Source organism: Bufo bufo, chromosome 2 (genome assembly GCF_905171765.1).
Source record: "Bufo bufo chromosome 2, aBufBuf1.1, whole genome shotgun sequence".
NCBI lineage: Eukaryota > Metazoa > Chordata > Amphibia > Anura > Bufonidae > Bufo > Bufo bufo.
Genome location: NC_053390.1, coordinates 282,215,754 through 282,504,111, shown reverse-complemented (window position 1 = coordinate 282,504,111; position 288,358 = coordinate 282,215,754). Strand labels below are relative to the sequence as shown.

At 45.4% G+C, this 288,358-nt stretch overlaps 2 protein-coding genes across 5 annotated transcripts; both read right to left on the bottom strand.

Annotated features, from left to right (window-relative positions):
• Positions 1–47,311: 47,311 nt before the first annotated feature.
• Positions 47,312–189,148, bottom strand: CORO1C (coronin 1C). 2 transcript variants are annotated; one of them, XM_040416611.1, is made up of 11 exons: positions 189,009–189,148; positions 100,967–101,166; positions 78,474–78,596; positions 77,933–78,062; positions 70,097–70,278; positions 67,138–67,257; positions 65,756–65,860; positions 52,439–52,584; positions 51,552–51,609; positions 50,342–50,587; positions 47,312–48,997 (listed from the first exon to the last, which is right to left on the bottom strand). In XM_040416611.1, exons 2-11 carry the CDS (start codon positions 101,159–101,161, stop codon positions 48,860–48,862), a joined length of 1,443 nt encoding a protein of 480 aa, XP_040272545.1. In that variant the 5' UTR covers positions 101,162–101,166; positions 189,009–189,148; the 3' UTR covers positions 47,312–48,859. The 2 variants fall into 2 exon arrangements, with proteins under 2 accessions (XP_040272545.1, XP_040272546.1); XM_040416612.1 differs by lacking the exon at positions 189,009–189,148 and adding an exon at positions 124,877–125,043 and having other exon boundaries at positions 48,860–48,997.
• Positions 189,149–205,960: 16,812 nt separating this feature from the next.
• On the bottom strand, positions 205,961–261,808 carry SSH1 (slingshot protein phosphatase 1). Of its 3 annotated transcripts, XM_040416607.1 has the most exons (15): positions 261,581–261,808; positions 249,866–249,903; positions 232,485–232,588; positions 229,733–229,797; positions 227,338–227,459; positions 226,242–226,310; positions 225,279–225,344; positions 223,319–223,513; positions 222,342–222,435; positions 222,135–222,263; positions 221,196–221,242; positions 215,750–215,896; positions 214,225–214,425; positions 209,895–210,405; positions 205,961–207,384 (listed from the first exon to the last, which is right to left on the bottom strand). In XM_040416607.1, exons 1-15 carry the CDS (start codon positions 261,644–261,646, stop codon positions 206,281–206,283), a joined length of 2,958 nt encoding a protein of 985 aa, XP_040272541.1. In that variant the 5' UTR covers positions 261,647–261,808; the 3' UTR covers positions 205,961–206,280. The 3 variants fall into 3 exon arrangements, with proteins under 3 accessions (XP_040272541.1, XP_040272542.1, XP_040272544.1); XM_040416608.1 differs by lacking the exons at positions 249,866–249,903; positions 261,581–261,808 and having other exon boundaries at positions 232,467–232,590; XM_040416610.1 differs by lacking the exons at positions 226,242–226,310; positions 227,338–227,459; positions 229,733–229,797; ... (1 more) ...; positions 249,866–249,903; positions 261,581–261,808 and adding an exon at positions 225,489–225,510.
• Between the last annotated feature and the right edge of the window lie 26,550 nt (positions 261,809–288,358).

Genomic DNA, 288,358 nt, shown 5'->3' with positions numbered 1-288,358 from the left:
GTCACCCCGAAAAAGATGTCGTGTCTGTAGCAGGAGTGGAATAAGGCGTGACACCCGCTATTTCTGTCCTGACTGTGCTGACCACCCTGCCCTATGCTATGGAGAGTGTTTCCGGAAGTACCACACACAGGTACACCTAGCATAGGGATTGCATCTCACAGGACAGGCACACAGGGCTATTAGGGCCCTTTTACTCTCAGCTGCTGCAAACCTCTCCTTTCACCTGGGATAAAGTGCATAACGTACTTCGCCACATCTTTGGGCGATTTGCGCTTTGCACATTGTCCCATGGGGAAGGAGAGGTTTGTTCTATAAAGGTAAAAAAAACTAAACAAAAAAAAAATTACCGGTAAGTAAAAAAGTTAAAAAAGTTTAAAAAAGTTAATATGTTCTGTTCTAAAGTTAATAAAGTTATTGCTTTGCGGCCTGGTTTTTTCTTTTTTGTTTTGTTTTTTTTACCTTCCAGGTGGACCAACCGATCGACCAGCTGCAGCACTGATGTGCATTCGGACAGAAGCATTGTGCTGCTGTCAGATTACACGCAAGTCGGTGTATGCGGCGCTGCAAGACGAGATTTCTCCTCTGCAGTAAAAGATATGTTTGCCGAGGCATATGAGCTGAGGAGGTGGCGGTGTTCATATACTTTGGCAAACACTTTGTATATATAAAAAAAAAAATCCCGGCAATGATTTATTCATCCACATCGATTGATGTGAATGGAGAAATCTGGTTTGCCAGGGCATACGAGCTGAAGTGGGTATGGATGTTGGGCGGAGCTCCTATGTCCTGGCAGACGCCTTTCCCCTCCTTTTTCTTTTTTTGGCAGAGATTTTTTCATCCACATTGATCGATGCGAATGAAGAAATCTGTGCCGTTCATTTTTTTCTTTCAGCCCAGAGGCTGAACGGAAAAAAAAAATCTCATTACCCGTATGCTCAATATAAGGAGAATAGCAGAAACTCCTAATGCTGGGCATACATGTAATGATTGCGGAGACCCTCAAATGCCAGGGCAGTACAAACACCCCACAAATAACACCATTTTGGAAAGAAGACACCCCAAGGTATTTGCTGAGGGGCATATTGAGTCCATGAAAGATTGAAATTTTTGTCCCAAGTTAGCGGAAAGGGAGACTTTGTGAGAACAAAATCCAAAAAATCAATTTCCGCTAACTTGTGCCAAAATTTTTTTTTTTCAATGAACTCGCCATGCCCCTCATTGAATACCTTGGGGTGTCTTCTTTCCAAAATGGGGTCACATGTGGGGTATTTATACTGCCCTGGCATTTTAGGGGCCCCAAAGCGTGAGAAGAAGTCTGGTATCCAAATGTCTAAAAATGCCCTCCTAAAAGGAATTTGGGCCCCTTTGCCCACCTAGGCTGCAAAAAAGTGTCACACATGTGGTATCTCCGTATTCAGCAGAAGTTGGGGAATATGTTTTGGGGTGTCATTTTACATATACCCATGCTGGGTGAGATAAATATCTTGGTCAAATGCCAACTTTGTATAAAAAAATGGGAAAAGTTGTCTTTTGCCAAGATATTTCTCTCACCCAGCATGGGTATATGTAAAATGACACCCCAAAACACATTCCTTACCTTCTTCTGAGTACGGAGATACCAGATGTGTGACACTTTTTTGCAGCCTAGCTGGGCAAAGGGGCCCACATTCCAAAGAGCACCTTTCAGATTTCACAGGTCATTTACCTACTTACCAGACATTAGGGCCCCTGGAAAATGCCAGGGCAGTATAACTGCCCCACAAGTGACCCCATTTTGGAAAGAAGACACCCCAAGGTATTCCGTGAGGGGCATGGCAAGTTCCTAGAATTTTTTATTTTTTGTCACAAGTTAGTGGAAAATGATGATTTTTTTTTTTTTTTTTTTTTTTCATGCAAAGTCTCCTATTCCACTAACTTGTGACAAAAAAAAAAAATTTCCATGAACTCACTATGCCCATCAGCGAATACCTTGGGGTCTCTTCTTTCCAAAATGGGGTCACTTGTGGGGTAGTTATACTGCCCTGGCATTCTAGGGGCCCAAATGTGTGGTAAGGAGTTTGAAATCAAATTCAGTAAAAAATGACCTGTGAAATCCAAAAGGTGCTCTTTGGAATATGGGCCCCTTTGCCCACCTAGGCTGCAAAAAAGTGTCACACATCTGGTATCTCCGTACTCAGGAGAAGGTGGGGAATGTGTTTTGGGGTGTCATTTTATATATACCCATGCTGGGTGAGAGAAATATCTTGGCAAAAGACAACTTTTCCCATTTTTTTATACAAAGTTGTCATTTGACCAAGATATTTATCTCACCCAGCATGGGTATATGTAAAAAGACACCCCAAAACACATTCCTCAACTTCTCCTGAGTACGGCAATACCACATGTGTGACACTTTTTTGCAGCCTAGGTGGGCAAAGGGGCCCATATTCCAAAGAGCACCTTTCGGATTTTACTCGTCATTTTTTACAGAATTTGATTTCAAACTCCTTACCACACATTTGGGCCCCTAGAATGCCAGGGCAGTATAACTACCCCACAAGTGACCCCATTTTGGAAAGAAGAGACCCCAAGGTATTCGCTGATGGGCATAGTGAGTTCATGGAAGTTTTTATTTTTTGTCACAAGTTAGTGGAATATGAGACTTTGTATGAAAAAAAAAAAAAAAAAAAAAATCATCATTTTCCACTAACTTGTGACAAAAAATAAAAAATTCTAGGAACTCGCCATGCCCCTCACGGAATAGCTTGGGGTGTCTTCTTTCCAAAATGGGGTCACTTGTGGGGTAGTTATACTGCCCTGGCATTCTAGGGGCCCAAATGTGTGGTAAGGAGTTAGAAATCAAATTCTGTAAAAAATGATGAGTGAAATCCGAAAGGTGCTCTTTGGAATATGGGCCCCTTTGCCCACCTAGGCTGCAAAAAAGTGTCACACATCTGGTATCTCCGTACTCAGGAGAAGGTGGGGAATGTGTTTTGGGGTGTCATTTTATATATACCCATGCTGGGTGAGAGAAATATCTTGGCAAAAGACAACTTTTCCCATTTTTTTATACAAAGTTGTCATTTGACCAAGATATTTATCTCACCCAGCATGGGTATATGTAAAAAGACACCCCAAAACACATTCCTCAACTTCTCCTGAGTACGGGGATACCAGATGTGTGACACTTTTTTGCAGCCTAGGTGGGCAAAGGGGCCCATATTCCAAAGAGCACCTTTCGGATTTCACTCGTCATTTTTTACTGAATTTGATTTCAAACTCTTTACCACACATTTGGGCCCCTAGAATGCCAGGGCAGTATAACTACCCCACAAGTGACCCCATTTTGGAAAGAAGAGACCCCAAGGTATTCGCTGATGGGCATAGTGAGTTCATGGAAGTTTTTATTTTTTGTCACAAGTTAGTGGAATATGAGACTTTGTATGAAAAAAAAAAAAAAAAAAAAAAATCATCATTTTCCACTAACTTGTGACAAAAAATAAAAAATTCTAGGAACTCGCCATGCCCCTCACGGAATAGCTTGGGGTGTCTTCTTTCCAAAATGGGGTCACTTGTGGGGTAGTTATACTGCCCTGGCATTCTAGGGGCCCAAATGTGTGGTAAGGAGTTAGAAATCAAATTCTGTAAAAAATGATGAGTGAAATCCGAAAGGTGCTCTTTGGAATATGGGCCCCTTTGCCCACCTAGGCTGCAAAAAAGTGTCACACATCTGGTATCTCCGTACTCAGGAGAAGGTGGGGAATGTGTTTTGGGGTGTCATTTTATATATACCCATGCTGGGTGAGAGAAATATCTTGGCAAAAGACAACTTTTCCCATTTTTTTATACAAAGTTGTCATTTGACCAAGATATTTATCTCACCCAGCATGGGTATATGTAAAAAGACACCCCAAAACACATTCCTCAACTTCTCCTGAGTACGGGGATACCAGATGTGTGACACTTTTTTGCAGCCTAGGTGGGCAAAGGGGCCCATATTCCAAAGAGCACCTTTCGGATTTCACTCGTCATTTTTTACTGAATTTGATTTCAAACTCTTTACCACACATTTGGGCCCCTAGAATGCCAGGGCAGTATAACTACCCCACAAGTGACCCCATTTTGGAAAGAAGAGACCCCAAGGTATTCGCTGATGGGCATAGTGAGTTCATAGAACTTTTTATTTTTTGTCACAAGTTAGTGGAATATGAGACTTTGTAAGAAAAAAAAAAAAAAAAAAAAAAAATCATCATTTTCCGCTAACTTGTGACAAAAAATAAAAAGTTCTATGAACTCACTATGCCCATCAGCGAATACCTTAGGGTGTGTACTTTCAGAAATGGGGTCATTTGTGGGGTGTTTGTACTGTCTGGGCATTGTAGAACCTCAGGAAACATGACAGGTGCTCAGAAAGTCAGAGCTGCTTCAAAAAGCGGAAATTCACATTTTTGTACCATAGTTTGTAAACGCTATAACTTTTACCCAAACCATTTTTTTTTTACCCAAACATTTTTTTTTTATCAAAGACATGTAGAACTATAAATTTAGAGCAAAATTTCTATATGGATGTCGTTTTTTTTGCAAAATTTTACAACTGAAAGTGAAAAATGTCATTTTTTTGCAAAAAAATCGTTAAATTTCGATTAATAACAAAAAAAGTAAAAATGTCAGCAGCAATGAAATACCACCAAATGAAAGCTCTATTAGTGAGAAGAAAAGGAGGTAAAATTCATTTGGGTGGTAAGTTGCATGACCGAGCAATAAACGGTGAAAGTAGTGTAGGTCAGAAGTGTAAAAAGTGGCCTGGTCTTTCAGGGTGTTTAAGCACTGGGGGCTGAGGTGGTTAAAGAACCATCTTTTTTCTTAACAAAAAAAAAACAGCGGCAACAGGTGACTTCGAGGGTCGGATATGTCCCTTTCTCAGGCTCTCAGAGATAAAAGTACGCATAGCGACTCTTTCAGGTTGGGAGAGATTATATAAACGTGATTTTGGCAGCTTGGCGCCTGGGATGAGATTAATAGGGCAATCGTACTCCCGGTGATTGGGCAGCTCCTGGACACCACTCTCTGAAAACACATCCGAAAATTCTGAGAGAAAAGATGGTACAGTCTTGGTAGAAACCTCTGAAAGAGACGCCGTGAGGCAATTCTCTCTCCAAAAGTCACTCCAACCATTTATTTGCCTTGCTTGCCAATCAATGGTGGGGTTATGTTTAGTGAGCCAGGGTAGCCCCAACACTAGAGGAGTAGGTAATCCGCTTAGGACGAAACATGACATATCCTCAACATGAGCATCACCCACAGTCAAATGGATATTGTGAACTATGCCCTTTAACAATTTTTGAGAAAGTGGAGCGGAATCGATAGCAAAAACAGGTATATCCTTTCCCAAAGTGCATACTTGGAAACCATGTGCTATAGCAAATTGATTATCAATGAGATTGACAGCTGCTCCACTATCTACAAAAATCTCACAAACAATGTTCTTGCTATCTTGCGCCACCCTGGCAGGTAGGACAAAACGGGAACTACAAGCAAACGGCAAACCTTTAATTTCCGCATCAACCTTGCCAATAGTAACAGATGGAAAGTTTTTAGAGGGTTTTTTCTTTTTGTTTCTTTATTACCCTCAGAAAACTCCCTGAATCTCCTAGAGGGGCAAACATTTGCCAAATGATTTATACCTCCACAACAGAAACAAACCCTCCTCTGAGAGCTGAATCCTCTACTATCAGAGGCAAACAAACCCAGCTGCATGGCCTCCTCCTCAAAGGGGATTGAGAGAGACTGAGGCCCCTGCGCACTGAATGAGACCGCCCCACTGTCCTTGGACTGAATATGATAGGAAGGAGTGATCTCTCCTCTCTCTCTCTAAGACGCCTGTCAATACGAACAGCTCGAGACATGGCAGACTCCAACGAGGCAGGTCTCTCATGAAAGGCAAATGCATCTTTCAATCCCTCCGAAAGTCCATGGCAAAATTGACTTCGGAGTGCAGCATCATTCCAACCAGTATCAGCTGCCCATCTCCGAAATTCTGAACAATATATCTCTGCGGACTGTTTACCCTAGCATAAAAGACGCAGTTTAGCTTCAGCCAGAGCAATACGATCCGGGTCATCATATATCTGCCCCAGGGCTACAAAAAATTAATCCACCGATCGGAGGGGCCGTGCCCCCACCGGCAGCGAAAAGGCCCAAGACTGAGCGTTATCCCTGAGCAGCGAGATGATGATCCCCACCCTCTGCTCCTCATCACCAGAGGAATGGGGAAGTAGGCAAAAATGGAGTTTGAAAGCCTCTCTAAAACAAACAAAATTCTCACTACCCCCGGAGAACGTATCCGGAAGCGAGATCTTGGGCTCGGAACAAACTCCATGAACGCAAGCAGAACTGGTCACCTGAAACTGAGACACAGTTTTACGGAGATCTGCTACCTCCAGTGAAAGACCCTGCATGCGGTCAATCAAGGCTAAAACCGGATCCATGCTTAAGACAGTTATGGCGGTTTATAATGTCACGGATGGTGTTGCAGAAAACTGGAAGTTATAAATAAACATCCGACTGACTTGATCCCAAACTAAGGAACATATGGGTGAGCCCTATAAAACCCCTAGAGCTCTCCCTGACTGCTTTGCCCATGCAAAGATCTTTATAATAGATAATTGCATGCCCTCGTACCTAGACTGTGCGACACCTGAAAACCCTATAATAGTGAGGGGACACGACCACCGGCTCCCTGCACTCAATACGGAGGGAGTCAGGGTCACCTAGAATCAAGCCAGCAAGGAAACACAAATAAAGGAAAAGACTTTTCTGAGGAACCAGCAGTTGAAGCCTCTAGCAGTGAACACAATCCAGGAAGTAGTATAAACCGCAAAGTGAGGCAGTATGGGAGGAAATATAAAGGGAGGCAATCAGTGTAAATAGATGACAGCTGGGAGAAGGAAAAGAGATGACAAAGTGAAACCAAAACAAAGAACATCATGCAAGAGGTACAGAAGAACGTCTGCCAGAGCTTCTCAGAGAGCTGGCGGTGACAACGGATAGCCTTGACCTCAGGTTCTCTTGGTTCCAGATACAAAGACTTTTAGGATTTTGCCATCTCTCCTTCCATCAACACGTGGTCCCATCTTGGGCCATCAACTAGGCTTAAGAAAACAACAGACAGTATGAGCAACAACGCAGCAAAAACTTTATCAGACATATACCTGCCTATTTTAGGCCTTTGACTAATGCCATACTTTAGCCAGCAGCTAGTTGAGGACTTTTATGTTTTTTTTTTCCAAATTAAAACAAACTACAGGGTACCATGAATAGATATAACTATTCTTCCTCTGCTAGGCTAATACAGCCTTAGGTGTTATGCCTATTTAGAATAATAACCCAATCAATACTTTGAGACTACCTCGAAACAGAGTAATATGTATACAGTACAGACCAAAGGTTTGGACACACCTTCTCATTCAAAGAGTTTTCTTTATTTTCATGACTATGAAGGCATTAAAACTATGAATTAACACATGTGGAATTATATACATAACAAACAAGTGTGAAACAACTGAAAATATGTCATATTCTAGGTTCTTCAAAGTGGCCACCTTTTGCTTTGATTACTGCTTTGCACACTCTTGGCATTCTCTTGATGAGCTTCAAGAGGTAGTCCCCTGAAATGGTCTTCTAACAGTCTTGAAGGAGTTCCCAGAGATGCTTAGCACTTGTTGGCCCTTTTGCCTTCACTCTGCGGTCCAGCTCACCCCAAACCATCTCGATTGGGTTCAGGTCCGGTGACTGTGGAGGCCAGGTCATCTGGCGCAGCACCCCATCACTCTCCTTCATGGTCAAATAGCCCTTACTTTCAAAGTTTTCCCAATTTTTCGGCTGACTGACTGACCTTCATTTCTTAAAGTAATGATGGCCACTCGTTTTTCTTTACTTAGGTGCTTTTTTCTTGCCATAATACAAATTCCAACAGTCTATTCAGTAGGACTATCAGCTGTGTATCCACCTGACTTCTCCTCAACGCAACTGATGGTCCCAACCCCATTTATAAGGCAAGAAATCCCACTTATTAAACCTGACAGGGCACACCTGTGAAGTGAAAACCATTTCAGGGGACTACCTCTTGAAGCTCATCAAGAGAATGCCAAGAGTGTGCAAAGCAGTAATCAAAGCAAAAGGTGGCTACTTTGAAGAACCTAGAATATGACATATTTTCAGTTGTTTCACACTTGTTTGTTATGTATATAATTCCACGTGTGTTAATTCATAGTTTTGATGCCTTCAGTGTGAATCTACAATTTTCATAGTCATGAAAACTCTTTGAATGAGAAGGTGTGTCCAAACTTTTGGTCTGTACTGTACGTCCATATATCTGCATGGAATACAGTGACGACAAGTTAGTCACAATTGATAGACAAACAATATGGTTAGTATAACTGTTCAGTCTCTTTTCAGTCATACAATACCATCACCAATCACATGAAATTTATGATGTGTCTCCATCTTCACATTTTTTATTTTTCAAAATCAGTTCAGGTCTTGGCATTTTTAGTACTGAAATAAAACTCTACACAAACATCAGGTTAATGATCCTGTGGAAAAATTTGATTAGTAATCAATATCATTAATCATTTATTGACTTGCTATAATTATTAATTTAATGAAGCCGTTTACTGGACATTCCTATGTCAGCGAAGTATTGAACAAGTTTTCCTTTACTGTTTATTCACTTCCTGAGATAAAGAATTTACATTCAATGGAGTTGGGAGAATCTTACTCATCTTTTCTATTAGGCTGACTTAAAAAATCAGCTCGCAGCGCAGATCTGCGACCTCTGACCTCTTCACTGACATGTACCTAGACTTAAGGAATGTGCTCCTTCCCCCTCCCATCCTTAAGATGGTGGGCAAAATTTTGGGATATACAGCATCTGCAGGAAAACTGATTGTATACATGACACAGCTCTGTGACCCCTGGGAGTATACTGTGGTCTGCTGTTACCGCAAACTACTCCTCACCCCTCCCTTAGGAGACTTTTTAAGGCAATTAGGGTTAGTCAACAGAGCTATTTGAATACAGTTTTGTGCTTTTCACTACTAAAACAAATTAATAGGTTCTAGGTACTCTGCTTAAAGAAAAATTCACAAACAAAGATAAAAAATCTGAAACGATTAATCAGAGATAGATAAAAAAAAATCCCTCCTTGGGGGATTATCATATCTGCGGCAATTGCAGATTGTACATTAGGATCTTATAAGAAAGCATGGTTACATTAGCATACATAGCAATTAACCTGTTTAATTACCTTGTGGTTGCCCTGAGTTATTACTCACATTCCCCTGTAATCTAGCACTTCCTATTGAGTCAAATTAGTGACTGGAGTGCATTACTTTTATGGGTATCTTCTCCAAATATAGGAGGAGTTATTGGGCTTAAATTATAGGAAAATTCTTAAATCAAAATATGGACGATAGCCATGGGCCCACTTTCTCACCTAGGCTTGCAAAGCCTATGTTGGTTCCCTAAATGACTTAACATTTTGGGAACAACTATATAAATTTTAGGTGATTTACACAATTATGTTTCATAGACAATACGGCTTCCTATAGCCGGTTTATATGTCTTGCATTTATGCAACTTAGAATCAGGAACATTAAAAAGAAGAACAGGGTTATATCAACATCACTAACCTGTTTAAAACTGTTCTCTTATAGATTCTATTTATCAATAACATCGGGTCAGACTTTATATATAAAGTTCCTCTATTATCCTGTAACGCCCTGAGCTACTAAACTCAACCTCCCTGTAATCTGGGACCTCAATAAAATCAACTACTGTGATCTGAGTCCATTACATATATGGGGGTAAATCTCCAACTATGGGAGTTAACTGGTTAGGAATTAATAGGAAGGTTCCTGAGTCAAACAAAGGACTAGAACCGGACCCTGTACCGCCTAGGCTAATGAGACCTACATCTGTTCCCTATCTCGGGACAATTTACAATTAATTTCTGGCGATACAAAAACATCAATTGTGTTTAGCATAGACAAACATGCACTGGTTGCATTCGTGTAATAACACTTTACTGCAACAACTCATCTGCGGTTCTGGTATGGGCTTAACCCCTTCAGTACTAGGACAGTAATATTGACTATGTATAGACCACGCCCTTCTAAGGGTTGCAAACGTGATCTGGCTGTAGCATTCTAATGCCAGCAACAATATACACGACAATTAATCATTAATATGTAATCTCATCAATCATCTCGGTGGGGCCGCCATTTATGTCGGGCGATAATAATTCAATCAAGAATTATTAATTATGGCCATAAAAATAATTAACCATCAAAAAATTTAATTTATAAAATTTGTGATAAATTCTTAAAATCATGACCTGGTGAATTGTAGACAACCTAATCAATACAATTCACACCTGAGTCTGACTATTTTCTCAGATAAATAAGTTCTTTTGACGTAAGATGACGTTAATGATAAAAATGTAGGTCTGCATGATACAATAATACACAGGTATTATAAAAATATGCAGATTTATTGGTTACAAGGTTACAAACATAAATAAGTAAATAAACACAATGATACATGCAAATGAATATATTCAGCGTTGATATAAAGCATTACAAGCTTAAAAATACATGCGAGTGGAAATAACTTGTCACATTATAACCAAGCTATTATTAGGTTAGGATATCCAAATAGGAACATAAGTTTATATACATTACTTCTGTTCAGAGAAAACCTTATGATATCAGGATGGGCATGTCTAATCCTAGACATCAATATAGAATGCTAAATACATCCCCCCCCCCCCCCCCTTCTCCTCTAAGCAACTACACATCACATGACTTCCAGAATGGGCAAATCCATTCAAGGATATAACTTAGAAGAGATAACTGTATCCTTCCGCCCCATCCTGGACTATTTTCACGCATATGACTTTGGTAAGACTTTTAAGACAAATAACAGGGATCTAGGATCTTTTCTAGACCATATCTTAAATGGTAAGGACTTGAAACAAGTCTTTCCTGTGGGAATCCATCACTTAGCTTGGCGAAGAATGTTCTATCAATATATATATATATATATATATAAAAAAAAAAGGGAAATGATGGCGGCACTGGAAAAAACAGATGCTAGCGGGTGCTAGGTCCAGGGATATAGCTGCTTACCCCGTGAAGATATAGACGAAAAGCGGACAGCACTCCAAGTAAAAAGCAAATGGTGTTTATTCACCCATGTGGAAGGCAACGTTTCAGCTCATACAAGAGCCTTTCTCAAGCAATGAACACAGTGCATTATGGGGTATATATAGTCCAACCCCTATTTCATCATAATAAAATCAATCAACAATCAACAATTAATACAAAGATAAAGTGCAAAAAGTGCATAAAAATTGTGAATACATGTTAGGCTACTTTCACACCTGCGTTCAGGTGTCCGCTCGTGAGCTCCGTTTGAAGGGGCTCACAAGCGGCACCGAACGCATCCGTCTGGCCCTGATGCATTCTCAGTGGAGGCGGATCCGCTCAGAATGCATCAGTCCTGCAGCGCTCAGCCTCCGCTCAGTGAGCGGACACCTGAACGCTGCTTGCAGCGTTCGGGTGTCCGCCTGGCCGTGCGGAGGCGAGCGGATCCGTCCAGACTTATAATGGAAGTCAATGGGGACGGATCCGCTTGAAGATGACACCATATGGCTCAATCTTCAAGCGGATCCGTCCCCCATTGACTTTCAATGTAAAGTCTGGACGGATCCGCTCAGGCTACTTTCAGACTTAGAAAATGTTCTAAGTTATAATGCAGACGGATCCGTTCTGAACGGATGCAAACGTCTGCATTATAGGAGCGGATCCGTCTGATAAAACATCAGACCGACCCGCTCCGAACGCTAGTGTGAAAGTAGCCTTAGATGTGCACCTCTCATGTGCGGCCAACCCGCAATGACATTACAGCATGTGTACAGTACAAAACATACATATTACATCATAAAGTGCAATAAACAATAAGCGGATACATGTGCGCATCATTAACAATGTGGGAGGAGAGATGTGATGCGATAGTAATGGAGAAGGAATGGTGACATACCCCATGCGGTCCTCTGTGTCACACACGCCAGTAGCCGCGTTCGGATCTGCACACTGCGCAGGCACCAAGTCGCGTCAAGCCCACGGCATGACGTCACCACATGCCGTTGCGGGAGCATGCGCACCAATGCTAGGCCACTCTGTCGGCCATTTTTCAGTAGGTTAGCGCCTCCTGGTGATGATGTGTGTTCACATGTCCATGTGAATAATAGACAGGACAGCGCATCGCAGAGAATATTCCGCGTTCAATAGCGTGGATTACTGGAAACAGGGGAGAGGCTGCAGCCCGTTAGGGACACAGACCCTCAGCCCATGTGTGCATAATGTGATGGCGACCGCAACGGGGCTCACCGCCGGCCACCAACACAAAGCCCACCAAATCTGCTCCAATAACCACCCCTAGTAATGAACACACAAATAAAATCAGAGGCTAATCAGTGAAGCAAATGCATATTGGCACAACTTGGTGAATAAGCAGAACAGCTATTAATGATGTATAGTAATAAAGGGCATGTGGACGCAGTGTTCACAAAACAGGGTACGTCCCACTTCTCAATTTCTCAGCATCCATCCCATCTGTGAAGATATAAGAAAAAAGAGTAAATATAATAAAATGGCTTAATGGTGTTCATAATATACTATATACATCCAGGAGTATGTCGTATATAACATGCACGTACACTGTAGCGCAAACTGCTAATCTATGAATACACCCCCGGGTTGTAATCCATATTGAGCCCATTAGGTTTCTGTATATATATATATATATATATATATATATATATATATATATATATGCAATCATTTAATGCTTTGCTAGATTATGAGTCTTGATTCTTCTGCAGGTAGAATGAAGTCTCACAATATCCTAAGACTACATCTCAATATGGAGATGATCAATAAATTTTTTTATTTATTCGCCAATCTAGATGGTATAATTTCACCCACACTATCAAATTAGTCTTAATAAAATGAAATATCATTCAATGTGTCCTTTACCAAATCCTAGTAGGAATCTCACTTCTGCTCCTAGGAAAGCTGGGTGGTCCATCATAGCGCATCTCACCATGGCTTTCATCTTGATAGACCCCTCTAGAGAGCTCCACTTGTCTTTTTCTCCCTCTAATGTTTTTCTTCTCCCCCTGTGTATGGTTTATGATCACAAACTTATCAGTTAGACACACCTTCCTAGTTTGGAACTTTCCAATCATTGTCGGATGGGCGTGACTATTGATATGAAATATGACATCATAACCTTACCCAGAATGCACGTTTGCTACTGTTGTAATGTCACCTACTCATACTTAGGTGGCACTGCTGTGTAAGCTATTTGCATCGTAGTATAAAGGGGTTAACTTCGTAAGTCTGATTAAAATGTATTCTATACAATTGACCTTAGAAGCTTTAATTCAAAGATATAGGGATTAATTCTGACACTTGTAGCAATTAGAGACAGACCTCTAGGCATCTCTCTGAATGTTTCTCACACTGTTGATCTATGGACCGTAATGATATGAATGGGCCTTGTTTTCTCCCAGAGATATCAGTACCTCCTCTGTCATACCAGATGTGATTAATTGTTACAAAATACACATCTTTACAGGCACTCTTTTAGAGACAAATATTCTCCTAATGAGAAATATATATATGTACTGGATGCATTTTGTCTTCATAACATACAACAATATAATATAAAGTAATATAGATATATGTCCTACTGATTGTCTTATGCTGAGGACTAACTAAGGCTCATTAAATGAATACATAAATATTATATATTTTGCTTCATTAATAAATACCTAATTGTATAGGTAATTATCACCAGCTGCTTCTTATCTTATCTCCTGTCATAAATTTATAAGTAGACAAGGAGGCCTCTTCTCAGACTGGTACATTCATGAGAAGAATAACACTAAAGAGCAGAAACCTTTGTGCGACCTTACTTTGGCCTACTCACGACATACAAAATTGTAAATATAGTCAAGCATGGCTCTTAAATGCAATGAACATCCATCTAGAATAATTGGATATCAATGTATATACCTATGAAAAGGCACAACAGTGTGTGTGTTAGGAGCTCCCAGATATAGGGAAGAAAGCCAGGACCTTGTCTCGGCTGAGACATTGATCATCATCCCCAGCCTGAGCCCTGCAGCCTCGGCTGGATGAAGCAAGCAGACAACTCCAGTTTCAGGAAGAACGCATACCCTGTGAAGATAACTGTGAGTAAAGTCCAGAGACCCAGGAGAAGCCATATTCCTCCTCAGCTAGTCAGTCCCCATACAGCAGAAGATAGAGAGTGCAGAAGCCAAATTCCTGCCACAGTATAGAGCTACAAAGCAGACGTCCTTTCCTGCAAGCTCAAGGTGCATGATAGAGCAGAAGATAAATTCCTGCCAAACATTGTCAATACTTGCTGGGACCAAAGACTAAAGCTGTATCTTGCTTGAATGAAGGTTACAATCAGTAAAGACAAGTTTGAACTTTACCAAAGATCTGGATCTCAATTTCTGCTGCAAAATCCCTCTATTACTCCTACTAGCACTACACTCAATTTATTGCAAGTGAGCCAGGATCCAGGAGTCCAGCTGTACCCAGGTAGGAGACACCGTTGACACCATTATCACCACCATACAAAGACATTACACCACTCTGGCATTCCTAACCTGGGGCTTGAGTTATAACACCTTGGAGGGCCCTGTGACAGTACCCTGCGCACGCTGCAATTGGCGTCACAAACAAAACTATAGACTATTATACCCGTATCCTGACCCACTGCATAATTTGGCGTCAGTGTAACCGTACCACTGTCCTGCTCATTGCACTTGTAACTGCCGTAGACTTCAATCTTCATTTATGCCAGAAAACTAGGGTAAAAGAAGATGAATGTGCCAGGCCCACTGGTCCTGTCCCCTCCCTCACCACACACCCTTTTTGGAAAATGGCAAGGGCAGCGTAGAAAAATGGCTTAGAGAGATGATAAATCTCTCCCACAGTGTACCAAATTATTCGGTTGTCTATACCTAAGCCTGTGCCTATATTAAGATACTGTGAATACTAAAGGCCCATTTACACTACCATCGCTCGTCCCCATACAGAATCATTGTTTTCCGGTGGCAGAGTACCCTTTAGACGGCAGGATCTGCTGCTGGCAAACAATGATTTAGGTGTCTGAATAAATTATTCTATTACTCCGTGGGTAATATCAGACAGTCTAAAGGGGCCTTAAAGGGGTTTTCTGGGAAATGATAATGATGACCTATCCTCGGGGGTCCGAGTCTCGACAGCCCTTTCAGCTGTTTTAGGGAGCTGCAATGCTCACTGGAGCTCTGGGGAGTGCAGCCAGCTTCTAGCAGTTTTCCATTCCATCCATGCTGTACATTGTATAGTGGCTGTGTTTGGTATTGCAGCTCAGCCCCATTGACTTGAATGGGCTGAGCTGCAAGTAAGCCATGTGACCGATGTATGGTGACTTACATTGAAGCATATATATCTTTGGAAGCGTACGCATGTTTATGGTATTTATTTTACTTCACATTATGGTTTAAATATAATATTTCCTTCAGATCACCAAGTAAGGCATCCCTCCCTGGACCCACCAGATGTGTGAATTCACTTGAATTTATTCATGGGGTCTGGAAATTTGACACTTAGCCTCATTTAACTTATAATAAAAGGTTTGAGAATACTGCTGTATTACGTGCTCATATCATGTGGTGAGAGAATTAAGTTGGTACATGAAATGAATATTTCTTAAGTATAAGGTTGTTAAGTGGGCCTGTTCAGAGACAGTTAGTAAGGGTAGCTGGCAGGTAATACTGCTAGAGACATCTCTCAAAGTCTTAGGGCTCATGCACACAAACGTATTTTATTTCCGCCTCAGTTCCGTTTTTTCTGCAGACCATGTGCGGAACCATTCATTTCAATGGGTCCGCAAAAACAATGGAAGGTACTCCGTGTGCATTCCGTTTCCGTATTTCTGTTCCGCAAAAAAGTAGTGCATGTCCTATTATTGTCCGCAAATCACGGTCCGAGGCCCCATTCAAGTCAATGGGTCCGCAAAAAATACGGAACGCACACGGAACACATCCATATGTCATCCGTATTTCATCTGTATTTTGCGGATACATACTGTATAAATACTATGCCCAGCCCATATTGCTCATGTGTTTGGTGATAAGTAAGTTACTGTTTCCGTTTCCGATCCGCAAAAAAACGGATCAAATACGGAAACCATATGGATATGTTTTGTGCAATAACGGAATGGAAGAGGACTTAAATCAGAGAAAAAAAAACCCTCAGATACAGACCAATGGATCAGTGAAAAACGGAATGTAAAACAACAACTGACGCGTGCATGAGCCCTTACAAAGAACATATTTAGTATCGGAGCGGCATGTCCAATATTGGGCACTTTCTGGTTTGCCATTTTCTCCATCATCTCTGGTTTTTTGGTGTCCACATTTCATAAACTTTCCTAGGTTTGTCTTCTAGGGGATACACCTCTTGGTATGAAATTTGCCCCATTTTAATTAGCTCAATGTATTCTATTAAAAGCTTATATACATATAGCGGCCAAATGGAGAAACCCATGCCTTATAATATCCGAATTAAAATATAGAATAGATAAAATTGATATTTTTGAGAAGATCGCTGCAATTCAGGATTATTTTCTAAAGGTATGGCAACCATGGCTGTCCTCCTCCCACTCTTCCTGTCTGAATCCCTATATTACTCTTTGAGGTTCTAATGGGTCCTCCTCCCTTGATGTCATCTCTCCCTCCCCCGATTTACTCATGTTCCCTGCATATTCATTTTGTTCACTGTGTGCCTTACTTTGATTGCTACTCATCGATGTATTCTTTTATTATTCTTACCTCCCACTCATAGTTTTGTATAAAGTTCTGTTGATTTTCTCCAATAAAGACGTTTGAAACTAAAGTTGTTAAGTGGGTACTATTGCCCACCTTGAGACCTGTAATAAATCTACATGATTTTACTACAACTTTTAAAGGCTCAGTTATTGGATTAAGCATGGTGGGTGAGAGGGGCCAGCCCTGTTGAGTACCATTCGTAATTCCTAAAGGGGTCGATAAGAAACCCTTATGGGGAGTGGTATAAACTTAAGATTGCAATGAGAATTTAAAACTAGAGATGGGACGGGGGATTCGTCGAATCCACGAATCCCTCGAATCTTGCTGGATTCGTGGGATTCGTGGACTCGAATCCCAACGTAATTTACCGGATACGAATCCGACGAATCCCGGTGGTGCCCAGACTGGTGGTGGCGGCGGCAGGGCACTCTAGAAGATGAGCGCTTCACTGCTGCGACAGGGGAGGGAGAGGCGTTTTCTTTCCCTGTTCCTCAGCATATCAGAGGCCGGTGCAGGCGGCGCGATGATGTCATCGCGCCGCCTGAGCCGTACAGCGCGGGACAAAGGCCAGAAGAGGCCTGCATCGCAGCGGAGGTAAGTACAAGTGTTTTTTATTTTAATCTGTTACTGGCACATTGGCGAGGGGGAGAGATGAGAGGCACTATGATACTACTGGCACATTGGGGGGGGGAGGCACTATGACACTAGCACATTATGGGGGGAGATGGCACTGATACTACTGGCACATTGGGGGGGGGAGGCACTATGATACTGGCACATTATTGGGGGAGATGGCACTATGATACTACTGGCACATTGGGGGGGGAGGCACTATGACACTGGCACATTATGGGGGGAGATGGCACTATGATACTACTGGCACATTGGGGGGGAGGCACTATGACACTAGCACATTATGGGGGGAGATGGCACTGATACTACTGGCACATTGGGGGGGGGAGGCACTATGATACTGGCACATTATTGGGGGAGATGGCACTATGATACTACTGGCACATTGGGGGGGAGGCACTATGACACTGGCACATTATGGGGGGAGATGGCACTGATACTACTGGCACATTGGGGGGAGGCACAATGATACTGGCACATTATGAGGGGAGATGTCACTATGATACTGGCACATTATGGGGGGAGATGGCACTATGATACTACTGGCACATTGGGGGGGGGGGCACTATGACACTGGCACATTATGGGAGGAGATGGCACTGATACTACTGGCACATTGGGGGGGAGGCACTATGATACTGGCACATTATGAGTGGAGATGGCACTATGATACTGGCACATTATGGGGGGCGATGGCACTATGATACTGGCACATTATGGGGGGAGGTGGCACTATAATACTGGCACATTATGGGGGAGATGGCACTATGATACTGGCACATTATGGGGGGAGGTGGCACTATAATACTGGCACATTATGGGGGAGATAGAACTATGATACTGGCACATTGGGGGGAGATGGCACTATGATACTGGCACATTATGGGGGGAGATGGCACTATGATACTGGCACATTATGGGGGGAGGTGGCACTATAATACTGGCACATTATGGGGGAAAATGGCACTATGATACTGGCACATTGGGGTAGTTGGCACTATGATACTGGCACATTGGGGGGGAGGCACTATGATACTGGCACATTATGGGGGAGATGGCACTATGATACTGGCACATTATGGGGGAAGATGGCACTATAATACTGGCACATTGGTGGGGAGATGGCACTATGATACTGGCACATTGGGGGGGGAGATGGCACTATGATACTGGCACATTATGGGGGGAGATGGCACTATAATACTGGCACATTGGGGGGGTGGCACTATGATACTGGCACATTGGGGGGGAGATGGCACTATGATACTGGCACATTATGCGGGGAGATGGCACTATGATACTGGCACCTTATGAGGGGAGATGACACTATAATACTGGCACATAGGTGGGGAGATGGCACTATGATACTGGCACATTGGGAGGAGATGGCACTATGATACTGGCACATTATGGGGGGAGATGGCACTATAATACTGGCACATTGGGGGGAGATGGCACTATGATACTGGCACATTATGGGGGGAGATGGCACTATAATACTGGCACATTGGGGGGGTGGCACTATGATACTGGCACATTGGGGGGGAGATGGCACTATGATACTGGCACATTGGGGGGGAGATGGCACTATGATACCGGCACATGGGGGGAGGAGAGAGGCATTTGATACTGGCACATGATTAGGGGGGCATCTATGGGGACACTTACTGGCACATTATTGGGTGGCACTGTGGGGCCACTTCTTTTTGGCACATTATTGGGGGGCACTATGGGGGCATCTACTAAGGCCACAAAGAAGGGGTATTTTATATGGGGGGCTCTGTTTGGTACTAGTATTATCAGGGGTATTATCTGTTTCTGCAGTATAGTATTGGGGAGCACAGCGGAACAGTATTGGGGGTGTTAGGATGATTTGTCCAGAAGATGGGAGGATGATGGAAAAGTAGTAAACTAAGATTTTTTTTTGTCAAACTGCAGAGACGAAAAATGGCTGAAAAATGGTGGTCTGGTCTGAAGGTCTGAAAGGAGAAGATGAGGAAAGAGAACATCTACATCAAAGGAGACGTCACTGGATGTAAGAGGTATGTGGCGCTGTATTACCCTGTATGTTCTGTAGTGATAGGAGCAGGGGCGTAACGATCGCTGTCATATAGGGTGCGACCGTGACTGGGGGGGTGGAGGTTCAGACAAACTGACGCGGTCTGACTTTGTTTCTTACACCGTTCACACAATTATGTACAGGATTCGTAGGATTCGAGATTCGAAAGATACGCTATATTCGAGAACCTTTTCGGATTCGGATTTGAAAAAAATTGGATTCGTCCCACCTCTATTAAAAACCATAATTCACAAGGATAGCAGGAAACCCCAGTGTACGCCTTCGTGGCGTCCAAAGCAAGCAGGGCAGTGGGGCCTTCAGCAACCCGAGCCTTGTCACTTACATGAATATTTCTCCTAGTGACGTCTTTAATTTGTCTATCACAGACAAAACCAAATTGATTGTTGGACACCACCATGTGTTTATACAGCTATTTAAACTAGAGGTGGGACGAATCCAATTTTTTTCAAATCCGAATCCAAAAAGGTTCTCGAAATATATCGAATCTTTCGAATCTCGAATCCTACGAATCCTGTACATAGTTGTGTGAACGGTGTAAGAAACAAAGTCAGAATCTTTGTTTACTACTATTCCATCATCCTCGCATCTTCTGGACAAATCATCCTACCACCCCCAATACTGTGCCGCTATGCTCCCCAATACTATACTGCAGAAACAGATAATACCCCCTGATAATACTAGTACCACACAGAGCCCCCCATATAAAATACCCCTTCTTTGTGGCCTCAGTAGATGCCCCCATAGTGCCCCCCAATAATGTGCCAATAAGAAGTGGCCCCACAGTGCCACCCAATAATGTGCCAGTAAGTGTCCCCATAGATGCCCCCCTAATCATGTGCCAGTATCAAATGCCTCTCTCCTCCTCCCCATGTGCCAGTATCAAGTGCGGAGTGCCTCTCTCCTCCCCCCATGTGCCGGTATCATAGTGCCATCTCCCCCCCAATGTGCCAGTATCATAGTGCCATCTCCCCCCCAATGTGCCAGTATCATAGTGCCATCTCCCCCCCCCATGTGCCAGTATTATAGTGCCATCTCCCCCCATAATGTGCCAGTATCATAGTGCTATCTCCCCCCATAATGTGCCATTATTATAGTGCCACCTCCCCCCATAATGTGCCAGTATTATAGTGCCACCTCCCCCCATAATGTGCCAGTATCATAGTGCCATCTCCCCCCATAATGTGGCAGTATTATAGTGCCACCTCACCCCATAATGTTCCAGTATCATAGTGCCATCTCCCCCAAAATGTGCCAGTATCATAGTGCCACCCCCCCAATGTGCCAGTATTATAGTGCCATCTCCCCCCATAATGTGCCAGTATCATAGTGCCATCTCCCCCAATGTGCCAGTATCATAGTGCCATCTCCCCCCATAATGTGCCAGTATTATAGTGCCACCTCCCCCCATAATGTGCCAGTATCATAGTGCCATCTCCCACCATAATGTGCCAGTATTATAGTGCCACCTCCCCCCATAATGTGCCAGTATCATAGTGCCATATCCCCCAAAATGTGCCAGTATCATAGTGCCACCCCCCTTAATGTGCCAGTATTATAGTGCCATCTCCCCCCATAATGTGCCAGTATCATAGTGCCATCTCCCCCCATAATGTGCCAGTATCATAGTGCCTCCCCCCCCAATGTGCCAGTAGTATCAGTGCCATCTCCCCCCATAATGTGCCAGTATCATAGTGCCTCCCCCCAATGTGCCAGTAGTATCATAGTGCCATCTCCCCCATAATGTGCCAGTATCATAGTGCCCCCCCCCCCAATGTACCAGTAGTATCATATTGCCTCTCACCTCTCCCCCTCGCCAATGTGCCAGTAACAGATTAAAACAACAACAGCAAGATTTGAGGGATTCGTGGATTCGACGAATCCCCCATCCCATCTCTAATTTAAACCATTGGCTAAAATAATCATTTTTATGTCAGAATTTAACAAAGAATTAGGCCTATAGTTCTCCATAAGATTTAGATTTTTCCCTATTTTGGGACAGTAGTAATTAACCCTTTCACCATCTCAGCTGGGAAAGGCCTTTGGTATACTGTAAAATTAAAAACATGAGCCAAGTGTGCAGTAAGAACTTCCTAAAGGTAATATAATACTCATTAAGAAATCCATTAGGCCCAGGCGATTTACCCTTACGATAGACCTCTATTGCTTGAAGGACTACTGTTACATCCTTGGTAAATGGCTCATTTAATTTGGATACTTGACCTGTTGAGAGCTGGGGAAGGATAATTTGGTCTAGAAAAGTTTTTATATCTCTGTCCCTTAATTGGTAGACCGAAATATTGTCCTTAAGACTATATCATTTGGAATAATACTCTGCTGTTTGTGCATGGGCCACCTCGCCAATATGGTTCAGGTGAGCCTGAAAGTAGTTAAGAGCTGATCGGCTTAAATGTAGTGTCCTGCAGTAATGACGCCACCCCCAGTCGAAAGTACGCCGAAATGCACTTTGGGGTAGGCGCCATGCTGGTTAAAGCATCAGCTATGGGTAATATGTTTCACATTACTGTATGATTTTTGGCAGAAGAGCTATGTGGACCTGGGACATATTGTCCCCTCTGCCTCTCTCCTCTGGTGGTTATTACTGTGTACATAGCGAAGAACTACGCCTTGGGAACCTTGATGTATTTTTTAAATACATTTTTGCATACACTTTTATTTATATTAAATGCCATATGCTTCTATGTATTGATAGTTATTTATTTTGGCAGTAATTCAAGGATAAAAATATCCAGCTCACCATAAGCTTTCGGTGCACGGAGAAGACCCGACCTAGTCCCTTGTATAATCAGAAAAGAATAGAGCATTCTCCAGCATCCATCAAAGTTGATCGTCTTTATTGTAGATTGGTATAAAAGTACATACTTCAATCTTCACCACCCTCCACCACAGGTTAACATGTTTCAAACTCCGAGTTTGAAACATGTTAACCTGTGGTGGAGGGTGGTGAAGATTGAAGTATGTACTTTTATACCGATCTACAATAAAGACGATCAACCTTGATGGATGCTGGAGAATTCTCTATTCTTTTCTGATTATTTATTTTGACACTACCCTGTACTTTTCAAAGTTCAACAGCAGTAAAGGGCTCAGCCAGGGGTGGATTGGCCATAGACCCTACAGCGAAATTTCCGAGCGGGCCGATGCCCCAGGGGGTCACCCAAGTCCTCCTCTGCCACTGACCGGGTACATAATGAGCTCTTGTCACGGCCTTTGGTGTGCGCTGTGACACTTATGCCATGCTTGCTGTTGCCTGTGGAAACGTTTTGCTGTTTCAGCATGCGGGGACAGTGTCACGGCCTTTGAGGTGTGTGCCGTGACATGGTTGCCTTGTATGTTGTTGCCTGCGGCAATGTGTAGCTTTTTATGCTGGTGTGTACACTTCCCCTTTCAGTTGTTTCCTCCTCTGTCCGGTGCTGGAGGGGTTTAACCACCTTGTTGGGCGTGGTCACTAGTAGTGTTGATCACGAATATTCGAATTGCGAATTTTAATCGCAAATATCGGCACTTCGAGAATTCGCGAATATTTAGAATATCGCTAAATATATTCGTAATTGCGAATATTAGATTTTTTTTTTAAATACGAGTTCATGCGAATTTTCTATGCGCATATTTTATGCAAATTTTTGCAATCAAGAAAATAATGCCTGGAGATCATGAATTCGCGAATTCTCGAATATATAGTGAATATTCGCCCAAATATTCGCGAAATATCGCGAATTCGAATATTGCTCCTGCCGCTCATCACTAGTCACTAGGTGTTTTATCCTCTGTGGTTTCCTCGCTGGAGTTAGTTGTACTTTAGCTTTGGTTAGTGCTGGAACTCTGCTCCAGTCCAGGGTGTTCCATCTTCCAGTGAGGGCCACCCTTGTGGTCATCAATGTCATCCCTGTGTCTCCTTCCCTTCCTCTCCCTATTTGTATGGAGTGGGTTATGTTCAGGGTGTTTGTATGTCTAGTTTGGTGTTACATGTCTGGTGGTGTTTGGTGTCCAGCATGTTTACTAGACATTCCCTTGTCTCATGTTATTGCAGCTATGGTGTCCTGGGTTCCTGTGTGGTTTGTGGTGTGTGCTGTGTCCTTTAATGTTGGTGTGGTCAGCAGCACTAGTGCACGGGTTCCAGTCAGTGTGTCTGTGGCAGGTAAGTGTGTTATTGGTTTCACTAACCTGCCATCTCCTTATGCTGTATGTGTTCCCCTCTCCTTGCAGCTTGGCCGGTGGAGACTCCTGTTCGTCCGTGTTGTGGAGGAACAGGTCGTCTTTACCCTGCTCCTAGTCCAGGGATTTCCTGAGGGTTAGTAGGGCCCCGAGGTTCCAGAGTATGAGCCCTCCTACCATCTGGGTTAGCTCATACGGTTAGGAGTCAGGGTCAGAATTAGGGACGCTGTAGGAGGTGACCTGCTCCCTTATTCCTCCACCTGGCCTTGTTGTTTCCTAGTTGCCTCCTCATTGTACGGTGGGGAGTTTCCCCCACTACCCACCGTGACAGTTCTCAGCAGTAATTAACGCTGTGAGAATCAATCAGGTACTCATATACCCAGCCAGTGATGGCACATGCCCTCCTGAATTCAACTGCTGTGGTCCGCACCTCACCTCCTAAGTCCCCTGCTCCATCTCTTAATCAAAGACAACTGAAGGAGGACAGAGGATGGTAGCCATTGATGGCCAGATTTTAGGGCAGTATATTGTGCTATACTGTGTTATTTGGTTCTGCTAGGATGGTATTTTGCACTATGGTATTGTTGACCCCGCCTACTTGTGTTGCTCCGCCTTCTGTTATTTGGACCTGCCTACAAAATGGGGCCACTTTTAGATTTTTTTTTTTCCAGGCCCACTTTAAGTTCCCAGTCCGTCCCTGGGCTCAGCTCACCTGCAATCACCTAGAGAGGCACGGATGAGTATAATCCAAAACAAGGAGACGTCCAGCTTCCCATAAAAAAGTGATAGCCATTATTTTTTAAAGCGATAAAATATCCAACCACACAGCGTCAATGCTGTGTGTCTGTACTGTGTCATTGGATATTTTATTGCTTTAAATGTTATTGTTTTGGATTGTACCCTATACTTTTGTTCACTAATGCCAACCAGTGATGCCCTCCTGTTCCTGCAAACGCATCATGTTTTTAACTATTTGCGGTATGCACTATTAAAATGTATAATGAAATGGTGCAATGTGGCTCTATTTTTTTGTTTTGTAGGTTTTGTGTATTTTTGGAGCCCACCAAACTGGTTACGTATGGCTTACTGGGTATATATCATAATACTTACTGTTAACTTTGTGGTGCTTATATTATAACATTTATGACATATGAATTATTTACAGTCTATCAATGATTTCTCAATGATTATCTAAAGTGTATGGCCAAATTTAAGTTAATGGTCCATGTACCCATCACTTAGAATCCCTATATCTGTATGTAGTGTTTAGTAAAGTGAATTGCCCTTTACCTCATAGCTTATAATGCCTATTCAGCCAATCACTGGCCGAAGTGGTGACCCGCCATAGCTAGTGACTGGCGGAGCAGGAATTTCCTGTCACTTCCTGTGTGTTGAGACGAGACCAGGAAGTAGAGACCAGCAGCGACCCAAGAAGCATTAGAATGGGGGCAGCAGGGCATGAGTGAGGTGGATATCATTTCTTTAATTTTTTTCTTTAACCCACTCTGAGCTCTTTTCCAAAGCTTTAAATAAAATACTGTTTGTTTCACACAAGGCACTGACAGTAATTGTGAGAAATCAGTGGTTTCACCAAAAATCATTTTCACTTCACCAAATCGAGCATCAGTCCTGAACATGGGGCTGCAAACATAGTGAAAATAATATATTATTTGCAAACATTACTTATATGAAAGCACAGGCGTGAATTCACTTCTACATTATCACGTCCACATCCTGTTAGCACATCCCCTATTGAGACTGTTTACAAGTAACTAGTTGTATACAAAGGGGTTTCAACATCTGCCTTGTAGATTCACTGGCGTAGTGTGAACACAGTAATATCAGGATTTTTTTTTATTTCTTAGGGAGAGGCAGTTCATCTTCAGCCCCCTGACTAATACAAGAAGCATACAACGTACATCATGATAATCACAAGTGTGGGGACTGCAATCTGGTACTGTATATTTACTGCTCCAGTATAAGCCTGCATTTCACATGAGCATATTCAGATCCTGTATATGGCTATGTAGCCTTACTTACATATATATTGTTCCACTACTTGACTGGCTTTAAGAAGAGATGTATTTTGCTTTATGCCGCTCCTTCTTATATGAAAGCATTAGAATTACAAATAGCAGATATGGGCCCCAGATAGACCAGACCCCTTAAAGTAATACAGATGACTTACTATGCCCCTAAATCTACAGATACAGACCTTCGTCCAGACCAGTAGGATAGCCCCAAAGCAAATTTTTGAACGAGCCCCGCTCCCCCCAACAACTTTTTCGCAACCCCCTCTTCCTGTGCAACCCCCACCCCTGAGGCTAGTCAAGATCACTCTCTTAGATCAGGTCCAGCAGCTCCGTCCGTCCGTTTACTACACATACTGTATGTCATGTCATTGTATATACTGTTACTGTATATAATGTATTTTTAGAATACTGTTGAGGGGGCCATGACAATAGAATCTTATAGTCCTCCTCCTGAGTGGGCCCCTTTCTGAGTTTGGGCCCCAAAGAAGCAGCTTCCCCTATAGCTACCAAACCCCCTAAATAAATATAGATCCCCAAACCAGAGCCCCTATATACAGACCCAGAAATAAGCACACTCTTTAAAAAATTGTTCAGACCACTTAATAAATACAGATACCCCACAGCCCCAATAGATGTTGGGGAGTAGTTGGTGCGGAAACAGATAACTTTATTCCTTCTAACAATAAGGTTAATGTTAAATTAAGTAGTACACAAGCATAATGGTTGCAGTCACATGATATTTAATAGTTTCTCGTACACTAGACGAGCAAATACTCTTCAACAATCTCTTTTGGGGCCTATGGAACTGTGTGCCACACTGCAAATCCTCCGGGGGTCAGGTTGTACCAAAAATAGCGAACAGCTTTTCTTCAAACCTTTTGTGCTGCTATACAGAGGCTACCACCTACCAAAATATGCTCCTTTGACACTATATATGGAGTTATACTAGCCTCTCATATGTTAATGCACTGGTGCCTCCAGGGGTCTCTGTGAGCACAAGACTACAAACATCTCTGGAATCTATCCTGATCACTCACAGCTCTGTGCATGTAGCGTGCTTGTACCCTTCTCCACACAATCCTGTCTGTGAGCTCTACAGGCAGTTCTTCCTCATGGTTTGGTTTTTGCTCTGATATGCATTATCAGCTTTGAGACCTTATACACTGCTCAAAAAAATAAAGGGAACACAAAAATAACACATCCTAGATCTGAATTAATTAAATATTCTTCTGAAATACTTTGTTCTTTACATAGTTGAATGTGCTGACAACAAAATCACACAAAATTAAAAAATGGAAATGAAATTTTTCAACCCATGGAGGTCTGGATTTGGAGTCACACTCAAAATTAAAGTGGAAAAACACACTACAGGCTGATCCAACTTTGATGTAATGTCCTTAAAACAAGTCAAAATGAGGCTCAGTAGTGTGTGTGGCCTCCACCTGCCTGTATGACCTCCCTACAACACCTGTGCATGCTCCTGATGAGGTGGAGGACGGTCTCCTGAGGGATCTCCTCCCAGACCTGGACTAAAGCATCTGCCAGCTCCTGGACAGTCTGTGGTGCAACGTGACGTTGGTGGATAGAGCGAGACATGATGTCCCAGATGTGCTCAATTGGATTCAGGTCTGGGGAACGGGCGGGCCAGTCCATAGCATCAATGCCTTCGTCTTGCAGGAACTATTGACACACTCCAGCCACATGAGGTCTAGCATTGTCTTGCATTAGGAGGAACCCAGGGCCAACCGCACCAGCATATGGTCTCACAAGGGGTCTGAGGATCTCATCTCGGTACCTAATGGCAGTCAGGCTACCTCTGGCGAGCACATGGAGGGCTGTGCGGCCCTCCAAAGAAATGCCACCCCACACCATTACTGACCCAATGCCAAACCGGTCATGCTGGAGGATGTTGCAGGCAGCAGAACGTTCTCCACGGCGTCTCCAGACTCTGTCACGTCTGTCACATGTGCTCAGTGTGAACCTGCTTTCATCTGTGAAGAGCACAGGGCGCCAGTGGCGAATTTGCCAATCTTGGTGTTCTCTGGCAAATGCCAAACGTCCTGCACGGTGTTGGGCTGTAAGCACAACCCCCACCTGTGGACGTCGGGCCCTCATATCACCCTCATGGAGTCTGTTTCTGACCGTTTGAGCAGACATGCACATTTGTGGCCTGCTGGAGGTCATTTTTCAGAGCTCTGGCAGTGCTCCTCCTGTTCCTCCTTGCACAAAGGCAGAGGTAGCGGTCCTGCTGCTGGGTTGTTGCCCTCCTACGGCCTCCTCCACGTCTCCTGATGTACTGGCCTGTCTCCTGGTAGCGCCTCCATGCTCTGGACACTACGCTGACAGACACAGCAAACCTTCTTGCCACAGCTCGCATTGATGTGCCATCCTGGATAAGCTGCACTACCTGAGCCACTTGTGTGGGTTGTAGACTCTGTCTCATGCTACCACTAGAGTGAAAGCACCGCCAGCATTCAAAAGTGACCAAAACATCAGCAAGGAAGCATATGAACTGAAAAGTGGTCTGTGGTCACCACCTGCAGAACCACTCCTTTGCTAATTGCCTATAATTTCCACCTGTTGTCTATCCCATTTGCACAACAGCATGTGAAATTGATTGTCACTTAGTGTTGCTTCCTAAGTGGACAGTTTGATTTCACAGAAGTGTGATTGACTTGGAGTTACATTGTGTTGTTTAAGTGTTCCCTTTATTTTTTTGAGCAGTGTATCATATGATAGTAACTACACGTACGTAATTGAGAATCAGGGAAATAAACGTGTTCTGTTAAAAATACCTTTAATATATGGGTAATAGGCTATAATTGCCCTGGTGAAACTAATCTACACAGATAGATACCGTGTCTATTTGACACGGTATCTATCTGTGTAGATTAGTTTCACCAGGGCAATTATAGCCTATTACCCATATATTAAAGGTATTTTTAACAGAACACGTTTATTTCCCTGATAAGGGGAAAATAATCCCTAATTAGGCCCTAAGTGGGGGGTACTGCTCTGGCCCTGATAACTAAACACAAGTAGCAGCCTAACAGCAGAGCACCCGCCCTGGTAAGGGCGACCCTGTCAGGAACCTTGCCCTAAAATAAGTAGCCCTAGTACGCCCTGCTCCTATCTATCCCTACATGCATGTTACGCCTTCAGAAGAAGACTCATCAGGGGAAACATGGGGAGCTGAGCACAAATATAGTTGGAATCAGAGAGCCGCGGTGCGGGCCATAATGCATTGGCCCCGGACCGTCGATTCCCAAGTAACGTTGGAGCTGAGTCCGGATATGGAGTCAACTTAAAAGGCAAAATAGGGGCGGTAGTGTGGCATATGATAATGGCCACAATCCTCCCTGACTAGGGGCCTAGTATTCGCAGGCGATGGCCCGTCTGTCCCAACGAGTATACTCAGCTGAAGAGGCATACACCATCCTTGCCTCCGATACTGAGTCTGCCAATGAGGGAGAAGAGGATGCGACTTTCCTCTATTCCTCTACCCCCTCATCATCATTATCTGCTGATGATGGACCCTCTATAAGGCGCTCCAGGGTAGCAGCAGAGGCAGCACCCCAGAGTCAGCCCATATGGACCCCACCCCCTGACGATTTTGAGGGCAGCTCCGGAATACAGATAGAATGTGTGGGCTTCACTGAACTAGATTTTTTCAAAATCTTCTTCGAAGATTTTGTAAACTTAATGGTGGCCCAAACCAATTTATACGCCCAACAATTCATTGATCAGAACCCTACATTGGCATATGCTAGACCCCTAGGTTTGACCCCAGTAGGTGCAGCAGAGATGATGACGTTTTGGGGACTCGTGCTGCATATTGGCGTTGTAAAGAAGCCAAGCGTTAGACAATATTGGAGTTTGGACATTTTCTACCAGACTCCAATTTACAGCAAGACCATGAACCGGAGTCAATTAGGAAATTCCTACACTACAACGATAGTTCACAGTGCCCACCCAAAAACGACCCAACATTTGATCGTCTGTTCAAGGTTAGGCCTGTCATTGACCACTTTAACACCAAGTTTGCTGAGGTGTACAACCCTGATAAAAATTATTAGGTCCAGATGTGTTCAGGGTGCGTTCAGTGAAACTCGCACCATTTTGCAAGCAAGTTCAGTCAGTTTTGTCTGCGATTGTGTTCAGGTTTACAAACAACATCTCTTAGCAACCATCAGTGAAAAATGCATTTTATCTGCACTTGCTTCATGATGCAATGTGTTTTTCACTGAAGCCCCATTCTCTTCTCTGGGGCCAGGGCTGAGTGAAAAACACAGAATATAGAACATGCTGCGTTTTTCACGCAATGGAGAAGTGATGTGTAAAAAAAAAAACTCATGTACACAGACCCATTGAAATAAATAGGTCAGGATTCAGTGCGGGTGCTATGCGTTCACGTCACGCATTGCACCCACACAGAAAACTCGCTCGTGTGAAAGGGGCCTTACTTTTCAAAGAGAGGATTACATTCCACCAGTACCTGCCTAGCAAATGGGCAAGGCATGGCATAAAGATTTACAAACTTTGTGAGAGTAGCTCTGGGTACACCCACAAGTTCCGCATTTACGAAGGGAAAGATTACCGGATAGAACCCCCAGAATACCCCCCCCCCCCCCATCCTAGGAGTTAGTGGGAAGATCGTGTGGGACTTACTGCACCCACTGCTGGATAAGCGTTACCATCTCTATGTGGATTACTTTTATACCAGCATACCCCTATTCATGTCCCTAACTGCCAGAGGTACTGTTACTTGCGGCAGAGTAGGGCAACCACTGAGAATGGGTGAAAGTAGGGCTATCCTCCATGAGAACATGCTGGTGGTTAAATACAAAGACAAGAGGGACGTCCTTGTACTGACCACCATTCACACTAACACCAGCTCCCCTGCTCCTGTGCAAGGTACCACAACCACTACCCCCAAACCAGTTTATATCGTGAACTACAACAGGCACATGGGAGGGGTGGATTTTTCAGATCAACTTCTGAAGCCCTACAGTGCCACATGAAAAATGAAAGTGTGGTACAAAAAGCTGGCCGTACACATTGTACAGGTGGCAATGTACAATGCTTACGTGCTATTTCAATCTGCAGGCCACAGAGGAACTTTCCTTCAGTTCCAAGAGCTGGTTATCAAGGCCCTAATTTTTCAAAGCCAGGCCGGAGAGGGTCCTAGTACTTCAGGAAGTCATGGTGCCCGTGTTGTACCAGGGCAATATTTTCCAGGTCAAGTCCCCCAGACAGCAAGGAAGGGAAGGACCCAATAAAGATGCAGGGTGTGTTCCAAAAGGGGGATAAGGAAAGACACCATTTACCCTGCAAAACCTGCCCTGAAATACCTGGCCTGTGCATGCAGGAGAGTTTTAAAATCTACCACACATAATTTCATCCATGATGTACCCTGTAGTTTTACCACCTTATATCTCCGATTTAGTTCCCATAGCTTACAGATCCACTTTTCACCAACCACTACATATTCATTTCTGTGAAACACCTGTTAAGTCAAACGTGCCCTTTCCACCCCTTAAAATGTTCGTACGGGGGTGCACTTCTTGGGGTTTTTAATTTCTGGGGACCTCAGCAATTTTTTAAATGCGACATGGCACCTAAAATCCAGGTCAGCCAAATCCATATTTTGATGTTTCACTCTAGAGCCCTGCTGTGCGCTCATACATCATTTTTTGAGCATATATGGGGTGTTGCCGTATTCGGGGGGAAACGGGGACCAAAAAAAAAAGTGACATTTTGAAATTTCATTCCTATTTTTCTTGAATTCTCGTGGGACACCTAAAGGGTTAACAAAGTTGGTAAAATCAGTTTTGATTAGCTTGAGGGGAGTAGTTTGTAAAATGGGGTGATTTATGGGTGGTTTGTAATATGTAAGCCCCACAAAGTGACTTCATTAATGAACTGGTCCTTAAAAAATTTGGTTCTGGAAATTTTCTTAAAAACTTTAAGATTTGCTTCTAAGCTTTCTAACGTCCCCAAAAATAAAATGTCATTTTCAAAATGATCCAAACATGAAGTAGACATATGGGGAATGTAAAATAGTAATACCTCCAAAAATAGTTATTATCTATTTCAAAAGTAGAGATATTGAAATTTGAAAACTTTTCAACATTTTTTGTAAATTTGGTATTTTTTTTTATAAATAAAAATGAAATATTTTGACTCAAATTTAAAAGTGTTTTAAGGTTATCACCACATAAAGTGACACATTTAAGATTTGCTAAAAACGGCCTTAAGGTGAAAAATGGCAGGGTACTGAAGGGGTTAAATTAAAAAATTTCTAATATTCTGTTTTTGCTTTCTTATTATGGGATATTGAGTGAAGAATGATTGAGACAAACTTGATTTGTTTTTAATTTTAGCACAAGGCTGCAACATACCAAGATGTGAACAAAGTGAAAGGGTCTGAAGAATTTGTGAATGTATTGTATCTCCTTTAATAAAGACCCCAGAACAGTTGTAGAGATACTGACCTCTCCCCCCGTTCCAGCACTTCTCTTCACTCTTATGCACCTGGCGATGACAATGTCCTGAAAGCTAGAAGAGCAGTGTAGTGCTGTGGGCAATATTCAATATTCAAAGTAACATCAACTTATTTGCTAGGATTACTCAATCCTGGCATATAAGTTGATGTTACTTTGACAAGTACAGTACTGCATACATAAACATAGTTCCTAACCAGGTACACTTTTTCACAGTAATGATATTCCCTAATGGCAGTGGCCTCTTTCAGAAGGATAATGCTCCCTGTCGTACTGCAAACAGAAATGGTTTGATTAATGTAACAAAGAGTTCAAGGTGTTGACTTGAGTTCTAAAAAAAATTCTAGATCTCTCTATCCAGACCATCTGTGGAAGCAATGTGTAAAAGAAAAAAAAAAAAAAGGATGGTGGCTCATCTTACACCATACAGGACTTAAAGGGTTTCTGTCACCCTGCAAAACTCTTTTTTTTTTTTTTTGGGATAGTTAGATTGCTCATAGGGCGATATAGCAGAATATAATGCTCTTACTTACTTTCATGCGGCCGATTCTTTATAAAACGAACTTTTATAATATGTTAATGAGGGCTCTACCAGCAAGTAGGGCGTCTACTTGCTGGTAGCTGCTGCAGAAATCCGCCCCCTCGCCGTGTTGATTGACAGGGCCAGCCGTGATCTCCTCCTCCGGCCGGGTCAGTAATTCAAAAATCGCGCGCCTCGCGTCATTCGGCGCAGGCGCTCTGAGATGAGGAGGCTCGTATCCTCAGCACTCCCTCAGTGCGCCTGCGCCGATGACATCACCGAAAGAGAAGACGTCATCGGCGCAGGCGCACTGAGGGAGTGCTGAGGATACGAGCCTCCTCATCTCAGAGCGCCTGCGCCGAATGACGTGAGGCGCGCGATTTTTGAATTACTGACAGGGCCGGCCGGAGGAGGAGATCACGGCTGGCCCTGTCAATCAACACGGCGAGGGGGCGGATTTCTGCAGCAGCTACCAGCAAGTAGACGCCCTACTTGCTGGTAGAGCCCTCATTAACATATTATAAAAGATCGTTTTATAAAGAATCGGCCGCATGAAAGTAAGTAAGAGCATTATATTCTGCTATATCGCACTATGAGCAATCTAACTATCCCAAAAAAAATATATGAGTTTTGCAGGGTGACAGAAACCCTTTAACCACCTCAGCCCCCAGTGCTTAAACACCCTTAATGACCAGGCCACTTTTTACACTTCTGACATACACTACTTTCACCGTTTATTGCTCGGTCATGCAACTTACCACCCAAATGAATTTTACCTCCTTTTCTTCTCACTAATAGAGCTTTCATTTGGTGGTATTTCATTGCTGCTGACATTTTTACTTTTTTTGTTATTAATCGAAATTTAACGATTTTTTTGCAAAAAAATGACATTTTTTACTTTCAGTTGTAAAATTTAGCAAAAAAAACGACATCCATATATAAATTTTGCTCTAAATTTATTGTTCTACATGTCTTTGATAAAAAAAAAATGTTTGGGTAAAAAAAAAACGGTTTGGGTAAAAGTTATAGCGTTTACAAACTATGGTACAAAAATGTGAATTTCCGCTTTTTGAAGCAGCTCTGACTTTCTGAGCACCTGTCATGTTTCCTGAGGTTCTACAATGCCCAGACAGTACAAACACCCCACAAATGACCCCATTTCGGAAAGTACACACCCTAAGGTATTCGCTGATGGGCATAGTGAGTTCATAGAACTTTTTATTTTTTGTCACAAGTTAGTGGAAAATGATGATTTTTTTTTTTTTTCTTACAAAGTCTCATATTCCACTAACTTGTGACAAAAAATAAAAACTTCTATGAACTCACTATGCCCATCACGAAATACCTTGGGGTCTCTTCTTTCCAAAATGGGGTCACTTGTGGGGTAGTTATACTGCCCTGGCATTCTAGGGGCCCAAATGTGTGGTAAGGAGTTTGAAATCAAATTCTGTAAAAAATGACCTGTGAAATCCGAAAGGTGCTCTTTGGAATATGGGCCCCTTTGACCACCTAGGCTGCAAAAAAGTGTCACACATCTGGTATCTCCGTACTCAGGAGAAGGTGGGGAATGTGTTTTGGGGTGTCTTTTTACATATACCCATGCTGGGTGAGATAAATATCTTGGTCAAATGCCAACTTTGTATAAAAAAATGGGAAAAGTTGTCTTTTGCCAAGATATTTCTCTCACCCAGCATGGGTATATGTAAAATGACACCCCAAAACACATTCCCCACCTTCTCCTGAGTACGGCAATACCAGATGTGTGACACTTTTTTGCAGCCTAGGTGGGCAAAGGGGCCCATATTCCAAAGAGCACCTTTCGGATTTCACAGGTCATTTTTTACAGAATTTGATTTCAAACTCCTTACCACACATTTGGGCCCCTAGAATGCCAGGGCAGTATAACTACCCCACAAGTGACCCCATTTTGGAAAGAAGACACCCCAAGGTATTCCGTGAGGGGCATGGCAAGTTCCTAGAATTTTTTATTTTTTGTCACAAGTTAGTGGGAAATGATGATTTTTTTTATTTTTATTTTTTCATACAAAGTCTCATATTTCACTAACTTGTGACAAAAAATAAAAACTTCCATGAACTCACTATGCCCATCAGCGAATACCTTGGGGTCTCTTCTTTCCAAAATGGGGTCACTTGTGGGGTAGTTATACTGCCCTGGCATTCTAGGGGCCCAAATGTGTGGTAAGGAGTTTGAAATCAAATTCTGTAAAAAATGACATGTGAAATCCGAAAGGTGCTCTTTGGAATATGGGCCCCTTTGCCCACCTAGGCTGCAAAAAAGTGTCACACATCTGGTATCTCCGTACTCAGGAGAAGTTGGGGAATGTGTTTTGGGGTGTCATTTTACATATACCCATGCTGGGTGAGATAAATATCTTGGTCAAATGCCAACTTTGTATAAAAAAATGGGAAAAGTTGTCTTTTGCCAAGATATTTCTCTCACCCAGCAGGGGTATATGTAAAATGACACCCCAAAACACATTCCCCACCTTCTCCTGAGTACGGAGATACCAGATGTGTGACACATGTGGTATCTTGGCAAAAGACAACTTTTCCCATTTTTGGGGTGTCATTTTACATATACCCATGCTGGGTGAGATAAATATCTTGGTCAAATGCCAACTTTGTATAAAAAAATGGGAAAAGTTGGGTCACCCCACATGTGACCCCATTTTGGAAAGAAGACACCCCAAGGTATTCAATGAGAGGCATGGCGAGTTCATAGAATTTTTTTTTTTTTGGCACAAGTTAGCGGAAATTTATATTTTTAATTTTTTTCTCACAAAGTCTCCCGTTCCGCTAAATTAGGACAAAAATTTCAATCTTTCATGGACTCAATATGCCCCTCACGGAATACCTGGGGGTGTCTTCTTTCCGAAATGGGGTCACATGTGGGGTATTTATACTGCCCTGGCATTCTAGGGGCCCTAAAGCGTGAGAAGAAGTCTGGAATATAAATGTCTAAAAAATTTTACGCATTTGGTTTCCGTGAGGGGTATGGTGAGTTCATGTGAGATTTTATTTTTTGACACAAGTTAGTGGAATATGAGACTTTGTAAGAAAAAAAAAAAAAAAATTCCGCTAACTTGGGCCAAAAAAATGTCTGAATGGAGCCTTACAGAGGGTGATCAATGACAGGGGGGGTGATCAATGACAGGGGGGTGATCAGGGAGTCTATATGGGGTGATCACCACAGTCATTGATCATGCCCCTGTAAGGCTTCATTCAGACGTCCGGATGCGTTTTGCGGATCGGATCCATCTATCAGTGCATCCGTAAAAATCATGCGGACATCTGAATGGAGCTTTACAGGGGGTTGATCAATGACAGGGGTGTAATCAATGACAGGGGGGTGATCAGGGAGTCTATATGGGGTGATCACCACAGTCATTGATCATGCCCCTGTAAGGCTTCATTCAGACGTCCGGATGCGTTTTGCGGATCGGATCCATCTATCAGTGCATCCGTAAAAATCATGCGGACATCTGAATGGAGCTTTACAGGGGGTTGATCAATGACAGGGGTGTAATCAATGACAGGGGGGTGATCAGGGAGTCTATATGGGGTGATAACCACAGTCATTGATCATGCCCCTGTAAGGCTTCATTCAGACGTCCGGATGCGTTTTGCGGATCGGATCCATCTATCAGTGCATCCGTAAAAATCATGCGGACATCTGAATGGAGCTTTACAGGGGGTTGATCAATGACAGGGGTGTAATCAATGACAGGGGGGTGATCAGGGAGTCTATATGGGGTGATCAGGGGCTAATAAGGGGTTAATAAGTGACGGGGGGGGTGTAGTGTAGTGTAGTGGTGCTTGGTGCTACTTTACTGAGCTACCTGTGTCCTCTGGTGGTCGATCCAAACAAAGGGGACCACCAGAGGACCAGGTAGCAGGTATATTAGACGCTGTTATCAAAACAGCGTCTAATATACCTGTTAGGGGTTAAAAAAAAATCACATCTCCAGCCTGCCAGCGAACGATCGCCGCTGGCAGGCTGGAGATCCACTCGCTTACCTCCCGATCCTGTGTGCGCGCGTTCACAGGAAGTCTCGCGAGAGGACGCACCGGCGCGTCCACCCAGAACAACAGGACCGCCGCAAAGACGCAATCCTGCGTACGGCGGTCCTGGGGTGGTTAAAGGGCTTCTGTCACCCCCCAAAAGTCATTTTTCATTTTTGGGCTAATTAAAATCCTTATAGTGCGATTATTCAATATATAGTGCTCTTACCTTTTTCTGTCGCTTAGTTTCTTTAAAAACCGCACTTTTATAATATGTTAATTACCTCGCTACCAGCAAGTAGGGCGGTTGCTTGCTGGTAGCCGCCGCATCCTCCTTTCAAAAATACGCCCGCTCCTCCTGTTGATTGACAGGGCCAGGGAGCGCTCTCTTCCTCCGGCTGGCCCTGTCTTCGTTCCAAATCTCGCACTTGCGCCGTACCGGTCTTCAGTCGGCGCAGGCGCACTGTGAGGACTCTCGCTCGGCCGCTCCTTCCTCAGTGCGCCTGCGCCGATGACGTCACATCTACACAAGGCACAGGCACACTGAGGAAGGAGCGGCCGAGCGAGGTCCTCCTCTCACTGCGCCTGCGCCGACTGAAAAACCGGTACGGCGCAGGCGCGAGATTTGGAACGCAGACAGGGCCAGCCGGAGGAGAGCGCTCGCTGGCCCTGAATACACAGGTGCCAATAGCTACCATGGCCATTGCCATCTGTCATTTGTGAAGGAAACATTGACTAGCCCTTCAGTATCTTCAGGACATTGTGGAGCCAGCCCTACTGCCTTTTTTTGACTCAGGAGATGTGCTGTTCCAACAAGATAACACTGCCCATGCACTTCCCTCGCTACACAATGTGGTCTTCAGGGTATCCAGCAGCTCCCCATGACAGCCCCCCCCCCATCAAAAATGTCTGAGACTGGATGGGGCAACATATCTCCCATGCATAGTAGACAACAACCACCGTGGCTGAAAAAGCTTGGAATGACATGCCACAGGAGTGTATTGAAGGAAGAGGGGGGAAAAAATCCCCCAAAAAAGTGTGTTAGTCTTAGACTTCCCTTGGATGGTATCTCCATAGGTGGTCTTAGGACATTAACCGGGTGCCACCAGGGAGGAGAGAGAAACCAATAGTGAGTAGGGAGGCAGGTGGGTGGTAGGCTGCCAGGAGTGGCTGAATACACAGCAAAAATCGCTGTATAAAGTATTGAGAGAGCAAAGGGAAAACACAAGAAAAGAACCCAGCCACAAAATAGGCGCCAATCACCTGTGTGAAATGAAGTATGATAGGAAGAGGTTAAAATGATCTTGTATTGTCTAGAGTAGATTTTTATGAAGTATACACTCACCTAAAGAATTATTAGGAACACCATACTAATACGGTGTTGGAGCCCCTTTTGCCTTCAGAACTGCCTTAATTCTACGTGGCATTGATTCCACAAGGTGCTGATAGCATTCTTTAGAAATGTTGGCCCATATTGATAGGATAGCATCTTGCAGTTGATGGAGATTTGAGGGATGCACATCCAGGGCACGAAGCTCCCGTTCCACCACATCCCAAAGATGCTCTATTGGGTTGAGATCTGGTGACTGTGGGGGCCATTTTAGTACAGTAAACTCATTGTCATGTTCAAGAAACCAATTTGAAATGATTTGAGCTTTGTGACATGGTGCATTATCCTGCTGGAAGTAGCCATCAGAGGATGGATACATGTTCTCATTCTGTTTACGCCAAATTCGGACTCTACCATTTGAATGTCTCAACAGAAATCGAGACTCATCAGACCAGGCAACATTTTTCCAGTCTTCAGCAGTCCAATTTTGGTGAGCTCGTGCAAATTGTAGCCTCTTTTTCCTATTTGTAGTGGAGATGAGTGGTACCCGGTGGGGTCTTCTGCTGCTGTAGCCCATCCGCCTCAAGGTTGTGCGTGTTGTGGCTTCACAAATGCTTTGCTGCATACCTCGGTTGTAACGAGTGGTTATTTCAGTCAACGTTGCTCTTCTATCAGCTTGAATCAGTCGGCCCATTCTCCTCTGACCTCTAGCATCCACAAGGCATTTTTGCCCACAGGACTGCCGCATACTGGATGTTTTTCCCTTTTCACACCATTCTTTGTAAACCCTAGAAATGGTTGTGTGTGAAAATCCCAGTAACTGAGCAGATTGTGAAATACTCAGACCGGCCCGTCTGGCACCAACAACCATGCCACGCTCAAAATTGCTTAAATCACCTTTCTTTCCCATTCTGACATTCAGTTTGGAGTTCAGGAGATTGTCTTGACCAGGACCACACCCCTAAATGCAATGAAGCAACTGCCATGTGATTGGTTGACTAGATAATTGCATTAATGAGAAATAGAACAGGTGATCCTAATAATTCTTTAGGTGAGTGTATATGGTCTGTAAATAGAAGAACGGCTGTGTGTTATTGAAGGAACCAGAACTGAGGTTTTTGAACCCACTTTTAACTACTGTTCCTTCAATAACGCACAGCCGTTCTTCTATTTACGGACCATATATACTTCATAAAAATCTACTCTAGACAATACAAGATAATTTTAACCTCTTCCTATCATACTTCATTTCACACAGGTGATTGGCGACTATTTTGTGGCTGGGTTCTTTTCTTGTGTTTTCCCTTTGCTCTATGCAACAGGAGGACATACAGCATCTGTAGGACCGTTACCATATCAAAGTGGCAGCCGGTATCACTGCAAGGAGAGATGCCACCTGGTATTAATGTGACCCTGCCTCATATACCCTGCTGCAGAACCCAAAATAAAAAGGTGCACCACCTAGGTTGTGGGATCACACACAGCAGATTTTATTGCTGAAATTTCAGCAACTGAAAATCAGTTCCATTTATCTGGAACTAATGTGTGAAAAATTTATCAAATGTTGCATGATGTTTAAGAAATATGGGGCATCTTTTACACTTATGTATTGATGTTACTCCACTTTCTACGGCATCCCATTACTGGAATAAGATTGAGACAATTTTTGTGACTTTTTAAAAAGTTGCAGTTGATAAATCTAGCTTAAAGGGGTTGATCGATTTTTGATCTTTTTGACCTATTTTTAGGTGTCCCCCAACACCCAGGTCAATCATCTGTTTGAAGAGACCATAGCTCTTCCTATGAGCCCTGCGTTCTCTTCCCTATTTACCCCACAAAAAAAATAAAAAAAAGACACAATGCTCTATTTTGCAACATTTTAAAGCCAGAATGTTGGTGCATTTAGCTTAGTAAATATTCTGATGCCTCATGGTTTTGTTATAGATTCTTATCTCCAATGGTTATCTATATACCGTAATTTAGGCGTCAGTACAGAGAACTGGACATGGATTCTATCCCATTAGATAACTGAGAAGTGGGGGAAGGCTTCTCTAGCTTTATTACAACTAGACAGTATATAAACTCAAAGGAAGTGCTATACCAAAGCCAAAGTAGATGATACTGGTATCTCACATAGAATATCAGAACACATTTCCTAGTAAGTTTCGGTTGAGATCCATATCATCTTGTGTGAAGAAAAGAAAAAAAGAACACGACAGGGGAAACGGTTTCCGCAGTTTAATTTGTTTTCTTCACCCTGGCCTAGAACATACTATCTGACCATAAGGTAAGGATAGGTCATAAAAGTGTAGCCATATTTTTTTTACTGGGAAGCTGAGATACAGGGCACCAATTCATATACAGTGGTCTCTCAAGTTACAAAATTAATTGGTTCCAGGACGACCACTGTATGTTGAAACAATTGTAACTTGAGTAATTGGTTCCAAAGCCCCAAAATGTCATCCAAGATAAGAGAAAATAAAGATTTAAAAAAAATAACCAGATAACTAAAATAGATAAAACAAATCCTTACATATAACTGTCAGGAATAGCTGCTAAGGGCTCTTTCACACTTGCGTTCTTGTCTTCCGGCATAGAGTTCTGTCGTCGGGGCTCTATGCCGGAAGAATCCTGATCAGGATTATCCTAATGCATTCTGAATGGAGAGAAATCCGTTCAGGATGCATCAGGATGTCTTCAGTTCCGGAACGGAACGTTTGTTGGCCGGAGAAAATACTGCAGCATGCTGCGCTTTTTGCTCCGGCCAAAAATCCGGAACACTTGCCGCAAGGCCGGATCCGGAATTAATGCCCATTGGAAGGCATTGATCCGGATCCGGCCTTAAGCTAAACGTCGTTTCGGCGCATTGCCGGACCCGACATTTAGCTTTTTCTGAATGGTTACCATGGCTGCCGGGACGCTAAAGTCCTGACAGCCATGGTAAAGTGTAGCGGGGAGCAGCATACTTACCGTCCGTGCGGCTCCCCGGGCGCTCCAGAGTGACGTCAGGGCGCCCCAAGCGCATGGATCACGTCATCCATGCGCATGGAGCGCCCTGACGTCATTCTGGAGCGCCCCGGGAGCCGCACGGACTGTAAGTATACTGCTCCTCCGCTCTCACTATGGCAACCAGGACTTTAATAGCGTCCTGGGTGCCATAGTAACACTGAAAGCATTTGGAAGACGGTTCAGTCTTCAAATGCTTTCAGTACACTTGCGTTTTTCCGGATCCGGCGGGCACCTCCGGCAACGGAAGTGCATGCCGGATCCCAACAACGCAAGTGTGAAAGAGGCCTAACGCTACTTTACCAGAGACGTGGCCTTGGTTGGATCTGAGGCTGAGACATTGTATGCGGAGTCTGGTTTAAACTTACGATGGATCAGAAAAGATCACTGTATGTTCAAAATATTGCATCCTGAGGCCATTGTGTCTTGAGGGATCATTGTATAGTAAAGCTTTTGTGTCACCCATTTGCACAGTGTCTAGAACCATGCCAACATAGCCCTTTTAAACAAGGCGACAATCAGGCGAACAGACGTTTATCTTGATCATTGGCCCCTATTAACCTGCCCAGAGATCAGCTGACATACAATCTATTGCTTGCTTTTCCTTGACCACATATTTTATGTGGGCATCAAAAATACTTTTTGGATTATTTTTTCAAGCCTCCCCTCCCTTGGTGCAGGCAGTTCATCTGCTGGTGGAAAAGGGGGAGTTAAAGACGACCCTATTAACTTATTTTAAGACTAGAAGCTAAAGGAGCATATTTGTCTTGTCTTCTCTTCTTTAGTCTAGGTCTGCATAAAGGGTGCAGAGGTAGCAGTAATACCAGAACCCTGGTCAGTTAAGGGTGTCAAAGGCCCCTCTACCAAAGATGCTAATATTTTATGTAGCACATGGTAGGTTGGGGCCCAGGAGCTTGTAGTTATTGTTCTCAGATCCAGTACAGCATTCCATCATGGCCCTTATCTAATGCATGGTGTTGCATCCTTTCTAATACCATGGTTTGTGGGGATACTGTAGCAGTAATACCAGTCTGATCCTTTGATTAGTGACAAAATCTCTTAAAATCCTCATAACTCATATCCAAGTGCTCTTTTTGCAAGGCAGTGCTGAAATAAGATGCAGAATGAAAAGGGCCATGACAAAACTGGTGCCCCTGTACCCTTTGGCAACCAGTGTATATATAGAGGAGATACCACTACCGTGTATTTTTGTTCACACCACATCATTTCATCCTGTTGAAATGTTTTTTTTTTTTTTCTTGTTCAAGTATCATTAAGATACCTATTAAATTGAATGGGTCAGTGTTCAGTCTTTGAGCTGAAATCCTTCTAAACTCAGAAAGCACCCATTGAGAAACATCACCTGTGTGAAATTAGCCCAAGATCACTGCTAAAAATCTACCATGCAAAAACAGTGGCAGATCTGTGAGCTGACCTGCCGTTGTGAACAGCACATTTTTGGCGGTCAATGGGGAAAGCAGCTAAAAGCCATTTGAAAGTAGTAACATATCACTTCTGAAGCAGGTCTCAAATCAGCATGGATATGGTGGCAGTTTTCACAGACAGGTCAGTGTAAAGCTGTTAGTGGCATCTTGATAGATAACACCTCAGACTAAGGCCATTTTAGGCCTCATGCACACGACCGTTGTGTGCATCGACGGCCGTTATTCCGTTTCCAGTTTTTTTTCACGGACCCATTGACTTTCAATGGGTCAGTGGAAAAATTGGAAAATGCACCATTTGGCTTCCGCGTCCGTGATCCGTTTTTCCAGTCCGTGAAAAAAAATGCTGTCCTATTTTTTTCACGGACCCATTCAAGTCAATGGGTCCGTGAAAAATCACGGATGCACACAAGATAGTCATCCGAGTCCGTGATCAGTGTCCGTTTTTCCTATAATTTTCAATGCAAACTTGACTTAGTTTTATTTTTCACTTTTCATGTCCTTGGATCCTCCAAAAATCAAGGAAGACCCACGGATGAAAAAAACGGACACGGATCACGGTACAACTGAAACCGTTTTTGCGGACCGCAAAAAAAAACGTCCGTGTGCATGAGGCCTTAAGCAACTGTATCCACATCAGGGTTTATAAGCCAAAACCAGGAATGGAACCCTACAGAGTACAAAATATCATGGAACGATTTCTGTGTCTTCTGTGTTTTGGACCAGAGCCTGGTTTAGGCTTACAAATACTGATTAATAATACTGATCAAATACTGACCTAAAGTAGATCAAAACTGACTAAATGTGTATGGTTGTGTCTATGGGACAACCATTCATCAGATGATCATCGGTTCAATTATCAGCCTACTTCTATGCAAGGCCAGGTTCACATCACACTTCTTTTCATGCACTTAGCGGATCGGTTCGACAGACAGCCAAAAAATGGATGAAAATAGATAACAGAAAGGCATCAATATGAGATGGTGGGGGTCCTGCTTCCAGAACCCTCACCGATTAGCTGTTTGAGGTCAAAGCACTCCCATCAGTGCCGTGGCCTCCACACAGTGCTGTAGTGTATAGCAGCTCAGCCCCATTGACCAGAATGGGGCTGAGCTGCACCTAGGCCATATGACCAATGAAAATGACATCAAATGGCCTACAAAAGAGGCCTAAGCTGTCACAGAACACCATGTCCTCTGTGTTCAGCAGGGGTCCCAGGAGTCAAACCCCCCCCACCGATCTCATATTGATGACCTATCCTTAGAATAAAGTTATTTACATATAAATCCCAAATATGGTATTATGCCATTTTTGAAGCCAAATACTTTTACTTTTAGGGTCCAGTCTTGATTTTGGCTTCAAATCCTGAATATATGGCCACACCCTAAAGCCTCTTGCACACCAACGTATTTTATTTCCGTTTCGTGTTTGCGGTCCATATGCAGAACCATTTAGTTCAATGGTTCTGCAAAAAAAAAATACAGAATGGGTGTGCATTCCGTTTACATTAAAAGATAGAACATGTGCTATTGTCCGCATTACAGACAAGGATAGTACTATTTTATTAGGGGCCAGCTGTTCCGTTCCGGACCGCAAAATACATACGGTCATGTGCAAGAGCTGAACACCGAGCACATATAAACCACAGGGGCTGAGGAGGACCACAATTCATCTCACAATAATTTAGTGCGAGTTCACACTAGTGGCACTTACATATCTGATTGATGGAATTTCAGCAAAAATACAGACATGCTTAAGAACACTTTAAATTGTGTTGTCCCCTTGTATAAAATATGGCAATGTATTTCTTAGCTCCCGGTATGCAGGTGCAGTTGAGTCAAAACCTATCGGTGATATTTTGAAATCTTAAATGTGTTTCACCACTCATCCAAGTCTTTTCCTCATTTCAGAATGCATTTCCCAAGCATTGTGGTTCAGCTGATCACCTTAAGAATGTTGCCCTATCTGCATACCCAAAGGTGGCATATGGATGGTAGAGATTTTAACTCTGAAGCATTGGCCTAAATCAACTGCTATTGGAAATGTTTGTGTATAATCACATGCAGCAGATTTGCTGTAGAAATTTCTGTGACCGACCTCATGGTCCGATACCTCCTCTCATTCCAAACTAAAATTAGTTGACAGACACCACTGTGAGCACGGCTCCATTCAAAAGAGGACCACTAGTCACATGACTGGTAGGGAAGCCAGTGGTTGGATCCTCAGTGATGTTACATTCATCACCTATCCTGTGGATAGGTGAAAAACATTTATTGTGGACCAGCTCCATTAAGAAATTATTCGCCTAGAGCAGTGATGGCTAACCTCCAGCTGTGGTGAAACCGACTCCCAGCATGCTTCATTCATCTATGGAGTTCTGAGAACAGCCAAGCAAGTGTGCATTTTAGGAGTTGTAGTTTTACAACAGCTGGAGGTTAGCCATCACAGACCTAGAGAGACCATCTCTTGTACCAGGCATAGCTCAAGTCAGTGCTCGCTTGGAGCTTGTTCAAGCAGAAAACCTTAACTCGTCAGATTCCCTTACCCCACGTGACTTCCGGGGGTGTGCGCCTCCGCGCAAGTGCAGTACCACGGCACGGCGCCTCTGCGCAAGTGAAGTACCTGGGCATGGGTAAGGTAAAATTACAGTGATCGTTGACTCATGGACGTATGTACAGACACCACACGTGTTCGCTCTCAGGGGTAAGGAGATCTGACAGTCTTTTGTCTTGTTAAATCTCCTAACCCTTAACCTGCGCACGCGCGGATCGTAAAATCTCCTTACCCACAAGCGCGCTGTGTAGTGAAGTGAAGGTAAGGAGACTTTACAATCCGCGCGTGCACAGTGTGAGGGTAAGGAGATTTAACAAGACAGTCATATCTCCTTACACCTGAGAGCGCACACGCGGTGTTCGTGCGCGCATCCATGAGTCAGCGCTAACTGTAATTTTACCTTACCCATGCCCTGGTACTGCGCTTACGCAGAGGCGCACACCTCCGGACATCACGTGGGGTAAGGGAATCTGACGAGTTAAGGTTTTCTGACAGAACAGAGCCCCCTAAAGGTGCAGATTAGCAGGGGTCCTGGAGGTCCTCATCCTTTCCACCACCATCAAGCATTAATAGCCTAACCTACGGTGAACATATGAACGTTTATAGTCCTGGAGCAACCTTTTCTTTCAAGGCTGCATCAACACAGAGCTTTCCCAGTGCATAAGACTACCATATCCATACCTCCAGTATATCAATATCCAGCTCTTCATTTACCCGACAAAGAAGATCAGTATACAGTTTTTTTTTCTTCTGCTATGCAGAATAGTGCAGTGTGGTTTGCTAGTCAGTGCACATTAATCCACCCAAAAAAGTAGTGAACTACAGTGAAATACATCATAGGCATATGTGAGGAAATCCTGCTGATGTATACTGTAAGCTAAGTGTGAACTGAACCTAAGATAGCTGTCAGCCAAATAAGCTCATCCCATAAGCATGCAGAGCTGCCCCCAGCTGTTCTGCAGTCATCGAATGAAAACCCTAGGAAACCCATAAATGTGTCCAATTTCTTTGATTTCAGGAGCCTGCAGAAAGTTCTGACAACTGAGAAATGTCCATCTCCTTAATTTTAGCTGTGCACCAGAACAGAAGTGAATATGTAAATCCAGTCTGTGGTTTTGCAGAAATGGGAACGGTGAGTGGTATGCGCGGCCAGAAAATGTACCAAAGGAAAGAATGCTCTGTCCATTCTCAGAACAGTGTGGAAATGTGCAACTCGCTAAACGTTTAAATAGTGAAATTGGCTGATGCTTCCCCCAGTGCCAATCTATCATGAAGACATCAACTGTGTCAGTCTTCACAAAACTTGCCTAATACCTTGCCCAGTACGGTGTCTGTGATATTTAGTGGTCCAGGCATTAAAAAAAAGAACACTTTATTCATACATTTTTTTTCACAAGCAAATAGACCAAACGCTATCACCCACAGAAAGTCATATTGGGAAAACCTGCATCCTTAAATATCCAGGCCTCAGTTAAGATCCCTTGAGAACAGCGAATACTTTATATATCACCCAGTTTTGATTTCTATAGAACCCTTTTCTCTGAGTAATAACTCAGCAACTCTCCACTTCAGTGTTGTATATGGTAAACCCCCTTTTATCACTTATCTGCAAGCATAGGTGATAAATGTATGACCACTGATGGTCAGACCGCTGGGACCGCCACTGATCACAAGAATGGGGGTAACTGAGTGGCATGTGTGAACGGAGTGGTAGTGCTCCATTTACTTTTACAGGACTGTGCTCAACTGTCCACACCCTAGAAGTGAATGGAGAGGTGGTCACATATGCGTACCACCACTAGTCACCCTCTGGGCCGCCCGTTCTCGTGATCAAAGTCATACATTCAGCACAAATGCTGTGTTATGAGGGATAAAAGTGGTTAATGGGCAAAACCCATTTAAGCCTGGGAGTTACAGACCCAGACGTGTGTGACTGATGTCATGGCTCTGGATAAGCCCCTGAAGTGTACAGCAAGGAGCAAAATGGAAATTGATCTATGGCACATTACACTGCAGAGCAGTTTACAAACACAAGTATTGTTTTTTTTTTTTTTTTTTAATAGATCTATATTTAAAAAAAAAAAAAAAACCTTAAGCTCACAGTTACCAAGCTATAGTTACTTTGAACCGCCATACCCTGTATGTCTTACAAAGTCATTGTATTCAGCTCCATGCAATACCTTTTATACTGCAAAAAAAAGCCTGTTGGTAACAGAACAGTAACACCGCTCTTCAGTTTTGGTTGCTGAGCTTCCCAGAGTGCTGCTAGTTAAAAACATGGAAGATCTTTGCTAACCCTTTAAGATAATTACAATTCCCTTCTACCTTCAGTGGAAAAAAAAAAAAGGAACAAAAACCTGGAACAAACATTAAAACTAACCATAACGCTAAGGCTTATGGAGCGGTATGGCATATAGTGATGAAGATGGACTAGGTGTCATTCAGACAACTAATAGGCATGGTGTCAAGAACACACGTTTTAATCAACTGGACACCTCTGGAGAAGAAAAAAGTGTGTGGAATAATGTGCCACTTCTTTCCCTTTTAAAGCAGAATTATATTTACGCAGAAGCGGCACAGCAGCTTCTTAACAAACACTGACAGCAACGCAAGGGCTGCTGCTGCAGGGTGCACAAAGCACAGTCACGTGGAGATACCTAGCAGCAGTCAAAGCCATTCTGGCTTAGAAATTCTTATATTAATGATCAGTATAACAGCCATGACCGCTGAGATGTTCACCAAATCCTTACGAGTGTCTCTTTTCCTGGAATACTATATTTTACCTTCCGCGATAAAATACTGACAAGCTCTAAACAATACATAAAAACGTTCCTCGACATCGCTTAACTAAGACGAAAAGGCTGCAAACTTTCCCAAATGTTATCCACCCTTTCAGCGCTTCTGATGCACACGCAAAAGAAATTTTACTGCACACAATAGCAAAAAAGATTTATATAAAACTCATGAAGCTTTTATGGGTAATTATTTTCTTGCGATTCCAGACAGTAACACAGTGCTTCCTCCTTTACATTAAAAATAAAAATACTATATGATGCATGGTCCCAATATATTTTTGGCAAGAAAAAAATAAAATAATTGAAATTGAAAAAACAAAAAATAAAAATAAAAAATGTGGCATAGGTCCATCTATTTCATACACCCTTGCCTACCCAGAAAATTCTGATCAGAACCAGAATAAAAAAAATATCTATATACTGATCTTGGAAACAGGAAGTATTGTCATGTAACACTTGAATGATGAGGGTAAAAATCTTGGCTTTTAATTAACAAAAAGTTTGTTGGTTTTAAGCAGAGGCTTCTCTTAAATCCTTTCCACTTTTGACTGAGGCCCACATAATGGTTAGGGTATCAACAGATTGTGTCACTTCAGGAGTTCAGTAACAGGCAGCCAACTAAACTTCTGAAATGGCACAAGAGTGGAGGCACCTGGTGGAAGGGGGGCAGGTGGAATGTCTCTGTGTTTGAATGGGAAAGGTGGATACAGTCTGTGCTGGAATGCTGATCATTGCTAGGACCTGGAGGAAAGTGATGGGGGTGGAATGTGATCTGGCAGTGGGCACCTCCAGCTCAGTTAAGACTTTGCTTGTTTCATTCCTCAGACGCATCATTGTTGGTGAGACTGGCGATTAGGTCTTCTAATTTGGAGATGCGTTCATCCTGGGCTTTGATGAGATCTTTCATCGAACGCACTTCCTTCATTACCTCATCCAACTTTCCATCGTTGGCCTGAAATTAATCAGTAAAGAGGTCACAACGGGAACAGGGACACAGAAACCAGTATAAAAAAAAAATAAATTATATATATATATATATATATATATATATATATATATATATATATATATATATATATATATATACATATACATACACACATACACATACATACTGGCAATGCCAGGTCTGGATGTTCACTTGTCAATTTGACATTTATGGTCCAAAATTCTGATTAGAATGTTATGTCTGCTGTGGTACCAGGAAGAACTGCAGATTTCTTAACCTCCTATCTATGGTCATCATTATGGATTATTCCCATCATAGACACTTCTGACATATCCTATGTCCTTCTAGATATGGGTCCCACTTCTGTGGTTCTATCTAGAAAATGCGCCCATCCTCCACAAACACCCTGGATGTGACTACAGACACAGCCAAGCAGGCGGTGCTGTTTCTCCCATACAAGTAAAAAGGAGTTATGGGAACAGCATAGCATGGCCCACTTAGCCATTTCTGTAGTCTCGACCACCTTGGGCATCTTCATACAGGTAAGGCAGGAGCCCCGCCCTATAGGTATCTAATTAGATATTTATGAACTAACCCGTGGAAAGCTGATGGGAATACCTTTTTAACCAAACCATAAGCTTTTACAATGCAATTATGTAAATTAAGTGAAGTCAAACCTTTTTGGAAGACCTCATGGGAGAGAAGAGAACGTATAAAAACTAGTGCAAAGAAAAAAAGAGTTGTTGTCAATGGCAACCAATCTGAGTCTACCTTTCATTTTTAAGAAGCACTTTGAAAATGAATGTAGCAAGCTAGATGGTGGCCATGGACAACTGTTCAAATCCCGCTTGCATCAAATTTGATACATCTTCTCCATTGAGTGTCAGGAGTAGAATATTAATGGCCTAGCCTCATGATAGGTCCTCAATATCTGATCGGTTGGGGTTAGTCTCCTAGCACTGCTCAGCTGTTTCAAGAAGCCACGGCACTCTGTTGAGCGCTGCAGCCGCCTTGCAGCACACCAAGCCCAGCGCCATCAATTGTATAGAGACCGTACTTGGTAAAGCAGGCCAGGACCATTCACCTGAAAGTGACTAAGCTGCACATAGACAATGTGACCAATGAACGTGATGTCATTGGCCCAGGAAGTGGTTGCAGTGCTCACCTGCAGCCTCTTAAACGGCTGAATAGCAAGGTAACTGGATCACCGCCAATCAGATATTGACCTATGCTGAGGATAGATCATCAATATTCTACTTCCAGTAAACCTCTAAGATCTAGGAAATAACCCTCAACCTGCTATGCATAGTGCCCTAAACCATAGCATCCTTTTGAGTTTTTACTTACAGGACTAGAAGTTTGTGGTGCTGCTTTGTGGGCGCTGGATGGGTCATACTTCTTCTGCGCAGATGGCTTGCTTCCCAAAATATTCTTCTTAACCACATTCAGGTCCCGGTTTTTGCTTGGCGTGTACCCATCTTTTAGGGAAATCAAAATTGGATCAGCATTTTTTCCATCAAACCACTCTTCGGCTTCCATGGGAGCCTCTGGGCCGGAAGTATCTGGGTATAAGTCATCTTGGAAAAGATCAGACTAAACAAAAAAACAAAAAACAGAAATTAAAAAGAAACCCTAAACTTTATCAATACAAATACTTATACAAAGCCAGAACCATTTACATAGACATCCAATCAACAATTATCTATTTGGAGATTATTAATGCATATATAGATGGGTTACAAATACCAAGTTTAACAAAAGATGCATGGTAACCTAATTTCCTGTCAACCATTCCATATGGCTGTGAAAAGCATTCTCCAGATGGGTGTTACCAGTTGGGGGATGTGCCCCTGCACAGTCTGACAGGGGCAGCACTTATTGGATATTGTTAGACTGTGCAGGAACACCCCAGCCTAAATATTAACACCCAGCTGGACCTTCATACAAACTGCTAGAAGGAATAATAGAGGAATGGTACAATGGAATTGTTACTACACGGGGAATAGAAATAATTACTAAAACAGACATGGAAAGGCTCCTCTTTAACACCTCATGTAGGTGTATTCACACTTAAAGTAGTTGGCCCATCTCATACATTGAGGGCATATTTCTAGGATATGCCAATGTTTGATAGCTGTGGGTCTCACCTTCCTTTGTGGGCTACGATCTAAAGATAGGTGCGGGTCCCATACAGACTTTTTTTTAAAAAGTAGAATGGCAAATCCAACAATACTTTTTTTGATGTGGGGGCCTATCAGCAACATATTGATACGTTGCGAAGCATATATTGGTTCTACGGGAGCATATGATAGATTACCTGTAACGTATTGAGAAATGTGCTGATAATGCAAAATAAAATAAGTGATTCTTGCTGAATTTACAGTGCAGAGAAAATATTACTGCTGTGGCATTATTTCTAATTTCTGCTTGTAGCATATTTTACAAAATGACTGAGATACCTAAAATGGAGGAGTTGGTCCCCAGGAATATATAATGACCCCAACCCCCAATATAAAGATGCTTACAGCTAAATATATGATGACTTTATTAAACTCACCTTCCTGGGCACAGTCATGATAATTGGCTCACACTTCCTCTCATGAAGTTTGTAGAACCTCAATGGGGAGAAAAAAATAATAATATTACAATTATTTGTTCATACATAGGAAAAATACACTTTACTGTAGGATTTCAAGTTGTTAAAAGGTCAATTAGATTTTCTGTACAGCAAGTTGGCAAAGTCAGTTCTAGAGCAGCAGATTATGGGTTATGGTTTGATAGTCATGTGTATCCAAGTCATTAAAGGGGTTATACTACAAAACGTACTCATCTATCCACACAACATCCATGATTAATATTGGATGGCAGGGGTCTTATCGCTGGGACCCCCAGTGATGCCAAGAAGGCAGGGTCCCAGACTCTGCCTGAGTGGAGTGGTAGTGTGCTTGTCCAATGCAGTAGACAGAGCAGTGGATCAACAGACACCCTACCACTCCATTCAGAGGGGAGACTCGAGAATCCTCCTTCTCAAAATACTGTACATCCCAGTGGTCAGCCCCCCCATTCCCACAATTCATCCCCGGGAATTGTCCCAATTAGGGATCTGGGAATTTCATATATTGAAGTTCGTGTGCGGGTTCGTGTTGTGGTATTTAATAAATTCCGTTACCATGGACCACAACACAATTCCATGGTGGAATACATAACGGAATGCCTTTAGAGGCATTCCGTTATTCATTACGTCATAATAGAAGTCGATGGGCTGCATAACGGATCCGTCCAGTTTACGTTATGCAGGACTCCAGCCTCTACACATCAATAGGATGCAGTGGTTCACAGCATTAGCTGGCTATGCCGGATACGGTGAACTCTGGCAGACTGTCGGATTTCTCAACGCACGCGTGAACCTAGGCCAATATAACTGTTTTGTCCATAGCTCAGTACCTGGCAATCTCACACTTGTTAACGTCCAGACCCCGCTTTGGCATGTAACCCATTCCTCGCTGCGGTTCCTTGCTGCTGAAAGTGTTGAGGTAGTGAACGTAAGGCGATTCATCTGTGATCTCAAAATACCGAATACTACTGTCGCCCTGTTACGGAAAAGCAGTTAAAGTCAGAACATGCAGGTAATAAAATGGTGAAAACATTTGGAGACACATAGCGCTCTCTTTCATATTCCAAAAACTGCAGTTAAGAAAATCACAATCCCACAGCTATGACGACTTTACAATGCTCAAGTAAAAACTGCAAATATTGCAGGCTTTTGATGGAGCAACATTTTCCTATAAAAGTAGTATGAATAATAGTTTCAAATCTAATCACCCCCGCACCTAAACATTACAATCGTACCAGCATCAGGACTATGGACAGCTTTGGTCTACTCCGTTTTGATGGTATGTGTGAACTCCCATCTTAAGTTAGTTTTAGACAATGCTGAGCATCTCAGTTTCTGCTTGGGTCAGACTTTTACAAACACACATTTTTATACTAAATGTTAAACTTCGATTTAAAGTTGTATAAATGTGCCCATTATTTTAATGTTCTGGGAGGCATCTGCACAGTGTGAAAGGTTATCTACTTTCAGAAAATATGTAGGTATGGGCTATATGAATATTTTTTTTTATTTTAAATTTTGGTTTTGTATGCGTCTTAGGGTGCATTCACACGACCGTATTTATGGCTCCGCATCAGTATTGGCTCCGTATTTTTGGCTCCGCAATTTCAATGGGGCCGCAAAAGATGCGGACAGCACACAATGTGCTGTCCGCCCCGCAAAAAATATAGAGCATGTCCTATCCTTGTCCGCAATCGCAGACAAGAATATGCATTTCTATCATTGGGCCGGCTACATTCACACGGCCGGTATCGGTGTTTTGCGGATCCGCAAATTGCGGACTGCAAAACACATACGGTCGTGTGAATGTACTCTAAAGTGTGAAAAATATGCTGAAACCCCTGGTAGTGAAAAAGATGCGCCCTGCACATGCATTGCCAGCGGAATGCTTGTGGACTCAGGATGGCATCTAAATTCAGATTGAATTCAGAGTGTGTGAACACTACCTTAGGTCTGAAACCTCTGCAGCATACCAGAAAGCAATACTGGCTTGTGCTACAAATTAACTGTCTTAGCATAAGCTTTTCAGCCAAGAGATCTGACATAACGGGTCACTGAACACAAAAGACGGACATGACATTAATGACATTGCTTATTTACCCATATGGTGTATTAAGTATATAAATGTCTTGTTAGGTCCTGTGGTGAGGAGCAGGCAAGATGTTACCCAACACCCTTGTTTAGTGAGTTTATCTAATCACTAGGCTCACACCCCTCATGTTAGCTCACGTGATAAATTGCATTTGATGTCTAAGGCCTCTTTCACACTTGCGTTGTCCGGATCCGGCGTGTACTCCACTTGCCGGAATTACACTCCGGATCCGGAAAAACGCAAGTGTACTGAAAGCATTTGAAGACGGAACCGTCTTCCAAATGCTTTCAGTGTTACTATGGCACCCAGGACGCTATTAAAGTCCTGGTTGCCATAGTAGTAGTGGGGAGCGGTATACTTACAGTCCGTGCGGCTCCCCGGGCGCTCCAGAATGACGTCAGAGCGCCCCATGCGCATGGATGACGTGATCCATGTGATCACATGATCCATGCGCTTGGGGCGCCCTGACGTCACTCTGGAGCGCCCGGGGAGCCGCACGGACGGTAAGTACACTGCTCCCCGCTCCCCACTACACTTTACCATGGCTGCCAGGACTTTAGCGTCCCGGCAGCCATGGTAACCACTCTGAAAAAGCTAAATGTGGGATGCGGCAATGCGCCGAAACGACGTTTAGCTTAAGGCCGGATCCGGATCAATGCCTTTCAATGGGCATTAATTCCGGATCCGGCCTTGCGGCAAGTGTTCCGGATTTTTGGCCGGAGCAAAAAGCGCAGCATGCTGCGGTATTTTCTCCGGCCAAAAAACGTTCCGTTCCGGAACTGAAGACATCCTGATGCATCCTGAACGGATTTCTCTCCATTCAGAATGCATTAGGATAATCCTGATCAGGATTCTTCCGGCATAGAGCCCCGACGACGGAACTCTATGCCGGAAGACAAGAACGCAGGTGTGAAAGAGCCCTAAGTCTACTTTCACACTGGTGTTTTGGTTTCCGTTTGTGAGATCCGTTCAGGGCTCTCAGAAGCGGTCCAAAATGGATCAGTTTTGCCCTTAATGAATTCTGAATGGAAAAGGATCCGCTCAGAATGCATCAGTTTGGCTCCGTTCCGCTTTGGAGGCGGACACCAAAACGCTGCTTGCAACATTTTGGTGTCCGTCTGACGAAACTGAGCCAAAAGTACGCAAGTACACAATGTAAAGCCTCATGCACACGTCCGTGGAACACAGACCGTGTGATACCAACCTGGATTTCTTCTGAGTGCAGGAGCGCACCGAGTCATTGGTTGCTATGACGCCGTGCGATCATAACAGTGTAATACTGTACTGCGGCAGCAGCAGCAGGAAGCGCACGGTGTCATAGCAACCAATGACGCTGTGCACTCCTGCACTCAGAAGAAATCCAGGCCGGTACCACACGGTCCATGTTCCACGGACGTGTGCATGAGGCTTAACCTCTTGAGGACACAGGGCGTACCGGTACGCCCTGATGTCCTGGTACTTAAGGACACAGGGCGTACGGGTACGCCCTGTGTATTTCCGATCACTGCCGCCCTGCGGGCGGTGATCGGAACCCGGTGCCTGCTCAAATCATAAACATATCACATGACTTAACCTCTCAGATAAACACCGTAAAAAAAAACAAACACTGTTCTAAATAAACCATTTTTTGTCACCTTACATCACAAAAAGTACAACAGCAAGCGATCAAAAAGGTGTTTGCCCACCAAAATAGTACCAATCTAACGTCACCTCATCCCGCAAAAAATGAGCCCCTACCTGAGACAATCGCCCAAAAAATAAAAAAACTATGGCTCAGAATATGGAGACAAACATTTTTTTTGTTTTAAAAAAGCTGTTATTGTGTAAAACGTGCATAAATAAAAAAAAAAGTACCGTATATACTCGAGTATAAGACGAGTTTTTTGGCACATATTTTTGTGCTCAAAAAGCCTCCTCGTCTTATACTCGAGTCTAGTCTAGCTCCGGTAATACAGGCAGTGCGGGGGGCGGCGCTCACTCACTGACGTCACGCGCCTGCGCCGCCTAGTGGGAGAAGGCGCGTGACGTCAGTGAGTGAGCGCCGCTCCCCGCACTGCCTGTATTACCGGAGCAAAGACAAAGTAAGCATACTGCTGTGAGCGTCGGGGAGGGGGATCTGTGGATGGCACGGGAGGGGGATCTGTGGATGGCACGGGAGGGGGATCTGTGGATGGCACGGGAGGGGGATCTGTGGATGGCACGGGAGGGGGATCTGTGGATGGCACGGGAGGGGGATCTGTGGATGGCACGGGAGGGGGATCTGTGGATGGCACGGGAGGGGGATCTGTGGATGGCACGGGAGGGGGATCTGTGGATGGCACGGGAGGGGGATCTGTGGATGGCACGGGAGGGGGATCTGTGGATGGCACGGGAGGGGGATCTGTGGATGGCACGGGAGGGGGATCTGTGGATGGCACGGGAGGGGGATCTGTGGATGGCACGGGAGGGGGATCTGTGGATGGCACGGGAGGGGGATCTGTGGATGGCACGGGAGGGGGATCTGTGGATGGCACGGGAGGGGGATCTGTGGATGGCACGGGAGGGGGATCTGTGGATGGCACGGGAGGGGGATCTGTGGATGGCACGGGAGGGGGATCTGTGGATGGCACGGGAGGGGGATCTGTGGATGGCACGGGAGGGGGATCTGTGGATGGCACGGGAGGGGGATCTGTGGATGGCACGGGAGGGGGATCTGTGGATGGCACGGGAGGGGGATCTGTGGATGGCACGGGAGGGGGATCTGTGGATGGCACGGGAGGGGGATCTGTGGATGGCACGGGAGGGGGATCTGTGGATGGCACGGGAGGGGGATCTGTGGATGGCACGGGAGGGGGATCTGTGGATGGCACGGGAGGGGGATCTGTGGATGGCACGGGAGGGGGATCTGTGGATGGCACGGGAGGGGGATCTGTGGATGGCACGGGAGGGGGATCTGTGGATGGCACGGGAGGGGGATCTGTGGATGGCACGGGAGGGGGATCTGTGGATGGCACGGGAGGGGGATCTGTGGATGGCACGGGAGGGGGATCTGTGGATGGCACGGGAGGGGGATCTGTGGATGGCACGGGAGGGGGATCTGTGGATGGCACGGGAGGGGGATCTGTGGATGGCACGGGAGGGGGATCTGTGGATGGCACGGGAGGGGGATCTGTGGATGGCACGGGAGGGGGATCTGTGGATGGCACGGGAGGGGGATCTGTGGATGGCACGGGAGGGGGATCTGTGGATGGCACGGGAGGGGGATCTGTGGATGGCACGGGAGGGGGATCTGTGGATGGCACGGGAGGGGGATCTGTGGATGGCACGGGAGGGGGATCTGTGGATGGCACGGGAGGGGGATCTGTGGATGGCACGGGAGGGGGATCTGTGGATGGCACGGGAGGGGGATCTGTGGATGGCACGGGAGGGGGATCTGTGGATGGCACGGGAGGGGGATCTGTGGATGGCACGGGAGGGGGATCTGTGGATGGCACGGGAGGGGGATCTGTGGATGGCACGGGAGGGGGATCTGTGGATGGCACGGGAGGGGGATCTGTGGATGGCACGGGAGGGGGATCTGTGGATGGCACGGGAGGGGGATCTGTGGATGGCACGGGAGGGGGATCTGTGGATGGCACGGGAGGGGGATCTGTGGATGGCACGGGAGGGGGATCTGTGGATGGCACGGGAGGGGGATCTGTGGATGGCACGGGAGGGGGATCTGTGGATGGCACGGGAGGGGGATCTGTGGATGGCACGGGAGGGGGATCTGTGGATGGCACGGGAGGGGGATCTGTGGATGGCACGGGAGGGGGATCTGTGGATGGCACGGGAGGGGGATCTGTGGATGGCACGGGAGGGGGATCTGTGGATGGCACGGGAGGGGGATCTGTGGATGGCACGGGAGGGGGATCTGTGGATGGCACGGGAGGGGGATCTGTGGATGGCACGGGAGGGGGATCTGTGGATGGCACGGGAGGGGGATCTGTGGATGGCACGGGAGGGGGATCTGTGGATGGCACGGGAGGGGGATCTGTGGATGGCACGGGAGGGGGATCTGTGGATGGCACGGGAGGGGGATCTGTGGATGGCACGGGAGGGGGATCTGTGGATGGCACGGGAGGGGGATCTGTGGATGGCACGGGAGGGGGATCTGTGGATGGCACGGGAGGGGGATCTGTGGATGGCACGGGAGGGGGATCTGTGGATGGCACGGGAGGGGGATCTGTGGATGGCACGGGAGGGGGATCTGTGGATGGCACGGGAGGGGGATCTGTGGATGGCACGGGAGGGGGATCTGTGGATGGCACGGGAGGGGGATCTGTGGATGGCACGGGAGGGGGATCTGTGGATGGCACGGGAGGGGGATCTGTGGATGGCACGGGAGGGGGATCTGTGGATGGCACGGGAGGGGGATCTGTGGATGGCACGGGAGGGGGATCTGTGGATGGCACGGGAGGGGGATCTGTGGATGGCACGGGAGGGGGATCTGTGGATGGCACGGGAGGGGGATCTGTGGATGGCACGGGAGGGGGATCTGTGGATGGCACGGGAGGGGGATCTGTGGATGGCACGGGAGGGGGATCTGTGGATGGCACGGGAGGGGGATCTGTGGATGGCACGGGAGGGGGATCTGTGGATGGCACGGTAGGGGGATCTGTGGATGGCACGGGAGGGGGATCTGTGGATGGCACGGGAGGGGGATCTGTGGATGGCACGGGAGGGGGATCTGTGGATGGCACGGGAGGGGGATCTGTGGATGGCACGGGAGGGGGATCTGTGGATGGCACGGGAGGGGGATCTGTGGATGGCACGGGAGGGGGATCTGTGGATGGCACGGGAGGGGGATCTGTGGATGGCACGGGAGGGGGATCTGTGGATGGCACGGGAGGGGGATCTGTGGATGGCACGGGAGGGGGATCTGTGGATGGCACGGGAGGGGGATCTGTGGATGGCACGGGAGGGGGATCTGTGGATGGCACGGGAGGGGGATCTGTGGATGGCACTGTAGGGGGATCTGTGGATGGCACTGTAGGGGGATCTGTGGATGGCACTGTAGGGGGATCTGTGGATGGCACTGTAGGGGGATCTGTGGATGGCACTGTAGGGGGATCTGTGGATGGCACTGTAGGGGGATCTGTGGATGGCACTGTAGGGGGGTCTGTGGATGGCACTGTAGGGGGATCTGTGGATGGCACTGTAGGGGGATCTGTGGATGGCACTGTAGGGGGATCTGTGGATGGCACTGTAGGGGGATCTGTGGATGGCACTGTAGGGGGATCTGTGGATGGCACTGTAGGGGGATCTGTGGATGGCACTGTAGGGGGATCTGTGGATGGCACTGTAGGGGGATCTGTGGATGGCACTGTAGGGGGATCTGTGGATGGCACTGTAGGGGGATCTGTGGATGGCACTGTAGGGGGATCTGTGGATGGCACTGTAGGGGGATCTGTGGATGGCACTGTAGGGGGATCTGTGGATGGCACTGGAGGGGGATCTGTGGATGGCACTGTAGGGGGATCTGTGGATGGCACTGTAGGGGGATCTGTGGATGGCACTGTAGGGGGATCTGTGGATGGCACTGTAGGGGGATCTGTGGATGGCACTGTAGGGGGATCTGTGGATGGCACTGTAGGGGGATCTGTGGATGGCACTGTAGGGGGATCTGTGGATGGCACTGTAGGGGGATCTGTGGATGGCACTGTAGGGGGATCTGTGGATGGCACTGTAGGGGGATCTGTGGATGGCACTGAAGGGGGATCGGTGGATGGCACTGTAGGGGGATCGGTGGATGGCACTGTAGGGGTATCTGTGGATGGCACTGTAGGGGGATCTGTGGATGGCACTGTAGGGGGATCTGTGGATGGCACTGTAGGGGGATCTGTGGATGGCACTGTAGGGGGATCTGTGGATGGCACTGTAGGGGGATCTGTGGATGGCAGTGCCAGCCACAGATCCCCCTACAGTGCCATCCACAGATACCCCCTCCCCTAAACAGTGCCATCATGGCACTGTTTAGGGGAGGGGGGATCTGTGGATGGCACTGTTTAGGGGGGAGATCTGTGGATGGCTCCCTGTATTTAATGCAGAGTGTGTGTGTATATAATGCACACACTCTGCATTAAATACAGGGAGTCACCCTCTTGCAGATGTGTGTATATATAATGTAGAGTGTGTGCATTATATACACATACACTCTGCATTATAGCTGCATTTCCCACCCTAGTCTTATACTCGAGTCAATAATTTTTCCTATTTTTTTGGGGTAAAATTAGGGGCTCGGCTTATACTCGGGTCTGCTTATACTCGAGTATATACGGTATACATATTAGGTATCGACCGGCTCTATAAAAATATCACATGACCTAACCCCTCAGATAAATACCGTAAAAAATGTAAAATAAAAACTGTGCTAAATAAACAATTTTTTGTCACCTTACATCACAAAAAGTGTAATAGCAAGCGATCAAAGTGTCACACGCACCCCAAAATAGTGCCAATAAAACAGTCATCTCATCCCGCAAAAATCATACCCTACCCAAGGTAATCGCCGAAAAACTGAAATAATTATGGCTCTCAGACTATGGAAACACTAAAACATGATTTTTTTTGCTTCAAAAATGAAATCGTGTAAAACTTACATAAAATAAAATAAAAATAAAAAAAAGTATACATATTTGGTATTGCCGCATCCGTGACAACCTGGTCTATAAAAATACCACATGATCTAACCTGTCAGATGAATGTTGTAAATAAAAAATAAAAACGGTGCCAAAACAGCTATTTCTTGTTACCTTGCCTCACAAAAAGTGTAATATAGAGCAACCAAAAATCATATGTACCCTAAACGAGTACCAACAATACTGCCACCCTATCCCGTAGTTTCTAAAATGGGGTCACTTTTTTGGAGTTTCTACTCTAGGGGTGCATCAGGGGGGCTTCAAATGGGACATGGTGTCAAAAAAACAGTCCAGCAAAATCTGCCTTCCAAAAACCGTATGGCATTCCTTTCCTTCTGCGCCCTGCCGTGTGCCCGTACAGCTGTTTACGACCACATATGGGGTGTTTCTGTAAACTACAGAATCAGGGCCATAAATATTGACTTTTGTTTGGCTGTTAACCCTTGCTTTGTTACTGTAAAAAATGGATTATAATGGAAAATTTGCCCAAAAATTAAAATTCAGAAATGTCATCTCCATTTGCCAATAACTCTTGAGGAACACCTAAAGGGTTAACGGCGTTTGGGTTTTTAAAAATTTCTGAAAAATTTCAAGATTTGCTTCTAAACTTCTAAGCCTTGTAACATTCCCAAAAAATAAAATATATCATTCCCAAAATGATCCAAACATGAAGTAGACATATGGAGTATGTAAATTAAGAACTATTTTTGGAGTTATTACTACGTATTGTAGAAGTAGAGAAATTGAAAGTTAGACATTTGCAAATTTTTCCCAAATTTTGGTAAATTTGGTATTTTTTTATAAATAAAAATGAATTTTTTTTACTCAATTTTACCAGTCTCATGAAGTACAATATGTGATGAAAAAACAATCTCAGAATAGCCTGGCTAAGTAAAAGCGTTTTAAAGTTATCACCACATAAAGTGACACTGGTCAGATTTGCAAAAAATGGCCTGGTCCTTAAGGTGAAATAAGGCTGTTTCCTGAAGGGGTTAAGTCAATGGGGACAGATCCGTTTTCACTGACAATAGAAAACAGATCGGTCCCCCATTGACTTTCAATGGTGTTCAAGACGGATCCGTTTTGGCTATGTTAAAGATAATACAAACGGATGCATGCGGTTGTATTATCTGAATGGATGCGTTTGTGCAGATCCATGATGGATCTGCACCAAACGCGAGTGTGAAAGAAGCCTTAGGATGAGCATCTCAATTTTACACAGTAAAAGCCTGAGCCATGTAATTACAGAAAGGCAATTAAGCCTTTGACATATTGTATGAATGTCAGTGGTAGACCATGTAATTGACTAAAATATCAGCCCTTCACTTTAAAGCGGATCTGTCAGTTTAAAATGCTGCTGTAGTTCCAGTAGTCACAATGGCACATCAAACATGCAATTTAAACTACATGCACACGAGTTTGTATTTTGCGGTCTTCAAATCACGGATATGCAAAATACATAGGGTCGTGTGCACGTAGCCTTAAAGCCGTTTTTGCACCGCATCACGGATGCAGACCTATTCACTTGCATGGTTCCGCAATCTGGAAGGTGCAGTGCAGAATGGAGGAACGGAACCCCACAGAAGCACTACAGAGTGCTTCCATGGGTTTTCTGTCCGTGCCGCCGCACCACAAAAAAAAAAAAATAGTCCATGCACTACTTTTCTGCAGTGCGGACAGTCAGATGTGGATGGCAGGCCCCAATCAAGTAAATAGGTAATTGTCCACAGATGGTGGCCACGCGGTTGGTGCCCGTGCATTGCGGACCGCAGCACGGGCAAGGCTGGCACACTGTCATGTGCATGAGACCTTAGCCTGTATCACGCTGGCAGATTTTCTGCCAGATCATTAACGAGTGTTCGTAATAACGCTAGTTAGCGATCTGTAGGTCTAATACTGCCACCGATTACCCGATACATGAGCAAACACTTGTTCATCGGGCAATCGTTATCTTTCAGCATGCTGGAAGATCATGATTTGCCTGCGGCAATCACGATCTGCTGCCAGCAAATAACTAGACAGCATGAGGACGAGCAATGGCATAACAATCTCTCCTACCCATCCTGTGAAGGAGATCGCAGCATGCAATAGCACTGGTCTCCTTAGCTAGCGAGCAGGCAATTGCCGGGAAAGAAAGTTTCCCTCCCAACAATCGCCTGCAGAATCGGCTGGTGTAATACAGCCCTTAGTTGCAAGCACCACTGATAAGACTTGGGACGGGGACTGATGGGCTGCTGTGTACATGTGTATACAAAGCCACCAGACAATCACACCCCACGGGGCAGCACTTTGATCATGAATACAATAAGACTTGGGGTACTTTCACACTTGCGTCAAAGTTTTCCGGTATTGAGTTACGTCCTAGGGGAACAATACCGAAAAAAAAAACTGTTCCGTTTTATCCTAATGCATTCTGAATGGAGAGCAATCTGATTAGGATGCGTCAGTTCAGTCCTTTTATGGTATTTGTACTGAGAACAAACCGCAGCATGCTGCATTTTTCTCTCCAGCCAAAAATCCTGAACACTTGTCGGAATGCCGGATCCGGCATTTTTTTCAATTGGAATGTATTAGTGCCGATTTAAAATTGACGGGTCCGGTCTGCACATGCGCAGACCTTTAAATATGTAAAAAAAAATTATTAATAAAAACCGGATCCGTTTTTACGGATGACACCGGAGAGACGGATCCGGTATTGCAAGGCATTGGGGAGACAGACCAGATAAGTCTACAAATTGTTTCCGTTTGCATACAGATTGCTAGATCAGGCAGGCAGTTCCAGCGATGGAACTGCCTGCCGGAAACCAGCAACGCAAGTGTGAAAGTACCCTTTCAATGGGTCCGTGGAAAAATCGGAAAATGCACCGTTTTGCAGCCGCATCCGTGATCCGTGTTTCCTGTCCGTCCAAAAAATAAGACCTGACCACACAAGATTGGCATCCGCGTCCGTAGGCTACTTTCACACAGACAGATCCGCAGATCCGTCTGCATAAAAGCTTTTTCAGAGCTGAGTTTTCACTTCATGAAAACTCAGATCCGACAGTATATTCTAACACAGAGGCGTTCCCATAGCGATGGGGACGCTTCTAGTTATAATATACTTTGAACTGTGTACATGACTGCTCCCTGCTGCCAGGCAGCACCCGATCTCTTACAGGGGGCTGTGATCCGCACAATTAACCCCTCAGGTGCTGCACCTGAGGGGTTAATTGTGTGTATCATAGCCCCCTGTAAGAGATCATGTGCAGCCAGGCAGGAGGGGGCAGCGGAGAATACTGATCGGAGTCCCAGTTTAATGCTGGAGCTCCGATCGGTAACCATGGCAACCAGGACGCTACTGCAGTCCTGGTTGCCATTGTTACTTAGCAATTTTTAGAAGCATTATACTTACCTGCGATGTCTGTGACCGGCCGGGCGCTCCTCCTACTGGTAAGTGACAGGTCTGTGCTATAAGCAATGCGCCGCACAGACCTTTCACTTACCAGTAGGAGGAGCGCCCGGCCGGTCACAGACATCGCAGCTCGCAGGTAAGTATAATGCTTCTAAAAATTGCTAAGTAACCATGGCAACCAGGACTGCAGTAGCGTCCTGGTTGCCATGGTTACCGATCGGAGCCCCAGCATTAAACTGGGACTCCGATCGGTACTCTCCGCTGCCACCAATGATAGGGGGGTCCACTGGCCACCAATGAATCTACAGTACTACAGGGGAGGGAGGGGGGGGGGGGGGGGGGTGGGTCTGCCCCCTGCTGCCTGGCAGCAGGGGGCAGTCATGTACACAGTTCTTTTAGTATATTCTAACCTGAAGCATCCCCATCACCATGGGAACGCCTCTGTTAGAATATACTGTGGGATCTGAGTTTCACGATCGAACTCAAATCCGATGGTATATTCTAACAGAGGCATTCCCATGGTGATGGGGACGCTTCAAGTTAAAATATACCATCGGATTGGAGAAAACTCTGATCCGATGGTATAAAAGGGCCTCCTGACTTTACATTGAAAGTCAATATGGGACAGATCCGTTTGCAATTGCACCATATTGTGTCAACGTCAAACAGATCCGTCCCCATTGACTTGCATTGTAATTCAGGACGGATCCGTTTGGCTCCGCACGGCCAGGCAGACACCAAAACGACTTTGTTTCATGTCCGTGGATCCTCAAAAAATCAAGGAAGACCCATGGACGAAAAACGGTCACAGATCACGGACCTACGGACCCCGTTTTTGCGGACCTTAAAAAAAAAAAAAAATGGTCGTGTGCATGAGGCCTAAGGCTGAGTTGATCAGTTATTGGGAGACAAAACCAGTAGTGAAGACTACTAAGATCAGGTGTAATGATTTGATTTTCACCTATTCTGTGTTTTTGACCCGTACCTGGTTTTGGCTCACAATAACTGATCAAAATAACTGACGTGTGAACTCCAGGGTACCCTTTCAGTGCTGATAGACGGCAAACTGCACATTTTTAGCTGCTAGTAGTACAAACCTGTAGCTGTAATATACTGCCCTTACACTGAGCAGCATATTAAGCTGATAGATTCACTTTATACCTTCCACAATGAGAACATTACAAAGCCCACCATTACACACACAAAAAAAAATAAAAAATCACGCTAGCCATACAATTTTGGTAAGACTGACCAACTATGTAATGTTTAGTTTGCGATGTTGGCACATGACTCTCCCCAATCTGAACACATGTATGCTCGGTCACACAGAGTGTACATTTTGTGTGGAGGGGTTTGAGAGAAATAGCTTTGGGTATGGTCAACATCTCTCTAAGGGTACGACCAAACGGTGCGGACACACTGTGGTTGGGTAGAGGCTGCAGCGGGCCCCATTTAAACTAAAGAAGACCGCACTGTTTAGTCGGTCTGCATGTGAACGAACATATGATGATGCGATTTCCAGCCCAACCGCAGCTTCACTTGTGCACAGTACAACAGATTCATGGATGGGTTGGAATGTACAGCAACACAGAACACTATGATGCAGAAAGTCTGGCTCAACTGACCCGCAGATGGTCTGCAAAGTGTGGCTGTCACATGGATGGCATTTCAGACCGCACATGGCCATGTGAGAGCAGCCTAAATGTGCTATATATCACCACACATACAAGCAAATCTATTGTTTTTCAGGTGATATATTGTTTATGAGGCACTTCAAATCATTGTGATCAATAAATCTGTATGGGCAGAATGATCATGTCCAGCAATGACCTATTGATCCCCATACAGAGGGGATGATTGCAGCATGTACATGCAGCCGAACAAGCGAGCAATGACTGGGAACCAACAGTTTATTCCTGATCATTGCCCTGTGTATTGATCCATGTAAACGGGTCCTTACACCCCATTTATGAATTCAAACTGAAAATAAAATTATTAATCTCACCTTGCCACATAAGTAGATGATGCTAGTGTCGGGGTCATAAAAAGGCAGCAAGACTCCATTGCTTGTATCCATTTCATGTAGTGCAATAGGCTCGTCCATACTTTTCTGTACATAAAAACATTCAATTACCAAAAAAGCGAGAAAAAAAACCTCACACATCTAAGGTTTAGTTTTGCAACTAATCTCAGCACAGCACTGTTAATATTAAAACACTCTGAACAATCATCATTAGTAAATGTTAAAAATGAGAAGCATCTAAGGGTGGGTTCACACTAGCGTTATGGCTTTCCGTTATAACGGAAAAAAACGGAATCCATAGGTTGGAATGCAAAACGGAAGCCTTTAAAAGGCATTCCGTTTTGCTCCGTCCTAATAGAAGTCTATGGGAAAACATAACGGATCCGTCTGGGTCCCGTTATGCAAGACGGAAAACAAAGTCCTGTCAACAGGACTTTGTTTTCCGTCTTGCATAACGGGAACCATACGGATCCGTTTTGATTCCCATAGATCTATTAGGATGGAGAGCAACCGGAATGCCTTTTAAAGGCGTCCGTTTGGCATTCCGTCATAATGCAAGTCTATGGGCAGCAAAACTGATCCGTCCTACCGTCTTATGGATTCCGTTATGCTCCGTTATAACCCTGTTATAACGGAAAGCCATAATGGACTCCATAACGCTAGTGTGAACCCACCCTAACAGATAAATCAGCACAAAATTCAAAGTTGCTACAACTTTAAACACATGCTTCCTTTTTCTTTTTTCACCAGTATGTTTTATCATGTAGATAACCTCTATACAGCTTAAACTGAAGTCTACAATTGTTCTGAAGAGCAATGCTAGGTTTATCTCAAGCATAAAACATGACTGACAACCTACCTGCAAAAATTCATTTTGCACTGTGCAACCACTACCTGCCGGTGAAGCAATATTTAAAATCTTTCATCAAATTGCATTACATTACAGAGCAAATCTAACCACCAATATCCTAATTCATAAATCATCTGCACATAGCGAGAAGATGGACGCAGATGTAAAAAGTATGCTTTCACACACTAGCGGACTGGAAATTAGCGGTTTTCCCATGGGGTCACAGCAAGGAATGAAAGGTGTTGCGCATTTTTGCACAATCAGGACTTCTATAAGGAAGGATTTTAATCTGAGGTAAAGATCAAGAGGGTGCTCAAAGATGAAGCTAATGAATATTAAATATTAAGATAATGAATATTAAAGCTGTCAAATCTTGCTGAGTGTACCAGCAGAAGTTTTATGGTAGTATCCAACCACACACATTCTGCTCACTACTTCTAGATACAAGTAAAATTGTGCCCAGCTTATCAGTAAATATCTAAAGATCTACTAAAATGCATGTCTAATCACTTACCGGATTCCACAATGCTAACTGGCGTTCACTCATACGGCTGAACCCAGTGGTAAAAATGCTGTCATCAGATAAAAAGATTGCCCTCATGGGCCGAGCTCCGTCGTGTGCTTTATCTTTCTCCTATAAAAAGTTGACAAAAAAAATAAATAATAAAATCCGTTACAAGACCAAGCAAACAGGTTTATTTAGCAAACTATCAAGTCTTACATAGCATACAGCATTTTTATATAGCGAACATAAATGTAAGTAAAGAAACCATTAAAAAAAAAAAAAAAAACATGGTTTTATGTTTAGAATTGCAAAAGGCCACAACAATCCCATAGTGTAGTTGAGTGGCTGCAGCGCTGGTCTAAGCAGTGTAGCCTCTTCAGACAGCTGATTGGGGGTGCTAGAAGATATCTATTCTTACTTGCTTCAATCCAGCTCTGTAGCTCCCAGGATGTCTTCACAGGACTTTTGGTCTCCACCTGTTAACTTTTACATGGACAGATCACATATGCTGCTACAGCCAATGACTGACCTAAAGCAGCATGTCACTACTGGGTCATGAGCTACTTGGCACCATGCAATCGCTCTCGTCAGTCCACTTGAACCCATCTGTACCGAAGTTGACAGGTGGAGATCGGATACTCCTGGGAGCAACAGTGCTGGAATGCAGCGGCGGGGAGCAGGAAAGTGAAGATTTCTTCATAGGCATCACTGGAGAATAGGTCATTAATATTTAAAGAGTAACTAAACCTTTATATGAACTTTTAATATGTTGTCCCTAATGCTCTAATAAAACTATTTCTAATATACTTTATTAATCAATTTTGTATTTTTTTTTTTATATTTTTACTTCCCTAAAGCGCACCATTCACTGTGCGCTTAAAACTCTGTTCTCTGTACACTGCTGACAGCTCAGCGGTTTATGCAATACACATTTTATCAATGGGCCGCAGCAGCGCTGCGAGGACGGGCAAGAGTGCATATTGCAGAAGCCCGCTCCGCTAATCCTGGCATAGTACATGGGTACCCATGTGCTATGCCAGGAGTTAGTAATCCTCCAGGGAGCACGGGCAGGAGCAGCAATGTGCGCTCCTGCCCGTCCTCACAGCGCTGCTGCGGCCCCATTGATAAAATGTGTACTACGTACACAGCTGAGCTGTCTACAGAGAACAGAGTTTTAAGCGCACAGTGATTGGTGCGCTCACGCTCGTCCCGGGACATAAATACAAGGTCAATAGGTACTACACATGTAGATCGAAGGATGTGATTTATATGACCCAATGTCCCTGCAGTTTAATCTACGTTGGAGAAACTATGATGGAGATCAGAGAACGTATTAATAAACATAAAAGTACTAAAAGGAAGAGAATGTTGGACAAGCCTGTAGCGAAACATTTCACTGATTGTGGCCATTCGATAAATCAATTCAGATTTAGGGTGATTGACTCTGTGGGAACGTTGAGGAGAGGAGGTGGGGAGATGATCTTGAGGAAAAAAGAATTTAAATGGATCTTTACTCTGCGGTCATTACAGCCATATGGCTTGAATATAGAGTTCAATGTAAGTGGTATGGAGTAGGATATCTTTGTCAGTATAGTTATTTTAGTTTTCAGTTATTTGTTTTTAACCAGTTTCTTTTTTTTTTATGTAATATTTTTTTTTTTATTGGGTTTGATTCCTGTAGGTGGGGAGCGATTGAGGCTGGACCCTTATCATGCACGAATTGATACAATTGGCGATCTTTAAATTATTATTGAATATGACATAACCGAATCAGAGTGCTTATCCTGGCAGGATTTATTTCGCAGAATTGACTGCGAGATCGGTGGCATCCTATTAGTTATGAAGAGCCTATATCCCCATGGTTACCTGACGCCATGTAGATTTACCCACGAGAGACGGAGGTGATTGTGGCGAATATGAAGCAGGAGATGCAATCATGTGATCGGTGTGTGTGTGATCACATGATCTGCCATCATGAAGGGGTGTAACGGTTTAGTCTTTGGGCGTTCGCAGCGGTGACCCAGCTGATGAGTTAGGTGGTCATGTGATCATGTGTAGATCACATGACCTGATTGTGGATTACAAGGGGAGCGTTACGTCGAGCATGCGCAAAGAGAATTATGAGCCGCCAAGCTGGATAATGGTGCAAGAGGTAAGGGGTCCATTATTGGATGCTATCCACTATAAGATGTCATGTATGTAAATCACACCAATTAACACATAGTGGTGATTTGTTATTGGTGACCTTTCAAACCTGGGAGGGATGATTGACAATAACTTGGGTTGATTGGTTCAGCGATATTGTGGGTGGTACTGGATGCCTTATAAATATCTTGGGGTGAGCACTTCATGTTATGCTTGACAAAGACTACACAGTAGTCGAAACGTTGCTGCTTTTTATGAGCCTTTTTGTACATATTTTCATGGACTAACTATCAACAAAGAATCTCTGGAAGTATATGCTGCCGTCAACTTCTAGTTGAATGTCTATCTGTGGACTACCGTGTATCCGGTGTCTTGGACAGGCTGTTGCATGCCCAGAGAGGTCTTGAAGGTACAGGAGTGCTGCTCCACGCACTATTTATTATACTATCTGCTGCATAGGTCATCAGTATCGCAACTCCCGGAACCACCACCGATCAGCTGTTTGAGGAGGTACCAGCGCTTCCTGAAGTGCCGTGGCCTTCTTGCTGCTAACCAAACACAGTGCAGTCCATTTGATAGCAGCTGTGCTTGGTATCGCAGCTCAGCCTCATTCAATGGGGCTGAGCTGTGCCTAGGCCATGTGACAAATGAACGTGACATGTTCACGTCACAAGCTGAGAGAAGGCTGCAGAGCCACTGCGAATGTCAGTGCCTTATCAAACAGCTGATCGCCGGGAGTCCTCAGTATTATAGTCTCGGGGAAAATAAAACTTTAACTGCTGGAAAACCCCTTTCTCCCAAAATGACATCCCCAACTACATACCGCTACTATTTCCATTTTGCGTGGATCAATAACACGAAGCTTCTTGTCCTTGGAAGCCGTACAAATGAGGCTGCCATTTCGGTTCCAGCTGGCACTGAATATCATATCGTTGTGCATATCCTCTAGGGAGATTAGAGCCTCCCCGGTACCCACATTCCATATCAAAACAATATTATCACAACCTGTAATAAAAAAGACAATCCCCTTACAGTCAATATCTCAGAGCACCAACTGCCTCGCCAGTTTCATAGATGCCCTCCACAGGAACATCTCACAAAAACAAATCTAATTATATTTTCACCAATAAAGTATAGTTCAGAAGAATTTTTTTTTTGTGTGTCTGAATTCTTTGCAAACAAATTGTGACATGCATGGTATATATGTTTAGACAATCTGCCACTAGGGGGCACTATAACAGAGCATATTGGGATTTGAATGCAACTAAAACAATTGATGACATCAGAAGCAACACTAATAAGCCTCAAAAACGCAAACTTTACCCTGCTCCCCTTGTAAGCAGAGAGCTCTGGAAACCACAAAATGAAAGGAAACCTGTCACCTCAAAAATGCATCTACTCCCGCCAGCAGTACCTCGTAGTAGCCCGCAGCCCGTTAATAATCATACATTTCTTCCTGTTGTCAGATGCTGCGCAAGTTAAAAATAACACGGTTTTATTTTCCATCAGCGCTATAGTGCCGGCCAGCTTGAAGTCAAGGGGGCAGCGGCCTCCTTGCTTCAAGTCAAGGTAACCATGCCCCTAACCGTCCGCTCTTGCCTGAGTGAGACAGCCTGCAGTGCGGTTGCAATTGCCCAAGTCTCGCGCATTGCGCCGCTCAAACCCGGCTAACAGCGGCAGCAGGAGATGGGATATCGCATTACTACAGAGTGCACCGCGCATGCGCTATACTTGGGGAATCGCGGCCGCACTGCAGGCTGTCACTCTCGGGCAAGAGGGGACGGTTACCTTGACTTGAAGCAAGGAGGATGCTGCCCCCTTGACTTCAAGCTGGCCGGCACTACAGCGTTGATGGAGAATAAAACCGCGTTTTTTTAACTTGCGCAGCATCGGACAACAGGATGAAACATATGATTAACAGGCTGCGGGCTACTATTAGGTACTGCTGGCGGGTGTAGATGCATTTTTGAGGTGACAGGTTCCCTTTAAAGGGAGACTGTCACCAGATTGTCACCTTATAGACCGCTTACATAGCGCTCTAGGATAGCAGTCTATGATTCTAATGGTACCTTTTGATGTTTTCTTGTGAAGTTCCCCCAAGGCAAAAACGGACTTTTATTCATATGTAAATTAGGGCTCGCAAGTGCCCAGGGTGGCGTTCACCTCGTTGGTGCCCAGGCTGTTCTGTCTCTTTTCGTCATATCCCCGCCCCAGCCTTTTCCTCTGCCCGCCCTGCTCTTCCTTTGCGTCCTCCTTCTCTGCAGCGAGATCCTGCGCCTGCACTATCCATTGCTTGGCCGGGGCATGCGCACTACGATGCCCATTGTGGGCACGGCATCGTAGTAGCCACTGGGCATGCGCCGGCCAATGGCGAGAAACAGCGGCGAGGAGGCGGACCAGAGACACCTACAATGGGCATCGCAGGCAGGCGCGGGATCTATCTGCAGAGAAGGAGGACGCAAAGGAAAAGCGAGGCGGGCAGAGGCTGGGGCGGGGATATGATGAAAAGAGGCAGAACAGCCTGGGCACCAACGAGGTGAACGCCGCCCTGGGCACTTGCGAGCCCTAATTTACATATGAATAAAAACGAGATTTTTGTATAACTTACCAGTAAAATCTCTTTCTCGCTCTTTCCTTGGGGGACACAGAAGACCTTGGGTATAGCTCATCTCCCTAGGAGGCGTGACACTAAGTGAAAGCTGTTAAGCCCCTCCTCCACAGCTATACCCTCAGCCTGGAGAGAGAGACTGCCAGTTGCGTGTCCAAGTAGTGAGAAAAGGCAAAGTCCAAAAAGTGGAACCAACAAGCCCACTACCCAAAGGGTAAAACAAACTCGGAAACAGTCAGAGAAGAACAAAGAATGGGTGGGTGCTGTGTCCCCCAAGGAAAGAGCGAGAAAGAGATTTTACTGGTAAGTTATACAAAAATCTCGTTTTCTCGCCCAGTTTCCTTGGGGGACACAGAAGACCTTGGGACGTTCAAAAGCAGTCAAAAGGGGGAGGGACCACAGCACCAAGGCGAAGCACCCGAAGGCATCAAAAAACCCGCCGCCTGCAGACCAGGCGGCCCAAGGCAGCATACGCCGAAGACCGAGTATGCACCCTGTAGAACTCAGTAAGGTGTGCAAGGAAGACCAGTGACCGCCTTGCACAAATGCATGGCCGAAGCCTAATGCCTCCGGCCCAGGAAAAAACCGACAGCTCTGGCAAAATGAATGGTGACACCAAAAGCAGAACTCTGCCCTTGGTGCGGCAACCACAGCAAGAGCCACTCTGAGAAAGCGGAGGAAAGCCACCCTGGAGGCCGTCAACCCTTTGCGCGGACCTCCTGGAAACACAAGAGACCGAACGTCGACAAGAGTCGGAGATCTCCAAGTAAAAACTGCAAGGCCCAAACAACGTCCAAATCGGTGAAGTGTCCGTTCCCGGGGGTGGGAAGGGGAGGACAACTGCCTCAATGAAATGAAGGACAAACACCACCTTCAGAAGGAAGGAAGAGACGGAATGGAGAACAGCCCTGTCCTGGGGGAAGACAGAAGGCTCGGAACAAGAAGGGCCGCCACTCAGGCACCCGTCAGAGACACGATGGCTACAGAAACCCAACCGTACAGGACAGAAGGAGTAGAGAGGACTTCTGTAACGGCTCCAAGGAAAAATTGGAGCGCCAAGAGCCCAGTATGTAGTTCCCAGGATGGTAACGGAGGGCAGTACAAAAGGAACCCAAGAGCCGCTCCATGGAAGAAATTCCTGACAGGCCCAGAGGGTCGGGGAACGCTGAAAGAGGAAGGACAGGAACGACACTTGATACCTCAAGCAACAGAGTCCCAGCCCCAGGTCCAGGCCGGACTGGAGAAAGACAGAACCATGGAGAGAGAAAGGCAGAGTGGGGGAACGCCCAGCTTACCACAGAACCCCAGGTAAAGCCCTAAGTCCTACAGATCCTGGACGAAAACTCTGCTAGAAGCGAACACTAGCGAGCCCACTAGAGTCGCCTGGGCAAGCGGGCGAAAAACCCAATGATCAGTAACACGGGCAGAACGGTCGGTAGAACTGGTCCCGTCGGCCCCGAGCAAAGTTGTCCCGTATCCACCCGGAGTGGGGGAGCAGACGGACAGGAACCGAAGGGTCCGCCCAGCAACCGCCCGATGCCAGGACAAGACAAGCTAAAGCCCAAGCCGATGTAGCCACCACAGGAAGACGGACTAAATGGTAGTCCTCCCAAGTTACCGAGAAGGTAAATCCATAGCAGAAACATTGCCTAGAATGGAAAAAACGCAATCTGCACCCAGCGGGAGGACAGAACGCGGTAGACCAGTTAGATAGGCACACAGCTAGTACAGTCAGTGTGGACAAGAAGGACAGTACGAGGCCAAAAGGAACACCAGAACCATTCACATGAACAACCATGCTCTTCCCAGAGGGGAGGGCAGAGAAGGAACATCCTCTGAAGCGTGGCCGGAACAGAAGCCACATCGGAGAGATCCGTACCGAATGGGAGCCAAACAGAACCGGCGAGAAAAGGCAGTCGAGACAGAGGCCGGGATAACACCCTCCAAAGAAAGGAGGAGTGGGCAACAGAGAAGCCATAGGACAGCTCAAAAGCAGAACCCCGCTACACTGAGACGCCCGGTTCACCGCCTCGCAGAAGGCGAATACCCTGAAGAACTCAAGGTGGAGGTCCTCCGGACCTGGGTAAGCGAGCACCCAAGAGAAGTTGGGTGACCTTCCCAAGAAGAGCGGCCCGAACCTGGTAGGAGGAAATAGTAGCAGGCGAGGGGACCGTAGTCCCGCCAGAGCCAACATAGAATGAGAAAGGCGCTGCAGACAGCACTCTCGACCATGTGACCACTAGCGCAGGGAAACAATGCTGCGGGAAGACGAATGGGTACGTGTCTAGGAACCACGAACACTCCCCGGCGGAAGGGCCAACGAAATGAATGAGCACCGCCCAGCTAGGAGCAGTAGCGAGCAGAGAGGCCGTCTACTTATATATAAGGCATTCATTTATTGTTTGTTGGACAACACCTTAGGCTTACACAGGTGGACAGAATGATCTCTTTGGAGAATAGTGCAAGGCTTGCTGCAAACACCGTCTCCCAAGAGGAAAAAAATATGTCGCAGGAGGAAAGGAGGCATACGTACGAGTAGCCCCGTAAGCAGTGAGAAGGCCAACCCACCTACAGGATGAGAAGGTATACACGGCCCAAACAACGCACAAGAACGTCCGCTCACTGCAAAAATATCACTCAGCGAAGAAGGCCAGCCAGAGTGCCACAGTATCTACGGAAGTGCAAAGTGCAAACTGAAAAGGAGTTATGCACAAGACTAGTATGGTATGCAATGGAACGCAAAACTGACCGCCCCGAAAGGGGGGAAATGTACCTGGCAAATTGCAGTCGGCAAGGGTGCAAAAGCCCGCCCCAAAAAAGGGGGGAATGCCCAAGGCCGTACCTACGACAGAGAAGTAGGGCATACCATACTTCGCCCCGAAGGGCGCCATGCACATAGCCACACAGTATCCAGCAGGAATGCAGGAGGTCCACCTAGTGAAAGGGGGACATGCACAGGGCTATCCTAGCATTAAGTGAGTGTGCAACAATTCACCCAACACCGAAACTTCGTGAGAGTGTAACTACTCCCAATGAAGGGGAACATGTGCAAGTCCAATACGGCACATACAAGGACAGCCTAGAATCTCGTGAGCGTGCAAAATTCCACCCATGGAATGAGGGGTGGTCACGCACAAGGCCAGCACGGTATCCAATGGGAGCGCAAGCGTTCCACCCATGTTAGAGGGCCATGCTCAAGGCCAGCAACGTATCCGGTGAGAGTGTAGTATGCCGCCCAGAAAAGAGAGGGGGGGGGGGGGGGGGGGGGGGTCATGCACAAGGCCAGCCTCGCATCCAGGGAGAGTGCGATCAGTCGGTGAGAATGTGTGTATGTCACCTGAAGGAGGCATGCCCATGGCCGGCAGCGAATCCAGTGAGTGCGTACACCGCCCACGGAAGAGGGGTCATGCATATGGCCGGCAGCGGATCCAGAGAGTGCAGTATTCCGCCTAAGAAAGGGGGTCATGCACAGATCTCAACGAATCTAGTGAGAGTGCAGCGTTCCGCCTATGCCATAACTGGAGAGGATGACGAATGCTGCCTACAGAAAGGGCCGCATGCACTTGACCAGCGCCGTATCGTGAGAGAGGGCTAGGAGGGTAAAATGACCCTGGCCGCGCCGCAGCCGGGGAGCGCGACATGCCGCCTAAGGAAGGGGGGCGCAGCCCACAAGTTATATTTTTTTTATTTTTTTAATATATATATATATATATATATATAACAGCCTCACTGAGGCAGAAAGGGGAGCCACCTACAGGGGCACGGCGGAGGGGGGGGGGGGGGAGTTGGCAGCCATACAGGCCCATCTGAAACCGGCCTGTACCCAAAGGGTTAAATAGGGATCCGGCCTGGAGGGCGGCGCTGCGATCCTCTGGGGGCAGCCATACAGGCACATCTGAAGCCGGCCTGTACCGCGGCGCTGCGATCCCCTGGAGGCACCCATACAGGCCCATCTGAAGCCGGCCTGTACCCAAAGGGTTAACAGGGATCTGGCCTGGAGGGCGGCGCTGCGATCCCCTGGGGGCGGGGGAAACCTCCCGGCGGGAAGAATTCCCGCCTGGAGAAGTTCCAGCCCCCTCCAACAGAGGCCGGAATTTTGCGGCCTAGTAACTGTAGGCCGTGAAGCCGGGGCCTAAATCTTTAGCGGCGCCCGGCTGACCGGGGCCGCACAGCATTCAAGTACCGGCCGGGGAACGAAGCGGCGCATGCACATGCCGGCCGCGGGTGCCCACCCCGCGGGCTGGAAGAGCCGGGGACCCGGATAGAGCGCCGGGATCGCGGCCGCAAAGTCTGCGGTGCCCGGCCGACCGGAATGTTCCGACGGTCGGCCTGGGGCTGTTGGAGCATAGCGCTCATATTGCAGGCCGCGGGTGTCCACCACGCTGCCCGGAAGCGAGGACCCTGCACTCGGCAGCCATTTTACCCATGGAGCGGGCCCTGGCTTATAACAGCGCCCCATGTGGCCGACAGCCACAACCACCTTGCCCTTGGGCTGGTGCCCGTGAGGGCAGAGGAGGGTCAGGGGCAGCAAGGCTCTGGCCCTGAAGCAGTAGCCGGTAAGAGGGAGGGGGACCCTGAGACCGGGTGCCTGTGAGGGTGGGACGCCTGCATAACCCCTCCGTCAGGGGCAGCTAGTTGCGGACCTCTGCAGCTCCCCAGGCATTCTTCTTGTAGGGAGAAGGGTGCCAATGACCTATGGAGGCCAGGAGAGAGGGAGCAGAATGTCGCCCTGCGGCAGCCCAGGGGCCAGCCTAGGTCTAGCAGGGACAGAAGGGTCCATAGGCCCAGTATAGGGTCAGGCACGCAGGAGACCGGGGGGGTGGGGGACGTAGGGCTGGAGAAGCCTCTCTTACCACAGCCGTCTTCACCCTCGGTCCGTTCCAGCAGGGTCGCCCCTTCAGCTACTGGCACCGTAGTGGCAGGACGCTGGAAGAGGGACTTGGCGTGCGGGCGACCCTTGCGCTGGCGGGATGTAGGGGAGCGAGGCTGCCCTGATCCACCTTGCCTTCTGTGGGGGAGGCAGCAGTGCAGGTGACCGGCACTGGCGCAGCTCAACCCCGGGAGAAACAGAGAGGTCTAGTGCGTCTCTGTTGTCCCTGATGATCTGGAACAAAAAAGAAAAGAAAAAAGTAAAAATCTCAAATTTAAACAAGGAGAAAGCAGCCCTGCAGAGCAGGGAGTGTCTTGCCTCCTTGGACACTAAGCAAAAACTGGCAGTCTCTCTCTCCAGGCTGAGGGTATAGCTGTGGAGGAGGGGCTTAACAGCTTTCACTTAGTGTCACGCCTCCTAGGGAGATGAGCTATACCCAAGGTCTTCTGTGTCCCCCAAGGAAACTGGGCGAGAAAGTCCATTTTTGCCTTGGGGGATCTTCACAAGAAAACATCAAAAGGTACCATTAGAATCATAGACTGCTATGCTAGAGCGCTATGTAAGCGGTCTATAAGGTCACAATCTGGTGACAGACTCCCTTTAAGCAATCTGAACACTACGGGCATGTTCAGCTATTATTGGACCTTAAGAGGCCAGTTAGAATGTCGTTTCCAGAGCAGCCAGCTTAGAGGGAAGACTATAAGACTTAAGATGTGGCTAATGATTATTGAGTACAGGGGGGCACAAGATGGCTATTTACAGTGGAGTCAAGCAGATGTTATAAGCTCAATGGCTACAGAAGGGGTTGTCTCACCTCGAACATTGGTGGCATAGGTACGTGTGCCACCTCTGAGCACCCAAAGTTCAGGAGAGGAGACAGCGCATGAGCAGCCGCCCTCCATTCATTTCTAAGGGAGCAATGAAAATAGCCAAGCGTTTTTCATAAGTCCCTTAGAATTGAATGTACAGCACACCGTGCAAGCGCGGCCACCACACTATTCACTTATATGGAACTACCAGATTTTCAGCACTGTCATAGAAACGCTCTCCCTGTGAGCTTCATTCTAGAGATGGGTGCGGGTGGCATACCCTAGTTATATCACTGGGCAGAAGTCAAAAGCTTCCCTACCTTACCATTTCATTCGGTAATACTTCAGTGAATTATCCTTATGCCAACATACCTGCACTGAGCAGCACGTTCCGGGCTGTCGGGTGCCATGTCACAATGCCTACCCTCTTGGAATGTCCTTCCAACACTACCACAGGGTCCGTGAGCGGAATGGTTAGGCCACCATCTGGGATTTGCCATACCTATGTAACAATATACAGATTATTGTCAAAGCCAGTTTTACCACTCTTACTGGCCTCAATAGGATTTAACAAACATCACCAGCTAGCCTCTGCGCTGTTAGGGCACAAAGTACAAAAAACACTGAAGTCAGATGATAAATAGGTGACAAAATATGAAGCCATCGGTCATGCTTTACATTTATGATCTGCTAAGTGAAACAACTGCACACGTGTAATAAGTTTCTTTCAAATAACCATTTAACGTTATCTGTGTAAAACTGCTACAGAAAAAAAAATGTTTTAGTCATCAGCAAAAATTACTGTGATAACATAATATACTATAAAATATGCTTTAGTGGCAAGATATATACTGGAATCCCACAATCTACCACTAGGGGGAGCTTAGAGTCTAAAGATTCATGAAGTACTTACCATGACCGTGCAGTCTTCAGAGCCGCTAGCGATCACGTTGTCATTATGAGGACACCAGTCAATGTCCAGCACCGGACCTGTGTGACCACACACTGTCGGGTAGGACTTGTCGATTCTCCCAGTCTAGAGAAAGACATTGATACAGATGTTAGGAGCTACTAAAAATATACCTCTGCAGCATAAAAAGGGGGGAGAAAAAGTTAGATATTAAAGGGGGACATTTATCAAACTAGTGTAAAGCAGAACTGACTTAGTTGCCCATGGCAACCAATCAGATTTCACCTTTCATTTTCCAAAGGAGCTGTGCAAAATAAAATGAGGAATCTGGTTGCTATGGGCAACTAAGCCAGTTCTACTTTACACCAACTGTTAAAAAGCATCATTGGTGTTTGCTTCCCAAGTCCAAGTCTCAACACCCAGGAAATAGAAATGCTCCCATGGCCAGTAATTGGCTGAGGAGGGTCATGGCTGCGACCAGTCATTGGCATTGCGGGCATTTCCTGTGTGTCAACACTGGACCAGGAAGCAGAGACCAATAAGCCATGGAGATCGGTGAGGCGAGTAACCCATTCAGAGACTTTTCTACAACATTTTGTCCAGCCGGACAACCCCATGAAGGTCTAGAAACTTCTAAGTTAAAAATATTTTAAAGCAAAACCCATCTGATCATGTGAGCATGTTAAAAGGGGGACATATCCCATTTTCACCCAGGCAGCCCCCGATTGGAGCATTTCATGATCCAATGCTTCCCCTTGCCCTGCAAGGTTTATATTTTTTACACTGCTAGGCGGGCTTTAGCGCTGCCCTAGCCGTTTTACAGGCCCACTAATTAGTGCCGGTGACATCACTGGGCTCACTGCTAGGCAGAAGCATCCACCTAGCTTTACCCATGGACAGCCTAGTACATAACAGGATCTCCAAAAAAGCTGAATCGCGCAGGGCAAGGGAGAGCATTGGAGCATGAAAGGCTAGGGCAGTGCTAAAGCCTGCCTATTAGTGCCGGTGACATCACTGGGCTCACTGCTAGGCAGAAGCGTCCACCTAGCTTTACCCATGGACAGCCTAGTACAGTGATGGCAAACCTTTTAGAGACCGAGTGCCCAAACTGCAACCGAAAGCCCATTATTTATCGCAAAGTGCCAACACGGCAATTTAACCTGAATACTACAGTCCAGTACAGTAAATCTTCCATGTACTTTATCATTTAGCTATAATAGCCTGGCTACATTCAGTGCGCTGCCTGTGCTGTTCATAGAGCGCCCTGCGCTGATGAATGGCAGGAAAAAGTCGAAGGCATATTGGTACACCATAGACTTTTTCCAGGGTGCGAGTGCCCACAGATAGGGCCCTGAGTGCCGCCTCTGGCACCCGTGCCATAGGTTCGCCACCACTGGCCTAGTACATCACAGGATCTCCAAAAAAAAAAAAAAAAAAAAAAAAAAAGCCTTTGCCCTGCGAGATTCAGGGAGAGAATTGGGGGCATAAAATGCTCCAATGCTCATATCAGGGGGACCGACTGGATGAAAATGGGGATACGTCCGGGTTCAACTCTGAATCTGGACTACCCCCTTTAAGTTTTGTTCTGTCTAAAATCATTTTAGAAATAAGATTTTGCTTCACTTGAACTGTGACCTTAGGCCAACCACTGAAAAACAACCTCATAGCATTAGCAAACCTTACAGTTGGCACAATGCAGTCAGGCAGATTACCTTTTTGATGGCATTTGCCAAACCCAGACTTGCCCATTAGACTGCCAGATAGAGAAGCATAATGTATCATTCCAACTAACATGCTTCCACTGCTCCAGGGTCGGGTGGGGGTGTGCTTTACACCACTCTGTCTGATGCTTGGCGATGTAAGGTTTCATGCAGCTGATCAACGTATCAACCTTAGCACTTGGAGACCGCGCTCTCATTTTACGTGGGCTGCCACCTGATGGCCCAGTTGCTGTGGTCTAGGAGGACTTGTTACAGCTCCACGCTGGAATTCCTTCACAAAATGCTGCATGGCCAGGTGCTGAAGTTTATACCCCTGTGGCATTGGGACTGAATAAATCACTTGAATCCAATTATTAGAGGAGGCGCCCAATACTTTTCTCCATACATGTTTAGTGTGTGTGAGTGTATTTGGGATATGTTTGGCTGCTATATGAAATAATTATTGCTATCCAGCGTCATGCATGAGGCCCAGTATGTTTACTCCTCTTCCCATTCACTTGTATGTCTGCTTGGATCATTACATCATTTTTATGACCAGATTATAAATACACCCATCATCTTCGATGAGATGACATTCAGACTGGGGAGGACACCGACAGGTCACTAATGAGAGCAGGTTTATGGTGGCATTATGTGCAGCAGACCAGAAGCATTCTCCAGAACAGAGCTGAAAACTGTAGTACATACAGTATATATAGAGGGTAACAGTAATGGTGAAGTGTTCTACTACACACTGGGTAACTGCTGCCAAGGGATCAGTCTCCTGAATGACAGTCTTAGGCTACATGCACACGACCGTATGTGTCTTGCCGTCCGCAAATAAGAAAAAAAAAAATATGAAAAAAAAAAAGGACTTTTTTTTGCGGATCCATTGTAACAAATACCTAAAACGGACAAGAATAGCACATATTCTATTTTTTTTTATTTTTGCGGGGCTACGGAACGGACATACTGATGCAGACAGCACACGGTGCGCTGTCCGCATTTTTTGCAGACCCATTGAAATGAATGGGTCCGCATCCTAGCTGCAAAAAAAAACAAAAAAACTGAACGGACACGGAAACAAAATACATTCGTGTGCATGAGGCCTTAAGCTACTTTCACACCTGCGCTTTTCCTTTCCACTATTGAGATCCATCATAGGATCTCAATAGCAGGGGAAAACGCATCCGTTTTGTCCCTATTCATTGTCAATGGGGACAAAACTGAATGAAACGGAATGCACCAAAATTAATTCTGTTAAGTTTGGTTGCGCTCCAGTCGCGGACCGAATAACGCTGCAAACAGAGTTTTTCTGTCCGCGATGTGGAGCAAGACAGATCCGTCATGACTCACATTGTAAGTCAATGGGGATGGATCCGTTTTCTCTGACATAATAGAAAACTGATCCGTCCCCCATTGACTTTCAGTGGAGTTCATGATGGATCCATCTTGGCTATTTTAGAGATAATGCAACCGGATCCGTTCATCACAGATGTAGGCGGTTTTATTATCATGACGTAAGCGTTTTTGCTGCTCCATGACGAATCTTGGGTTGAGCGGTAAACCTGTGTCAGCGAAATAGCTGTTTCCTAAAAACCGCAGTATTTTGTGAAGTCATAGTAGCAGTCACATGTGCGCCGACAGCTTCTAAATCTGTGTCCGCTGGCCTCTGCATCCTGCATAACAGTACTCACAAGCACATTACTGCCTGCAGCGGCCGCCCCGGCTCCTCCTAGCTCCCCATATTCATGTCTCCGCCCACAGATGTCGGAATTGGATAACAGCAGAGGCGAGCACAACAGCCAGGCGGGAAAAGTCTCTCCAACTACCACACACAGAGTTTGGCCTGCGAGGAGTGTATACGGTCCGTATATAGAACACAAAAAAAAACCGGAACATAAACGGAAAAAAAAGTGTGTATGCGCAAGAGGCCTTAGGGTACTTTCACACTAGCGTTTTTGTTTTCTGGTATTGAGTTCCGTCACTGCTGATCAGTATGCATTCTGAATGGAGAGCATTCCGTTCAGGATGCATCAGTTCAGTCCCTCTTTTTTTTGGACGGAGAAAATACCACAGCATGCTGCAGTTTTCTCTCCGGCCAAAAATACTGATCACTTGCCGGAATGCCGGATCCGGCATTAAGTGTTCTGGCATAACGCATGCGCAGACCTTTAAAAATGCAAAAAATATATATAAATAATACCGGGTCTGTTTTTCCGGTATTTCAATGCATTTGTCAGACGGATCCGGATCCGTCTGACAAATGCCATTAGTTTGCGTCCGAATTGCCGGAATCCTCTGCCGCAAGTATGAAAGTACCCTTAGTCAAATATTCAAGAAAGCAACCCAGCTTTTCACTAAGGGGGTGTAACCAGTTTATGCTGCCCTCACATACAAGATGCCCTTTGTCTGTTCTGTCAGCCCGCAAAAAGATCGACAAGCATAGGACGTTCTGTTGTATTTCTACAGGATCTGCTGTATAGCCGGAATGGCTCTGCTGTGGCAAATGTGTACATGACAAAAAGACCAGACTGTTCGACATGTGGAAAGCACGCTTATAGCATGTGTTCACGTGGCATCACCATGAGATTTTGGCGTGACCTTAACAGAGGAAAGCAGTTTACTTTCCATGACCGTTACGAAAACTGTGATTGTTCTTTATGGAAGGAGAAATAGTCATTGTTCCCCATACCTCATCTACCTAGACACCTATCAATGGACTTCAGGATGTATAGGGGCTACTGTACACCAACGCTTTCAGATTAACACTGCTGAGCGGGTAAGACACATGAACAGTCATGAGGCCACCATTACCAATTACCCTTAAAGGGCTATTCCGGTAATACCTATTATTTTTTAGCAAGTGCCCACAGCCTGCCCCCTTAAAGAGGATTCATACTTATCTGCCCCATGCTGACACTCTGCGCTGCCTCCATCTTCTGGTCCCCACACTATTTACATCAAGAAGTGCATGGACATGGTCACATGCACCGCTACAGCCAATGACTGGCTTCAGTGGTGACATGCTGCTTGTGGTCACATTACCGCTGAAGCCAGTCATTGGCTGGAGCGGTGCAAGTTACCATAACCATGTACCACTGAAAGAAAGGGTCCGGAAGATGACTGGAGGCAGTGTGAAGGACCGGAGCGACATGGAGCAAGTATGTAGTGAGTCCTTTCTTTAAGGGGGCAGGTTTCAGGCACTTGCTTAAAAATATGTATTATTGGGAAAACCCCTTTAAGGGCATTAGCTTTCATATAATACAACCATACAGGGGACCGGAAACCCGATTTGTGATGATCCCACTAAATCATCATATTGGGAGCCAATAAAAAAAACAAACAAAAAGTGTAATTAAAAAAAAAACAAAAAAAAAAAACATGAAAACCCGAAAATTGCCCCCTTGCAAACATCAAGTTATGCTAAGCAGCCAGTACTGCTGGACACTGGAATCACAAAAGATCATTTGCCAAATCTAAGAGGAAAGAACAGGGAGTACCACACAAAGTTTCTTCTACGTGACGGTATTTGTTTTACAGTGAAAGTAAAGGAGTAAATTACTTGAGGCGGTAAATCGGCTACAGAGGAGGACGCCAACAGCATTCCTGCAGAAATAAAATGGCTCCAGAGGTTCCCTTGAGCATAGCACTTTACTGGCACAGAGACCGCTCATTTCAATATCTGTGCCTGCATATTTCAGGTTCTTTTCCTGGAGACTGTCTGGAGCTTGGAAACCAGCCTGGCATGTAACATATGCTTGTATTAGGCAAACGCCCCCTCGCGGACTTCTCACGGCACGGCTTTAACTCTCCTGCAGGTGGGGATGTGACCCTGAACGTATCAGATTAGAAATGCAGGGCAGATTCCTTTAAAGGGTTGGGCACTGACTGGTAAACCATTTTATTTCCCATGAAATAACCATTCTGGCGCTTCCTACAACTTTGCATTATATACTCCCTCTGTTATTCCTACTAGAAAAGTACAAATAAACTGACAATCGGGTGTTACTAGTTGGGGTGGCACATACACACCATCCAATTAGTGCTGCCAGTGTCAGACTATGTAGGGACACACCCCTTTGACAAGGAAAATTGGGGGGGGGAGGCTGAACACCATTATAAGAAAAGATGCTCCAGAAGAGAAATGTCATGGATCATGCTATTATGTACTAAGACACACTTACGGTTAGTAGACAGATCATCTTTAATAAAATGCATAAAGGGGTTCTGCAGTTCTTTTAAACTGATGATCTATCCAGAGGATCATCAGAAGCTGTTTACCGCAGGCCCAGCGACGTCACAACTAGTATCAATGGCCTGGGCGGGGCTAAACTCCATTCAAGTGAACCGAGCTTAGCCGCGCCCAGGCCAGTGATACAAGTCGTGACGCCACTGGGCCTGCGGTAAACAGCGAGAAGGCCACGGCGCTGCTGCCTTCTCAAACAGCTGATCGGTGGGGGTTCCGGGTGTTAGACCACCCCCGATCAGATGCTGATATATCGAGAGGATAGATCATCAGTTTAAAAGAACTGCAGAACCCCTTTTAAGGAGATATTGCAATCTCAAACATTTAAGGCATATGCAGAGGATATACGACAAAAGTCTGACACATGTGGGTTCCACCTCTGTCTAGAATCGTGCTATAGAGACAATGCCTCATTGGCTATTTTTGTAGTCTGGAGCAGCTCTGGATGGGAGGTGCTGAGAAGGAAATTTCCCTTTAAAAAAAAATGTGAAATCCTTTTATGAAATCACGAGCAAGCTGCAATGCTCTGTATTATCTACTATGATGATTTTACTGGTATGTAACCATTATACACTGCTCAAAAAAATAAAGGGAACACTTAAACAACACAATGTAACTCCAAGTCAATCACACTTCTGTGAAATCAAACTCTCCACTTAGGAAGCAACACTGAGTGACAATCAATTTCACATGCTGTTGTGCAAATGGGATAGCCAACAGGTGGAAATTATAGGCAATTAGCAAGACACCCCCAATAAAGGAGTGGTTCTGCAGGTGGTGACCACAGACCACTTCTCAGTTCCTATGCTTCCTGGCTGATGTTTTGGTCACTTTTGAATGCTGGCGGTGCTTTCACTCTAGTGGTAGCATGAGACGGAGTCTACAACCCACACAAGTGGCTCAGGTAGTGCAGCTTATCCAGGATGGCACATCAATGCGAGCTGTGGCAAGAAGGTTTGCTGTGTCTGTCAGCGTAGTGTCCAGAGCATGGAGGCGCTACCAGGAGACAGGTCAGTACATCAGGAGAAGTGGCGGAGGCCGTAGGAGGGCAACAACCCAGCAGCAGGACCGCTACCTCCGCCTTTGTGCAAGGAGGAACAGGAGGAGCACTGCCAGAGCCCTGCAAAATGACCTCCAGCAGGCCACAAATGTGCATGTGTCTGCTCAAACAGCCAGAAACAGACTCCATGAGGGTGATATGAGGGCCCGACGTCCACAGGTGGGGTTTGTGCTTACAGCCCAACACCATGCAGTAAGTTTGGCATTTGCCAGAGAACACCAAGATTGGCAAATCCGCCACTGGCGCCCTGTGCTCTTCACAGATGAAAGCAGGTTCACACTGAGCACATGTGACAGACGTGACAGAGTCTTGAGACACCGTGAAGAACGTTCTGCTGCCTGCAACATCCTCCAGCATGACCGGTTTGGCATTGGGTCAGTAATGGTGTGGGGTGGCATTTCTTTGGAGGGCCGCACAGCCCTCCATGTGCTCGCCAGAGGTAGCCTGACTGCCATTAGGTACCGAGATGAGATCCTCAGACCCCTTGTGAGACCATATGCTGGTGCGGTTGGCCCTGGGTTCCTCCTAATGCAAAACAATGCTAGACCTCATGTGGCTGGAGTGTGTCAGCAGTTCCTGCAAGACGAAGGCATTGCTGCTATGGACTGGCCCGCCCGTTCCCCAGACCTGAATCCAATTGAGCACATCTGGGACATCATGTCTCGCTCTATCCACCAACGTCACGTTGCACCACAGACTGTCCAGGAGTTGGCAGATGCTTTAGTCCAGGTCTGGGAGGAGATCCCTCAGGAGACCGTCCGCCACCTCATCAGGAGCATGCACAGGCGTTGTAGGGAGGTCATACAGGCACGTGGAGGCCACACACACTACTGAGCCTCATTTTGACTTGTTTTAAGGACATTACATCAAAGTTGGATCAGCCTGTAGTGTGTTTTTCCACTTTAATTTTGAGTGTGACTCCAAATCCAGACCTCCATGGGTTGAAAAATTTGATTTCCATTTTTTAATTTTTGTGTGATTTTGTTGTCAGCACATTCAACTATGTAAAGAACAAAGTATTTCAGAAGAATATTTAATTAACTCAGATCTAGGATGTGTTATTTTTGTGTTCCCTTTATTTTTTTGAGCAGTGTAGTTAACTTTTCATTTTGCCCAACCAATAAAGTAACAGTTTTACCAACAGCTCAAACAAAAGTTAAAGGGGTTTTTCCAGGATGATTAAAAAAAAAAAGAAAAAAAAAAGAAGCATTGCTCCCCTCCATGATCTCCTGCCCTTCTAAAGCTGCTATGGTCCCTGCTGCAATCCACTCTCTGGTCCTGACTTGACACCCCGGAATGGCTTGGTATGCCTTCTCAGCCAATCACTGGCTGCAGGGGCGACACCTCCTGTAGAGATTGGCTGAGCGGGAAGCTGCAGCCATTTCCTGTGCACTGAAACCAGGAAGCAGATAAAGCAGCATGGGCCAGAGCAGCTTCGGAACAGCAGCAGATCAGTGCTTCCTTAATTTTGTTAATGTCGTCATCCTTTATATTTTTCACTCCTGCAAAGAGTTGCTCAACTGAACAGAAAAATAAGTCATTTTCTTTGTAATGTATTAATCGGTCATCACGTTTCATTTACACTATAGGTGAATTGGCATGCCAACTGGCCCTCCCTAAATTGTAATGTTTCAATACCTTTCCCATAGGTTATCCCAAATAAGCTGAAAGCCAGTCAAAAATGACCTTCCGGCAAGTCACAGAAGACCAGATCTCATTAGTGTTTAAATCTCAGACGGCCTTATTTACTTGTCTAGGTCTGGGCTGCAGTACCAGACGCAGCCCATGGACAAAAGTGGCGCTGCTTCTACAAGAAAATAATCACATTTCTCCAATTTTCAACAACCCCTTTAATAATGACAATCTGTGGGTGTGGATTCAGGGTATTCCTAGTATGCGTGTGAATTCCGCACTTATCAGACTGATCAGAATGTGGGAGCACTTTTCCATCATCCCTAATCATGCTCATTCCATCTCCGTGTAACTATTTTATGACATGTGCGTTTACACTGCTTTCTATGAAGATGGCTACATCCAGCACTTTGGATTCTAGTTTGGCAGTCAAGGATACAAAAGATGGGGGGAAAAAGCAACACTGATATGGCAGTATAGAAAATACTGTGCGGGTGTATGTAGAATGTGTGCTAAATCCAGTCGTCAGGCTGAAGAGCAGGCAGTGCGAGTGATCTGGCAGTCTTCGCACCCGCCCTCCTCCCTGAGCCCAGACAGTAAATTTTACCATATAAGGCAATGGATGACTTGAACCCTGACAGCACACGGTCCCAGCTTCCTGCACTGCTCGCTCATTGGCTGCATTGTCTCCGGCTATGATGACAGCAGGGTGTGTGCTCTGGAGGCATCCACACAGCAGCGTGCGTCCTTAACGCTTTACCTCCTGGGACTCATGGCAACAGGCGATGCATTTACTGCAGCCACAAAGAGGTTATACGAGACGAAAATCACATCCTGGTGCCTACGTCTATGCATTCAATTGCATCCCAACTATTCCACATATAAAGCACACTAGGCCTACAGCACATGAGATAAACGGAATAGAAGTAAATCAGCGCTGGCCTCCGTGGTACAGATCGCATGCTTCTATAGCAGAGATCAAACTCATCTTAGTATTTATGAAAAGAAACCGAAAAACTACTCATATCCGTATTAATGGGGTTATCCCAGGATTAATGGAAAGAATTAAAACCAGGCAACATATACTATATGGCAGACAAATCTCTAACAAAACTAGAACCAGCCATGTACCTCACAGGGATCCTGAGATCCCCCCATTAAAAGGAAACTGTCACCAGCGCCCTCCATATCCGGCCGTATGCATAGACACATAAGGGTCCATTCACACATCCGCAATTCTGTTCCGCATTTTGTGGAACGGAATTGCAGACCAATTCATTTCTATGGGGCCGCACTATGTGCTGTCCGGATCCGCATTTCCAGATCCGCACTTCCGCTCCCGAAAAAAATAGAACATGTCCTATTCTTGTCTGCATTTTCTATTATAGAGCCGACGATGTGCGTTCCGCAAAACACATACGGATCTGTAAATGGACCCTTACTGTGGTTCAAGCTGGTTTTCTTTTGTTGATCTGAGGCTCTGTTCCCGAGTTATAATACTAATATGCAGATTAGGCCTTTGGTGCAAGGAAGGCATCATCATTGCTCTTGTTGCATCCAAGCTCCACCCCTTCCTGTGACAACATAGCTAGGGGCGAGAGCCACAGAAATGAGTGGAGCTCATCATTTAATCCATTACACTGCCAGATCCACTGTATGTAAGGCCCTACAGGCGCCCCACAAACCATATGAATTTGCACCCATTTGTTACGGTTCAGTCGAGGTGTGCGCTCTACTGATGGAAGAATAGCATTGCAAAATTGTGTGCGATGGTGGCGTTCTGAACAGAGGCTTATGGGTACATAATGGGCTCCATACTACTACTGTTTCTGTAATAGGGGGTATGCATAAAGCCCCTTTACACTGGCCGAACATCGGGCACATCATTGTTAAGAAGTACCGTAGGTTAGCTTGTTGCTGTCAATTACCCAATGAATGTACGAAACAATCATTCAAATATGATTGTTTGTGCGGACACCTAAGGCTACTTTCACACTGGCGTTTTGGTTTCCGTTTGTGAGATCCGTTCAGGGCTCTCAGAAGTGGTCCAAAACGGATCAGTTTGCATTCTAAATGGAAAAGGATCCGCTCAGAATGCATAAGTTCAGTCTCCATTCTGCTTTGGAGACAGACACCAAAACGCTGCTTGCAGCGTTTTGGTGTCCGTCTGATGAAACTGAGCCAAACGGATCCGTCCTGGCACACAATGTAAGTCAATGTGGATGGATCCATTTGACTATGTGATAATACAAACGGATCCATTCTGAACGGATGCAGACGGTTGTATTATCTGAACGGATCTGTCTGTGCAGATCCATGAATGATCCGCACCAAACGAGAGTGTGAAAGTAGCCTTAGTCATCATTTGCCGGCCGCAGATTGTGCCATCTAATCATGCTCTGCTGCTGGCAAACAATGATTACGTAGTGTAAAGGGGCCTTAAAGGGGCTCTCCGAGATTTTAATACTACAGGTTTCAGTTTCAATCCTCTGGATAGATCATAAGTATCTGATCGGTGGGAGTTCGACACCCGGGACCCCCACTGATCAGCTGTTTGAGTAGGAACCGGCGCTCACAGCTTTTCCTAGGCAGAGTAACGACACCTTCATCGCTCACATGGCATAGGCACAGCTCAGCCCAAGTGAATCGGAGTTAGTGCCATACCTAGCACAGCTATTATATATCGTACGGGGTTGTGCTTGTTAAGCACGGAGAAGGTCACAGCAGTCACAGGGGCACCGATGCCTTCTCAAACAGCTGATTGGCGGGGGACCTGGGTGTCGGACTAGATACTGAGGACTTAGGCCTCATGCACACAACTATTTTTTTGCGGTCTGCAAAAAGCTGTTCCGTTATCCGTTAGGGTTTCCGTGTGTCTTCCTTGATTTTTGGAGGATCACCAGTCATGAAAAGTGAAAAACAATCTAAGTCAAGTTTGCCTTGCAAATGATAGGAAAAAAACGGACACGGATGACAATCTTGTGTGCCTCCGTGTTTTTCACGGACCCATTGACTTGAATGGGTCCGCGAACCGTTGTCCGTGGAAAAAAAATAAAATAGGACGGGTCATATTTTCTTGACGGACTGGAAACACGGATCATGGACGCGGATGACAAACGGTGCATTTTCCGAGTTTTCAACGGACCCATTGAAAGTCAATAATCCGCAGAAAATCACGGAAACCGGACAGGGAACACAACAACGGTCGTGTGCATGAGGCCTTATCCAGAGGATAGGTCATCAGTATAAGTGTCTTAGAAAACCCTTTTAACTATCAATCTATCCAATTATCATTCCAGAGATAGGAGGAAAAAAAATAAAAAGTGTAAGGGAAGCAAACAAACGGTTCTCCTTTCCATGAATCGGCACACTTTGTCAGTCTGCTGTGCAAGCAATTCCACTTCTATATTTTCCTTTCCTTGCACATTTCCTGTTCTCTATATAAAGATGAGGCAGGAAGTGCTTTACCCACATACAGCACACGAGGAACGTCCGCCTAACTGCGGCAAAAGGGAAGATACCAGGGATCAAACCTTCACGCAGCTGCGGAGACTGGATGGAGCTTCTTTCGGATACGGTCGTGTGCATGAGGCCTAAATTTCATGAATAAAGACTAGTAATAACCGTTCCCACCGTGCGCAGCAATGTGTACAGAGATGTACAGAGATCAGATCCTGGACAAATCTCAGGAGGTCTCCGCTTGTTTTCGTATTCCATTATGACCACTGTGTCACCAGTCAGGAATTTAGCAGCTGAGCGATACATAAACTAACAGAAGAATGTGCATTAGCCAATATACCACATTACTAAACACCAGAAGGCCCCCACAACAAAGCTTCACTACAAGGAGGCATTCTGGAAAAGGAGACGAAAATACCATCTTTACTGGGGTTTCCTATACTTAAGCTTTGCCCCTAGTCCACACTGGCATATATACAGCTTGCACCACATTTATTTTAGACATATTTAGAGCCCATTTCCGACCCGCCCCCAACAAGGGGGCGTGGCTTATCAGAGATGGGATACGGCCTTGCACAATTGGGCCAGGAGGATGCACTTAAAGTGAATGTGTCAACCTACTTTTAAATACAATGATCCCTCAAGACACAATGGCCTCAGGATGCAATATTTTCAACATACAGTGATCTTTTCTGATCCATCGCAAGTTTAAACCAGACTCCGCATACAATGTCTCAGCCTCAGATCCAACCAACCAAGGCCACGTCTCTGGTAAAGTAGCGTTAGCAGCTATTCCTGACTGTTATAGTTAACGACCTAGCTGTCTTATCTGCTTATATTTCTTAAATCTTCTCATTTTCTCTCATCTTGGATGACATTTTGGGGCTTTGGAACCAATTGCTCAACTTACAATGGTTTCAACATACAATGTCGCCCTGGAACCAATTCATATTGTAACTTGAGGGACCACTGTATTTGTAATTTTCCACGTCATCTATATTTAAACAAAACCCATAAAATCCTGTCATTTTTACACTGTGCACTAAGCCTAATACTAGATGACAATACTGTACAGACCACATTACTGCAGTTATCTGCTCATCTGTCACTCTAATCCTGATATTACCTGTGTGTGTAGATAAGACAGGATCCACCATTCACAATAGGTGGTTGTCAGAGCTTATCTATTCTTTCCTTGTACAATGACCTCTGCACAGGTCACAGAGCATGCCTAGAAAATTCTCCCATAGACGTCAATGAGGTCCGCTCCTGACCATTGCGTCTATGGGCAATGGTGCTGCTGTAAAGCAGTTTTTTTTTTTAATGCTTTCAAAATGCTGTTAAGAACAACTCAGGCAAGATGGCCGCATTAATCATGTTCAGGAAATAGAAGAAATAAATCTGCAATCGGAAAATAAAAACAGATTAGAAAAAAAAAGGAGATGTGTCAGTATCTGGTTTTAACTGGCAGATGTATTTGGTGACACATTTCCTTTAATTTATGATGAAGCACCGTTAATGAGCTGGCAGCTACATCAGAAAAACTAGATAGATCTGCTGAGGCCAATTGGCCACCATCTTTTCAGAAAGTGGCGAGGGCGGCGTAGTAATGCCAATTGCCACTAAATTTAGTGGCGTTAATGTATACATTTTTTTGCTAGACTTTGCAGAATGGGAAAGCATAGTGTACCATATTTTTCCATCCTGCAGAGTCAGTTTTTTCTTTTTTACAATGGAACTCTATGGTGACGGATGGCACTGTATGGCATCTATTAACATAAATGTACGACAAAAACTTGATGAGAACCCAGCCTTAGTCTTTTGGTGCAGAACTGCGGGTTCAGAGAGCCCCCGACATATCCTTTTGTTATCCTGGAAGATGGCAGCCCCTTTCTACTCTCCCCATAGAATAAACAGACACGCTCGGCTTGGCTGTTTGTGTATGGGGAAGCTGGCAGAGATTGCCGTTTGGCTGAAGGATCGTTCGTCGACAGTTAATGAACGTGTCCGGGCAGCTTACGCATTAGCAAATCTGCCCCACTGTATGTGCATAGTTTTGCCACTTCCACATGGCACTGTTATGTTCAGTAATTTGCACTACACTTTTTCTCAACACTTATGGTTGTGGTTTACAACTACCAAGGCAAAATACTGCCAGGTGAAACACACCTTCATGCATGGCAAATTGGTCGCTTATGCTTTGTGGCAGCTTTCACCCATTAGCTGACAAACCTGCTCAGATTCTTTTCCACGTCATTGTGGTTTGAACTGTTGGGATGGAATCGGAGAAGAAAACCGTCTTACAGCGTGGCCTTCACATCACGACTGCAGCAACATCCGGCTCGGGCTTTTGTTTTATCAAACCTATGACGGCGATGTGCGGCGTCTGTGTTTTGCAGACCGCAAAACACTATGGACGTCTGAATGGACCCTTAATCACAATTTTTTTTTAAACTACAACCACCAAGAATGAAGAAGAAATCTTTCGAGACCCTTCAAGGCAATTATTTGACACATTAGATAAATGTTGGCTAAACCCGGTGTTTTGGTGTGGACAGCCCTCTAATGCGCAGGGCGCTTCCTGATTCGCCCCAGACGACGGGTGGGGGATGATCTCGCAATTGAATCTGCTTGATCCTTTTGTTCTCAGAGAGAACCTGCTGACAGAGGAGTCTGGCATCGGCTCTCTCCCCGTTTAGGACACATGCATGGTGAGCCGAGTGTGCATGTGTCCTGGGCATGTTCACACGGCTCAGTGATTGGGGAAAGGCTGACCACGGGTCTGAATGTGCAAATAAGCATAGTCTGTACAGTTACATGCATCTTATCTCATCTTGAAATGGAAAAGGCTGTCTGCACCGTTCTTCCCTGTCCCCTCACCACGATCCTGGATATGGTTACATAGATATGCTAGTAATAGTAGCACTTTGCCAATAAGTTTCTCAAAAAGCAGACTTGAGGATTAGTGCTCCTTTAAGGCACTGGAGCAGACGATACCCTGTTCTCGGTGCTGTGGTAATATCAGGGCAGGGCTGAATCAACAAGCCCAAGAGACATAAATGTGCTATGTGCCTGTGCTACACGCTACCTCCAAGGGACTCCGGGAAAGGCGCTAAGAGCTCCTCATGCACATTATTGATTTAGGATCTAACTCTAGAAAGCGATAATCTCATTTTCTCTGCTCTTATTGATCACAGGTGGGGGAAGGGGATCTTAGAAACCAGCTCGGCACCCATCTTCCACCGCTCAGACCACCAGCTGTCCCATAAATCCTGATTATTACCTACAGTTCTGGGGATGCATGAAATCCCATGTGCTTCAAGCAACATGTAAATCAATGATTGAAAACTATAAGGCCTCTTTCACACGACCGTTTTTTTCCCCCCCTGTTTACGGTGTTCTTTTTTGTGTTCTGTATACGGAACCATTCATTTCAATGGTTCCGCAAAAAAAAACAAAAAAACCCATTCCGTTTCCATATTTCCGTTCCGTTGAAAGATAGAACGTGTCCTATTACCCGCAAATCACGTTCTGTGGCTCCATTCAAGTCACTAGGTCCAGGGGAAAAAAACGGAACACATACGGAAATGCATCCGTATCCGTTCCATTTTTGCGGAACCATCTATTGAAAATGTTATGCTCAGCCCAATTATACCATGTTCCTCTATAGTAGTCAAAGGAACACCGGAAACAAAACATGGATGGATGCATAGTTTACTATTACAATTTGTCATCTGTATTAGGGTTTTTCTTTTATCTCAAACCTAATAATCTGGTACATTTCCATAATTTATTCCCTCACTTCCAGCTATAAAACAAGCACACAGCACGAGAAAGCATGGTGTCATTGCTTAGGATTGCATGACGACAGAGGGAGAGGCACTCAGAAGGTCGAGCCCTGGTGCCGCCAGCATGGCATAAGCAGACTATAAGCTTCATTTACAATCTGACATGTGGCGGTAATAACCACCCTCACCGATGCAGCTCCAACATCTTCTGCTGTGATTTCTAATCTCTACACAGTAATGAGAATAGAAAGAAACGGGAAGAAAAAAATAAAAAAAATATAAAAGATCCCGCACATGACAAGCTCACACTGATCCAAACAGGACAGGAACGAGCGCATACGTTGGCTCGTTCCACTGCCAGTCAACAGGAACCTTTACATGGGCCCGTGACTGAGAACCCCTTATGGACAGAGCCAATATTCATTATTGGGTTTTCATTTTTCCCTCCCCAATTTCTAAAAGATTATTTTTATTTTTGCAGGACAAATTGTACTATTTAATGACACCATTTAATAAACTATAGCTTGGGTTGGAAAAAAAGGATAAAAAAAATTCTGGCAAGTGAAATAAATAAAAATAATTAAACGCAATTTTGCCATGTTTTTTTTTTTTTTCAGCATTTATACCACCCAAGGTGCACTAAGAATGACATGACAGCCAGCAATACCAAGTTTATATACCGTAGTTTCTATTATGAGTCACTTTAAATTATTTCTCTCTTCAGCACCATATTCTGACAGCCATAACTTTAATTCTCAGTCTACAGAGCTGTGTGGGCTCATCTTTTGTGTAAGGCCTCATGCACACGACCAGTGTGTATTTTGCTGTCCGCAAACCGCGGATCTGCAAAACACGGATGGAGTCCGTGTGCGTTCCGCAATTTGCAGAACGGCACGGATAGCCTTTAATATAACTGCCTATTCTTGTCCGCAAAGTGCGGACAAGAACAGGGCAGGTTATATTTTTTTGCGGACCACGGAACGGAACAACGGATGCGGACAGCACACGGAGTGCTGTCCGCATCTTTTGCAGCCCCATTGAAGTGAATGGGTGCGGCTCGGATGCGATCCAAAACAACGGCCGTTTGCACGAGGCCTAAAATAGCTAAACAGAACGTGTTTTTTTTTTTCTTTACGGTACTTCTTAGTCCTCTAAGTGGACCTGAACATAAGTTCTTCTGATCACTTGTCCCATAAACTGCAATAGAATCCTACTGCAATCTATGGGATTTTTACAAGCTGCCTGTCAGGTAGTGCCTCAGGCTGTTTCATAGGCAGCTCACTTAAGACAGACCTGGTTGCCTTCCCAGAGCCCAGTGATTTTGCCACGAGGGCTTGCATGGGTGCACACTCCCTCTGTCTACCACCACAGATTGAAAGCAGTATCCAAGGGGTCGAATGACTGGGATTGGAGTCCTCTCTGTTCCCAGTCACTGCTGGCAGGCGTCAGCTCTATTTTATTACACTGGTGCTAGCAGCCGATGTGTGTGGAGCGATCCCAGTGCGTGCGTCCTCTGCATACTTCCACTTAATGCTTATGACTTAAAGGAATGTCATAATGCGTTAAACGGTTCAAGAGGAACTGTCCACCACTCCTGACATGTCTAACAAGCATTTCCTCATCCAATAGCCAATTTGGAGAATCTTTCCATCTAAGTACGTTATTCTGTTACTCCGTTATTGCTACTAGAAGTTTATTAATAAATGGATGCAGCTGGGAGTTACCTATAAGGGTGTATCCCTACAAAGTCTGACATTTTCCAATCCCCCCCCCCACCCCCCAACTGGTATTATCCAGTTGCAGATTCATTAATAAACTTCTAGTATCAATAACTGAAGAAGAAACAGTAATAAGAAACAATGCTTCAGAACCTTTATTGCATTGGGGAATGCAAGTAGTTACTAAAATGGACATGCCAACACAGGTGACAGGTCCTCATCAAGGGCAATAATTATTTCTGATTACTGGCTCATCTGCCAGGCGATCTGATCTTTTATGCCGGGGTAAAAACGATGGTTTGTCGACCACACATTTCCGGTGTATAAGCGAACAGCCATACAAACAATCTGACTGTTCATGCAGCCTTATGTTCAGTGAATCACCTGCCCATGTGAAGGTCCTAAGAAGAAATGCTGATCAATCTGCTATATCTGCCCATGTTAAAAGGAACCTTAAACAGGGTGAGCCACCAGGAGATCAGCTGTCCTCCAACATCACAAAAGCCAAATAACGCAAAAAGGTCTTCAAAGGTCAAGTGCAGGAGCACAAGACAAGAGCACAATTAAACCACCTTGACTCAGAAGAAAAGAGATTTATCTAATTAAAGGGTGTGAACAGAATCCTGTTTATACAAGCTACAGTGGACGATTAACATTAGTAGACTGAAACCAAGAAAAACAGAATGCATGTTCCTCCCCACAGGCGAGTGGACGGGAAGTAGACGGCAAACAGATATAAACATAGAAACATAGAATGTGTCGGCAGATAAGAACCATTTGGCCCATCTAGTCTGCCCAATATACTGAATACTATGGATAGCCCCTGGCCCTATCTTATATGAAGGATGGCCTTATGCCTATCCCATGCATGCTTAAACTCCTCCACTGTATTTGCAGCTGCCACTTCTGCAGGAAGGCTAGTCCATGCATCCACTACTCTCTCAGTAAAGTAATACTTCCTGATATTACTTTTAAACCTTTGCCCCTCTAATTTAAAACTAATTAGATATTAGTTCGGTGCTCTGGTTACTGGGGACTTGTTCTATCACCAATTGTGTGCGTTAACCCTTTCATGACAAGGTTTTGATTTAGTTAGTTTTTTTGCACCTTCAGGCCTCGTTCTCATTTCCGTTTAACATCTGTTAAAAAAATAATAATTCTGTGCCTGTTTCATCCAGCGAAGATCCGTCTCCGTACGGTATTAGAAAATATGAGCTCTGATGAGCCAAAGTAAGCCATTTGCAAAGTCGCATGTGACATTGTTGAATAACTTCGGCAATTGATTTTTAAAGTGGAAAACCACTTTAAAACTTGAAAGCGAACTCTGCTTCGGTTCCGGGGTACTAGTCGGAAATAAGTTTTAAAGTGGTTTTCCACTTTAAAAATCAATTGCCGAAGTTATTCAACGTTATCTCGCTCACCTTCGCGAATAAATAACTTCGGCTCATTGGAGCCCATACATTCTAATACTGTATAGAGACGAATCTCTGTACAAAATTATTCCGAAGTTTTGAACAAAGTGACTGCAGTGCTCCAGACAAAAAAAAAAAATGACCAGGAGACATTGGCTCCTAAACTAAAAAATTTAGGAGCCAAATTACTTTTTTTAAATCGCCAAATTTAAAATGCATATAATAAAAAAAAAAGGACTTTGAGAAGATGAGACGCAGGTGACAGTAGTGAGCCAGCACTACATATAGGAGAATACAGCACCACATACCTCTCACATCCAGGGACATCTTCTGGGGGACAAGGTGACTAAAAATGGCGAATTGCATGGTTTAGAGGGTTTTTTTCTGTTACGGCCTTCACCGAGCGGAAATCTTTTTTAATATTTTAATAGCTCACACTTTTTGGAACGTGGAGATATGTAAGGGCTCTTTCACACTTGCGTTCTTGTCTTCCGGCATAGAGTTCCGTCGTCGGGGCTCTATGCCGGAAGAATCCTGATCAGGATTATCCTAATGCATTCTGAATGGAGAGAAATCCGTTCAGGATGCATCAGGATGTCTTCAGTTCCGGAACGGAACGTTTTTTGGCCGGAGAAAATACCGCAGCATGCTGCGCTTTTTGCCCCGGCCAAAAATCCGGAACACTTGCCGCAAGGCCGGATCCGGAATTAATGCCCATTGAAAGGCATTGATCCGGATCCGGCCTTAAGCTAAACGTCGTTTCGGCGCATTGCCGCATCCGACATTTAGCTTTTTCAGAGTGGTTACCATGGCTCCCAGGACGCTAAAGTCCTGGCAGCCATGGTAAAGTGTAGCGGGGAGCAGTGTACTTACCGTCCGTGCGGCTCCCCGGGCGCTCCAGAGTGACGTCAGGGCGCCCCAAGCTCATGCGCATGGGGCGCTCTGACGTCATTCTGGAGCGCCCCGGGAGCCGCACGGACTGTAAGTATACCGCTCCCCCGCTCCCCACTACTACTATGGCAACCAGGACTTTAATAGCGTCCTGGGTGCCATAGTAACACTGAACGCATTTGGAAGACGGTTCCGTCTTCAAATGCTTTCAGTACACTTGCGTTTTTCCGGATCCGGCGTGTAATTCCGGCAAGTGGAGTACACGCCGGATCCGGACAACGCAAGTGTGAAAGAGGCCTAATATGTTTATTCTTTATTGTTTGTAAATTTTTTATGTAAAACTGGGAAGGGGGCCATTTAAACTTTTAGTATTTTGGTGTTTTTTTAAACTTTTTATTTAATAACCATTTCTTCCCTTAGGGACTAGAACCTGGATCTTTTCATCCCTTGTGCTATTCACCCTGATAGAGCTCCATCAGGGTAAATAGGATCTCACATCTCCCTGCTGCCCTGTGCTTTGTGCACACGGCAGCAGGGAGCTGAACATGGCAGCCAGGGCTTCAGTAACGTCCTGGATGCCACAGTAACGATCTGAGCCCCAGCAGTGTAATCTGCCACTGCAACTACTGGAGGAGATGGGACCCTGTGGCCACCATATAACAATAGGGGGGGGGGGGGGGGGGGGGGGGGGACTTGTGGCAAGTGATAATGGGGATGAGGGGGCGGGGGAGAGAGGCTTTGGGGGGGGCGCACTGCACCACCAATGAATGTAATTAAAGAGGACCTTTCATAGGTCCAAAGAATATGAACTTAGTAGCAGGCTGCATAGAGCGGCGCCCAGGGATCTAAGTGCACTTACTATTATTCCTGGGCGCCGCTCCGTTCGCCCACTGTGGCCCCTGGTATTTTCAACATTCAGAGCAAGGAGGAGGAGACGCCAGTGTCTCTCCTTCTCCCTGACAGCAGCGCTGTCCAATCACAGCACAGAGCTCAGAGCCAGGGAGAAAAAAAAAAAAACATCCCTCGCTCTGAGCCCTGATTGGACAGCGCTGCTGTCATGGAGACGGAGAGACACTGGCGTCTCCTCCTCCTTGCTCTGAATGTTGAAAATACCGGGGGCCACAGCGGACGAACGGAGCGGCGCCCAGGAATAATAGTAAGTGCACTTAGATCCCTGGGCGCCGCTCTATGCAGCCTGCTACTAAGTTCATATTCTTTGGACCCATGAAAGGTCCTCTTTAACTCCTTTATACAATGGTCTGCAGCGGTATCACAGACCCAGCCTCAATAACAGGGCATGCGATCTGTGGCAATTAACCCCTCAGATGTGGCACCTGAGGGGTTAATTGCCGAGTATCACATGCCCTGTTATTGAGGCCGGGTCTGTGATACCGCTGCCTATACTAATGTTTTACATTCATTGGTGGCGCAGTGGCGAAAGCTCCTCCCCTGCTATATCCCCATTGGTGGTAGTGGCGGCCGCGTCACAGTGGAGAGGGAGGGACTCCTTCCTTCTCCACTGTGCTACTGAAGAGAACTTAGGCTGCGCAGGAGCGCAGCGGTACAGTCGCAAATGGCGACAAGACTAAAAAGTCTTGTCGCCATGGCGACCATTTTGGTCGCCATCTGGAGCCCTGGGACTGTGGATGAAGCATCCAAAGCTCGCTTCACTCAACACTGGTGAAGATATCCGTGTGTCATCTGTATTCCACGGACACTGCTAGGCTGAAAGTTCATTTCCAGAGCATCTCCTATTAGAGGTCAGTGAAAAACAGACAACAGGGATGCAATTAATGTTTTTTTTCAGGAACGCATAGACTATAACGGCCGTGTTTGGTCTGCATTATGGACGAAAGTAGTACATGTCTCCGGGATTTTTTCACTGACCCACGGTCAGTAAAAAAAAGATACTAATGCGTGAAAGGACACAGTAAAATCAATGGGTACGTGTGGTGTCTGTGGAAAATGCGGACAGCACGCGTCAGAGGAAATGTGAATGAGGCCTTCAGGTGAAGTCAGCTGTATTAAGAGGCCACAGCCTCTTAACTGTATACCAAGCAAGGAACATCCACTGCATAGAAGCGGTGCTTGGTACTGAAGCTCAATCGCTTGTAAATGGGCCTGAACACACAACCGACGGACACAGGATTCCTACTGGAGACCCCCACCAATCCTGTGAATGAAAGGGCTGCAGCACTGTATCTGCTTTGCAGCTGCCCTAATTCACTCAAATACAGCTGCAGTTCCCTGGGGGGGGGGGTGTCATTGTCCAGGGAAAGAATGAGGGGGGACAGCCATGAATAAGACATGTGGATGCTCCAGTTTGGGGATCTCAGACATGACTTCTATACAATCCCCACTATACAAGGATATCCTTTAAAAAAAAAAGACAAAATGCTGAGTGGGGCTCTTTTCAGGAAACATGCCCATGAAAGTTCACTTAATTTTGCTGGTAACCAAAGGGTGTAAGTACAAAAATAATAAAATAAAATAAAAAAAGGATAGAAGAGAAAAACAAGCATGTATCCCAGACTCTAAATATACAGAAGGGTTAACTTTGGAAGAGCATAAAGTCTCTTTAAAATACCTTCAGTAATGGCAGCACTAGGAAAGCTCCGCCTCCGCTCGCATCTATGATTATGGCAACAAATTTGGGGTTAACCGCACAGAATGAGCTATCCCAGGTAACCCGGGAAACTCTGATGTCATCATAGCACTGATCATTCTTCACAGCCTGCCCAAAGACATGCCGGAATTTACTTTGTCGAACCACACGCCTCATCGTTTCTGTAGACACAAAAAGAAAAGAAAAAAAATTAAGTAAATAAATATAAGTATATTACACATATACACACACACATATATACATACACAATGCATACACAAAAATGACATACTACAGCTTGGAGCATATGGACTGGTATTTTTGCTGCCAACTCATAAATGTAAGCACGGTATTGTTTCATGAAAACTTACCTGCAAGGCAAAATGTAACAAAGCTAAATCTGGGGGCGAGATGGAGGCAGTTTAGGCTCCATCATTAAAGTAGGCGATAAATTAAAAATTTATAGTCTGTCTGCAGAGTCGAACGCTTCCACCCATGCTGCTAACCGTAAACTAACTGGATTAATGTATATTACAGTCAAGCAAAAATGCGCTCCTTTACTAGGCACCGGTTGAATTTACCAGGCTCAGACTTATTTTGGGGCTTTGATAGGGCTCTTTCACACTTGCGTTTTTGTCTTCCGGCATAGAGTTCTGTCGTCGGGGCTCTATGCCGGAAGAATCCTGATCAGTTTTATCCTAATGCATTCTGAATGGAGAGAAATCCGTTCAGGATGCATCAGGATGTCTTCAGTTCAGGACCGGAACGTTTTTTGGCCGGAGAAAATACCGCAGCATGCTGCGCTTTTTGCTCTGGCCAAAAATCCGGAACACTTGCCGCAAGGCCGGATCCGGAATTAATGCCCATTGAAAGGCATTAATCCGGATCCGGCCTTAAGCTAAACGTCGTTTCGGCGCATTACCGGATCCGACGTTTAGCTTTTTCTGAATGGTTACCATGGCTGCCGAGACGCTAAAGTCCTGTTTGCCATGGTAAAGTGTAGTGGGGAGCGGGGGAGCAGTATACTTACCGTCCGTGCGGCTCCCGGGGCGCTTCATAGTGACGTCAGGGCGCCCCATTCGCATGGATGACGTGATCACATGGATCACGTCATCCATGCGCATGGGGCGCTCTGACGTCATTCTGGAGCGCCCCGGGAGACGCACGGACGGTAAGTATACTGCTCCCCCGCTCCCCACTACTACTATGGCAACCAGGACTTTAATAGCATCCTGGGTGCCATAGTAACACTGAACGCATTTTGAAGACGGATCAGTCTTCAAATGCTTTCAGTTCACTTGCGGTGTTAGGGATCCGGCAGGCACCTCCGGCAAATGGAGTACACGCCGGATCTGGACATTGCAAGTGTGAAAGAGGCCTTAGCGAGCAGACATTAACTCACCCATCGGGGCACGTTTACAAATTCTGTCTAAAATGCAGATGCTGTAAACTTGGACAGATAGCCCAAAAATTTACCAAAATCATCACACTGGCTTAAGTGGGATGATAAATCTGGCGTACAGAGGGCCACGTTTGTCTACCTTTACACCAACTATTGGTTGCCTTATTTTACGACAGGACTATGTGCCCAAATTTTTGTATATTAAAATGGTTTTCCGGTTACACACACATATAATTCAACCCTACTGAATTATATAAATCAAATGTTGAAGTCCTGAGTGCATTCTGACACCTGCAGCACAACTGCTATCTGTGACCTGCACCCTGTGTTCACATACTGATGAAAGACTCACAGGAGTGTCTGTAGCATCAGGTCTCTGCCTCTCCTTCCCCTCCCAGCTTGAACATCACAGATCCAAACCTGCTTAAAGCCCTGTTGGAAAAACCTCACCCTAAGGCCGAATGCGGTCCGTGGTATGCCGGGCTGGATTCCTGTTCAGAGCAGGAGCGCACGGCGTCATTGGTTGCTATGACGCCGTGCGCTTCATGCCGCCGCTGCACTACAGTAATACACTCGGAACACGGCCGTGTGCATTCGGCCTAAGGGCTCGTTCACACGAACGTGCGATGCCCGCTTCCGTATTGCGGACCCGCAATACACGGGCACCGTTCCGTGCCCATTCCGCATCACGGATGCGGACCCATTCATTTCATGTGGTCCGCAAATCCGGAGATGCGCGGAACGGAACGCTACAGAAGCACTACGGAGTGCTTTCTGGGGTTCCATTCCGTGCTTCCGCACCGCAAAAAGATAGAAAATACTGTATCTTTTTGCAGAATGGAAGGATCGTGGACCCCTTCAAGTAAAATGGGTCTGCGATCCCCATGTGCCTGCCCCACAGACGGTGCCCGTGCATTGTGGATCGCAATTTGCGGTCCACAGCACGAGCTTCACACGTTCGTGTGAACGAGCCCTAAGGCTACATGCACACAACCGTATGTGTTTAGCGGTCCGCAAAAAATAAAAAATAAAATAAAACAGATGACATCAGTATGCCATCAGTTTTTTTATTTTTTTTTGCGGATCCATTGAAACAATGCCTAAAACAGACAAGAATAGGACATGTTCTATTTTTTCGCGGGGCTACGGAACGGACAGCACACGATGTGCTGTCCGCATTTTTTGCAGACCGATTGAAATGAATGGGTCTGCATCCTGTCCGCAAAAAAAACTTAACAGACATGGAAACAAACATTTGTGTGCATGTAGCCTAAGAAATAGCATCATTGCTGACATCACGTCTACAGGGCAGGGATGCTCAACCTGCAGCCCTTCAGCTGTTGCAAACCTACAGCTCACAGCATGCTCTAACAGTGCTAGGCTGTTCAGGCATGCTGGGAGAATGACAAGGTCACTGGTGATGATGTGTCTACACGGCAGACCCTTACAGGCCTTGCAACACCTCAGATGTCATCCAGATAGGGAACTAACACAGAGGAAAAGGTCACTTGACCACAATGGAGAACGGGGCATTACAGATAAACAATGACTATTAGTAAGTGATATTGGGTTGTTTCCTGTCAACTGAGGGAAACCCAGGATCGTCTGGCCACCACCTTCCTCTCTCTGTAGGTGCGGGTCCCACCTCACACAATGGGGGCATATCCTAGAGATATATCCCCATTGTCTCAGATGGTAATACCTCTTTAATATGCCCAAGACTATGCAGAGCTGGGTTACAAGCAGGGTCTCCAAGTGTGAGAGCCCATTACTTACCCACCATTATTTCCAGCTGTAGGAACCAGATTGGGAAACCTCTAAAAGAGACCCTGTGTCCTTGTTGCCAACAACAACTAATCACAGCACAGCTCTTATGTTTCAAGAGCAGAATATGAAGTGAAAGCTGGGCTGTGATTGGCTGCTATGGGCAACAAAGCCAGTTTCTCCATTAGGCAGTGTCACCAGTACACAATGGGAATTCTTTCTAGAGTTTCATAAGCAAAGCCGATCTGGAAACGTCACAGAAGCCGGGAACAGAGGCAGTGAGTTTAAGGCGCAGCAGATACAAATAATTTGAGATTTCATAAGCCAGTGGTGGCGAACCTATGGCACAGGTGCCAGAGGTGGCATTCAGAGCCCTCTCTGTGGGCACCCACACACTAGAAAGTCTATGGTGTACCAATATGCCTTAGACTTTTCCTGCCATTCATCAGCGCTGGGCGCACTATGAATGGCACAGGCAGTGCATTGAATGTAGGCAGGATATTATAGCTAAATGATAAAGTACATATATACTATATTGCAGCGATCCCCAACCGCCGGGCCGCGGCCCAGGACCGGACCCTCGAAGATGGTTTGCCGGGCCACGGCGATCAGGGCAGTCTTTAACGCTGTACTAATGAAGCGCTTCCATTATGGAAGCGCTTCATTAGTACAGAAAGACCAGGAAGCGGTGAAGGATCTGTACTCACCGCTTCCTGGTCCACGGCTCGGCTATGCAGGGCTGCGCACAGCGTGAGCTCTCTCTGTGACCTCACACTGTGCGCCGCTATACACAGCCAGCCGACAGCAGAATGAAGAGGATCGCGATGGTGACCAGGAGCAGGAGAGGTAAGTGTTTTCTTTAATTTTATTTGCACTGGGGGCTGATGGCTGACATTGGGGGGGGGGGTTATGGCTGACATTGGGGGGGGGTAATGGCTGACATGGGGGGGGGGTAATGGCTGACATTGGGGGGGGGTAATGGCTGACATTGGGGGGGGGTAATGGCTGACATTGGGGGGGGTAATGGCTGACATTGGGGGGGGTAATGGCTGACATTGGGGGGGGTAATGGCTGACATTGGGGGGGGTAATGGCTGACATGGGGGGGGGGTAATGGCTGACATGGGGGGGGGGGTAATGGCTGACATGGGGGGGGTAATGGCTGACATTGGGGGGGGTAATGGCTGACATTGGGGGGGGTAATGGCTGACATTGGGGGGGGTAATGGCTGACATTGGGGGGGGTAATGGCTGACATTGGGGGGGGTAATGGCTGACATTGGGGGGGGTAATGGCTGACATTGGGGGGGGTAATGGCTGACATTGGGGGGGGGTAATGGCTGACATTGGGGGGGGTAATGGCTGACATTGGGGGGGGTAATGGCTGACATTGGGGGGGGTAATGGCTGACATTGGGGGGGGTAATGGCTGACATTGGGGGGGGGTAATGGCTGACATTGGGGGGGGGTAATGGCTGACATTGGGGGGGGTAATGGCTGACATTGGGGGGGGTAATGGCTGACATTGGGGGGGGTAATGGCTGACATTGGGGGGGGGTAATGGCTGACATTGGGGGGGGTAATGGCTGACATTGGGGGGGGTAATGGCTGACATTGGGGGGGGTAATGGCTGACATTGGGGGGGGTAATGGCTGACATTGGGGGGGGGGTAATGGCTGACATTGGGGGGGGGTAATGGCTGACATTGGGGGGGGTAATGGCTGACATTGGGGGGGGGTAATGGCTGACATTGGGGGGGGGGGTAATGGCTGACATTGGGGGGGGGGGTAATGGCTGACATTGGGGGGGGGGGGTATGGCTGACATTGGGGGGGGGGGGTTATGGCTGACATTGGGGGCTGATAGATGGCTAAAGGTTTGGGGGTTGATCTGAGCCATTGGGGGTCTGATCTGAGGTCTGATTAACATTGGGGGTCTGATTGCTGGTCTGACCTTAGGTGTAATGAAAAATATTTTTTTCTTATTGTTCTCCTCTAAAACTAGGTGCATCTTATAGGGCGAAAAATACGGTACAGTGCAGCAGAGACCATAGTCAGTTTATACGCACCTTGTGTTTTGTTATGCGCGTGAATCAGTCAGCCCCCCCCCACCCCCTAAGCCCCACCCCCATAACCCCCGCCAACTCCCCCATAACCCCCGCAGCTCTCAACCCACCTCACCCGGTCCCTGGGAAAATTGTCTTGCATGAAACTGGTCCTTGGTGAAAAAAAGGTTGGGGACCACTGCTATATTGGACTGTAGTATTCAGGTTAAATTGCCGTGTTGGCACTTTACGAAAAATAAGTGGGTTTTGGGCTGCAATTTGGGCACTCGGTCTGTAAAAGGTTCACCATGACTGTCATAAGCTGTAGGTCAATGATCTAACCAGAGCAAATATGAAATCCATGTCTCACACCCAACTAGCTTTTCAAGACTTTACTCCTATGACATACAGCAGTAGTGACATCAGCTCTGCAGAGACTTCAAGAAGAAAAGAATAAGGAGGCGTCTACCACGGGTACGCAGCCAATTAGGGCTGGCAACTGCTCAACAGAACGCATGTAAGAAGAGTAACCTTTACACTGCCAGGGAGAAGGAAGCACCTGTATATGATTCAGCATCCAATCCGTCAGACACTAGCCAGATCAATTCTGCAGGCACTGCTCAGACTAGAAGGGGTGCTCATGCACACGGCCGCCATCGGCCTGGGAAACTAGGTTTGTGTGTCAGCTCTGGCTCCTCTGACCCAAATTGACAGAATCAGAGATTTATAATACAGCCAGCTCCTGATCGGGGTTTATTACACTGTACTCACCATCATGCGAGTACTGCAATAGCCCTGCCATCAGACATAAATCAATATGATACAGCCAGCTCCTGATCGGGGTTTATTACACTGTACTCACCATCATGCGAGTACTGCAATAGCCCTGCCATCAGACATAAATCAATATGATACAGCCAGCTCCTGATCGGGGTTTATTACACTGTACTCACCATCATGCGAGTACTGCAATAGCCCTGCCATCAGACATAAATCAATATGATACAGCCAGCTCCTGATCGGGGTTTATTACACTGTACTCACCATCATGTGCGTACACTAACAGCCCCACCATCGGACAGGCTGACTACCATAAATCAATATGTGTGGTCTGCCTGGGAGATGCCGATCCCGGTCCTATGCATAAGCCCTAACTGAAAATGCAGCTTAGCAGTCAGGATAGCCGTACAACAGAAAACTGCTCGGCCCACTAAGCATCCCCGGGTTTCAGGTACAACATATCTACATATCTGAAGAATGAGCAGCACTCCGTTTTAGCTGCAATCTCCTAGAGTGCGGTCCCCAGCGGCATTATTCTGCAGAGCATACGGTTTTATGCACGCCAACAAAGAAAACCAGCAGCGTTTGTTTTATATACTAGGAGATTAACATTCAAACACATTTATACGACCAAAAATAGGATTCAGTCGCACACGGCGCTTTGGGAGATTACCATCTTCGGTAAAGAGCACTCTCAGTACCCACACAAAACGCAGTAATCTACCTAGGGAGACTGTTACCCTTTTATGTCCACATTGTTTCCTCTCTCTAGGGTGAGAGCAAGAATAGAAATGTTACTCTTCGGTGACTCTGGCAGTTTATAGATGCTGCTATATTTATCTCAGCTAGGCCTCATTCACACAGCGATGTTTGGTAAGCGTCCGATCCACATTGTTTTGGGGACCGCATGCCGACCCATTCATTTCCATGGGACTGCAAAAACTTCTGTGGCCATCCCGCAAATTATAGAACATGTCCTATTCTTGTCCGTTTGGCGGACAGGAGTAGGCATTTTGACAATAAGGCTGCAAAAAGCGTGGAATGCACACAGCCAGTATCCGCATTTTTTGGCCCGGTGGACCGCAGACCCTAGAATATCAGTGTACCATGGTGGCTTTACGGACACTAGGATTGTAAGCAATGAAGTGAAGCTGCCCCTTAGGATACATTCACAAGTGTAACTTTCCTAGAAAAACCGGCCATGTGTTTATCTTTATGTAGCATGTGTGATCATGAAACGGCGGCTTTCCAAGACTTTAATACTGCAGTTTTCCACACTGACGTGGGTAAAGAAAAATAAAACAACCATCAAGCACCAAATACCGTGTGGTTTACACACACACACACACACGGTCCAGACCACTAAAGCATAATGGAGAACAACTGCTGCGCATGCACACACCCGCCCAGACTAAAGAGCATTCGTCTCAAGGTGAGGACACTCCTCCTGCCACCTGATTGACAGGGCCAGACACCTCTGCTGAACATGACAGTCTCGTATCTGCACCACTGCTCGGTGTAGCAGCACAAGCGCAGAGGTTCTGCTTCCACAGCAGCAACAGTTTATGCGCAGCTCCTCAAGATAAATCATCCCCTATCCACATGAGCGGCGCATGAACAGAGGCAGGAGCTTTAAGTCATGTGGAAACAACCCTCATCTTTACTAACAAAAAGGTCAATTAGTAGGACAGATCCCAACAGAAAGTGGAACTCTGCGCCGGAAATTACCAAAAAAAAAAAAAAAAAAAAACACCAAATACACGTATGCAACATGAAAAAATGCATCAATTTTTACTGCGAAAAAGAAAAAAAAATTGTGTGAATGAAGACTAATGAGGTGCTAAAGTGGATCGCTCCGCCTAAAGGGTTTTTCTGGGGTTCGACTAATCAGCTGTTTGAAGGGATCACAACACTCGAGCATGTACTGTGGCCTCTTCACTTTATACCAAACACAGCGCCACACATTGTATAGTGGCTTTGCTTGGTATTGCAGCTCAATCCCATTCACCTGAATGGGAGCGAAGTGCAGAAAGGTCATGTGACTGATGGACAGGATGTCACTGGCATAATGAAGAGGCTGCGGTGTTTGACAGAACCTTCATATAGCTGATAGGTCGGGGTGAGGAGTTAATCTAATGTTCTTGACCTATCTTATGGATAGGTCATCAAAATTTAAGTCTCATTTAATATTCCTACCTAGCAATATCCCAACCTGTCAATCACCATCTTGGGGGCACTGAAGTGCTCTGCTTGTGAATAAGGGGTTGTCTCACAAAACTATTCTACAGTTTTCAAACCAGCACCTGGATCTGAATACTTTTGTAATTGCATGGAACTAAGAATTTTGTATAGCCACTGAGTTATTTAATAAAATGTATCTGCATAGCGCCACCTGCTGTTTGTTCTATTTCTTTGTCTGGCTCAATGAGATGGTCGCACATGCTCAGTTCTGTCCTTCAGCTGCCTCCTGAGCTGTGATAGGGAGAGCTCCAAAAGAATAGACACTCCCTCTGAGCTACAGCAGAAAAGACACTCCCCTTGAGCTGCCAGCCTGATATAAATCTAGTAGAGCAATAAATGGGGATACAGTTGCAAGAAAAAGTATGTGAACCCTTTGGAATGATATGGATTTCTGCACAAATTGGTCATAAAATGTGATCTGATCATCTAAGTCACAACAATAGACAATCACAGTCTGCTTAAACAAATTACACACAAAGAATTAAATGTTACCATGTTTTTATTGAACACACCATGTAAACATTCACAGTGCAGGTGGAAAAAGTATGTGAACCCTTAGATTTAATAACTGGTTGAACCTCCTTTGGCAGCAATAACTTCAACCAAACGTTTCCTGTAGTTGCAGATCAGACGTGCACAACAGTCAGGAGTAATTCTTGACCATTCCTCTTTACAGAACTGTTTCAGTTCAGCAATATTCTTGGGATGTCTGGTGTGAATCGCTTTCTTGAGGTCATGCCACAGCATCTCAATTGGGTTGAGGTCAGGACTCTGACTGGGCCACTCCAGAAGGCGTATTTTCTTCTGTTTAAGCCATTCTGTTGATTTACTTCTATGCTTTGGGTCGTTGTCCTGTTGCAACACCCATCTTCTGTTGCAACACCCATCTTCTGTTGAGCTTCAGCTGGTGGATAGATGGCCTTAAGTTCTCCTGCAAAATGTCTTGATAAACTTGGGAATTCATTTTTCCTTCGATGATAGCAATCCGTCCAGGCCCTGACGCAGCAAAGCAGCCCCAAACCATGATGCCCCCACCACCATACTTCACAGTTGGGATGTGGTTTTGATGTTGGTGTGCTGAGCCTCTTTTTCTCCACACATAGTGTTGTGCGTTTCTTCCAAACAACTCAACTTTGGTTTCATCTGTCCACAGAACATTTTGCCAGTACTGCTGTGGAACAACCAGGTGCTCTTGTGCAAACTGTAAACGTGCAGCAATGTTTTTTTTTGGACAGCAGTGGCTTCCTCTGTGGTATCCTCCCATGAAATCCATTCTTGTTTAGTGTTTTACGTATCATAGATTCACTAACCGGGATGTTAGCATATGCCAGAGACTTTTGTAAGTCTTTAGCTGACACTCTAGGATTCTTCTTCACCTCATTGAGCAGTCTGCGCTGTGCTCTTGCAGTCATCTTTACAGGACGGCCACTCCTGGGGAGAGTAGCAGCAGTGCTGAACTTTCTCCATTTATAGACAATTTGTCTTACCGTGGACTGATGAACAGCAAGGCTTTTGGAGATACTTTTATAACCCTTTCCAGCTTTATGCCAGTCAACAATTCTTAATCGTAGGTCTTCTGAGAGCTCTTTTGTGCGAGGCATCATTCACATCAGGCAATGCTTCTTGTGAAAAGCAAACCCAGAACTGGTGTGTGTTTTTAATAGGGCAGGGCAGCTGTAACCAACACCTCCAATCTCATCTCATTGATTGGACTCCAGTTGGCTGACACCTCACTCCAATTAGCTCTTGGAGATATCATTAGTCTAGTTTTTTTTTTTTTACTTGCACTGTGAATGTTCATGGTGTGTTCAATAAAAACATGGTAACATTTAATTCTTTGTGTGTTATTAGTTTAAGCAGACTGTGATTGTCTATTGTTGCGACTTAGATGAAGATCAGATCACATTTTATGACCAATTTGTGCAGAAATCCATATAATTCCAATGGGTTCACATACCTTTTTCTTGCAACTGTATACCTGGATCCATGTGAGGTACAGGGCTGGTTCTAGCTTTGTTAGGAAATACTGTCATGTAATATATGATGTCGGAATTATTTTTTACATGTCATGGCATAACCCCTTTAACTATGAAACTGATGTATTCGTTCAGCACTCCTAGTTTTGTGCCGTTTTGGCGACCAGTAGTACGGACCTGTAGCTATAATATAAGCCGACAATCCTTCTGGGCTCCTTGATTAAGCATACAAGCGTGTTCTGCGGAAAAGGGGCAATGTCAAATATGATATAACACAGGAGTCCGATTGTGGCTGGTTATTTACACTGGAGTTATACTGACTTCATGATAAGTTTCCTTTTGGGAAACTAGAGGAAGTGAATTTAAGATAGGGAAGTGACTAAATGTTTTGTAAAGCTGGGGGCATTACAGAGGAATGAAACGTTTCTAATATGTTTCCTTTGTTATCGTGCTTTTTGCAATGTTAACAGGACAGTTAAGCCATGACAAGTTTCACATTATTTAACATGTAGACTTTAGTCTTCTTCCCTTTCTGGTGGATGACCACGACATTGATCAGAGCTCAGTGGACACGCTTCTAATGGTGGCCACAAAGAACAGCTTGCCAAACTATAGATTCTGAAAATGTCTCTTTCCACCTCTAACACTCCCCAACTGCTGTAACCATCTGACATGGTTTGATATTTTACTTACGTTCAAGGGGTTATATTCCTGCCCTCAGGATAGGTCACCAATATCAGTGCGGTGGGGGTCCGACTCCCGGCACAATATTGTAGCCCTGCAGAGTCCATTGACTTGAGGACAGTAATCATCAACCTGGCATGCGCAGTGCAATATATAACCAAAGAGATTACTGAGATGAATATCAAATATATTGGGAGCTACAGAGCACTATAGACTGGGGCGTACTACATGGACACTTCAAATTTTCTCCACAAATAAAGTTTAAAGGGGTTTTCACACAATATTTTTTACTGATGACCTATCCTCTGGTCAGACATTGGCTTAGCTAACTATATGCGGCACAAAAAAGACTTGCTTCTGGAGGAGAGCTAATGTGCACTTTTTTTCAAGGACAATTTCTAGGATAATTGGCTACCCTGTATCTATCTAAAGTTTCTCTACTTTAATTTCTTTGGATTCAGAACACCCCAGTGGCATGATAATGACACTGCAGCAGGGAAGCCCAACGACCGTCATGTGTATTGCAGTGAGGACGCAGGACCTGCTGCGATGTCATCAGAATTGAACAATGTGTGGAGGGCCCTTTCCATGAAAGGTCCTAGTAGCAACTGGGATTGGGTTACGACCCTGCCTGAAAAATCCAAAATACAGTGAAAAATCTTGCCATTGTCACTCTAGCGCTCATAAGGCGCTGTACCAAAACCAGATAGATGGGATTGTAGAGGACTGGCTTTGCTTTGTATGGAAAGCCAATGTCAGCCCACTGCACTCACATGCAGAATCTGCCTCCATCACTACCGGGAACATCTTCAAGTGAGGAGCCGACACTAAAGAGGACGGACTCCGGGGCCAGTGGTCACATGACAGGGACGTGACGCCAGCAAACACCACAAGACTCCTGGACAGCACTGAGTGAGACCTGAAGCAGGTGAATGGGGGCAGATAGGGTAAGAATATGCATTACCATGAATGAGAGAATTAAAGAAAAATCTTTGTTAAGGGCCAAGAATTGAACAGATCATCGCTAACGTACGTCCATAGTAACGCTCGTTAGTGATGATCTGGCAGTGTAAATGCCCTGCCGATTACACCATGAATGAGCGAAACGTTCCCAACGTAGTGCGACTGATGTACTATTTAAAGTGCTCCCAAGATCCCAATGTAGAAACTACCTTCAGATGTCAGTGACAGGTTGGATATTGAGAATTTGCAAGTGAGATCATATTCAGCGTGCATCCTGCCTGCATACTTGGACAAGTCCCGACAGTGTGTACAGAGAACTAGGGTGTAAGATGTACTATGTTAGCAGGGCACAAGAATGTTTCCCACATACCTGTAGAAGGCAAAGGGTAAAGTGTCTTATGACAATAAATGGAACCTGTCAGCTCCTGTATGTGGCCCTCAATGAGTGTGTAGACAGGGACCCGCTGATTTCAATGGCATTCTGTAGTTTTAGAGTTCTAACCTGCCGAAGCCCTGGTGCGATGTATGACCTTGTGACGCCAAGCTCAGACTAGGGTTGAGCGGTATACCGGTGTTCACGATATACCAAGGTATTAAAAAACAGCGGTATCGCTGTTTCCTAATTACCGCAGTATTTTGTGACGTCATCGATGTGTGCTGACCGCTTCTAAATCTGCGTCCGCCCGCATAGTGCCGAGTAGTGAGTACAAACACATTACTTCCTCTCGCTCCTGGCTCCTTGCTCCGCCTCCCTTAGTCAAGTCTCCAGACTCCACCCACCATCTGACATCACCGTCGGTCACCCACCCGTGCCGGTTCTATGTGGCGAACTCCGTGTGAGTACTGGGCGTCTCTGGAGAGACTTTTCCTGCGGCTGCCTTGCTCGTGTGCTCCGATGACAAAATTACAAACGTATTACTTCCCGCAGCGGGCCGTCCACGGCTCTCCCTCCTCCCTGCTCCCATATTCAAATCTCCGCCAACCGACATCTGATGTCAGAATCGGAGCACACATGCGAGGCAGCCGCGGGAAAAGTATATCGTAAAGTATTATTGTAAGTATGGTGGCCTGTGGCCACAAGACTTTATTATAACGTCTTCTTGTGGCCCCCCCATACAGTGTAACGTCTCCTTGTGGCCCCCCCATACAGAATAATGTTGTGTTTTTTTCTTTTAAACAGGTATTTATCGTGATATATATCGTTATCGCGATAAATTTCTTAATATCGTTAGAATATTTTTGATATCGCCCAACCCTAGCTCAGACATCATCCTATATCACAACTATAAAGAAAAAACACGACTTCTCCTGCTGCATAAAGACACCAAGACCTACACAAGGCTGACTATGACCGTCCGCACTGCTGCCATGTAAATGGTGGAAGGAATTCTGTAATCTCATCTTAAACCAGAACACGTGGAAGAAAATGTACATAATGCATCCCAAGCTATAAGACCTCACTTTTTGGCTCGGTCTCTACCGTTGGAAAATCCTTAGCGGTCATACACTTTCATCAGCCAAACTCATGTGGCCAGCAGCCATTCTCTGAATGGAGAGAGGGGAGAACGCGGCTACCACACACCTCCAGCAGTGGCTCATCTCCCCTGAGATCAGAAGGATGGGGGATGCTGAAGTCCATCATCTGTCAGAGGGAAGTCAGGACAACCCCATATACATTAGATGGTCGACCGCTCCCGTAGAAACTGGCAGATTCAGCCGATATTAATCTGAACTGTATTGCAGGGCAACTTTAATCTAGTATTCACTTGTGTCGTATATATTTCTACAGAGAAGCCCAGGAAACCCCTACTGAATCCCTCCAGCTTACCTGTGCCGGCGATAAACACATTGTGGGTTGGGAAACTTACGCCAGTCTATGACCTCGCCTGCACTGCCGGAGGATGTGCCTTAGGCTACTTTCACATATGCATTCCGGTTTTGAGAGCCAGCATCTCAAAACCGGGCCAAAACGGTTCTGTTTAGTCCCAATGCATTCTGAATGCAGAGAGACCCGTTCAGGATGCATCAGGATGTCCTCCGTTCCGTTATTATTCAGTTTTGTAACCGGACCAAACAAGAACCATCACTAGAAAAACAATGTAGGTTAACGGGGAGGGATCCGGTTTGTTCTTTTTCGATTTCACACAACCACATCCTATCGGAACGGGTGAATACAGATGTGTAATCAAAATGGAACCATTTTGGGCAGGATTGGAGATCCTTTGTGATGCATACCTCGCCAAAAATTAAGCACATTCTCTGGCAGTCCGTGTAACCAATTCTAAAGCCAAGGGCTTTTTTTAGGTTAAAAAAAATAAATAAAAATCGGTAAAAGATGATAAATGTTCTGGGCCTGCGGGTCCCACTTGACCCCTTCTCAGGAAAGTGGCAAGGACAGAGTAGAAAGGCCACTTGCACCTAAAGCGCAATTCTGTTTAAAAAGTCATAAACACCAGGTTTGCAACTTGTTTTTACACCAAAAAAAATGGTATTGGACATTTTTGGTGCCCCTTTCACTCCTTGTCTAAATAGGCATAAAAAAGTGTCAAACTGTCTTGATAAATGCAGAACAAAGCATGCACACCCGTTATTTTGTGCACATTTCATTTTGTCCAAAAAACTATGACTCTCCCCATCCTGTTATTGGTTTCATGGCGTCAGGTAATTGCAATGCATAGAAATGAATGTGAGATAGTGGGAACAGGAAATATCTGCACTATGACAGTGCCATCATGCCACATCCAAGTAATGTCGAATATCTGATCATTGATTTCCAAGTGTTATGTGTACAGGAACCAAATAGCTTAATCTATCGCTCGCCTCTCCACCCACTCCATACACATTAGCTAAAGGTGGCCACCAAACAAATAAATAACCACAATGGTGACGCAGACGCACTGCCTTTACTCCGTATCGGCCACACATCATCAATGACACCCAATGGATGATCTTTCCCCAGCTCCTATATTTGAATTGTTCTGACGTTTTCAGACATGGCGCTAAGGATTATGATTACTTTATGTATATTTTTATATGTCAAATTGGGGAAGGGGCGATTTTAACTGTTAATACTTTTGGCTTTTTTTTATATTAAAAAAAATATATATATATTTTAACTTATTTCAGTCCCCCTAGGGAGCTTAAACATGTGATTGATCAATCAATCGCAGTCCTCCTCTAATTAAAGTCTGCCGCAGACAAGGCTCAAAGGGGGGTGTCCTATTAAAACCACTTAACCCCTATCCTCAGGATAGTGGACACGGGTTAAGCTCCTCCTTCTGTCTAACTGTTCAGATGTCGCAGTCACTACTGACAACATCTGAACAGATGCTCAAGAACTGTTATTTCATTTCCCATATGATGTCAGGCGATGTGACAACTATTTCCTGGTCCCTCTGGACACACAGGAAATGCCTGCGACAATGACCTGCCTCATCCACTGACCGGCCATTTCCTGTGTGTCCAGAGGGACCAGGAAGCAGAGACCGGCAGGGGGGACCTGGCTGGTGTCAGAGCGGTGGAGAAGTGCTAATCCTCAGTATATCATTAGAAGTGTTAATAATGATGAAGAACATCACATTCTGGAGCGGAGATTTACTTGGAGCTTGGGAAACAAAGTGAAAATGCCAATTCTAGATGTAGCTGAGGCGGGACACAAGCCATTAAAAACACTTTGATCTTGGTGGCAGAAGCCGCCCTAAGAAGGATGACACCAGGCAGGTGCTACATCCTCCCACATGTCATTAGACGACTGCCTGCTCTTCTGAAGAATCCCACCCGCCTTGGTTTCACTCAGCCAGCAAATGACCCGATTGAAGCCAGATGACTGTCAGAATACCAGCTTTTTCCATGGCCTCTTGTAATTGTTCCAGCTCCAGTCATGTTTGTTCTACAGCAAATACCTCACAGCAATCTTCAAGGTTTCTGTATGTAAGCATTATCCTCTTGTGTGTGAAAAGGGGCAAAGCAGAGCACTGTGTGAAGGACCAGGCCTACAAAGCCTTCAAGATTGCTGAAGGGGATCATGTGGTTACTATGAAGCAAAAGACAAACATCTCAATATGAACCCGAATAATGGGTCATTTGATGGAACAAACTAGGAAAAAATACATTTGGAAAACGTGAGGAAGACATCGCCACCAAGGATGCTGGAAGCGCAACACGGGTGAGGTACCTATATAGTGCCAGCAGAGGGACTATGGTTGGGAAGCACAGCCCATGTGACGGCCACATTTCCCGGACCAACTGCAGCTCGGCTAATCCAAACTCACAATCCAGTCCAACCATAGGTCTACGGCCGCATACTCATGAAGCTTGTAAGGGGCAGTAGACCAGCAGTCGTGCTGAAACAGCATCATAAATCACTATGGCACAGTGAGTCTGTGTCCAAGAAATGCGGCCACTGGCCAAACTGGCCTACATAGCCACAGTAAGGCCTCTTTCACACGAGCGTGACGGGTAGGCTCCGGATGCGTTCAGTGAAACTTGCACCATTTTGCAAGCAAGTTCAGTCAGTTTTGTCTGCAATTGCGATCAGTTGTTCCCGCATGGGTGCAATGCGTTTTAATGCGTTATTCACACGCTTGATAAAAAAACTGAAGGTTTTCAAACAATATCCCTTAGCAACCATTAGTGAAAAACGCATCGCACCCGCACTTGCTTGCGGATGCAATGCGTTTTTCACTGAAGCCCCATTCACTCTTATGGGACCAGTGCTGCATGAAAGATGCAGAATATAGAACCTGCTGTGTTTTTCACGCAACGCAGAACTGATGCATGAAAAGAAACGCTCATGTACACAGACCTATTTAAATGAATGGGTCAGGATTCAGAGCGGGTGCTATGCATTCACGTCACGCATTGCACCCGTGCGGAAAACTCGCTCGTGTTTAAGGGGCCTAAGTGTATGGGCTCATGCACACGACCATATGTCCTCCGAGATATACTGTCCGTATGTACCGGAGCGGCATACATCGTGCGCACAGCATCATAGGTTGATATGAGTGCGGGACAATAGCCCCGCGGCGGCCTGATATGCACAGCATCATAGTAACCTTTGATGCTGTGTGCTCCCGTGCGCACGATGTGTGCCGCTCCGGGACATATGGCCCGCTTACAGACGACATGCGGTCGTGTGCATGAGCCCTAAGTGGTAGATTTGTGGCAGAGATCTCTGCTGCCGTTTCCTATATCAGAATTAGGTATGTAAAATGCATTAACATAAATCCTTAAACCATTATGTGAACTCTCATTTTCCAACTTTCTAAGGCCATGTTCATATGTTGCACCTCTATAACCAACATATAACGTGTTGACTGGCACTCGTTCAAAGACCCTCTCACGTGGGCAGAAGCAAACCAAAGAGGGACGAAAAATCATTCACACAGCTTGCATATGGTCAGCAGCGCACCCCATTTACAGTGTTACACCCACATCAATAATCCTATCATTTGCCGGATGATGGCTGATGATCAGGAACGAGCATTCATATGAACACTTTGATCATCTGTCCGTGCAAAAGGGTCATAACCCCTTAGTGAACACCCATACGCCCCTTTTTACAGCGGTCACTAAGGGGCCTTAGGCTGGGCCGACGCTTTTTTATGGCGGCCCAGTCTAAGTGCTGCACGGGTCCAAAAGGAGTCCAAACTAAAATTCCAACGTCAAAAACCAGTGTGAACAGGGCCTTACAGGGCAAATCAATGCCTGCTCATAGCAGGTGTAAATTACAGTTTCAGGCATAAAAACAAGCAAAAAATTTGCCAAATTTATTAAGAGGCCCATTTCACTCCTGCGAAGTATGGATTAAGACTTATCCCAATTGTGTGCAGTTAGTTTAAAATCCAGTTCCTACAATTTAAAGGGGTTGTCTGACCCTTTTCTACACTGCCATTCTCCTTTGGAAAAGGGATGACAATATCTTGTTTTGTATTCTAAGTTATTATAGGAAACTTGGACCTTGAAGGGGTTCTACAGTTTATTTAAACTGATGATCTATCCTCTGAATAGATCATCAGCATCTGATCTCGGGGGTCTGACACCCGGGACCCACGCCGATCAGCTGTTTGAGAAGGCAGCGGCGCGGTCTTCTCACTGTTTACCGCAGGCCCAGTGACGTCACGACTAGTATCAACTGGCCTGGGCGCGGCTAAGCTCTGTTCACTTGAATGGAGCTTAGCCGCGCCCAGGCCAGTTGATACTAGTCATGACGTCACTGGGCCTGCGGTAAACAGTGAGAAGACCGCGCCGCTGCCTTCTCAAACAGCTGATCGGCGGGGGTCCCGGGTGTCAGACCCCCGAGATCAGATGCTGATGATCTATCTAGAGGATAGATCATCAGTTAAAACAAACTGAAGAACCTCTTTAAAGAGGAGCGGTCACCTGTCCTGACATCTGTTTTAGTAACTACATGCATTCCCCGTGTAGAGCAACTCTAGAGCATCTTTTCTTATGACTATATTGCATCATTCCTTTTTCGTTATTTCTACTGGAAGTTATGGATGAATTGCCTGCAGCTTAGAGTAAAGCGTACAGAGGGGTGTTAACAGTTGGGGGGGGGGGGGGTCCCTGCAGTGCTGCACAGTCTGCCACTGAGAGCACTGACTGGAAAGAGTCAGACGCACCAGCTACTGGTAACACGCAGCAGTACCTTAACTGCAGACTGTGGGAAGATTGTAAACTTCTAGCAGGAATAATAAAGGAATGGCCCAGAATAGATGCTCTAGAATTGTTATTACATGGGGATGCAAGTAGTTAATAAAGCCGACATGTCAGGAGAGGTGGCAGGTCCTGTTTAAGGCCTTGTGCACACGGCCGTAAGCATTTTGTGGTCTGCAAAACACAGATCCTGGCTTTGAGCATGCCGCCTCCCTCCGTCTAGAGAAAGAACAGTTTTTATGGACAAGAATAGGACCTATTTTTATTTATTTTTTGCCGGGGCTGCGGAACAGACTTACAGAAGTGGACAGCACATCCGCATGTTTTGTGGCCCCACTGACGGGACCACATCCGATCCGTTAAAAATGCATATCGGATGCTGGCTGCAATGACGGGCGTGTGCGTCAGCGAGGAATTTCAACAGTCCAACCGCTACCTATTATGGAATCCCATACCGATGGTTTAAAACCTACACAGCTCATTTTTCTACTGCATCGCTCTCCATAAAACAAGGGGGCGGCAGCAATCACTGCGCAGGTTTCCTCTTTATCCGGTGGGGTGCGAGGCGTTCAGACAAGGCTGACTCACAGACACAGGCCCTGCACGCAATCTGCTCGCTGCTAAATGTGACCACGGACCTATGATGAATATCAGACACCCCCAGCAGCAGCACAAGGTTGGTACTACTGCCAGACAGGATCGGAGCCATGTCTCCCATAGATCCCACACTACCGGGCCACTGGCAGACATGCAGGGCCTACAGGCAGCCTTGGGAATTCTGTTTTCTGGGTCATGTCACTCAAGGTAGCATTATCTGCACGGATAGAAAAATGCTATTTATACAGTGTATTCAGGACTGGAGCCGCTCATGTGACTTGCTCTCCAAGGAAGGAACGATTTTAGGTAAAGTCTCCTCTGCATATTCTAACAGATCACAGGAAAAGTGGAATTCCGGAGAGAGGAAGCAGGAAAGAAGTGCCTGCGCGGCAGTAAATGACTATTCACCAGAAACGCGGGATCCCACAGAGCATTCTGGAGGCGCATCTATAATAACGCAGTGGAGCTGAAGCAGGATATCCTCATCCAGTGCTGCGTGCGGGGGAGGGGTACTGACCACTGTGCAGCGCTCAGAAACGTCTTGACACACTCCAGTCTTAAGGCCTCATGCATTTGTCATCCGTGTGCCATCTGCATTCTTTCCGGTTAGCACACTGACGCATTCGACGCTGTAGGGCCAGACACACACCTATTTTTTTTTGGTGTGCAATTCCCTGTGGCCATTCTGCATATTCTAGAGCGGGGATCAGCAACCTGCGGCACTCAAGCGGCTGTAGAACTACAACTCACAGCATGCACATTAACTCTGATAGAAGAGAAAGGGAGTTGTAGTTTGTGAACAGCTGGAGTGCAGAAGGCTGCTGACCCCTGTTCTAGAGCATGTCCTATGATGAGCCACGTGGTGGATGAGAATAGTCATTTCTATTGATGGGAGTGAGAAAAATGTGGAGTGCACACGGACGGTAGCCGTATTTTGTCAGGGTATGGCCACACGTGGCGTAAATGCTGCGGATCCCCTGCACTGAAGCTGCAGAATTTACACTAGCAGCAAAGCAGATAACGCTGTCAGAAAACTCGTCTGCATGCTGCAGGGTAAACGGACTCACCGATTCCTGCGGCAATGCTGCCACAAAAATACAGCCCATTTCCTATTTATGAGGCAGCGGATTTCAGAGAACCTGCTTCCGAATTTGGGTCCTTACATGACTATGGTTCTGGCATTTAAAATTACCTGTAAATAAAATGCAAGCGTTTGGTTTTTTTCAGCAGCTGCGTTTTGCTTCATGGCATAAGAACGTGTGCACCCCCTGCTGCGGACGGCAAAAAGCGCCATTTGAGGATGCCGACCCATTCACTTCAATGGGTCAGCAATCTGTAAGATCCAGTCCGCACTGCAAAAAAATAGAACATGTTCTATTTTTTTGTGGTGCGAAGGCACGGACCGAAATCCCACGGAAGCAGATTCGTAGTGCTTCCGTGATACGAGCGCACACGTTCCTGTGCATGAGCCTTTATAGAGAAGATGATGTGACAATACCAGAAAAAAATACGCCAGAGCTTCAGCATGCGGCATTTTTGAAAAGAAAGAAAGACAAAAAAATGCCGCCTAATGAAAAAACACTCAGGGGGTCACTTAATAACCATAAATATGCCTATATTAGGCGTATTTCTGGTGCAGATTGTGGCGCAAAGGTCCTTTGCGTCGCAATATGCGACTTTTCCCCACTCTAGCCAGGTCTAAAAAAGTGGATGTGGCGTGGACGGGAAAGGGGCAGGGCCGGCAGGCCGTCTCATTTAATATTTTCTACGCCTGTTTGAGGCTTAGAAAATGGTGTAAATGTAAGACAGCAAGGAAGCTGGCTTACATTTATAAGCGGGGTGGATGCGCCAAAGTAATGTAGATGCCGGCGCCTCTACTTAACCGCCAGGTATAGGGGGGTTATTAAGACCGGCGTCTAAACCGCCATTCTTCATAAATGACCCGCTTTGTGTCCTGCGTTTCATATTTCCAATAGACGTTCAGCTAACACCAAGACGCAACGAATGCTTTTCTCATATCGCATTTTTGGCACATAATTAACATATATGGTAAATGGATCCCATATAGTGACGCCCATTAAAAAAAAAAAATCTGGCAACATTAGAGATGAACGATTTTCATATTTTGAAATTTGTTCACGCTTTATTTGGTGGTCAAGGCAGAATTGCGTTATGGATTTCGTTACCTCTAAAAGCATCCCGTCATAGAATTTTGTTATGGTCCGTGGTAACAAAATCCATAACGCAATTCTGCTTTTACCACCAAATGAAGTGTGAACAAATGACAAAATATGAAAATCGCTCGTCTCTAGTTAACATACCTATACATTTTTTCAAGAATCTACAGGATAAAAAAATAAAAAAGAAGTTGCAATCCTTTTTTTTTAGTAAAGGTCTAAAGTAGATGGACCTACTAATAAATAATCTCAGTGGTCTCTAACTATATATACTGGACTGAGTATGCTTTATTGTTTAAAGTTAAGATATAACTTATTTATTTCTAATAAAATAAATGACACTAAATAGTGTGAAATACTGCACTTATTTGGAGAGTAAACAGGGTATATAGTCACATAAGTAGCCTGGTGTGGTTCCTTATATACGGGGGGGGGGGGAATGGGGCCTAATAATGAGGCGGGTAACTCTCTCCCTAAGCACTATCCCTGTGTCACCTAGTCTATGGGCAGGGAATACCTCAATAGCTGTAATCGGGGCACCCGCCCTGAGAAGGACGACCCCCAGCCTCTGGAACCTCGGGCCTGTGCTAAAGTTCCCTAAACGCTTACCTCCCTAGTAGATCGTTTCTTGTTCCATCAGCTGACGCGTTTCGCCAAGTGAAGATTGGCTCTTCAGGGATATGGATGTGTCACAGAGCACCATGAGCAGTGGCAGCACTCTGCTTGTATGTTGCGGCAAAATAAAAAGTTGTGGATTACATTTTGACACCTCCCCCCCCCCTGCAAACTATATGTTTAAGGCTACTTTCACACTTCCGTTTGGAAACTGCATAGACTGATCCTCACCGATAACAAAACCGTCTGCATCCGCTCCTATTATCTTTAACATAGCCAAGACGGATCCGACTTGAACACCATTGAAAGTCAATGGAGGACGGATCCGTTTTCTATTGTGCCAGATTGTATCATAGAAAACGGATCCGTCCCCATTGACTTACATTGTGTGTCAGAACGGATCCGTTAGCCTCCGCCTCGTCAGGCGGACAACGTCCGCCTCCAAGTGGAATGGAGACTGATCGGAGGCAAACTGATGCATTCTGAGCGGATCATTTACCATTCAGAATGCATTAGGGCAAGACTGATCCGTTTTGGACCGCTTGGGAGAGCCCTGAACGGATCTCGCAAATGGAAAAACCAAAACGCCAGTGTGAAAGTAGCCTAAAATGGAAATAAAGTGTGATTTGAACAGCCCTGAAAAAAATAACTACACATGAAAGCCCTCTTTCTGGGATGGAAATTGAGCAGTGGGGTTATCCCATGCAGCTGTACCCAGAGATGTGACATTGGCAATCACCGGTGTATAAGGGTACAGTGAAGATAAGCGGGTAGAGCCTCGGACATCACCTTCAGGGCTTCAGTTTCTGCTCAGATTTGTTTTTAAATGGTTCAAACCCGAAACTCAACAGATCTTAAGATCCAGTGTGAACAGAGGCGAAAACAGCAGGTTACATGTTAGGGTACTTTCACACTAGCATTTTAGTTTTCCGGTATTGTGTTCCGTCCTAGGGGCTCAATACCGGAAAAAACTGACCAGTTTTATCCTAATGCATTCTGAATGGAGAGCAATCCGTTCAGGATGCATCAGGATGTCTTCAGTTCAGTCACTGTACGACGTTTCGGACAGAGAAAATACCGCAGCATGCAGCGGAATTATCTCCGTCCAAAATTCCGGATCAGTTGCCGGAATGCAGGATCCGGCATTAAATTTACATTGAAATGTATTAGTGCCGGATGTGAAAAAATATATAACTGATCCGTTTCTCCGGAGAGACGGATCCTTTTTTGCAATGCCTTTGTAATTAGACTGATCCGCTCCTGGATCCTTCTACAAATGCTGTCCGTTGGCATGCAGATTGCCGGATCACTCTGCCGCACGTGTGAAAGTAGCCTTTAGGAGAAGAATCTGCTCAGTGAACAGCCCTTTCCACCACAAAGGTCGACTCGCCCATTATACAGCCTAGAAAACAGGCCAGGGCAATAAAACAAGGGTGTAGAACGCCTGGGCTGATACTGCTATGCCGTAAAATGGACAGGCGGAAGAAAAACTACTGACGACCGGCGGCTCATAGGTCAGGGGCACAGGGCACCACCACAGGGACTGGCATGGCAAGGAATACCTACTGCAGACACCCTCACGTGCTGCTCACACCCATAACAAGCTCCATACGTAAAGGGGTTAAGCACATACCACTGCTCCATGTAACACACCCATAAGGTGCACTGCCTGGTCTTGGCACTGAGGAGATCTGACCCATCCAAACCTACTACACCCCCACAGGGATACATCTGACCCATCACTATACTAAATAAACAGATATGGGGGGGGGGGGCACCATGTACAATTGTCACAAAGCAGCAAGGTGCCCCCACCAGGACCCCCAAAATGACGAATGCATGGCAGTGTTCACAGCTTAGGGTGGAAGTATGAGGATACAGCCATGCGGCAGTGACAACAATGAGGAGCCCCCCGGACTGCACCGCCCTATGCACTACCGCCGCAGAGAAGCGCGCACTCTCACGCCACATTGCCCGCAGCCAGGATGTGTCTCACCTACAAATCCGTGCTCGTTCCTCAGAGGCTTGGTGCGAGGCGCCGGTGCAAGGTGGTGGGCCTGTGTGTCCGGGGAATCAGGGGCTACGGCTCGGCTCTCCCCGCTCTCTTCCTCCTCCCTCTCACTATCGCACCGAGCCGCTCTCGTAACCGGAAACACAGCTCACACAACCGCCCCCTCCCGTCGCTTCCAACAGGCAGGGCGTCGAGCCAATCACAAGCCTGGGGCAGACGGACGGGCGCTACCCCAGCCGGAACTACATTGCTGTGGTCCTCCGCGCGGTGAGCCGTCCACAGGGATGGGAACGCAATGTAGTTCCCAGCTGTGGCGGTGACCATGTCTACACAGCTACTGGAGCCATAAGCTGGACTATATGACATTCTGCTAAAAGTGTGGCTCAACCTGCAAAATCATTGGGTTGGTGCCCCAGGATTAGGGGACAGTAGTCAAAGCCTAGAGACAGGACACAGAGGTTCATCTCTGTATTATTTTAGTTGTTTTCACTGAAATGGTTCTGGAGGACACAGTGTCCTTCTTCAGGCCCTGAATTCTGCAGGTCCAATGGTTTACCGAAAATGAATGGTCATTGGTCCCTCAGGCATTTGGGAATACTATGGTGGCCATGCAGCTACCCAGCTACATTCAGCACCTGAAGAAGGCCGCTGTTGTCCAAAATGTTCCATTTTTCTGTGGTGGTGATCTAATAAATTCCTGCAATTAAAGGGGTTCTCCATATTGATGTTCAGTCCCATTCAAGTGAATGGCCTGGGCTGCAATACCAAGTACAACCTCTATACAATGTATGGCGCTGTGGTTTGTAAGCTGTGAGGAGGCCGCAGTGTTCACCAGAGTGCCATGGCCTCTTCAAACCGCTGATCTTTGGGGGTGTCCACCAATCAGGCATTGATAACCTATCGTCTTATCCTGAAGAAGGCCGCTGTTGTCCAAAATGTAACATTTTTCTATGGTGGTGATATAATAAATTCCTGCAATTAAAGGGGTTTTCCATATTGATAATCCATATTGGTCACATGGTCAAGTGAATGGCCTGGGGTGCAATACCAAGCACAGCCACTATACAATGCAAGGCGCTGTGGTTGGTAAGCTGTGAGGAGGCCGCAGTGTTCACCGGAGTACCATGGCCTCTTCAAACCACTGATCTTAGGGGGTACCGGGAGTCGGACCCCCACTAGTCAGGTATTGATCACCTATCGTCCTATCCTGAAGACAGGCCATCAATATTAGTTTCCTATAATATGCAGATGAAGTCTCGAGTCTTTGAATAATACGATAGCTGAAGTAAACCTGGGGCAATCAGGGCATGTGCCTCAGGCACTGAATACCTGGGTGGGGTACCAGGGTATTTAGATATAGGCCTATGGCAGGAAACTGAACCTTTGCCTCAGGTGAAAGAAAGCCTAGCTAGGGTTTTCTTTTCAAGTCATAGTATAAAGCATTTAAAGGGTTGTCCCACCATGACATGTCAAGTCAGAAAAAATAAAGCATATTTACATGCTGTGAAAAATGATCTCGTGAAGAAGTTTGGTTTTCTTTTCCAGATGGTATGGCGCCACCTGGTGCTCAAAGCGAATAGCAACGTGCACGTCCATCTGCTGAACTAAGTGCTGCTGGTCGCACATGCTCAGTCACTCTCTCAACATCCAGTTCTCTGCATGGTGATGTCCTGTTCAGAGCAGAGCCGCCAATCGAAATAGCGGTCTGCTCTGCCTTTCAAGAAACTAGCAGAACCTTTTGCAGTGTCATGACCCCCCTAATGCCCGGGCCCATCAGCTAAGTTATACTTACCCCGCTCCCCAACGCTGGTGACGGGGAGCGTGGTAAGTATAACCAGTATGAGGTGCCCAGGCATTAGGGGGGGGGGGTCATTAAAGGGGTTGGATAACCCCTTTAAGAAAACTCTTCTGGTAGGATTAAAACAGAGTTTTTTGGAGGAGGTTCGAAGCATTAAAAACATTAAATGTTCAGCCAAAATACCCTCACGCGTTTCAAACAATAAAGTGCACATTCTTAGTGAGGACATGCACTTTATTGTATGAAACGCGTAAGCCCCCTTTTTGGATGAACATTTGATGTTTTTAATGGTGTGATAATAAAATATTGGACTTTTATCAGTGCTGGAAGAAACCTTACCTACCAGGATTCCCCAATGGCTGTGGCCTCTTCATTCTAGGTATCATGGGATCCTAGCCGTTTGAACCATGCAATTAGTACTAATACATTTTCAACACAGACCTAACAGTGCCAACCTGTGCCATGCTTAAAAAGTACACAAACTTTGTCTAAGTTCTTACTTTTTTCCACGGAGCCACGTGTGCTCGGTCAACAAGCAGCTATCACATGTTTCATTGGATACTGCTATTTGAGCAGAAAATAACCGCCCTTATCGGATAATCTGGATTTGCGGATACCCACCTGCTCTGCCCGCAGTCTGGCAAGTGTCATTTTTAAGGAGGATTCTAGGTAACGCAGGAGTGGTGGCAGTTAGGCCTCTTTTACACGAGTGAATTTTCCGCGCAGGTGCGGTGCATGATGTCAACACATAGCACCCGCACTGAATTCGGACCCATTCATTTCAATGGGTCTGTGTACATGATTTTTTTTTTCACGCATCAGTTCTGCGCTGTGTGAAAAAACGCATCATGTTCTATATTCTGCGTTTTTTACGCAGCCCTGGCCCCATAGAAGTTAATGGGGCTGCATGAAAAACGCATTGCATCCGCAAGCAAGTCCAAATGCGATGCGTTTTTCACTGATGGTTGCTAAGAGATGTTGTTTGTAAACCTTCAGTTTTTTATCACGCGTATGAAAACGCATCAAAACGCATTGCACCCGCGCAGAAAAAACAGAACGACTGAACGCAATCACAGACAAAACTGACTGAACTTGCTTGCAAAATAGTGCAACTTTCACTGAACGGATCCAGACCTAATCCGTCACGCTCGTGTGAAAGGGGCTTTAGGCCCCTTTCACATGGGCGAGATTTCCGCGCGGGTGCAATGCGTGAGGGGAACGCATTGCACCCGCACTGAATCCGGACCCGTTCATTTCTATGGGGCTGTGCACATGAGCGGTGATTTTCACGCATCACTTGTGCTATGCGTGAAAATCGCAGCATGCTCCTCTGTGCGTTTTTCACGTAACGCAGGCCCCATAGAAATGAATGGGGTTGCGTGAAAATCGCAAGCATCCGCAAGCAAGTGCGGATGCGGTGCGATTTTCACGCACGGTGGCTAGGTGACGATCTGGATGGGGACCCCATCATTATTATTTCCCCTTATAACATGGTTATAAGGGAAAATAATAGCATTCTGAATACAGAATGCATAGTACAATAGGGCTGGAGGGGTTAAAAAAATAAAAAAATAATTTAACTCACCTTAATCCACTTGTTCGCGCAGCCGGCATCTCTTCTGTCTTCATCTGTGAGGAATAGGACCTTTGATGACGTCACTACGCTCATCACATGGTCCATCACATGAATTATCACCATGGTGATGGATCATGTGATGGACCATGTGATGAACGCAGTGACGTCATCAAAGGTCCTATTCCTCACAGATGAAAACAGAAGAGATGCCGGCTGCACGAACAAGTGGATTAAGGTGCGTTAAATTATTATTATAATTTTTTTAACCCCTTCAGACCTATTTTACTATGCATTCTATGCATGCAGTTTTTTATCACGCGCGTGCAAAACACATTGCACCCGCGCGATAAAAACTGAACATCAGAATGCAATCGCAGTCAAAACTGACTGCAATTGCGTACCTACTCGCGCGGGTTTGCCGCAATGCACCGGGACGCATCCGGACCTAATCCGGACACGCTCGTGTGAAAGAGGCCTTAGGGTAAGTCCTATGCAGATTTTATTCTAGGTGCACAGACTGCCAGAGGATGCACTTTTCACCTCTGCACTTTGATTGACAGGGCCTGACATGATGACGTTTACACTGCCTGGCCAATCTACGTGCAGGGGGCTCAGCAGCAGGGAGAACGCAGCCTCTAGGTGTAATAGTAACGCCCCCCCCCCCCCCCCTTCCCGTTGCTCCTAGGGGTTAATTTGCATATATTAAAACATTTTTCTCAGCAATCTGGGCACATATGAACATGGGACCAACACAGATGCCTTCAGCTGCCAAGCGCACATGTAACAGGTCAGCCAGTTTAATAGGTACAAATCTGCTGACAGATACCCTTTAATGCATCCTCCGGCAGCGCTGGGGGCATCAAGACTGATGTAGAAAATGCCAAGTCTTTAGATAAATATCTATATGCAATATGATATCTGAACTGTCTAATGGGCCAATCTCTGTAACCACCATAAATATGGATAGGGCCACACATGGACACTCGGTAGAGAGCAGGATTTTATACTGATCAGTCGCAACATTAAAACCACTGACAGGTGAAGTCAGTAGCTCTGATTGCCTTATGACCATGGCACCTGTCAAGGGATGGGAGATATAAGCAGGAAATGAAGACTCAGTTCTTAAAGTTGATGTTAGAAGCAGGAAAAATTGGCAAGTTTAATTCTGACAGGGCCAAATTGTGATGACTAGACAGCTGGGTCAGAGTATCTCCAAAATGAAAGGTCTTAAAGGATAGCTGTCATATTTATTTTTATTTGCTAGTTTATTAGAGCTAGGCATGTATAGCTGAGTTAGTCTGTCAATGATTGCTAAAAGATCTGTAATTACCTTATAATAACAACTTTCATTAATGTCCTCTTTCCCTTTCTACTGCTCCCTTAAAAGACAGTTGCTATGGCTCATCTGTCTCCGGCTAGGAAGACGGAGGGGCGGTCCTTCACACTGCATGTCTGCATTAGGCTTCAGAGTGAGGAGGCGTGTCTCTCAGTAATCCAATCTGATTGGCTGGCAGGGAGCTGCTGGCTACAGCAAGTGTGTATGTGACCTGAGGAAATGCAGTTTGGGCCTCAGAGAACTGGCAGAGGAGCCATCTTGAGAAGATCCTCATATTGAAAATGTTTAAACAGCCGTAACTAAGGGAAAAACTCAAGGAATGTAAAGAAACTAAAGATTGCTTTATGCATAATGCCGCTGCAGAAGTAACATATGCTAAAATTGATTTTTTTGGATGAAAACATGACAGTTACCCTTTGAGGGTTCTTAGCAATGTGCTGTGTTTAGTAGCCACCAAAAGTAGTCCAAGGAAGAACACCTGGTGAACCACTGATATGGTACCGAAGGCACATTGGTGTGCCTAGGACATCAAGGCTACCATGGCTGGTCATATCACACAGAAGAACACAAACTGCTGAAAAAAGCTTAAAGGTGTTGTTCACCCCAAGGGGTTCTTCTGGAGGACCCCCCAGCATGCCTAGACCTGTAGGGGGAATCATACTTACCTAATTCCTACCGCTGGGTTCCGGCTTCTTTGCTTGGTCTCCCAACGTCAACAACCAGTTTGATGCAGGTCATGTGGCACATAGGGGAACACGTCACCGCTAAGGTCCCGTGATCCGCATCAAATGGGATGTTGAAGTGGGCAGTGTGGCAATCTTCAGAGACGACGGAGGCGCAAAAAAGCCAGAACCCAGTCGTGGGGATCAGGTAATTATGATTTTCTACGCAGGTACTGCCACGCTAGGGGGTCTGCCAGAAAGGTCCCTGGGGATGAACAACCCCTTTAACGCTAGACACCTTTAGTAATTTTGTGGAGTCCTTGACTGGTATGGTCAGAGTTGTGTTGGTGGCACACACAACCTACCCAATATATTAGACAGGTGGTTTTAATGTTATGGTTGATCAGTAAATGTTATTACATCACAGGGCAACCCACAGCCAAGGTATTCTAAAGAATGCAGGCATGTGTAGTGTATAATTTCTTTCAAAGATATTTGCAAATAAAATCTGGTTTTGTAAAAAGTGCACGTTTGTGATATCTTCTCGCTGAAGGGTAACTACAGAGGTGGGAGATCAGTGATCCAAGGTGACGAGAGAAGATGGTATGGATGAATGGAAGATGCAAAGCTGTTAGAAGATTGAGAGTGATGATGGGGTGGAGGAGCAGAGAGTCCACTGCACAGCGCTGCCTACACACATGGTTATTTAATACTATATTTAGCACAGTAATATTGAGGAATCTTATATTTCAATGGGGTATTTTGTACGAGGTTAATATTTCTATGTTTGCCTGTTGGAAGCCCAAAATGTTATAGACATCTGTCCTCAGATACAGTAAAAGGAGAACTGGGCCAAAAATGCCTTAGTAAAGCTTATATTATACAAGTAGATCATCCAGGCGATTGTTGGGAACAGGGCCATCTTTACCGCAGGGCAAGAGGGGCACCTGCCCCGGGCCCAGTTGCTCCTGGGGGGCCCAAGCAGCACTCAGTGACCAACAAGGCTTTTTAGCCTTAGCTACCACACTGTAGCTGAATATTGCGGCGGGGCATGGGAGCTGTGCGCTGCGCACCCCAGCGCTTTCCCTCAATATGACTGCAGGAGCCCAGGAACGCGACCGAAAGTCACGTGACTGTCAGAGCTTCCGGTGTGCAGAGCAACGGCTCTCAGCTAGAAGAGAAGGAAGATGGCGTCAGCGGATGCCAAGCAGATAGCGGCGGAGCAGGTGCCTCATCCCTTGTACATATAGATATATATACTGTATGGAGACCAACCCCACTGCCCGATCATTTTACAGTGCTGTAATATGCCTCTTATATGTGGAGAGTGGTGATGTCACTGATGTAATATATTACTTATATGTGGAGAGTGGTGATGTCACTGATGTAATATATTACTTATATGTGGAGAAAGGTGATGTCACTGATGTAATATATCACTTATAAGTAATATATTACATCAGTGACATCACCACTCTCCACATATAAGTAATATATTACATCAGTGACATCACCACTCTCCACATATAAGTAATATATTACATCAGTGACATCACCACTCTCCACATATAAGTAATATATTACATCAGTGACATCACCACTCTCCACATATAAGTAATATATTACATCAGTGACATCACCACTCTCCACATATAAGTAATATATTACATCAGTGACATCACCGCTGTCCACATAAGTAATATATTACATCAGTGACATCACTGCTGTCCACATATACCGGTAAGTAATATATTACATCAGTGACATCACCGCTCTCCACATATATGTGGAGAGCGGTGATGTCACTGATGTAATAGATCGCCTATATGTGGACAGCAGTGATGTAACTGATGTAATATATCACTTATATGTGGACAGCGGTGATGTCACTGATATAATATATCACCTATATGTGGACAGCGGTGATGTCACTGATGTAATATATTACTTATAAGTGATATATTACATCAGTGACATCACCACTTTCCACATATAAGTAATATATTACATCAGTGACATCACTGCTGTCCACATATACTGGTAAGTAATATATTACATCAGTGACATCACCGATCTCCACATATATGTGGAGAGCGGTGATGTCACTGATGTAATAGATCGCCTATACAGGGAGTGCAGAATTATTAGGCAAGTTGTATTTTTGAGGATTAATTTTATTATTGAACAACAACCATGTTCTCAATGAACCCAAAAAACTCATTAATATCAAAGCTGAATATTTTTGGAAGTAGTTTTTAGTTTGTTTTTAGTTTTAGCTATTTTAGGGGGATATCTGTGTGTGCAGGTGACTATTACTGTGCATAATTATTAGGCAACTTAACAAAAAACAAATATATACCCATTTCAATTATTTATTTTTACCAGTGAAACCAATATAACATCTCAACATTCACAAATATACATTTCTGACATTCAAAAACAAAACAAAAACAAATCAGTGACCAATATAGCCACCTTTCTTTGCAAGGACACTCAAAAGCCTGCCATCCATGGATTCTGTCAGTGTTTTGATCTGTTCACCATCAACATTGCGTGCAGCAGCAACCACAGCCTCCCAGACACTGTTCAGAGAGGTGTACTGTTTTCCCTCCTTGTAAATCTCACATTTGATGATGGACCACAGGTTCTCAATGGGGTTCAGATCAGGTGAACAAGGAGGCCATGTCATTAGATTTTCTTCTTTTATACCCTTTCTTGCCAGCCACGCTGTGGAGTACTTGGACGCATGTGATGGAGCATTGTCCTGCATGAAAATCATGTTTTTCTTAAAGGATGCAGACTTCTTCCTGTACCACTGCTTGAAGAAGGTGTCTTCCAGAAACTGGCAGTAGGACTGGGAGTTGAGCTTGACTCCATCCTCAACCCGAAAAGCCCCCACAAGCTCATCTTTGATGATACCAGCCCAAACCAGTACTCCACCTCCACCTTGCTGGCGTCTGAGTCGGACTGGAGCTCTCTGCCCTTTACCAATCCAGCCACGGGCCCATCCATCTGGCCCATCAAGACTCACTCTCATTTCATCAGTCCATAAAACCTTAGAAAAATCAGTCTTGAGATATTTCTTGGCCCAGTCTTGACGTTTCAGCTTGTGTGTCTTGTTCAGTGGTGGTCATCTTTCAGCCTTTCTTACCTTGGCCATGTCTCTGAGTATTGCACACCTTGTGCTTTTGGGCACTCCAGTGATGTTGCAGCTCTGAAATATGGTCAAACTGGTGGCAAGTGGCATCTTGGCAGCTGCACGCTTGACTTTTCTCAGTTCATGGGCAGTTATTTTGCGCCTTGGTTTTTCCACACGCTTCTTGCGACCCTGTTGACTATTTTGAATGAAACGCTTGATTGTTCGATGATCACGCTTCAGAAGCTTTGCAATTTTAAGAGTGCTGCATCCCTCTGCAAGATATCTCACTATTTTTGACTTTTCTGAGCCTGTCAAGTCCTTCTTTTGACCCATTTTGCCAAAGGAAAGGAAGTTGCCTAATAATTATGCACACCTAATATAGGGTGTTGATGTCATTAGACCACACCCCTTCTCATTACAGAGATGCACATCACCTAATATGCTTAATTGGTAGTAGGCTTTCGAGCCTATACAGCTTGGAGTAAGACAACATGCATAAAGAGGATGATGTGGTCAAAATACTCATTTGCCTAATAATTCTGCACGCAGTGTATGTGGAGAGCGGTGATGTCACTGATGTAATATATCACTTATATGTGGAGAGCGGTGATGTCACTGATGCAATATAACATTATATGTGAAGAGCAGTGATGTCACTGATGTAATATATCATTATATGTGGAGAGTGTTCATGTCACTGATGCAATACAGTGCTACAGATGGCAACCAAAATGGTCGCCAATGCGCCTTAAAATTTGCAGATGGCGACAAGACTTGTCATAGGCTACAGGCCTGAGGTCTATTTGGTAGTGAAATCACAGCACAGGCAGGCGTGATGATGTCATCACGCCTGCCTATGCCAGGACGCGGTGTGCGCGTCTGCGTTGCACCATCCCTCGCCGTACCAGCAGCTAGTGAGCGCCAGTGAAAGGACACAGGTGAGTATAAGATTTTAGCTTTTTTTTTAGGGTGTGGGAAGGCGGGATCCAGGGGGCCCAAGTAAATTCTTGCCCAGGGTCCAATCAATATTAAAGACGGCCCTGGTTGGGAAGGAAGTGTTGCTTCCCAGCAATCGCCTGCTCGTCAGTGGAGGAGACCACTGCTATTACATGCAGCAAACTTCTCCACAGTATGGGGAGCTCCTCACTGTGATCACTAATCCCATTGCTCGTCTCCATACTGAATCATAAATCATGATTAGACATCACAATCTGCTGCTAGCAAAACCGGCTGAAAGATTCCAATTACCAGTTGAATGAGCATTTGCTCGTTCATCAGGTTATACGTGGCAGGATTACACTGCCAAATCATCGCTCACAAGCGTTCATACGAATGCTCCTTAGCAATGATCTGTACAATTATCTGCACGTCTAATAAAAGCATAACTCTTCTGATAGACATGTATTGGGTAGATCGGGTATATGGACAGTGCTATTCTATCTGGAAGATCAAGGGTCGACATGTAAGAAATTATGTTGGCCGTCTATGAGGAGCCAAGGACTTCAGTAACTTGGGCTACACGTCTGTTTGACCTCTACGAGAACTACAACTCTGGACTCAAGGATGCCATCTACAGGAAGGTGTAGAACTCTACATCATTGTCTGCAAACTGTAAAGGGACTATGCTAATTGGTTAAGGCTACTTTCACACCTCTGGTGTAGAACTCCAGCATGGCTGTGCTGGCAGACAAGCGAAGGATTGGCAGCATGCAGCGGGTTTGTGTTCTGTTGGTTCTCTGCTTGTCTGCTGGAATACATACGGATCACCGCTGGACCCCAATGGGCTGGCGGACATTCCCTCCGTATTTGGCTGCGCCAGATCCGGAGAATTCTGCTAAAACAGCCTGTCGAAATTGAAACCGGACATGTGAATGTAGCCTAAGATAGCCCATTGGAGGTGTTCCAGAATGGGCAATGTATTGGCTATGTATGTGACTGGTATATATAAATATATCTAAGGCTGCTCATAGATAGCTAGTTAGACACTTCTTTCCCTACCCCTTACCCTTCCTTCCCTACCCCATGTTCCTGACCCTTTGGTAATTAGTAAACTTTTTATTATAATACCCTGTACCAATAATGAATCCCCTCTAAAGATCCAGTAGTTATTGTTAATTTACTATTAACTGACACCCCAAAATCAGATTCTACAACACCCTAGGTACAATTCTCTAAGATTATGTGAGAAATACAGAGCACACAGTTACTGCACGTAAGGTCGCTTTCAGATGAAGAAGTGAGCACTTACATTGCAGCCACCTGAAAGAAGCCTAAGGCCCCTTTCACACGGGCGAGTTTTCCGTGCGTGTGCAATTTGTGAGGTGAACACATTGCACCCGCACTGAATCCTGACCCATTCATTTCTATGGGGCTGTGCATTGAGCGGTGATTTTCACGCATCACTTGTGCGTTGCGTGAAAATCGCAGCATGCTCTATATTGTGCGTTTTTCACGCAATGCAGGCCCCATAGAAGTGAATGGGGCTGCATTAAAAACGCATTGCATCCGCAAGCAAGTGCGGATGCGGTGCGATTTTCACACGTGGTTGCTAGGTGACGATTGGGATGGGGACCATATCTTTATTATTTTCCCTTATAACATGGTTATAAGGGAAAATAATAGCATTTTTAATACAGAATGCTTAGTAAATTAGGGATGGAGGGGTTAAAAATAAAAATTAAACTCACCTCATCCACTTGTTCGCGCAGCCCGGCTTCTCTTCTTTCTTCTTCTTTGAGGACCTGGGAGAAAAGGACCTTTGGTGACGTCACTGCGCTCATCACATGGTCCATCATCATGGTGATGGACCATGTAATGAGCACAGTGAGGTCACCAAAGGTCCTTTTCCTCCCAGGTCATTAAAGAAGAAGAAAGAAGAGAAGCCGGGCTGCGCGAACAAGTGGATGAGGTGAGTTTAATTTTTATTTTTTAACCCCTCCATCCCTATTTTTTTGTATTAAGAATGCTATTATTTTCCCTTATAGCCAGTGATACTAGTCGTCATGTCACTGGGCCTGAGGGAAACAGAGAGAAGGCTGCTGCACTCCTGGAGCACTGCTGCCTCCTCAAACAGTTGATTAGCGCGGGTCACGTCAGTCTCCTCCTCCCTGTACCGATGGTATGAATTAGCATACAGGGGGCACAGTGGAGGAACAGAGCAGCCCAGCGGGAAAAAAATATAAAAAAGCACAAGGACATCTCCTCAACATGCCCTACAGTGCCAGGTACTTATAATGTAATGTCAGGACCAGTGAAAGGTCCTCTTCAAAGAGGACCTGTCACCACAAAATGCAATCCAATCTGAATGCACTTGTTTTATAGATCAGGAGAAACTGAGCAGATTGATATATTTTTTGTGGGAAAAGATTCAGTAAAACCTGTAATTTAGGGTACTTTCACACTAGCGTTGTTCAGATTCGGCAGGCAGTTCCGGCAACGGCAAACCATATGCAAACGGAAATATGTTTTTTCCGGATCCCCATCCAATATCATCCGGAATAACCATTCGGTATTTCATTTTTTTTCAAAGATCAAAAGCAAAAATAGCTCCTCCTATGTCTCGGCGCATGAGCTGCCAGAAAAAAAATGGTAACTCGGCAATTTTCCGGAACACTTGGTACCAGATCCTGAATTAATATATCTCTATGGAAATGAATGCTGGATCCGGCAAGTGCGGTAGTGTTCCGGGATTTTGGCCGTACAAGGGACGGAACAGAAGACATCCTGATGCATACTGAACGCATTCAGAATGCATTAGGACAAAACTGTCACTATTGTGTCATTATTTATTAAATATAGATAATGACATGGGAAGAAAAAAAAAACGTTTAACATAAAAAAGTGATTTAAACAATAGGTCATTTTTTGAGGACACATTCCCTTTAATGTCAATGGGGAAACTGTTGGTGGAGTTTTAAATGTGGATTTTGCAGCTGAAAAAGCACATTTTCCGCTGCTGAATTGTTGGCAGATTTTAGCCGCTTGAACATACCCTCAGTGTTGTGGCTGATCAGTGTACATAATGTAGTCCTTCATAGTGATGATTACAAGGAGAAACCCCAATTTCAGTTTTTCTGGCACTCTCCTGTTACATCAGGTTCATAAACCAGTGTGCTGAGAAATTACCAGTATATGTAGTACATGTCCTGTTCAAACGTTGAAGGTTGTGCCTAAAATGCAGAACAATACATGAAAGAATGACAGCAGAGAAAGACCGCATGAGTCCACCCTTATATTATTTCCCTTTCATTTTATCTTAGGATAGATATAGGTTTGTCCTTGGCATATATACATTCACTTACTGTAGATTTCTGAATCACCATTTACATGGCAGTTATTATATACACAGATGATCTGCATCATTTTGCATTTATGCATACTGCAATTAGCCAATGGTTTGGTCTAGAAAAGGCATGCTCAACCCGCGGCCCTCCAGCTGTTGCAAAACTACAACTCCCAGCATGCCCGAACAGCCTACAGCTATCAGCCTACAGCAGGGCATTGTGGGAGTTGAGCATGCCTGGTCTAGAATGACCCTGGAGAGTGCAGCACACATGGACAGCTTTAATCTAACGCTAACTGCCTGGGGGCCCTTTAAATACAGAGGCATAGCTGTTGTGTTCCAGTGGTTATTTCTTGATGTAAAATAAAAATGTCAACCTGTTCCTAATTCTTTATGGCACTAATTACATTATTATTTTACAAAATAAACTGCTGCACGCTATGCCGACACTAGGGAAGGAAGGACTGTCATTTAAAGTATGGTCTTATATCATTATCTTAATCTTCTCATGTAAATGACAGAAATCTAGCTCCCACAGAATCCATTATGATGCCTTGAAATTTCACGGAGCTTAGGGAAGGTCAGCTGTGTATGGAGACTTAGGGGGTATACTGTATGTGAACAGATACAGTATACTCCACTTTTGTGGCGTATATCTGGCGCAGATTCTGTCACACGCCATGTTGCGACAGAATCTTCGACTTCTTCCCCGCTCACACAAGGTCTAAAAAAAGGGGGCTCGGCGGGGAAGGTGACAGACCGGCAGGCCCGTCTAATTCCTAATTTTCTACGCCTGGTTAAGGCATACAAAATGGTCTAAGTGTAAGACAGCAAGGAAGATGGCTTACATTTAGAATCGGCGGTGCATACGGCGCCTCTACATAACTTCGGCGATCCACCTCCAGCGCAGAGGCTTATTAAGACCAGCATCTAAAACGCCGGTCTTAATAAATGTGCCCCTCAGGATTTGGGGGATACTATATGTCTACATATGGAGAGTGTCCAAATGGAGTGAGGAGTCTTATAGGCCAGGCAACATTCCTCTGGAATTTTGGGAAGAAGGTATGCAAATGAGTCCTTAGCAAGCTATGCCTCTAATCCCAGGTAATGTAAGGTAGTGCTCCATGGGAAAATAATATACAAAGAAATATCTCCCAGAGAAAGAGAACTGCCTCACTAGCGCCACCTTTTGAAAGTGGTCCAACTTTTTAACAAGCCTAGGACCATGATAAGGGAAAATAGCCAAGTCGAATACACACTTGGTCCAGTGGAAAGCTTTAAAAACATGCTTGTCTTTTTGGTCTCTAGAGATTTCATATACCCATTTGGATCATGAAAATTCAAGATTCTCCAAAATCTATAATTAAATACATTTTGAGACTGCAATTACTGATGCTTAGTCCAAGCAACCATTACCTGTGATGTTTAGTTGGCTACACACATTAGATAAAAGTTGGTAGAGACCGCCAATTATCTAATTTGTATGGGGTTCTTCCAACTCTTCTATGGTGACTAATGTTGGGGAACGAAAGATCAGGCATGTGGGCCTTAAAGCTCCACAAACCAAAAAGCTGATGATTTCTAACACGGATTTCACATTGTTTCCATGGCAAATGAACAATGAAATCCCCAACAAATCTTTATTTAACTGATACAGATTATGAGCCAGATCTGCAACAAAATCTGCTTTGAAATTTTTCTGTAGCAAAATCTTGGCATTTAGGCTGGCCACTATCTGTCATGGCATGTGATTAGATTATTTTAACTATTGCAGATCGCCATGTTATTCTGGACTTTGTGCAATATGCGCTCGTTCTACAGTTGCAATCAAAATGATTGAACCTCATTGCAAACTAGGTTTATTAGCCAAATGTACAAACATTCATCTGTTTGTAATAAGCCAGTCAAACAAGAATAATGTAAATAGATCAACACAAATAATAGAACAAGTGGTTTCTTGAGCTGCACCTAGGCCATGTGACCGATGAACATGACATCATATGGCCTAGGCAAAGCTGCAAGACTGCCACGGCGCTATTGCCTTCCTCGCTGTGCCTTCTCAAACAGCTGATCGCCAGGGGTCCTGGGCCCACGATCATATACTCATGAACTTTATCGTGAGGATAAGTCATCAGTTAAAAAATCTCAGACAACCACTTTAATGACTACTACTAACCTCCTTCATGATAATGAGATTTATTACTGCAGATATGATGCATAGCCAGACACCAGCTTCTGCGGAATCTTAGTCCATTCTTCATGGGTAATGCCCTCCAGTTCACTAATATTCTAGGGTTTGTGTGCTGCAATCATATTGGAGCTGACTTTTCTTGTACTTTTGGATCAGTAGGGGTCCACAATCTTGGACTGGGACATGGAGACTGTAAGTGTTTAGTATGCACCTTACTGTGCAACGGGAAACCCCAGTGCCTGCTACCACCAAATCTTGCTGCAGGTCTTTTGCAGTCACTCAAGGGTTTTTGACCACCTTCCTCCTCAGGTGGCCACCAGTGATAGCTTCCTCTTTCTTCTGCATCCAGGTAGAGTAGCCAGTGTTCTTTTTGATTTGAACTTCAGAACTATGCTTCTGTAACTGTATCTCTAAGAACATCCATTTCCTTTGCTTTTTGTATCCTTTTCCTTATTTGTGCAAGGCAATGATCTCTTCTCTTAACTTTTTGGACCCCTCTTTTGACTTAGGCTTATTTGTAACATGTAATTAAACATCGCAGTCAACAAACCCCTAACCAGTCCAGGTATTTGATGTGTTTTATCTTTAGCAGACCTGATGGAACTAATAAAGCCCTTGATCAGTTGCCTCAGGGGTGCTTGACACAATAACTGATTTACAAACGTGTGCTGTTATGAGGGATTCTATTATGGGGTTTGAATAAGGGCTCATGCAAGCGACCGTATGCCCTCCGAGACATACGGTCCGTGAGCGGGCCATATGTCCCGGAGCGGCATACATCGTGCTGTGCGCATTGGGCTGCCCGCGGGACTATTGTCCTGCACTCATATGATATTATGAGTGCGAGACAATAGCTCTGCGGACGGCCCGATGCGCACAGCATCATAGCAACCTATGATGCTGTGCGCTTCCGTGCACACAATGTATGCCGCTCCAGGACATAAGACCCGCTCACGGACCATATGTCTCGGAAGGCATACGGTCATGTGCATGAGCCCTAATTCTGAAATTGCAGTAGTCATTCAAAGTGGCATTTTATGTTGAATTTGAAGAAACTACTTTTTATATTAAACAGATATAAAAAGACACACTTTGTCAGTAGAATAACCTAAAATAAAATTCAGAAAAATCAAAAAGAGGCCAGTAACACCAGGGTAATCATATTAAAACTTAAAGGGGTTGTCCGGGTTCAGATCTGAACTCGGACATACCCATATTTTCACCCAGGCAGCCCCCCTGATGTTAGCATCGGAACTCTGATGCGCTTCCTTGCCCTGCGCTGGATCGTGCAGGGCAAGGGCTTTTTTATTTGCAATAATACACTGCTGGGCGGAGGCTTCCGCCCGGCATTGTGTTTAGTGACGTCACCGGCTCTGATGGGCTGGCTTTAGCGCTGTCCTAGCCGTTTTACAGACTAGGGCAATGCTAAGGCCTGCCCATCAGTGAAAGTATTGCTCAAAACAATAACAAAATGTAGCTGTTGGATGATAGAACAACAGTGAGTGTTCCCCTATGTAAAACACTCATTGGGCGATATGTGGAAGCTAGGTTCAGTAACCTGCCGTAATAGATTAGTGTTGATCACGAATATTCGAATTGCGAATTTTTATCGTGAATATAGGCACTTCGAGAATTCGCTAATATTTAGAATATAGTGATATATATTCGTAATTTCGAATATTCGCGATTTTTTTAAAAATCAGTACACATGATCCCTCCCTGCTTCTAGCTTGTGGGCCAATGAGAAGGCTGCAATATCTTTGACTTTAGGAGTAGTGTTGATTGTGAATTTTCGTAATGCAAATTTTTATCGCAAATTTTTCAATTGCCGAGTAAAAACATGATTCCTCCCTGCTTTTTGCTTGTGGGCCAATAAGTCATTGGCCCACAAGTAACTTAAGCAGGGAGGAATCATGACTTTAGATGGGAAAAATGACGAGTATTCTAAAAAACAAATATATAGCACTATATCCAATATATTCATTGTTTCGAATATTTGTAATATTCTAAAACAAGAATATATAGCAATATAGCGAATATTCGAAAAAAATCTTCTTTGTCTAATAGTTGTAATTTTTTTCTCATCTGGAGTTCAGATTGGAAAAAAATTACAACTATTAAAAAAAAAGACTATAGCATTATATTAGCTAAATTTCTCTACATTCGCTTTTTTAGAATATTCGCTATATTGCTATATATTTTTGTTTTAGAATATTACTAGTATTCTAAAAAAACAAATATATAGCACTATATCGAATATATTAGTTTTTTAGAATATTCATCTTTTTTTTCCATCTGAAGTCATGATTCTTCCCTGCTTAAGTTGCTTGTGGGCCAAGGACTCATTGGCCCACAAGCAAGAAGCAGGGAGGAATCATGTTTTTACTCGGCAATTGAAAAATTTGCGATAAAAATTCACATTACGAAAATTCGCAATCAACACTATCATGACTTCTATAGTGCTATATATTCGTTTTTGACCCACACCTGTATTGATCGCGTAATATTCGCATATTACACGATCATTACCTTGCCGATTTTTCAAGTAAAAAAAAAATTGTAGAATATAACGAATATTGGAATTCGCGATTATTCGACAAATATTCTACAAAATATTCACGAAATATCGCGAATTCTAAGCAGGGCACATTTTTGAGAGTTTTCCTTTAAAGCCTAGAAATTTCCTATCGGTTTGATGTATACAAATGTGCAGCACTCCATGTTTTTGTATCCTGCAGAGTCCATAAAAAAAATTCATACGTTAACGTAATTTTTTTTTAACCATGGAACTTTATGGTGAACAGACGCCACTGTACGGCATCAGTCTAAGGCATCTATTTTTGGTATGCATTAAATGGATGGCAAAAATAGGATGTGAACCCAGCCCTAGTGTCAGAATAATCACCAGTACACAGCGGAGCAGCGTGGTGGAGAGGGGAGGCCGCCATGTAATGACAGAGCGCTACCTGATCCTGGTGGTCAGGGATGAGGACTATGTTTCCCAAGGATCATTTTCTACTGGGAAATACAGGGCACAGTATAATACACTAGAATCTATATAATATAATATAAAGATATTAGCCCTACCCCCGAATAATAATACAATTAGGTAGTCATTTATTATATAGAAATACGTCCATGTTAGACATATTTCTGACACAGATTGTGACGCAAAGATCCTTAGCATCGCAATCTGCATATTTTTCCCGCTCATTCCAGGTCTAAAAAAGGATGGTGTGGGCAGGGAAAGGAATACAGTTATGGCCATCCGGTTATTGGATACCACCGCCATGCATTGACCGGATAACACCTCTGTACAGTGACAGGATAAAAGGGTATAAGATGGCACAGTACAGGGAATGACTAGGCACTGCACAGGGTGTCATAAGAGGGCACAATGCAGGGTATAAGGGGGCACAGTACAAGGTGAGGGGCACAGTACGGGGTGGGGGCACAGTCACATGACCCTGTGACATTAGAAGGTCCTTAAGGTGAATGCGGTTCATACGCCACCATAATGAGAGGCAGAGGAGTGAGACAAGGGTGTAGAGATAAAAAATGTAACTGTTGGCCAGTACAGTCCCCAAAAATTAGACAATAGGCATTCACCTGACAGCAAAGAACTTTGGATTCTGTGGCTGGAGGTACATTAGGCGGTCACAGGATAAATATGTAACTGTCGGCCAGTACAGGCCCCAATAATTAGGCATTCATCTGACATAAAATGCCTTTTATGCCGCTGTATATACATAAGGCAAGGACCATTGTTTGTTCTGGGTGGTTGCGGATATGTGTGGGCTGGCATGAGGAAATTCAATTACACGTGGTCATCACAGGTGTTGAATTTCTCCGAGATCCATGCCTCATTCATTTTAAAAAATGTGAGGTAATCCACACTGTCGTGAGCTAGTCGAGTGCACTTATCGGTCATGATCCCCCCTGCTGCGCTGAACGTCCTTTCGGATAGGACACTCGACGAGGGGCAAGCCAAGAGTTCTATGGCAAATTGTTGCAGCTTTGGCCACAGGTCAAGCCTGCACACCCCATGTAGTCGGACACCTGTTGGTCTAGGCGTTCCCTGAGGCTGGATCCGGAGGGCGGCTGTCGATGGGTTGGCTGCAAGAATGATCTCATATCCGGAGTGGCCAGCACATCTTCAAACCACCCTCTTTTTGCAGGCGCGGTAGGATTGGTACCCGCACCTGTTTCGCTGTGGGTGGAAGTTCCTCTGCCAGTGCCCGCAACAGCAGAATGCAGTATCTCTCGCAGCAAGGACTGGAAATGCTGCATTCTGACAGCCCACTGTGATGCTGTCCACCATTTTGTGTTTGTACTGGGGGTCTAAGTACATTGCCACCCAGTACAGGTCCTTTACTTTTATGCTTTTTATACGGGGGTCCCTTTTCAAACACTGGAGCATGATGGCCCCCATTTCCACTAAATTGGAAGCGGTCAAGCACCCTGGCTCCTGCTCATCGCTCAGGAGAATGTCGTCCTCGGTCTCCTCCTCCCAGCCACGGACAACACCAAGGATGCCCGAAAAATTTAAAGCCTGCTCATCTTGCTCCTCCTCCTCCTCCCCCCAGCCACCATCCTCCTCTGACTCCTCTTCAGACTCCTGCTGACTTGTCTCAGATGGAGTAGCCCACCTGGGAATTCATTCAGCATTGCTATTTCCTCATCTTCCAGCTCCTGCTCCTCGACGGCTTGATCAATGACACAACGCAATGCACGCTCCAGAAAGTAGGCGTAAGGTATGATATCACTGATGGCGCCCTTGCTGCGACTGACCAGTTTGGTGATCTCAACAAATGGCAGCAGAAGTCTCCATTAGCAGCCACTGTCGCGGTGAAAAGAAACCAAGTTCCCCAGAATCTGTCCTGCCGCAGAGTTCGTACAGGTAGTAGTTAACGGCACATTGCTGCTGGAGCAGCCTATCAAGCATATACAAGGTGGAGTTCCAGCGCGTCGAGCAGTCACAAATTAGATGTCTGACGGGCAAGTGGTGTCGCCACTGAATGTCAGCAAGGCGAGCCATGGCCGTGTAAGATCTTCTACAATGGCCAGAGATTTTCCTGGCCTGCCGCAAGATGTCCTGGACCCCGGGGTTATTTGGCAACGAATCGCTGTACGACTAAGTTCGGAACCTGTGCCATGCATGGCACGTGTGTAATTTTGCCCTGTTTCAGCATGCTAAGCAGATTGGCACCGTTATCGCACACCACTTTACTAACTGTCAAATTGAGCGGGGTTAGCCACTGATCGGCCTGTGATCGCAGAGCTTAAAGCAGTGCACGACCGGTGTGGCTCTTGGCTTCCAGGCACAACAGCCACAGCACAGTATGGCAATGTCTCACCTGGCACGTCAAATTGGTTCTGGGGAGCTTGGGGGGTGCAGCGGAAGAGGGGGTAGCAGTGGAAAATTAGGAGTCAGCCGAGGAGGAGACGGAGGATAGAGTAGGAGGAGGAGAAGAAGAGGCAGGCCTGCATGCAATCTGTGGCGGTAACACCAAATCCACATGGGTGCCACGGGTTACATGCTTGACGGTCGTCAGAAGGTTCACCCAGTGGGCAGTAAAATTTATGTACCTTCACTGCCTGTGTTTGCTAGACTACCTGTCTGTGGTCAGATGTATCTTGGAAATATATTAACTTGCCGCTGAATGTGGCCATATAGATCAGGGATGCCCTTCTGGGAGAAATATTTCCTTCCGGGGACCTTCCATTGCTATGTGCCAATGGTCACAAATTTTCTAAAGGCCTCCGAGTCCACCAATTTATATGGCAGTAGTTGGCAGGCTAGCAGTTCCAACAAGTCAGCGGTCAGCCGTTGGGCAAGAGGATTATCCGGCGTCATCATTTTTTTACGCTCGAACATTTGGGCCACAGAAGCCTGCCTTGTGCCAGATGAAAGCGACGACGCCATGGTGGAAGGTGGAGTGGAGGACAAATGGGAGGAGAGAGGAGAAGGAGAAGAGGCAGAACGTGGATCGCCAGGAATCTGACGGCGTTGCTCCCACTGGGCTCGGTGATGGGAGGCCAGGTGCCTTCTTAAGGCGGTCGTCCCTAGTTGAGTGTTGGGCTTACCGCGACTTATGCATTGACAGCACAGGCTGCAGATGGCAATACTATTGTCAGCAGCTGACACGTTAAAAAAAAGCCCACACTGCAGAGCCATGTGCCGGCGTCCTGGGAGCGCAAGATGTGACCGTGCATGGTGAATGGCTCACTCCAGATACATTTGCAGTCTGCTTTTTGCCTCCTGTGCACTGCAAGTTCTGTCTGCTTCTCCTCCTTCTCTGCTGCTCAGTCTCTCCCTCTGAACTCCCCTCCTCTTCCTCTCTTGTGGGCACCCATGTGACGTCCATCGACACATCATCATTGTCACCTTCACCACCACTGACATTAGAGATCTCGGAGTAGGCAGCAACAGCGGGGACCACCCTCCTTGGGCTGATCTGGGTACTGTCGTCAGACCGCTGGGTGGCGGCCGTTGCTACCTCCTCTTCCTCATCCAATGCCAAGAATGGCTGCGCATCGGTAAGGTCTGGGAATGGATGGGAAAATAATTCCTCTGACTCGAGTGGAGGGGCTATGGTGGTGTCTTTAGGGGTGCACACAGCAGAGAGTGAGGAGGGTGCAGATACAGAGGATAAGGAGGGTGCAGAAGCGGAAGGCTGAGTGAGCCCCTCAACCAACTCTGGTGCATCCTTTGACGTAATCGCATGCACCTTCTCCAACTTCTCACTTAGGCTCCGGCCTGGTGCACCTGCCCGACACCTACCACCCCTGCGGAACGGCCTGCCTTTTCCTCTGCCTGTCATTTTCAAAATGACCCTGTGCCAAAGTTCTTAGAGAAGAGCAGTATTTGTGGAAGCAGGTATATCGCAGGCCTCAATCAGTTGTTAGTTGAAGCAGGTATATCACCCTCAAGCAGTAATTTTGTGGACGCAGGGATATGGAAAACCTCAATCACTATTTTGTGGAAGCATACAAACGCACTATAATATACTTTCTGTTAGAAAGTATATGTATATCACACCCCTCTGTGTATCACACCTATCGATAGCACAATGTTACCAGTCCTTAAAAGGACTTTTGTGGCCCTATTAGCTAGCGTTTGGTGTCCCTAAGTTCCTAACAGCTTGTCCCTGCTCCAAAATGCAACCTGTCCCTACACTGGCAAAACACATAATGTAAAATGGCTGCCAGATCGGGTTCTGTTATAGGGTTGGGGGTGTGTCCATGTGCTAAAACGTCTCAATTGGCTGTCCTGTCCCACCTGATGGATGTGTCATGGGTCAAAGTTCGGTGCAATGCAAAAAAATATGGCGCACGCGGACATCGCCATATTTTCGCATGTTCGGCGGATCGCAAACGCGCAAAGTTCGCCGCGAAACGACTGTCGGGCGAATCGCAAAGCCATCACTACCCACCACTTTGTTATACTCGTGGAGCCATGTAGTCTTTTTTTTTTTTAAAGGGGGGGGGGTCCTTAAAGTGGCTGTGTACCAGTTTATCCTTTTAAACTGCCCCCTCTATGGTAGGTGATCTGAGGATTAGGGGCCATCCCCTTGCTGATATCAGGATCCACTTCAAGGATCCCCAGTGTTTGGAGATTACTCTCCTAAACTACTTTGCAGCTTCATCGAAGGTACCTATGAGTCTGACCTGTTTCATATTGAGTGGTGTGGTAAGATATGTAATGCCTCTCTGAGGCCAAAATTGATAATAAGTAAGGTATAGTAGCTCTGAGACCTCAATCAGTTGTTAGTTGAAGCAGGTATATCAAAACCCGCAATCTGTATTTTGTGGACGCAGGTATATGGAAAACCTCAATCACTATTTTGTGGAAGCTGATATATGGCAGGCCTCAATCAGTTGTTAGTTGAAGCAGGTATATCAAAACCCGCAATCTGTATTTTGTGGACGCAGGTATATGGAAAACCTCAATCCCTTTTTTGTGGAAGCTGATATATGGCAGGCCTCAATCAGTTGTTAGTTGAAGCAGGTATATCACCCTCAAGCAGTAATTTTGTGGATGCAGGTATATGGAAAACCTCAATCACTATTTTGTGGAAGCATACAAATGTACTATAATATACTTTCTGTTAGAAAGTATAAGTATATCACACCCCTCTGTGTATCACATAGCACAATGTTACCAGTGCTTAAAAGGACTTTTGTGGCCCTATTAGCGAGAGTTTGGTGTCCCTAAGTTCCTAACAGCCTGTCCCTGCTCCAAAATGCAACCTGTCCCTACACTAGCAAAACACATAATGTAAAATGGCTGCCAGATTGGGTTCTGTTATAGAGTTGGGGGTGTGTCCATGTGCTAAAACGTCTCAATTGGATGTCCTGTCCCACCTGATGGATATGTCATGGGTCAAAGTTCGGCGCAATGCAAAAGAATATGGCGCACGCAGACATCGCCATATGTTCGGTGGATCGGCGAACGCGCAAAGTTCGCCGCGACCCGCAAGGCCATCACTACCCACCACTTTGTTACACTCGTGGAGCCATGTAGTCTTTTTTTTTTTTTTTAAAGGGGGGTCCTCAAAGTGACTGTTTTCCAATTTATCCTTTTAAACTGCCCCCCTTATGGTAGGTGATCTGAGGATTGGGGGCCATCACCTTTCTGATATCAGGATCCACTTGAAGGATCCCCAGTGTTTTGAGATTACTCTCCTAAACTACTTTGCAGCTTCATCGAAGGTACCTATGAGTCTGACCTGTTTCCTATCGAGTGGTGTGGTAAGATATATAATGCCTCTCTGAGGCCAAAATTGATAATAAGTAAGGTGTAGTAGCTCTGAGACCTTAGAATTCCTCCACAAAGGAACGACTGGTGACCACACCCTGTAAGATAACGAATCGGGTTCATGCCAGCTCCATATACCAAGTTGATGAGTACCTCATAGGAGCCCACCAAGGTAGCCTCCAGAACCACTGCAGGATTTTTGGAATCTGCCCTTATCCACCATGCAGCAAATGACAACTGTGTGGCAACATAGTATAGGTACATATTAGGAAGAGCCAAACCTCCCTGCTTGTATGTAACCTTTAGGGTATTTCTAGCCAATCAAGGAGTGGTATAAGGCCACAAAAACTCAGTTAACAATTTATCAAGAGCAGCAAAATGATCCCTGGGCAGGGCCACAGGAGCCACTCTACACACATGTAGTAGTTTTAGGTAGCAGTATCATTTTAAAAATATTAACATGACTTGAGAGGGAGGCCCTCCCAAGGCTTGAGTATATTATAGCAGATCATTCACTATTTTTGCAGAGGGGGTAAATTATTGTGTTGGCGAATGTAGTCTTCTTTTGCAGAACAATTTGTAGTTTTCACTAGTACTATTTTGGGGTATATATTTATTGGTTGACTGTCATTTCTTTTTTGGTAGGGAAATAAGAGAAAAATAAGTAATAAGTTACCGTCAGGGGCGGACATACCGCCTGTGCAGCTGGTTCAGCTGCACAGGGGCCCAGTGCGGTTGGGGGGCCCGTGAGAGGTTCCGTGGCAGGGCAGGGAGAGATGAGTGCTTCCATTGTGGAAGCATTCATCTCTATATTCATCTGTATCGCCGCCCTCAGGACAGCGATACAGATGGATGCTGCAGCGGTGCAGGGGACAGGTGTTTCCCTTACCAATTTCTCTGATAGGCTGCAGGCCTAGTGCCTGCAGCCTATCAGAGGCCGGTGCAGGCGGTGCGATGGCATCATCATGCCGCCTGAGCCGTACAGCGCGGGACACAGGCTGGAGGAGGCCTCCACCGCTTCACTCAGAGTGTCATGGAGGTAAGTATGTGAGTTAATTTTTTTTTTCAACACTAGAAGGGGGGAGAGGAGCACTATGGGGGCATCTACTATGGGGCATTATACTGGCACACATGGGGGGAGAGGAGCACTATGGGGACATCTTCTAGGGGGCATTATACTGGCACACATGGGGGAGAGGAGCACTATGGGGCATCTACTAGGGGGCAATATACTGGCACACATGGGGGGAGAGGAGCACTATGGGGGCATCTACTAGGGGGCTTTATACTGGCACACATGGGGGGAGAGGAGCACTATAGAGGCATCTAATAGGGGGCATTATACTGGCACACATGGGGGGAGAGGAGCACTATGGAGGCATCTACTAGGGGGCATTATTTACTGGCACACATGGGGGAGAGGAGCATTATGGAGGCATCTACTATGTGGTACTAGTATTTTCAGTGGGTTTATCTGTTTCTGCAGTATAGTATTGGGGAGCACAGCAGGCACAGGATGGGGTGTTCAGAAGGTTGGAAGATGTTGGAAAAGTAGGAAACTAAGATGTCTGTCTGTCAAACTCTGCAGAAAGAAGAGACGGCTGAAAGAAATCATCATGGTGGTCTGGTCTGTAAGGAGAAGATGAGGAAAGAGAAGATCTAATAAGACGTCACTGGATCTACTAGGGGGGCATTATACTGGCACACATGGGGGGAGAGGAGCATTATGGAGGCATCTACTAGGGGGCACTATGTGGTACTAGTATTTTCAGGGGGTTTATCTGTTTCTGCAGTATAGTATTGGGGAGCACAGCAGGCACAGGATGGGGTGTTCAGAAGGTTGGAGGATGTTGGAAAAGTAGGAAACTAAGATGTCTGTCTGTCAAACTCTGCAGAAAGAAGAGACGGCTGAAATAAATCATCATGGTGGTGTCACGGCTGAGGATGGGGAAAACCCTCAGCCGTGCGGTATCAGGAGATGGTAGGTCGCTACTTGGCCAGTAACACAGAATTAGGGAGCAGGTCACCTCCTAGAGCTTCCCTAATCTGACCCTGACTCCTAGCTGCATGAGCCGCCCTTGAAGGTAGGAGGGCTCATGCTCAGGAACCTTGGATCCCTTCTGACCCTCCGACGATCCCTGTACTAGGAGCTGGGTAGACAGCCCGTTCCTCCTGGACACGGAGTAACAGGAGTCTAAAATGGCCAAGCTATAAAGAAAGGGGAACATAAACAGACATATGGCAATGGCAGGTAAGTGCAACTAGAACCACACTTACCTGCCACAGACACACAACCTGGAACCCACGTGCAAGTGCTGCTGTCCACAAACAACACAAAGGACACCGCACACACAGACATCACACGGGAACCCAGGAAACCATATTCTGCAATAAATAAAGACCAAACAAACATCTTCTAAACACCATACATAAACCTATGACCACAAGGGTGGCCCCCACTGGCAGATGGAATACACAGGAAGCTGCTCCAGCTAACCATGGCTGAAGTACCCCTCAGACAAGTGATATTCACTGAGGCTTTATAGGGCTAAGTAGCCACACCCACACAGACACACCCAGTGTTCACACACACAGAAGGGATTTAACCCTTCCAACACCAGGCAAGGGAAGACGGACTCTTAAAGGGGAATACACACATAAACAAACACACTTCACCTGTTGCCGCGGGCAACGGCATGCGTGGCAATCATGTCCTGGGGATCAGCCAAAGGGCTGAGACACTGCCACCACATGCACACAACACCACACGTTGCCACGGGCAACCAAGTGAAGGAAAGTGTCACAAAACAAACCACTGGCCGTGACAGGTGGTCTGGTCTGAAAGGAGAAGATGAGGAAAGAGAAGATCTAATAAGACGTCACTGGATCTACTAAGGGGGCATTATACTGGCACACATGGGGGGAGAGGAGCATTATGGAGGCATCTACTAGGGGGCACTATGTGGTACTAGTATTTTCAGGGGGTTTATCTGTTTCTGCAGTATAGTATTGGGGAGCACAGCAGGCACAGGATGGGGTGTTCAGAAGGTTGGAGGATGTTGGAAAAGTAGGAAACTAAGATGTCTGTCTGTCAAACTCTGCAGAGAGAAGAGACGGCTGAAAAGAATCATCATGGTGGTCTGGTCTGTAAGGAGAAGATGAGGAAAGAGAAGATCTAAGAAGACGTCACTGGATGTACAAGGTATGTGGCGCTGTATTAGATTACTTTCACATCTGCGTTAGTAATTCTGGCAGGCTGTTCCAGCTGAGAACAGCCTGCCAGAATTCACTGGATCCGGCACTGCTGGATGCAGACGGAATGCCCACCGGCCCCATTAGCTATAATGGGGCACGGTAGAGATCCAGCCACAATCTGGCAAAAATGCAGAGAATCAGTGCGACATAAACTGCTGCATGCTGTGGTTGGGGCCGGACAGATCCTAGTGCCGTGGGTGTGAAAGTAGCCTTACCATGTATGTTTTGTATCGCTGTATGTAATATTAGGAGGGAATAGGTTAGGTTGAGAATTTGGCATGGGGAGTGGAGGGGCCGAGGCACATTCTTTGCACAGGGGCCCTCTGCTGTCTGTGTCCGCCCCTGTCTGCTGTCTGTGTCCGGCCCTGGTCACCGTGGTACAAAATATGTAATTTCCTTACCGTTTATTTTGTTTACCAAATAAATTCCAATGTCCAAAAAATGTTTACTACATTTTTTTATTTCCGTACCAAAATTTTTAAACTTTTTTTCAAATCCAACTGGAGGACATGATGCTGCGATCATCGCATGATCGCTTATATAATGCTTTGAAAAACTGATCGCTCTCCCACTCCGCCACTAGCATAGAGCTTCTCAAACTTTTTCTACTTTGACCACACCAGTAGTGTTGGGCGAGCATGCTCGGCCGAACACCATTTTGACTCGAGCATCGGGATGCTCGGCACATCGCGGTGTTCGGTCGAACACCGCGTGTGCTCGAGCGTGATGCTTGGGTCTCCTCACCGCACGTTTGCTGGCTGCTACGCAGTCAATAAATGTGCGGGGAAGTACTGGCACTCACTGTAATGCCGTAGCCATGTTGGGACAGATAGTGTAGGGTACAGGAATAGTTTTAATTTTTTTAGACATGATTTAGGCATGGTTAGTGTTGAACAGCGACATTACCTGAGCTACATCTCCTGTATAACGTTTGCGCATCCTAAATATCCGTGACATTCAGTGTAATTTATTTGCGCATACACTTACAAAACCTGCACTACTGTACGTGTGACATACTTGCAAGCATATATACCATTTAATATGCTCAAGGCGAGCAGTAAGGGACGGGGAAGTGGCCGTGCTGCTGATGGTGCATGCAGAGGCCGTGGCCCTGGGCGCGGTGAAACTGTGCCTGCTGCCACAGCACAAGAAACACCCTCATCCACGATACCTAGCTTCATGTCCCAGTTTGCAGGGCAGCACAGGACACCACTCTCAAAGTCAGACCAGTGCGACCAGGTGGTCGGTTGGATTGCAGCAAATAATGCTTCCAGTCGATTAAGCACCACCCTGTCTTCCACAAAGTCCAGTCTCAGTAGCCAAGAGTCTGGTCAACAGAATCCTCACCCTGATCCTCCTTCCTGCCACCATGGAGAGTCTTGGCAAACAAGTGATCCCACAGTCGGATATTCCGAGGAGCACTTTTCATCGCCATTCCTTTATTTGGGCCTCTCGCGAAGCCCGCTTGAAGAGGGACATGAAGAGATCTTGTGCACTGATTCCCAAACTCTTGAGCATCGACAGTCAGAAGAAGATGACGGTGGGGAATGGCAATTAGTGTTTCACGAGGTGGATGATGATGATGAGACACAGTTGCCAATAAGTCAACGGCAATTAGTGTCTCAAGATGTGGATGATGAGGATGAGACACAGTTGTCAATAAGTGAGGTTCTTGTTAGGTGAACAAGTCAGGAGGATGACCAGAGTGAGGAAGTGGAAGAGGAGGTGGTGGACGATTAAATCACTGACCCAACCTGGGAAGGTGGCAAGCCCAGCGAGGACAGCAGTACAGAGGGGGAGGGATCCGCAGCACCGCAACAGGCTGGAAGAGGCAGTGGGGTGGCAAAAGCGAGAAGGTGGGCCACACCAAACAGGCCCACAACTGTTCCCTGGAGCACCCCCTTGTGGCAATCTCCCTTGCCAAGGGGTAGGTGTTTCGCAGTCTGACGCTTTTTTAAAGAAAGTGCGGACGATAAAAGAATTGTCATTTGCAACCTGTGCCATACTAAAATGAGCAGCGGCGTGAACACTAGCAACCTCCCCACCACCAGCATGATCCGTCACATGGCATCAAAGCACCGTAATAGGTGGGCCTGGGTCCAGAATCAGTGTCTGCGGGTCATACCACTGCCTCCTCTTCCCCTGTGTTATGTGCTAACCAATCCTCTGTCCAAGACGCAGGCCCGGATGTCTCCCGTCCTGCACCTGGACCTTCGCAAGCACCATCACCTAGCACATCCACTTCTGTGTACCAGCACAGCGTACAGATGTCCAAACCCCAGGCCTCTAAACGAAAGCGCAAATACCCAGCCACCCACCCACAGGACATAGCACTAAATGCACACCTTTCCAAATTGCTGGCTCTGGAGATGTTGCCATTTAGGCAGGTGGACACTGAGGCTTTCCGCAGCCTGATGGCAGCTGCGGTCCCTCGTTACTCAGTCCCCGGCCGCCGCTATTTTTCCTGGTGTGCTGTCCCCACCTTACACCAGCATGTGTCCCGTAACATCACCCGTGCCCTGACCAACGCAGTTATTGGGAAGGTCCACTTAACGACTGGCACATGGACAAGGGCTTTTGGCCAGGGACGCTACATTTCCCTGACGGCACACTGGGTGAACGCTGTGGAGGCCGGGAGCGAGTCGTACCCTGGGATGGCACAGGTGCTACCGACGCCAAGGATTGCGGGCACTACTTCCATCAGGATTTCCACCACCACCTACATTAGTGGCTGCTACCCCCCTTCTCCTCCTCCACTTCCACCTCTGAATTCTCATCTTGCAGCACCAGTCAGCCATCAGTCAGTAGCTGGAAGCAGTGTAGTGCTGCAGTGGGCAAGCGGCAACAGGCCGTGCTGAAGCTAATTTGCTTAGGTAACACCAATGAACAAGCATAGCACAGCTAATAATGAATATACTTTATTTCAACAATAGACAAGATAAAAATACAAATACATACAATGCAGCAGCGGATAAAAAATACACAGGATATGTAGAGAATGACAATCTGGATAACATGATAGAAAATTTAATAAATTGTATTGTGTATTGTTTTATGGGTCTGAGGTCAGAATTTTTTTCACTTTATACCATTGGTATTGGTCACTTATATAGATTTCTTTACCTTTTATGACCTATTTATTTATTACATTTTCTATCATGTTATCCAGATTGTGATTCTCTACATATCCTGTGTATTTTTCTATCCGCTGCTGCATTGTATGTATTTGTATTTTTATCTAGTCTATTGTTGAAATAAAGTATATTCATTATTAGCTGTGCTATGCTTGTTCATTGGTGTTGCTTATCTAGTATGTTGGCGTAGCACACATACTTATTTTGAGCCAGTTGATATAGGTGTGGTCTAATTTGCTTAGGTGACAAACAGCACACCGCCGCAGAGCTGTGGCAGGATATAAGGGACCAGACTGAGCTGTGGCTCTCGCCACTCAACCTACAACCAGGCATGGTTGTGTCTGATAATCAGTGGCGTCACCAAAAAGGGGCCAGAGGGGGCCACGGCCCGCCTACATCACGCTGTGCCCCCCCAGTTGCCCCCCCAACTGAAATGCCTCCCCAACTAAGCAGATCAGGGGGGGCAGTGGCTGCAGGGCACAGGGAGATGAGCGCTTCCATTGCGCTCATCTGCATAGAAATCTGCATCGCCGTCCTCAGGACAGCAATACAGATGCCTGTGCTAGTGCGGTGGGGCAGGGGAGGGAGAGCCGAGTCCCTTCCCCTTCCTCTGATAGGATGCAGGCACTAGGCCGGCAGCCTATCAGAGGCCGGCGCAGGCGGTGCGATGGCATCATCAGTGTGGGACACAGGCCGGAAGAGGCCTGCATCGCATCACTGACATGGAGGTAAGTATAAGTGTGTGGCGAAACCAACCTCGCCACTGGGTTTTGGAGAGGCCTGTTTATCAGCCTCTTGCCTCAGGATTATGGCCCATACTAACTTTTAAACCCCTGAACCTATTCAAGTGAATTTTGGATAGGTTTGTCCCCAAGTTATACTGTTTAAATTGATGTAAGTTATATGTATGGCCAATGTAAACTCACAAAGTTGTAACAATTTATAATAAGTGTAACTTGTCAGCTTGGGAGGAAAATGCTGGGTGTGTTTCTATTGTGCCATTGTCCCATTGTGTGTTTAAAGGGTGATGTCTGTCCTGTTGTCTGCACATGTGTATTGGTGACTTCTCTTTGTCTTGAGAGATAATTGGATTACGCCTCGGGTGTCTCCAGGGCAGAGAGGAGGAAACCATGATGCATTGTGGGGATGTATTGTCTCTGTGTATCCTACAGTGCTGCATATCTGTCCTATGTCACAAGTCTTCATTCTGGTCCCCTAGGGGCGTGTACACCAGATGGGCTTGGTTGTTTTATACCTCCCTGTGGGCGGTCCTGTATTTGAAAAGACTGTAATAAAAACCAGGCTGGGTGTACCAGCACCTCAGACCACTGCTTGACCCTCAACACGGAGCCTTGTCTCGTTATTGGGGGGATCCGCTGTATGCTGTTAGAGACTGATTGCCAGGAGTGTAAGCTGATTCCTGTTCGTCTGCTAGCAGCTATTCGTGAGGTTCCAGTTTGGAGTGCTACTTTGTATCCAGTTCGGGAGGTTGGTGTCCTGCAGTAGCTGTGCCTGTCTCTCAGAAAGGGGCATATCGCCTAAACGGATTTTAACCCCTTGTCTGCTGAAACGGTCCGTTACAAAGTGTTTTTTTTTTAAATATGTACAATAGTTTCACAGGCACATTAGGGGGGCTCTTGTTACTGGCACATTGGGGGGGCTCTTGTTACTGGCACATTGGGGGGGCTCTTATTACTGGCATGTGATGGGGGGCTGGGCTCTTATTACTGGCACATTGGGGGGCTCTTATTACTGGCACATGATGGGGGGCTCTTATTACTGGCACGTGGTGGGGGGGCTTTTGTTACTGGCACATTGGGGGGGCTCTTATTACTGGCATATGATGGAGGGGCTCTTGTTACTGGCACATTGGGGGGGCTCTTGTTACTGGCACATTGGGGGGGCTCTTTTTACTGGCACATGATGGGGGGGCTCTTGTTACTGGCACATGATGGGGGGGCTCTTGTTACTGGCACATGATGGGGGGGCTCTTGTTACTGGCACATGATGGGGGGCTCTTGTTACTGTCACGTGATGGGGGGCTCTTATTACTGTCACATGGGGGGAGCTTTTATTACTGGCAGATAATGGGGGGCTCTAGTTACTGGCACATGATGAGGGGGCTCTTGTTACTGGCACATGATGGGGGGCTCTTATTACTGGTACATTACTGGGGGTACTTATTACTGGCATATTATTGGTGGGCACTATAGGGGCATCTACTGAGCCACAAAGAAGTTTTTTATTATATAGGGGGCTCTGTATAGTGGCATTTTATACTGGGACACATGATGGTTACTATGGGGAAGGGGGGAGAGGAGTAATATGGGGTCATCTACGGGGGCACTAAGAAGGGGTATTTTATACTTGCAAATTATGGGGGACACTGAGGGCATCTACTGGGGCACTATATATGGGGCATTTTATACTGGTACATTATGGGGGGCAATAGGAGGAGGGGGGAGAGGAGCACTATGGGGGCATTTACTGGGGGCACTATATAGGGGTATTTTATACTGGCACATTATGGGGCACTATGGGGACATTAGCTTAACTGGGGGCATTACAAGGGGGTATTTTTTGCACTGTCACATTATAAGGAGAAATTTTTCTACTGGGGGGGCATTTTGGTGGGCTTTATTACTCCCCCACGGTATGAGCCCCTTAGTAGCAGCACCAGCCTCTCCCTGCTCTGCTATCCCTCTGCCCCTTCTCCAATTCCTTATTATGAAATCTTTCTCATTAGGATAAAACACAACATCAGCTCCGCCGAGCCCCCTAGCCAAAGTGTTAAAGTGGTGTCCGAGATCCCCAAGGGCCAAGCCAAGTAATTGTAAGTTTTCATATAAAATATGTTTGTAATACTGTCACAACCAGACAGCTGAGAAGCTCTGACAGGAGCCTTCCAGATCCTCCTCCTTGAGTTTCTTTGTTTTGGTTTCAGTTCCTCATCTCGTTAGTCTATCTCAGCTGTCATGCAGTTGGACTGATTGCTTCCCTTTAAGTTCCTCCCCATAATGCAGTAGTGTGCGGCTTATACAACTTCCTGGAGTGTGTGTGCATGCTGTTTCTATTTCCCAGTCCTCTGCAAGATAAGTGCTGTTCCTTTATTTGTGATTTTCTGTCTGCTGGATTTCAGGAGACCCTGACTCCCTCCGTGTCTAGTGTAGGGAGCCGGTGGTCGTGTCCCCTCACTATTGTAGGGTCTTCAGGTATTAGATAGCCGAGGTACGTGGATATGCGCCCATCCACCTTTGGGGTGTTCGCATAGGCTGAGCAGTCAGGGAGAGTGGCAGGTCTCATGCAGGGGTCTCCCTTTTGTTCCTTAGTTGTGGATCCAGTGAGTCATTGATTATATTGCATTGTCTTGTTTCCTGTACACCATCCGTGACATTATAAGCCGCCAAAACCGTCTCAAGCATGGATCCGGTTTCACTTTTGGCTGAACGCTTCAAGGGTCTTTCATTGGAGGTAGCTTATCTCCGTAAGACTTTTTCTCAGTTTCAAGTGACCGGTTCAGCTTGCGTTCATGGAGTTTGTTCTGAGCCTAAGATCTCGCTCCCGGATACGTTCTCTGGGGGTAGTGAGTATTTTGTGCGTTTTAGAGAGGCTTGCAAACTCCATTTTCGCCTTCTTCCCCATTCCTCTGGTGATGAGGAACGGAGGGTGGGGATCATTATATCGCTGCTCAGGGGTAACGCTCAGTCCGTTCAGTGGATGAATTCTTTTTAGCCCTGGGTCAGATATATGATGATCCGGATCGTATTGCTCTGGCTGAGTCTAGACTACGTCTGTTATGCCAGAGTAAACAATCCGCAGAGATATACTGCTCAGAATATACTGCTCAGGAGATGGGCAGCTGATACTGGTTGGAATGATGCTGCACTCCGAAGTAAATTTTGCCATGGTCTTTCAGAGGGATTGAAGGATGCATTTGCCTTTCATGAGAGACCTACCTCCTTGGATTCTGCTATGTCTCAGGCCGTTCGTATTGACGTATTGACAGGCGTCTTAGAGAGAGAGGAGAGATCTCTCCTTCCTGTCATACTCAGTCCCGGGACAGTGCAGCGGTCTCATTCTGTGCGCAGGGGTCTCAGTCGCTGTCAGCCCCTTCTGAGCAGGAGCCCATGCAGCTGGGGTTGATTGCCTCTGACAATAGAGGATTCAGCCCGCATGGGAGGGTTTGTTTTTGTTGTGGAGGTATAAATCATTTGGCAAATGTTTGTCCCTCTAGGAGAGTCAGGCAGTCTTCTGGGAGTAATAAAGAAACAAAAAGGAAAAAATCTTTTAAAAATGTTCCGTCTGTTACTATTGGCAGGGTTGAGGCGGAAACTGAAGGTTTTCCGTTTGCTTGTAGTTCCCGTTTTGTCCTGCCTGCTAGGGAGGCGCTAGAGAGCAAGAGCATTTTTTGTGAGATTTTTGTGGATAGTGGAGCAGCTGTCAATCTCATTGATAATCAATTTGCAATAACTCATGGTTTCCAGGTATGCACTTTGGGAAAGGATATTCCTGTTTTTGCTATTGATTCCGCTCCACTTTCTCAGAAATCATTAAAGGGCATAGTTCACAATATCCGTTTAATTGTGAGTGATGCTCATGTTGAGGATGTGTCATGTTTCGTCCTTAGCTGTTTGCCTACTCCTCGAGGGTTGGGGCTACCCTGGCTCACTAAACATAACCCCACCATTGATTGGCAAGCGAGGCAAATAAATGGTTGGAGTGACTTTTGCAGAGAGAATTGCCTCATGACATCTGTTTCTGAGGTTTCTACTAAGGCCTCATGCACACGACCGTTGTGTGCACCCGTGGCCGTTGTGCCGTTTTCCGTTTTTTTTTCGCGGACCCATTGACTTTCAATGGGTCCGTGGAAAAATCGGAAAATGCACCGTTTTGCAGCCGCATCCGTGATCCGTGTTTTCTGGCCGTGAAAAAAATATGACCTGTTCTATTTTTTTCACGGCCAACGGTTCACGGACCCATTCAAGTCAATGGGTCCGTGAAAGAACACGGATGCACACAAGATTGGCATCCGTGTCCGTGATCCGTGGCCGTAGGTTAGTTTTTATACAGACGGATCCGAAGATCCGTCTGCATATAAGCTTTTTCAAAGCTGAGTTTTCACTTCGTGAAAACTCAGAACCGACAGTATATTCTAACACAGAAGCGTTCCCATGGTGATGGGGACGCTTCTAGTTAGAATACACTACAAACTGTGTACAAAACTGCCCCCTGCTGCCTGGCAGCACCCGATCTCTTACAGGGGGCCGTGATCAGCACAATTAACCCCTTTAGGTGCGGCACCTGAAGGGGTTAATTGTGCTGATCACGGCCCCCTGTAAGAGATCAGGGCTGCCAGGCAGCAGGGGGCAGACCCTCCCCCCCTTCCCCCCCTCCCCAGTTTGAATATCATTGGTGGCCAGTGCGGCCCCCCCCCTCTATTGTAATAATAGGTTGGTGGCCAGTGCGGCCCCCCCCTCCCTCTATTGTAATAATTCGTTGGTGGCACAGTGTGCGCCCCCCCCCTCCCTCCCTCTATTGTAATAATTCGTTGGTGGCACAGTGTGCGCCCCCCATCGGCCCCCCCTCCCTCTATAGCATTAACAACATTGGTGGCCAGTGTGCGGCCTCCCATCTCCCCCCCCTCCCCATCATTGGTGGCAGCGGAGTTCCGATCGGAGTCCCAGTTTAATCGCTGGGGCTCCGATCGGTAACCATGGCAACCAGGACGCTACTACAGTCCTGGTTGCCATGGTTACTTAGCAATAGTACAATAGTAGAAGATTCATACTTACCTGCTGCTGCGATGTTCGTGTCCGGCCGGGAGCTCCACCTACTGGTAAGTGACAGGTCTGTGCGGCGCATTGCTAAATGAACCGTCACTTACCAGTAGGAGGAGCTCCCGGCCGGACACGAACATCGCAGCTCCCAGGTAAGTATGAATCTTTTACTATTGTACTATTGCTAGTAACCCGCTGCCACCAATGATCGGGGGGGGGGGGGAGATGGGAGGCCGCACACTGGCCACCAATGTTGTTAATGCTATAGAGGGAGGGGGGGCCAATGGGGGGCGCACACTGTGCCACCAACGATTTATTACAATAGAGGGAGGAAGGGGGGGGGCGCACACTGTGCCACCAACGAATTATTACAATAGAGGGAGGAAGGGGGGGCGGGGGGGCGCACACTGTGCCACCAACGAATTATTACAATGGAAGGGGGGGGCGCACTGGCCACCAATGATATTCAAACTGGGGAGGGGGGGGGGGTCTGCCCCCTGCTGCCTGGCAGCCCTGATCTCTTACAGGGGGATATGATAGTACAATTAACCCCTTCAGGTGCGGCACCTGAGGGGTTAATTGTGCTGATCACGGCCCCCTGTAAGAGATCGGATGCTTCTAGGCAGCAGGGGGCAGTCATGTACACAGTTTGTAGTATATTCTAACTAGAAGCGTCCCCATCACCATGGGAACGCCTCTGTGTTAGAATATACTGTCGGAAATGAGGTTTCACGATCTAACTCATATCCGACAGTATATTCTAACATAGAGGCGTTCCCATGGTGATGGGGACGCTTCAAGTTAAAATATACCATCGGATTGGAGAAAACTCCGATCCGATGGTTTAAAAGGGACTCCAGACTTTACATTGAAAGTCAATGGGGACGGATCTGTTTGAAATGGCACCATATTGTTTCAACGTCAAACGGATCCGTCCCCATTGACTTGCATTGTAATTCAGGACGGATCCGTTTGGCTCCGCACGGGCAGGCGGACACCAAAACGACTTTTTTTTCATGTCCGTGGATCCTCCAAAAATCAAGGAAGACCCACGGACGAAAAAACGGTCACGGATCACGGGAAAACGGAACCCCGTTTTGCGGACCGCAAATAAATACGGTCGTGTGCATGAGGCCTAAGACTGTACCACCTTTCCTCTCTGAATTTTCAGATGTCTTCTCTGAGAGTGGAGTTCAGGATTTGCCTCCGCACAGGGAGTACGATTGCCCTATTAATCTCATCCCAGGCGCCAAGCTGCCTAAATCTCGTTTATACAATCTTTCCCAACCTGAGAGGGTCGCTATGCGTGCTTATATCTCTGAGAGTCTGAGAAAAGGACACATACGACCCTCGAAGTCACCTGTTGCCGCTGTTTTTTTCTTTGTTAAGAAAAAAGATGGTTCTTTAAGACCTTGTCTGGATTTTAGGGAGCTGAACAGTATCACTATTCGTGACCCTTATCCGCTTCCTCTGATCCCGGACCTGTTTAACCAGGTTGTTGGGGCTAAAGTCTTTTCCAAATTAGACCTAAGAGGGGCATACAACTTGGTCAGGGTCAGAGAAGGAGACGAATGGAAGACGGCTTTCAATACCCCTGAGGGCCATTTTGAGAATTTGGTTATGCCTTTTGGTTTAATGAATGCCCCAGCCGTTTTTCAGCATTTCGTGAACAGCATTTTTTATCATTTAATGGGAAAATTTGTATTAGTGTATTTGGATGACATTTAGATTTTTTCTCCTGATTTCAAGACTCATAAGGAACACTTACGTCAGGTCTTGCTCATCCTGCGGGAGAATAAATTATACGCGAAACTGGAAAAATGTGTGTTTGCGGTTCCAGAAATTCAATTTCTGGGGTTTCTTCTCTCCGCTTCTGGTTTTCGCATGGACCCCGAGAAGGTCCGCGCTGTACTTGAGTGGGAGCTTCCTGAGAATCAGAAGGCGCTGATGCGTTTTTTGGGCTTTGCCAATTATTACAGGAAATTTATTTTGAATTATTCCTCTGTTGTTAAACCACTCACTGATATGACCAGAAAGGGGGTAGATTTTTCTTCCTGGTCGGTAGAGGCGCGTAAGGCCTTTTCTAATATCAAGGAGAGTTTTGCTTCCGCTCCCATCCTGGTACAACCTGATATTTCGTTACCCTTCATAGTTGAGGTTGATGCTTCTGAGGTAGGGGTGGGTGCGGTCTTGTCTCAGGGTTCCTCTCCTGCCAAATGGCAACCATGTGCCTTTTTCTCGAAGAAACTCTCCTCCGCAGAGAGAAATTATGATGTGGGAGATAGGGAATTGTTGGCCATCAAGTTGGCTTTTGAGGAATGGCGCCATTGGCTAGAGGGAGCCAGACACCCTATTACCGAGTTTACTGACCATAAAAATCTGGCCTACTTGGAGTCAGCCAAGCGTCTGAACCCGAGAGAGGCCAGATGGTCTTTGTTCTTTTCAAGGTTTAATTTTGTTGTCACGTTCCGCCCTGGGGTTAAGAATGTGAAGGCAGATGCCCTGTCACGTTGTTTTCCGGGAGGCGGGAATTTTGAAGACCCGGGTCCCATTTTGGCTGAAGGTGTGGTGGTCTCTGCTCTTTTTCCTGAATTGGAGGCAGAGGTGCAGGCAGTCCAGTCAGAGGCTCCTGATCTTTGTCCTCCTGGGAGGTTGTTTGTGCCTCTCGCTTTGAGACACAAGATTTTTAAGGAACACCATGATACGGTCCTTGCTGGGCACCCGGGGGCAAGAGCCACACTGGATCTCATCGTTCGGAGATTCTGGTGGCCTGCGCTTCGTAAGTCGGTTGAGGGTTTTGTGGGAGCTTGCGAGACTTGCGCTCGTGCCAAAGTCCCTCATTCACGGCCATCGGGTCCTCTCCTTCCCTTACCCATTCCTTCCCGTCCTTGGACACATCTGTCCATGGACTTCATAACGGACTTGCCTCGTTCCTCGGGGAAGACTGTGATTCTGGTGGTGATGGACCGTTTTAGCAAAATGGTGCATTTCATCCCTTTTCCTGGTTTGCCCAATGCTAAGACGCTGGCGCAGGCATTTGTTGACCACATTGTCAAATTGCATGGTATTCCTTCAGACATAGTCTCTGATAGGGGCACGCAGTTTGTTTCCAGATTCTGGAAGGCTTTCTGTTCTCGCTTGGGGGTTCGGTTGTGATTCTCTTCTGCTTTCCACCCGCAGTCGAATGGCCAGACAGAGCGCGTCAATCAGAATCTGGAGACATATCTGCGCTGTTTTGTGGCGGAGAATCAGGAGGATTGGTGTTCTTTTTTGTCCCTTGCTGAGTTTGCTTTAAATAACAGTCGTCAGGAGTCCTCTGATAAGTCGCCATTTTTTGGTGCATATGGGTTTCATCCGCAGTTTGGGACTTTCTCGGGAGAGGGGTCTTCTGGTTTACCTGATGAGGACAGATTCTCCTCGTCTTTGTCATCTATTTGGCAAAAGATTCAGGATAATCTAAAGAGCATGAGTGAGAGATATAAGCGTGTGGCAGATAAGAGACGTGTGCCTGGTCCGGACCTGAATGTTGGTGATCTGGTGTGGTTGTCTACCAAAAATATCAAATTGAAGGTTCCCTCCTGGAAGTTGGGTCCTAGGTTTATTGGGCCTTACAAGATCCTGTCTGTCATCAATCCTGTTGCCTACCGTCTTGATCTTCCTCAGACTTGGAAGATCCATGATGTTTTCCATAAGTCCTTATTGAAACCTTATGTTCAACCTATTGTACCCTCGCCTTTGCCTCCTCCTCCGATTATGGTTGATGGAAATCTTGAATTTCAGGTCTCTGGGATTGTGGATTCTCGTCTTGTCCGCGGTTCCCTCCAGTACCTCGTTCATTGGGAGGGTTATGGTCCTGAGGAGAGGATGTGGGTCCCAGTGACGGACATTAAGGCCACTCGTCTCATCAGGGCTTTCCATAGGTCCCATCCTGAGAAGGTGGGCTCTGAGTGTCCGGAGTCCACTCGTAGAGGGAGGGGTACTGTCACAACCAGACAGATGAGAAGCTCTGACAGGAGCCTTCCAGATCCTCCTCCTTGAGTTTCTTTGTTTTGGTTTCAGTTCCTCATCTCGTTAGTCTATCTCAGCTGTCATGCAGTTGGACTGATTGCTTCCCTTTAAGTTCCTCCCCATAATGCAGTAGTGTGCGGCTTATACAACTTCCTGGAGTGTGTGTGCATGCTGTTTCTATTTCCCAGTCCTCTGCAAGATAAGTGCTGTTCCTTTATTTGTGATTTTCTGTCTGCTGGATTTCAGGAGACCCTGACTCCCTCCGTGTCATATTGTATATTGTCCTGATGAAGGGGGCTCTCCGCCCCTGAAACGCGTTGACTGAAAATAAAAAAAGTATTGTGTTATCAATACCTACCTGCTTCTGACTCCTGCTGACAGCGCCATCCAAAGGTTCATCTTCTTTCTTCTTCTGCAACTCACTTCTCCCCGACGAATGCTTCCAAGGCACGGGGCTGGAACCTAGGCAGCAGCGCAGGCACCCCGCACGCTGATCGGGAAAATCAGCACATGCTCCATATAGGTGTTGTGACTCTTCACAACATCTTCTGGTAAGAGTTTTTTTATTTATCTCTTGCACCTACTATTAGACAATACCACACATGAGGCGCTGCCTCCTATCTCGCTTTTATCTTTCCGTGTCTAGTGTAGGGAGCCGGTGGTCGTGTCCCCTCACTATTGTAGGGTCTTCAGGTATTAGATAGCCGAGGTACGTGGATATGCGCCCATCCACCTTTGGGGTGTTCGCATAGGCTGAGCAGTCAGGGAGAGTGGCAGGTCTCATGCAGGGGTCTCCCTTTTGTTCCTTAGTTGTGGATCCAGTGAGTCATTGATTATATTGCATTGTCTTGTTTCCTGTACACCATCCGTGACAAATACACATATAGCATACACTGTGCCACACAATATACAGTACACCTCTACACTGTGTAGTCTGTTCTATAAGCACCATTGTTTTGTGGCAGCAGACAGAAAATAATCTGGAAGTGCCCCTCCCGAGACCAGGCTCTGGATCTGGCACTGGTCTAGACCGCTCACAGGAGTGTACATTTCTTCTAAACTGTAATCTGTATCCTCTGACCTGCAGAAATCAGCGCTCGCTCAGTAACAACTAACAGACAGTGCCTGTAGGCTGTAGCCTGGCCCTGTTACCGAAGCTAGCTGAGTGGTGTAAGGTTAAGGTACTAGTAGAGATGAGCTGCCGCTGAATCCTGATTTAAAGTTAAAGTTACTGCAGGATATGGATTACAGTTTAGAAATGTCAAATGTGGATGACACTGTTATAGGGAGGGGGATCTGTGGATGACACTGTTATAGTGAGGGGGATCTGTGAATGACACTGTTATAGGTAGGGGGATCTGTGGATGACACTGTTATGGAGAGGGATCTGTGCATGACACTGTCATAGGGTGGATCTGTGGATGACACATATAGCATAAGATGCTATATACGGTATGTGTCATCCACAGATCCCCCTCCTTAACAGTGTCATCCACAGATCCCCTCCATAACAATGTCATCCACAGATCCCCCCCATAGCAGTGTCATCCACAGATACCCCTCCCTATAACAGTGTCATCCACAGGCAACTAGGACATGTTAAAATCTGAGTGATTGTTTTTTGGGTTTTTTTAAACCACAGACAGCAGGACTTTTCTTCCCTGTTGCGGTTTTAGGTATTGGGTCTAGTATCGCAGCATTTCTAAGCATACTTGTGTAAATGTATTGTTGTTATAGCTGCCCCCCCTACTTTTGTCCTGGCCCCCAGTGTGCCCCCCCCCAAAATTTGAAAGCTAGAGATGCCACTGCTGATAATGGCCGTAACTTGGTGGTGGCTTTGGAGCTCGGCAAGCTCACACACATACCATGCCTAGCCCACGTGTTCAACTTAGTGGTTCAGCGGTTTCTCAAAACCTACCCCAATTTGCCTGAGCTACTGGTGAAGGTGTGCCGAGTGTGTGCCCATTTTTGAAAGTCATCTACAGCTGCCGCCGGTCTGGCAACGCTGCAGCAGCGCTTGCAATTGTCGGCTCACGACTGTTGTGCGACGTGAGAACGCGCTGGAACTCTACGTTCCACATGTTGGCCAGGCAGTAGTGGAATACCGGCTGCAACATGGTCGTCGCCTTTCCAGTCAGTTTCCGCTCTTCACAAGCGACGAGTGGGCATGGATGTCTGACCTCTCTAAAGTTTTACGCAACTTTGAGGAATCAACACAGATGTCAGCGGCAATGCCTCTATTTTCAGCGTAACCATTCCACTTCCGTGTCTATTGAAACTCTCGCTGCTCACAATAAAGGCGGATGCTTTGCATGTGGACAAGGTGTAAATGGGGGAAGACAGTACACAGGGTGATAGCCAGACCACCCTCAGTTTGTCTTCTCAGCGCGAATTGGATGATGATGAGGAGGAGGAGCAGGAGACGGTTGCCTCCGCTATAGAGGGTAGTACCCATAGCAGGTTTATTCCATTTTTTCAGCGTGGATGGGCCGAAGAGGAGGAAGAGGATGATGAGATTGAGATTCATCATCCTGATGAGGACAGCAAAGTTTTGTCTGTTGGGACTCTGGCACACATGGCTGACTTTATGTTATGCTGCCTTTCCCGAGACCCTTGCGTTATACGCATTTTGGCCAACACCGATTACTGGTTGTTCACCCTTCTCCAGCCCCACTACAAAGAGAACTTCTCCTCTCTCATTCCTGTGGTGGAGAGGACTAGCAAAATGGTGCAATACCAGAAGGTCCTTGTGGAAAAATTGCTCCAAAAAATTTCCAGCTGACAACACTGGCGGCAGAGTACGTAGTTCCTTGGGCCACCAAGGAGGAAAGACGAGGGGAACACACAGCAGTTCCAACAGAGGCAGGGAAACACTCTCCAAGGCCTGGGACAGTTTTATGACACCCCGCCAGCACCCTCACCCTGATGCGCGGCCTAGTGTCACAAAAAGGGAAACATTTTGGAAGATGGTGAAGGAGTACATAGCAGACCGTGTCAGCGTCCTCAATGATCCCTCAGTGCCTTACAACTCTTGGGTGTCCAAGCTGGACACGTGGCACGAACTGGCGCTCTATGCCTTGGAGGTGCTGGCCTGCCCTGCCGCCAGCGTTTTGTCACAGCGGGTATTTAGTGCTGCTAGGGGCATAAAAACTGATAAGCGCATCCGACTGTCAGCTGAAAATGCTGACAGGTTGACTCTTATCAAAATAAACAAGGCCTGGATTGCCCCTGACTTCTCTATTTCACCAGAGAAAAGCGGTTGAACATAAAGGCAATTTAAATGTGGCTTTTATGGTGTATTGAATACACTGTGTTCCCATGCACCCCTTCCACCACAAAAAAGAGTATATGGTTTAATCTACCTTTTCTCGTCCTCCTCCTTCTGCTCCATCATATCAACATGCTTATTAGGCTGTCCTAGCTACTAATGTTTTACAGGGTCAGCTCAGCAGCAGACCCTCACCCCTAATGTTTTAGTGGGTCACCAGCAGGCCCTCGCGCATAATGTTTCAGAGGGTCAGCTCAGCAGCAGACCCTCACCTCTAATGTTTTAGATGGTCAGATCAGCAGTAGGCCCCAGCCCCCAATGTTTTAGAGGGTCAGCTCAGCAGCAGACCCTCACCCCTAATGTTTTAGATGGTCAGATCAGCAGCATGCCCTAGCCCCTAATGTTTTAGAGGGTCACCAGCAGGCCCTTGCTCCTAATGTTTTTGAGGGTCACCAGCAGGCCATCAATCATAATTTTTCAAGGGTGTGTATGATGCCCTCCTTTATGTGTAATAAAGGGTGTATTGGAGTGCCAGTTCCTTGTAATTTTTGGCAGCCCTTTCACTTAGTGCATAGGCTTTATGAGTGTAGGAGTACTGCTACCTGAACAATTGTACCACAATGTGAATGAGGCCCTCCTTTATGTGATATATAGGTTGTATCGGAGTGCCTCTTCCTTGTAATTTTTGGCAGCACTTGCAATTTATATACAAGTAAATATACAGGAAAGAATGTTTCCTAACAATTTTTGCTCTAAAATTGATTTTATCTTCGGTTTTGTGCGTATTATTGTCAGTCTGTAAAAGTGGCGTACCACTTCAGTGGTGTTTCCATAAATTTTTGACCTTTTCCTGTGAACCAGACACCCTCCCCTCTTCAGAGCAGGGGGTGTCTGGTTTAATGCTCTGGTTCTCCCATTGACTTCCATTGTGCTCTGGTGCTCTGTAGAGCACCCGAGCATACCAAAGTGTTCTACTTGAGCACCAGAGCACCAGAGCACTTTGGTTCTCAATCAAGACTACACACCAGCCAATCCATGGTAATGCCCAAATTACCTTCATAGCGGCACAAAACAAATAACACCATGCAATACACATAATACCCCCTAGCAGCACTGTGGCAGACCTCTCTGCCTTTGGATTACTATATAAAACCTGATTCGTCTGTTTGTCCAGAGATTGCTGGTTGTTCGCCCAAATCAGAGCTATCCAGGGACGTTTAATTTATGGGGATATGTGGTGTTTTGGGGGTGTTTTCTGTGTTTGGGAAAAATGTGTGTTCTCTGTCCGTGAGTAATTAAGTTAGCCCATTGTGGTTGTTAAGTGTATCACAGGCAGAGGGGGGTTTGTGCACATTTGCTGGGAGTGTCCCTTGCTGGAAGACCTGCATAAAAGGCTGACATGTAGCCCCATTAAAGAGTTCCTGTTTTACTCTCAATAAAGAGCCTCGTTTCGTACTTTGGCGGAGGGGGGTAATTCGTATGATTCTTGTTCGACGCCTAGGAGTGTTCAGTAGCTGATGTCATATTCGGGGACAAGAACAGCTTTGGCGGCGTTAACCCCTTTACCTACTCGGGGTGCCGTAACAACTGGTGGCAAGCGGTGGGATAGTTCCATAAGGACAGCTACAAGGCGACCTAAGTGAATAGAGGCACACTATGAGCAACTAAGGCAATCTACTTTCAAGGATTTGCTGGAGAATCGGGGTCGACCGGCTAGTAGCCGCAAAAAGAGGGATATTATTGCCGAATTGCTAGAGATGGATCGAGCCGAAAGGATTGTCAAACCAGAGAGGACACCCGCAAAGGCGGGTTTTGACGGGGCCGTTCAGATAAGTTTGGCACACTATGAACCGAATCCCCCAATGGATATAATAACACAAGTCATAGCGGCCGTGGATGCTAACCGGCGCCAAACTCAGCAAAGAGGTGCTGCAGCAGCAGAGGTAACAGCAGTTCCAGTCATAAAAAGAAAAGTGCAGTTTGCAGGTTTTAAAAATTTTGTGGAAGCTGACGGAGCAATTGACGGGTACCTTGCCGATTTTGAACGGCAATGTGTCCTACACAGAGTTCCCAGGGACGAATGGGTCACAATTTTGTCTGGAAAACTGTCCGGCCATGCCAGTGAAGCCTTTTGGGCTATTCTTGATGAGGATATAGAGGATTATGGGCTGGTAAAGGAAGCACTATTGGCCAGGTACGCTATAACTCCTGAGGCATACCAGAGGTGATTCCAGGATAATACCAAGGAAAGTGGGGACTCTTACACAGTGTGGGCATGCTGCCTACATCGCACGGCAACCCACTGGATCAATGGATGCCAGGCGGTATCCAGGGAAGAAGTGCTGCAGTTATACCTGCTGGAGCACTTTTACGAAAAGCTGAGTCCTTTGATGCGAGAGTGGATCAGAGACAGGAGACCTCTCACCCTACCTGAAGCAGCTCGCCTTGCGGACGAATATACCAACGCCCACAAGACAGATACCCCTGTGATCAAAGCCACTTCATGACCGGATTACCGACCTACCATCTACCAAAATCACCCCAGGTATGCCCACTACAACAAACCAGAACCACCAAAATGCTTCCAGTGTGACCAAGTCGGACATAAGAAACTAGACTGCCCTTTGAATCATTCCCGGCAGTCTCAGTTCTGGAGAAAGCCAGGAGGAGGGAACCCTCGGGCACCAATGCCTGCTGCCCACTGCATCGAAGTGGGGAACATAACAGAAGAGCACTGGGGAACCTTACATGAGGCTGACCCTGTCCAGGCAGCTGCCCGGGATAATCGGCAGCAACACAGGCAGACTGTCCTGGTCAATGAAAAAACAGCCAGTGGGGTAAGAGACACCGGAGCTACTTTGACACTGCTACAGCGCAATCTGATCCCGGAAAGTGAACACACGGGGCACACTGTAGCCGTTAGAGTAGCTGGAAGGACCATCGACCAATTACCCACTGCCCGGCTTCACTTGGATTGGGGAGTTAGTTCGGGACACAAGAATGTGGGCATCATGAATGAGTTACCGGCTGATGTCTTACTGGGGAATGATTTTGCCCCCCTTGTTTCTGGATATGCCCCGCTGGGCCCCGTGGAGGCTAACCCTGTGACTACCCGTGCCCAGACCCAAGCTGCTAGAACCGGCCCACCTGCTGCAGAGACCCAGGTAAGGACACCTACCCCGACGATTACCTTAGGACAGGTCCCCTTAGACTGGGATACCCCAGGGGCATTTGGGAAAGAGAAACAGGAAGATCCGACCCTTCAGAAGTATAGGGCCAAGACAGACACCCAGGAGAGGGGAGCAGATGGGGAACTCTATGAGTGGGTGGGGGTTAGGCTATATAGGATCCCCAAGAAATCCACGACAAGTAAGACCCCTTCACAGAAGAGACAGCTGGTAGTCCCTAAGAAATACCAGCTGGAGATTCTGCGAATCGGGCATGATGTCCCCCTAGCATGACATCTAGGGGCCCGCCGCATGGCCCATAGAATCACCCAGAATTTTTTCTGGTCCAGTATCAATAAGGACATGCGACAATATTGTAGGACTTGTGACACGTCTCAACGGGTAGGAAAGCGGGGGGACCACCCTAAGGCGAGACTCATGTCAATGCCTATTATTGGGGAGCACTTCTATCATATAACCTTTGACATTGTGGGTCCTTTAGTCAGACCTAGTCCATCCAGGAAGAAATATATTCTTACTGTGGTGGACTATGCCACACGATACCCAGAGGCAGTAGCTATGTCCAACATCAAGGCAGAGACAGTAACCGATACCCTGGTTAAAATATTAACCCGTGTGGGGTTCCCTAAGGAGATCCTATCAGGCCAGGGGAACCAGTTCACTGCTGTTCTCATCCAGCAGTTGTGGAAGGTGTGCAACATTAAGCCCCTGTTGAGTTCACCTTACCATCCCCAAGACTAACGGTCTCTGCAAGCTCTTTAATGGGACCCTAAAGCAAATGCTGAGGACCCTTACTTATGCCTGCAGAGACTGGGAGAGATTCCTACCTCACCTGTTGCTTGCGTACAGGGAGGTACTTCAGGAATCTACAAGGTTCTCTCCCTTCGAGTTGCTCTATGGGAGAAGGGTCCGCGGGCCCCTAGATCTCATTATAGGACAGTGGGAGGGAGAAACAGAACAGGAAGGGACCCCCATAGTGCCATACGTGCTGGAACTCTGGGACCGCATGGAGCAGCTGACTCTGATGGTAAGAGAGAACCTCCAGGCGGCCCAGGGGAGACAGAAAAGATGGTACGATCGGGGTGCCAGACAGCGCACTTTCCAGGTTGGGCAAAAGGTCTTAGTGCTCAAAACTGTAAAAACAGACAAGCTGCAGGCATCTTGGCCGGGCCCATATAAAGTAGTTGCCCAACTCTGTGATACTACCTACATTATTGCCAGCTGTGCAGATGAAAGGATCCAGCGATCCTTTCATGTGAACATGCAGAAGAAGTATCAGGAAAGGCAGGAAGATATGTGCCCCTGCTGCAGATGACTGAGAGCTTACTCGTCCCTGACCTATTAGAAAGGGAACCCCAGACTGACCTCACTAGCCTAGTGAAGTTAGGAGACCGGTTAAGCCCCACAGAAATGGAACACGCTAAACAGCTTCTGTGGGAAAAACAAGCTACCTTTTCCCAAAAACCAGGCTACACGACCCTGGCCATACATAAGGTAGAGACCCCCGGACAAGCACCCCTCAGACAGTTGCCCAACCGTATCCCTGAAGCAGTCCGGGAAGGAATGCGGAAGGAGATACAGGAGATGACTCGGTTAGGAGTCATTGAGCACTCTGACAGCCCCTGGGCCTCGCCTGTAGTCCTTGTACCCAAGAAGGATGGAACCACCAGTTTTTGCGTGGACTACAGACGACTCAATGAAAAGACTACCACTGACACCTACCCGATGCCCAGGGTAGACAAATTGCTGGATCGTATAGCCAGGGGACGTTATCTAACTACAATAGACCTGTGTAAAGGCTATTGGAAGATTCCCCTGGCCGAGGACGCTATCCCCAAGTCGCCATTTGTTACCCTGTTTGGCCTGTACCAGTTTAGGGTCATGCCATTCGGGATGAAAAATGCCCCGGCTACCTTCCAACATATGGTGGATATGCTCCTCGATTGCTTCCAGGATTTTGCATGTGCATACCTGGACGACATTGCGATCTACAGTGAGTCTTGGGAAGACCACCTGGTTCATGTTGGGGTAGTTCTGGACAAGATTCTGGCCGCAGGCCTGATCTTGAAGCCAGTTAAGTGCCACTTAGGTATGGCTGAAGTGCAGTATTTGGGTCACAGAGTGGGGTGCGGGAACGAGAGACCAGAACCGGCCAAGGTATAGGCGGTAGCTAACTGGCCCACACCTCGCACTAAGACCCAGGTACTAGCCTTCTTAGGGACGGCAGAGTATTACTGACGCTTTGTCCCTGACTACAGTACGATAGCCAAGCCCTTGACTGACCTGACCAAATTTTTTTACCTAGGCAGGTCCTGTGGTCTCCAGCTTGTGAAACCGCGTTTCAAGCCCTCAAGCAAGCTCTTATCAATGTCCCTGTCTTGGCTGCCTCAGTACCTAACAAACGTTTTCTTGTCCACACAGACGCGTCCATGTTTGGACTGGGGGCTGTGCTGAGCCAAATCGGGGAGGATGGAGGAGAGCACCCTGTCGCATATCTCAGCAGAAAGTTACTACCCAGGGAAGTGAATTATGCGGCAGTGGAGAATGAATGTTTGGCCCTAGTTTGGGCACTTAAGAAGCTTACCCCATATCTTTATGGACAAGGATTTTCGCTAGTCACCGACCACAAGCCATTGGTCTGGCTTAACCGGGTCGCAGGAGACAATGGCAGTTTGCTGCGGTGGAGCTTAGCCCTGCAACCCTATAACTTCACCATCAGCTACCGACCCAGTAAGCAGAATGGCAATGCCAATGGGTTGTCCCGGCAAACAAACACTACTCCAGCCTCCTAGTTCCGGACATCCCCAAGTTGACCCGAGAAGGATCAAGCCGGGTCTGCCGGAGTGTCCCACAAGGAGGGAGCCATGTGGCAGACCTCTCTGCCTTTGGATTACTATATAAAACCTGATTTGTCTGTTTGTCCAGAGATTGCTGGTTGTTCGCCCAGATCAGAGTTATCCAGGGACGTATAATTTATGGGGATATGTTGTGTTTTAGGGTGTTTTCTGTGTTTGGGAAAAGTGTGTGTTCTCTGTCAGAGTAATTAAACTAGCCCATTGAGTTTGTTAATGGTATCACAGGCAGAGGAAAAATGTGTGTTCTCTGTCTGTGGGAAATTAAGTTAGCCCATTGTGGCTGTTAAGTGTATCACAGACAGAGCGGGGGGGTTGTGTACATTTGCTGGGAGTGTCCCCTGCTGGAAGACCTGCATCATTCGTATGACTCCTGTTCGACGCCTAGGAGTGTTCGGTAGCTGATGTCATATTCAGGGACAAGAACAGCTTGTCATATTCAGGGACAAGAACAGCTTTGTTGGCGTTAACCCCTTTACCTACTTGGGGTGCCGTATAAGCACTAAATAACAATACTCGTTACCTTTCCAGCAGCACCAAACAGAAACCAAAGAGTGTGTTTAGAGATGATCAGGCATAAGGCTGTGTTGAGAGACAGATTTCGTCACATTAAAGGGGTTATCCAAGACCTATAGTGCCCGGGCCCCTCACACAGATTGTACTTACCTCTCTCCCCGGCACGTGCGTCACTTGTGATGCCGGCACGGCCGCCGTTGCATCTCCATCACCCACGATCCTAGGGAGGCTTGTGCCGGCATCAGAAGCAACGCGGATGCCGGGGAGCGAGGTAAGTACAATCTGTGTGCCATGAGTGTCAGGGGTGGGACCATTATGGCAGGGCCAGAGTTGTTAGTGGGGGGGGGGTTCACACATCGGTGGTGCATGTTCATTATAAAGGAGGCCCACCTCTTGGTTCAGGGGTTCACAGGGAGATTCACTGGCTCTCGGGTGGCCAAGTCTGGCCCGGGCACCAGAACCCCACAGCTCTGTACACTGAGCAGTGCCTGCACCTGGCTACTGCAGCACTGTTCCTATTCAAGTGAATATAATGACACTACTGTACTTTCTTCTTCAAGATCTTTGCATTGAGTGAATCAATGCATGAGATTTCAAGCCATACAGACCTAATAATTCTCACAGCTGAGGTTGCTACAATTCTAAGCAGTAAAACAACAGCACACATCTCTCTATTGTACCAATAGTCTGCCACCATGTATCAATGGAAATGAAACGCAACAAACATGGATTCCAGACTGTTTAGTCCAACAGAGGACATACTGTTTAATGGCACAATGTTATCAGGCTTCACTATAGGGAGGTTATGTGCTGATACAAATCTCTGCACTCAGAATATCCTTCAATAACATGAATAGGATATTTTTTTTTTTTAAATAGTTTAAAAAAAAAGCGTGGACTGTAAGAGCTGTATTACACCAACAGATTATCTGACAGATTTTCTGGCCAATCATTGGAGACACACAGATCTTTTGTTATACACACCAACTATTGGTCTGATTGGACAGATATTAGTCAGATAATCTTTTGGTATAATACAGCCCTAACAAGCTGCAGAACTGCCGCATGCCTTATACAACAAGGATTTATTATGGACGTTTTTCACCTGTTGGACTTGAATACAGAAAAACACAACTTCAAAGAAAACCTCAATAATCAATAACAAATTTACTAAATGTTTTTGCCAAATGTTCTTACAGTTACAGAAACTACTTTTGTGGGAACTGTATTACACAGCCCCACAGAGCAGGCAATTATCATGAAGGGGACATTGCTTCCCGATAACTGCCTGCTCGTCAGTGGAGGTGAAGAGCTGCATCTACATGAAGCAATCACCTCCACTGTATGAGGACGAGTGATGGCCACTGCCGTTGTTCATCCTCATACAGATCCATTGCTTCTGAGCAGCAGATCTGCTGCCCAGAAACGATGATTTAATGCTGGATTTACACGGCCCACTGGTGGAGATGATTATCAGGGACGTATGTATATGTGTTGCCAATTATCCGAAGAACAAGTAAAATGCTTGTTCATTAGGTGAAATGACTATTCATACAGCACAATAAATCAATGTTTCTGGGCAGCATGGATCTGTATGAGGATGAACGACGGCAGTAGACATCACTCGTCCCCATACAAGGGAGGTGGTTTCCTCATGTAAATGAAGCTCTTTCCTCCACAGATGAAAAGACAATTATTGGGAAGGAATGGCTCCTTCCCGATAATTGCCTGCCAGGTTGGGTCATGTAAATCCACCATAATGTGCTGCATAAAAGATCATTTCACCCGTGTTTTGCTCATTCATTGGGTGATCGGCAGCACATTTACATGGGCTGATCATTGAGCATGACCAATCCTAAAAATGTTCTTTCCCGATAATCGGCCCAACAATTGGGCTGTGTAAACCCTCATTAAAGGGATTGTACGGGCTTTTAATATTGATGACCTATCCACAGCATAGGTCATTCATTTCAGATTGGCGGCTGGGGGGGGGGGGGGCGACACCCAGCACCCCAACCGATCAGCTGTATGAGGGGAAGGCGCGCGCCATGAGCATGTGCCAATCTCCCTTCACTCTTCCTGCTCGCTGCTGCTATGTCTATGGCGAGCAGAAACAGAGATAGTAGCCAGCATGCACGCACTGCACACGCCTTCCCTTCTTACAGCTGATCACCCGATACCCCTGCCAATCTGATATTGATGACCTATCCTAAGGATAGTAGTAATAGTATAATAGTAGCTGATACAAAAAAATATCCATTCAGACCGTGAATTCTCTGTGACCTTAGAGAACCCAAATGGCCAGGCAGGAGCTGGTGGATACACCAGTCAGTTACAGATAAGCCAATCAGGTAAGGGAGACGTTCAAACTAAACATTGAATGCACTTTCTTTAAGGGGCCCATATAGGAGTTATGTGGTGGTCACTCCTCACAGGGTACAGAAGCACCAGTAGCATATTTTTATTGGACCTCTAGGTCAGATTCTTCTTAATTAACACAAATTGAGAACAGCAAGAGCTCAGTGGTGTTTATAATGTTAAAGCTGCCCACTGTTATAATCTTGCCCATATAATCTTAACACCTTAAGGACCCAGCTATTTTTCACCTTAAGGACCAGGCCATTTTTAGCAAATCTGACATGTGTCACTGTATGTGGTAATAACTTTAAAACGCTTTTACTTATCCAGGCCAATCTGAGATTGTTTTCTCATCACATATTGTACTTCATGACAGTGGTAAAACTGAGTCAAAAAATTTGGAAAAAAATTTCAAATTTCAATTTCTTTACTTTTATAATAGATAGTAATAACTCCAAAAATAGTTATTACTTTACATTCCCCATATGTCTACATCATGTTTGGATCATTTTGGGAATGTTATTTTATTTTTTGGGGACATTAGAAGGCTTATAAGTTTAGAAGCAAATCTTTTTTCAGAAATTTTTCAAAACCCACTTTTTAAGGACACGTTCAAGTCTGAAGTCACTTTGTGAGGCTTACATAATAGAAACCACCCAAAAATTACCCCATTTTAGAAACTACACCCCTCAAGGCATTCAAAACTGATTTTACAAACTTTGTTAACCCTTTAGGTATTCCTCAAGAATTAATGGAAAATGGAGATGAAATTACAGAATTTCACTTTTTTGGCTGATTTTCCATTTCCATTTTCCAGAATTGAATTTTTTTTCCACTAACAAAGCAAGGCCAAACAAAACTCAATATTTATTGCCATGATTCTGTAGTTTACAGAAACACCCCATATGTGGTCGTAAACTGCTGTACGGGCACACGGCAGGGTGCAGAAGGAAAGAAACGCCATATGGTTTTTGGAAGGCAGATTTCACTGGTATAATTTTAAGCTGCCATGTCACATTTAACCGCCTCCGGACCGCCTAACGCAGGATCGCGTTCCGGAGGCGGCAGCCCTGCGCACAGTCATGCATATACGCGTCATCTCGCGAGATGCGAGATTTCGCTCAAAGCCGGCCCGCGTATGCGCATCGCGGGCCGGCAAAAGTTAGAGGGGGGTCGGGTCATCAGCTTGCCAGCCAATGATCGTCGCTGGCAAGCTGATGATTTTTAAAAAAAAACAAATGAAAAGCCAGTTAACACATTATATTAGTAAATATGATGTGTTAAATGGCTTGTCTGCTCCTCTGCTGGTCCTTTCGTCGGTTGGTTCCAGCAGAGGAGCAGACATCACTGTGAGTACCCACCAACACTACACCTTAGCCCCAGATCACCCCCATCACCCGAATTAACCCCTTGATCACCGCTTGATCGCCCCTGTCAATCACCTAGTGAAAGGAAAAAAGTGATCAGTGTAAACTGTCACTTTTTTTTCCCACTGGTATTGACTGTTAGGTTTTAGGATAGTTTAGGCCCCTTGGTTAGGTAGTTTAGCGTCAGTTAGCGCCCAGCCCACCACACCGCAGTCACTAATTCGCTGATTAGCGTATCGCTAATCAGCATTTGTACTTTTATAGTATCTGTAAGTGATCAAAACTGATCACAGTCAGATCTATAATTGTATTAGTGTCACCTTAGCTCGCCCTCCAACCAAAACGCAGTGTTTGCCCGATCAGGCCTGATCGGTCGCCCACACGTGCGTTCACCCACGCCCGCCCCGCCGCAGTGACAAAAAATATATATTTTTTTGATCACTGCACAATCACTTTCCAAGCTCTGCGGTGATAAAAAAATCAGTTTTGATATTTTTTATCAATCGCAGCGGCCTCCGGTACTTCGCTAGCCTCCCCTTTGTAAGACAGGCTTGCTTTTTTTCTTGGGTATTCTCAGGTAATACCCCTAAATTTAGTAGTCCAAATGTCAAACAGGGAGTATTCTTCTGAAGAGGCCTACAGGATTCTGACCCAGTCGGATGAGGAATGGGAACCCTCATCTGACGAATCTAGTGGGTCAGAATATGAACCTGTAGAAAGCAGTGGAAGTCTGACCCAAAGTTCGGAAGAGGAGGTTGAGGTCCCTGATAGAACCAGGTGTACCCGGCCTCGTGTCGCTAGACCACAGGTTGCGCAGGATCCGCTTCAAGAGCAGCAGAGTGGGGCTGGCGCTGTCGGATCACGTGGTGAGGCATACACCAGCAGCGCAGCCCTCCCTGGACCTAGTACCAGCACTGCCGTACAACATGGTGAAGTGGCGAGCACCAGAAGGGCAGTTGAAGCTGGTACGGTGGCACGTGCAGTAGTTACCCCGTCGCAGCCACCGCACAGACAGGCCCGTAGACCCCCTAGAGTCCCTGAGGTGCTGGCAAATCCTGATTGGCAGTCACCAACTTCAGCCGCACCATTAGTTCCCCCTTTCACCGCCCAGTCTGGAGTTCGGGTTGAGACAGCTCAGATCGGTTCGGCCCTGGGATTTTTTGAGCTGTTCTTGACTGCGGAGCTCTTGGACTTAGTCGCGGCAGAAACAAATCGGTATGCCACTCAATTTATATCCGCCAACCTGGGAAGCTTTTATGCCCAGCCTTTCCGGTGGAAACCAGTCCAAGTTTCCGAAATTAAAATTTTTCTGGGCCTTCTCCTCAACATGGGTCTAACCAAAAAGCATGAATTGCGGTCATATTGGTCCACGAACCCGATTCATCACATGCCCATGTTCTCTGCTGCTATGTCCAGGGCACGATTTGAGGCCATCCTGCGTTTCCTGCACTTTAGCGACAACACCACCTCCCGTCCCAGAGGCCACCCAGCTTTTGACCGGCTCCACAAAATTCGGCCCCTCATAGACCACTTCAACCAGAAATTTGCAGATTTGTATACCCCAGAGCAAAACATCTGCGTAGACGAGTCCCTAATACATTTTACCGGGCGCCTTGGCTTCAAACAATACATCCCAAGCAAGCGTGCCCGGTATGGGGTCAAATTGTATAAGCTCTGTGAAAGGGCCACAGGCTATACCCACAAATTTCGGATCTATGAGGGAAAAGATCAGACCCTGGAGCCGGTCGGTTGCCCTGACTACCTGGGGAGCAGTGGGAAGACAGTCTGGGACTTGGTGTCACCCTTATTTGGCAAGGGGTACCATCTTTATGTGGACAATTTCTACACAAGTGTGGCCCTCCTCAGGCATTTGTTCCTAGAACAGATTGGCTGCTGTGGCACCGCGCGAACTAGTCGCGTGGGCTTCCCCCAACGGCTCGTTACCACCCGTCTTGCAAGGGGGAAGAGGGCTGCCTTGTGTAACGAAGAACTGCTCGCGGTGAAATGGAGAGACAAGCGTGACGTTTACATGCTCTCCTCCATTCACGCAGACACGACAATACAAATTGAGCGAGCAACCCGTGTCATTGAAAAGCCCCTCTGTGTCCACGACTATAATTTGCTCATGGGAGGGGTGGACTTCAATGACCAGATGTTGTCTCCGTATTTAGTTTCCCGACGCACCAGACGCTGGTATAAGAAGGTGTCTGTATATTTAATTCAATTGGCTGCATATAATAGTTTTGTTCTCTACAGTAAGGCTGGGAGAACAGGATCCTTCCTCAAATTTCAGGAAGAGATCATCGAGACCCTCCTGTATCCAGAAGGTTCCGTGGCCCCATCCACCAGTGTAGTTAGCCGTCTACACGAGCGACATTTCCCCAGTGTCGTTCCTGGTACCTCAACCCAACCGTCACCCCGAAAAAGATGTCGTGTCTGTAGCAGGAGTGGAATAAGGCGTGACACCCGCTATTTCGGTCCTGACTGTCCTGACCACCCTGCCCTATGCTTTGGAGAGTGTTTCCAGAAGTACCACACACTGGTACACTTAGCATAGGGATTGCATCTCACAGGACAGGCACACAGGGCTATTAGGGCCCTTTCTCTCACAGCTACTGCAAACCTCTCCTTTCACCTTGGATAAAGTGCATAATGTACTTCGCCACATCTTTGGGCGATTTGCGCTTTGCACATTGTCCCATGGGGAAGGAGAGGTTTGTTCTATAAAGGTAAAAAAAAAAAAATTACCGGTAAGTAAAAAAGTTAACGTTCACTTGAAAAAGTTAAAGTTTATATGTTCCGTTCAAATTTTAATATAAAGTTAATAAATTTATTGCGTTGCGGCCTGGTTTTTTCTTTTTTGTTTTGTTTTTTTTACCTTCCAGGTGGACCAACCGATCGACTAGATGCAGCACTGATGTGCATTCGGACAGAAGCACTGCGCTGCTGTCAGATTACACAAAAGTCGGTGTATGCGGCGCTGCAAGACGAGATTTCTCCTCTGCAGTAAAAGATACGTTTGCCGAGGCATATGAGATGAGGAGGCGGCGGTGTTCATATGCTTTGGCAAACACTTTGTATATATAAAAAAAATAAAAAATCCCGGCAATGATTTATTTATCCACATCGATTGATGTGAATGGATAAATCTGGTTTGCCAGGGCATACGGGCTAAGTGGGTATGGATGTTGGGCGGAGCTCCTATGTCCTGGCAGACGCCTTTCCCCTCCTTTTTTTTTTTTTGGCAGAGATTTTTTCATCCACATTGATCGATGCGAATGAAGAAATCTGTGCCATTCATTTTTTCTTTCAGCCCAGAGGCTGAACGGAAAAAAAAAATCTCATTACCCGTATGCTCAATATAAGGAGAATAGCAGAAACTCCTAATGCTGGCCATACATGTAATGATTGCGGAGACCCTCAAATGCCAGGGCAGTACAAACACCCCACAAATGACCCCATTTCGGAAAGAAGACACCCCAAGGTATTCGCTGAGGGGCATATTGAGTCCATGAAAGATTGAAATTTTTGTCTCAAGTTAGCGGAAAGGGAGACTTTGTGAGAAAAAACCCCAAAAAATCTATTTCCGCTAACTTGTGCCAAATTTTTTTTTTTTCTATGAACTCGCCATGCCCCTCATTGAATACCTTGGGGTGTCTTCTTTCCAAAATGGGGTCACATGTGGGGTATTTATACTGCCCTGGCTTTTTAGGGGCCCTAAAGCGTGAGAAGAAGTCTGGGATCCAAATGTCTAAAAATGCCCCCCTAAAAGGAATGTGGGCCCCTTTGCGCATCTAGGCTGCAAAAAAAGTGTCACACGTGGTATCGCCGTACTCAGGAGAAGTTGGGGAATGTGTTTTGGGGTGTCATTTTACATATACCCATGCTGGGTGAGATAAATATCTTGGTCAAATGACAACTTTGGAAAGTAGACACCCCAAGGTATTCCGTGAGGGGCATGGCGAGTTCCTAGAATTTTTTATTTTTTGTCACAAGCTAGTGGAATATGAGACTTTGTAAGAAAAAAATAAAATTAAAAAAAATCATCATTTTCCGCTAACTTGTGACAAAAAATAAAAAATTCTAGGAACTTGCCATGCCCCTCACGGAATACCTTGGGGCGTCTTCTTTCCAAAATGGGGTCACTTGTGGGGTAGTTATACTGCCCTGGCATTCTAGGGGCCCTAATGTGTGGTAAGTAGTTTGAAATCAAAATCTGTAAAAAATGGCCGGTGAAATACGAAAGGTGCTCTTTGGAATGTGGGCCCCTTTGCCCACCTAGGCTGCAAAAAAGTGTCACACATGTGGTATCTCCGTACTCAGGAGAAGTTGGGCAATGTGTTTTGGGGTGTCATTTTACATATACCCATGCTGGGTGAGATAAATATGTTGGTCAAATGCCAACTTTGTATAAAAAAATGGGAAAAGTTGCCCAACTTCTCCTGAGTACGGAGATACCACATGTGTGACACTTTTTTGCTGCCTAGGTGGGCAAAGGGGCCCACATTCCAAAGAGCACCTTTCGGATTTCACCGGCCATTTTTTACAGATTTTGATTTCAAACTACTTACCACACATTAGGGCCCCTAGAATGCCAGGGCAGTATAACTACCCCACAAGTGACCCCATTTTGGAAAGAAGACACCCCAAGGTATTCGCTGATGGGCATAGTGAGTTCATGGAAGATTTTTATTTTTTGTCACAAGTTAGTGGAATATGAGACTTTGTAAGAAAAAAAAATAAAAAATCATCATTTTCCGCTAACTTGTGACAAAAAATAAAAAGTTCTATGAACTCACTATGCCCATCAGCGAATACCTTAGGGTGTCTACTTTCCGAAATGGGGTCATTTGTGGGGTGTTTGTACTGTCTGGCCATTGTAGAACCTCAGGAAACATGACAGGTGCTCAGAAAGTCAGAGCTGCTTCAAAAAGCGGAAATTCACATTTTTGTACCATAGTTTGTAAACGCTATAACTTTTACTTTTACTTTTTGCAAAATTTTACAACTGAAAGTGAAAAATGTCATTTTTTTGCAAAAAAATCGTTACATTTCGATTAATAACAAAAAAAGTAAAAATGTCAGCAGCAATGAAATACCACCAAATGAAAGATCTATTAGTGAGAAGAAAAGGAGGTAAAATTAATTTGGGTGGTAAGTTGCATGACCGAGCAATAAACGGTCAAAGTAGTGTAGGTCAGAAGTGTAAAAAGTGGCCTGGTCATTAAGGGTGTTTAAGCTAGGGGGGGGGGGGGCTGAGGTGGTTAAAGACCCCCTCATGCACCACTAGAGTAGAAACTAAAAAAAAATGACCCCAAACTACCGGATAAGGTGGCAGTTTTGTTGGTACTATTTTAGGGTACATACGATTTTTGGTTGCTCTATATTACACTTTTTGTGAGGCAAGGTAACAAAAAATAGCTGTTTTGGCACTGTTTTTATTTTTTGTTATTTACAATGTTCATCTGAAAGGTTAGATCATGTGCTATTTTTATAGAGCAGGTTGTTACGGACGCGACAATACCAAATATGACTACTTTTTGGGGTTTTTTGTTTCAGTTTTACATAATAAAGCATTTTTGATAAAAAATATTATTTTTTTTTGTGTCTCCATATTCTGAAAGCCATATATTTCTTTTTTAATTTTTGGGTGACTATCTTATGTAGGGTCTAATTTTTTTTTCAGCATGAGATGACGGTTTGATTGGTACTATTTTAGGGTGCGTACGACTTTCTGATCACTTGGTATTACACTTTTTGTAATGTAAGGTAACCAAAAATTGCTTTTTTTACACCGTTTTTTTTATTTTTTTTATTTTTTTTTACGGTGTTCATCTTAGGGGTTAGTTCATGTGATATTTTTATACAGCAGGTTCTTACGCACGCGGTGATACCTAATATGTATACTTTTTTTATTTTTTTTACATTCGAGAGCATTTTTTAAACAAAAATAAATCATGTTTTAGTGTCTCCATAGTCTGAGCCATAGTTTTTTTTATTTTTTGTGTGATTGTCTTAGGTAGGGGCTCATTTTTTGTGGGATGAGGTGCCGGTTAGATTGGTACTATTTTGGGGGGCACACACCTTTTTGATCGCTTGGTGTTGCACTTTTTGTGATGTAAGGTGACAAAAAATGTTTTTTTTAGCAGTTTTTATTTTATTTTTTTGACGGTGTTCATCTGAGGGGTTAGGTCGATACGGAAGCGGCGATACTTAATATTAGGGTTGTCCCGATACCGATACTAGTATCGGTATCGGGACCGATTCCGAGTTTTCTCGGCGGTACTCAGCCGCCGATACCCCGCCCCGATACATAAATAGAATACTATGGGCGGGGCCCGGTGCAGTCACTGTACTCTTACACCGGGCCCCGCCGCTCACCGAAGTATTTATAAACGTGAATCCTTATCCTGTTGTTAAGTTGAACTAACGCTGCCCTCTCCCATGTTCCCCTGTATCCCCCTGTATCCCCACAGCACTTACTTAAGCTTCCATAGCAGGCAGAGCAGACGGCAGCAGTAACGTCACTCACTGACGTAGAGCGCCTGCTCCGCCCACTTTATGAGTGAAGCAGGCGGAGCAGGCGCTCTACGTCAGTGAGTGACGTTACTGGTGCCGTCCGCTCTGCCTGCTATGGAAGCTTAAGTAAGTGCTGTGGGGATACAGGGGGATACAGGGGAACATGGGAGAGGGCAGCGTTAGTTCAACTTAACAACAGGATAAGGATTCACGTTTATAAATACTTCGGTGAGCGGCGGGGCCCGGTGTATTGGGGGACACTGTTATGAGGGGGATCTGTGGATGACATATAGCAGTGTCATCCACAGATCCTCCCCATAACAGTTCCATCCACAGATCCCCCACCAAATAACAATGCCATCCTCAGATCCCCCCACCCCATAACAATGCCATCCACAGATATCCCACCCCATAGCAGTACCATCCACAGATCCCCATAACAGTGCCATCCACAGATATCCCACCCCATAGCAGTACCATCCACAGATCCCCATAACAGTGCCATCCACAGATCCCCCATAACAGTGCCATCCACAGATCCCCCATAACAGTGCCATCCACAGATCCCCCATAACAGTGCCATCCACAGATCCCCATAACAGTGCCATCCACAGATCCCCCATAACAGCACCATCCACAGATCCCCATAACAGTGCCATCCACAGATCCCCCATAACAGTGCCATCCACAGATCCCCCATAACAGTGCCATCCACAGATCCCCATAACAGTGCCATCCACAGATCCCCATAACAGTGCCATCCACAGATCCCCCATAACAGCACCATCCACAGATCCCCATAACAGCGCCATCCACAGATCCCCCATAACAGTGCCATCCACAGATCCCCCATAACAGTGCCATCCACAGATCCCCCATAACAGTGCCATCCACAGATCCCCCATAACAGTGCCATCCACAGATCCCCCATAACAGTGCCATCCACAGATCCCCATAACAGTGCCATCCACAGATCCCCCATAACAGTGCCATCCACAGGTCCCCCATAACAGTGCCATCCACAGATCCCCCACATGACAGTGCGTCATCCACAGATCCACAGATCCCCCAAAACGGTCACATGACATTTAAAAAAAGTATCGGTATTCGGTATCGGTGACTACTTGAAAAAAAGTATCGGTACTTGTACTCGGTCCTAAAAAAGTGGTATCGGGACAACCCTACTTAATATGTCTACTTTTCTTTTTTTCCCTATTTTTGAGAATTTTTTTTTACATTATTTTGGGAAAAGGACGCTTTTTTTTTTTTACTTGAAACTTTTAATTTTTTTATTATAAAAAAAAACACATTTTTTCCACTTTTCTTTATGTTTTATATTTGTCCCACTGTGGGACTTTACTTTTTCAGGGTTTGATCCCTGTTTCAATTCAGTACAATACATTCTGTATTGTACTGAATTGAACTGTCAGCGTCTTACACAGTAAGACGCTGACAGTTGCCTCGGAGACCCAGCCCTCAGGCTGGATCTCCTGGGCTTCCGTAGCTGGCAGGCTCCAATGCCTGTGGAAGGAATTGGGGCTGCCATGGCAACCATCCGGTCCCCTCCACCACAGAGCGGGGACCCGAAGACTAAGGAGAGGGAGCGCAAACTTCCCATATGCTGCGGTGAGCGCTGACCACGGCATATGAGGGGTTATTCACCGGCATCGGCGTTATCACCGATATTGGTGGATGCAGCACGGATCCGGCTGTCAGTAACAGCCGGATCTGTGCTGCTGATCGCAGCAGCGCACATACATGGGGGGGGGGGGGGAGGATCGCAGGACGAGAATGCTCGTCCTGGGGTGCTAAGTACTGGCCATTTAGGACGAGCATTTTCGTCCTGGGTCGTTAAGGAGTTAAAGGGAACTTGTCAACTTTATGCTGGCCTCACTGAGGGCAGCATAAAATAGTGACAGAAATGCTGATGTCAGTGGTGTCACTCATGAGCTAAAAGTCAGTTGTTGCTGAGAACCAGCATAATAATCATTGCAGCACAGACCTTGTAAAGAGTCACATCTACCTGAGAAGAGTCCTGGTTATTCATAATCTCCTGCTCTCTCACCCATCTGCTGATGATTGGCAGTTCTCTCCTAGAGAGAAAGGGAGAAAACTAGGTAGAAGATCATCAGCAGGTGGGCACAGAGAGCAGGAATTTATGAATAACCAGGACTTTTCTCAGGTGACCGTGACTCTTCTCCAGGCCCAGTCTGCAATGATTGTGATGTTGGTTCTCGGCATCCACTTACTGTTAACTTTTAAATGACAGACCTCTAAAATCAACTCACCTGTCTCTACTTTATGCTGCCATTAGTATGGGCAGCATAAAGTTGATGACAGGTTCCCTTTAAAGGGAGCCTATCACCTTCAAAATCTGTTTCAAAGAAAGTTGAGGGGGAACTATAGCTGCAGAGTGCCTGCTGTTTTACATAGTAGACACTTAGTGGCAAAGTCCGTGATTGAAGATAATGCTTAATTGTGACCACAGTATCTGAGCAGTCAATTACTGTGTTCCTGGTGCCCGAACAGCTCCCCCGCAGCGAGATCACAGGAGCTGTTCACTTGCTATGGCAGCCTTGGGCCTTCTGAAGGCTCCGAGGCCTGTTAAAGCAGACTGATTCTCCCATAGAGTGTTCCCCTAGGGCAGGCATGCTCATCCTTCAGCCCTCCAGCTGTTGCAAAACTACAACTCCCATCATTCCCTGACAGCCTACAGCTATCATCCTACAGAAGTGCATTGTGGGAGTTGTAGTTTTACAACAGCTGGAGGGCCGCAGGTTGAGCATCCCTGCCCTAGGGTAACTAAAAATAAGTGTTAAAAAGGTAAAAAAATGTTTGAAAAAATATTTAAAAAAAAGAAATGAAAATGTAAATCACCCCTTTTCCCCATTTTAAGAATAAAATAAAGATCATTAGTATTGCTGTGTCCCAAAATGTTAAAGTTTTTATCTCATATAGTAGATAGTGTAAAAGAAAAAAATCTAAATGCTGATTCTCCATTTTTTAGTAGCTTTACTTCCCCATAAAATTGTATCAATGAAAAATATAGAATGCTCCACACAAACAAAAATGAGCCCTCACACAGCTCCTTAGACGTAAATATAAAAGCTATCCGGGTCTGAATTTAATTTTTTCCGAAGTTTTTTTTTGTTGTAAGTATTAAAACAAAAGAAAAACTCTGTGGTATTGCTGTGATCGTACTGACCCAGAGAATGAAGTTACCGTGTCATTTTTACTACATATGGAACACCGTAAAAACGAAACTCATAAAATTATGGTGGAATTGCATTTTTTTCTTCAGTTCCACCCCATTTCGAAATTTTTTCCAGCTTCCCACTACACTTATACGTAAATGGAAAGATAAAAAAGTTATTGCTCCTGGAAGACCAGGAGTAAAAAAATGAAAATTCGCTGTGTCAGGAATGGGTTAAAGACATTAACCATAATGGCATGACCACATTTTATGCATAGATGTTCATCAGGATAACAACGCTCATTAATATGGATTAGGCTGTCCAAATAGTAGATCAGCGTTCTTTGAATTCACTTAGACTTATTTAAAGGGGTATTCTCATCTGGGAAATTGATGAAATATGCTTTGGCTATGCCATCAATGTCAGATAGGTTTGGGTCCCATCCTCCTATCTCCATTAGAAAATTTGAGCTCATTTCTAGACATATCCTTACACCTTTAAATGCTAATATAAATTATATCAGATGCCTCATTTCAAGAATGAATATCCCAAAAAATTAATAACACAAATATAATTTCCATAAAATCAAAAGTATTGCTTAAAAGTTTCAGTGCCAGTTCTGTAAGGAACTACAGGTAATGTCTGCTCCATGGGATTTCTGTACAATGGAAGCATTCTCTCCCATTCTACATGTATTTAGCACAGACACATATTACCACAAAGTAACAGCAAGCTTCTGCTTCATTATGATATTAAAGTTCATACAAGTTCATTAATGTCTGGAGATATGCCAGATAAAGTAGTGATCACTGGCATTTTTCTGGACTTGATCTCAGACAACCAGCAACAATTTATACTCTATTTTCATGTATGGGGCAGAAAACAGATTTATTTTAAGGAAATATCACCCATCAGAACAAGAGGCACCGCACTTACCTCTTTTGGAGTGACTAACCAGTACTTTGCGTTTGGAAGAGCTTGACGCCTCAAAGGCTCTCCGAGCATCTGCTACTGAGAGGACCTTGTCTTCTTCTGAGTCACCTTGCTCGGGCTTGCTCTCCTCAGAAGAGGTCCTTCCCTGGGAGCTGGTTTGGGCTGAGAAGACCCCTTTAACCACCTCAGTACAGAGATTGGGAGGAGCGTCTTGTGGGAGCTTTGCATTTTGACAAGTTCCTATGTTCCATAAAGTTACCTCCTCCGTAGCACCTTCATGTCCATACAATGTGCTGCTGTCTTCCTCGGTGTCACTCAGGTTCTCCTTACACGATGGATCCAGCTGGTATATGCGCTTGGGTGGCCCCCGGCTCCCGGGAAGACGCTCCTTCTCCTTGTCATTGCTATTTTTGGTGATCTCCTGAGCTTGGACTTGAATGCTAGTGCACATCAAGGCATGGACGCTACTTACCATCTGCCCCACACCTTCCAGTAAGTGGTCAGTGCTATACGATCTTCCCATTCTCTGGAGTGACAGCCGGGTGACTTGTCTGTGGCCATCACTGCTCTCTGAGGCAGAACGGGTCAGTGCCCGGATACTGCCTTGGAGATATGAGACCAGGTTCTCACTCTGTGCCCTCCTGTACAGTTTTACCTTTCTCATCCTGTCATCTTCATCTCTAGATTTTCTAAAACTAGTGGTGGTGTGGTCAGTATACTTGGAGAGGTTTTGTCCTTCACTCCAGAGTCTGGACTCATCTTCTTCCATCTTATAAAGAATAACGTTCATATGCTTGGATTGGTTGTCCTCTGTCTTCTCCAGCTTTACTTCTACCACACCACCACTATCCTCTTGATGTATCCCAACTGGCAAGTCCTCAGTGTCTAACACATCCCAACTAAAGCTCCTTTCTTCTAGCTTCCATTTTCTTTTTTGGATGCACTCTCTGCTTGACATTTCTGAGGAGCTCTTCTTTATGTCACAAGTCCCAGGCTCACCTTGCACCTTTACTCCACCTCCAAACCTATGTTCCTCACCTAGACCCTGTGCAATGTGTTTGGACTGCTCAGAAGTTTCTAAAGTTAAGAAGTGTATGGGCTGATTGGAAAAATTTAGATCCTCTTGACCTTCAAGTGAATCACCCCCAAGGTAAAGCCGAGCAAAGGCAGGATTGGAATCCCCCAGCTTCTGACGATCCCCCAGCTTTTGATACTCTGTCATGGCGTGGTGTCCTCCTGTGTAATCCATCTCTTGTCTGCTCTGCAAGCAGTTATCAGCTGATTGTGGATGAATCGGATCCATGCTGTGGACTGTATGCTTCTCCTGTTACAATGAGCTCCTATCTGTTCTTTTCCATGAAGATGTTACACTGTACTTCTTGTTACTTATTCATGCCTGTGCTGAGGAGCCAAGGAAGACAAGTAGAACTCTGTAAGAGTAGAATGCCTCAGCTGATCCTTGACTTACACTTGGTTATTAAAAGGATTGCTGCCTTCAAGGTTTGTGCATGGCATTGATGGTCAGTTCAAGAGATGACAGAGAAAATACTTGACATGCAATAAGGTGACTGGAATAAAGATGTGGGATGTTCTGTGCCAGGATGCCTTCAGTCGCACCCTTCTCAGGGATATGAGAAATCCATCTGCTTTATTGAATTATGAGCTATGAAACCTTCCAGAGGTAAACAAGAGGATGTAACAAGTACAACAGGACTGCACCACCTCTCTGTGCAAATGATCCACTGTATTAGAACCTCTATATCAGTGATTTCCAACCTGATTACCCCAGGGGACCCCTGAAACATGTTGGGGACAGCATTTGCAGTGCTATAATTTGAGTCATATATGTTTACTGCTTTGCAAAGCTTCTTAGGAGAAGCTGAAATCAGATTGCCTTCTCTACTGTCAAGTGACAGGTTTTGTTTTTGCTGTGTTATGATTAGGCTAAGGGTACTTTCACACTAGCGTTTTTCTTTTCCGGCACTGAGTTCCGTCACAGGGGCTCTATACCGGAAAAGAACTGATCAGGCATATCCCCATGCATTCTGAATGGAGAGTAATCCGTTCAGGATGCATCAGGATGTCTTCAGTTCAGTCATTTTGACTGATCAGGCAAAAGAGAAAACCGTAGCATGATACAGTTTTATCTCAGGCGAAAAAAACTGAAGACTTGCCTGAATGCCGGATCCGGCATTTTTCCCCATAGGAATGTATTAGGGCCGGATGGGGCATTCAAAATACCGGAATGCCGGATCCGTCCTTCCGTAAAAATGTGAAAAAAGATAGAAGACGGATCTGTCTGTCCGCATGACAAGCGGAGAGACGAATCCGTTCTTGCAATGCATTTGTGAGACGGATCCGCATCCGGATGTGTCTCACAAATGCTTTCAGTCACATCCAGATCGGCGGATCCGGCGGGCAGTTCCGACGACGGAACTGCTTTCCGGATCACACTGCCGCAAGTGTGAAAGTAGCCTAGAAGGGTTCCCATGTGGACATTTTTGGCATACTGATAGGTACAAGTCCCACTCCTATCTCAAGATCAATGCCCCTCAGTGAATGTAGAACACACTGCACATGCACAGCTTTCTCTACTCATTGCTATGGGACATCCCAAAATAGCTGAGCACTCCCATAGTGGTGAAATGTGCAGCATTCTCTCCAAGCATGGTGGGACTTGGTTCTTACCATAGGAGTGGTTCCCAGAGATGGGATCTGCATGTATCAGATATCTATGACATATCCTATCGATATGCTATAAATGTTCAAATGGGGCAACCCCTTTAAGGAACCCCAGGGTTTCCTGGAACAGTGCTCTAGAATGTATTTCAAGGACACTGGGGAACACAGTGCAAAGCACAAAGCAACCAGTCAAGACATAGCTTTCATTCAGTACAGCACTATTTATCTTTGCGCTACGTTTTAGGCATGGAAATACATTATTGAAGTTTTTCCTTAAAATTGATAACAGCACAGGGTTGCCCAAACGTTGTAATATGCTGTTGTTTAAAGCAGATTTGTCAGTTTAATATGGATCCCTATGTTAGCACAGCTATTCTGTTGCTAAAGCAGTGGAAATTAATTTGTTAGCTGCCGTCAGTGACAGCAGCTAACAAATTAATTTCCACTGCTTTAGCAACACGTCTGGCTCATGTAAGGGGCTTCCCAAGACAGTCTAGTATGCTACTCCGTGCCATTTTTGTTGAGTACAATTGTCCTGCCGTACACCCTAACATAACCTAACTCTTAGGGGGTATTATTACTATGTGTGGCACAGTGGGAGCATTCTTACTGCTGTGAAGAGCAATAAGAGGAGTACTATTACAACATGGGGCCTAACGGGGCAGTGTGGAAGACCATTCAGGCAATATTACTGTCAATACTGTCTAGGGCACTTTCTGTTCTTAGTGTTGTTGGTGATGCTATCTGTGTGGTACTATTATTTATTATTTACACAACCAGCACAACTTTAAGGGTAGAAGTAGGATGTAGGGTGGGGAGGGTGCTGGAAAAGCTAGGAGCCGAAAATGTTTGGGTAGCAAACTTTACAGAGATGAATGATGGCTGGAAGAAGTCATCATTCCAGTCTGGGCTGACTAGAGAAGAAAAGGGAAAGTGAACAAGTCCTATCAGAGATGTCATCTGTGAGTCAAAACTTGCTGGTTAAAGGGTCATATTTACTAGTTGGTGCATGGTTAGACACATTTGTCTAAGATTACACCACCCAGTCGTTGGTTTACTTTGCATCAAAATTATGTGAGCAATTTTGGTGCACGTTGTCACTACTTAATCCATGCTCCCTTGAAGGTGTTGAAAGGGTCTAAAACAATAAATATGGTACATCAACGTATCAAAACATCCCTGTTGAAGGGTCTCTTCCTGTTCCCGTCTCATGTCTTCTTTGGCACATTGAGAGATTCCTCCCACTTGCAACCACATTACTGTGAAAATATATGCCTGGTTCAGTTTATGCCGTATGAATGTGTATAGTTTTTTGTTCGCATTGATGGCTATACATGAGAAAAGTGGTGGCACACATAGGTCAGGATAGAAAATTGTATTCTTTCTACAAAATTGTTTTGTGTATGGTTTCTAAAAAAAAAAAAGTCTTTATTGGAGTTCGAATCAAAAGATAACAATTTCTGCCCTCAAAGCAGGGGCAATTTGGTGAGGCAAAACCATAGCTGCCTCTGTTGTGATAATCTTCATTAAAAGGTTAATTTTTAATGAAGATTCTATATGTTTTCATTTTCAGATGATGCATCAAACACATAAAGGAAACATGTGACAAAACTACTACTACTCATGGGCGATCTTCTTTACTCTAGCTAATCCAATGACTTCTTGAAATTCAAAAATGATCCTGGCAAGGTCACTGGTTAAACATTAAATATACAATATTGCCTACATACGTATGTGTGAGCAATTAGCAAGCTTCACTGGGACTTGTATATGTCGGAGCTGCACAGTTCACATTTCCACTTCCCTTAATAATCAAATTTTCACGAAAGTAGTTTCTCATCTGGAAATAAAACTACCCTTGGGGTGAGTTACCCACTGACTCATTTTTATGATGGTAAACCAACATAAAAAAAAAAATACCAAAATCTGCCAAAAAAATACACTTGTGTTACTTGCAAATGTCATTGTGGATTTTTGAGTTGCAGGGCAATTAAAGGGGCTGGCCTATCTCAGACAGTGATGGCAATATCGCTTGGATATGCCATCAACATCAGATAGGTGTGTGTCCCTATCTCCACAATAGGGCCCCTAAAGTGAAAGAGAGCACATCACGCATGCACGGCTGTAATCTTCATTCATCACTATGAGAGTTCTGAAAAAAGCAAGCAAATGCGCTTGGCTGTTTTCTGAAGTTCCATAGTGTTGAATAGAAAGCCCACTGCGCATGTGTGGTCACTGCTTCATTCGCCAGAACTCCCAATAGCGGTGAACGGAGGGTGGTTGTGCATGCATGGCTGCTCTCTGTTCACTTCGGAGACCCCGTTCTATAGATAGGAGAGGGTCCCAGAGGTGGGATCTGCACCAATCTGACATTGATGGCATATCCTAGTGATGTTGCCATCAATACCGGAGATGGGCCAATGAAATCTACAGTGAAACTTTGTTGCATTTCCAAAAGACTCTCCAGGCCACTTTCACATGGTCAGTATTTTGCAGGTATTTCTAACCCAGATCCAACAGTGGAACATCCAGAGAAATAGCATAATGGAGGGATATGTGGCACTGCTGTCTTTTGGCTCACACATAATAGTGCGAAATACTGACCATGTGTCCTTATATTTCATTTATTATAAAGTATCAAGTATACACATACCTGTTTCACATCCTACCCACATACAAGGACACACCATTTCAGGGTTGGAGCCCTTCTTTCTCATATAGTAGTACCCAGATGCTTAAAGCGGTCTGCACTTATAGTTGTGGAGCCTGTACTTGCAGACTCGTGTAAGGAGCAGTGTGACATTTTTTATGTATGAGGACCGATATGGAGATAAAAAAAATATAAAAAATTTCCCCTCCCTCATTCCAGTCCTGCTTTGCAATTTACTAAGACTGTTTACTAAGGGCAACTCTGGCACTTTCTTAGAATGGCTTTTATGCACGAGGACAGAGGTGAATCCCGAATTATCTGGACATGCAGTAGTTAAGCTAAATATTGACTCTGAAGCTCCATAAAGTAGCTTTCTGTGTTCCAAGATCCTTCACGTTAAAAGGGAACACATTAAGTGCAAGATTCAGAAGCTTAAAGCCTTCGCCTTAAATGGTTAGCTTCTTCTAGTCTTTCCATTGCTTGTGCTCAGTGGACTTCACATTGCACTTCCTACAAGTCCCAGAATTCTGATCCCTGCATGGCCAAGAAAACTGTGTGAAAGTTTATGTCATATGTATACAGATCCGAATGCAAACAATATCCACACAGGAAAATATGGCAAGGAGAAACCCTGGCTGAGCATATCTGCTGGGAGTTTTGGGGAGGTAATGGTCAGTAAAATGAATGTAATGTGTATGGCTGCCCTTACAGAACCTGGAACTATGAACCTGTGGCGGTAACTCAGGAGCAGTAGAAAATAAGTAATGCAAAGCAAATACAAAGTTACTTTTTATATATCTTATATGCATTTATACATATGGATGGCAAAATGGTCTTTCAGGTCCACAACAGCTATTCGCTGTGAAACACAACACAACAAAATCCTGTACAGAGATAACATGCATTGGTGCCAGTGATAATGTTCCATATATTTTTGTAGCATAGTATATTATAGTGTTATAAATTCTGTATCCGCCATCAGCAGAGGGCAAAAGTGAATATGCATGCCCTATTGATCTTCGCTGCTGAGAGACAACAATGTAAAGCTTCAGCTTTTCTTTGGCGGGGGGTTTGTTAAAGTTACAATGGCAGGACCGCATGTCCTACTGGTGGTGCTGCCCATCCACAAGACACTAACAGAGGTGAGAAATCAGTGGAGCTGTGCTGTCAACTTTCATTTTCTCTTCTCTGGACTAATTATCCAAAAATAACAGACAGTCGACAATTTCTGTGAACAAAACTGCAAAACCATAATGAATGATAAAAATTGTAAGAAATACATGTCTATAGCTCAATATACTGATATGACCTCAATAGATCTCTCGCATGATCTATTTATACCCAGGACTGTGGACATCCTCTGCTTCTAGAGGAAAGAAGGTTTGTACACAAACATAGAAAAGGATTCTTTACGGTAAGAGCAGTGAGACTATGGAACTCTCTGCCTGAGGAGGTGGTGAACTCACAAAGAATTCAAGAGGGGCCTGGATGTATTTCTGGAGTGTAAAAATATTACAGGCTATAGTTATTAGATTTCTGGAGAAGGGACATTGATCCAGGGAGTTACTCTGATTGAAGTTGGGAAGGAACTTTTTCCCCTAAAAAGAGCTTAATTGGCTTCCACCTCACAGGGTTATGTTGCCTTACTTTGGATCAACTTGCAGGATAACAGGCTGAACTAGATAGATATACACTACTCACAAAAAGTTAGGGATATTTGGCTTTCGGGTGAGATTTATGGAAAATGTAAAAAGTTCAGGCTATAGTAATAGTATATCATGAAAGTAGGGTATTTTAAGAAGAAGCATGCAATGGTGATTTCCTCATCTCAAACTATTTATTGAACAAAAGCCAACAGTGGTGGGTATACCCCCACAAAAATGTCAGTGCTCAATAATTTGTCATGTGGCCTTGGGCATCAATTACAGCTTGACAACGACGTCTTATCGTGTTCACAAGTTGACTTATTGTCTGCTGAGGCATGACATCCCACTCTTCTTGAAGGGCGTCCCTCAGGTCATTAAGGTTCTGGGGTACAGAGTTACAAGCCTCTACACGGCGACTCAGTTGATCCCATAGGTTTTCAATGGGATTCAGGTCTGAAGAAAGTGCAGGCCACTCCATTTGAGGTACCCCAGGCTCCAGCAGCCATTCCCTAATGATGCGACCTCAATGAGCTGGCACATTGTCGTCCATGAAGATGAAATTAGACCGGTGTTGTTCATGCAGAGGCACAATGACTGGATTAATGATGTTATTCAAGTAGTATGGGCTTGTCACTGCACCATTCACATAGTGTAGGGCAGTTCTGTATTAACTAGACACACCTGCCCACACTTCTTTAACACCACCACCACTAAAGGCTTATCTGGTGACAGTGGCTGATGCATAGCGCTCTCCTTGACGTCTGCAATATTGTTGGCAGCCATCATTTCTGCTCAGCGCAAATCAACTTTCATCAGTGAACAGCACTGAGGCCCACTGGTCCCTCATCCAGCATAGATGCTTCCTGGCCCATGCAAGACAATTATGTCTGTGGTCAGGTCCCTTTGCAGGGTGTCTAGCATGCAGACCACGCTGATGTAAATGGTTTAGAATGGTCTTATGTAACACTTGGGTGCCTCTCACCTCCCTTAAATACCTTTTGATGACACTCTGTGACACTCTAAACTCAGTGGCCACTTCCGTCTGGGAACATCCTGATTGAAGCCTCGCAATGGTGAGGTGCTGTTGATCAATTGTTAGGTGTAGTCTTGGTCTCATGATTTCAATATGTGAACAACATGATGAGGAGGTCTGTTTAAATACCAATTCTAATTGAACCAGGAAATTTATTGGGCGATTCATGGATCAAACACCTGTTGTGAATTTTGCCATTAAGCTCCTTGTTATAGAACAGCAAGTTGTGCAAAAAGTACTGAAACATTGAAGAGTTGGACATGTGCATTCAAAAGTTTAGAGGTCACATTACGTTCACCTGTAAAGGTTAGAGTGCATTTTAGGTTCATCCTGAAATTTCACCCACAAGCCAAATATTCCCAACTTTTTGTGAGTAGTGTATGTCTTTTTTCAGCCTTAGGCCTCATGCACACGACCGTTCCGTTTTTTGCGGTCTGCAAACCGCGGATCCGCTAAAAACTGAAGCCGCCCATGTGCCTTCCGCAATTTGCGGAATGGAACGGGCAGCCCATTATAGAAATGCCTATACAGACAAGAATAGGACATGCTATATTTTTTTTTGCGGGGCAACCGATGCGGACAGCACACAGAGTGCTGGGTGCATCTTTTGCGGCCCCGTTGAAGTGAATGAGTCTCGGCTCGGATGCGGACAACAACAACGGCAGTGTGCATGAGGCCTAATAAACTATTTTACTATTACCAACATTAACTGTGAGCTGTAAAATTTATAGTTGTAGTGACCCGCTTAAACACGACTAGCCTGAAAACAAAAATCACAAACATTACTGTTAAAATGACTTTTCTTTGTATTCTGTTTACACTGTTGTATAATGTTAATATTTGGAAGTATTCTTGTAAGAGGGTTTGTGGGATAGCCCCTTTGAAAACAAAGAATAAAAAGAATACAAAAAGTTACCGTATTTGCTGCACAAAATTATGTACACTGTTCCTGGAGAACAGTGACTATAAAGATTTAAATGCCTTTTATTTATGTTATACATGGAAGATACGATTCTTGGGGGTAATTTATTTAGACTGGCACTTTAGACACTGGTCTTAATTCCTCTGAGTTGTTGGTGGATGCGCCTAAGTTATGTAGAGGCACAGGCCTCTACATAACTTTGGTGCTGCTGGTCGTGCGACATGCATTAAACTATACTAGCTCCCTTGCTGGAGTAGTTTAAGACCATTTTCAATGCCATAAACTGGTGTAGAAAATGATGAATGAGACGGGCCTTCACAATAAAGGGACAACATTATAGATTCTTCGGCACAATATGGCTATGACTACACAAGATACATTTGGTATTTGATGTAAAAATGACCCTACAGCTCACAAATAAAAAATAATCTACCATTACTATAAAATCAGCTATTTTCGGCAGCCGCCACCACTGGAATAAAAGCACAGTGGACTGAGCTGGAAGCAGAAGGCTCCATCCACTGTGTAGTGGCTGTGCTGCGGTTCAGCTTCCATTCTACTGCGTAGGAGCCCAGCTGTAGTATGCTGACACGGCCACTGTACCGTGGACGGAGCCTTCTGCTTTAGGCTTCTTCTACTGTTCATTTCCCGGTATCAGCTGAAAACAGCTGATTGCTGGGTGTCAGACCACCACCAATTAGATACTGATGACCTATCCGGAGAATCTCTTTAATACAATTTATTCTCCCAATTTCCCCCTGACAAAAAAAACAAAACACATACACAAGTGCAAACAGATCCCCCAAATAAGGATTTACCATGGACTATGGGGCAATCGGTGGTTCTGAATCCCATGCGCTGCCTGTCTCACAAATCATCACACACATATAGCTTTCTGGTTAATCACATAACAATAAAAGGAAAAAACTGTTTCATTTGCATCAGGAAAAATTTTAGAACGACAATAGCCTGATAGAGAACTGTGTCCCGTAATTTTATTTTACAGGGTAGACAGTTGGTGACAGGTTCTTTTTAGGCTACTTTCACACTTGCGTTAGGAGCGGATCCGTCTGGTGTCTGCACAGACGGATCCGCTCCTATAATGCAAACGCTTGCATCCGTTCAGAACGGATCCGTCTGCATAACTGTTTATTTCAGATCGGATTTTTCACTTCGGAAAACTCAGATCCGACAGTATATTCTAAACACAGAAGCGTTCCCATGGTGATGGGGACACTTCAAGTTAGAATATACTGAGAACTGTGTACATGACTGGCAGATGCTGCCAGGCAGCAGGGGGCAGACCCCCCCCCCCCCCCCCGCCTCCTGTATTTAACTTATTGGTGGCCAGTGCTGCCCCCCCTCCCTCCCCAGTATTAATTGTAACCAGTGCGGCCCCCTCCCTCTATATTCATCGGTGGCCAGTGCGGATTCCCAGTATTAAATATGACCAGTGCGGCCTCCCCCTCCCTAGTATTAAATATGACCAGTGCGGCCTCCCCCTCCCTAGTATTAAATATGACCAGTGCGGCCTCCCCCTCCCTCTATATTCATTGGTGGCCAGTGCGGATTCCAAGTATTGTGACCAGTGCGGCCTCCCCTCTCCCCCCCCCCCTAATTAAAATCACCCCCCCCATCATTGGTGGCAGCGGAGAGTACCGATCGGAGTCCCAGTTTAATAGCTGGGGCTCCGATCGGTTACCATGGCAGCCAAGACGCTATTGCAGTCTTGGCTGCCATGGGTACTTAGCAATAAAAAGAAGCATTATACTTACCTGAAGAGCTGCGATGTCTGTGTCCGGCCGGGAGCTCCTCCTACTGGTAAGTGAAAGGTCTGTGCGGCGCATTGCCTATAGCACAGACCTGTCACTTACCAGTAGGAGGAGCTCCCTGCCGGTCACAGACATTGCAGCTCTTCAGGTAAGTATAATGCTTCTATTTATTGCTAAGTAACCATGGCAGCCAAGACTGCAATAGCGTCTTGGCTGCCATGGTAACCGATCGGAGCCCCAGCTATTAAACTGGGACTCCGATCGGTACTCTCCGCTGCCACCAATGATGGAGGGGGGGGGGGGGGGAGAGGGGAGGCCGCACTGGTCACAATACTTGGAATCCGCACTGGCCACCAATGAATATAGAGGGAGGGGGAGGCCGCACTGGTCATATTTAATACTGGGGAGGGAGGGGGAGGCCGCACTGGTCATATTTAATACTGGGAATCCGCACTGGCCACCGATGAATATAGAGGGAGGGGGGCCGCACTGGTTACAATTAATACTGGGGAGGGAGGGGGGGGCCGCACTGGCCACCAATAAGTTAAATACAGGAGGGGGGGGGTCTGCCCCCTGCTGCCTGGCAGCATCTGCCAGGCAGCAGGGGGCAGTCATGTACACAGTTCTCAGTGTATTCTAACTTGAAGCGTCCCTATCACCATGGGAACGCCTCTGTTAGAATATACTGTCGGATCTGAGTTTCACGATGTAACTCAAATCCGATGGTATATTCTAACATAGAGGCGTTCCCATGGTGATGGGGACGCTTCAAGTTAAAATATACCATCGAATTGGAGAAAACTCCGATCTGATGGTATATTAATAGGGACTCCTGACTTTACATTGAAAGTCAATGGGGGACGGATCCGTTTGAAATTGCACCATATTGTGTCAACGTCAAACGGATTCGTCCCCATTGACTCGCATTGTAAGTCTGGAAGGATCCGTTTGGCTCCGCACGGCCAGGCAGACACGAAAACGCTGCAAGCTGCGTTCGGGTGTCCGCCTGCTGAGCGGAGCGGAGGCCAAACGGTGCCAAACTGATGCATTCTGAGCGGATTCGCATCCACTCAGAATGCATTGGGGCTGTACGGATCCGTTCGGGGCCGCTTGTGAGAGCCTTCAAACGGAGCTCACAAGCGGAGCCCCGAACGCTAGTGTGAAAGTAGCCTTAATACTGAAAAGTGACTATACTCACGTAAGGCTACTTTCACACTCGCGTTTGGTGCGGATCAGTCATGGATCTGCACAGACGATCCGTTCAGCTAATGCAACCATCTGCATCTGTTCAGAACGGATCTGTTTGTATTATCTTTAACATAGCCAAGACGGATCCGTCTTGAACACCATTGAAAGTCAATGGAGGACGGATCCGTTTTCTATTGTGCCAGATTGTGTCATAGAAAACGGATCCGTCCCCATTGACTTACATTGTGTGTCAGAATGGATCCGTTTGGCTCAGTTTCGGCAGACGGACACAAACACTGTTAGCAGCGTTTCGGTGTCCGCCTCCAAAGCGGAATGGAGACAGAACGGAGGCAAACTGATGCATTCTGAGCGGATCCTTATCCATTCAGAATACATTAGGGCAAAACTGATCCGTTTTGGACCGCTTGTGAGAGCCCTGAACGGATCTCACAAACTGAAAGCCAAAACGCCAGTGTGAAAGTAGCCTAAAAGAGTATTAAAACAAAGACTAAGCGGCACATTTATTAAGACCAGTGTTTTAGACGCTGCACTTAATAAGGCTCTGCACTGGTGGTGGATCCTCCGGAGTTATGAAGAGATGCCAGCCTCTACATAACTTCGACGAATCCACCACTGCTTCTCAATTTAAGACAGCTTCATTTACCATTTTCTATGCCTAAATGAGGTGTAGATAACGATAAATGAGACGGCATGCTGGCACGTCCCCAATAGAAAGCTATGGATGCCGGGCACATGCGCAGAAGCTGAAAGGGAGTCCGATGCCCATAGCTTTCTATAGGGCATGCGCTGGATCTCGGAACGTCAGGGACAGCAGAAGCCGCCCAGCGAAGTGAATATTGATGAGCTGGGCGGCGCTTCAAAGCGGTGGTTGGGGCTGGCTGGGCAGAAGTGAAGCTGAAACGCCGCCCCTTGGGCAGAAAGAAGACCGATTACATCAGGTTATAAAACATCAGTTTGCAGTGTTCATAAGGTGGACAGGGGTTATACTTATATGTTTTTAATACACAATACAAGACCTGTGCATGCATATATATAGCTAATTATGCTTATTGGGCCTGTCAGTGTCCCTTTAAGCAACATGCCACTATGTGGCTTGGCTTTATTGACAACATATTCTGCTCCTGGAATGATCCTAATTCTATCGTACTACTGTTCCACCAATACCTTGATAATGTGTACCCCGAGTTAGGCTTCATGGTACAGATTAACACTAGGAAATCAGTTTTCTTGATACTGAAGGAAGAACAAGGCCACATTGAAATTGACCTGTACAGCAAACCAACAGACAGGAACAGCATTTAACATTACACAAGTTGTCATCCAAGGGCCACTAAGATGTCTCTACCACGCTCACAACTAACATGAGTAGAGAGGATTGTTACAAACCCCTCTACACGCCAAAAGAGAGCAGAAGAGATGTCATTCAAATTTGTTCAGAGAGGTTACCGATTGAATACACAAGCATTCCAACCGGCCACCCCACATTCTGACAACACAGAATTCTACATCCGATGCGACCAAACAGATACCATGTATTATGACGTACCATCCCCTCATACCTAAAATCCAACATACAATCCGACAACAATGGCGCATATTGTCTCAGGCATACCCCAACATGCAGGAATTCCAAGCTCCACCGCTAACATGTTACAAACGTTCAAGAAATATTAAAGATAGGCTGGTTGGGGCAGACATTCCCAAGATCCCCCGTCATTGTTTTCTTAAGAACCCTAAATCAGGTACCTTTCCCTGTCTCCATTGTGCCCAGTGTTCAAGTGTCATAAAAGGCAATATGGTCATACACCCATATTCGGGCAAAAAATACCCGATTGAGGGATTTTTTTTTACCTGTGACTCCAGCTATGTGGTTTATCTTATTAAATGCCCCTGCGGCCTGATTTATGTTGGTGAAACCACACAACATATAAGAGACCGAATCTCCAGGCACAAGTCTACCATTAGAACTCAACAATGGTTATTTTCAATGCCGGCCCATTTTAAGGAGTACAATCATCACATTTCGTCACTGCGTTTTCAAGTCCTGGAAGAAGTATCGATTCCACGCAGGGTTGGAAACGCTACAATTCTTTTTGGATCCATCGCTTGGATACTTTGTCCCCAAAATGACTGAATAGAGAATGATTTTTTCTGTAATCTGTAACAATATTATATGATTTTTTCTTCTCCATTCCTTTTCAGATTCGTTAGTCTGGGACATTATCCCTAATTAGCAGACAACATGGGTGAGATTCCCCCTCCCCTTAACTAACCCCCTCACTACCATGTATGCCTTACTCATTTTTGCTGTGTTAATTTCATTCATGGTTTGCTTTTCATTTAGCCACGTGATTCAACATACTCTCTACCGTCTCTCCTTCCTGATCTTATACCTGATTCGTGCTTATCCATGTCAATATCCTTTTCCTTTCTCCCCCTTTTCTCTGGTTTGCTTTCTTCTCACCTTCCCATTTTTTTCTCGCTTCTATCCCCCTTTTTTTCCCCGCTCTTCCTTATCTGCTCCCCCTTTTTTTTTCCCCTCATTCCTTTTCCCTCCACTTTTTTCCTACCTTTTACTGTGTCTACCTTTTTCTCTACCCTTCTTTTCCATACTTTTTGCCTTATTCCCTTTCCTCTATTTCTCTCTTTTTTCTAAATTTTCCTCTCACTGTAATTCTCCCTCGATCCTTCATTCTATATGCTCAATTCCTACTTGACATATTGTCCTTTTCAACATTCCATTACACATATTTACTCCATACCATGGATCCTCTTCAGACTTCATATATGGTATATTAGATAATTTCTCCTTTACTTATTATGGATTATCTCCCCTTTGGTCCCCCCTCCTTCATCGCGATTTCTCTGTAGTCACCCCTACAAGAGTGATTCCCTTGCCAGCATTACCTCACATAGCGCTACGTGCGCGCACCCTGACGTAGTGACGTCAGCGGTGGCGCACACTCACTCCTACAACGCTATACACTTTATCCCTCTATTTATAACACGCTGGGCCGCCATGCAGTGCCGTCCAGATCTAGTCTCTTCACTCCAGGCCTCAGGTAATAACCACAGCTCCCCAACTTCACCACCAACAGACCTCTGGCCCCATTTTATAACTTCCTTTTGCGTATTTTTTATTACTTCCTCTTGCCTACTTTACCTTTATTATCATATCTTCTTGCCTTACTGCTCCTTATTCCTCCAATATCCAGACACCCTTTTTTAATACTTCTATATACTTTGACATGCCTCACAGCAGTACCTTTATACAGTTGATTATAGAATTGGCACTACTATGAACGTGTAGTATATGGATTGTTGCTTTGACGATCATTATCAATGTTATTTCTTATTATTAATCAATGTTATTTCTTATTATTATGTAACCCTACTTGACCTCAGTTTTTTCTAATTTATACTTCAATTCATTGATAACATATGGAATGCTATATATAATTTTTATATTTCTTGACAGATCCCTTGATAAAGGTCCTTTGTGGGACCGAAAAGTTAGGACATTATATGGCCTTGTAAAATCTCTGTATACATGTGGAAATTCTGGACATGGATTGCTTGTACTAAGTAATCTAAACATATACATGATGGATTAAAAAAAAAAGCATTATAAAACTTTAATTGGTGTGCCATAGAATCTCTTCAACAATTGCTTTGACTATTGTCCTCTATGAGCACCCTTCCTAGTTACGGTGTGCAGATCTCACTCACTCGGTTAGGCCCCTTTCACACGAGTGAGTTTTCCGTGTGGGTGCAATGCGTGACGTGAACGCATAGCACCTGCACCGACTCCTGACCCATTCAATTTTTTTCACGCATCAGTTCTGCGTTGCGTGAAAAACGAAGCATGTTCTATATTCTGTGTTTTTCACGCAGCCCTGGCCCCATAGAAGTGAATGGGGCTTCAGTGAAAAACGCAAGCAAGTGCGGATGCAATGCGTTTTTCGCTGATGGTTGCTAGGAGATGTTGTTTGTAAACCTTCCGTTTTTTATAACGAGCGTGAAAAACGCATCAACACGCATTTCACTCGCGTGGAAAAAACTGAACAACTGAACGCAATCGCAGACAAAACTGACTGAACTTGCTTGCAAAATGGTGCGAGTTTCACTGAATGCATCCGGAGCCTACCCGTCACGCTCTTGTGAAAGAGGCCTTAGAGGTGAGACCTGAACCTGTTAGATATTTATTATGGCATGTCCTATCAATATGCCATGTTTGTCCCGATGAGACAAACCATTTAAGCAAATAAAAAGCCAGGATATAATCATTCCTTCATGTGGCTGGACCTACAGAGGCAAAAGCATACTTACCTGCTCCCTGCTGCTGGGTCCCAACTACTTACCAGCCCTGCCAATGCAGCACCTCTTCAGTATCCCTGTATCAAATCTGTTTTGACAGAAGTCATGAGGCTGCCGCAGTGACTAGTCTACCATGCATAAGGTCACTGGTTCATATGCATGGGGGACACAGTGGCTGTAGCAGGGCCCCAAGTTGGAAGTTAAAGTGGCATTGGAAAAAAAAGCCAAAAGTGGCCCCAAGTTGTAGAGAAGGCAAGACAACAAGTAGGGAGGGACAACAGATGTAGGCAGGTCAGCAGTACGTAGTGCAGCACAAAATACCGCCCCAGCAAAACCAAATACAACAGAGCAGCATAAAATACTGCCCTATCACCATACTGAGGACAGTGATACAGTTAAATTCAAGAGGGTACCTGGTGCATAATTAATCCTGAGAGCATCATATCTTTTATGTATAAGAAGGCCTCAGGCGGCCCCTTGGGCATTGGGCCACTGGGAAATTTCCCTGTAAAGGTATATGGCCAGTCCGCTCCTGGTGTAGCGGGGGAGCGAAAGAGCAGGAACCCAGAGGCAAGGAGCAGTTAAGTAGGGTGGTGGTGGTGGTGGTGGTGGTGGTGGTGGTGGCTGGGGGCGGGGGGTCTGAACAACTCCTTTTTGTACAGCACTGTATACTGGTGTGTCTATAAAACTTTACTTAAGTAATTGGAGGTAGATTCAGTAAACATGAAGTGCAGCATTCCTTTATACATATATTAGTTATTCTTTGTCTACAAATTGTAACAATGTCGTGGTACCCAGTCCAAAAGCAACTTAAATACAAAAACAGTACCTTGATTGGCAATAACAATAAAATAGAAATAAATCCACAATACAAAAATTAAGAAAAAAAAAAAAAAAACATTAGTAAAGAACACAATAATATTATGTGCACAGTTAGTCAAGAAAATTAGCAATGGGTATAAAAGCAACATAATATTGGTCTCAAACATATCTGCCCATTACGTTTACATCAGACATAAATTAAAAGTAACATTTGGTAAAAAGTCATCTTGGTTCGGTCTCAGTCATTGATGAATTATTAGACCCCGTGAGACCTGATGGGTTTTCCATTGTTGAGGTGGAGGATGGAGTGTCAGTGCAGATGAAATTGTCTCTTAGCCTTGGGCTCTTGAACTCAGAGATTTGAAAAGTGTCAGGATCACCTGATAAATCATCGGTGGAAAAATTGAGACTTCCCAGTTTGGCTAGTGAGTGGGATCTCTTGAGAGGTGAAGAAAGAGTAAGACCGGCTAGACGCATGCGAGTTTCGATTTCTTGAGTCCTCTGTTTGACAAGGCCAGGCTTGCCACGAATGCTGTGGATGCTGTCACTGCTTGAACTGCGGGTGAGATTAGAGCTCATTGAAGATGACGCTGGAGTGTAGCAGATAGTCTTCAGAAAGTCTTTTGTATAACTACTGATCAAATCAGCTTTGCAGTAGGATGGGGTAGATGTCTTCTGAAACACGCCATCCAATATGTCGACCAATTCTACTTTTTCTGTGCTACCTGTTTGTTCTTCAATAGACTGATCAGAAGGTTGCTGTGTATGGTCGAGTTTACAGCTCTCTGTCTTTTCTATAGGACTCTCTTTAAGCACAGAAGAGCCTTCACTCTTGAGACGTTCCAGTTCTTTGGTATGCTTTCTAACCAAACCAGCCTTCTGAAGCTGCATAATCGATTCTTGGTGTTGCATCAAGTAGCTATGCGTGGCAGGTTTTTCCAAGTCCCTGCTGAAAAACAAATATTTCAGATCTTTACCTTGTTTTAAATTTCTTTTCGAGTCGTCACAGAATTCTTCATCTTTTGTTTCATGCAGGTTGATTGAATCACTGTAATTCACATCATTGGCTTTAGAAGGGGTTGAAGCAAAAGTGCTCAAATCGGTTTGTAGTGGTGTTGGTTTAACCAGTTTGTGTCCATGCATCCTATCCAAAACTGCTGAAGTCATGTGCTGTAACAGTGCTGGCTGTGTGCATACAGTGGGGGCTTCAGGTATGCCAGCTGTATCCAGATCTTGGCATTCCTCCTGCGTCTCAGAATATATACAGTCTGTACATGATGGATATGGTGGCTTGACCTTGCTCAGGATTCCAAATATGGCATCTTCCTGCAAAACCAAACAACTTAAGAGTCACAATTCTAGGAAATGGGTCATTAAATAAAATGAAAAAAACTGTATATGAATGCTGCTAGATGAATGAGCAATACATTATTGGTAATTTTGTCTTGGCCTATTCCACATGTATTAAGAGTCTGCCACAACATCTGCAGTATATGGAGGTTTGTAACTTATACCCTGGTATTTAAAGGGAGTCTAAAACCTGGACACTCACTGTTAAAAACTCTGTGCACCCTTGCTCCTCCTGCCAGCCCCTCCCTCTTCCTCTTGATTGACCGGGCCAGGCTTGATGACTATGCAGGAACCTAGAAAGGAGAAGGATTTGCTGGCATAGGAAGCAGGAGGACCCAGGGTGCACAGAGCGGTTTGAGCCTGCCCTCCGTCCACTTAGCTGCTCATTTGCATATGTATTAGTACCTTTTCTCCAGAATGAAGAAACAGATCACCAAGTTAGGCTACTTTCACACTGGCGTTTTGGCTTCCGTTTCTGAGATCCGTTCAGGGCTCCCACCAGCGGTCCAAAACCGATCAGTTTTGCCCTAATGCATTCTGAATGGGTAAGGATCCGCTCAGGATGCATCAGTTTGCCTCCGTTCCGTCTCCATTCCGCTTTGGAGGCAGACACCAAAACGCTACTTGCAGCGTTTTGGTGTCCGTCTGACGAAACTGAGCCAAACGGATCCATCCTGGCACACAATGTAAGTCAATGGGGACGGATCCGTTTTCTATGACACAATCTGGCACAACAGAAAACAGATCCGTCCTCCATTGACTTTCAATGGTGTTCAAGGCTACGTTAAAGATAATACAAACGGATCCGTTCTGAACAGATGCAAACGGTTGTATTATCTGAACAGATCCGTCTGTGCAGATCCATGACGGATCCGCACCAAACGCGAGTGTGAAAGTAGCCTTCAGCTATCCATAGGATAGGTCATCAATATCACATCGCAGGGTCTGACACCATTAGCTGTTCGGGAAGCATCTACACAGCTCCATTCTATAGTACACTAACTGGTTACTGCAGCGCTGCTCCCACTGAAATGAACCAACTCTAATAATAGGTCAGTTTTTATCTGGCACAGTAAAAACTTATTTCCAGGCACATTTTAGCACAGAGACATTCATACTCACACCTACTTTCCCTCTCACTACTTCTACTGACTGCTGGAGACATGCTGGGGCCCCTCAACTGATCCCCACTATGCTTTCTCCTTTCTGCCTCCGAGCCCCTGTTCTACCCCCCTTAACCCTCATACCCATTTCACCTGACCTCTGCTACCCTGGTCTTTCTCTCTACAGCATTATGGAATTCATGTTCCGCTTGCAATAAGCTTTCCTACATCCATGACCACTTCCATTTTGAAATGCTTACCTTCCGTGGTCTCAAAGAAACATGGCTGACACCTTCTGACACAGCCTCCCCTGTTGCACTCTCCTATGGAAAAATCCAATTTACTCACACTCCCAGTTCAGCCTGACATAATGGAGGTGTTGGCCTTCTACCATCAGGTAAATACTCCTTCAACCCATCTCTACCCTTCCCAAACCTCCCATCTTTCAAAATTAATTCTGTCTGCATCTACTTTCCCTCCAACCTCCAAAGAGCCATAATCTACTGTTCCACCAGGCCCCAATACAGCCTTTTTTAACCACTTCAATACCTGGCTCCTACACTTCCTCTCAGCCGACATCCCTACCATCATCATGGAGGATTTGAACATTACTATTGCCATATGCCACTCAACTGCCTCCAAACTCCTATCTCTTACTTCCTCCTTTGGCTTCACACAATGGTCCTCCAGAGCCACCCTCACACTAGACTTGCTCCCTGTCTAAACTCTGTTCTCTCACTCTCTAAACAAAATAGTTTTGCATTCTCAACCACTCTCTCTTTAACTGCATATCCTGCCAGTGAACTAGCTCTCTACCCACACTCTCTGACTCTCTAATACCACTGTCCACCATAACTTTTTTTGATGATATTGACACAGCGAATACTGAAAAATAACTAAAATGTAGGCAATACGTCTCCACGTTAATTCTACTTTTTAACCCCTAAGATGGTTGTTACGAATTTGGTCCACAGGAGTAGTACTTAGGGACCAAAGTTGGTTACAGAGCCTGCATTTTCCATTCTTACTTCAAGAACATTTCATTTTTATAAGTGTATTTCACCTTAAAGTGTAACCTCTTATTTCAGGCGTAACGCTATATCTGGCCATTATACAATTGCATTCTGCATTTTTTCACACGTTGTCACCTCTGCAGCCTTAGTGCAAAAGGGAGAAGTTGAACATAAGTGGAGAAAAAAAAATATATATATTTTTCTCTGATAACATATTTTACAAAGTTTCTTGTATTAACTTGTAATAGTGATTTATCCAACATTTCTAGAAACAACAGAGCCCATTTAAAGTTATGCCATAAAATGTTGTAGATGAAAATGTAATGTCTCAACAATTCTGACAGTGTTATACAACTGAATGGACTCCTACCTCACTGTCTTTTGGACAGCTTCTCTTACTGCTGCTATTGTTCAAAAATTCCTTGCTAACACGGTGATCCTCCCTGTAACACATCATGGGTGCAGATGTTTCTACAGAGCTTAGATCATCTTCAAGGTACTTTGGACCTAAAGTCTTTTCAAAGTCCAACTTTTTTCTTACTTCCCGCATTCGAATATCTAAATCTCTTCCTGCCTTCATACACGTTTTCTCTTTGGTTGTCAATGTGCAGAATGGTTCTGGAAAAGGAGGGTCTACTAATAAGGCATCTCTCTCCAGGTCTTGGACTTCCAACATCATAGTTGGCTCAATTAAGCCATGAGGCTCTGGAAGATTCCCAAAACATTTACTTTCAGGCAAAACTTGATCATCCACATCTTCCTCATTTATTTTGTATTGAAGGTCAGATTCCATGTTAGGCGGCTGATAGGCAGATGGAAACATGGACTCAAATTCTGCTTGTTCTCTGTGTTGCTTCCATAGTTTATTGTGTCGTTGATTGCTTAAAGAAAAAAAAAAAAAAAAGATTGTCACAAGTTATGAACATTATTTTTAAAGGGGTTGTCTCATCACATACAATGGGGGCATATCGCACCTATATCGAGAACGGAGCCCCAAAAGTGGTGGATGGCGCACTGCGCATGCACAGCCACCCTCTATTCATTTTCTATGGGGCCGCCCTAAATAGCTGAGCGCTGGCTCAGCTATTTCTGCTGAGCCCATAGAAGTGAAGGGGAGCGGGGGCCGGTTATGCGCGGTGCGCTCCCATTCACTTCTATGGGAGCTCGCTTGGTGGTGTCCTCCAGAGTCCTCAAGCCACCACTTTGCCCGCTCCGTTCTCAATATAGGTGCAAGACCCGCACCTATAAGACAATGGGGGCATATCCTAGCGCAATGCCCCATTGTTTGTGATTAGACAGCCCCTTTAAACTTCTGAATGAACCATACCCTCAATCATATATAGATAAATACAGGCAAGAACAGGACTCTATCCCGCTAAAACAGAAATACCCATATGGGTGCTATACTGGCTAATATCAATGCAAAACCTCAAAATAAAAGGACGAGAAGGCGGCTGCATACGTGTGCAGACTCTTCTCTCTTTCACATTAGTGTTTTTTGCGGATGCATCATGGATCTGCAAAAACGCTTCCGTTACCATAATACATCCATCATGAATGGATCAAGTTGTATTATGTCTTCTATAGCCATGACGGATTAGTCATGAACACGGATCCGTCCCCGTTGACTTACATTGTGTGCCAGGACTGATCCGTCTTACGCCGCTCCACATCGCAGACAGAAAAACCCTGCAGGTAGCGTTTGGTGTCCGCCTCCAGAGCAGAATGGAGACTGAACTGATGCAAACTGATGCATCCTGAGCGGATCCTTTTCCATTCAGAATGCATTAGGGCCAAACTGATCCGTTTTTGAGAGCCCATGACGGATCTCAGAAAAGGAAAGCCAAAACGCCAGTGTGAAAGTAGCCTTATACCACACTTTATGCATGACATCGGAAGAAGATCTGACAGGACCTGTGGTTGACATCAGAAAGGCAGGAGGTGTACCCAACAGCACAGAGAGAACTGTACTGCGAGTCTGCCCAGACAATATGCAAGAATAAGTATTCCTAACAAGTGGGGCATCAGAAAACAAGGAGTTTTACATTATTAATTAAAGGGGGTTTTCTGGGACTTAATTATTGATGACCTCTCCTCATCAATGTCAGATTGGTAGGATCTGACTCCTGGCACCCCCGCCAATCACCTGTTTTCAGAAGACACCAGCATTACACAGCACCATCCTCTGTGTAGTAGCTGGCATGGTTATTGCAGGGCTGCCCCCCCAAGTGATTTGAGTAACAGCTGGTCTGTTATTTTATAACATTTCTTATTATACTCTCAGACAACCTCTTTGGACTCTTAGGAGTTTGGCTCTATTTAGGGTGTAGAAGGTGTCTAACTTGGGGCATCTTACAGACACTACAAAATAAAACAGCTTTTGGTTGATGTAAAGACAAGAATAGAATTCTAGGCTGTTTTCTGATAATTTGTTAGGAATCGCTGCCTCGAACCTCCAATTAATCATTTATTTATATTTTTATGTTTTCTTCTGTCATGGCTTTACCTGCCCATGATGATGGTTGGTATGTCTACATTGTGGTGTTAGAGTTATTTCAATCAGCAGCTGGCATGTACACTGGCAAGACCCATTCTTTAATCAAGAGCACCCCATCAGAAGAGCAGGGTCCTGCAGAGTACCTACACGACTATTCCTTTAGTCAGAATTATAACCTCCATTTGCCAACCTGACAATTATAGAGGTTGTGGATTACAAGTACATCACGTAAGTGCAAACTGTATACCTTGGATCAAATTTAAATAAAATCACAGAAAAAGGCTATTCTTTCTAATGCCAGGGCAGGCAAAGACACTTATTCCAGCAGCATGCAGAAGTAGATTTTTGCTTTTTCAGCACGCTGCTGGCAATTGTTGCTGTAACCTGCCCTTATGTCCATGTATCAGTAATTATGGCCCTTTTCTTTCCCTGTGATCTCAATCTCTATTCATGTGCATAAAATAATACCCCCATTCTAAAAAATAAAAAAAACACTTAAAAAAATATGGAACTGCCCTCACCTGACCTGTACTTCTGTATCACTCTGTACTGTAAAGATGAGCTACTAGACCAGCAATACAAGTGTTTTACCAGAGAAATGGCCATGTTGTGTGGCTGGGTCTGAGGCTGAAGCATAGTACGCAGAGTCTAGTTTTAACTTACGACGGGTCAGGAAAGACCACTGCATGCTAAAAGTATTGTATCCTGCAGCCATTGTATCTTGAGGGACCACTGTATATATTTTTTTTACACTTACCTTCATAGTTTAATGATACCTAAGTTCCCATAAAATGGATCTCCCCTCAGATCATGTCTCTCTCAACTATTGCAAGTATACATTCAGAAAAAATAAAATAAAACACACACCAGGAAGGAGCTGTTAGAATGAATATATATATATATATATATATATATATATATATATATATATATACATACACACACACACACACACACACATATACACACACACACATATACACACACATGTATATACATACATACACACATTTTTTTAATTTATTTTTTACTTTTAACAACCTGTCAGACACAACCCTGGGAAACCGTTTGTGTGGGTGAGCATTACTATGCAAAAAAATGCCAACTGGAAGCAGGACAACAAAACTGTGGGAGCTGCTTGTGCTTCCTAATAGTAGTCTGTCTGGGCCTGTTTGCATGCTCCCAACTGCTAGGTCAGAACGGCCTAGATGGCGGGTAATTCGTCAAAACGACTATTCTGCTTCTCTCAGGCCAATGATGTGCCCCCTATCAAAGCATATCAACTGAACAAAATTTCTTCCAAGTGCAGTCAATGACCTCTCACCAAGAAGTACACTACCCAAAAGTAGCTTCTGAGAGCCTTTATATAGGGCAGCAGAGGAAGCACTTTTACGCCCTCTTATGGCAAGAACTAGGGGGTCATTTACCAACAGATATACGCTACTTTTTCCTCTTTTCTGCCACTCATGCCCGGTCTAAACAAGGGGGCGTGGTGTGGGTGGGGAGTGTCTAACCAGATTACACCTGTAATCATTTACTTAACGATCAGAGACATAACTGCATGCTGACTTTTGCAGCAATCTGATATTTCTATCTGGACATGTTATTTTGTCAATGAGTGTATTAGGCTACTTTCAAATCTGCATTTTCCTTTCCGGTATTGAGAGCCGTCAGTGGATCTCAAAACCGGAGGAATAGCTACAGTTTTGTCCCCATTCATTGTTAATGGGAACAAAACTGAACTGAACGGAATGCACCAGAATGCATTCGTTCTGTTTGGTTGCATTCCCAGGCCGGACACAAAAGCGCTGCAAGCAGCGTTTTTGTGTGCATCATGGGTTACTGATCAAGACGGATCCGGCATGCAACACAATATAAGTCAATGGTGTCGGATCCATTTTTAGGATACGAAAGAAAACGTTATGGCTATTTTAGAGACAATACAACCAGAACGGATGCAGTCGGTTGTATTATCATAACGGAAGCGTTTTTGTCGATCCCTGCTGTTAAAGCAAAACGCAGATGTGAAAGTAGCCTTAGGGAATGACAATATAATGCAATGCCATAATATATGACCTTGTATAGCTCGGGGTCTTCTGAGAGTTCAAACATTCTAAGCAATATTCAGATTACATATACCTTACATAAAGGTTCACTGTATAACTGCATTAATACAAACTTTGATACACAAAGTTAAATTTACCTGGCATCAAGGATTCCTTCATACTCTGAGAGTTGACGCATGAAACCAGCATTTGGTCTTGCTACATTTCGCTTCTGTTTTACATAATTATACGCTTTCTCCATGGACCAGCCATACTCTTTCATTGCATAAGCTATTACTGTAGAAGCTGAGCGACTGACTCCCATTTTGCAGTGCACCAGACACTTGGAGTGATTTTTTCTGTTGGCACAGTAACAAAATGAAAATATGCAATGCTAACGTGATGTTATGTACTGCTATGGTTACAGCTCAGACTTTTATGTAACTGGCGTCTCCAGTTTTAACTCCTTCTGGATGAGCCAGGTATATCATTGTATCCCACAACTTTCCATTTCTAACTGATAAATGTAGCAATCAGAAATAAACTCCTGGTTCTGAAAGGCTATGTACACCTTCAGGGGCAATTTTATTTTACGATTGCATTTTACTCATTTTGGGCTAAAAATAATTTCTTCAATTGATAATCTAATAACCCTCATCTTTAAAGGGGTTCTGCAGTTTTTTTAAACTGATGAGATCTATCCTCTGGATAGATCATCAGCATCTGATCGCGGGGGTCCGACACCCGGGACCCCCGCCGATCAGCTGTTTGAGAAGCCAGCGGCGCTGGCAGTAACGCCGCGGCCTTCTCACTGTTTACCGCAGGCCCAGTGACGTCACGGTTAGTATCACTGGCCTGGGCGGGGCTAAGCTCCATTCAAGTGAACAGAGCTTAGCCCCGCCCAGGCCATTGATACTAGTCGTGACGTGACTGGGCCTGTGGTAAACAGCGAGAAGGCCGTGGCGCTACTGCCTTCTCAAACAGCCGATCGGCAGGGGTCCCGGGTGTCGGACCCCCGCCTATCAGATGCTGATGATCTATCCAGAGGATAGATCATCAGTTTAAAAAAACTGCAGAACCCCTTTAAATTACTAAAAGGTCAAACACTTAAAGCCACATTTTTATCAGTAAGATGAGAATTGAGCTATGATGAGAGTTTAAGAGGTCAGATATCAGAAGCCGTCAGCTGAGCTGCCTGATGGAACAGAGTGTAAATTCAGAGCCTGCTACTAGAGAAACTCAAGGTTGCACAGAGACAAAAGTTCAACATTTCTAATAGACCAAATGAAAAAAATGTAGGTGTAGGGAAAGCAGCAGCCTGAACCCATAACGTCCAGCTAGCACTGCAGTCGCCTCACAGCATACTGTATAGAGACTGTGTTTGGTTCTGCACCACAGGTCTATTCACTTGAATGGGACTGAGCTGCACCTAAACCAGGTGACTGATAAATGTGATGTCACTGGCCTACAATGAGGCCTCAGCACTCTGAGCGCTGTGGTCTCTTTAAACAGCTTTTCAGGGGGTGCCAGGAATAGGATATTGATGAACTATCCTGAAGATAGGCCATCAGTATCAAAATCCCAGACAACCCCTTTTATCTATTGTAATCAATACATATAAACAGTATATAATGATCAAAAATGGTGTCTGACACCACTACACAAGTGTAAACTGATACTAACTTTGCTTTGTTAATAAAGTTATAGGCATCATTCCAGTGTGACAATAAGTCAGTGGACTCTTCATCATATACTCTGATATTGTGATAGGCAAAGAGGCCTGGAAAAAAGTTGTCTATTTCCCTGGTGACATTCAGTATGTAGCCAACTCTGGGATGACAAAAAAAACAACACCACCACATTATTATTATTATTATTATTACTACGCCTCAGTAAATTTAATGAAATACAAGATACAGTAACTCTTTGCCCTACTGATGTATGAGCTAGGCAAAAATGCAAACACAAATCTTCATTACATATGCAAACAGAGCTGATGTACAAATCATTTTCTGGTAATTATTGCATTACATGTAAATTATTATTGATTTTAAGGGATATGGTAAAAGATAGGTCTTCATTCATTAAGCTTTAGGGCTTGTGATGACGTGCCATCTTTGGGGTAGAATTATATCCCCGTTTAGTTTTCCATTCTTCTGATCCATCAGAAGAACCAAAAACAAATAAAAACAGATACTTTATTTTGAGCATCCGTTATGCTAACTTTGCATCTGCTTTAGCCATTTCTGTCTGAGATTCATTATTTTAGATGGAAGAGAAAGTCCTCCATGAAGGACTTTCATCCATCTAAACTAATGGATCTCAGATGGAAAAGGCTAAAACCGATGATCTGCTTTTTGGTTCTTTTGTTGTTCTGACGGATCAGAACAACGGAAAAAGGAAACTGTAATGTGAATCTACCATTAATGCGTCATCTCATTTTAAATGATTGACATGGGGACAGAGAAAAACAGGTAGCACTGAATGTTACTCAGTTCTGAAGCCCATTTAAAGGGAATCTATTACTAGAACACATCTTCATGGGGACCGGTGCTACAGTAGAATATATATCCAGCCTTTAGTCCATTTTCATGTGAGAATTGTCTTTAGTAGTCAGTGGTATAGCGAGACTCGGCTCTACGGTCAGAAAAATGAATACTGTAGCCAGCTGTCTTGAATATGCAAAGTCCACCTCCCAGTTTCCCCTAAGATTTGCCTCTTAGGCCTCATGACGGAATTACAGGTCCCACAGGCGCAACAACATTTAATTCAAACGTTACTGGGTGCAGCTTGGATTTTGGTGGCTGGTCAATGGAAACAGAGGGAGCCCCCACATTGGTTAAATAGAGGGGATCAGTTGTACCCTTTTGAGCAGCTGGCCCACTGGCAACTCCATTCCCCAAACAAATTCAAGGCCTTATGGAGCCCCTGGCTGAAATACAGAGGCCTTGACCCAGATGTTCAAAACACAGTATAACAGACGTACTCAGGTATACGCCACACCTCTCGCGCTAATCTCCACAATCTATTATCGCTGACAGGACTAACCCCACCCACCCTGTTCGCGAGTCCTCTTAGTTGACATATCTTGTTAAAAGGACAATAGTCTGTTCTTCTGTACGTGTTCTGTATTTAATATGATATGAGGGGAAGCTCCTCTCTTAACCCCTTAAGGACTCAGCCCTATTTCACCTTAAGGACTTGGCCATTTTTTGCAAATCTGACCAGTGTCACTTTAAGTGCTGATAACTTTAAAACGCTTTGACTTATCCAGGCCGTTCTGAGATTGTTTTTTCGTCACATATTGTACTTCATGACACTGCTAAAATTGGGTCAAAAAAGTAAATTTTTTTGCATAAAAAAATACCATATTTACCAAAAATTTTGAAAAATTTGCAAAATTTCAAAGTTTCAGTTTCTCTACTTCTGTAATACATAGTAATACCCCCAAAAATTTTGATGACTTTACATTCCCCATATGTCTACTTCATGTTTGTAGCATTTTGGGATTGATATTTTATTTTTTGGGGATGTTATAAGGCTTAGAAGTTTAGAAGCAAATCTTGAAATTTTTCAGAAATTTACAAAAAACAAATTTTTAGGGACCACTACAGGTCTGAAGTCACTTTGCGAGGCATACATAATAGAAACCGCCCAAAAATGACCCCATTCTATAAACTACACCCCTCAAGGTATTCAAAACTGATTTTACAAGCTTCGTTAACCCTTTAGGTATTGCACAAGAGTTATTGGCAAATGGGGATGAAATTTGAGAATTTCATTTTTTTGCCTAATTTTCCATTTTAACCCATTTTTTCCACTAACAAAGCAAGGGTTAACAGCTAAACAAGACTGTATCTTTATTGCCCTGACTCTGCCGTTTACAGAAACACCCCATATGTGGCCGTAAACTACTGTACGGGCACACAGTAGGGCGTAGAGGGAAAGGTGCGCCGTTTGGTTTTTGGAGGGCTGATTTTGCTGGACTGTTTTTTTGACACCATGTCCCATTTGAAGCCCCCTGATGCACCCCTAGAGTAGAAACTCCATAAAAGTGATCCCATCTAAGAAACTACACCCCTCAAGGTATTCAAAACTGATTTTACAAACTTTGTTAACCCTTTAGGTGTTGCACAAGAGTTATTGGCAAATGGGGATGAAATTTGAGAATTTCATTTTTTTGCCTAATTTTCCATTTTAACCCATTTTTTCCACTAACAAAGCAAGGGTTAACAGCCAAACAAGACTGTATCTTTATTGCCCTGACTCTGCCGTTTACAGAAACACCCCATATGTGGCCGTAAACTACTGTACGGCCACACAGCGGGGCGTAGAGTGAAAGGTGCGCCGTTTGGTTTTTGGAAGCCAGATTTTGCTGGACTGTTTTTTTGACACCATGTCCCATTTGAAGCCCCCCCTGATGCACCCCTAGAGTAGAAACTCCATAAAAGTGACCCCATCTAAGAAACTACACCCCTCAAGGTATTCAAAACTGATTTTACAAACTTTGTTAACCCTTTAGGTGTTGCACAAGATTTAATGGAAAATAGAGATACAATTTCAAAATTTCACTTTTTTGGCAGATTTTCCATTTTAATATTTTTTTTCCAGTAACAAAGCAAGGGTTAACAGCCAAACAAAACTCATTATTTATGGCCCTGATTCTGTAGTTTACAGAAACACCTAATATGTGTTCGTAAACCGCTGTACGGGCACACGGCAGGGCGCAGAAGGAAAGGAATGCCATACGGTTTTTGGAAGGCAGGTTTTGCTGGACTGGTTTTTTTGACACCATGTCCCATTTGAAGCCCCCCTGATGCACCCCTAGAGTGGAAACTCCAAAAAAGTGACCCCATTTTAGAAAGTACGGAATAAGGTGGCAGCTTTGTTGGTACTAGTTTAGGGTACATATGATTTTTGGTTGCTCTATATTACACTTTTTGTGCGGCAAGGTAACAAGAAATAGCTTTTTTGGCACTTTTTTTTTTTTTTTGTTATTTACAACATTCATCTGACAGGTTAGATCATGTGGTAATTTTATAGAGCAGGTTGTCACGGACGCGGTGATAACTAATATGTATACAATTTTTTTTATTTATATAAGTTTTATACAATAACTTCCTTTTTAAAACCAAAAAAAGTTTTAGTGTCTCCATAGTCTAAGAGCCATAGTTTTTTCAGTTTTTGGGCGATTATCTTGAGTAGGGTCTCATTTTTTGCGGGATGAGATGACGGTTTAATTGGCACTATTTTGGGGTGCATATGACTTTTTGATCGCTTGTTATTACACTTTTTGTGACGTAAGATGACAAAAAATGGCTTTTTTTACACCGTTTTTATTTTTTATTTTTTACGGTGGTCACCTGAGGGGTTAGATCATGTGATATTCTTATAGAGCCGGTTGATACGGACGCGGCGATACCTAATATGTATACTTTATTTTTATTTATGTAAGTTTTACACAATGATTTCATTTTTGAAACAAAAAAAATCATGTTTTAGTGTTTCTTTAGTCTGAGAGCCATAGTTTTTTCAGTTTTTGGGCGATTATCTTGGGTAGGGTATGATTTTTGCGGGATGAGATGACGGTTTGATTGGTACTATTTTGGCGTACATATGACTTTTTTGATCACTTTTATTACCTTTTTTGGGAAGTAAGGTGGGCAAAATTTTAATTTTCTCATAGTTTTTATTTTTTTATTTTTATGGCGTTCACCGTGCGGGGAAAGTAACATGACCGTTTTATAGATCAGGTCGTTACGGACGCGGCGATACCTAATATGTGTAGTGTATTTAATTTTTTTAATTTTTATTCAGTGATGAATGTTTTTTTTTTATCTTAACTTTTTTCACTTTTTTTCACTTTTTTTTTGACCCAGACCCACTTGGTTCTGGAAGATCCAGTGGGTCTGATGTCTGTATAATACAGTACAGAACAATATATATTGTTCTGTACTGTATTTTACTTACACTGAACAGATCTGTGCTTTTAGCACAGATCTGTTCAGCACCATGGACAGCAGGACGCCTGAGCAGGCGTCCTGTTGCCATGGGAACCCTCCCCGTCTGCTCAGAACTTCGCAGACGGGGAAGGGTAAGCACGGGGCTGAGGGGGGCTCTCTGGGGGCTCTCTCCCTCTCCATCGGGGGGCTGCAAAGGCACAGCAGCCCCCCGATGGAGAGGGAGGGAGCTCCCTGACCGACGACAGTTAACTTTTTCCATACAGCGGTCCGTACGGACCGCGGTATGGAAAGGGTTAAACGGCTGACATCTGCACAGATGTCAGCCGTTTATACCAGGGTGCCAGCAATGTGCTGGCACCCTGGTATAACCACTAGAAGCCAACGATCGTTCATGGGGAGGCGGGCGGGGGATCGCGATCCCGCCTGCCGCACCGCCCGCCTCCCGCAACGCCCCCACCGCATGCGACACCCCCCCCCCCCCCACCACCCGCCGGCATAAAATCGTGCAGGGGTGCAGGGGGGGGTGAAAAATATAGATTATAGGCACTCAAAAGTTTCTGATCCCCGCGGTCAGGGACCGCGGGCATCAGAAACTGCAAAAAGCGCAGCAAACCGCAGGTCTGAATTGACCTGCGGTTTGCTGCGATCGCCGACACGGGGGGGTCACATGACCCCCCCTGGCGTTGTCACAGGATGCCGGCTGAAGGATTTCAGCCGAAATCCCGTTCCGTTTAACCCCTCGGGCGCCGGAATACTGATTTCAAGTTAGGACGTACCGGTACGCCCTGAGTCCTTAAGGACTCGGGAAATAGGGCGTACCGATACGCCCTGCGTCCTTAAGGGGTTAATGATATGTCAATGAAAAGTCATGTTAACCAACTTCTATACTTGTACCTATGCTTTGTCTTATAAAATAGAAATTTGTTATAACAGAAAAAGAAAAATGAATACAGAAATTTGTACTAATAGGAAATAAGCTTTAAACATGACACAGGTTCTATGTGAATACTGAAAAAAATAAAATAAAAGTTTCTATAAGGATTTGCCAGCTGTCTCTCTGAAATCCACCAAGAAAGAACAGGACTCTTAGCAGCATAACATGTACACTAATGTTTGGCTGCAAGAGAAAAGTTAGCAGCAAAACTAATGAATTAGCTTGTACTCACCCCACGTTATTCAACTCTTCCAAGTTTGATGCATTCCACTCAGAGCCCTTAAAGACACAGCACATTGAATCAAATCAATGCAAGTCCCTGTCCATCTCTGTAAGCAAGTGACATCGTGCGTCAAACGTTTCTGTGCATGAGTCTGATCATTGTGGGAGGGGGCCCTGGGGGGCATATTCCAAAGATGAAGAAATGATGGCATATTCTAGTAAGATACCAACTCCACTTCTGGTAAGAACACCTCTTTAAGAAGGTATCCGCTGCTGACAACCCCTTGTACATAACATGTTTAGCCACTTGAAGGGTCTGCTGCTCAAGAGCAAAGGAGAAATAGAAAAATATCCAGTGAGGTATCTAGGCCAGTGCAGACCAGTAACCTGATCACACTTTAATGACAACTGCCTTGTCACCCTTCTAGTCCGTAGACAGTGGATTAACAAAAATGTAAAAAGAAACCATTGGGATAGATTCAGCATTCTCTTTACGTCACTTTTAGGACAGTAATAAGTCACACATTTTGGTACAGTGCATTAGCTGTGCTAAAACTTGTGCTATAATTTGCAACTTTTTAAAAAGTGGCACAAAAAAAAAAATCTGCGTAGCTCAGAGGAATAGACGTGGCCTCCCACAGTCTGATAGATTCACTCAAATTTACAACAAAAAGTGGCATAAATTATTGTTCAAATCTACACCAGCTCACAGCCGGCATAGATTTGATTCTCTGGAGCATGGTCTGCCTGAAGATGCTCCAATTTCATTAAGAGGCCTCTTAATAAATTTGGCACGTCTCGCTCCAACAGATTTTTCACTAAGAGTGGCATATGAAATGCTAGTCTTACTGAACCTACCCCCACTGACTTAAAAAAACAAGTACTGTAAGTGACCCATAATTAACCAAATCTTACTATGAAATTTATTTCTTCTATTTTTGCTACATACCAGGTAAAGATAGTCAAAGATAAGAGAGGCTTTATCCATCTGGCCCAGAATTAGCAACATTTCATTGTCTATGTATTCCTTGTATTCCTTTAAATTGCAGCTTAACTTCTTCTCCAGCTCATTCCGAATCTAAATGAGAAACGCAAGCTTCAGAAGATCGTTCATATGACACCCATGGAAGTAGGTAATGCTTTCAAACAATGTCACCTCTTTGCAGGTCACATTCTCCAAGTCTTGGCTCATCATGATGCCCCTCAGTGTTGTTTTAATGACCCATTCAGTGTTTTCACCTTCATTAGGTCTGCAACATAATAACCTAAGTCAGAAGAGCAGGCAAAGACAACTACAAATGGATCTTCATTCACCTATCTCAGCCATAAACCCCACTTTAATTTAAAGGGACTGGCCACCTGTTGGGGGTTATACTGGCAAACCCCCAATCCTGGCCAGACCTGCAAAGGAAAGCATAATTACCTGCTCCCTGCTGCTGGGTCCCGACTTCTTTGCTTAGGTTCCCCGATGTAAACATCCTTTTGAAGCGGATGATCTGCCCCTCCTTGTGTCATGTCAGTTAGTCAAGTGAAGAGGGGCAGGGCACCACTGTGGCCAGTCATTGGATGCGTCATCGTCAAAGCGGATCTTAACAGTGGGGGACCCGAGCGAGGCAGCCAAGGCCGATGAGCAAAGGTGTCAGGGCCCAGCGGCGGGGAGCAGGTAAGTATGTCGCATCTCTCTGCATATCTGGCCGGTGGTGGTAGTGGGAGGTCTGCCACAACAAAAACAAAAAGGTGGCCAACCCCTTTAAGCCAGCCATGTATTTTCAACACCTATTCCTACCAAACTCCCATACACATGCATGATTAGCTTGACCGAGCATACATATGTTTTCAGTAGGGAGAGGGGAACAAATTGCTGCCACCACTGGAGGTGGCTTATCTCCGTTGAGAATAAAGCATCCTTTCTTCCTCCAATATAGGCCAAATGAACGGGTATTTCATACACATTAAATGGTCGGCCGCCCCACCCAAAATTGGCAGCTTCAGTCGATCCAAGTCTGTGCATGGCCACTTTTACAATGATGGAAGAAAGAGAAATTCTACAAATATAAGATGAAACTAATGTTCACTATAGAGCCGTATTAAAACTAAAGCCATTTCCCAATTTATTTTAAACAACACACTCACTTCTCCATGAAGAGGATGGGGGAATCTGGCCGTGTGGACTCCAGGTCCTGCATGGTGTTCCACTCATTGATGCAGCTTTGCTCAGAGCTAATGCAGCTCTCATAGTATGAGGCCCACACAAGTGCAAGTCCTCCAGGAAAGTAATTGTACCGCCGGGCAACCTCGCAGGCCTTGTGGAGCATCTGAAGTGCTGACCTGTTACATGCAAGTCATGTAAAGATACACATTCCAAAAGCAACAGCAGGAAGCAGCCATTAAATGCAGATAGTAGCACAACATATGTCAGCATTATTTGGTATTCCACGATGCGCCTTCCTGCTGCCTTCATCACATTCTCCCTTATCACAGGCAAATGTGATTTTTTTTTAGCTTAGAACATTATGTCGACAACAAGCAATTATCACGGTAATAACAGCCTCTCTCATGTCTGCTAGAGTTCTACTCAATCTACTGGTTCTTATGTGGAAACTGCATTACGGAAACAGAACACTTCGTGGCAATTCAGAAACCTCAGATTGCTCTGTAGACGTTCCATTAAACTGGATGGTATAATGTTTTCATGCAGTGTTAATTCTTCAAGTTTACATGTCTGTAAGAAAGGTAGCTGGCCATTCTGTTAAAGGGGTTATCCCATCTTAGACAATGGGGGCATATCGCTAGGATATGCCTCCATTTGTCTCATAGGTGCGGATCCCACCTCTGGGACCCACACCTACAAGGAGAACGGAGTCGGGAGAGTTGTGACTGGAGGACCCCGGGTTTTCCGGGGTTCGTCCACCACCAGGCGCAGCTCCCCGCCTCTCCCATTGAAGTGAATGGAAGCGCACCGCGCATGCGCGGCCACCGCTCCCATTCATTTCTATAGGGCCGACGGAAATAGCAGAGCCAGCGGTCGGCTATTTTCGGCGGCTGCATAGAAATGAATAGAGGGCAGCTGTACATGCGCGGTGCGCCCTCCTCAACTTTCTCCGCTCTGTTCTCTTTGTAGGTGCCCCCATTGTCCGATAGGTGCGGGTCCCACCTCTGGGACCCGCACCTACAAGGAGAACAGAGCGGAGAAAGTTGAGGATGGCACATCGCGCATAAGCAGCCGCAGTCCATTTATTTCTATAGAGCCGCCGAAAATAGCCGAGCGCTGGCTCTGCTATTTCTGTCGGCCCCATAGAAATGAATGAGAGCGGTGGCCGCGCATGCGCAGTGCTTTCCTATTCACTTCAATGAGAGAGGCGGGGAACTGCGCCTGGTGGTGGACGAACCCCGGGAAACCCGGGGTCCTTCAGCCACAACTCTCCCCGGCTCCGTTCTCCTTGTAGGTGTGGGTCCCAGAGGTGGGACACGCACCTATCAGACAATGGGGGCATATCCTAGCGATATGCCCCTATTGTCTAAGATGTGAATACCTCTTTAAGGCTTTGTTCACCTCTGCATAGTAGATTCCATCGTGCAGAGCTATTTTTCCATCAAAACTACACTTTGATGACCAATAGGGTCTATTGGGGGCCACTTTACAACACAGCTGTTAAGGCAATATTGGTTCCCATTGGAAGAAGAAAATTCCTAAGACCATCCCCAGATCCCCCGTCGGTATGAATCTTGCAGTGTTCTCCACTTCCTGGCCCAGTCTAGACACGCAGGAAATGGCAGGAAGTGCCCACTCAGCCAATCAGTGGCTTAGCAGGTCACCACTGTGGTCAATGATTGGCTCAGCACATCCTTCTCTCTCCCCCCAACAAACATCTCCCAACAGATAAAAGTAGTAAGCCCCCCTCACAACTCACAACAGCATATCTGTAAAACAAAAGAAGCAAACTCTACCACTCCAGCAGTAAATAATGCAGTGTATAATCGGATATTCATTCAGTCCCATACTCAAACACTGCAGTGGCAATACCAAGCCCTACATAAAAAATAAAAAAAAAAGAATGGAAATCATATTATTGCCCTTACAATAACCACTTACCACATGGCCTGGACTGACACTGGTTTGAACACATGAGTTCTTCCAGCAGTGTTAACACTAAACCCCCTAAAAGCAAAAAAATATAAAAAAAATTGATGAAGGTTATAACACATTTAGTGCTTCCACATTTGGTCAGATAGCAACATAATAAGTCTAGGAACATCTAGATAATAGAAGCGGATATGATGCAAGTTGCAAAGGTGTACCCACTTTTGAACAGTTCATCTCAACTCCCTGTGGGGTGTTCACTATCTAAACAGGAGAGAAAGTCTCAATCATTGAGTGGTCTAATTTCCAATCCATGCAGGTTTAATACCACACATAATTTGGTACGTAGGGGGGCTTTCCAGGTTCCTGATACTGATGACCTATCCTTGGGGTAGGTCATTTATATACCACCAGTGAGGGTTAGAAATACCGCATCCCCATCCATCAGCTGTTCCCTGCAGCATTCAGCACTGGAACAGGAAAAACAGCTCCGTTCAAAGCGTAGTGGCCGTGTTGGGTTACTGCAACTTATCCACCATTCACTTCAATAGGAGCTGAGCTGCAGTAACCCGGCACGGCCACTACATTTGAATGGAGCTGTCCATTCAAGAGCTAGTTCTGGTGCCAGAGGCTGCAAGGAAGAGCTGATCAGTGGGGGTGCCAGGAGTCAGACGCTGACAGGATATTAATAATCCTGAGGATAGATTATCAACATCAGGAGCCTGGAAAACCCCTTTAATAACTAGGGACTTTTTTTTTAAATTCACTGCATATGCTGGACAGTGTTTTATTTTCAGTATTTTTTGCATTTATTAAGGGACAGCTAAGATTTTTTATTTTTTTGGATAACTGGACTTGGTGACCATGTGACTTTTCTAAAATGAATGCTCGGCAAGTTTCACAGAAAAATCATATACAAAGATATTTTTCATCTCCAACAGATAAAATACAATTACTGTGTGTGCAGTCACTCACCCATCCCCATCCAAACGTATGGTGGTGTCGCTCCACAAGTGCAGAACCATACCAATAGTGCAACTTTTACTATTAGAAAGGAGAGAGAGGACCAACGCCAGTGATCATGAGATTACATTTTGGATCATGTTTAAACTCCAGTCTTCAAATTTAAAGTAAAAGGTTTACCTTGAACCCTAGCCTGTAGATTAAGAAATTGTTTAGTCTAGAAGTCTAATTGATGACAATTACAAACTGAAGCAATCTGGATAATAAGGAGGGCACGCAGTGAGAAATCGAACTCCTGGCTGGCAGTGCCTGGTCTCCTTGGCCCCATTTACAGTACATGGGAGAGAGAAAATGGGCAGGTGTGATGTACCTGCTGTGGCCATTCTCACAGCATGTAGACCCAGATATTCTCTACACCTTTTCTTAAAGAGGACCTTTCACCTGTATAAACTATGTTAACTGAGTATGCTGCCATGTAGAGCGGCGCCCGGGGATCTCACTGCACTTACTATTATCCCCGGGCGCCGCTCCGTTCTCCCGTTATAGGCTCCGGTACCTTTGCTTTTTAAGTTATAGTAGGCGGGTCTTCCCTTGTCCTGTGGGCGTCTCCTTCTCCTGGGCTGCAGTGCTGGCCAATCACAGCGCACAGCTCACAGCCTGGGAGAAAAAACCTCCCAGGCTGTGAGCTGTGCGCTGCGATTGGCCAGCGCTGCAGCCTAGGAGAAGGAGACGCCCACAGGACAAGGGAAGACACCGCCTACTATAACTTAAGAAGCAAAGGTACCGGAGCCTATAACGGTAGAACGGAGCGGCGCCCGGGGATAATAGTAAGTGTAGTGAGATCCCCGGGGGCCGCTCTATATGGCAGCATAGTCAGTTCACATAGTTTATACAGGTGAAAGGTCCTCTTTAAGTTAGACCCTGTTGTAAAAATCTAACTTTTATGGGGGAAATCATTCATTTTTAGGTTTATTATCCACCTAAATCATAGACATTTACTATGTACTTGGAACTTTGCATTTAGAGAAGCAAGCAAAAACATCTGCTAAATGACTAAATCATGATAATGTCATGTCTGCGGCACTGTGCCAAAATATTTTAAATGTACCTTTCTTTATTGGTGAAATCTACCCCAAGTAGAATATTCTCTTCTGTGTCCTGACGTCCATTACTGTAGACCACCACCATGTAACGTACACGGTCTGACCAGCTGCTCTCTAGTCGGACAGCCTGAGAGAACAGCACATACAAACCACTAATAAATACATATAACATCATGAATTAAATACTGTCACCATGTGTTCCTTCACTGAGAGGGTGCAGCTCTCGGATGAAAGATGCTCCAGAATTAAGATCTTGCTGGTGAGAGAGGCTCTTGCTTTTAGCAGTAATACTCACTTTGAGCTATTTTATACAATTTCATTGCACCTTTTTCAAATGCTGGTAGCCATCAGTACAGTAAGATTATAATAAGCGCAACAACATTATATAAACTATCACATTCCATGTGCCCGAGCGAAAGCTGATACCCGCTACCATCTAAGGAGCGGCCTGCCGGATCCAGCATTGTCAGACGCTGCAAGAATGCTGTCCGGCACCTTTAAAGGGAACCTATCACCTGGATTTTGTGTATAGAGCCGAGGACATGGGTTGCTAGATGGACGCTAGCACATCCGCAATACCCAGTCCCGCTCTGTGTGCTTTTATTGTGTATAAAAACCGATTTGATACATATGCAAATTAACCTGAGATGAGTCCTGTACGTGAGATGAGTCAGGGACAGGACTCATCTCAGGTTAATTTGCATATGCATAAAATAGGTTTTTTTACACAATAAAAGCACACAGAGCTATGGGGACTGGGTATTGCGGATGTGCTAGCGGACATCTAGCAACCCATGTCCTCAGCTCTATACCCAAAATCCAGGTGACAGGTTCCCTTTAACTATAATGGGGTCTGGTTGTGATCCTGGCCCAATCCGGAAAATATGCAGAGAATCGGCTGGACAAATACTGCTACACACAGCAGTTTTTGTCCGGCCGATTCCTGGCATTCTATGCTAGAACAGCCTGCCGGCAGTGTGAAACAGGCCTGAGAAGATACAATGTCCTACATATCATTGACAGCCTTCATCCTCCATATAGATCTATAGTATTAAATCTCCTAGAGTTACAACTTGTGACTGTCCGTTTATATAAAATAACGACAAGAAAATGTAGAATAAAGAGGAGATGTCACCAGGATCAACTCTTAAACCGGTTAGACTGCCTAGTAGGGATGAACCTGCTGATTAAAATAATGCCTTTAATCGACCAAATCTGTTAGTCTTAATCAATAAGCTAATTAGGCCTTCAGAGCCCCAAGGGGCAGACTCTAGCCCCTTGGTGCACCACAACCACACCCCCTTCCTTGACCGACAGGGACAGGCATCACCATTGTGTTCTCACTTGGCCCTGTAATCCCATGGACTATATTATCGGCGCATATGTAGTAACTCTCTCAGGCTTCCCCACTAAAGAGATTCTCACTGCATTTGCGCTGATTATAAAATGAACAGTGCACAAGCAAGATTATAGGGTCAGACATGAGCACACCGGCCAGGTACCACCTCGGTGCAGTGAAGATATAATCAGCATATTGATAAAAAATTAGATGTATATGGAACGGATAAACATATTTGGGCGATTAAAGGGGTTTTCTCAACTCAGACAATGGGGGCATATCGCTAGGCTATGCCCCCATTGTTTTATAGGTGCTGGTCTCATGCTGGGACCCGCACCTATATCGAGAACGGAGCCCCGACAGTGAAGGAGAGCGCACAGCTCATGCGCAGCCACCCTCCATTCATTTCTATGGGGCCGCCGAAAATAGCCGAGCGCTGGCTCGGCTATTGCCGTCTGCCCCATAGAAATGAATGGGAGCATGGGCTCCTATTCACTTCTATGGGAGAGGCGGGGATTAGCGCTTTGCTGTGGATGGACCCCGGGAAATCTGGGGTCCTCCAGGCACAGTGCTCTCCATTCCGTTCTCGATATAGGTGTGGGACCCGCACCTATCAGATAATGGGGGCATATTCTAGCGATATGCCCCCATTGTCTAAGATGGGAATAGCCCTTTAAGGTATGATTTTTAACAAGCAGGATCATGCAAATCAGGCAGTACGACTGGTTTAATAGGGTTAATCTGGCTGCCAGGTCCTCTAAACATAGCACTGCCAGGTGCCTAGATTTTTAACAAATAACAGATAATGTGTGGTGTTCAAAATCATTCAATGACAACTTGTAGCATTCTAGGAGATGGTTACTCTGTCATTTTTGTGTACTAAAACACTTAATCAGGGGTTGGTGCTCTGCTTTTTGCAGTCTCCAAAATGTGGACCCATCCACATGCTGCCCAATAATGCTGTTATTAAGGTAACAACAGCAGGTACTCCGAGGGATCACCATAGTCTACAAGCAAGCCTACACCCAACTCCTTCTATAAGAAACAAAAGACAGATTTACCAGTTTAATACGATCTTCAGAGCGAAGAAGATTGATCATAAGCTGAAGGTGCTGAGGCAGATCACCTAGAAAGAAAATGTCATCAATATATATTTCTCAAGCTTGAGAAAGGCTTCATGTTGGAGCCGAAACGTCGCGTCACCACTGGGTGAATAAACAGTTTTCTTTTTTCACTATACCGGAGTGCTGCTCTCTTTTTTATTTTTATTATCCTGGGACGCTTTTCCTATTGGAGCTTGCACCCAATCTTCAAATCTAAAGGTTGGTGCTGCCATTCATTGCATTTTGTGTAATATATATATATATATATATATATATATATATATATATTTGGATATGGACCCAGTCATGGTGATAAAACTACGGTATACGGGTCAAAGCACATGCTGAACATCCAACTTAAAAAAGGGTGCACGCCCAAAGTCTCCCAGCACTCCCGTTCCAGCACTTCCAGGGCCCCCTTCCAGTCTCTATTTCCCGATGCCTCTCAACACAGTCACTGAGGCAGGTCAGCGCTGTGATTGGCCGAACAGTCATTTCCCAGTGTATGGAGAGGGACCAGGAAGTAGAGACCAGCAAGGACCCAGTGGTAGAGGATCTGTGAGGTGAGGATTTCTTTTGTTCCTTTATGCTATTCTGACCCTGTTTAAGGATTATGTTTTTACCCCCTTTAAAAATACCACAAATTCATAGGGTTTTCTTTTCCTGACAACAGAAAAACATTCTCCGGAAGAAGTCTAGGGGAATATTATTCACCTATAAACAGGATAGGGGACAAGTATTAAGAACCAGAGCGATAATGAGAACAGGGACCCCCCCACACTCTGCAGAGCCCCTTGAAATAGATGGAGTGGCCAGTCGAGCATGCACCCTACCACTCAATTCATCTCTACGAGACAGCCAGAGATAGTACAGCGTTCAACCGTTTCCAGCAGATCTCAAACATGAATGGAGCAGCAGAGCGCATGCTTCACCTTCCACTCTGTTAATTTCTTGCGGCCCTGTGGGTACAGAGTTTCGCTAGTGTGATTGGTGGGGGTTATAATGGTTAGGGGGTAACTTAACATTAATGGAACGACCTTTAAAGCAGTCTAATTTCTTAAGAGGTGATACAACTATGAGATTGTGTCACAGGCTGTCTCACAGTTTACTTTAAGTTTTCTTGCGTTCTCAGAAGATGGAAAGAACTAGAACTAGGGCACATAACTTAAGGCACATGTAGGCTGCAGAGTTCAGCACGTGCTTCAACCTGTATAGTTTTATCACCATGACTGGGTCCATATCCAATAATTTATCATAAATCAGAGCCAAATATTAATGAACATTAAGGCGCCTTTATACAGGCCGATTATCAGGAATGCTAAAAATGATTTTAAAAAAAGCTCATTCCCTATAACTGCCCAATCACCATATGAAAGAGCAGGCAATTATCAGAAGCCAGTGGTTTATTCTTGATAAGTCTCTGGTCAGTTGGCTAATCTGAAGAGGCCTTTAAGGTGGCCATTCACAACAGCAAATCTGGCCAAATCTGCCGATTTTGGCCAAGTAGCTTACATGATCTGGATTTCAACACGTCCAATCATTTGATTTCCCCTTTCCCCATTGCAAACACATACACCCTTGGCTGTATGGTACAGCCTGGAGATATAGCTCTTGGCTGTATGGTACAGCCTGGAGATATAGCTCTTGGCTGTATGGTACAGCCTGGAGATATAGCTCTTGGCTGTATGGTACAGCCTGGAGATATAGCTCTTGGCTGTATGGTACAGCCTGGAGATATAGCTCTTGGCTGTATGGTACAGCCTGGAGATATAGCTCTTGGCTGTATGGTACAGCCTGGAGATATAGCTCTTGGCTGTATGGTACAGCCTGGAGATATAGCTCTTGGCTGTATGGTACAGCCTGGAGATATAGCTCTTGGCTGTATGGTACAGCCTGGAGATATAGCTCTTGGCTGTATGGTACAGCCTGGAGATATAGCTCTTGGCTGTATGGTACAGCCTGGAGATATAGCTCTTGGCTGTATGGTACAGCCTGGAGATATAGCTCTTGGCTGTATGGTACAGCCTGGAGATATAGCTCTTGGCTGTATGGTACAGCCTGGAGATATAGCTCTTAGCTGTATGGTACAGCCTGGAGATATAGCTCTTAGCTGTATGGTACAGCCTGGAGATATAGCTCTTAGCTGTATGGTACAGCCTGGAGATATAGCTCTTAGCTGTATGGTACAGCCTGGAGATATAGCTCTTAGCTGTATGGTACAGCCTGGAGATATAGCTCTTAGCTGTATGGTACAGTCTGGAGATATAGCTCTTGGTCGAATAAGCATTAGGCCAACAGCTAATAAAGGTTTATGGCCACCTTTAGTCTGAGCTATGTAGTCACATGGAGAGATACTCTTGGATGGTAAAATTACTCTGAATATTATTTGCCATAATGAAGGTTCCCATTCAAAAGAATGATGGTTATTCGGCTAAAAAAAACACACCCCGCATTTAAATACGTGCTAAGTACAGGGGACATAAAATTTTTGCTGCTCTTGAACTCCAATGCCATTGCAGTTCAGACCGTACTGACATCTTCTCATAAGGCCAGCTGGCAGTAGTTGGGATGTTGAGGGTTAGGTCCTTGAACATCTGTCACACTGACAAGCATGCATGTGATCTCCCCCAAGGGATCCAAGGAACATCATTAGTAGCAATTACTATCCAGCACCCCCTAGAAAGCTGCTGACCTTACGGCCACCCCGTACCAGCATTCTTGTGCAAGTGAAGCAGACTCCTTTGTCCTTGGAAGCTATTTCCTTGCTGCAGGAAGATGGCAGCTCCTTTCACCATGAAAAAACTGTCACTCAAGCTGAAAATAAACATATACCGTGTAAGATTTACAATGCATGTATACAGATCGAATGACAATTGCAAATTTTATTATGTTTGTCAAAAAATTCACAAGATGACTTATGGCACCGGTCTGCATTTATTCTGGCAAAAAAGCAATCAAGTAATTATCCTCTATGGGTGCAGCCTGGCCCCAGGGTCCTCATGTATAGAACCGCTAGTTGCTGTGCCGCACCTGTACTTAATATAATATGCCATAATTTCAAGTAGCCAGTACCACGGACGGGCACCCCAATAATCAAATACAATGTTATTAAATGAAAACAGGTAAAGATACATTAAATGAAAACCGATAAAAGATGCAGGAGAGAAAAGGAATGTATGTTACACGAGGTTTACACTTTCCAAGCTCTGGCATGATGCATTATATATATTACAATGACAGAACAAGAGCGACTCAATTTAAATTAAATTAAAATTCTTATAATCTAGCATCCAAAAGGTTTCTAATTACGAAATTGTATCCCAAGAACGTACAATCAAAGTAAAGAAATTATTTTAAAGGCTAAGGACATCTTCATGACAATTTTTTATGATTGCATTTTACTCATTTTGGGCTAAAAATAATTCTTTCAATTGGTCTTCATAAAAAAAAATTCTGAGGTTTTTGTGATACATGTGGTTTAAAATCAGTCTATTTGCAGACTGCGTTCCTTCAGTTGACAGCTCATGGGAAGCTTTATCTCTGATCTCCTGACCTCATAAACACTCATTATAAACTGATAAAAATATGGCTTAAATGAGTGTTTAACCACCTCCGGAACGCCTAACGCAGGATCGCGTTCCGGAGGTGGCAGCCCTGCGCACAGTCACGCATATATGCGTCATCTCGCGAGACGTGAGATTTCCTGTGAACGCGCGCACACAGGCGCGCGTGCTCACAGGAACGGAAGGTAAGAGAGTGGATCTCCAGCCTGCCAGCGGCGATCGTTCGCTGGCAGGCTGGAGATGTGATTTTTTTAACCCCTAACAGGTATATTAGGCGCTGTTTTGATAACAGCGTCTAATATACCTGCTACCTGGTCCTCTGGTGGTCCCCTTTGTTTGGATCGACCACCAGAGGACACAGGTAGCTCAGTAATATGTTGCACCAAGCACCACTACACTACACCCCCCCCTGTCACTTATTAACCCCTTGATCACCCCTGATCACCCCCCTGTCATTGATCACCCCCCTGTAAAGCTCCATTCAGATGTCCGCATGATTTTTACGGATCCACTGATAGATGGATCGGATCCGCAAAACGCATACGGACGTCTGAATGGAGCCTTACAGGGGCGTGATCAATGACTGTGGTGATCACCCCATATAGACTCCCTGATCACCCCCCTGTCATTGATTACCCCTCTGTCATTGATCACCCCCCTGTAAAGCTCCATTCAGATGTCCGCATGATTTTTACGGATCCACTGATAGATGGATCGGATCCGCAAAACACATACAGGCGTCTCCCTGGAGCCTTCCGGGGGGGTGATCACCCCATATAGACTCCCTGATCACCCCCCTGTCATTGATCACCCCCCCTGTCAGGCTGCATTCAGATGTCCGTATGATTTTTACGGATCTACGGATACATGGATCGGATCCGCAAAACACATACGGACATCTGAATGGAGCCTTATAGGGGGGTGATCAATGACAGGGGGGTGATCACCCCATATAGACTCCCTGATCACCCCCCCTGTCATTGATCACCCCCCTGTCATTGATCACCCCTCTGTAAGGCTCCATTCAGACATTTTTTTGGCCCAAGTTAGCGGAAATTATTATTTTTTTTCTTACAAAGTCTCATATTCCACTAACTTGTGTCAAAAAATTAAATCTCACATGAACTCACCATACCCCTCACGGAATCCAAATGCGTAAAATTTTTTAGACATTTATATTCCAGACTTCTTCTCACGCTTTAGGGCCCCTAGAATGCCAGGGCAGTATAAATACCCCACATGTGACCCCATTTCGGAAAGAAGACACCCCCAGGTATTCCGTGAGGGGCATATTGAGTCCATGAAAGATTGAAATTTTTGTCCCAAGTTAGCGGAAAGGAAGACTTTGTGAAAAAAATAAAAATAAAATCAATTTCCGCTAACTTGTGCCAAAAAAAATAAATTTTCTATGAACTCGCCATGCCCCTCATTGAATACCTTGGGGTGTCTTCTTTCCAAAATGGGGTCACATGTGGGGTATTTATACTGCCCTGGCATTTTAGGGGCCCCAAAGCGTGAGAAGAAGTCTGGGATCCAAATGTCTAAAAATGCCCTCATAAAAGGAATGTGGGCCCCTTTGCCCACCTAGGCTGCAAAAAAGTGCCACACATGTGGTATCGCCGTATTCAGGAGAAGTTGGGGAATGTGTTTTGGGGTGTCATAAATATCTTGGTCAAATGCCAACTTTGTATAAAAAAATGGGAAAAGTTGTCTTTTGCCAAGATATTTCTCTCACCCAGCATGGGTATATGTAAAATTACACCCCAAAACACATTCCCCAACTTCTCCTGAATATGGAGATACCACATGTGTGACACTTTTTTGTAGCCTAGGTGGGCAAAGGGGCCCATATTCCAAAGAGCACCTTTCGGATTTCACTGGTCATTTTTTACAGATTTTGATTTCAAACTCCTTACCACACATTTGGGCCCCTAGAATGCCAGGGCAGTATAACTACCCCACAAGTGACCCCATTTTGGAAAGAAGACACCCCAAGGTATTCGCTGATGGGCATAGTGAGTTCATGGAAGTTTTTATTTTTTGTCACAAGTTAGTGGAATATGAGACTTTGTAAGAAAAAAAAAAAAAAAATCATCATTTTCTGCTAACTTGTAACAAAAAATTAAAAGTTCTATGAACTCACTATACCCATCAGCGAATACCTTAGGGTGTCTACTTTCCGAAATGGGGTCATTTGTGGGGTGTTTGTACTGTCTGGCCATTGTAGAACCTCAGGAAACATGACAGGTGCTCAGAAAGTCAGAGCTGCTTCAAAAAGCGGAAATTCACATTTTTGTACCATAGTTTGTAAACGCTATAACTTTTACCCAAACCATTTTTTTTTTTTTACCCAAACATTTTTTTTTTATCAAAGACATGTAGAACAATAAATTTAGAGCAAAATTTATATATGGATCTCGTTTTTTTTTGCAAAATTTTACAACTGAAAGTGAAAAATGTCATTTTTTTGCAAAAAAATCATTAAATTTAGATTAATAACAAAAAAAGTAAAAATGTCAGCAGCAATGAAATACCACCAAATGAAAGCTCTATTAGTGAGAAGAAAAGGAGGTAAAATTCATTTGGGTGGTAAGTTGCATGACCGAGCAATAAACGGTGAAAGTAGTGTAGGTCAGAAGTGTAAAAAGTGGCCTGGTCTTTCAGGGTGTTTAAGCACTGGGGGCTGAGGTGGTTAAGGAACTCAGGAGGGACAGACTGATTCTTAGCCACATGTATCACAAAAACTGCCGAACATTTTTTAATAAAAAACAATTAAAAAAATGATTTTTAGCCTAAAGTGAGCAAAATGCAAACATAAAAAAATTGCCCCAAAGGTGTCCATAGCCTTTCAGAGTATGTTTCAACCTAGACTATATAAAAATTTGCGTACAATCCAAAATAAAAGACCAACAGTACTTTTCAAAGTTTCCAGTTACACAAGCTCACGGATACAACCACCTACATGGGATCCAACTTAGCTTCTGGTAATTGAGCATCACCCATTTGAACAAGGCACAGACACATGCAGCAGTGCAGCAACCAAGGAGAGGTTCTTCTAAGACTCCTTCCAAGTGCGATGAAAGGAAGACATTCTCTGAAGGTCTCTTGTGGCCCTCTAGCCACACTGTGTTATCGCCAGGCAGCCAGCAGCATCAGTAAGTACCTTCTATTCTATTACGATCTTCCAATGTGAATATATTTCCTTTCTTATCTTCTTGGATGTACATAGAGCTTTACAAAGGCAAGATGACTTCATGTTTCTGTAACTCATTCAAATGCAGCGATATTAGGTCACTTGTGGGTTGGTAGGATCTATCAGTAACTTATGAGCCATTCAAATAGCAGGAAGATTATTCTGCATATCACTCTTTTCTTATTAAAGTTACATACAAAGGGCCGTATATTTGAGTCTGCATCCATTCCGCAATTTTGTGGAATGGATGCGGGCCCATTCATTTCAGCGGGGTCGCAAAAGATGCGAACATCACACTTTGTGCTGCCCGAATTCGTACTTCCGTTCCGTGGCCATGGAAAAAAGATAGAACCTGTATTATTGTTGTCCACAATACGCATTTCTATAAAAAGGGCTGGCACACAGCCAGTATCCATGTTTTGCGGATCCGCAATTTGCAGACCACAAAAAAATGGATACGCCCATCTGAATGAGGCCTTACAATAATTCCTGACTGTTAAGATTTTTATAGATTATTTTTTGGCAATGTAAAGTCCTACACAGCCTTACAAAAAATCAAGAAAACCTTAGTTCTTAGTGGTAGACACTCAATTATTCCACAATGAACAAATGCTACTGTAAAGCAAACCCTTTAGGCCCACACTACTGGAAACGGGATCCAAGGCTGTCTGTATAAATTTCGCTGAAGTAGTTCTCAGATAAAAGCCCAGTCAGAGTTCATCTTTTAGGGCAGGTCAGACCATATAAGGGAGAGTTCACATCACCATTATTTTTTCGTTCTTCTGCAACAATGGCCAGGTTTTAACATGTAAAACACAATACTAATAGGACTGCATCTAGACCTTGTTGCAAAATTTTTTCAAGACATTTAGTTTTAGAAAAATCCATTGCACCTAGCTTGCCAAAGGGGCATGACTTAGTGGAAAGGTGGATGCCTAAATGTAACAGCGGCATGGTCTAAGATATGACATTATGTACCAAACGTTTGACACAAAACTGTTGCAGAGTAAGTCAACCAAAAGATGGCATAAAGTTAGACAAACGTGTCTATGGAAGCATTAATGCTGGATCCGGATACGAGTTTTCCGGCAAAACGCATCCGGCATTGCGGTCTGCACATGCTCAGACCGCAAAAAATGTGAAAAAAATAAATGCCGGTCCTTTTTTCGGGATGACACCGGAGACACTGATCCGGCATTTCAATGCATTTGTCATACAGATCAGGATCCTGATCCGTCTGACAAATGCCATCAGTTTGCATACGTTTTGGCAGATCCAGCAGGCAGTTCCGGCGATGGAACTGCCTGCCGGAATCCTCTGACACAAGTGTGAAGGTACCCTAAGACAGCTTCCTAGCTGTTGTACATTAAGACCTTTTTCTACGCCTAAAACAGGCGTCGAAAATGGTAAATGAGATAGGTCTGCCGGCCTTTCCCCACCACGCCCACAATTTTAGACCTGGAGTGAGTGCTGGGGAAGTCACAGATAGCGGTGCAACTAACCGTTGCGCTACCATCTGCGCCTGAAGTACGCCTAATTTAGGAGCATTTCAGAATAGTAGATGACCCCCTAATTTTCTTTTTACACAAATTTTCTGTGCTGATTGGCAATAGCAACATTGACCGGAGTTCATGACCTGCATTTACCTGTGCCAAATATCTTTAGTATGGGGATGAATGATCTGCAATACGATTGTTCATCCACATACAGTTTACATTTATCAGCAGCACCCTCCTTGTTTCTATAAACAGTGGGGGAGATTTATCAAAACTGGTGTAAAGGAAAACTGGCTTAGTTGCCCAAAGCAACCAATCAGATTCCACCTCTCATTTTTCCCAGCTCCTTTGGAAAATGAAATGCGGAATCTGATTGGATGCTATGGGCAACTAAGCTAATTTTCCTTTACACCTGTTTTGATACACTTCCCCCATTGAGTGCCACATTAAACATGCAATCACCCAGCGTTTGCTCATTTGTTGAATCATCCAGGGCAATGGTCAGAAACGAGCAGTGTTCCTTCCCGATCCCTGGCCTGTGTATAAGTTCCTTAGGCCTCAAGCATACGTTCATCTGTGTGGTATCTGCATTTTTGTGGATTGTACACTGACCCATTCGTTTCTATGGAGCCATGCACACATTTAAATCTTTGGCAGATCTGCGTGGCCTTTCCGCAAATTAAAGAACATGTCCTATTCTGGTCCATACGGCGGATAAGAATAGTCCTTTTTTTTGATGGGTGTGAGAAAGATACAGAATGCACACAGATGGTAGCCGTATTTTGTGGACATGGTCATGTGCATGTTTATGTTGTCTACAACATTCACGTTTTCAAGCAAATACTAGCAGAGTGCAAACAAATGTCACAGGCTTCTGCGCAGCAATTCTGTCAAGTAGTAAGGCTGCACGATATTGGGGCCGAGGTGGGAGTTTCAACATAAATTACTGATGAGGCCGCAATAAGCTGCAGACATTTTGAAAATGCTCTCAAAGACCCGTTATCTCCACTTATATGGCCGTCTTCAGAAATACAGTGATCCCTCAAGATACAATGGCCTCAGAATACAATATTTTCAACATATAATGGTCTTTTCTGATCCATCGTAAGTTGCAACTAGACTCAACATACAATGTCTCAGACTCAGGTCCAACCAATCAAGGCCACTTCTCTGGTAAAATAGCTTAAATCTTAAATCTTCTCATTTTCTCTTATCTTGGATGACATTTTGGGCCTATGGAACCAATTACTCAACTTACAATGGTTTCAACATACAATGGTCGTTCTGGAACCAATTAATATTGTAACTTGAGGGACCACTGTACCCCAATTTGCCATAAGATAAACTATTCTGAACCATCTTTTCTTAGAACTCTATGTTGAGCTGTTCAAAAGACCGTGACACAACCTATTCATAAATCTCCAGGAAGAATAACAGAGGAACTGTACAATACTGTGTTTTCTGTAACAATTCTGGAGAATATTTTCTGAGTACAAGTATTTACTAAGACAGGTCTGGAGAGGTACTACCTAGGTGCAAATTGGGAAGGCTGCACTCCCTGGAGGCAAGTGGTGAAGCACATGACCTAGACCAGTAAAGGAAGCTTTGAAACTTATTTACTGACCCTTTAGGCAAGACTGCCATGTCAATTGTAATTCCCATTAGAACGTACTGTGTAGACACAGCAGGTCATCAGGGCTCATTCCTCCACTAGGCCCTCCAGTCTTCAGTTTGGGCCTTCAGGGCAAACTGTTAAAACCAGGGCCAGCTGCCTAGTGACAGGGTGCCTAACTTTTTTCTCTTTTAACTCAAGTGCAAAAGAAGTAATAAACAAGACAGCTATCTTCTGTCCCAACTGCCGTTGCGTGGGACGTGTCAAAATGTTTATTTATTTTGGGACTATGTTAGTCACTTTTCCCAAGAAATATGCTTGTAAGCTACTAAATGTGGAAAAGCAGAGTATGGATCTGAAACTGTTTTTTACAGGTACATGGACGCATCTTCAAAGCACAAGTTTACTGCACTAAAGAAGAATGCTGTGATAACAAGGGATGGAAAATTCACAGGAAAAAAATCCAGCCTCCCACTCCTAGGCTACAACTAGACACCATAGAAATAATTGGCATGTCATGCGTTTTGGGTGAAGAAAAAAAAAACAAAAAAAAAAAAAACACACACACCTCAAGGATTAGCCCCCACTGAATGACAATCCTTGTGTGGATCTCCGGTAAATCAAACTGCAAATCCACGGGCAGAAATCCAGGGTCAAACTCCTCAGATTTTACTCTGTTGTGTAAAAATAGACTTAGGGAGGGTTCATATCCCATGGGTTTGCATTTTGTAGAGGGTAACAACACACAGAAAAAAGGTACATGCTTTAGATTTTCATACAAGCCATTTATAGTTTTTTCCCCAACACCCTCGTCGTTTTAATTTGGAGTAGATTTTAATTTGGCGCATGGACAGCAGAAGATTTGCGGAGTAGAATATTGATGACCTATTTTCAAGATAGGTCACCAATATGTGATCGGTAGGGGTCCAACTACCAGCACTGCCACTGATCAGCTGTTGGAAGAGGCCTCCTCACAGCTTACCAATCAGAGTGCCGTACATTGTATAGCAGCTGTACTTGGCATTGCACAACAGGCCCATTCACTTGAAAGGGACTGAGCTGCATATAGGTCGTGTGAACGATGACCGTGACATCAGTGGCCTAGGAAGAGAGTGCAGAACTCACTGGAGTGCCGCGGTCTCGTGAAACAGCTGATCGCAGGGGGTGCTGGGAGGCAGATACCCTCCAATTAGAGACTGATGACCTTTCCTGAAGAAACATCAACAATCTTCTACTCCCCTTTATCGGAGTGTGCCTCTTAATAAATTAGTTGGATCTTTCTCCAGCGGGGTTTTACCAAGACTAGTGTGTGAACCGCTGGTCTTAGTAAATGATGCCCATAATGCCTATTAAAAAACGAAAACAAAGAATTACATCAAATCATTCCATCTCTTTATTGGTACATCAAAAAAAAGAAAGCTAAAATGCCATCCTTACTCCAAGATGGTGGTCACAATTTACAAAACAAAACATACCATTTCAAAACTCAATGGTCCAAAATTGGACAAGTTTGGATTCACAAGGAAGATCCACGCTGGAAGCAGATAAAAAATAAAAATCAAGATGGATAGTAATGCACATAAAAAAAAGAAACTAAATACTAGGACATTATGAGTAGATCGCAGTAGAAGCAAACACAAGGTACACAAATTGTAGGCAGAATTAAAATGTGTGTTTCCTGGCTTCTCAAGGGGTACCTTGCAACAAGTAGTCACCTCTGACCACATGGATGTGACCAGAGCTGGCTGGTGCTTCTACCAGTGGATTGAGTCTGTCTGCCATGACAGATTACAAGACCAAATGCATAGAGAATAAGTAATCTACAAGGGTTAATAAAGATAAACGTCTATTTCGCCTTCTGTGACGGAGCCGTTCCCAGCGTGTCAGGTTTGAAGATATGAGTCAGCAGCCCCTCTCTTCTAGTAAGAAGAAATGAGGTTCATTGTCCGTCTGGCTCTGACTCAGCCTCAGCAAGTGACCTTTTGAGGAAAAAATACAAAGAAGAGGCCGGCAGCAGAAAATAAGACCCTGCTGTGTGGTTAAAAGAAGTCCAAAATTACCAGCAACGTTAACCTTTTAGTGGCATGCCGCATCCATTGTCATTGTGAAACAGACCCATTATGTGGAGCTGTGCACTCAGGCAACTGCTGACGTCATCTGCATTAATCTGCCCAATTTTAGATGTTCGCACATGACATGGTTCTACAGAAAACAGATCATTAATAGATGCATGGGCTGGAGTGGGCAGATTTACATAGAACCCAGGGATAATAAACTGCGAAACCAGGCGGAAAAATCAGATCCAGAGGGATGAGAGGAATATCCCATTTTCATGGCGTTCATTTTTAACCAGTTCGATCTGAGGTTATCTTCTACCCTGCATTGGCCGACTACTTACATAAAGTTGAACTTGCATTTGGTCATAAATCAGCTTAGAAGACCTTTCTGGAGAGGTCAGAAAGGGGTTGTCAGACAGCCAGCCTGAAGGATTTGCTAGTGACCGGCTCTCTGTCGCTGGCAATATAGTGTATGTACAGTGCTGCCCATAATTATTCATACCCCCTGGCAAATTTTGACTTAGTTACTTTTATTCAACCAAGTAATTTTTTGACGGGAAATGACATAGGTGTCTACCAAAAGATAATAAGACGATGTACAAGAGGCATTATTGTGGAAAAAAACATTTCTCAGCTTTTATTTACATTTGAGCAAAAAGTGTCCAGTCCAAAATCATTCATACCCTTCTCAATAATCAATAGAAAAGCCTTTATTGGCCATTACAGCAATCAAACGCTTCCTATAATTGCAGACCAGCTTTTTGCATGTCTCCACAGGTATTTTTGCCCATTCATCTTTAGCAATGAGCTCCAAATCTTTCAGGTTGGAGGGTCTTCTTGCCATCACCCTGATCTTTAGCTCCCTCCACAGATTCTCAATTGGATTCAAGTCTGGACTCTGGCTGGGCCACTCCAAAACGTTAATGTTGTTGTCTGCTAACCATTTCTTTACCACTTTTGCTGTGTGTTTTTGGGTCATTGTCATGCTGAAATGTCGACTGGTGACCAAGGCCAAGTTTCTCTGCAGACTGCTTGATGTTATCGTTGAGAATCCTCATGTATTGCTCTATTTTCATGGTGCCGTTTACTGTGATTAGGTTCCCTGGTCCATTGGCTGAAAAACACCCCCAAAGCATTAGGTTTCCACCACCATGTTTGACAGTGGGGATGGTGTTCTTTGGGTTGAAGGCTTCTCCTTTTTTACGGCAAATGAAGGAAACATCATTGTGACCAAACAATTCAATTTTTGTTTCATCTGACCATAACACAGAAGACCAGAAGTCGTCTTCTTTGTCCAGATGAGCTTTTACAACGGCCAAGCGAGTGCCTTATCTGGAGAAGTGCCGTCCTCCTTGGTCTGCATCCGTGGAACCCAGCAGTGTGCAGTGTCCGTTGGATTGTCTGCCTTGAGACATTGCCACCAGCAGAGCCCAGATTCACCAGGAAGGCCTTGGTGGGGATCCTTGGATTCTCTTTCACCTCTCTAACTATCCTCCTGGCCAGCACAGGTGTCACTTTTGGCTTCCGACCACGTCCTATGAGATTTTCAACAGTGGGTAACATCTTGTATTTTTTGCTCAAATGTAAATAAAAGCTGAGAAATGTTTTTTTTCCCACAATAATGCCTCTTGTACATAGTCTTATTATCTTTTGGGAGACACCTATGTCATTTCCCGTCAAAAAATTACTTGCTGGTTGAATAAAAGTAACTTTAAGTCAAAATTTGCCTGGGGTATGAATAATTATGGGCAGCACTGTACGTGCTGACCAACACACACAAAAAAAAAGTTAAAAAAAAAGTTTAAAAAAAAAAAGTGATGCAAACACTAGTAACCAGTAGGTCTGTGTTAATAATAATAAAAATATATAAAAAAAAAAAAACTCACCTTAGTGGTCACATGTGCAAGAATGCCATGTCCATGCTGAGGCCACTGAGCGGCTACAGTAGTCCCATGTCCGAGAAGGGGTCCCAGTCACTTCTAGTCCGATGGGGACTGCAGGGAATTACGGCAATGAAACGGAGAACATTTTGAAAGGCAAGTTTTTTTTTTTTTTTTTAAACCACAGTCCTGCCAGCCATTAGTTTTTAAATTAGGCAATGTCTTTAAAGTAGTATTCGGATTATGTTAAGTTATCCCCTGTCTATTAGATCTATAGGGGGGTCCTACTGCTAGGCCCCCACCAAGCATGAGAATGGGGCCCCCATAACCCATAAAGCCCCCCAAAAGTACCAAAGCAGCTGGTCAGGCATGCGCAAGGCCGCTTCAATCAATAATTTATATGGGTGTTCCGGAGGTAGCTAATCTCCGGAAATCCCTTAGAAATGAATGGAGCTGCCGCATACATGTCCAACTGGCTGCTCTGGTCATTTTGGAGGGTATGGTGTTCTCGTTCCAGGTGGGGGTCCGAATGGTAGGACCCCCACTGATGTAATAGTTATCCCGAATCCTGTGCTGTGAGGGAGATGTGTCAAGGCCCACTACTTCCAACCTCCGGACAATGACTGTCAGGTTTCTTTCCTGTTCTGCATAGAAAGGAAACCTGTAACTCATCGGCAGCAGGAGTAGTGAGCCTCATTACACATCTCCCCACGGCGGGCATCGGTGGGTCACCACTCTATAAGTACTTACTGCCATCACAGAAGTCAGCCAGTCTATCACTACACTGTGCCAACATTCTGTCCACCAAAAACTTTAGACTAAGTTGATCTAATCTTCACCACTTCTACGAGCCAGAATCAGAGATGCAGCTTCACAGATAAAAGGTAGACAAAAGCTGGCCATGGCCACATTCTAGAGCAAAACCAGGATATGTCGAGTATGTCGGGAAAAGTCATTCTTTTTGGCGCATCTGAATAAAAAAAAATGTGTCTAAATGAGGTGCTCCAGAATTTTGGTGCAATCGAAGCTAAGAAAGCAGTGCACTTATCACAGTATGTCGACCACTGCGGGAAGGAGGTCAACAATTTTTGGCAAAAAGGAGCTGTCACACCTGATAAACCTGATATATGTGAGACTTTAGTAGAGATAAACCTTTAACTTAGACAGCCAGGCGATTGTCGGGAGGGAAGCGTTCCTTCCCAGCAATCATCTGCTAGTTAGCAGGGGAGACCACTGCTATTACATGCTGCGATCTCCTCCACAGTATAAGGGGGGGGGGATAATTATGCCATCGCTCGTCCGCATATTGATCACTGTTTGCTGGCTGCAGATCATGATTAGACACCACAATTTGCTGCCTGCAATGGTTTTTTAACCTGTTGAAAGATTTGAATTGCCCGATAACCGAGCGTTTGCTTGTTCATCGGGTAATCGGCGGCAGTATTAGGCTACTTTCACACTCGCATTTTGGCTTTCCGTTTGCGAGATCCGTTCAGGGCTCTCACAAGCGGTCCAAAACGGATCAGTTTTGCCCTAATGCATTCTGAATGGATAACGATCTGCTCAGAATGCATCAGTTTGCCTCCGTTCCATCTCTATTCCGCTTTGGAGACTGATGAAACTGAGCCAAACGGATCCGTTCTGATGCAAGTCACACAATGCAAGTCAATGGGGACAGATCTGTTTTCACTGACACAATAAAAAACAGATCCGTCCTCCATTGACTTTCGAAGGTGTTCAAGAGGGATCCGTCATGGCCATGTTAAAGATAATACAAACAGATCTATTCTGAACGGATGCAGACGGTTGTATTATCTGAACGGATCCGTCATGCACAAAACGTGAGTGTGAAAGTAGCCTTAGGGTACATGCCCACGTTCAGGATTCATGTGCGGAGAATGCGCACTGAAATACGCAGGTGTTTGCAGTAGTGCTGCAACGATTAATCGACTTTATCGATAATATTCGATAACTGGATTCGTTGTCGACGAATCCAGTTATCGAATAATCGCCAATTTGTTGCTATGCGGGTGGGCGGTTTACTTTAAATCAGCACATCTTTATTTTACCTTACAATGAAGCTCCTGTAACAGGCAGAGCGGGCGGCGGCGTAACATCACTTACTCACATGACGCGCCTGCTCCGGCTGCTTCATTCATAAAGTGGACGGAGCAGGTGCTTCACGTGAGTGACGTTACGCTGCCCGCTCTGCCTGTTACCGGAGCTTCATTGTAAGGTAATAAAGATGCGCTGAGTAAAAATTAATGCCAGAATAGTCTGCTGTGAGCAGCAGGGCCGGGGCTGTTATGGGGAAGGGGGATCTGTGGACGGCACTGTTATGGGGAAGGGGGATCTGTGGACGGCACTGTTATGGGGAAGGGGGATCTGTGGACGGCACTGTTATGGGGAAGGGGGATCTGTGTATGACACATATAGCATAAGATGCTATATAGTGCCATCCACAGATCCCCCCCCCCTCCCCATAACAGTGCCATCCACAGATCCCCCTCCCCATAACAGTGCCGTCCACAGATCCCCCTCCCCATAACAGTGCCGTCCACAGATCCCCCTCCCCATAACAGTGCCGTCCACAGATCCCCCTCCCCATAACAGTGCCGTCCACAGATCCCCCTCCCCATAACAGTGCCATCCACAGATCCCCCTCCCCATAACAGTGCCGTCCACAGATCCCCCTCCCCATAACAGTGCCATCCACAGATCCCCCTCCCCATAACAGTGCCATCCACAGATCCCCCTCCCCATAACAGTGCCATCCACAGATCCCCCTCCCCATAACAGTGCCATACACAGATCCCCTCCATAACAGCGCCATACACAGATCCCACCCATAACAGTGCCATCCACAATTTGTTTTAATATGGCCTTTGAATATAATTTTTCAAGTAAAATCATATAAATCCCTTTTTTTTTTCATTTTGCTGTTTTTTCCCCGATTAATCGCTGAAATTATCGACAAATAATCGTTAGCTGCAGCCCTAGTTTGCAGGCAAATCTGTGCGGTCAATCTGCATCAATTGGTGCAGATTTTCCTAAGCGAATGAAGAAAATCCGGTCAGGAAAAATAAAATTAATTGACCTGCTGGGGAGCACCGCAGGTCAAAATCTGCGCAGAAGAAATCTGCATCGTGTGCATTGAGAATTTCAAATTCTTATAGAATACAATGTACATGACCTACGGTGCGGATTTTCCGCACGCAATCCTGATTGCTTGCATTTAGCCTTACACTGCCAGATCATCATTAACAAGCGTTACCACGAATCTGCCAGTGTAATACAGGCTTTATTTTCTAGACTGATATTTCATGCCATAAGCGAGCTCAAAATCTTACTACAAAAGTTTCTTCCCATGCTTTGTGAACAGGAGTTTGACTTTCTAGTAGAGAGGTGACTTTATGACTTTCTTAAGTAAGGGTTTACTATCTTTCCCTGGCGTCATCTGCTCCAGAGAATGAGTGCCTGTAATTGGCAGATATGGCTGAAGGCCATCATTCCCTACAGCATGACTGATGTTGGTGTCATTTACTAGTACACTGGCCAGGTTTTCACAGGATGCACATCTACCCCCATGACAAGGATATGACTCACATAAAATACTAGGGGCCCTTAACCCTTCGGTGTAGGGAATGCAAGACTAGTGCAAATTCCATGTATACACAAAACTTTGTATCCATTACTACCTATAAGGGTGAGGAACCCAGTAAGGAGCAGTTTGTGGCTGAGCATGTGTCCTGCAGCTCTATATACCTGAATGAGAGCTATAGAAAACACCCAAAAGTTAACGCTCAGTTATGTCCAAAACTTCCCAAAGCTGTATGGAAGGGTATCACAAATGGCCGATCACAGCGATTCATTTTGAGTTGATCTTATGCTGTATGTTCACAAAAAAATAACATGGGTACAGAAAGATACAGAGATAGAAAGACGTAGATAGAGGAAAAGAGAGACAGAAGGAAAGGGAGATATAGAGAAAGAGACAGACAGATATCTGTATATTTGTAGAAGTATGCAAAGAGGTATCTGCCAAGGAAAGAGAGCGCCACCTTGTGGAAGTGGCTCCCTATGAGTCAATATCCGACTTTTTGACAAGCTTTGGGACAGGACAATGAGACAAGCCTAGTTTGTGTAGTTGTATAAATATGAAAACTTTTACAACTTTCAATTAATGCACTGCATGCTCCAAAGGTTAAAGGGCCACAAACAACATTTATAAATGGATGATCGGGAGAACGAGGGTCCCCTGAGTGAATGGCACATCCCTGACCACCTCTCCATTCACTTCCATAAAACTGCTGGTCATGGCTGAGTGCTGTACTCCGCAGTCCCACAGAGCGAGCGTAGTAATGATTTGTTCGCATATAAGTGAGTAAAACAAATAATAATAAAATAGTAAATCACCCTGGGGCTCCGGGACCCCATTCCCTGATCGATGAGGGTTCCTGTAGTCAGACTGTCAGTGATCATACCTTTGCACTATCCTGTGGACAGGTGATAATTATTGTTTATGGGCCAACCTCTTTAAGTGAACAAGTCATGCACAGCCAAGCTGACCTAAACATAGATACTTAAAGGGGTTGTCCCATTACAACTTATCCCTTAACCACAGAGTAGGGCAGACGTATGAGTGCTGGGGGCCCAGCCAATCACAAGAACGGTGGCTTATGCTCCCAGTTTGAATGGGGCAGCAGACACACGCGACCGCCACTCTATGAGACTGCCAGCGATGAGCAATCTCCAGCAGCAGGCATGTGTGACCACTGCTCTGTTCAATCGGGGGAGCATAGGTCATTGTCAAGGGCCCCAGTGGTTGGACCCCCTGCTGATCAGACACTTACTCCTTATCCTGTGGATATGTGGTCTTCATGCAACAACCCCTTTAAAGATCATGATGAGAAATAAAAATAATAACCATAAAGCTCAATTACAGCATGTTACTATTCACTGCAACCCTCATGCAGTGGCGACATCTACAATACAATTACTGGATGAGGTTTGAAGATGTGACTTACTGTCACCATCTTGTGGGAACTGCTGCAACTACAATATAACCGGATATCCAATCAACCCAGGAATCAGGCAGCCAACATGCAATCATTTATTATTGTATTGGCAACTAGCTTGGGTTTACTACCGATGCCCATAACCATTTTACCTGCCTGGTAACCAGAATGGGTTAAAGGGGTTGTCACACGAAAAATATTCTACAGTTTTCAAAGCCTGGATTTTAATACTTAATGTAATTGCATGTAATTAAAACATTTTGCATAGCCACTGAGTTATTCAATAAAATGTATCTGTATAGTGCCACCTGCGGTTTGTTCTTTTTCTTATTTCTCTGACCTCCTCACTGAGAAGGCCGCACATGCTCAGTTTCATCCTTCATCTGCCCTCTGGGCTGTGATAGGGAGAGCACGGACACGCCCCCCTTATCTGCAGCAGAAAAGACACTCCCCTTGAGCTTCCAGCTTGATATAAATCTAGCAGAACAATAAATGGATCCATGTGATGTACAGGGCTGGTTCTAGCTTTGTTAGAAAAAGATTGTCATGTACTAGAAGATGTCAGATTTTTATTTTTTACATTAGTCATGGGATAATCCCTTTGAGCTGGTTGTTGGTGTGGTGTAGTCAGCTCTATAATATTTATTGCATCTCTGCATTACATAAACGTAAAATAATTACAATTAAAATGTAATTTGCCATTATTAGGCTACTTTCACACCTGCGTTTAGGTGCGGATCCGTCTGGTATCTGCACAGACGGATCCGCACCTATAATGCAAACGCTTAGATCCGTTCAGAACGGATCCGTTTGCATTACCATGAACAAAAAAAAAAAAATTTATTTTATTTTTTTTGTTCATGATAATGCAAACTGATCCGTTTTGACTTTACATTGAAAGTCAATGGGGGACGGATCCGTTTGAAAATTTAGCCATATTGTGTCAACTTCAAACGGATCCGTCCCCATTGACTTACATTGTAAGTCTGGACGGATCCGTTTGCCTCCGCACGGCCAGGCGAACACCCGAACGCTGCAAGCTGCGTTCGGGTGTCCGCCTGCTGAGCGGAGCGGAGGACAAACGGAGCCAGACTGATGCATTCTGAGCGGATCTGCATCCACTCAGAATGCATTAGGGCTGGACGGATGCGTTCGGGGCCGCTTGTGAGACTCTTCAAACGGAACTCACAAGCGGAGCCCCGAACGCTAGTGTGAAAGTAGCCTTAGTCGCCTTCACCTAATGTTCTAGAGACCTACCCAAGCATCACTCACCTTAGGTTTGCCTTACGCTCTTCATCATTGCCAAACTCCTGCAGGAAAAAAAATTAAGAAATGTCAAATTGCCAGGTCTGTACTTTAATATCCCACACATTCATTTCTATAGTTTAGTTTTCCTTGGATGATTTTATCCTTTGTTATAAAAGGGAGACTGTCAGCAGTTTTGACCATACTAAACTGCTGACTAATGTTGAGCGAACTTGTGTTTTAAGTTCGGCGTCAGGTTATCGAAGAATCCCGTTATGGATTCTAAATTCAGTTATGGTCTGTGGTAGCGGAATCCATAACGGGATTCTTCGATAACCCGAACCCGAACTTTAGACGCCGAACTTAAAACACAAGTTCGCTCAACACTACTGCTGACAGCACTAGGCAGGGGCTGGGGAGAGCAGGACAAACATACCTTTATGGAGCTTTTCTAATCAGGAGTAGCGTGAATATGAAGTTTAATTTTGCTAAACTCTGTTCCTGCAAGTGCCCTGTATTAAAGGGAATCTGTCACCAGCATATCATTTTTTTTTTAATGAATCCATGTGTAATAAAGTACCTTATTTCCATATGTCTTGTTATTTCTTAAAAAAAAAACGCTTTTTATGATATTCAAATGAAGCTGTAAGGAGCCCAGAGGGCGTTATTCTTTGTCCACGGTGCCCAGGAACGCCCCTCTGAAGTGCCGTGCCCGCCTAAATTTGAAAACTAATAACTCCTCCAAGTTCGCCTAAATCGCCTCCCAGAGGCGAGGCTAAGTGCTCCCCCCCCCCCCCCCAGCGCCGCGCTCTGCGGCCAACACCCCCGATCCTCCTCGCGCCTGCAACCGATTCATAAAAAAAAAATTGCTAATATGCTAGTGACAGATTCCCTTTAAGCTGCCCCACAGCCCCTCCCCTCTGCTCTGAGTGACAGCTCTATCTTCCAACCAGAAAATTACTACAGCTATCAGTCAGAGATCAGATGTTGGGCTGTGAAGCAACTCAATGCAGAGCAGAAAGATCCTTTCACAGTGAAGCTCCGCCTCCAGTGCACCTAAAGTGCTTTTCCAGGCTTCTGATATTGATGACCTGTCCTCAGCCTAGGTCATAGCATCTGATCAGTGAGGGTCCAACACCCAGCACCCCCACCGATCAGCTGTTCACTGCAGCCTCTGGCACCGAAACTTTTCCTTAATTGGGACAGGAGGCACAACAAGTGGCTGCGCTGGGTTACTGAAAATCATTTCCCACTGAAGTGAATGGGGGCTGAGCTGCGGTAACCCAACATGACCACTACATTCTGATCGGAGTTGTGGTTCCTGTTTCAATGAGAGGGCTAGTTCCAGCACCAGAGGCTGCAGGGAACAGCTGATAGGTGGAGGTGCGGAGCGTCAGACCCTCACTGATCAGATATTAATAACCTATCCTAGGTTATAGGTCATCACATTACAAGAAGCCGTCCTATTCAAGAGTATACTACAGAGCCGTCCGACAGAAGTGAATGGCATGGCTTCTTGTAATTACACTGCGCTGTCGATGGTGAGCAGGTAAACACAGCAGAGAAGGCAGCGCTGGCACGGGCACAGCCGTCTCTTCATACAGCTGATCGGCGTGGGTGCCGGGTGTCAAACCCCCGCCGATGTCCTATTGATGACCTATCCTGAGAAGGTCATCGAGATTAAAATCTCGGAAAACCCATTTAAAGTAGCAGAATCTGGCAGAATAGAAGATCATTTCCACACTGCTCCTGATTACAAAACCTCCACAGAAGTCTGTTTGTCCTGCCCTCTACCTACGCCTCTGCCTAGTGCTGTCCACAGTTTACCAAGATTAACACTGCCTTTAAGAAGAAATGTTTGATTACTGCATTGTAGCAAAAATCCATTCAGATTTCAAATTGCAGAAATTTCAGCAGAAAATCAGTCAAGTGCAAACACATCCTTATAGAGCAGGGGGGGCTCAACCTGCGATGCCATTCTGTGCACCCACCAACCATCTGGACACAAATATGCATGCTTTGTGTGGCTGCCCACATATAGTTCCCATGTCAGAGAGTAGAGGAATGGCACATAGCTCAGGAATACGGGTGGGCGAGTACTACTGAGGCACTATGTAGCCATCTGGGTGTCCTCATATCAGAAGAATGGGGTTCCTTGGCCCCTGTATGTGACCCTCTCCGCTGTAGTTTATGGGAGTTGTGAACTGCATGCATGGTCTCCTCCTCGATTATTACGCTCTCATAGGAATGAGTGGAGGGCGGCTGCGCATGCGCAGTGCACCCTCTGCACTTCGCAGGCTCCGTTTTAAGTATAGGTGGGACCCGCACCTGTCAGGCATTAGGGGCATATTCTAGCGATATTCTCCCAATGTCCTAGATGGGAACACCCCTTTAAGTCTTATTGCAGGCCTTGGGATTTGTTCAACATGACACCTTTGCACAAAAATAGGGAAAAAAATGCATTCGCCTCTGTTATAGGGCTCATGCACACGAACGTATTTTCTTTCCGCTTCTGTTCCATTTTTTTTTGCGGACCGTATGCGGAACCATTCAATTCAATGGGTCTGCAAAAACAACGGAAGGTACTCCGTGTGCATTACGTTTGTCCGCATGGTCGTTCCGCAAAAAAGTAGTGCATGTCCTATTATTGTCCACAAATCACGGTCCGAGGCCTCATTCAAGTCAATGGGTTTGCAAAAAATACGGAACGCACACGGAACACATCCGTATGTCATCCGTATTTTGCAGATCCATACTGTAGAAATGCTATGCCCAGCCCATATTGCTCATGTGTTTGGTGATTAATAAGTTACTGTTTCCGATCCGCAAAAAACGGATCAAATACGGAAACCATACGAATATGTTTTGTGCAATAACAGAATGGAAGAGGACTTAAATCAGAGAAAGAAAAAAATAAAAATAAAAATCAGATGCGGAACAACGGATCCGTGAAAAACAGACCGCAAAACAACAACGGTCGTGTGCATGAGCCCATTGAGTAACATTGCTGACACGGTCAGTACTGGATAGGAAGGGAAGACATTCTGCTGCCCCTTCTTTCTGTTCTTCCTCTGCGCAGAGTCGGGCTCCTAATGATCAGACATTGATGGCCTATCCTGATACCACCATGAGCTGATGGTGATGGATCTGAAATCCCCATAATCACTTGTCTTAACCACGGAAAGTTGCTGGGAAGTCCTCGCTGGTGTGACCATCCTAAGCTCATATAATGTGCAGAGGAGTTGGGTCCTCCAGAGGGACAAATTGCTCTTGGCAGCAGACCTCCACTCTGGATTCTTTCCATATTCACATCTAGATGAACTCATGCCCTTTATAGGGGTTGTCTCATCAGAGAGACCCCTATAAAGACATGACTGCTATGGTGAGCAGAGTAATGTAGTATCATATGGAAGTCATTGAACTGAACAGCAGTCCATGTCATACATGGACAGATCAAGTCTTCCAGAACGGGAGATCTGCAATAAGCATCTCTCCATTTCGGCACAGAGTGGGGTCTACAGTCGTGGCCAAAAGTTTTGAGAATGACACAAATATTAGTTTTCACAAAGTTTGCTGCTAAACTGCTTTTAGATCTTTGTTTCAGTTGTTTCTGTGATGTAGTGAAATATAATTACACACACTTCATACGTTTCAAAGGCTTTTATCGACAATTACATGACATTTATGCAAAAAGTCAGTATTTGCAGTGTTGGCCCTTCTTTTTCAGGACCTCTGCAATTCGACTGGGCATGCTCTCAATCAACTTCTGGGCCAATTCCTGACTGATAGCAACCCATTCTTTCATAATCACTTCTTGGAGTTTGTCAGAATTAGTGGGTTTTTGTTTGTCCACCTGCCTCTTGAGGATTGACCACAAGTTCTCAATGGGATTAAGATCTGGAGAGTTTCCAGGCCATGGACCCAAAATGTCAACGTTTTGGTCCCCGAGCCACTTAGTTATCACTTTTGCCTTATGGCACGGTGCTCCATCGTGCTGGAAAATGCATTGTTCTTCACCAAACTGTTGTTGGATTGTTGGAAGAAGTTGCTGTTGGAGGGTGTTTTGGTACCATTCTTTATTCATGGATATGTTTTTGGGCAAAATTGTGAGTGAGCCCACTCCCTTGGATAAGAAGCAACCCCACACATGAATGGTCTCAGGATGCTTTACTGTTGGCATGACACAGGACTGATGGTAGCGCTCACCTTTTCTTCTCCGGACAAGCCTTTTTCCAGATGCCCCAAACAATCGGAAAGAGGCTTCATCGGAGAATATGACTTTGCCCCAGTCCTCAGTAGTCCCTTCACCAAACTTTCTGCAGAAGATCAATCTGTCCCTGATGTTTTTTTTGGAGAGAAGTGGCTTCTTTGCTGCCCTTCTTGACACCAGGCCATCTTCCAAAAGTCTTCGCCTCACTGTGCGTGCAGATGCGCTCACACCTGCCTGCTGCCATTCCTGAGCAAGCTCTGCACTGGTGGCACTCCGATCCCGCAGCTGAATCCTCTTTAGGAGACGATCCTGGCGCTTGCTGGACTTTCTTGGACGCCCTGAAGCCTTCTTAACAAGAATTGAACCTCTTTCCTTGAAGTTCTTGATGATCCTATAAATTGTTGATTGAGGTACAATCTTAGTAGCCACAATATCCTTGCCAGTGAAGCCATTTTTATGCAACGCAATGATGGCTGCACGCGTTTCTTTGCCGGTCACCATGGTTAACAATGGAAGAACAATGATTTCAAGCATCACCCTCCTTTTAACATGTCAAGTCTGCCATTTTACCCCAATCAGCCTGACATAATGATCTCCAGCCTTGTGCTCGTCAACATTCTCACCTGAGTTAACAAGACGATTACTGAAATAATCTCAGCAGGTCCTTTAATAACAGCAATGAAATGCAGTGGAAAGGTTTTTTTGGGATTAAGTTAATTTTTATGGCAAAGAAAGACTCTTCATAACATTCTGGAGTATATGCAAATTGCTATTATAAAAACTTAAGCAGCAACTTTTCCAATTTCCAATATTAATGTAATTCTCAAAACTTTTGGCCACGACTGTATAAGGAGACCCCCCCCCCCCCCCCCCCCAATGACCTTCATTTGCACTAATAGGACATATCACAAATCACTGCATTCTGCGTGCTTCACTATAAGGCCTCTTTCACACGGCCGTTGCGGGAAAATGTGCGGGTGTGTTGCGGGAACACCCGCGATTTTTCCGCGCGAGTGCAAAACATTTTGCACTCGCGTTTTGCACTCGCGTGAGAAAAATCACGCATGTTTGGTACCCAAACCCGAACTTCTTCACAGAAGTTCGGGCTTGGGTTAGGTGTTGTGTAGATGTTATTATTTTCCCTTATAACATGGTTATGAGGGAAAATAATAGCATTCCGAATACAGAATGCTTAGTAGGTGATCAATTGAGGTTTAAAAAAAAAATTAAAAAAAATTAACTCACCTTCTCCTCTTGTTCGCGTAGTTCCCGGTCTCTTCTTTAATGATGAGCTGTGGACTAAAGGACCTTTGGTGACGTCAGATCACATGCTCCAATCACATGGTCCATCACCGTGGTGATGGACCATGTGATTGGAGCATGTGATCTGACGTCACCAAAGGTCCTAGCCGGTAGTTCATCATTAAAGAAGTAAAGAAGAGACCGGGAACCACGCGAACAAGAGGAGAAGGCGAGTTAATTTTTTTATTTTTTTTAACCCCTCCAGCGCTATTGTACTATGCATTCTGTATTCAGAATGCTATTATTTTCCCTTATAACCATGTTATAAGGGAAAATAATACAGTGAATAGACTGTCACCTAGCAACCATGTGTGAAAATCGCACCGCATCCGCACTTGCTTGCGGATGCTTGCGATTTTCACGCAACCCCATTCACTTCTATGGGGCCTGCGTTGCGTGAAAAACGCAGAATATAGAACATGCTGCGATTTTCACGTAACGCACAAATGATGCGTGAAAATCACCGCTCATCTGAACAGCCCCATAGAAATTAATGGGTCGGTATTCAGTGCGGGTGCAATGCGTTCAACTCGCGCATCGCATCCGCACGGAATACTCGCCCGTGTGAAAGGGGCCTAAGGAGCCAGTTCTAGGATTCCCTTTTTCTTGATCTAATAGGGCACTGCCTCTTAGGGAGAGCCCTCATCTCCGTTTTGTTTTCCCTTCTTCTGATCCATCAGATCCGAACTGAAAAAACCTTGTAGGATCCTGTAAAAAAAAAAAACAACCGGATCCCATGCATCAGTTATGCACATATGGCATCCGTTTGAGCCATTTCCGTCTGAGATCCATTTTTATGGCGAAAAAAAAAAAAGTCCTGCATGCAGGACTTTTTATTCCATCTAATATACAGGATCTCAGACGGAAATGGCTCAAACGGATGCCAAATGTGCATAACTGATGCATGGGATCCGGTTGTTGTTTTTTTGGTTCGGATCTGATGGATCAGAAGAAGGGAAAATGAAACGGAGATGTGAGCTCTCCCTTAGATACCAGTGACGTCGATGGACTGGAATGAAGTTTTGCACACAGCATTAGGAGACGAATTGAAGTGAATTTATCCCGAAGCGCTGTCTATGTGCCAGGGGTAGAAAATACCTAAACTCAGAACATGCAGTCACCAGACAATCTCCTAGGACCTAAGCTCATGTTTAACCTCAGTCCACGTGAATTAAGCTTCCTGCCATCTGGATCATTTGTGCAGTAAATCCACCCTCTTACTGGTTTGCCAGGAGTGCGGCATTTCCACTGTGGGCCAATGCCAAGCTGTCTGTGTAATATGCAGTGTATTCATGCTTCTACCCAGCCGTATAGTATGCAAGGGTTAAACAGCACCCATCAGACAACACACATCTCTAAAAGAAATAGAAATCAGGTATTGACTTGAATGCAAAGCGTAAAAACCAGCGGTCCTCCGGGACTTTAGGGAACTTTACAGGGCTGAAGACAGGACGTCCCTTCTGCTGAGAACAGGACAAGAACGATGCCTGCAGATGAGGTGGATCCAGGAGCTGGTGCATGTGCCAGGAGGGGGGCTAGCTCTGTCCCCATCAATAGCACAGGGCAGAAACCTGGCGCAGGACGTGACATCAGCAGAAGCAGGACTTTTTTTATTTTATTTTTTAGAAGAGGAGCATCATATGAACAGGATCCTGGCAGGCTGATCCACACAACTAATAATTGTGTTCTGTGTAATGGAGGTGGCTTTGCAGGGCCCAGTGGACACGAGAAGACCCCTTAAAGGGGTTGTCTCATCATGGACAATGGGGGCATATCGCTAGGATATGCCCCCATTGTCTTATAGATGCGGGTCCCACCACTGGGACCCACACCTATATCAAGAACAGAGCCCCGCAAGTGAAGGAGGGCGCACTGCGCATGCGCAGCCGCCCTACATTCATTTTCTATGGGGCCGACGGAAATAGCCGAGCCGGCGGTACGCTCCCATTCACTTCTATGGGGAGACGGCTTGGTGGTGGCCGGACCGGACTCCTCCAGCCACCACCTTGGGGGGCTCCGTTCTCGATATAGGTGCGGATACCAGCGGTGGGACCCGCATCTATAAGACAATGGGGGAATATCCTTTGCTAAAAGAAGGGCGAAGTTCCCAGTAGGGCCAGGTTCACATCACCGTTTATTTTTCCGTTCTTCCGATCCATGTGTCCTTCAAATATGCATAACAGATGCTTTAACCCCGGGCCGTAGATATAGGAGTGCAGAGGTAGCAGTCGCTACCGGGCCCAGGAGCCTGAGGGGGCCCAAAGACCCTTCTGGTACATAAGAAGACACCAGTATTATATGAAGTGCATGTTGGTCAAGTTACACCTCTGGCTGGGAAGGGAAGGGGTCAGGTTGAGAATTTGGCATGGGGGGAGGGGGGGTACCGTTTCAATTTTTGCCTCAGGCAGCATGAAGGCCATGTGCTTCCCTGCCTCTGAGGGAAGGGGGGCCCAATCTGAACTCTTGCACCAGGGCCTATGAGCCTTTAGCTACGCCCCTGCTTTAACCCTTTCCCGACCAGCACCGTACATGTATGGCACTGGGAAGGACTTTAAATATGGCACCTGCTCGCAAGCGCGGAGGGTGCCATAGCCGCCAGGTGGCTGCTGTTTTAAAAAGCAGACACCCGGGACCAGTGTATGCGATTGACTATAATGTTGATTGCACACATTTAACCCCTCAGATGCAGTGGTCAAACATGATCGGGGAGCCGGAGTGTGTGCGGCAGCCTCTGTATTCCTCAATGCACATTAGCTCCTATGGGGCACGGGGAGCAGGTCACTGCTGCGGCCCGCTTTTGGCTGTACTGTCAACGCATGTTATCTGGGGAGATGCAAAGACAGTCATAGGGCGATTGGGAAGGAAACTGGCGTCGGGGACCAGTTTAGTATGACCAGTATCGCCGGTCCGGGCATTGTGGGGGGGGTTGTTCAGTCTTGGATAACCCCTTTAAGCAGTGTTGGTGATACCATACAACTACTAAATAACAACTGTAGCAAAAACACAAGTTAGCACCCTTGTGGGGATCCAACCTAATCAACCAACAGGACACAGGGGCAGCCACCCCTACTTTCTACTGATCTTAGTGGATGACACCACTAAGCACTGGATCAGCTGCATGTCGGCAACAAACAGCCGCAGACACACCCCACTGACTATAATGGGGTCTGTTGGGTTTCTGTCAGGGAGCGTAGTATTTTGCAGGACAGAATACAGTTGTTGTTTTTTGGGGGGGAGGGGTAACAGAATTTGCAATGGAGACTCCCAACACCAAAATAAACAAAGTCTAAGGCCTCTTTCACACGAGCGTGTCTGGATAAGGTCCGGATGAGTCCAGGTGCATTGCGGCAAACCCGCGCGAGTAGGTACGCAATTTCAATTTCAGTCCATTGTTCAGTTTTTATCGTGCAGGTGCAATGTGTTTTGCACGCGCGTGATAAAAAACTAACTGTGGTACCCAGACCCGAACTTCTTCACAGAAGTTCAGGTTTGGGTTCAAGGTTGTGTAGATTCTATTATTTCCCCTTATAACATGGTTATAAGGGAAAATAATAGCATTCTGAATACAGAATGCATAGTACAATAGGGCTGGAGGGGTTAAAAAAAAAAGGAAAAAATAATTTAACTCACCTTAATCCACTTGTTCGCGCAGCCGGCATCTCTTCTGTCTTGTTGTGTGAGGAATATGACCTTTGATGACGTCACTGCGTTCATCACATGGTCCATCACATGATCCATGGATCATGTGATGGACCATGTGATGAACGCAGTGACATCATCAAAGGTCCTATTCCTCACAGATGAAGACAGAAGAGATGCCGGCTGCGTGAACAAGTGGATTAAGGGGAGTTAAATTATTTTTTCCTTTTTTTTAACCCCTCCAGCCCTATTGTACTATGCATTCTGTATTCAGAATGCTATTATTTTCCCTTATAACCATGTTATAAGGGAAAATAATAATGATCGGGTCCCCATCCCGATCGTCACCTAGCAACTGTGCGTGAAAATCGCACCGCATCCGCACTTGCTTGCGGATGCTTGCGATTTTCACGCAACCCCATTCATTTCTATGGGGCCTGCGTTACGTGAAAAACGCACAAAGAGGAGCATGCTGCGATTTTCACGCAACGCACAAGTGATGCGTGAAAATCACCGCTCATGTGCACAGCCCCATAGAAATGAATAGGTCCGGATTCAATGCGGGTGCAATGCGTTCACCTCACGCATTGCACTGGCGCGGAACCAGGAGTGAAATCAATTAGTAGGCGAGTCCATACAATGATTAGGTGCTTAGGTATAACCCCCCGCAGACTCATACTGTCTATCTGATCTGTGAGTGCTGGGTGCAGAATCTTCAGTGTACTTCTATGAGAAGCAGCTTCACACTGCTCTCTTCTTCTTTTAGAAGAAAACAGGGAGAAACCTATGCCAAGCAGTAGGCAGGGGACACTGGCTGAGGCTGCATCACATGGGATAAACAGAGATTCTGTAGTGTGAGGGGGATCATCTGTGTGCCTTCCGCATCCGTCCCACAAAGGATAGAATATATCTTATTCTTGGCCACAAAACGTGGACCATGGACCCACTGAAGTCAACGAGTCCGCAAAATAAACGGATGCAGCACGGATGTCACACGGACCACAAAATACATACGGTTGTGTGCATGAGCCCTTAACGTGGATCTGTGATCAGAATATGCTGCCTTACATAAGAGGAGCTTAGTGTGGGGACAGGTCCGCACTTCTATTCGCCAAATACCACATTTTTTATTGCTTCGGTGCATCTAAAGCAAATTTGCAACTAGTCTTGATTTAAAATATCCCACCAGTTTGTGTCTACAGCTCCTATGAAAACCTATGCATCTCCACGGTAACAGACTACAAACAAACCTCATGAAGTCAAACCCTCTTTCACTTCCCGTCTATTTGGTAGGTTCGGTAAAAGAACTATGCTATCCAGCTGGCGCCATTTTTTCTGCACGGTTCTGCATATATGTATGATAGCAGTGATTGGAACAAGGAAGAAAAGCGTATATAGTATTTACGTAGCCTGCACCATCTCTTCTCTATCCTCAAACAATCTTCTTCCCACATGCACAGGCATCCTCATCAATAGACACTGAAGATTTTATATGTATCTGGTTAAATATTCCAACGTGATCAAGTCTTCTGTTCGTACGTGTCCAGCATGACTGGGACCGTCAGGAGGATACCGCCTGATATACATGACATGATATAATCCATATTTTATGGGGGAGATATGTTCACAGATGAAGAACCTATTTAAAGGGGACTCCCCCGGCTCCTTGAAATAGAAATATATAAAAGCTTGTATATGCTTTTCAGTTCCCTTGCTGATGGCCTCCATGGATCACCACAACTCCAGGGTTATGACCTTCACATGGCGACATTGCCAGCTGACGTCTTTTGCCAATGGTGACGTGATGACCCAGGACAACAAATGGCCACCATGTACAGATCGCGACACTGGAGCAGAGGGTATCCACAGAAGCTGGAGTACAATTTTAAAGTGGATGTCCTGCTTTATTCCGACTGCCCAATGGCCAGCGTATATCATGCTAAGTAATAGGACCCTCGCGCTATATTCTCTGGGTTTCGGACCACCGCCAGTCACCCCAGCCTGCAGCTGCTCTGCCCATGAAATGTGTGTCTAGATAAGGTTATTACAAACTTTATTATTTTGGGTGAGATTCAGGGAGAGGGGAGGTGTTTTTATAAAAACTCATTTTAAGGGGATGCATTCCCTCTGGTGTAAGGGTGGGTTCACACCCCATTTTAAGCTTCCGTTTGCCGTATACGTTAAACGGATGGGAAAAACCTGATGTGAACCCAGCCTAACCCATTTGTAAAGATTTATCAAACTGGTGTAAAGTTCAAGTGGCTTAGTTGCCCATAGCAACCAATCAGAGTCCACCTTTCTTTTTTCAGAGGAGCTGTGAAAAATAAAAGGTGGAATCTGATTTGTTGCTATGAGCAACTAAGCCAGTTTTCCTCTATACCACCCCACTGACTGTAATGGAGAGTGGCATGCCAGGAATCACAGCAGTGGCATTAGTCTTTCCTACACTGCCCCATAAACTCACAGGCTATGTTCACACTAATGTGGCCCTGGCATCCCCAGCATCTGTGTGCTGGCACGGGGCCCTGCACGGGGCCTATGGCGGCTGGTCCGCTCTTTCCTGAGCCCTGGCTGTGGGAGGAAGTTCTCACCTCGCTGGTGCTGGCGGAGGAGGTGGCGCTGGGCGTCGGGGATCGCTGGAGAGTCACTAAGGCCATTGTGACGGGTGGAGGAGACGGGCGTGCGGGGAGGCAGGTGCCGTCAGGGCTGCGTCAGGGACCAGCTACGGCCATTGCGTATCCGTGATTACAGCTCGGTACCGGCGGCTCTGGTTTATGGCCGGTGCTGCCTGCCTGACCCCGGTGTGAGGCTGTGTCCGTACTGATCCCCAACTCCTCCCACCGGGCGGTGGATAACGGGTCATGGGTGGTCGCATCTAAAGACTTCTCCAAGGTGCCCCCCTGCCTGGGAACACTGAGGCACCCCGCACACACGTGGGGTCGTGCCCCCTACTGTGAATTAGAAGGCTATTACAGATCACCTAGGTAATTAGGCTACTTTCACACTTGTGTTTAAAGGGGTTGTCAGAGCTGAACCCGGACATCCCCCCATTTTCACCCAGGCAGCCCCCCTGACTTGAGCTTCGGAGCAGTTCATGCTCCGATGCTCTCCTTTGCCCTGTGCTAAATCGCGCAAGGCACAGACATTTTTTGGAGATCCGGTAACGTACCGGCCTCTCCATGGGTCTGCCAGGAAGCCCGGTGACGTCACCGGCACTGATGGGCGGCATTTAGCGCTGCCCTAGCCAGTAAACCAGCTAGAGCAGCGCTAAAGACCGCCCATCAGAGCCGGTGACGTCACCGAACACACTGCCAGCGGAAGCTTCTGCCCGGCAGTGAGTTATGATAAACAAAAGTGCCCTGCGCAATCTAGCGCAGGGCAAGGGAGCGCATCGGAGCATCACGGGGGCCGGGTTCAGCTCTGAACCTGGACAACCCCTTTAAGTGGATCTCAATACCGGAGAAAAACGCTTCAGTTTTATCCCCATTTATTGTCAATGGGGACAGAACTGAACTAAAGGGAACAGAGTGCAGCAGAATGCATTCCGCTCCGCCTGGTTGCGTTCCCATACTGGACAGAAAAATTCTGTCCAGCAGGGGATGCGGAGCAAAACGGATCAGATAAGTCAATGGGTGACGGATCCGTTTTCTATTTTGTCCGAGAAAACGGATCCAGCATCATTGACTTACATTGTGTGTCATGCTGGGTCCGTTTTCTCGTACACAATAGAAAACGGATCAGTCATGGCCTTTTTAAAGATAATACAACCGGATTCGTTCATAATGGATGCAGACGGTTGTGTTCTCTTGATGGAAGCGTTTTTGCTAATCTCTGCTGGATCAGGCAAAAACACAAATGTGATAGTAGCCTAATCTCTCCACAGTATAGCTGATAGAGGTCCGATTGCTGGGGGCCCCACCTATCCCTAGAATAGCTAACCAAATTTCAGTTCCTGGAGCACCCCTTACTGGGGCTCCGAGCAGTGGGGTCCCCAGCAATTAGGCATTTATCACCTATCCCTAATATCAATTACACCCCTAAATTAATTTAGACCCCCAGACCAGCCATTAAAATTAATTCAGAGCCCAGGACAGACCATTAAAATTCATTTGGACTCTAGATCAGACCCCAAATAAATTCAAACCCCAAACCTAATATTGGTCCAATATTCATATGTGCCCTCATTGCTGAGAAATATGATGTCCTCCAGGAGCAACAGGGGTGTTGCTGTTACACTTGAAAGCTCAGCTCTCTCTACAATGGCTGCACCTTCTGCACTTTAATTGACAGGGCTATGCTGGCATGATCACGGTTAAACTGCCTGGACCTGTCACTCAAAGTGCAGAGGGCGCGGCAGTTGCAGAGATCTAGAAAGTCAAATTGCAGCGCTCACCTGCGTATCGTATCGGAGGCACGGATGTGGCCAGGACAAAGCCAACATAAACTGTGTAAAAAGTAGAGGGGTCCAGCTTCTGATAAAACCATATCCTTTATTCGATGCGGTAAAATCCATACAAAACAAGACAGATGCAAAATCGACGCGTTTCGGATCTCAAGTTAACGATCCTTACTCATGATATAAAATGCCATCTGTGACTGTGACTCTCCCATATAAATACATATCACATGCATCACATAAACATCTCATGATAATCAGGTGTGGGCAAATCACAAAACATGGAATAACAAATCCAACATGTGCAGTTGCAGAGAGAGCTGAGCCTCTAGGTGTAATGGCAACGCCCCCATTGCTCCTAGAGGCTCATTTGCATATAACACAACTTTATTTTTCTCAGTAATGCGGGCACATATGAACATGGGACCAACACAGATGTCTTCAGCTGCCAAGTGCACATGTAACAGGTCAGACAGGTTCATAGTATCATGGACGTACCCGCGACATACGGACGTACCCGCGACAGTGAGCGGCAGGAGATCTTTGAGACTGGCAACACGTGGTTTGATTTGACATGTTTACCTTGTGGATCAGTTGGTGTCTGGGTTGTTTCTGGTACTGGCCACACCCTAAACCTCCAGGTGTTGCAATTGTGGTCATTTAACTTTGCCTATTTATAGTTGTCTCTCCCACAATGCTGTGCGGTTTATAGCCTCAGTTGAACCTGTGGATAGCTGATGTTTGGATTTCGGCTGAGTTCCTGGTGCTGCCATAGCTTCTTGGAAGTTAAGTGTTACCTTTCCCTTTGTATTCTGGCTTTTCTGTGTGTTTAATTTCCTTGCTGTTTTATATTAGGCCTTAGGGCAGGGGTCAGCAACCTTCGGCACTCCAGCTGTTGCGAAACTACAATTCCCAGCATGCTACATTCATTCCTATGACATTTCTTAGAAGAGCAGAGAAAGTATGCATGCTGGGAGTTGTAGTTTTACAACAGCTGGAGTGCCAGAGGTTGCCTACCCCTGCCTTAGGGAGACTCCCGTTCATCCTTCCTTTTGGAGGAACAGGATGTCTCATTCCTGTCATTAGTACCAGGGTCTGTTATGGTTAAATAGGACTTTAGGTACTCCTGTGTATGAACTCACCTACCTCTGGGGTCTTTTCATACTGGTAGTCAGTCAGGGCTTTGATTAGGGTTTTCACTAGGAGGTGTCCATCTTCAGTCCCTAGTTTTCAGGCCTGATTTCCTTTTCCCTTTCCCTCCTATGTTCAGTGGGGGGTTTCCCTCCCACACTAGAGCGTGACACATAGGTACAAATCTGCCCTTTAAGTAGACCTCTTCAATAACAGCAGATGTGAGGGGTCTGGTTCAGACCACCATCTGCCATGAATGTGGGGCAGCTAATGAGCTGCAGCAGTGTCCCTGTCCTAGGATAGGGTTGTACCTGCTGGTGGTCACTTCCAGGTGAAGAAGTAGCAAGTTTTTATTGTACATTAGTAACACTGTAGGCAACGTGGAAGCCACGGCTGCTTTTTCTGACATTTCTCAAGGCTACTGTGCCAGGAACATGATGCCATTGCATTGATAAATATGCTGCATTATATTAGTTATCTTGCACAAATCTTGTGTTGCAGCCTGTATTACAGTCCAAAGCTCAGTTTACCATCCTGGTAGTTTCTATTGGAAACAATCAGCGAGTTTGTTATGGGTGTTTTCGCACATGTCTTTTTGTGGCAGCTTTTGAATCCAGTCTCAGGAGTGGATCAGAAAGGAATGGGGATGTACATTGTAAAAGACTATAGTTCTTTTTTTTTTCACTCCTTGCTTTACCTTTAAAAACTGCAAAACATTTACAGACACATCTTACAGGGAGTCTGTCAGCAGTTTTGACTACTCACAGTACCATATAGGTAATGGGGAGAGCAGTGTGATCAGACTGGGCATGCAGATTGCATGACTGAGAAGTCCTACGTTTTGATCCCCTTCCCGCCAGTGCCAAAGAGGGGGTCCCTTCATGTGCAATGTACTGGTCTCCCTGAATCCTTCCCAGCCCCTCCTTTCTGTTCTGATAGACAGCTCTACCGTCCAATCAGGAGAGCACTAGAACCATTACATAGGGAGGAGGGGCTGGGTAGCATTTAGTGCAGAGAGTCCTGCACATGACCGGGCTCCCTCCTGGACACTTATGAATGAGGCACAGCAGGGGTTAAAACTTGAATTGTCAGTCATGCACTCTTGTACCGTAAAGTGAATTAGAAAGATTTGAGAATGAATACGCTTACGCAGGCTACGTGAATAAATATATTTACTAAGTGAATAAACATCACTAGCCTATATGGGATGGAAACTCCGTCAATCATACTATAACCCATGGCTGTCTACCCCGTTATAACACATGACCGTCACCCCAGGGTGTACAAGAGAGATAGGGCAATTATACTCACAATTATACTCACATCCTACCTAGAATGGAGGCCTGGTGGAGTCTCCTGAGACAAGGTGGGTAGCAGAGTTTTAACCTGCTAGCCCCTCCTCCAATGTGCATCACGCATGATCAGCACAATGGGGGATGGGTTTCTCTCTCTAACCCACTTATAAACTATTACACAGAGTATTAAACAGAATTAAAGGGGAGAACCAATCAGTCACTTAAAAATACCCTTAAAATACACTCCACCCCTGGGTCTTCCACTTTAATTCATTTTCAACACCCAACATCAGGACCTTTTCTACATACATAGCCTAACCATTTAACAGAAAACTACTTCGGGACCATTGGATTTCTAAGAAAAACAAAAATCAAAAAACTGTGTGTTGGACTAACAAGAAGTGTCTCACTGGGATCTTCTTCACTTCTGATCTTCTTGGATAACAAATTCTCTGGTACAAAGCCAATTGTCCATTTCTTGCATGGCCCGTTTTTGTTCAGTCTATTACCCCTCCTTATTTATGTGTAAGGAGTTTTGCAGGTGTAATGACAGTGCAGATCTTAGAGCCTCTTATCAGTGGGTGATAGACAGTCCATTACCTTGTCTGTGGGAGGAGCTTTTGACCTCCTCCCCTAACTGGTCTGCAGATCGTTGCATCAGCCCTGCTGGTTGGTCAGGAAGTATTGGGCAGATGATTACTGTTCAGGACCACCCCTGGACAGCTGTAGTACCAGCAGCAAGGCCTTGTCAGTATGGCAGACCAGTGGTTGAAGCCTTTTCTTGTTGGGTGACAGTCAGGTCACTGAAAACTGTGTCTTACCACACCTGGTGTCATTGACTTATCCCCCGGACCTTTCTGAGGTTGCCAGTCCCGACTCTGTTTAACAGCTGATACAACCTGCACTTAGGAAAGATGTACTTGAACAGTTCCACACAATCTAGAAGATGTAAATTCAAAAAACTCAGTCCATAATTTAAACTTAGTCCATTTCAAGATGTCAGGGGAACCTGGTGATGGGGTGGTTTTCTCTCCACCCCTGCATTAAATGGATCAAATAAACAAACAAAAGTCCTTGCAGTTGTCGGTCCAACACTGTATTTACATAACTCTTTCAAATGGTACCATAGAGGTCTTCTGCCAAAGCGAAATAAACTTTTATAAAATCCTAAACCTGATCTAATTATCTGTATATTAACATTAATATTACTAATATTTTGAAACAAACATACATATTATTTTTACAAGTGATAGAGATCTTTGTCTTCATACTTCAACACATTAAACAATAGCAATGCACTTGTATCTTTTTCAAGGTAAACCTTTTAACCAATCATTTTTATTCATGACACTTCTTAAGATACCTAATGCTGTTTGGTGTTACTCTGCATTTAATACCTTTTGGCATTTTGCAGAAGTAAAATACAAATGCAATAGCACTCTGCAACCAGCACTCTGCCCTGCCTCCATGCTGGATGCTGAATGAGGCATTGGTGTACATTTTGGCCAAAACGTAATAAGCCACTCACCACGTCAAGGTCATGAGTGCAGGGAGTGCAGGTACAGAGTGTGCTTGGCGTGCTTGCTGTACCTGCACTTCCTGGACTTTGTGTGGCTGTCATGACCCATAACAGGTAGGAACTAGTGTTAGGGACCACTCATAGAGGCGACCTTGACGTGGTGAGTGGCTTATTACGCTTTGGCCAAAATGTACACCAATGCCTCATTCAGCATCCAGCATGGAGTGCTGGTTGCAGAGTGCTATTGCATTTTTATTTTGCGTTTGTATATGTATTTCGCCATAGCGATGTGCACCTGCATACAGGGTTGTGCTGACTGAATCCACCACATTTTTGCTTGTAGTATATATTGGAGGCGTGGCGATCTCCATGCAGTCATGCACACCTGACCAGTTAGTCTGCCCTGGAGGCTGGTTTTAAAGTCAGTATAAAACTGAGTCTGCTTATATAGCACCTACCAGTAGCCATTTGGCTCCAGGAGAAGTATATAGTGGGCTCAGCATGCATGTTGGTACTTGCATCCCTGGATCCGATGAAAGCTGTAATGGCACCGGACGGGGTTAAAAGCAGAGTGTGCTTGGTGTGCTTGCTGTACCTGCACTCCCTGGACTTTGTGTGGCTGTCATGGCCCATAACAGGTAGGAACTAGTGTTAGGGACCACTCATAGAGGCGACCTTGACGTGGTGAGTGGCTTATTACACTTTGGCCAAAATGTACACCAATGCCTCATTCAGCATCCAGCATGGAGGCAGGGCAGAGTGCTGGTTGCAGAGTGCTATTGCATTTGTATTTTGCGTTTGTATATGTATTTCGCCATAGCGATGTGCACCTGCATACAGGGTTGTGCTGACTGAATCCCCCACATTTTTTCTCTGTAGTATATATTGGAGGCGTGGCGATCTCCATGCAGTCATGCACACCTGACCAGTTAGTCTGCCCTGGAGGCTGGTTTTAAAGTCAGTATAAAACTGAGTCTGCTTATATAGCACCTACCAGTAGCCATTTGGCTCCAGGAGAAGTATATAGTGGGCTCAGCATGCATGTTGGTACTTGCATCCCTGGATCCGATGAAAGCTGTAATGGCACCGGACGGGGTTAAAAGCAGAGTGTGCTTGGCGTGCTTGCTGTACCTGCACTCCCTGGACTTTGTGTGGCTGTCATGGCCCATAACAGGTAGGAACTAGTGTTAGGGACCACTCATAGAGGCGACCTTGACGTGGTGAGTGGCTTATTACGCTTTGGCCAAAATGTACACCAATGCCTCATTCAGCATCCAGCATGGAGGCTGGGCAGAGTGCTGGTTGCAGAGTGCTATTGCATTTGTATTTTGCGTTTGTATATGTATTTCGCCATAGCGATGTGCACCTGCATACAGGGTTGTGCTGACTGAATCCCCCACATTTTTTCTTTGTAGTATATATTGGAGGCGTGGCGATCTCCATGCAGTCATGCACACCTGACCAGTTAGTCTGCCCTGGAGGCTGGTTTTAAAGTCAGTATAAAACTGAGTCTGCTTATATAGCACCTACCAGTAGCCATTTGGCTCCAGGAGAAGTATATAGTGGCCTAGCATGCATGTTGGTACTTGCATCCCTGGATCCGATGAAAGCTGTAATGGCACCGGACGGGGTTAAAAGCAGAGTGTGCTTGGCGTGCTTGCTGTACCTGCACTCCCTGGACTTTGTGTGACTGTCATGGCCCATATCAGGTAGGAACTAGTGTTAGGGACCACTCATAGAGGCGACCTTGACGTGGTGAGTGGCTTATTACGATTTGGCCAAAATGTACACCAATGCCTCATTTAGCATCCAGCATGGAGGCAGGGCAGAGTGCTGGTTGCCGAGTGCTATTGCATTTGTATTTTGCGTTTGTATATGTATTTCGCCATAGCGATGTGCACCTGCATACAGGGTTGTGCTGACTGAATCCCCCACATTTTTTATTTTGCAGAAGTACCCAGCTTTTCTTAATGTGGAAATTAATAGACAGTCCTTCTCCTCTTTCCTGGCGGTGTCTTGGGATGGGCACAAGGGCTGTCTTTGTGTCTATGACGTCCACCCTGTCTTCGTCCCTCCCCTGTAGGTCATTTAAGTCCACCCCTTCTGGTCGGTTGGTGTGATCCTCCTCTTTCAGTTAGTCAATTCTCAGCTGTTCATAAGGACAGATCTCTGTCATTAGCACAACATTTAACATATAAACAAACATACAAACATTGAAACAAACAGATGTGACAATACAGACATGAACACATGAAGGGCCCATAGGAAACACTTCATTGACTTCAATTTAAAAATGTAGAGCTCAATCAAAACTTTTGGCACCAATAAAAAACTAAAATCTTCCAAGAAAAATAAAAATCCCCAATGCGCATATTATAAAAAAAAAAAAAAAAAAATATCATATGCCATACACATTCACATTTTCATTTGTTCATTTCTTGCTGCAGCATCATGTATTCATATTTACAAACAGCTCATAACCACATCCTTATTTCTGGAATACAGACTCCACACACAGCTCTGCTGAGCATCCATCAGTCTTCACTTCACACATATTCAACTCAACTACAACTTAAAGCCACATTCATTCACATTCCACTGAATGTGTTATGACTTTCATCTACACAGCTTTCCTGGATAGAGATACACACCACACCCAGAATTTCTGATAATCTCTGTTGCTGTTCTGCCATTCTTTCCAATGCCTTTTGGTCTTCAACTGTATTCAATCAAAATCGTATAACAAGACAGCATACAAGTTATAATGATAAAACAATTTTTGTTAAACCCAAATGATTTTATATGCCACGTGGTCTTAATTGGTGGTGCACATACAGTACAGACCAAAAGTTTAGACACACCTTCTCATTCAAAGAGTTTTCTTTATTTTCATGACTATGAAGGCATCAAAACTATGAATTAACACATGTGGAATTATATACATAACAAACAAGTGTGAAACAACTGAAAATATGTCATATTCTAGGTTCTTCAAAGTAGCCACCTTTTGCTTTGATTGCTGCTTTGCACACTCTTGGCATTCTCTTGATGAGCTTCAAGAGGTAGTCCCCTGAAATGGTCTTCCAACAGTCTTGAAGGAGTTGCTTAGCACTTGTTGGCCCTTTTGCCTTCACTCTGCGGTCCAGCTCACCCCAAACCATCTCGATTGGGTTCAGGTCCGGTGACTGTGGAGGCCAGGTCATCTGGCGCAGCACCCCATCACTCTCCTTCATGGTCAAATAGCCCTTACTTTCAAAAATTTCCCAATTTTTCGGCTGACTGACTGACCTTCATTTCTTAAAGTAATGATGGCCACTCCTTTTTCTTTACTTAGCTGCTTTTTTCTTGCCATAATACAAATTCTAACAGTCTATTCAGTAGGACTATCAGCTGTGTATCCACCTGACTTCTCCTCAGCACAACTGATGGTCCCAACCCCATTTATAAGGCAAGAAATCCCACTTATTAAACCTGACAGGGCACACCTGTGAAGTGAAAACCATTTCAGGGGACTACCTCTTGAAGCTCATCAAGAGAATGCCAAGAGTGTGCAAAGCAGCAATCAAAGCAAAAGGTGGCTACTTTGAAGAACCTAGAATATGACATATTTTCAGTTGTTTCACACTTGTTTGTTATGTATATAATTCCACATGTGTTAATTCATAGTTTTGATGCCTTCAGTGTGAATCTACAATTTTCATAGTCATGAAAATAAAGAAAACTCTTGGTCTGTACTGTATATAATATTCCTTTAAGGCTGGGTTCCCACATTACAGTTAGCTGCTTAGGAAAGAAGGACAAATTATTAAATAATCTTTACCTTTCTGTGTCTTGTAAAAGGTATTACACATATGCATCACTTACTAAACATATCTTACTCCTCTGTCTGATACTTCATACCTCCTCCCAATCCAAACCAGTCACTTTTAGACCCTTCTTAGCAAAGCAATCAGAATCTAAAATCCCTTCGCTAAGGAATGTGTATGACTTGGCAAACTATATGTCTCTTAAGTCTTCTCTTTTAAGGCTGGGGTATGGAATCAGCCTATCTGTCACGTTCGGGTGTGGGAGGGAAACACCACACCGAACATAGGAGGGAAAGTGTCACGGGGTTCCGAAGGTGCACTCGGTCCCCCATTGCCCGCAGAACTGTTGCTTAGCTTTTGGAGTGAGGTTCTGTGTTTGACCTCATTCCCAGGGCGGCTTTACTAGCTGGGTGGCTCCCTGCTCCTAGTCTGCCTTGAGCGCCGAGCTGATCACTCGGTGCTCGACTGGTTGGTCTGTCGGTCATGTGATGCTGGCCACGTCACATGACCCTCACTCCCCACTATAAATACAGGCAGCCTGCTGGCTACAGGTTGCCTGTTAATTTCTAGGTTCCTGGCTATTTGTTGGACTACTGAATATTTACCTGATCCTGTTCCCTGACGATCCTCTGCCTGCTCCTCCTGTACTGCGCATACATCCTGGTATTGTGACCTCGGCTCCCACCTGACTACTCTCTTAGGGCTCCTCTTGTACTTCGCTACTCTCCTGGTATTTGACCCCGGCTTCTCCTGACCATTCTTTGCTTAATCCGTTGTACTGCGTAGCTCTCTTGGTTCTGACCCGGTCCGTTCATGTTCCGTATTTTGTCTTGTCTGTCTTCCCTGCACATATCCTAAGTTAGGGATTGCCGTCCAGTTGTCCCCTGTCATCAGGACTCGTGAGGCAAGTAGGTAGGGCCAGGGGTGAGGGTGGAGCGCAGTGGTCACTACCCTTCCCCCTGTGTGTGTGTGGACGTGACCGTTACAGATTAACAGGCCCAATTACCACTGTATCATGAATCCTCTTACTACCCTAACTGACCATGTCTCTAACTTGACACAGAGGGTGCAGGAGCTAGGAGAGAAACTCCGTTCTTGTGAGTTAGGGCAAGGTTCTTCCACTCCTCTGTCCTCCAGTCCATATTTTGAACCCCAGATCAAGCTCCCAGAACCCTTTTCTGGAGACCGGAAGAGGTTTCTCTCCTTTAAGGAGAATTTCAAACTCTACTTCCGTTTGCGCCCTGTGTCCTCCGGTCCCGAGAGCCAACGCGTGGGGATTATCATTTCTCTACTACAGGGTGATCCCCAGGACTGGACATTTTCGTTACCTCCTGGGCCAGTTGTCTAACTTCTGTGGAGGGTTTTTTTCAGGCCCTGGGTACCCTCTATGACGAACCAGACAGGGCCCTGGTAGCCGAGACAGCTCTTAGGGCACTGGTTCAGGGCCATCTCCCTGCGGAGGAGTATTGCACCCAATTCAGACGGTGGTGTGTCCCCTCAGGATGGAATGAACCAGCCCTGAAGAGTCAGTTTATGTCTGGTCTATCTGATAATTTAAAAGATCTATTGGTCAATTACCAAATTCCTGAGACCTTAGAGGAGATGATGACCCTAGTTGTCCGACTTGACAGACGAGTTAGAGAGAGACGACAAGAACGACAGTTCTGTTCTCAGATGGTGGTCCAGCCAGAGGCCTTTTCCAGGGACAACACTGAGGTCTCCTGCGAGGAACCCATGCAGGTTGGCATGACCCGGGGTAATCTTCGTCGCAGACGCGGAGAGTGCTTCTACTGTGGAGATCCTGGCCATTGGATCAACAAGTGTCCTAAGAGGGACCTCTCTGACAAGTCTTCTAAAGCAAGACAACCTAAAGACCAGGTACACCCTGATTTTTCTAAAGGTAAGCTTTTGGTACCCATAACAATTTCTCTGGGGGTTAATAAGTGGCCGGGTAAGGCCTTTATTGACTCTGGTTCAGCGGCCAGCTTTATTGACTTTGAGTTTGCTTGTAAATTGGGTATTCCAATGTTTGCTTTACCTACACCTATCCATGTCATGGCTATTGATGCTACTCCCCTGATTGGTGGTACGGTGAGGTCATGTACCCCTGAAATTTCTCTGTCCGTGGGTGTGTGCCACTCTGAGAGATGTTCTCTTCTAGTCCTGGAGAACCTACCGGTTGAGGTGGTACTAGGGTTGCCTTGGCTCCGTTTACATAACCCCACAATTGATTGGTCCAAAGGAGAGTTGGTGAAATGGGGACCTAAGTGTGACTCATGCTTGTCCGTGGTCCAGGCTGGGGTTTCAGTAAGGTCTAATACATTACCCTCTGTTATTAAGGAATATTCTGATGTGTTCTCGTCCCTTACTCCAGAGGTTCTACCCCCCATAGACCTTATGATTGCGCCATAGAGCTAATTGAGGGTGCCGAATTTCCTAAAGGTCGAATTTATAATCTTTCAGGGCCCGAATGCAAGGCTATGGAAGATTATATTAAGGAGAGCCTTGCTAAAGGGCATATTAGACCTTCAGTCTCTCCTATGGGAGCAGGGTTTTTCTTTGTTAAAAAGAAGGATGGTGGTCTTAGGCCTTGTATTGATTACCGGAGATTAAATAAAATCACTGTCCAAAATAGATACTCTCTCCCATTGATTCCGGATTTATTTAACCAGGTTTTGGGGGCAACCTGGTTTTCCAAGATTGACCTGAAAGGGGCATACAATCTAATCCGAATCAAGGAGGGAGACGAATGGAAGACAGCGTTCAATACTCCGATAGGACACTTTGAATATCAGGTGATGCCTTTTGGACTCAGCAATGCCCCAGCTGTGTTCCAAAACTTAATGAACGATATTCTTAGGGAGTTCTTAGGTAAATTTATTATTGTCTATCTTGACGACATTTTGATATTCTCTCCTGATTTCGAATCTCATGTGTCCCATGTCAAACAAGTATTAGAGGTGTTGAGGGAGAACCAGCTATCCGCTAAGCAAGAGAAATGTGTCTTTGGTGTACAGGAGATACTGTTTCTAGGGCATGTTTTGACTCCTCACGCCTTTAAGATGGATCCTGGTAAGCTTTTAGCAATTAAGGAATGGGTAAGGCCTTCATCCTTAAAGGCTTTACAACGGTTTTTGGGTTTCGCTAATTACTACCGTAAATTTATCATGAATTTTTCTGTAATTGCTAAGCTATTGACCGACCTTACTAAGAAAGGGGCGGATTTGGAGAATTGGTCTACCAAGGCCATTTCTTCATTTGAAACATTAAAAAAGGCATTTAGTAGCGCTCCCATTCTGATCCAGCCTGATCAGGAGAGACCCTTTATTGTGGAGGTGGATGCGTCCGAGGACGGCGCAGGAGCAGTCCTTTCACAAGGTCCTGCTAGCCTCACTAACCTGAGACCGTGTGCCTTCTTCTCTAGGAAATTCTCTCCCACGGAGAGAAACTACGACATAGGGAATAGGGAGCTGTTGGCCATTAAATGGGCATTTGAGGAGTGGAGAAATTTTTTGGAGGGGGCAAGGCATCGAGTAACTGTTGTCACTGACCATAAAAACCTAATGTTTCTCGAGTCCGCTAAGAGGTTGAATCCCTGACAAGCCCGATGAGCTCTGTTTTTTACCCGTTTTGATTTCTCCATTACGTTCAGGCCGGGAAGTAAAAATGTGAAGGCAGACGCATTATCTCGGAGCTTCCATGCTTTTCAACCCACTGAGACGCCGCCTGAATCCATCCTACCAGCAAACATCTTCTTAGCGGCTCTAACATAGGATATCTCGGCTCGCATTAAGGCTGAACAACATCTGGCACCGGCATCCACCCCAACAGATAAGTTGTTTGTTCCCGTACAATTTCGTCTCCAGCTGTTGGGTGAGTGTCACGATTCTGCCTTTTGTGGACATCCGGGTATTGAGGGCACTAAGGATCTGGTTTCTAGATCTTATTGGTGGCCCACTCTGACCAGGGATGTCAAGTCCTACGTGTCAGCCTGTGAGGTTTGTGCCAGGTCTAAGACACCTAGGACTCGCCCTGCTGGTAACCTACGACCCCTACCCATTCCCAGTAGACCCTGGTCCCATATCTCGATGGACTTTATAACTGACCTACCGCTGGCGGAGGGTAAGACTGTGGTTTGGGTAGTGATCGATAGGTTTAGCAAGATGGTTCATTTCATTCCCCTGTCTAAACTTCCGAATGCTAAAACCCTGGCGTCTATTTTTGTGAGAGAGATTGTTCGTTTACATGGCATCCCGGAAAATATTGTTTCGGACAGGGGTGTGCAGTTTGTGTCCAAATTCTGGAGGGCCTTCTGTCAAAGATGTAAAATTTCGTTGTCTTTTTCTTCCGCCTACCATCCTGAGAGTGATGGGCAGACTCAACGCCTTAATCAGTCTGTGGAACAATTCCTGAGGTTGTATGTTGCTGATGACCAGCAATTATGGGTCAAATTCCTTCCGTTGGCTGAATTTGCTCTGAATAACCGTGTCAATTCTTCTGCTGGGGTCTCCCCTTTCTTTTGTAACCATGGTTTTCATCCCCGTTTTCATTCTGGGTCGTCCGTCTCCTCCTCTAACCCTGAAGCTGATAAACTCTCCTCCGAACTGTGCACAGTTTGGGCCCGGGTTCAATCGAACCTAGAAAAGGCTCAAAGTTCTCAAAAACTCAAGGCCGATAGGAGACATTCAAGGGGGGTGAACTTTCAGGTTGGGGATAAAGTATGGTTGTCCTCCAAGAATCTATCTCTCAAGGTAGCTTCTAGAAAATTTGCTTCTCGTTTTATTGGTCCATATAAGATCACGGAGGTGATTAACCCGGTATCATTTAGGTTGGAGCTGCCCGAGTCATTCCACATTTATAATGTGTTCCATAAATCTCTACTTAAAAAATATTTTGAACCGGTAGTACCATCGAAAGCCTCGCCTCCACCGGTTCTTGTTAATGATGCTGTCGAGTATGTCGTGTCTAAAATAGTGGATGTCAGGAAGGTGCGTAACTCCTTGCAGTATCTGATTCACTGGAAGGGGTATGGACCTGAAGAGAGATCTTGGGTACCTGCCAGGGAGGTTCATGCTCCTAGACTGGTTCGTAAATTTCATTTAGAACACCCTGAAAAGCCATCGCCTGAAGTCTTGGGTCCGGTGGCCCCTCGTAAAAGGGGGGGTACTGTCACGGGGTTCCGAAGGTGCACTCGGTCCCCCTTTGCCTGCAGAACTGTTGCTTAGGTTCTGTGTTGACCTCATTCCCAGGGCGGCTTTACTAGCTGGGTGGCTCCCTGCTCCTAGTCTGCCTTGAGCGCCGAGCTGATCACTCGGTGCTCGACTGGTTGGTCTGTCGGTCATGTGATGCTGGCCACGTCACATGACCCTCACTCCCCACTATAAATACAGGCAGCCTGCTGGTTGCCTGTTAATTTCTAGGTTCCTGGCTATTTGTTGGACTACTGAATATTTACCTGATCCTGTTCCCTGACGATCCTCTGCCTGCTCCTCCTGTACTGCGCATACATCTTGGTATTGTGACCTCGGCTCCCACCTGACTACTCTCTTAGGACTCCTCTTATACTTCGCTACTCTCCTGGTATTTGACCCCGGCTTCTCCTGACCATTCTTTGCTTAATCCGTTGTACTGCGTAGCTCTCTTGGTTCTGACCCGGTCCGTTCATGTTCCGTATTTTGTCTTGTCTGTCTTCCCTGCACATATCCTAAGTTAGGGATTGCCGTCCAGTTGTCCCCTGTCATCAGGACTCGTGAGGCAAGTAGGCAGGGCCAGGGGTGAGGGTGGAGCGCAGTGGTCACTACCCTTCCCCCTGTGTGTGTGTGGACGTCACCGCTACAGAAAGGGGTGAGGGAATAAGGCCTGGAAACTAGGGAAAGAAGATGGACACCACCTAGTAAAACCCTAATCAAAGTCCTGACTAACTACCAGTATGAACAGACCCCAGAGGTAGGTGAGTTCATACACAGGAATACCTAATGTCCTAACTCACCCTATAGGACCCTGGTACTAATGTCAGGACTGAGACAACCTGTTCCTCCAAAAGGAAGGATAAACAGGAGTCTCCCTCAGGCCTTAATACAAATGACAGGGAAATGAAACACACAAAATAACCCAAACAAAATACAGAAGGGAAAGAAAATACTTAACTTCAAGTGGCTATGGCAGCACCAGGAACTCATCTGAGATCCACACACCAGCTATCCACAACTCAAACTGAAGCTATAAACCGCACAGCATAGTGGGAGAAACAACAATAAATAGAGAAGGTTAAATGACCATATTAGCCACACCTGGGGAAAGAAGGTGTGGCAAGCACCAGAAACAACATAGACGTCATTTGATCCTAACTGAAAACATGTCAGATCAAACCACGTGTTGCCAGTCTCACCAATCTCCTGCCACCTGTCGCGGAAACGTACGTGACACCACCACAACCGTCAGCCCCCCTTTCCTGACTCTTATCTCTCAAGGATTCATTCAACTTTCCTGGGACTTCAGCAAAGGGATTAACACAGAGCTAGACACTACAAGAGGATGGGGCTATACAATACCACTATCTGTTTGTCTATATCCCTTAACAGCCCAGACACAAGTAGGGCATTGTTCAAGATTTAACCTTAAACTTTCTTCAAACTTTTTCAACTTTTTACATATACCAGACAATACTTTATCTTTCTGACCAACGTATCTTCTCACACTCTGGAAAGAGATATATTTCTAAAACCTTCATATTCTTAGTGTTAGACACACATCTATTGGCACAGACTAGAAACAATACTTATTCATTAAATGACCATCCTTTGCTTCTCTAATCTCTAATGCTATGACCACAGGTCTTTCCTACTTGGACACACACATAGCATTAGGGTAACAAAACAAAACGTAAACAGTTCATTTCTGACAAGTGCCTTTCTGATTGTAGACACTTGGGCGCTTTCTCTCTTGCTGGTGCCATAAATTAACATCCTTACATTGGTCTGTTTTCTAAGTTATCAGAACCCCTTCTCAACATCACAGGAGCTCTGATGTCCACAGTCTGCAAGCTCTTACTACACAAAGTCTTACAGATTTTCACTAGAATATGCTCAGTTCTACAACTTTCAAAAGAACATTGCTAGATTCTACCACGCCAACTACAGCAACACTCACAGCTCATAGCAGATTTGCACAACACGTGCAACCCTAATAATCCACCTGCAGATAATTAATTCCCACAAATGTCCGGGTTCCCATTCGGAGTGGCGGTCCAAGCTACCCTATCTCTATGTAACACCCTATCAACTATAAGCATATATATTTTTCAAATCCCAGCTTTGCTGCCACCATTTGTAACGTAAAGTGAATTAGAAAGATTTGAGAATGAATACGCTTACGCAGGTGAATAAATATATTTACTAAGTGAATAAAAAGTAAATAAACATCACTAGCCTATATGGGATGGAGACTCCGTCGATCATGCTATAACCCATGGCTGTCTACCCCGTTATAACACATGACCGTCACCCCAGGGTGTACAAGAGAGATAGGGCAATTATACCCACATCCTACCTAGAATGGAGGCCTGGTGGAGTCTCCTGAGACAAGGTGGGTAGCAGAGTTTTAACCTGCTAGCCCCTCCTCTAATGTGCATCACGAATGATCAGCACAATGGGGGATGGGTTTCTCTCTCTAACCCACTTCATTACAAGGGAAACTTATAAACTATTACACAGAGTATTAAACAGCATTAAAGGGGAGAACCAATCAGTCACTTACAAATACCCTTTCAATACAACTCTGCATGACCATCACCCGTGGCATATATTTACTGCTCTTTCTGTTACTATATTGTGCTATCAGCAGTTTTGGTCAAAACTGCTGACAGACTCCTTTTAAAAGAAAAAAACAACCCAAAGAGATGCATCTAGTATCAGACCCATGTACCTGTTGTAGCCTAGAATATCTCCAGAATATGGCATGCAGTAGAGCAATACGTGTACCCCAAGGAGTACCCAACATTGTTTATGAGGGTATGGGGCATTGCCCTATCACCCAATAGTGTTTAATTGTTGGTTGCGAAAGCTTCTTGATATTCAACTGTATTGCCATCCTCAGAACAGCGATACAGTTAAATGCTGCTGCCGGGCACATAAGTGATATCTCCCTGCACCGCCATTCACTCTGATAGGCTTATTTCACTATGGGTGAGATTTTTTTCTAATGGGGGCACTATAAGAGTGCAACTTCTCTACTGGCACACATTATAAGCGGTATTTTTTCACTACTGGCACACTTTATAAGGACACTTTTTTTTACAGGCACACATTATAAGAGTCATTTTTTTTCTGCTGGTACACATTATAGGCGGGCATTTTTTTCTACTGGCACACATTATAAGGGGGCTTTAGTTCTGCTGTGGGCACTATAAAGCGGCATTTTGCTCTACTAGCACACATTATAAGGGGGCTTTAGCACTACTGGGGGCATTATAAAGAGGCGTTTTTTTACTGGAAAACATTATAGGGGCTTCTTTACTACTAGGGACACTATAAGCGGGCATTGTTACTTCTGGGGCCTATTATGGGGGCTTTATTACTACTGCTGTGTTCTCCTGTATGTTTAGTCACGCAGAATGTAATTTAAAAAGTAATAATCATCCATCATGGGTTCTAATTAGAGATGAGCGAATTTCATATTTTGAAATTCGTTCACACTTCGTTTGATGGTAAAAGCAGAATTGCGTTATGGATTCTGTTACCACGGACCATAACGCAATTCTATGATGAAGTGCATAACGGAATGCCTTTAGAGGCATTCCGTTATTCATTCCGTCATAATAGAAGTTTATGGGCTTCATAAACGGATCCGTCCCGTTTCCGTTATGTAGGGGAATCTTCTCCTGCATACTGGAAACGGGACGGATCCGTTATGCAGGCCATAGACTTCTGTTATGACGGAATGAATAACAGAATGCATTCCGTCATAGAATTGCGTTATGGTCCGTGGTAACGGAATCCAGAACGCAATTCTGCTTACAGAGCCTGTTGTTTATCAGTGCTCGCTTCCATGGGGGTAATTGGTTCAAATTTGTCACTGGGAGGTACTAGGCGTGAAAAGGTTGAGAACCATTGCAATAGAGCATGCTGTGAATTATTTTCTCATAGATTCCTTATAAATAATATAAAAATAAATTAGAGGGAACATAGAGGTATTGTATACGTCTATAGCAGACGATGGGATCTATTCAGCACGACCACATAATGTGGAAACTGTTGGAAATGGTAAAATATGATTCTTGAGCTGTGATTTCCTTTAAAAAGGGTTGTCCGGTCTTGAAGTAAGCTACCTGGGGTCCTCCCCTGTCCCACCGCAGCTCCATTCCTAGCTGCTTCCATTTCTATAGTACCAGAAAGTGTCATGGTCCCATGCCTGCTGTGACCAAACACAGGCCAAAGTGGCAGAGGCGGCTGGCCACAGACCTTACAGGGAAATTTTCCGGTGGGCCGATGCCCAGGAAGATGCCCGAGCACTCTTCACGACCACTGACCAGGTACATAATGATCTGGTGCGCTCACATTAATGCTAGGAGCATAAGGCACTTATACACCTAGCCAGGACGGTGGCAGGGCAGTATTTTACACTGCACTGTGGTATTTGGTTTTGCTGGGGCAGTATTTTGTGTTGCACTGCGGTATTGCTGGCTCCACCTACTTGTGTTGCACTGCGGTATTGCTGGCTCCACCTACTTGTGTTGCACTGCGGTATTGCTGGCTCCACCTACTTCTGTTGTCCCGCCTTCTGTCAAATTGGACTCGCCTACAACATGGGGCCACTGTCAGGAATATGGATTAATATTTACTGTCAGCCATGTCCTCACACCCACCATTTGCTGAAAGATAGCAGAGGTAGTGAACTCCACAGGAGGGCCCTGCTTCAAAGCCCCGGCCACAATACCATACCGCGTCTTGTGAGCTCGACATAGTTGACATCAAGTGGGCACGAGGCGTGGTATCAGTCACAGCCATGTGTAGGGTAGTGGATGTTTAAATAGGGGCGCTCCCACTAACAATTTAGAGAACAATACGAGATATGAGGGAGCTTAAAATATAACTTTTACTATTAGACCTTTTAAGAAAATAAGCGTCACAAACAGATGTTTGAGGTATGGCTTAAAAAGTATGGAACAGTCTTACCATTCCGATGCACCCTGATAGGGATCAGCCTAGCGTGGTGGAAAAAATATTGGGCCGGTGGTTAGATGTGGTCGTAGGTTGTTTGAAGATGTAGACTGGTGCAGGGAACCAATATCCCTAGTAAGCCCTGGTTGGGGAGCGGGGCATTGCTGATGTTCACCTGCCTGTCTATACAGAGTTCCTACCCCGCAAGGGGTGGCCCTGTCCGGATACCTTATCCTAAGATAGGGAGGTATCCCTATTTATGCCCTATAGCAGGGGTGGGCAATTATTTTTTCGATGGGGCCACATGAGAAACTGAAAATATTTTGGAGGGCCGGGCCAAAAGGCTAAACTCAATACTGCATAAAATCACCGCGTCCTGGCACAGGCGGGCGTGATGACATCATCATGCCTGCCTGCGCTGGGATTTCACTACCAAATAGACCTCAGGCCTGTAGCCTATGACAAGTCTTGTCGCCATCTGCAAATTTTAAGGCGCATTGGCGACCATTTTGGTCGCCATCTGGAGCGCTGTATTGCATCAGTGACATGAACACTCTCCACATAGAATGTTATATTACATCAGTGACATCACCGCTCTCCACATATAAGTGATATTTTACATCAGTGACATCACCGCTCTCCACATATAATGTTATATTACATCAGTGACATCACCGCTGTCCACATATAGGCGATATATTACATCAGTGACATCACCGCTCTCGACATATATGTGATGAGCGGTGATGTCACTGATGTAATGTATTACTTACCGGTATATGTGGACAGCAGTGATGTCACTGATGTAATATATTACTTATGTGTGGAGAGTGGTGATGTCACTGATGTAATATATCACTTATAAGTAATATATTACATCTGTGACATCACCGCTCTCCACATATAAGAGGCATATTACATCAGTGACGTCATCCCTTGGCGCTGGGGTGCGCAGCCAGGGCCGGCCTTAGGTGTTCAGGCGCCCTGTGTGAGCTAACCTTGTGGTAGTGTTACCTGCAGTCCTATGTAAAACCACAGATAACACTAGTGCTAAATAATGTAGTAGTGTTACCTGCAGTCCTATGTAAAACCACAGATAACACTAGTGTAGATCATGTGGAAGTGTTACCTTCGTCCTTAGTGTGCCTCCCTGTGTCTATCGCACAGACTCCATGCTGGCGCTGCCTCCTCTTCCATCTTCTTCCCCGCACAGAACGTTCTGAAGCAGCTGCGTCAAGACATAGGAACACTGTGGGCAAGGTGATACACACAGGGAGAGACATACACACAGGGACGGGGACACACACAAAGGGACAGACACACTCACACACACACAAAGGGACAGACACACACAAAGGGACAGACACACACGGACGGACACACACAGGGACGGGGACACACACACAAAGGGACAAACACACACACACAGGGATGGACACACACACACACACACACACACAAAGGGACAAACACACACACACAGGGATAGAAACACACACACAAAGGGACAGACACACACACAGGGACGGACACACACACACACACACACAAAGGGACAGACACACACACACAGGGACGGACACACACACACTGGCACACTCAACATCAGCAGCAAGTCCAACCCTTAATGACCCCCACAATCCCTGGGGGGGGGGGGGGGGTGATGTAGTAGCAGGCAGGAAAGCACACACTGTCCCCCTGTCCTATATGAGCCCCCCCACCAAATACCTGTAAGTTCTGTTAGTTGCTTGGCTTTGGCTGTGGCTGCTGGCTGGGGCTCCGCCTCCTTCCTCTTTCTGCCTGTGCGGCAGCTGCATCACGCTCCAGCAGCCACTGGTCTGCTCTGTTAAAGAGACAGGCAGGCCAGGCAGCAGAGCGGAGCGCAGAGCGGCCGCGGGCCCCGCCCCCTCCTCACTCCGGACAGTGACTCCGTGCTGTTACAGGGCCGGCGGCGGCAACAAAAATGCCGGGGGCCGGATTAAAAGGTCCGCCGGGCCGTATACGGCCCGCGGGCCGTAGTTTGCCCAGGTCTGCCCTATAGGATAGTTTCCGACGTGTCACGTTTCAAGTGGTCTATCAGGGGAAAAATCCAAAATATGCAAAAGGTAATCCTTAGATAGTGGCTCTTTAGGGTTATAAAGAGCAGGACATTGATGGTCCTATGAAGAGGAGGACCCCACGAATTGTTGGGGGGCACCTCTGGGGCAGCTGAATTGGTCTATCATCAGTCACAGCCACTTTTAGTTTTTTGTTTTTTTACCAGGACCACTTTTAAGTTCCCAGGCCACTACTACTCAGTAGTCACAGTAAACTTTACATCATAGCATCATGTACAGTTCAAGCAGCTGTGACCGCTGCTGCCTGTGATTTGGCTGCAGTGGTCACAGGACCAAGCCGCTCTCTGGTTCTGTGGGGACTGAAAGTGGGTGGAAGCAGAGCAGCGGTGGGACCACGAACAGATAAGTGGGTTTTTTTATGTTCAAAAGGACAGGGGAGTAACCCAGGAGTTGTCGGCTCCAAGGCTGGAAGACCTTTAAAGGGGTTATCTTGGACAAAAAAATGCCCCCCATATGCCCTGGCCCCTCACACTGAATCTATTTACCTGGCTCCTCACTCCTGGCGCCGCTCCTGATCCCCAACCGCTGAGGCTACTTCTTTCTGTGCGCAGATGAAAACATCCGGTGTCGGGGAGGAGCAGCCAGTGGCAGCCGGTGGCGGAAACGAGCCTCCCTAGCATTGCGGGTGACACTAGGAAGGCTCGTCACCGCCTGCCATCGGCTGCTCCCCCCCTTCCCCCACACCGGATGTTTTCATCAGTGCACGGGGAGAAGCAGCAGCGGCGCGGGGAGCCAGGTAAGTAGATTCAGTGTGAGGGGTCCGGGCATATGGGGGGCATTTTTTAGTCCTGGATAATCCCTTTAAAGGTCTTCCAGCCTTGGAGCCGACAACTCCTGGGTTACTCCCCTGTCCTTTTGAATATAAAAAACCCCACTCATCTGTCCGCGGTCCCACCAGAACAATCTTTCAGTTTCTATATGGGCAGCATACGATAGGGGGACACTGTATTGATGCAGTGGTACATGAATTTACTGTGGTATACCTTTTGTTTTTTACTGTATTCAGAAGTGCTGGCTATTACTTTTTTCTATGCTGGAACATCCCACCAACGAAATATTTTTTTAATATGGGAGCCTAAATCTGTATGCCATTGTACGTTTTGTGGCAATGTGAACATTGAGGTGGTGTTTCCCCAGGTTCCAGTCCGGGACTTAGGCCATGCTCATGTCCAGGGATCCTATTTAATCCTGCTACTGGATCTTGGGTGTGTCTCACTCTGGAGAGTGTGCAGACAGAGGCCTGTTGAGGCTCTGTCAGTGTGGCCTCAGCTAGGCAAGGCTGAGGGGCCACGAGGCTATGCAATAGCCTGGACTTTGGGGGACTCAGCGACACCCGGGAACAAACATTGAAAGGTCAGAGTCAGGAGGACTGCTAGACCACAACCCCCTCCAAAGGTACTGCATTTGTTACAGCCTGAGGGCTGGTGGACTGTATGTCTGGGGTAAGCCGCACCTGGTTCCATGTGGGAACGCTATCGTATAGCCGAGTTAGGGATACGATGTTTATTATGTTTAGGTAGAGCCCAGACGGGCAGGCTTTTGTTTTATGCCATGTTGTGTATGAAGAGTGTAAAATAAATTGCACTGTTTGGACCTGAAACCCAGTGGTTATGAAGATCATTGTGAGAATGACCCCCGAATAAGAGGCGATCCCTTACAGTTTATACATGGACACAGAGCCTTCCATCAGAGGTATACGTCGGGAAACACTTAATTTGACCGGAGTCTTATCTGCTGTCTGTTAATTCTTGGCAGCATTGTAAAACACAAATTACACAGTAATACAGTCCTCTATGCCGCACTCTGTAAATATTAAATTGGGCCATGTGACTAGAACAACCTTTAGCCTTTTTATAACTTAACCTTTGGTTATTGTATTTTACATTGCTTACTTATAAACTGACGGCTGCTTGCGGCGTGTACAGACCGTCTGCTCCTGTTTTCTGTACTGTGCACAGGTGAGTCTTTAGCACTCTGTACAGATGATAGCATTATCTATACTATACTAAAAGATGTCCTTTGTGTTGTGTGCTGGAAAATATCTATCCATCAGCATGATGGCCTCGGAACGCAGTCACATCTAGATTATAATCTCAGGAATAAATGACACATAGTGGATGCATTTGCAGATACTTTCCACATATCCTATAACCGCTTTATCCTGCAATTCTTGTCACTTTGTATAACATGTCTCATCATCACTCGTATCCTTTTTCAGTATAATATTTTTGAACGGAAGGATTTCTATTGATATTACAGGCTGAATAGAAGCAAATACTGTATATAGAACAGGGCTCTGTAATATCCAGTAGTATTTTTTTATCCACCCTCTTCTTAATGCATATTTGATTGTATCATGGAAATATAAAGCTGCATAATGTAGAATAGCTTGGTCATAAAACTGTATTATTTAGAGGAATTATTTGGGAATCACAAATGCATGACCTCTCCTCCGGATAGGTGATCAATGTGAGATTGGCGAGGGTCCGCCACGTCACGTTCCTTGGTCACGTGGCCTAGGCGCAGCTCAACCCCATTCAAGTGAATGGAGCTAAGGTGCAATACCAAACACAGCTATACAATGTACGATGCTGTGCCTGGTAAGCAGGAGGTTCTTGTGGTTCGTCATCTGCCTGCGATCGTGGTACTATTAGAGACCCATGCTACACTAGATAGGATCTATACACTGAAAAGGAAATGGGCTTCTCTTGAGTACCACGCTTGCTACTGTTCTTATGCAAGGGGTGTCAGCGTATATATCCATCGCGGGATGGAATATCAACCATTAGATAGTATGATTGATAAAGAAGGGAGATATGTATTCCTTCATGGGTATTGGAAAGGGCAGGAGGTCATATTGGCTTTTATTTATATTCCTCCACCATTTAAAGCAACGTTTTTTTTACAGTTAGCCAAATATATATCCACAAAAAATCAATGTGCGTTATTAGTGGCAGGTGACTTTAATGCAGTACCTGATTCTGAGTTGGACCGGTTCTCTCCGTTTTCTGGGCGCGGTCGCACTGGATCCCCTTTGACTGCTGTGTGCCAGGAGCTGGCGCTGGTTGATATCTGGCGCCACCTCTATGGCAATAAAAAAATCTTTTCATGTTTTAGCCAGTCATACGGGTCAATGTCCCGTATAGATCTGGCCTTTGCAAGTCGGGATTTGTGCGGTCGCGTCCTGAGAATGAGGTATGAACCCCATGGAATCTCGGATCACACCCCGGTTCTCGTTGTGTTTGCGGAGGCTCCAACTACAGGAAGAACCTTTAAATTGAACCCGCATTGGCTTGATGTGATAGGGGAGCAATCCTGATTAGATCAGGAATTCTGGGGTTTCAATGTAGGCTCAACACATATTCATTATGTGTGGGACTCTTTGAAGGCCCATATAAGGGGCTTATATTTCAGTAAAATTAATAGGTTTAGAATGGAAGTACGGCGCAGGGAGCAACAACTGACAGACTCAATAAGGAGTTTACGCGCCGCATTAATTGATTCTTACACGGAGCAATACATCAACCAGTTAAAGGAGGCTAATTTACAGCTTAAGACGCTCCTCTATAAAAAAAAGCACAACATAAGCTCCTATTCCAAGGCCAGAATAGTTTTTGCGAATCTGGTAAAATGGGCAGGTTTTTGGCTCGTTTGGTGGCCAACCAGAGAGAGACTACCAGTATAAGGGAAATTAGGAACTCACAGGGTGCTGGGGTGAGATCTGCGGAGGAGATAAGGGAGGAATTTGTGAGATGTTATTCTACCCTTTATAAATCTGAGTCTATGTTCAGCCGTACTGACATGGATCAATATCTTTAAAAATTAGAGCTCCCCCAGTTATCTGTCCAAGATAGAGAGATGTTGGAATCCCCCATTCTTTTGGAGGAACTCCAGGCGACTCTTCCCTCCCTAAAATATAATTCAGCTCCCGGCCCAGACGGATTGCCGTTTGAAGTATATAGATACCACGCCAAATCACTCTTGCTGATCCTGCTGTTAGTTTTGAATGAATCCCGCGCTGCCGGCTCTTTACCTCCATCATTTGGAGACGCAGTGATTATCTTGGTCTTAAAAAAGGAGAAGGATCCATGTGATATGGGGTCATATAGACCCATATCACTCCTAAATACGGACTATAAGATTTTCGCAAAAATCTTGGCTAATCGTCTGAAGAGGGTTATAGCGTGTCTGGTACACCCCAATCAGACGGGCTTTATCCCGAGACGTCAAATACAGATGAGTCTATATAGGGTTTATTTGAATTTGTCTGTTGGGGGCAGTATGGACCACTCCATTCTGTCCTTAGACGCCGCGAAGGCGTTTGACAGGATGGAGTGGCCTTTTTTGTGGGCTACGATGTCCCATTTTGGCCTTGGGAATCTGTTTCTGGAAATGACCCAAATGCTATATGAACATCCAGTTGCATGTATTAGTGTCAACGGTATTAGTTCTTCCCCTGTTATGATGCGGAGAGGGATGAGACAGGGTTGTCCCCTGTCTCCTCTCCTCTTCGCTCTTTTTATTGAACCGTTGGTTTGTCGGATTCGCTTAGATAGTCGTATAGATGGCATCGGGGTGGCGGGAGTGAGCGATAAAATAAGCTTATATGCTGATGACGTGATTCTGTTCCTGGATCAGGGATGGAAAATTCTCCCCTATGTGATAGAGGTAATAGAAGACTATGGTAAACTATCAGGCTATAGAATCAACTGGACAAAGTCATCGCTCCTCCCGCTGAATCGGAAAGCTGTAGATGAGGGGAAGCGAGTTCGTGTTTTGGTCCCTAATGACACTTTGGATTATTTGGGGGTTAAGATTGGGGTTCCTATAAATAGGTTTTATGAGCTTAATTTGGCCCCGGTTTTGAATAAAGTCAGGGCCAAAATCAGCGCTTGGCGGAAATTGATACTGGCACAGACGGATCGAATAGCACTGATTAAGATGATTA

Coding starts and splice junctions, on each gene's coding strand:
- SSH1 (XM_040416607.1), bottom strand. CDS start 261,646: ATGGCCTTAGTGACTCTCCAGCGATCCCCGACGCCCAGCGCCACCTCC. Junction 229,798..232,484: donor TCACTTGCACAAGAATGCTG/GTACGGGGTGGC, acceptor TTTTCTTTCTAG/GTGATCTGCCTCAGCACCTT. Junction 221,243..222,134: donor TCTTTGACTATCTTTACCTG/GTATGTAGCAAA, acceptor TGTGTCTTTAAG/GGCTCTGAGTGGAATGCATC.
- CORO1C (XM_040416611.1), bottom strand. CDS start 101,161: ATGAGGCGTGTGGTTCGACAAAGTAAATTCCGGCATGTCTTTGGGCAG. Junction 67,258..70,096: donor GCAAAATGGAAATAGTAGCG/GTATGTAGTTGG, acceptor AACTTTTTATAG/GAGAAAGATAAAGCACACGA. Junction 50,588..51,551: donor TCATGACTGTGCCCAGGAAG/GTGAGTTTAATA, acceptor TTTTTTGTTTAG/TCTGATCTTTTCCAAGATGA.